Source organism: Carassius carassius, chromosome 9, assembly GCF_963082965.1.
Source record: "Carassius carassius chromosome 9, fCarCar2.1, whole genome shotgun sequence".
Taxonomy (NCBI): domain Eukaryota; kingdom Metazoa; phylum Chordata; class Actinopteri; order Cypriniformes; family Cyprinidae; genus Carassius; species Carassius carassius.
In genome coordinates this window covers 19,982,034-20,195,701 of record NC_081763.1, presented here as the reverse complement: position 1 = coordinate 20,195,701, position 213,668 = coordinate 19,982,034, and the positions used below count along the sequence as shown (strand labels likewise).

Here is a 213,668-nt window from a genome sequence, read left to right as displayed (position 1 = left end):
ATATTAGGCTTGGTCATTTAAGTTAATTAAAAAACCACAACTAAATATATACTGTAGATATAAATATTTCATACTAATCAAACATTAAAAGATGTAATCAATGTAATCAATATTAATAAGCCCTTCAAACACTGGATTCTGTTTATCCTCTCTGTAAGTGTCATCTCAGTGATCTTTCATCATTTCCTCGAATGTAGATTACGTCGTATTCTTGTATCATATTCATATAGCCAGAGCTACAAGTTTTGCTGGTGATATTTCATTGTAATGGCTGGATCTGAAAATGTAAATGATACTACATACTATCGGTAACAAAAAGCAAATCTAAACACAGCAATAACAGAAAAAACAATTATGGTGATGATAGTTGTAATCAAGGCACAAGTATTAGCATTCCGAGCACGGCGGCTGAATTTTTTTGCTCCTTTGACATCTCTCTTATACTTCCTGTTTATTACCTGTGAATATAAAAACACAAATGAAATTGCCATTTGATCATAATAAATGGCAAATACTGTATATGGCTCTTTGAGTAAACAAAAAGTCAGGTTTGACCTGAACCATTGAATGTTAGCAATTGTTACCTTTAAGGAGTATATCAATGCAGCCGTACCCAGAAACAGGCAGTTGCAGAAGGTTACGGTCAACACAGAGTAGAGCAAGTAGTTTTTCACTTTTACTTGGACTTTGCGAAGACCTTGAAGGTTTTGTTGCATTTGGCGTTTTGGCTTTTGAACTTTTTGACAAGATGGTCTCTTAGTCTCAGATTCTTCTTCCGCATTATCATCCTCCATCTCTAATTCATAATCCACTTCCATATCCACATCACAAAAGTCCCCTTCTTGAACTTCAATTTCTGGAACTTCAGTTTCTGGAACTTCAATTTCTGGAATTTCAATTTCTGGAATTGCAATGTCTGGAACTGCCATTTGAAAATCTTCCATTTTCTGACTTTAATTAACAGAATTATTCCTCAGGCTAATAGTTACAGGTAGATGGTACCAGCACATATGGCACATATCATCTGATAAACACTTCCGGTGTATTTTTATACATGACTTACATAAAGCCCAAAGAGCAGGAAAGAAGCCCAATAAACAGAAAAGCCACAGCTGTGGTCTACAATGAAACCTGTGATGTTTTATAACGCAACTCAAATAGTGTTTGAAGATTTGGAATGAAAGTTTAAAATACTGTTTTGGGTATATTTTCATAGTTTTAAGGCATGACATTTCTGTTTACAAACATGCAGTCATCTTTAGCAATACTGATTTATCATAATAAAGAAAATCATAGGTTTGAAACGTGAACAAAATAATATATAGTTAAAAATGTCTCAATAATCTTTTTTTTTTTATCAGGTCAGTGATATCTATTGTTGTTTTGGATCTTCTGACTTTTATTATATTGACAAAAACAGCTGAAAAATATATACTGGTGTATAAGGATGTGAAGGTGAGTAAATGATGACAGAATTTTGAAGTTTATAGTTTACTATCCCTTTAAGGACATTTGTTATACAGCACCTCGTTAACTTATGACTATGTCAAAATTATTAATGCCATTAAAATGTGTAAGCTGTTTTATGGCTATTGATATTGCCTTTTCTGAGCAGTGTTTACTGGACATGACAGGCTTCACAATGGGCTGGACTGTTGTAGGGTAGAGGTGACATACTCAAATGCAGATTACCTGACAGTAAATATTTTAATATTTATTTTTCATATCCCAACAGCCTATAAACTATAAATCATATTTATGATAACTAGACTGAAATTTATGACTGAAAACTGAAAAAGCACTGTAAACCATTCATTAGACACTTACTGACATTAAGGCCATTTCTTAAACGAAATGATGCACCCTCTGGAGGTCACATATGCAGGCTGCAAATGTCATCAAGCCTGTTTTATTTCAATTAACCGAACATTACATTTGCGAGTCATACGCATATTACAACAATTTACGTTTGACTAAGAATAATGGTCAAATTGATAGCTGTTAATACTCTAAAATAAGATCTTCTTTATGATGAATGCAGCCTACAAATGCGACCTCTGGAGGATGCAGCCTTTCGTTTGAGAATAGTCTTAAATAAGCATTATGGGAAAGTATGTCACGTTCATATAATGTGGTAAAACATTGTGTGCTTGTTTTTATATTTGTCTTACATAAAAACCAAAAAGGCAGAATATGTAAACCTCATACAGAGCCTCATGTCTGTGGTGCATGTAAGCACATTATAATGATAATAGCAGGAAGTGATATGCAGCTCTCAAACAACATGCAGCCTTTGCCTGTGCAGTGCAGTTTTCTTTATGAAATATGCTGCAGTTGATGTGTAAGCATGACTATAAATGTATGAATCAAAAGATCAAATCAGAGTGTATTCTTTTGTTTGTGAAGAGAGTGGATTTCTTATCGATTAATTAAAAATTTTTAGGTCATGATGCAACTCTTTCATGACTCCTCCTTATTTATGGATGCGCATGTAAACAGGCTAATCAGACTGCACATTAATTGCACAGGAAATAGCAAAAGTTAAACATCATGACTGTGTTGATACTGTTGCTGCTCTTTTCTTCAACACCAAGTATGTTATCAGAAAATACTAAAATGTTGTTATTAATTTTCCTATTATTGTCTTGAACTCACATGCTTCTTTCTCCAGGTGTCCACAGTATTGAACTCACTCAGCCAGACTCTACAGAACTAAAGCCTGGACAACCTTTGAGTCTCTCCTGTAAAATCTCAGGCTATTTACTGTCTAAATGTGGCTACTGCACAAACTGGATACAGCAAGCTTCTGGAGGACTGGAGTGGATTGAAGGAGTGTGCTGCAGTGGAGACACACACACTAATGCTTGTAGCAATTTTAGCCCATTCCTCAGTACAGAACCACTTCAACTCTCTGATGTTGGTGGGCTTCATCCTATGAACTGCTTGCTTCAGGTCCTTCCACAAAATTTCAATTGGAATAAGGTCTGGAATTTGACTCAGTCATTCCAAAACATTAATTTTGTTCTTCTTTAACCATTCTTTGGTAGAACGACATGTGCTTGGGGTCGTTGTCTTGTTGCATGACCCACTTTCTCTGAGATTCATTTCTCAGACAAATGTCACCTTGTCACCAAATGTCAAATGTTTCCTTCAGAATTTGCTGGTATAATTCAGAATTAATTGTTCCATCAATGATTGCAAGCCATCCTGGACTAGATGCAGCAAAACAGACCCAAACCCTGATACTACCCCCACCATGTTTCACAGATGGGATAAGCTTCTTATGCTGGAGTGCAGTGTTTTCATTCATTCATGCTGCTCATTTAAAACAAAAAGTTATATTCTGGCTTCATCCGCCCACAAAATATTTCTCTAGTATTCCTCTGGTTTGAACGCATGATCTTTAGCTAACTGCAGATCTACAGCAATGTTCTTTTTGGAGATCAGTGGCTTTCTCCTTGCAACTCTATTTGTACACAATCTGTCTGTGGATTGAAGACCAAACTTTGAAACTTTGGCTTTGAAACCTTTTCTAGGCTGATGAATAACATCAACATATTTTTTGAGGTCCTCAGAGATCTCATTTGTTTGTGCCATGATACACTTCCACAAACATGACCAAACTTTGATAGATCCCTGTCCATTAAATAAAACAGGGCACACACTGACACCTGATAGTCCTCTCACTGATTAAAAACACATCTGAACAGATGGACTCTAATTTCACCTTCAAATTATCTGCCAATCCTAGAGATTCACATACTTTTTCCAGTCACAAATATGTGACCTGAATAAATAAATGACAAAGAACATGTTTTTGTCTCACTTGTTTGATTGGGTTCTGTTTGTCTACTTTCAGGACTTGTGTGAAAGTCTGATTATGTTTTGGGTCACATTTATGCAGAAATATAGAAAATTCTAAAGGGTTCACAAACTTTCAAGTGGCACTGTTTATTATTTTTTTAAAAGTGTGATTCTAGAGCAAGCTGTGTATTATTGTGTCATACAGGGTGTCATCCTAATCATATTTTTCAAAACACTGCCTTGATCAACAAAAAATGGATATAATTTGGAAGCCTAGTGTCTTAGCTGAATGCATGTAGACAATTTGATAAACTCCAAAGTGCTGAGCTATTTGCTGATAAAAAAAAACAAAAAACAAAAACATTTTCATAATTTACAAAGTGTTTATTTTTATGCCATGTACTCTGTCATTATTCTCAGAAAAATCTCCTGATTAAATAGTATCCAAAACTCATCATAACTCGTTCATTAGATCTAAAGATAGATTCCTTATATTGAAAAAAATTTTTTACCTAATTTTCATGTGACATTTTTGAATGTAAATGCATAAAAAATGCTTGTGGAAAATGGCATGTCATTCTTTTAAGAAAATTCTTTCGATTAAAAAAAGCGCCCAAACTCAGCATAATCTGTAATTTATATCTAAAGATAATCCTCATCCAGTTATAACACATACAATCCCAAAGGCGCATATGTTGTAACATCCATATAGTAGCATCTTTCATGTGTAAGTAATACCTAAACCCATGAATTCAATGAATCAGTTGGAGAGCTTTATTGAACCCTTGGCTTGTAAAATGTATAAGTCAACATGTTTCTGTGTAAAGGACATACTTAACTCAACAACCTGGGCCCAAAAGGATCCTCCACCACTCTTCACCGATTCAACTCTATGTATCATATCATCTGCGCATGTGCGTATACATTGAGATAAAGAGACATAAGAATAGAGAGAGAAAGCACAGATGGGAGGAGGCAGAAAACCAAGGAGACAGAAAGGGAGGGCAGTAGTAAGAAAGAGGACAACAACACTCACACCCAACCTTAAAAAGGAAACATCTATGGAAGAGAGCGAGTAAGAAGGGAGAAGGGATTGCAAAGAGGCAAACTCACAATAATATCTGACAGAGATCATGATATAATCTAACAGTATTATATCCCTTTTATAACTTGTTTTTATAGATAACTAGGTACCATCTTAAAGCATAAAAATTCAGCTTTCAAATGCATCCAACCATTTTGATAAACTCTTGAAGAGTGCTGACTAAGCAGTCCCTTTAATGCTAAGTTCACACTACACGACTTTAACCGTCAGCAGATCACAGTGCTGTTCAGACTACATGACTTGATTTTCATGTAGTCTGATTGTCAGTGAAAGTGACGTGACATTCAGCCAAGTATGGTGACCCATACTCAGAATTTGTGCTCTGCGTTTAACCCATCCGAAATGCACACACACAGAGCAGTGAACACACACACACACACACACTGTGAGCACACACCCGGAGCAGTGGACAGCCATTTATGCTGCGGCACCCGGGGAGCAGTTGGGGGTTCGATGCCTTGCTCAAGGGCACCTAAGTCGTGGTATTGAAGGTGGAGAGAGAACTGTACATGCACTCCCCCCACCCACAATTCCTACCGGCCCGGGACTCGAACTCACAACCTTTCGATTAGGTGTCCGACTCTCTAACCATTATGCCACGACTTCCCAGCACACATTGTCTTTAAGTCATTGTGGTGTTCAGACTACGTGACTATGTAAATTATTTGCAACTGGGGGTTACACACAAGCTGACAACAACTCTGTCACCCAACGACTCACAACTACACAATCCCCAAGCCACATTTTGTCAGGAAAACACACTCAAGAAGTGAAACGGGAATTACACTAAACAACACATTCAACAGTTGTTTGAAAATGGATGTCGGGAAGAAAATAGCACTGCAAGCTGTTTGCTCAATGAAACATTTGCTCCATTTATTGTGTCCAAACTTTTCTATAATCCATGTTGTTGCTGGTTTTTTTCCCCGGTGACCTTAACCCATGCCTTGATCTCTCATTGGCTGTAGCTCATCACGAAACCTGACACCACGTGATGTCGAGTCAACCGACCAGTTCAGATATTTGGCATGCTAGATATTTGTTTGCTGTTGGCGAGGTGTCAGCCTCTTTGATGCGTCGTTGTGTAGTTCACACATAAAGATTGCCGAGCGCCGATCACCTGCTATTTTTCCTCCGATCACGGCCTCATTAACTCATGTATTACTGTGCAAAGCAAGCACAGTGACACAAAGGTCATGTACAGCTGAACAAAACCCAATTTAAAAAAAATCGATCAAATGTGGCCTAATGAGATGATATACCATTACTGGCGAATGGCGATGGTATGCAGTGAAGTTCACTATAAAAAGCTCAACACAACATGTGTCTTCTGATGTGTAGATTTGTAGGAGCAGTTACACACTTTACAGTCATAAACTATAAAACAGAGTTTTAAGTTACCAAAGACTCATACAGAAGCAAAATAAGTCTATAAGGACAGAATATGATGATGAATGACACAACAGTGTTTTATGTTGCACAAAAGTGAACACAATGATAAACCACTAGCAGTTCTGCTCTAAAACATCTTGAATGAAAAGTAAAAAATAAAAAAAATAAAAATAATAATAATAATTTTTACATAGGAAAATAAAAGTGCATATGAATCATATCATATTTTATCAAAATTTTTAGAGGCCTTTAAACTGATGCAGGTCCAACAGAAACATGCTTACTGAATGAACTATTGCTATTGTAGCTGTCAAAAAATTATTTATCAATACCGTATATAAAAAGCATCGAAAAGAATTAGAATAGATGGAGATGAAAATTATGTAGAATCGATTCATGTCCACTAGAGAAAAATATCTAAAAATATAAACAAAGTCTCTAATAAGAGATATTAAGATATTAAGCCTTACATGAATATTTTTGTAGCCTGTAGATTTGATTAGTAGCTCTGTTTATGTAAATCTTATATTGCATATTTAAACAGCAGGCATGAGTCAGTTTATACATTCATCTGATCACTAGAGGGAGTGAAGAATCGCTTCAGTTCATTCAAACTGTGCTGTGAAACAAACCATGATCTCTTCGTCTTTAGTGTTGCTTCTGGCAGTGGTATCCTGTAAGTTTAGTCTACTTTGTGTTTTCTACATCATTTTGTGGCTAAGAAGCTTGTCAACCGTTTTCCAACATCATGCTTTCTTATTAACAGGTATTATTTGATTTGATACAGGTATTGATTCATATGAATTCACTCAGCCTGAGTCTCTGACTGTCCGTCCTGATGCCACTCTGACTATCAACTGTAAAGTCTCCTATTCAGTTACAAGCTACGTTACAGCCTGGGTTCGTCAGCCTGCAGGAAAAGCTTTGGAGTGGATTGGAGTGATCTGGACTGATGGAGGCTTAGCCTACAAGGAATCCCTGAAGAACAAGTTCAGCATCACCAGAGACACTTCCAGTGACACAGTAACACTGCAAGGAAAGAACATGCAAGCTGAAGACACAGCTGTGTATTATTGTGCCAAACGTGCACAGTTACAGATGGCAACAGTTTCCCTGTACAAAAACATCATCATATTAACATTACAGTATTTATCATGTTTTGTCCTTTTAAGTTTTCACAACTGATATTCACTGATGTTCATCATTCACAGCTTAAATTCATTTGATGATATTAATGAGCAAAACCTAATATGCAGTGGCGGACTGGGACAGTAAATCAGGCCGGGAATTTGACTCCACCCCAGGCCACCTCTGTTGCTGCAGTCACCACCACCCAATTCATGTGTCCACCAGACTGCTAAACTCTTTGGCTCTTTCAGTTGTTTGAATTGGGTTATACTTAAAAAATAAATCAAAATCCTTAGACTGTGGACGGGCAAAATAATCAAATGAAGTATCAAGGCATTCACTGTCTCTATCATCTTTCCCTTAATCCCCCTCTCTCTCACTCTGCACATTGAGTTTCTCTGCAATATGAAATAAGCACTTTCAATAATCTATATTAATTATGCAGCCATCAATTGTATGTCCCAATGATCACAGTCCTGATGACCTTATAAATCATAAAAGCACATCTTTTTCTAAGAGTATAGCCAGCATGTTTAGTTTTGCTAATAGCTTAAACTTTACCTGAAGTTTCCTGCTCTGACTCAACAGCTGAACTGTCCACCCTCTCTTGTTCAACAGCAGGAGCACTAGCAGCACTAGTGCTACTGTGGTTTCCTTCGTCACCTTCAAAATAAATAAGCATTGTACACTAGGCTACATATTGTAGGCTAGAAATGGAAAATCAATTTCTGGTCAATTTTGGTACTAAAAAAACACTGTATCCCCATATGTTAAACAGTGTGCTAGTTTGCCATTAAGAATTTTTTTAGAGATATTATTTATTATAAGTCGCTTTGAATGAAAGCATCCGTCTGCCAAATGATTATGTAAATATTAGGGTGGAACAGTTCAAATTTTCACAGTTCGGTTTGTTTCACGGTTTTAGAGTCACCGTTTCGGTACCGTTGTATGTGCTATGTTTATGGAAAAACTATACTTTCAATATATATATATATATATCATATTATTAAGAATATTCTAACTACAATCAACAGCACATATAAATACAATAGAGTAAAGATACAAATAAAATGACTCTGGTTTTTTTAGGTAGGTCTTGCATTAGTTTTTAGGTAGAGAAAATTAATCAAATGTAAAACAGCATTACATTTTGGACTATAAATGAAAGATTATTCTTTATTAAAGTAAAAAAAGCTTTTTAATCAAGAGCAGTGAGTGATTTCTTTGTTGTTGCTGTTCGATTAATATAAAGACAGTGTTCGTAGTATTGAACAAGAGTGAATGATTTGTATTGGTTTTTTCATCGCTGTTGTTGTAATGTCTGGGAATCCAGAATGCGCATGCATCAACAGAAACATATATTATTTGAACCCTGTTTGTTTTACATGTAATTTATAGTGAATCATATTACAGCTGTTTTGTCAGATTTAGGTTGAACAGCGGTCCCAGCGCGTGCAGAACCGTTTGTGGTGAACTGAACGGTTCGGTTTTTTTCAGTGAACCGTCCCATCCCTAGTAAATATAAATGTAATTCGGACCGACCTGCTCCCTTACTGGCGAATATGGCTGGGATTTTGCAGCAACTTGCTGCGTCTGTGGCCAGGGCTTTTCTCCTTTCCGTCTCTGCTCCTCCTTTGCGTTTACGCTCCATTTTGTTTGCCTGATTTTCTAAAATAAAGCCTGCCTCTGTATATAGCCAATTAGGCAGTGCTTCGTTGATGTTTGGTCATGTGGTGGTGTCATTTTCACTCCGAGATCACCTGATTTGTAGATTCATAAGACTGTCAATTAATTTGTAGTTGCACACCAGCCTATTGCACGTCAGCCTGATCGACTGCACAGCGGCAGGCGGCAGGCCAGAATGACCGTCAGGCCACCGGGAAATGTCCCGGTGCTCCATATGGCCAGTCCGCCCCAGCTAATATGCATTTAATCAGTTGAAAAAACAACAATTACCTAATACAAAACCTAATAATTAGCTAAAATAAGCACTATAAATGTAAATTATGTTTAAAATAGAATGTAAATAAAATCCAATATAGTTTGCATGACTCCCATGGGGTTAGAAAGTCTGTTGGTCAGTAAAGGTGTGTTTTGACAGAGCTTGTTTTGACCCTGTTTTGCTGTTGTCTCAGAGGTGGGATAGATGTTTTCAGCACTGTTTGAGCAGCATTGAGGGTTTCAACGGATCTGTGTCAGTCAATGAACTGAAGTGCTTATTCTGTCTGTGATGTGAGTCCAGGAGGTCTAGATGTGAGCAGCTTGCTTAAACACCAATAGATGGCAGTAATCTATCTTGGATTTATATTATCATATGCCACATCAGAGGGTCAGTTAGAATTTTTTCATTTTCATTTCTTTTTCAAGCATCGAAAATATATTTTGGTCCAAAAATAGCAAAAACTATGACTTTAATCAGCATTGTCTTCTCTTCCGTGTCTGTTTTGAGAGAGTTCAAAACAAAGCAGTTTGTGATATCCGGTTTGTGAACGAATCATTCGATGTAACCGGATCTTTTTGAACCAGTTCACCAACATGTTCACCAAATCGTACTGAATCATTTTAAACGATTCGCGTCTCCAATATGCATTAATCCACAATTCATTTACTCAAACAGTATACTGACTGAACTGCTGTGAAGAGAGAACTGAAGATGAACACCGAGCTGAGCCAGGTAATGAACAAAACATTGACTCATTCACAAGTCAAGAACCGGTTGCATCTGTTTTCGGATCACCAGTAGTTCTTTCGGAAAGTTCGATTCAATAAACCGGTTGAAGAAAACGGTTCACCGGTTCTTTTGTGCTCAACGTAATGGCGTCATTGTCGATGATTGCCCAAATTCACTTCGATTTGGTGAACTGGTTCAAGAAGATCCAGTTACATCGAGTGATTCATTCGCGAACTGGATATCACACACTGCTTTGTATTGAACTCTCTCACAACAGACACGGAAGAGAAGACAATGCTGAATAAAGTCATAGTTTTTGCTATTTTTGGACCAAAATGTATTTTTGATGCTTCAAAAAATTGTAACTGACCCTCTGATGTCACATGGACTACTTTGATGATGTTTTTCTTACCTTTCTGGACATGGACAATATACCGTTCACACAGCTTCAATGGAGGGACTGAGAGCTCTCGGACTAAATCTAAAATATCTTAAACTGTTTTCCCAAGATAAACGGAGGTCTCACTGGTTTGGAACGACATGAGGGTGAGTTATTAATTACATAATTTTGATTATTGGGTGAACTAACCCTTTAATTGCAAGCAGCGTTGCGATGGAAGAGACACTGAAGAATGGGAATTTAAATAGACTGCATGTGATAGGTGTCAAGACTGGAATGGTACACGTCAGGAACAGCTGACTATCGGCTGATGCAAGAGTGACTAACGTGGCCTGACTGAACTAACGCGATGCTCAGCTGATAAAAGCTCTTTGATATATTTTTTTTTTGTTTGTTTTTTATTCCACAGGTATCAATGGTGATGAATTCTGGTTAGATCAGTCACCTGCTGCGTTAAAGAGACCTAGAGAAACAATGAAAATCTCCTTTAAAACATCAGGTTTTACAATGACAGACTACTGGATGCACTGGATATGACAGAAACCAGGGAAAGCTCTGGAGTGGATTGGGGGAGTTACCTCTGGCAGGAGTTCTTGCTCTGATTATTTTATTTATGCAGACACCATGAAAAATCACTTCACTATGAGTGAGGACGTGTCTCAAAATACACAGTATCTTGAAGCCAAGAGTCTGAGAGAAGAGGACACTGCTGTTTATTAGTGTGCTCAACGGACATCTGATGAAGCAGCTCTACAACAACTGAGAACAACTACAGTGAAAAAATACCAAGCTGGTGGTTATTAAGCCTCTTATTAAGAAACTAAAATAGATAATTGGCAAATTACAGGCCCATTTCAAGTCTTCCATTAATGTCTAAAATTTTAGAAGTTGTGTCTGCTCAATTGTGCTCCTTCCTGCAAAAAAATTATCTGTATGAAGAATTTCAGTCAGGTTTCAGGCCCCACCATAGCACAGAAACTGCACATGTTAAAATTACAAATGACCTGCTACTTGTGTCAGATCAAGGCTGAATCTCATTTCTAGTTTTACTTGATCTTAGTGCTGCGATCACCACCATAGATCATGACATACTCATTGACATACACAATTACAAACCTATTCAGGTATTCAAGGGCAGGCTCTAATATACAGAAACAACAACCATAAGCATCTAACACAAACCGTTAGCAATATACAGTACAGACAGATTTCTAATTTTTGAGACACTGTGGCTGTTGTTCATTTAACTAGAAAAAATTAAAACTTAAAAAAAGGTTCTTCCTACTACAACTACAAAATACATTCCTGTAAGTCTTTAAATATGCAAATTATTTCGTAGGAAGGATCAGTGCCACTCAGACTCTCAAAGGACTGTGTTATAAAGTCAATCCTCAGTCAGTGTCTAGCTGCAGTGTCTTTTTATTTTTTTCATTTGACAGTTTTAGATTGATAATGGAAATTATATTGTTTGGAGTTTTTCTTTTGATTATTTCAAGTGAGAATAATTTCACTTCTCCCTATTATTATTATTGTCATTTCATTCTTCTAAGTCATAAACATGATGTTTTTGTTGTTGTTGTTGTTGTTTTTTCAATGTTTTTCAGCTGTTAGTGGTCAGTCTTTGACCTCCTCAGAGTATATTGTGAAAAATCCTGGAAGAACAGTGATTCTGTCCTGCATTCTGTCTGGAATCTCAATGAGCAGTTACTGGATGCACTGGATCCGCCAGCAACCAGGGAAAGGACTGGAGTGGATTGGATGTATAGATACTGGCTCAAGTGCATATTATGCTCAGTCTCTAAAGGGCAGGTTCTCCATCACCAAAGACACCAGAAAAAACATGCTGTATTTAAAAGTGAGTAGCCTGGAGACTGAAGACACAGCTGTTTATTACTGTGCACGAGACTCACAGTCACACAAAAGACTACAGGACAGAACAAAAACTATTCAATGTTATTACTTAAGCAATAGCAAGCTCCCCCAGATTTTTTTAGAGTGTTGTTTGAAACATTTAAATACTTTCTCATAAACAGTTTCTCAAATAAATAAGTGGAAAGGTCTGGAATGATTAAGGTACATCATAATGATCATAGATTCAATGCCTGGAGGGTTTATCAATGAGCAAAATACATAACCTGTCCTGTACAGTTGCCATGCATGAGCATCTGCTAAATAAATCTGAAAATAATTAGCTATTGTTTGACTCAAACTCAATATTTTGATCATAACAACTCTAACACTACACACTTATCTCCAATTAAAACCTCAAAATTCATCCTGTGAAAATCATTTTGAAATCGGACATTGCGTTACCATGGAAAAATCTAAATCTTTTAGTGGGGAGTATCATTACAAAATATATTGCAGTCTTTTAGAATAAACTTTTTATAATCTTTTGACAAAACACATATTGTTGGAAAGGTCTGAGTCTCAAGATAACATATTTGGTGGTATTTTGTGATAGAAGAAATAGTGAGAGAGAAATATATAGATTTGTTTGACAGAAAAATACATAAAAATTAATAAATGGAGTTTGGGTGTCACCGTGGGGCTTTTTTTATTTTTCTTTTCTTTTTTTTTTGGTATGCCTAAACAAAATTGCATAGCAACCTAAATTTTTTATATCAACTTCAAATTTGGAACGCAACTTATTTAGATATATGGATTTAATTTAAGTACATTTTCTTTACAGTTAATTTAAACTTCTATAACTTACTATACTTCTGAAATGATTGTGTTCTTTAAAAAGAGACCAAACTTAGGTCTGTATTCAAAGGCATTCATGAATTATAACAATATCAGCTTGGGTAGGGCACTTTTACGTCTATGTTCAAAAATACTGGGGTGCCAGTTTAAGGGGTTAAAACAATATATATATTATGTGAATAAGTGTACAATATCGAATGAGGGCACTATTGTGACAATTCTGTTTATAATGAGCAAGGTGAGTCCATGCTTGGGGTTGGATTTTTTTTTTATGTAAAATCAGCTGGATGTTAGGCTAGGCAAATTGCAATGTGCATTCTGCCAGCAACACAAGAGGCTGCTGTGCAGTACATAATCTTAATGTGCTTTGGAGAAACCATACACTGTTCATGCCACGCATTAACAAAATCTGTTAAAACTGTATTCAGAGAAATTATCTCCCATGTCTCTTTCTTCAATGTCAACATTAAAGCATGCAGAAATACTCAACCATCTCAGCTCTATGATCACGGTTCAAACCCAAAACATGTTTTAAACACAAAAACATTCCAATTATGAGTAAAGGAACCTCTTTGTAGACCTTTGTGTGGGAGACAGGGTGTATATACTATATATTTTGAGAAAACTGAATTTGGATTAAATAAAAACATTTGCAAATAATTACTAATCAACTATTATGAGCTAGTAAATAATAAGTAACAAAAAATTTATTTAAAGGCAGACATGGTTACAGAGGTTAATAAGGGCACAGAAATGTACCTTTAGAGGGAACCCTATTCAAATTTGCTTCTTAAGTGAAAGTGAAGTGAACATTCAGCCAAGTATGGTGACCCATACTCAGAATTTGTGCTCTGCATTTAACCCATCCGAAATGCACACACACAGAGCAGTGAACACACACACACACTGTGAGCACACACCCGGAGCAGTGGGCAGCCATTTATGCTGCAGCGCCCGGGGAGCAGTTGGGGGTTAGATGCCTTGCTCAAGGGCAACTAAGTCGTGGTATTGAGGGTGGAGAGAGAACTGTACATGCACTCCCCCCACCCACAATTCCTGCCGGCCCGGGACTCGAACTCACAACCTTTTGATTGGGAGTCCGACTCTCTAACCATTAGGCCGATGAAGAGGTAATGTTGAGGTGTTGATCAACATTACATTTTGATTATCATTCTGAATCCAGAGACTATACTTCAAAGGGTACAAAGTATTTAATTAGTAAACATACAGTACCTATAAGTCCACTTTTAGTATAATTGGAGTACAAACTACAAACATAGAGGTAAACCAGTTACTCAGAGTGTACTCAGAGTTTACTACTGTTATACTTAAAGGATACTTAAAAGTATACTTTTATATTTTAGAAAGTGGGCCAATTTAGTCCTAAGGAGTATTTAAACAGTACACTTACAAGTATACTACTAGAACACTGATATTTGTATACTTGCTACATAAAGTATACCTAAAAATATACTTGAACTTTACTTAAGTATACTTAGTAAAATAAACTTGAAGTATACTACTATTTCGTAAGGGATAACAATGGATATTGTGTATAAACTGGGTTTTATCTTATTGTTTGCTCACACAGAATGTAAGAAGGGCTCTTGAAAAACTGTTTGACTAGATAATTAGATTTATTCATGTGCAGTATTGTAAATGTTAATGTTTCCTATTTTGTAATGACATTATGATTGTATGTGTTTGACTCAGAGAGAAGTAGAGGGGATATTGCGCTGTCTGATGGGAGGTCAAGATGTCCACCTCTGCTTCGTAAATTTTTTTCCAAATCTGTTTCACTACCTCTGGATGGAGTTTCCATTCCCCCATCGGTAGTGTCTGTTGAAACGCCCTGGAATGTAACTTGGTGTTGTCCACCCATACTAAGACATGACAGCACCTCCAATGATAGAGGAACTATTTCAGAGCCAGGAATACGGCCATCAGCTCGGGGCAATTGATGTGCCAATCAAGCTGATGACCCCCCCATTCCCCTTGAGCTGGGTGGACATCCAAGACCACTCCCCAGCCCATCAGGGAGGCATCTGCTCGAAGACCCAAGATTGGGCACACTCCCCCACCCTTTTTGGGAACCAGGAAGTATCTGCTGTAATAGCCCGACTCTCTCCTTGGATGAGGAACATGTTCTATGACCTCTTTTCCCAAAAGAGTCTGTAGCTCTCGAGACAGTACCTGCATCAGCTCCAGTTTCACGGAAGTGGAGACCACGCTGTTGAAATGTGGAGGCTGACGAATAAATTGGATCCTGTATCCTATCCGTACTGTGCTCAATACCCCCGCAGAAATGCCTGCCAGAGGTTCCACGCTGCCAGACTCTCTGAGAGTGGTACCAATTTTAACACTTCTTTTTAAGGGGATGTTGGATGTTCCGTGTCCTGAACGACGACAGGAAACATGGGAACATCTAACATCTTGCTGGAAAACCACTTCCCCCCGAAGCACAAGAAGTGACGGGGATGGAGGGGTTTTGTGAGGGTAACGGGAAGGGCCGAACGCTCACTTGTGCGCCTAGAGCCACTAGCAATGGCCCCTCCCCTTGAGACAAATCCATGTCTCGATGCAGCTCAGCGACTGCTTCCTCGTGTGCTCATAGCCACTAGTTCAGTGCCCTGAAGCAGCGGACCGGCAGGGGACGACTGTACTAGCTGCTCTAGAGACCTCCGTAGAGGTAGCAAGCCTATTAGCACCGCAAGTTTCCAGGCGGTAACTAAGAATCGCTCGCCGGAGATTGCTGCACCCTGAAAACACCGACAGGGTTGGCAGAACGATCTCCTGAGGGCACTGAGAAGTGACAGGAACCGTGTAATGCGGTGCCGATGGTGCCGATGGCCCCTCCCCTTGAGCGTGGTGGGGGAGGAACTGATGAATGCCTCTTCAATGCCCGTCAAATTAAGCCACAGATGCTTCCCCGTGCTGACTAAAGCTGTTACATAGAACAGCTGAAGGCACGGCCCGTTTGCTAAGTCGCACAGGGAGACAAATCTGTGGCTCGACGAAGCTTAGTGCACCTAGAGCCACTAGTTCGGTGCCCTGAAGTGGCGGACCGGCAGGGGACAACCGTACTAGCTGCTCTAGAGAACTCCGTAGAGGTAGCGACCGCATCCTCGTGTGCCCAGAGCCACTAGCTCAGTGCCCTGAAACGGCGGACCAGCAGGGGACGACTGTACTAGCTGCTCTAGAGACCTCCGTAGAGGTAGCGAGCCTCTCAGCACCGCTAGTTTCCCGGCGGTAACTGAGAGAATCGCTCGCCTGAAACTGGGGAGAGTAGGTCTCTTAACCGAGGATGCGGATTCGGGTGAGAGATAGCTCGCAAGTGTCTTTTCAACTCGCGGGCCCAAAGATGCGGGAAGTATACGGTTTGCTCCATGATTTCGACAGCTCATCATGATGAACCTGTGGCATATCTATTTATAGCCCCGTGTTGCGGGCTCGCGCCCCGATGACGTCATCAACCGAGGCTATATTACCAATTCTATCGATGTGTTACACACATTATTCACAGCTGGTCACGAATAAGACGTTTCCCAATGCGCTGAGCAGCGCAGCATCGACTGAAGCTTTCGAAAGGGAACACAATGTGACTACTCTTAGAAGACTAGAGTTCTTTTAATGTCTGCAACTTAACTCTTAGCAAACACTAGGTCGCCACCTAATGGATTAAAGACACATTACCTATAACAACATTATACTGTTTTATGTCACATCACCCTTCCTTATGAGTTACTTAAATGTAACACTGTGAAATTACTGTAGTCAGAAAACAACATTTATTTTTACATTTTTTTATCTTTTAATTTTTTTTTCCTTTTATCTTGTGAAGTCCTTGTATCTCTTAGAAGTTGTGACAATTTGTCCAGACCTTGTTTGCATCCTTTTTGGTGAACTGATTGTTTTGTGACTGGAATCAGACTCAGGTAGATCAGTTCCCGGTTGTTCATACTGGTTGAGCTTCCAGAGCAGTCACTGCTCGTGTTCCTCTAGAGTGTTGCTAAATACTAAAATATCATCCATGAAAACTGCAACTCCTCGCGAATGGTATCCTGCAGAATAAATAGCTTCTAAAAGGTGTAATGAACTTTGTCAGTTTAGCACAGTCCATATCCAGTGGAAGCTGCCAGAAGCCACTAGCTGCATCGAGAAGTGAAAAACTTCGGCATGTGCTAGCCTAGGAAGGATGTCCTCAATTGTTGGCAGCACAAATTTCTCTCTTTATTTAGTTGTTTCAGATCAACATAATTTTATTTGCCCTGTCTTCTTTGGAACGGCCACCACAGGGTAACACCACTCAGTAGGCTCAGTGATCTCCTCAACAACACCACATTGTACCATTCTCTCTAGCTCCACCTTGACTTTTGGAAGCAAGGGCACGGACACCTGTCTTGCAGTGTGCACACTGTATGGTACAGCATCCTCCTTCAGGCAGATTTTAATGGGCTTTGTCTTCGCTAATACCAGTTCAGAAAAATAAATGGGTTGGAGCTCTTTTAGCCTCTTAACTAAACCCATTTCAGTTGCTGCATTAAGACCAAGGAGATTGTTTACACAGGGACCAGTCTTCAATTTAGAATGCCTGCAATTTTAACAGACTAATAAATCAACATGTGTGCACTCTGTGTATGATTTGGTGATAGCCTACTTGATAACATCAGATTGCTCATCATTACAACAACACTTACCATATTATCGCAGACGATGCTGTATGTCGCACACCCCAGATTCGCACCTAGTCAAAGGTCTTTCTCACAGTTACACACCTAGTTAAGGGTCTTTCTCAAGGGCACCACAGTGGTATTGAAGAGGGAGGGGACAAATGCTGTTTTCCCCCAACTGATCTAAAGCAGAACATCTTTTACACAATAAAATAAAATGTAATGCATGTTATTACCTATTTCTAATGTTTCATTCATCTTTCATCATTTTTTTTTAAAAGGGTACCATAATCGTACTGAAACCGTAACTCTTAAACCATGATACAAACAGAACCATGAGTAACTTGAACTGTTACACCCCTAGTATATTCCGAGTTTTACTGTTTCGTACATGTTGTCATAATTATTATTCAAATGCACTTTGTTTTATTGACCAAAATATCATTGTTAATTACTGCTGAGAGTGGGGAACTTTAGGGTAATTTTGGAAAAAGGGCATGGGCTTGAGCCCGCAAAGCACCCCCTCTGCACATCCCTAAACAAAAGTAAACATGGATGAAGTAATATAACATTTGTCAGTTAATAAAATAGAAGTGAAGATTTTTTTTCCTTTGTTAACTGTAATAATGCTCAAATGTAAATGATTTTGTGGGAAGGGACAAAGTCTCCCAGACTCTTGCAAAACTGATATAAGCTGAACTTTCAGTCATTGCGTGTGTCCAGTGACTAAAACAAGTGCAGTGTAACCTATCACTGTTTATCACTGATAAAGTCTTAATAGTTGGTGATTTTAATATCCATGTTGATAATGAAAAAGATGAATTGGGATCTGCATTTATAGACATTCTGAACTCTATTGGTGTTAGACAACACGTTTCAGGACCTACTCATTGTCGAAATCATACTCTAGATTTAATACTGTCACATGGATTTGATGTTGATGGTGTTGAAATTATTCAGCCAAGCGATGATATTTCAGATCATTATTTAGTTCTGTGCAAACTTCATATATTGAAAAATATTGCCAAAATTGTCAATTCTACTTTTTGTTACAAGTATGGTAAAACCATCACTTCTACCACAAAAGACTGCTTTTTAAGTTATCTTCCTGATGTAACCAAATTCCTTAGCATATCCAAAACCTCAGAACAACTTGATGATGTAACAGAAACTATGGGCTCTCTCTTTTCTAGCACTTTAAATAAAGTTGCTCCTTTACGCTTAAGGAAGGTTAAGGAAAACAGTTTGACACCATGGTATAATGAGCATACTCGCACCCTAAAGAGAGCAGCCCGAAAAATGGAGCGCAGCTGGAGGAAAACAAAACTAGAGGTATTTCGTATTGCTTGGCGGGAAAGTAACATATCCTACAGAAAAGCATTAAAAACTGCTAGATCCGATTACTTTTCTTCTCTTTTAGAAGAAAACAAACATAACCCCAGGTATTTATTCAATACAGTGGCTAAATTAACGAAAAATAAAGCCTCAACAAGTGTTGACATTTCCCAACACCACAGCAGTAATGACTTTATGAACTACTTTACTTCTAAAATCGATACTATTAGAGATAAAATTGCAACCATTCAGCCGTCAGCTACAGTATCACATCAGACAGTGCACTATAGACCCCCTGAGGAACAGTTCCACTCATTCTCTACTATAGGAGAGGAAGAATTGTATAAACTTGTTAAATCATCTAAACCAACAACATGTATGTTAGACCCTATACCATTTAAGCTCCTAAAAGAGGTGCTTCCAGAAGTCATAGATCCTCTTCTGACTATTATTAATTCTTCATTGTCATTAGGATATGTCCCCAAAACCTTCAAACTGGCTGTTATTAAGCCTCTCATCAAAAAACCACAACTTGACCCCAAAGAACTAGTTAATTATAGACCAATCTCGAATCTCCCTTTTCTGTCCAAGATACTAGAAAAGGTGGTATCCTCACAATTATATTCCTTCTTAGAGAAAAATGGTATATGTGAGGATTTCCAGTCAGGATTTAGACCGTTTCATAGTACTGAGACTGCTCTCCTTAGAGTTACAAATGATCTGCTCTTATCATCTGATCGTGGGTGTATCTCTCTATTAGTTTTATTGGATCTTAGTGCTGCGTTTGACACAATTGACCACAACATTCTTTTGCATAGACTTGAACACTTTGTTGGCATCAGTGGAAGTGCATTAGCATGGTTTAAATCGTACTTATATGACCGCCATCAGTTCGTAGCAGTGAATGAAGATGTATCCTATCGATCACAAGTGCAGTATGGAGTACCTCAAGGCTCAGTACTAGGGCCGCTACTCTTCACGCTTTATAAGTTACCCTTGAGAGATATCATCAGGAAACATGGTGTTAGCTTTCACTGTTATGCTGATGATACTCAGCTCTATATTTCTTCGCAGCCCGGTGAAACACACCAATTTGAAAAACTAATGGATTGCATAGTCGATATAAAAAACTGGATGACGAGTAATTTCTTACTGCTAAATTCTGAAAAAACAGAGGTGTTAATTATAGGACCTAAAAACTCAGCTTGTAATAACCTAGAACACTGTCTAAGACTTGATGGTTGCTCTGTCAATTCTTCGTCATCAGTTAGGAACCTAGGTGTGCTATTTGATCGCAATCTTTCCTTAGAAAGCCACGTTTCTAGCATTTGTAAAACTGCATTTTTCCATCTCAAAAATATATCTAAATTACGGCCTATGCTCTCAATGTCAAATGCAGAAATGTTAATCCATGCATTTATGACCTCAAGGTTAGATTATTGTAATGCTTTATTGGGTGGTTGTTACTGCACGCTTAGTAAACAAACTACAGCTAGTCCAAAATGCAGCAGCAAGAGTTCTTACTAGAACCAGGAAGTATGACCATATTAGCCCGGTCCTGTCAACACTGCACTGGCTCCCTATCAAGCATCGTATAGATTTTAAAATATTGCTTATTACTTATAAAGCCCTGAATGGTTTAGCACCTCAGTATTTGAATGAGCTCCTTTTACATTATAATCCTCTACGTCCGCTACGTTCTCAAAACTCAGGCAATTTGATAATACCTAGAATATCAAAATCAACTGCGGGCGGCAGATCTTTTTCATATTTGGAGCCTAAACTCTGGAATAACCTACCTAACATTGTTCGGGACGCAGACACACTATTGCAGTTTTAATCTAGATTTAAGACCCATCTCTTTAACCTGGCATACACATAACATACTAATATGCTTTTATTATCCAAATCCGTTAAAGGATTTTTAGGCTGCATTAATTAGGTAAACCGGAACCGGAAACACTTCCCATAACACCCTATGTACTTGCTACATCATTAGAAGAATGGCATCTACGCTAATATTTGTCTGTTTCTCTCTTGTTCCGAGGTCACCGTGGCCACCAGATCCAGTCTGTATCCAGATCAGAGGGTCACTGCAGTCACCCGGATCCAGTACATATCCAGACCAGATGCTGGATCAGCACCTAGAAAGGACCTCTACATCCCTGAAAGACAGCGGAGACCAGGACAACTAGAGCCCCAGATACAGATCCCCTGTAAAGACCTTGTCTCAGAGGAGCACCAGGACAAGACCACAGGAAACAGATGATTCTTCTGCACAATCTGACTTTGCTGCAGCCTGGAATTGAACTACTGGTTTCGTCTGGTCAGAGGAGAACTGGCCCCCCAACTGAGCCTGGTTTCTCCCAAGGTTCTTTTCTCCATTCTGTCACCGATGGAGTTTCGGTTCCTTGCCGCTGTCGCCTCTGGCTTGCTTAGTTGGGGACACTTCATCTACAGCGATATCGTTGACTTGATTGCAAATAAATGCACAGACACTATTTAACTGAACAGAGATGACATAACTGAATCCAATGATGAACTGCCTTTAACTCTCATTTTTGCATTATTGACACTGTTTTCCTAATGAATGTTGTTCAGTTGCTTTGACGCAATGTATTTTGTTTAAAGCGCTATATAAATAAAGGTGACATTGACATTGACATTCCAGCATTGAAACATGCTGTAGGTTAAGCCCCCTCTCTCGTTGAGAATTGGGTGTGTTTCTCCCTCAGCTAAGTAAATTACTGCAAGCTGTTCCAGCATTGGAACATGCAGAAGGTCATGCTCCCCTCTAATTTGAGAGCTGGGTGTTTGCCCCTCCCCTCAGCTTGATATTTACTGATAACCACTCCAGCATTATACCATAGATTGAGTTGATGACTCTCAAACATATTGGTTTTGGGATGTACCATTCCATCTATGAGCTCCTCTTTCAGAGTGCCTCGAAAGCCCTATTAGAACGGTATCCTAAAATCCGTGTTATAGTAATAGTGTGCATGTGTAGTCTTTGCACAGTTTCTAAAATCCACACTGGTAAGTTTGCGCGTTAGTACTCTGCGTTCTTTTCTAAAACCTATATGGTAAGGGCTTTGCGCCGTTGCTTCGTGCCCTTTCTTGGGCTGGTAAAAGCCCCATTTATATTGTGCACCATTCCACATATTTATCCTTAGGATACCTATTTAAACAGGGTGTTTCTACTAGGGATCTGTTGAGACAGTTCCTTCAGCAAGCTTATGCAAGAGCAAGTGGTAGCCCCTGTGTGACAGGCCAAGACTTAGTATGATGCAAGACTCTTGGTCATATCCCTTTAAAGGAATCTATTCTTGATTCCAAGCCTTGAGCTCTACCCTGGCCCCAGGAGTCTGGCCCTAACAGGTAAGTTTGGGTATGTAGCCTAGGCATTTGTGCCGTAAGGGATACTTTCACGAACAGCCATCTAACGTCCCAGGGGCAACTCCCATGGAAATGGTGGAGTTGGAACTTAGTACTCGCCATAGTCCTCGCCTGCACTCCCCTCAGCATGGTTGCATGATACTGTTCCCCATATTGACCCCTAGAGGACACAGTTCAAAGTTTGCTTGAAAGGGAATGTTTTAGGTTACTTATGTAACCATGGATCCCTGAGTAGGGAATGAGACACTACGTCCTCTAGCTTTCTGTCATGCTTTAGATGCAAGCTTCAGACGGAGAAGTGAATGACATGTTCTCCCAGCACCTATTTATACTGTAGTTGCATCGGCAGTGACATCATGGGCTGTCGCCAGCCAACATGTTGTTGGTGTTATTCAATGTATGCTTCAGACAGGGGTCACGATGATGCATCACCCATAGCGACCCCTAGAAGATGCAGTGTCTCGCTCCCTACTAAGGGAACCGTGGTTACATAAGTAACTTGAGACGTTTTTGCTTTAAATCCAAACAGCGACTTTTCTTTGGCTAGGCAGTCTATTTAATCTTTATTTTTGCAACGTGATTATATCATATAAAAGTTGTATGACCATGCTGAATCTTGCTTAGACTTTACACATATACTTATGTTCTCATCTTAAACATAAATGTATGTAAGTTGAATGTAAGTGTATTAATTTAGTACTTTCAATAGAGCAGCTTTTCTTCAGTCAGTTAAAAGTTCTGGGCTTATTACACTTACTTCTTAAAGCAGTCCTCAACAAACATTTATATTGCTGAATAGTAATTGTGGTTCAGAGTATTTATTTATAATCATTATTATATATTTTTATTTATTTACTTATTATTATTATTATTATTTATATAAACATTTTTAATTTTGAAAGTAAAACCACATTTTTTAAACTGGCTTTTTCATGCATATCACTAAATCGTGGCATTTACAACCCGAATTCCGGAAAAGTTGGGACGTTTTTTAAATTTTAATAAAATGAAAACTAAAGGAATTTCAAATCACATGAGCCAATATTTTATTCATAATAGAACATAGATAACGTAGCAAATGTTTAAACTGAGAAATTTTACACTTTTATCCACTTAATTAGCTCATTTAAAATTTAATGCCTGCTACAGGTCTCAAAAAAGTTGGCACGGGGGCAACAAATGGCTAAAAAAGCAAGCAGTTTTGAAAAGATTCAGCTGGGAGAACATCTAGTGATTAATTAAGTTAATTGATATCAGGTCTGTAACATGATTAGCTATAAAAGCTTTATCTTAGAGAAGCAGAGTCTCTCAGAAGTAAAGATGGGCAGAGGCTCTCCAATCTGTGAAAGACTGCGTAAAAACATTGTGGAAAACTTTAAAAACAATGTTCCTCAACGTCAAATTGCAAAGGCTTTGTAAATCTCATCATCTACAGTGCATAACATCATCAAAAGATTCAGAGAAACTGGAGAAATCTCTGTGCGTAAGGGACAAGGCCGGAGACCTTTATTGGATGCCCGTGGTCTTCGGGCTCTCAGACGACACTGCATCACTCATCGGCATGATTGTGTCAATGACATTACTCAATGGGCCCAGGAATACTTTCAGAAACCACTGTCGGTAAACACAATCCGCCGTGCCATCAGCAGATGCCAACTAAAGCTCTATCATGCAAAAAGGAAGCCATATGTGAACATGGTCCAGAAGCGCCGTCGTGTCCTGTGGGCCAAGGCTCATTTAAAATGGACTATTTCAAAGTGGAATAGTGTTTTATGGTCAGACGAGTCCAAATTTGACATTCTTGTTGGAAATCACGGACGCCGTGTCCTCCGGGCTAAAGAGGAGGGAGACCTTCCAGCATGTTATCAGCGTTCAGTTCAAAAGCCAGCATCTCTGATGGTATGGGGGTGCATAAGTGCATACGGTATGGGCAGCTTGCATGTTTTGGAAGGCTCTGTGAATGCTGAAAGGTATATAAAGGTTTTAGATAACATATGCTTCCCTCCAAACAACGTCTATTTCAGGGAAGGCCTTGTTTATTTCAGCAGGACAATGCAAAACCACATACTGCAGCTATAACAACAGCATGGCTTCGTCGTAGAAGAGTCCGGGTGCTAACCTGGCCTGCCTGCAGTCCAGATCTTTCACCTATAGAGAACATTTGGCGCATCATTAAACGAAAAATAAGTCAAAGACAACCACGAACTCTTCAGCAGCTGGAAATCTATATAAGGCAAGAATGGGACCAAATTCCAACAGCAAAACTCCAGCAACTCATAGCCTCAATGCCCAGACGTCTTCAAACTGTTTTGAAAAGAAAAGGAGATGCTACACCATGGTAAACATGCCCCGTCCCAACTATTTTGAGACCTGTAGCAGAAATCAAAATTGAAATGAGCTCATTTTGTGCATAAAATTGTAAACTTTCTCAGTTTAAACATTTGCTATGTTATCTATGTTCTATTGTGAATAAAATATTGGCTCATGTGATTTGAAAGTCTTTTAGTTTTCATTTTATTAAAATTTAAAAAACGTCCCAACTTTTCCGGAATTCGGGTTGTAGAAGTCAATATGAAAATGTAGGAATAACTGATCATTAAGTCAGATACATGCGTGTGTTTTGATACCAGGGGCTTTGGTGTGAAATGTTTCACTTCATAAACCACCATAAAACATGGACATTTTGTTTTAGTTGATTAAATCAACTGAATCCTGGCCACTGGTTCCACATAATTTGTTAGGGTGCACAGTGTTCTTTCTCAGTCACATAGTTTACATTTGACTTTCAATGGGGTTAAGATCAGCACTCCGTCGTGACCAATTAATGTATGAAAATTATTTCTAGTTCTCCCTGAATCACTCTTTCACAGTTTGAGCCTGATGAATCTTGATATTGACATCCTGGAATATGTACATGGGTATGTCTTCCAACATGGTTGTCTGAGAAAGAAAAAAAAAACGACACACTATATCACTTAAGGTTAAGAGAAATGTTGCCAATCACTGCAAAAATAATAAATAAGTATTTGCTTATTTAAATCCAAACGCCTTTTCTTTGGCCAGACAGTGTATTTGAACAATTAATTGCAACATGATAATATCATTTAATATTTTTGATGCCCATACATAATTTCACGTAGACTTTATGCAATATAATTATCTTCTCATCTCATTAATGTATGTAAGTCGATCGTTTATTTTCAAAAGAGCAATTAGTCAATTTAACATAATAGGCTGATAACATTGACTTAAAGCAGTCCTCAACAAACATTGCAATATTAATTATGTTTATTATTATTATTATTATGTTTTAATTTTGAAATTATACCCACATTTTTAAACCTACTTTTTCATTCAGAAGTCAGTATGAAAATGTAGTGATCACAGATCCTAAAGTCAGATGCATGTGTGTGTTCTGATACCAGGGGCTTTGTTTTTGTGATGGACTGTCTCTCTGTGTATGACTGGGGCACAGTATTTCAGCCCATGACAAAAAGGTCAGAAGCATCTGTAAATTAATGATTAGTGAATCTATAATGTGCAATCAAATAATTTATCTCTATCATAATTCTTAATACAGAGAAATAATATTGTATTTAATACAGTATTTGTTACATGACCAAACTACACTATACATTATGACACAAACTGCCTTCAACTGTTGCCATTTAGCAGTTTTTACATCTAACACTCACACACAAAAAATAAAATAAGGGCATTATAATAGATATTAAATTAAAATAATGAACAACAATGTTAAGGGTCACCTGACAAATACATCATTATTATATTTCCTGTTGAACAACAGTTTCACATAAAACTTAACCATATACTGAACTTCATTCACAGGTACACTATTAGAAACATCATGAACAAACACACAAAGATGCAGTGAATGAGATTGTGCTATTTATAATATAAAGTTGCTTTATCTTTATTTTAACTGAAATGGCTGTTTATCTAATATAATGTTAACAGATCAGATAGATGCTTCCAACCAAATATGCAGGTGTTTCCTGGTGATACCCTCAGAATCAAACCTCTGAGGTCCTGAATGAACTGTTAAAATTACCTTATGCTTTTCTTCTCTAGATGCTCTCGGACATTTGGTGTTTAACGATAGCATTATTTTATATATTTTTCATCAAGCATTTCATATTTAATTAGTTTAAAACATGCTAACGTGAGTTTAAGCTCTTCTTTAATTTATAATAAAAATCTATTGAAATTCTAAATTATTCTTAAAACACAGATCTCACATCTTTTTTTTTATTAAAACATACAATTTTAGAAAACCATTATAAGTTACCTCACAAATACAATTATTAATACCCCACTTGTATTTAAACACCTCTATATTCTCTTCTGTATATAATCCAATTAAATTGGTAAAATGATGCGATTTACATTTTTCCTTTCTTTTTGGAGTATTACAAGCTCTTGATGCATAAAGAAGGTCTAAAGTCGCAAAGACTAAAGTCTCAAACCCAAAGAGATATTCTTTATAAAAGTTAAGACTCGACCACACCCCCCTTAAATGCTTAGTTCCGGGTCTGTTGTGCTACTGCTGTGACTTTTGAAGTATGACGCCGCTAACGTGTTTTCTGTTGGGCCCAATAACAAAGATAACACGTCAGCAGCGTCATACGTCATCGGTCACAGCAGTTGCACTCACAACAGACCCGGAAGAGAAGACAATGCTGAATAAAGTCAGAATTTTTGTTATTTTTGGACCAAAATGTATTTTTGATGCTTCAACAAATTCTAACTGACCCTCTGATGTCCCATGGACTACTTTGATGTTTTTATTACCTTTCTGGACATGGACAGTATATCGTACATACATTTTTAATGGAGGGACAGAAAGCTCTCTGACTAAATCTAAAATATCTTAAACTGTGTTCCAAAGATGAACAGAGGTCTTATGGTTTTGGAATGACATGACTGACTGACATGGCTGAACTAACCCTTTAAGGTTTCAAGAGATTTAAGATGTAACACTTTTAAACATATTGAGCCCTATTTTAACAATCTAAAAAGTGCACGGCGCAATTGCACTTAGGTAATGTCTGATTCCACTTTTGCTAGTTTAAGGACAGGAAAAATGGTCTAAAAGGGTTCTCCCTATTCTCTTAATGAGTAATGAGTGTGTTTTGGGCGTAACGTGCCATAAACCTGTCAGATTAGATAGATTTCAGATAAATCTGCCCCAGTAAGGAAGAATGATAAGAGAAAGGATTTGCACAAGCTTCAGTCTGGATACAGAACACCTAAGAAGAGATGATGCCAACCCCTCAGAGGACCTCAGATGATGCCAACCCTGAAACAACATACAAAACTACAAACTTTTGCTATAAATTTGATTGCATAATATAATAATTGCTGTTAATAGTATTCATCATCTGTTTGATTACATCTTTAATTGATTTTTCTGTACATTTCTTCCATATGTAAATAAACTGACAGTCACCGCTTATTAGCTACTTGTTAAAAAGGCCATTATAGCTTTAAGAATAATGAATCTTCTGATCAAATCTCTTTCTCTATTTTACCGAGACTGATTGAGAGGCTTAGGTCTCTGCAGAGCAAAAGTCGGCGTTTATCACCTTATGGGTGTTTTCAAACTGCTGGGTGTTCTAAAGCATGCAATCAAAATGATCCCCCTTACCCAACCCCACCCCTAAACCTAACATCACTATGACGTCAGCCAATCAGGTATCATATGGTGTAAAAACCAGGAGGGCAGGGTTTCATATTTTTTTGAAGCACCCCTGGGCTTTACCTGGAAATTACCGTATGGACAGGAGGAGAAGCTCGCAGGCAATCTTTTACTGTCTATGAGTCTATCGTGGGGTGGGGTGGGGGGGCTGGGGGGGGCGTTTTGGAGGCATAAAGTCAAGGGAGATAATTAATCAGAATACTTACCAAAATTTGCTCCTGTTCAAGCTTGCCTTCTCTGCAAGATTCGGTGGGTGATTCAGATTTCTCTTAGTACAGCGATTAGAAGACTTACAGGTTGCTCACGTGACATTTACGTCATCAAGCTCAGTTTGAGTCTGCGCAGTACGCTCGACCCCCAGGAAGTGTGTGCTTCTAATTGACTTCATTTTTCTCCGTTGAATCCAATGGGGTCGCTGTGTCCATTTCTTTTACTGTCTATGGTAAAAACACCCTGATCTGGTAACTCCCATTACTTTCCTGCAGAGACCTATACTTGGCTGATTGACACACAGGCAGCCAATCAGCATTCGCTGATCCACGTGCAGGCAAATATCCCGCCCACAGCGCTTAGTTTTTATTTATTTATTTATTTTATTAATTAACAAGATCAAAATTACATGTATAAGACAAACATTATACATGATATAGACAAACATTACACATGAAATAAACAATTTCACACTAGGGGGCTGTATCCACATACTAATTTATATAAAAATATTAAAGCGTTTACAAACTTTCACTTTTGTTTTAATTGCTTTTTGTTTCAATGAAAATCGTATAGTATCAATATAATGCTCCATTTCCTAGGTTTTTTGCATGAGAACTTACATTTGTGAATATGAAATTTTGCATGTAAAACAATAAGATTTATCATGTAAACTTTTTCTTTGCTGTTTTCCAACATACCAAATAATACATATTTCCATAACAAAACAAATTGATGATCAATATTCTGCACAATAAAATCCCGTAGATTTTGCCAAAATAGTTTTACAAAAGGGCAATGCCAAAACAAATGTACCACAGTTTCAGGGCAACTAACACAAAAAGAGCAACTAATATCGATATCAGATTTGAATTTTACCAAATAATGTTTGGCTGGGTAAATCCTGTGTATAATTTTGAATGATACTTCCTTAACCTTGTTTGTAATCAAATATTTATTAGGTATTAACCAAACCTTTTTTTGTGCTTGTGGATCAAAGACCATGATAAAAATGCCTGACGGTGAAATTCAGCTAGTTTTCCTGGTATTTTACCAATATTACTTACAGCTAAGAAAAAAATAAATACCACCCAGTTTTGATAGAATATGGGAGGGAATAAAACACCAAATGGAATTAGGATTTTTAACAATTTGTTTAAGCCAATTAACCTTACATGTATTATTCAATGTAGCAAAGTCCAAAACATTTAAGCCACCATTTTCATATGAATTCATAATAACTGTCTTCTTTATGTAATGTATTTTATTTTTCCAAATGAAATCAATCAATATTTTGTCAATTTCTTTACATAGTTTTTTATCAAGATGTAAAGCCATTGCTGCATAAATAAGTCTAGAAATACCCTCTGCCTTTGTAATTAAAACTCTACCCCTTAAAGAGAGGTCTCTTATTAGCCAATGATTTAACTTTTTTTTTTGTTTTTTTCAATAATAGGACTAATATTCAGCAAGCACCTTCTTTTCTGGTCTTTGGTTATCAATATTCCAAGATATTGAACCTCATTCTTTAAGGGAATACCATTATAGCTAGTTTTGAGACATTCCTTTATGGCCATAAGCTCACATTTAGCCAAATTTAAGTATACCCCAGATGCTCTTGAAAATTCGCCAATTAGATCAGTTGCCACAGATATCTGATTCTCATTTTGAATAAAGAGAGTAGTGTCATCGGCTAATTGTGTAATTTTTATCTCTCTATCAATAATGGTAATACCTCTCAGTGGGCTTGATATAATATGAGAGGAAAGAAGCTGACTTACTAACAAAAAGAGGTATGGAGATACTGGGCACCCCTGCCTAATTCCTTTGGAAATATCAAATCTAGGGGAAGTACCATTAAATAACTTTTTTTTAGAACAGTTACCATTTTTGTAAAGGGTTTCGATTGCTGTAGAATTTTTTTTTCCAAAATCAAATTTCTTTAGAGTATCCAGGATCAGCCTGATCTCACAATCAAAACGTACATATTTAGACGTAAATTAAAACTGTCCAATACGTATGTGCCTTTACGTATTTACAGTGTCATTTACGTATTATCTGGACGTAATTACAGGTTCGATACGTATCGAAATTTACGTAAAAACAACCTCAAATACGTACAGATAGAACGTGTTCTCTGACCAGTCAGTTATTCATAGAAATTTGCTCATGAAGCTGCTTTTCAATGCGTATCGGATTAATGAATATTTATGTATATTTTCCCTTTTTATAATTTTTTTTTATAAGATCCCTATACCTCACCCGAACCTAAACCTACCCATTTTATACAGAATGTTAAAAGAATAAAACATAATAAAACACAATTTTAGTAAAAATATAACATTAAAACGTTATTTTGAGCCACTAACGTTAATCTTACACCTACCCCTAAACCTACCCATAACCAATTCTTAAAACTACATAATGTTACTGTTATAAATAAACAAATAACAGACAAACAAACATAATGTTAATCATTTATTTTTTGCGAAAAAATATCAAAAGTGGTACCAAAAGTAGTTCAAATGATAATGAGTTCCAGTCGCAGTCCTCTCTGGAGGTAATAGTTTTTATAGGGTACAGAGCAGAATTTAATTTATTAATCCGTGAAATTATGAATCTGTCTTCTCTCCGTGAAGGCGCACTGGCGCAGTAGCAGTACTGCTGATTTCAAATGTCTATCAACTAGAGTTGTGACGTTCGCGAACGAACCGATTCTTTTGAACGGCTCATAAACATGAACGATGGGAGCCGAGTCGCGGCTGGAGGGGAGCCGTTCTTTCTGTCGTTCTTTTATCCTATGCGTGTTTCACACAGATGCACACAAATGAGCTCCTCCGCGAGACAGCACAGTTGTAGGGGGAGGGGCGCACCCAGCGCAGGCCAACCCTTTATAGCGTGATGATATTAGTTATTAGTTGTGCACGCATCCTTCACGTCCTTCACATCCTGCGTGCCTCTGTCATTGGGTAGGAGCGTTGAAAAAAAAGCTGTTTTGCACAGACATTTATTGCAGCCCACTTTGTTATTGTTCATTGACTTGAAGGGGCTGATGCTTGCAAAGTTTACAGTAGTAATTGTATGTAGACATTTCCATTTTATTTATTCTAACTTTAAATATTTTTTGTTTTCTATCAAAATGTTCTTGTGTGATAATGTTCTTGTGTGGAAGTGTTTGTAGTAAAAGCTGTTTTGCACATAAATTCATTGCAGCCGGCTTTCTTTTTGATGTTTATTCGTGAGTAGGTATTGTATGAATAACATAAGTCAATGTAGCTTTACACACACACACTTTGTACTAAAGATAAATCCAAAATAGTGATGTCACTGTCTAAGCAGAGGGATTTGTGCAACCCTATGGAATATAGTCCACACATGACAAATGAGGTAATAATCAATATTTCAGAATAATTCAAACTCAGATATTGGTGTGTGATATCTGAGTTTTAATTATTGTTTTTGAGAAATTTGAATGTATTTTGATGTCATGCTATTACAGATCTTCAAGTGCCTTATATGTATCTCTCTTTGTTAAGCAACACTGGACTGATTATTCTTTATCAACACAACAGCCTGTTATTTTATGTAAGCCTTCTTTTAATAAATAGTATATAGATGTGCATATTATGATTAAATATATTGTGTATTGCGAGACTAACCCCCACCAAAAAAACGTAAAAAATAACAAGTGTTATGGTGGGGACCCCAGATAAGTATTAATTCAATATGCGCATTAACTTTAAAAGACATTATTTGTGTATTTGTAATAATTACACTTTATAATGGAGAGACACACTGAGAGCATTAAATGGAGAAAACTATTTAAAATTCACAAATAATACTTTACACATTTGACACAATAATAATAAAGTTAAAAGAATTGATATCACTCACAGTTTAATTTAGTCCTGATCAACTGAAACACGACATATCGCAATCTGTGACGAATTATGTGAGAACCAATGAGAGTTCGATATTAGTGCCGTAAACCATGTCGTAAGGTTCCTGTGGCGCACTGGTGCTATTTTCAAATTCGAATCATAACGAGCGCGGGCTTTGACTGACGGCCGCTGTTGCTGAGAATGAAGATGAAGATCGATTGATATGGATATGTTTATAATCATTATTCAATAAACAAATGGGGCACCAATTATCAATATACGGTCTGTCTTTATTTGGTTTGGGAAGCAATACAATTAAACCTTGTGTTAAGGTGCAAGACACTGTTTTTTTATACTTTCAACAAAAACCTCTAAAAGAAAGGGAGCCAATTCCTTTGAAAATAATTTGTAAAATTCTGATGTCAGGCCATCAGTACCTGGTGATTTGGAATTTTTTCAAATGATTAATTGCATCCATCAGCTCGCAAACTGTAACAGGTCTATCACAAAGTTCCTTTTCAGTTCTATTAATAGGTTTAATCTGCAACGATTCAAAAAGGCTTCGGCTGACACCTGAGAGTAACTAGATGTATACAAATTTTTATAAAATTCACTACAATATTGAGAAATAACTGTATGATCATCTGTTATAACCCCATTAATATTTAATTTATTAATGGTGTTATAAACAAAGTTCCGCTTTTCTAAATTAAAAAAATAATGTGAATTTTGTTCCCCTGCTTCAAGCCACTGGAATGAATAAAGGCACCTTCAGCTTTTTTCTTATACAAATCATCTAGTTTAATTGATAACTCAGCCATTTCTAGTTTTTCATCCTCTAAAAGAGAGTCTGGATGTCTCTGAGGCAAATTTGTTATCCTTGTTATTATTCTAATTTCTTCATCACATTTACTTTTGGTCATGAAGGAACCATACTTTCTCATATATTTGCCAATTTCAAACTTTAGAAGTTCCCAATTTTTACCAAAGGCATTTTCCAATTTAGCTTTAAACCAAAACCTACAAATCAGATCTTTAACTTTCTTTTGGACCTCATTATGCAGCAAGAGGGAATTATTAAGTTTCCAATATGAGATATTTGCATAATGGTTTTTGGAATGCAGGTTCACATTTATATAGATGGCTTTATGATCTGTTAAAGGAGTATGTAAAATATCTACTTTGACCCCATCTTTATTAAAACTTTCAGAAATTAACCAATACTCTATTCTGGATAGATTAGAGCCTGACTTATTACTCCATGTGAAGGCTATGTCATTAGGGTGTTTAACTCTCCAGATATCTTTTAAATTAAATTTATACATGAACATTTTTAGATTAATATTTATTGAATTTGATCAACCTGGTGGCCATTTATCTTTAGTATAGTCCTGAATAATGTTAAACCCCCCCCCCCCCATTATTATATAAGCATTTGGATATTTATCCAGCCAACCTTCAAAGGTGTTCCCTACAGCCCCCAAAAGGCTATTCTCCAGTTTCCTGTTGTATCCATAAACATTAGCTGTTATAATAAACATACCATTACAATTGAGTAACAGACAAACAAAATGACCTTCAGGATCACTTACAGATTGCACTACTTCACCATTAAATCTATTCTTGAGTGTTATTACCCCAGCTGAATGTTCAGAACCATTAGAAAACCATACTGAATTACCCCACAGAGCATTCCAAAATTTACGATCATAATTAACCGAGTGAGCTTCTTGTATATAACAAAAATCAGACCTGTATTGTTTAGTAAATAAAAACAGCGCTTTTCTTTTAATATTATTACGCAGCCCCCTAGCGTTAAAAAAAATATAGATAAATTTAACAGATTTAACAGAACAAAGTTGAAAAAATATATTTATATATACAGTATGAAGTCAACCTCTAGATAACTATAAGAAACTAAAACTCAGGTTGAGCCGAGATCAGCACCCTTTTTTTCCTTTTTTTTTTTGTCTTTTTTTTTTATCCTATATATATATGCATACATACATATACACACATATACACATTAACCAGGATAACGGAATAATAGCCCTTCAAAAAGCATTTTCCCCCCTTGAAGCAGCAAAAGTACAGTTTCTGTTGGCCACTTTCACTAGTAAAATGAAATGATAAACCCAGATTTTTAAGTGGACAACAGCATACTTGTGTTTCTTTTACAACTCCACGCCGTCAATAAAGCCCCGGACCTCCAACAAAGTATGCCGATTTACCCTCTTCTCGAGCCTTTTTAATTATAGGCCATAGTTTCTGCCTGGAATCTCTGTCATCCTTCATTAAATCTTCGGTGAAACGCAAGCCATGATCTCGAAGAAGGGCTGTTTTTGGCAGCTTTCCACACTGCTTCCCTGTATCTTCTCACAACGAAGCGAACAATGACAGCTCGAGGCCTGGAATCATTCAAACGCTTGGATCCCAACCGGTGCGCTACATCAATCGCAGCTGGCAACTGCTTTCTTTCTTGCGGTAACACTTCTTGACAAATACGAATCACCTCCTCGCGAACATTCTCCTTCACCGCTTCTGGGATGCCGTGCACTTTTATGTTCCATCTCCTGCTGTAACGCTCCATATCTGTCATACGATTCATGCAGGTCAGAGTAGACTTTTCCGTCAAGTCCTTAATTTCTCCTCGTGTAGGTTTAACCATCTCTTCTAGCGCATCGCTTCTTGTATTGATGAGATGAGCCAATTTAGCAACAATGTCATCAGACTTTAAGTTGTCTGCACTAAACTGGGAAATCGTAGGTTTCTTGGCAATCGGAGGCTTACTGGGTGTTAAGGGAAGTGGGGGAAATTCTTCCTCGTTTTTCAGATCATGTATCATCCCATTCATATTCATGATCAGTGATAGACATCCTGCCTTCACTGTTTGCTGTTTTGCTAACAGCACTTGGTCGTTATGCCAAAATTCTACACAGTTCTGCTCAATATGAAAGATCTTTCAGAAGACTAATTTATCCTAATTAACTGAGTTTGATGCTAAGAGCTCGAATGTTCCATCCGTTTACAGCACCATCTTGGCTCCTCCGCCCACAGTGCTTAGTGATGTTGAGAGTGAGTCCATCGGAGCGCTGATGCAGATGCTAAACTTTAAAGGTCCCGTTTTTAGCGCTTTTTTGAAGCTTTGATTGTGTTTACAGTGTGCAATATAACATTTGTTCATGTTTCGCTTGTAAAAAAACACAGTATTTTACACATAATTCACCTATCTGTATACCGCTGTTTTCACTTTCATAAAAACGGGCTGACGACTTCCTTGTTCTATAAAGTCCCTCTTTCAGAAATACGTAACAAGTTCCGATTGGGCCAGCGGTTCCTGTGTTATGATTCGACATCAGTTTAGGGCATGCTGCCCTCCTGGAAACGCGATTGAGAAGCAAGAGTGCAGGAGCATGTGCTGGATATGTACTTATAATCACAGGAGTGTTTTTACTGACGAGATGCGCATAACATCTAGTTAACAAAGCTAAACAGCGTTGCCCTTTGTGTAATAAGTTACAGAAACTGTTAAACGCACCAACTTAAATAATAAAATACACTTACCTTTTGTGATCCATAAACAACGGCTTCTCCAGACAAAGAGGGAACTGCTCCATCTTTCAAAAATAATCTTTGTGCGAATCCGGCATTAAACTGATTGAGATTGAGGAAGCTGTCCTCAGCAAAATGTGCTGCACATAGTTTTACATGTGGATTATAATTTTCGGGAACCGAGTTAAACATTAATTGTAACCATTAATTTCCAAGTACAGCATCCCCGGGAAGGCCAAACAAAGATTATTGGACTCCGAGATGAAAATAACAGCGTTTCGATGACATGGCGACAAACACAAACGCAGCTCTTCCTCTTCTCCATCAGAGCGCAACAAGGCCACGCCCCCTTTTTGTGAATTCATGTGGGCGGAGGTTAGTCAAAAAACTGTTTTAGTGACGTCATTACTGCAGGAACTAGAGGGATGTAGTCCAAACGGGTCGTTTGTTGTAGGCGAATTCTGTTAAATAAAATATCTCGCTTGGCATTGAACTTTGAGCTTTAGAATTTTACAGATATTATTTATACTCTAACAACAACATTACACACTAACTAAAGTTTAAAACATGGGATCACGAAGAACGGGACCTTTAACATTGCATGAAATATATAGCTCCACTCATTTAACGGGTTTTGTGCGTCAATGTAAAGTATGTGTAAAATATCTTATTTTTCAAACAATCGTGTGTGTGATATGCTTGACTTAGCTGTTTATTACATTTCGCTGTCTGATGTGCTGTAATTGTTATGCTAATGCTTACATATTATTAACATGTCTTTAGCGCAATGTTGCACTATATATTTGCATATAACCTTTATTCATAGTTGCTTATGTTAATGTTATCTATGTACATTTCTCTTGTGTTTCGGTATAGTTTGTTAGTGCTCATTTCTGAGATATTGTAAAGCTGTGAACAACTTAATGCGCATGAGCACGGGGCATGTCCAGACAGAGCAACTCTGATAGGATATGCAACAGATAAATCGGTTTACTGTTTAATTCTATGTATATGGTATAGCAAGTTTGTTTTCTTTAATTTATTAACATGTTTAATTGTTTATTTCACTGAATATTCATCATGTGTATTCATGTTTACTCTTCATTTGTGTTTTATAGAAAAAACACAGAAACCCTTATTAATCACTGATTTGTTGTGGTGACAAATAAACGGGTTACTCCCAGATTATCCATCTTTGACCACGTCTCTTACCGGACACCCTGTGACTCGGGAAGAAAGAGTCGTCTCGGGGGGTGATTCGTTCAGTCGCGCATGCGCAATATTCTTTAGGTTCTGTTCTGCTAGTAGTAATTCAACTGTGTCAGTCAATGCAGTCTGAGCGAAAGAGATTTGATTAGTTCATCTTTCGGGTCTTCGTTATTTTGCATTATTCAGCATTGGCTAGAGTAATTAGTTAATTTACAAATTTACAACCTTCCTTACAAATGGGTGCATAGTACTTATTTTTTTTTTATTATTATATTTATTATAGGGCTGTGCAAAAAATCAAATGAGATTTTCATGCGCATCTCGTCAGTAAAGGCGCTCCTGTGATTAGAAGTACATCTCCAGCACGTGCGTTCAGATCAGGGTTGCCAGGTCTTCAAAACAAATCCTGACCACTTGCTTTCTCAAAACTAGCCCAATCGCATTTCCATGAGGTTTTCCGATAAAAATTGCGTCCCGGGGTTAAAATACTTTTTGGCAGTGTTGCCTTGGTAAAATTCGCATTTTAGGGGCTAAACATCACATTATTGGTATTGGGGTCGCTTCAACCCACGGACAAGAAAAACAACCGCGGACTTGGCAACACTGGTTCAGGTGGAGCTGCATTTACTAAACAGAGCCATAGTCCACCGACAAGCTACATAAAGTCGCTTTCAAAATCAACAAAGAATCGCCTCCGATTTTGAAATCAATTTTGTGTGGATTTTCGTATATATATATACATTGTGTGGAACGTACATTCACTTGTTACAAAAACTGATTCGGCTTTATTAAAATGTGTGCATAATCGCATTCAATATATTAATTCTAAGTTGTTCAGATGAACAAAGCACAAGGTTTTCTTGCATAATTATCATTTTAATTGTTTGGTCAGACAGTTCATATATTAGCCTATATATTCACATTCATAAATCGGGGATTAAACGTGGAATTATGTTCTGTATGCTAAATATGAAAACAAGCGTATGTGCACAGTACCTATAACTGCGCTTTGCATTTTGTGAGATTGACATGCTACATGGTCAACTGACCCGGTTTACTCTTATTCATTTCTTTCACGAAACGAGATCAGCTATGTACCAGTTAATTTCATTCACGAACGACATGTATCCGTTCATTTAACTCGTTCGCGAATGACATGTGTACCAGTTCAGTTATTTCATTCACGAATGATATCTCTAGATCTCGTTCAGACTCATATGAAACTTGTTCAGTGAAGGGCGTGTTCATTCACTACATTCAACAAATCACATGCTTCGTCACATACTCGAAGGCGATTGGCTAGAGGTTGAGTAACTCTTTGACAGGATGAAACAGTTCACAGAGCTACCCGGTTCACCGAGCTGCGCATGAACTGCTAATAGCGACGCGCTGTTGTGGAGGGAGGAACTTCATTGAACAAGAAATATGAGTCAGTGGATTGTGTGAACGAGAACGATTCATTCACCTTAAAGATTCGTTCAAAAAGAACGATTCGTTCACAAACGACACATCACTAACTGATCACAGGACTGCCTTTACTGACAAGATGCCATGAAATGCGATTTTTTTTGCACAGCCCTTATTTATTATTTACTCTTACAGTTACGTGATGCATTTCTGGTTTCAGATTGTTGCTTTTAATTTCTGTCATGGTGGTACTTTTCCATAACACTGAATGTGGTAATAAAGAGTTGGTTATGCTTTAAATTATGTCCATATGATGGCGAAATCACTTTGATTTTTTTTGTTTGTTTTTTACAGTGGATTCTAATCTTCAAAAATTACCTTGTTGTATGATTTATGTTTTTTGAGTTCACCCTTCAGATCAGACTATAGAACTGTAGTGTTACTTGTTTAGGATTCAAAATGTTATTTACTTTTAATTTATGTCATTATGTCCTTTTTGAGCAGTCGTCTTGTACATATATTAGACCAAAATGTCAAGTCTGCCTAGGAAAAGCAATTATTATACCAGGAAACTCAAAATTGGATTAAAAATGAACAAACTAGGCTATAAATACTTTGTATTGTAGGCTTGGATTATTATATTATTATATAGCCTAGTGTTTATTTACTGATAGACAGTCAAAAAGACAAATGAATCAATATTTTTTTATAATAGGGTTTTATTTATTTATAAAATAATATCACACCACAGATCCCCAAGAAACAGTAACAAAAATACAGTGACAGAAATGTCAGAAATAGCACATGGGTCTGTCACGTGATTAAGGAACAAAATATTGTAGAAACTTAATTTTCTGTAAAGTTTGCAACAATTTGTATTGTAAAAAGCGCTATACAAATAAACTTACATGGAATTATACAAAAGTTGGATGGCTAATGTGTGTATATAAATAAGAAACAACCACAGGGGGTCTTAAAAAACTTTTTGTATGTACTACTTCCTTCAGCCATGTATATATTTTTGCCCTGTGTGCTCTATCCTGGTTGTCTTAAACTCTTCCCTGATCTCTTGATCCACCACAGACTCCAGGCTTTCTTACACTCCATAGGCCTGGCCTACCATCCCTCCCCCTGTTCCACCTTTGCTCCAGCATCCTTCTGAACTTTTGATGTAATATAAGTATTTTCTTTTTTCTTATTTTATTATTTTTGGGAGCATCTGCAATCCACTCCTTAGGTGGGGCTATGTGTCGCTGTGTGTGTTAGGGCCCTGACTGCTGTATGCCTTGTTTGTTTTCACGGCAACCCTTATTAGTTGTTGCAGTGATTAATCAGTCTCACCATGTTGCTTGTTATATATAAATAGCCCTTTTGTTTCACTTGTATTTTGTCAGGCAATGTTTGCAGTTCTTTTTTGTGTGTCTCCGTGGTCTTTGTGTTCCTCTGTGTTTCAATAAACCCTTTGCTTTTATATCCTCATCTTCACCTGCATTCCTTGTTCCCAGCGTTACAAAAACATGAATGACTGCTGAGGACTGCAAAGAGATATCTCTGCAAAGAAAGATGAAAAGTAAATTGCTGAAATAAAAAATAATGTTTACAACCTAGTTTTAGTCCATTTCAATATAAACGATTTTATATTTTGAAGACAATACGTAACTGTTGTTTGGATGGATGGATGGATGGATGAATGATGCAAAAAATGGTTTGGTTAAGGTTATTACTAGCCTACTTTTTTTTAAATATCCGTGTCTTATATTATCCAATGTTTTGGATAATATAAAAAAAAAAATAGTGCTGTACCAAATCATATTTCTGATCCACATGAGACTTTTTCATTGAATTCGTTTAAAAAATAATAATAACAAATGAGTGGTTTGAGTTTTTGCTGCTTCTTGTGGGTTTTTGGTTAGCAAAGGCACCAGTCACTGTGTCAACTATTTCGATGACAGGAACCAAAGTCACCGTTTCCTCAGGTAAGATATAGTTGATATTTTCTGTTAATCCATTTTTATGCACTTTGAAGAGGTAGGTAAATAGCCTTATCACAAAATAACATGCAGACGTAGCCTACAAATAAATAAATAAATAAATTAAAAAAAAATAAAATAAGGCTAATAGTGAAAAAAGGGAGCGTCGGTAACCGTAAACAATGCCGAGTAAAAAAGTCAGATTAAAGAAAGCGCGCAATAAAATGTCTTCAAAGTTATTAAAGTATTAGGGTTATGGTATGGCTCTTATCGTGAACCTTCCCGTTGTGACGGTGCCTTTGACTACTGGGGAAAGGGAACAACAGTGACTGTAACATCAGGTAAGTAGATTTTTGTTTAGGTTTACGAGCCAAACAACAAAATGCATGTTTATTAACACACTATTTAGTCCACTAAATGTATATATAATGTAAGAAGTCAAATTCAGGTTTTTCATAAACGTTGGCATTATGTTTTAAACATAAAAGTAAAACTAAACTTAGCCTACAGACCGCTTGTCCGTTTTGCAAGAATAAACCAAATCAAAAGGAGATTTTGGGGGTTGGGATAATAAATGAAAGTGACTTGTCATACATAGGCTCATAGCTATTTTTGTACAATATCCATGCGTAAAACTGTCAGTGTGACGATGCTTTTGACTTTTGGGGAAAACTGAGCGTTGCATTTTTATACTGCGGTGGCTTTCGACTACTGGGGAAGCGGCACTAAAGTCACCGTAACAAACGGTAAGATTTTATTATTAGGCTAGTTGCAAGATCAGTTCAATCGTAATAAAACAAAATGCCAATGTGTGTTATTGTTTGCAGTTTTATTATATATTGAGAGTTTCCTATTAATTGTTGTCAGATGAATGGTTATTTTATTTCTCATAAAATGTATGCATAGCCTACTTTTATAATATTGTTTCGTTGTAGGCTATATAGCTGGTAAAAAAAAAGAAAATCAATAACAGTGGTTACTGTTAAACGACTCCCTTCAGCTTTCATTTTTCTTGCATGTGTTGGTTTAATCTGCGCAAATAGACGCTGAAAAGCCAAAGTATATAAATAAGACTAAATAACTGCAATGTGTCTCGTGCGTTTAAACTTTCTACACTGATACAGCCATTACGTGTTATAATTTTAAATGACAGATAACATACCCTGTTATGAAATAATTAAGATGTTTTAAACAAATAAATAAATAAAACAACGCTGTATATCTTTGTACGATGCAACCATTATTTAATAAATGTTTGCAATTACAAATTGATTTAATTATAACGTTTTCGCATGATTCCAAGGTCACAAACTGCCGGTTAGTGAGTGCGCTTATTTAAAAATTTCAGAAGGTTTGGATTGTTTTTATTCTATTTGTTTAACTTAGACATTTCATTAACCGATTAATTTAAAACAAACTGAAAAGTAATTCTGCAGTCAAACAATCCAGTTATAAATTAGTTTAGATATATAACACTATATTTATTACAGCATCCAAGATAAAGAAATATTTCACCCAATTCACAAGATTTTGTGTGTTATCATCCGGGAAACCTGTTTCAAAATAGCTGTGCTAGTGTTCTGTCTTTCTGGTCACCACAATTTCAAATCAATATTTAATATCCGTGTAGTAGCCTACATATTTAAGTAGCTTGTGTGCAGAATTGATCATTAGGCTATACTGCAAAGTTAACAGGACTTCAATGCAAAGTATAAAACCAGTTTAACTCAATCATTTTGTTTTATTTTATTTTGTCATCTATTTTGATTTGATTAGATTTTTTTTTCATCCATTCAGTCATTCAAGATGTTGCCTTGCTATCTAATAGGCCTAATAGGGTTGCATATAGGCTACGTTATAGGTTGTATTTTTTTTCTGAGAAAGATGCAATGTCTCTACAGCGCAACCATCTGCACCAAAGTCAATCTTCAGCTTGTCTCAGTGTACTTCTGATTCTGATGGGTTCCTCACTATCGGCTGCTTGGCAAGAGGTTTCTCACCTGCGGACTCGCTTACATTCAAATGGAAGGATTCTGCTAAAAAAGAGTTGAGTGGTTTTGTGCAGTATCCGGCGTTTGGACAGGATGGAGACTATAACCAAATCAGTCATCTGCGCGTGAGGAAAAGTGATTGGGATCCTAAAAATCCTTACACATGCGAAGCTTCAAGTTTTGGAGTCAGTAAAGAAACTACTCTTGCTCCATCACGTGAGTTACATTTCTAAAATGTCTAGCATTTTACATTAGCTACCTCATGTGTCTCTATTTTCTCTTGCTGTTGGATTAAGATTATGCTGTGGTTTCTTTGTGGAGATTCATGTTTGAATGGGAATTTTAGCACACTCTTTGGATTATTTACGTCAACTTCCTGTTATATATTTGTGAATGTCATGTGGTTGTTCTTTATCAAAGTCCAATGTCAGTCAATGTTTACACCAGCTGAGAACAGCAAGGCTACAAATATAACGAGTCCAAAAAACGCTAGAACAGAAAAGGCTACATGATTTCTTGAATTAATTAAATACCCTTAGGCTTTCAGAAATACTTCATTTCTGAGTCTGTTTCAAGGAATGCAATGACATATGAGATTTTTTCCCCACTGTATAAACCAAAATATACATACAAAAAAAATTAAATGTGTGTGTGTATATATATATATAGCATTTAACATTGACGTTCAAACTCAACTACAAGCGCATCTTATTCGCTTGCTTAAAAAGTCATGTTGCACTATTTTATTTAGCTTTTCATGTCCTCTCTGCTTTCTCCTGAATGTTGCCAGCCCCACCGCCAGATCAGCGTGCTGATGTGTACTTAACAGTACCTTCAAAATTGGAGTTAGACAATGCAACTGCAACCTTCATCTGTTTAGCCCAGCGGTTTTCACCTAAAACATATGCATTTAAGTGGTTTCAGGATGGTAAGGAGGTGACAGATGCAATAGACAAATATGACAAGAGTGAGAAGAAAGGCTCAATAACCGAATATAGTGCCATAAGCATTTTGCAAATCAGTGCCAACAAATGGCAGCCAAACAGCAAAATTAAGTGTGAGTTTGTGCACAAGGCGGGAAGTGAAGATATTGAGGCAGAATATGCAGGTATGTTTTCTATTGAGAATGTGTTTGTTTTGAAAATAGTTTCTTTAATTTTTTCCCCCCATTTCTTTATTAATATTATGTTTACGTCTCCCCAAACCTGTCTGCTTTTTGTACCCAGCTCCTATTCAAGATTGCACCCATATTGCTGTTGATATAGTGCCTCCCTCCCTTGAAGACATGCTGAAAAATAGACAAGGAGTGCTGAAGTGCAAAGCTTCAGCAGACAATCCAGGTTTCACCAAAATAACAATGGAAGCGAATAATAATATCATCGCTGAAGCAACAGTAAAGGAAAACTTAAAAGTTGTGGAACTTGATGCCCCGATTGGCTATGAAGAATGGAGCAATGGCACTGAATTTGCATGCACCGTTGAACACAAAGAACTAGCAGAGCCCAAGCAAACTAAGTTCATCAGAGAAAATGGTATGGGTTTTTCTTTTTGTAAAACATCATGCAGTTTTACAAGGTCTCTTGATTTTATTTTTCATTCCAATTGATGTTAATATAGAGTTTTACCAATATATATATAATCATAAGAGAATGACTCATGACTCATTCTGGTCTTAATTCTGATCTTGTTTTACTAGATAAAGAACCCAAGAGACCCTCTGTTTACATGTTAGCACCCCCAGAGCACAAAGAGGGTGGCAACATGACCCTGACATGTTATTTGAAGGACTTCTACCCCAAAGAGGTGTTTGTGTCTTGGCTTGCTGATAATGAACCCGTGACTCTTGGGCACAGTTACAACACTAGCCTGCCTATTCAGAATGATAAATACTTCTCCATCTACAGTCAGCTAACAGTTGATTATTCAGAGTGGAAGAGCGGTACAGTGTTCAGTTGTGTCGTGTATCATGAAAGCATTGATGAAAAAATGCGCGTACTGACAAGATCTATTGATGATAATATTGATAAGGCAGGTGTCATTAATCTAAGTATGAATACCCCTGCATCTTGCAAGGAGTAGAGCATTGTGTGGTGTCTTCCTGTTACGCCTGTTAAGTGTTCATCTTGTTTTCTTTCCTTTTTTCTTCCTGTTCTTGAGTTACATGTCCATGTTTGTAACTGTGTTGGTCTTTAATGTTTGTTGCTCCTTGCTTTCATGCATATTACATTTAGGTAAATACTAATAAAAAAGAAACAAAGCATAATTCCTGTGCATTTAATTTATGTTATTATACCAGTTTCATATTTCTTTGACACAGCATATGTGAGCATAAAAGATCACAGACATAAAAAAACAACATCACTCCACAGAAATTGAGAAACAAAATGATATATTAATATAATAATAAATTAATATATATATTTATATAATTTGTTTATATAATTATGTAAGAAATACCTATAAATACATAGAACATATTTAAAAAATATATACAATTTAATATATAACTTTGCAGAAAAAAAGAAGACAAAATGCCATTGAAACTATACCATTAGCTGGCACATAATATGCATAATGATGGGAGGAAATGTTTGTCAGTGTATGTGTGTGTGTGCTCTTGTTTTTGTGACATATCAGGACACAACTCTGTATAATGACATGGGTATGACACAGGTATTACAAGGAGAGAGTGACTTATGAGGACATAACCCATGTCCCCATTTTTCAAAACGCTTAAAAACCATACAGAATGAGTTTTTTTTTTAGAAAGTTTCCTGTTAGGGTTAGGGTTAGGTGAAGGGTTGGTGTAGGGCGATAGAATATACAGTTTGTACAGTATAAAAACCATTACGCCTAAACGTGTGTGTGTGTGAGTGTATTGTATTTCGTTTGACATTATAATCACCCAAAGAGATAATGCTCTCCATTTGTATTAGTTAAATTATTAGAGATTGATAGTTTGTAGCCACATCAGTTCTTCTACAGCATGCCAAGACACATTCAACTGACTTATTTGAGCTTGTCAGGGTCACCTTTCCTTAATCAGATTTCCATTGGGTTTGAATTATTTAGTAAACATGCTACATAATTAACAAGATAATAAGCTGAAAAAATGGCAGATGAAAATCCTCAAATTTCAAATACAATATAATTCATTCAAGGTTCTTTCTCTGTCGGTTTCCGTTTATATATTCATGAATATTCCTGCCCTCAGTCCACCTGTCTAATTATATATGAGGATGTGCAGGTGAAGTGATTAAAACATAGTTATAAGAGAACATGCTAGACTGTTTTCCTAATGTTTGTGCTGGAGAGTGGCGATGTTGTCCTGTAGGTCATGCTAATGTGTTATTATCTATTCCCACAGCTGTGATTGTGTGGATAGATCATTCCCTGTATGACGCCACTGATACAGATGACAGTGGCATTGCAAACACTGCTGTATCCTTTGTTTTCCTGTTCCTCATTGCCTTGTGCTACAGCATAGGGGCTACTTTTGTTAAGGTATACAACATAGTTTGTTCTAGTTAATTTTTAATTTAACATAATCATGAGACTAGATTTTATCGGAGCATTTTATTTGATGCAAAAAAAAAAAATGTTGTCCTTGCTTTTAAATATATATTTAAGTTTGAAAAATATTTAATATATGCAAGTTAAACAGAAGTAGTTTTTCTGGCTCTTATTGGTATCAAATTATGCTTTCAGGTGAAATGAACGATCCCTTTAAGGACATGCAAGACTTCTCAGAATAAATTCTTTTTTTCTTTTTTTTTTCCTTTATTGTAAATGTTATTGTGATGTTTGTTTGTTTTTAAGTTTTACTTTAATAAAAGAAAGAAACCATTTGATTGCTCTTGTATTTTGTTTCTTTCAAGTTTTTAATTGAAAGCTGAATAAATAAGCCTTCCGTTGATGTTTGGTTCATTAGGAACAGACAATATTTGGCCGAGATACAACTATTTGAAAATCTGGAATCTGAGGGTGTAAAAAAATCTAAATACTGATAAAATCACCTTTGAAGTTGTCCAAATGAATTCTTAGCTATGCATATTACTAATAAAAAAATAATTATTGTATATATTTATGGTAGGAAATTTACAAAATGTCTTCATGGAACATGATCTTTACATAATATCCTAATGATTTTTGGCATAAAAGAAAAATCTATAATTTTGACCAATACTGTGTTTCTTTGGCTATTGCTAAATATATACCCCAGCGACTTAAGCTTGGTTTTGTGGTCCAGGGTCACATATTTCTCTCATTTCTGAAAGTAATAAATTAAACATATTTTCTTAAATCCTATACTTAATTTTTTCAGAATCTGCAAGAATTAGTTCATTATGTGACAGATGCAGTCTTTTCTAGCTGTGAATATTTGTAAGCATAAATATTTCATGCTGTGAAGTATATACAAATAAATTGCATAACAACAGTCATTTTATGTAAAGGACAGAGTGTCTTTCCTGTGCAGATGTGTTCAACCATGTCTCAGAGATGCAGATGTTTTTCAGTTCTGCTTTTGGTGGCTATTTCAGCTTGTTTGTTACCTAACGCTTCCATCTGCTATATGTTCTTTGAAGCATGTTTCTGGTTTCCTCTTCTTTTGTTTCAGTATCTGTAACATAAATAAAAAATAAAATAAAAAAACTGTCATGATGCAAATAACCATCCAACTGAAATACTAACAGCATTAATTTCTATGTCTTTTAGAATTTATTGAATAAGCATGTGTTGCACACAGAGAAGAGGCGGAGACTTCTGGTGGCACATATATTGTTTTATTGCTGTATACTGTCTGCAGAAACACATAAACAGAGAGAGAAAGTGGAAATCTTTCAATTGTGTATCAGTGGTTGCCAGAGTGGCTTCTTCATATATAAATGAAGCTCTATTTCAATAAACTCACTTTAAACAATCATATCACAATACATTGAAATAAAATGAGAATATATTGCTATACTGTCTGTAACACATTAACATTTCCATGACATCAGAAAATAATACTCAATAAGCATACACAAACGGTGTATAAGCTCTTTGTTTCCTTTTTAGTAGCTATTTCTCTCTATGTGCTCTGTTGTAACCGATCTTTATCAGCAATTTAGTTGTCTCTAAAACATGACAGATGTACAAAACACAATTGTTACAATAAACAAATATAAACTCTTTCATAATAACGAGTGATTACAATTATATTTCTGAGGACACTAGGCACCCATGTCAATGCATCGCGCAGCCTCCACCAACGCAGCGGCGATTCCGCAATCCATCGCGCGAGTGCAGCCGGCCGCACATCAACTGCTATATTTATAAATTATATAAACAAAGTCATTAAACTAACACAAATTACTAAAGTATAAACATTTTATGAACTCAAACTGCGATGCCACATCACTTATATTACCTGCAGAAACACATAAACAGAGAGAGAAAGTGGAAATCTTTCAATTGTGTATCAGTGGCTGCCAGAGTGGCTTCTTCATATATAAATGAAGCTCTATGTCCTGCGGCTCATGATCACCCTCTAGCGTCACCCGCGAGCGTCTACAGGTCTAAGTGATGTTCAAGTTGGCATAATTATACAGTATTATATACAATTATATTTTAATATACATTTAACGCAAGAACCATATTTAACAGATGATAAGTAATAATATTAATGAAAACACTACAAACATGACTACTTGAGTCCATACCACTACACCTGCATAGGTTCAATGAATTTTGTACCTTTGTTTAAACCACACTGCCTAAGTTAACTGATTTTTTATATCTATTTTAATAGCAAAACGTGTCAATAAGCCTACTATTGCTTTGGTGAGTAGAGAGGATGGTAACAGGATTGTGTTGAAAGTATAATTATTGTATTACCATCATCATGTGATTCTCAGCTGAATGCAATGCTATTTATAATAAAGTTATTTTAACTTTATTCACCCTGTTCAGCAGTCTTTGTTCAAACCTTCAGTCCAAATAAAGAAAACCCATCTCAGAGACATTATACAGGAGAGTAAGGTCACAATTTCCTGTGTTGTCGAAGCACCAGACAACACTAAAGTGTCATGGTTGATAGACAATGTCAGTACAAAAGCCAGCAAAGAAGTCAAAGGCCAGTCCAATAATATTGTAAGCAACTTGACTTTGTCCAGAAATGATTGGTCGACCTTTAAGACTGTTGTTTGTACCGCTAAACATCCATGTTTCTCAGAAGAAAGGGTGGAAATTAAAGCTGGTAAGTGGTTTCTTTTTCACTGATTAGCATTTGTCTAATTGTTTTTATGACAATTTAGCTTCTAAAACCCAAGTATCATGTGATAAAGTCTATTTTTGCTCCTCAGATGATCTAAAGAAAGATCCTGTAGTGGTGATCAGGAGGTCTGTCGTGAATTCAACACAGGCAGGAAGTGCAGTGCTGGAGTGTGTTGTAAATGATCTCCCCTCTGGTGAGGTCTGCATAAACATCCAGGGCCCGGTTCCCCGATAACGTTCACTCTTAGCGCGCTAAGAAGACATCGAAAGGTATATCTTACCAAAGTTGTTGATGTTTCTAAGTGTGTTCCCCGAAGTGTCCCTTAGGAAGCTTCTTAGCACGCTGCCTCTTACGTCCGACGTTACAAGAGCGCTGTCCAAAGTCAGGGTGCTGAATTAGTTGGCATCGATGGCTCATGAATCGATTTTCCACTTTACCCGAAGGTGCAATACAGCGTTAAGAAAGACAACACGTTCTATGCAAATGAAACATTCCTCAAATTATTACAGTAACATTTATTTTAACATAGTTTAAGTTATCAGTAAAATATAGACTATAAATTAAATTATCAAAGGCTCAGTAATGTTCACACGATATGTTGTGACGGTAAGACAAACCGGGTATCCCCGGCTCCGTCTTTGATTCAATACAAGAACACGTTGGATCGCTGCCATAGTTGGTCGCTTACTGGACACCACCATGATTACCCATTTAAAGATCTTAGCCATTTAGAGTAGAATTGTTTGCCAGATTTTAATTATCAAAAAAATGATTGCCAATTCGATTAAACTACATTACGAAAAAGCCTAGGCTAATTACCACCTTATTAGTTCTGTAACCACATAAAGTCAACTTCATAAATAGACCTGTATCCATTGCGAACATAATTTATTATGAGTCTTAAAAAATAACAGAAAATCATTGTTGAGCCACAAAATTGTCAACATACCATAGTTTGACTTGTACTTCGCTGCGCTGGTTTCTAAAGACTGCTGTACAGTAGCGTCATGAGCTCAAATAACGCTAAGAGAGAGCTACGAATGGTCCAGACCAACCTTACGAAAGTATGACTTACAGAAGATATACTTAGCGTACGAACGTGTCGGGAACCGTACCATAAGGTTTAGAGAAAGGTTAAGGAATAGGTTAAGAACTACTTAGCGATAAGAACGTTTTGGGGAACCGGGCCAAGACCAATAATACTGACATCTCAGATTTAAGTTGTGTGCATTGGGGTCCATCCGAAAACCTTTGGTCCTTGACCACACATTTTACAATACCTAGTGAGCACCAGAAGACTGGAAAAACCTTTACATGTAGAGTTCATGGACTCTTGAAAATATGGACATCCAATCCTACTGGAAACATTTTTGGTGAAGAATGAAATTTCATCTGTACCACATTAGCAATACTGGGGAAAGTAATTGATGTGGTGTATTGAATTTTATTCATGATGTAATATGTTTTCTTCATTGGACATTTGACACTATTTTCTTTCTCAGGTGATCCTACCATAGAGCTTGCTGTTGTTCACAGTGTGGGTCAGTCTAGTGTCAGTCTAGTGTCTAGTCGAGGTGAGCACTCACAGTTCTCAAAACTGCCTTTAAAGAGAATATTTTCTTGTTACTAATCGTTGCCATATACTCGTGGACCCTAAACGACCCACTGTGAGAATCCTCAGACCCTCAGACGCTGATCTCTCTGGACTCCAAAACACCCACCTTCTTAGCTTGATCACTGGTTTCTTCCCATCTGATATCTCTGTGCAGTGGAAACTAAATGGGATGCAACTGGATGCAGCTCAGTTCACCAACAGTCCTGTGGTTGCTCACACTTCAGGACGTTTTGCAATGCATAGTGCTCTAATGCTGCCTGCATCAGAGTGGAAGGATGGCATGTTCTCATGTGTTGTTTCTCATGAGTCATCCCAAAGTCCAATCATCAACACTTTAGAGAACTTGTATGGTGGGTGCCATCAGAAAAAAATTACCTGATGTTTTAAATAGGATTGATCAGATTTAATTGTTAAGATTAAATTCATTTTGGATTTGAAAAAATTTGTTACCATTTTCAAGAAAGGTTTAAATTTAAGTTATATTAATGGTATTATGAAATTATACCATTGTAATAAAAAAAGACAATATAATGTGATTTTAATATATAATATATATAAAATATTAAATGTATATGTTACTTACATTGCAACTTACATATATGTGAGTCTAAGAAATGAATATTTAAAAATATAATATATTACATGATATAACATTTCATGCTAAGATACAATTTGAATGCAATACACCTCTCCTCACTATTGCCTGATCTATGTCTCTCACTGGGGTTTTTTTTTAGCCTCATTGATTCCCTCTGCTCCATCTGCAAAGCTGCTGCAAGGAGTTAGTGAGCTGGTGTGCCTGGAATTTGGTTTCAGCCCACCTGCCATCAACATCACCTGGTGGCTGGGTAAGACTGAGGTGTCAGCCCACAGGGTCACCAAACCTGCAAAAGGCCCTGATGGAAAATTTAGCATCCGAAGTCACCTGGATCTCCAAACTTCAGACTGGACACCTGGTGAGGTGTACTGTACACATGCAGAGTCACTCATGTTGCTGATACCTTGGTGCTTAACATTTCAATGAAAACAGGTACCCTAGATTTCAAGTACTAAAATATTTTAATCAAGAAAATAATGAAGCTTTAAATGTGAATTTATTCTTGTTTGCTGTTTACAGCATGATTTGAGGAGGCTATATTTCTGAATGAGAACAAACCTGAAGGTATTGCACAGGATACAGTTGAAGAGGCCTGGAATATGGCCTGTGCCTTCCTCGCCCTCTTCCTCCTTTCTCTTCTCTATGGATGCACAGTGACTTTGGTCAAAGTCAAGCTTACATAAGCAATATTTTGTGTGTGTGTGTGCTTTCTGGATTCCTTTGCATAATTTATTATGAGTCTTAAAAAATAACAGAAAATCATTGTTGAGCCACAAAATTGTCAACATACCATAGTTTGACTTGTACTTCGCTGCGCTGGTTTCTAAAGACTGCTGTACAGTAGCGTCATGAGCTCAAATAACGCTAAGAGAGAGCTACGAATGGTCCAGACCAACCTTACGAAAGTATGACTTACAGAAGATATACTTAGCGTACGAACGTGTCGGGAACCGTACCATAAGGTTTAGAGAAAAGTTAAGGAATAGGTTAAGAACTACTTAGCGATAAGAACGTTTTGGGGAACCGGGCCAAGAACAATAATACTGACATCTCAGATTTAAGTTGTGTGCATTGGGGTCCATCCGAAAACCTTTGGTCCTTGACCACACATTTTACAATACCTAGTGAGCACCAGAAGACTGGAAAAACCTTTACATGTAGAGTTCATGGACTCTTGAAAATATGGACATCCAATCCTACTGGAAACATTTTTGGTGAAGAATGAAATTTCATCTGTACCACATTAGCACTACTGGGGACAGTAATTGATGTGGTGTATTGAATTTTATCCATGATGTAATATGTTTTCTTCATTGGACATTTGACACTATTTTCTTTCTCAGGTGATCCTACCATAGAGCTTGCTGTTGTTCACAGTGTGGGTCAGTCTAGTGTCAGTCTAGTGTCTAGTCGAGGTGAGCACTCACAGTTCTCAAAACTGCCTTTAAAGAGAATATTTTCTTGTTACTAATCGTTGCCATATACTCGCGGACCCTAAACGACCCACTGTGAGAATCCTCAGACCCTCAGACGCTGATCTCTCTGGACTCCAAAACACCCACCTTCTTAGCTTGATCACTGGTTTCTTCCCATCTGATATCTCTGTGCAGTGGAAACTAAATGGGATGCAACTGGATGCAGCTCAGTTCACCAACAGTCCTGTGGTTGCTCACACTTCAGGACGTTTTGCAATGCATAGTGCTCTAATGCTGCCTGCATCAGAGTGGAAGGATGGCATGTTCTCATGTGTTGTTTCTCATGAGTCATCCCAAAGTCCAATCATCAACACTTTAGAGAACTTGTATGGTGGGTGCCATCAGAAAAAAATTACCTGATGTTTTAAATAGGATTGATCAGATTTAATTGTTAAGATTAAATTCATTTTGGATTTGAAAATATTTGTTACCATTTTCAAGAAAGGTTTAAATTTAAGTTATATTAATGGTATTATGAAATTATACCATTGTAATAAAAAAAAAGACAATATAATGTGATTTTAATATATAATATATATAAAATATTAAATGTATATGTTACTTACATTGCAACTTACATATATGTGAGTCTAAGAAATGAATATTTAAAAATATAATATATTACATGATATAACATTTCATGCTAAGATACAATTTGAATGCAATACACCTCTCCTCACTATTGCCTGATCTATGTCTCTCACTGGGTTTTTTTTTTAGCCTCATTGATTCCCTCTGCTCCATCTGCAAAGCTGCTGCAAGGAGTTAGTGAGCTGGTGTGCCTGGAATTTGGTTTCAGCCCACCTGCCATCAACATCACCTGGTGGCTGGGTAAGACTGAGGTGTCAGCCCACAGGGTCACCAAACCTGCAAAAGGCCCTGATGGAAAATTTAGCATCCGAAGTCACCTGGATCTCCAAACTTCAGACTGGACACCTGGTGAGGTGTACTGTACACATGCAGAGTCACTCATGTTGCTGATACCTTGGTGCTTAACATTTCAATGAAAACAGGTACCCTAGATTTCAAGTACTAAAATATTTTAATCAAGAAAATAATGAAGCTTTAAATGTGAATTTATTCTTGTTTGCTGTTTACAGCATGATTTGAGGAGGCTATATTTCTGAATGAGAACAAACCTGAAGGTATTGCACAGGATACAGTTGAAGAGGCCTGGAATATGGCCTGTGCCTTCCTCACCCTCTTCCTCCTTTCTCTTCTCTATGGATGCACAGTGACTTTGGTCAAAGTCAAGCTTACATAAGCAATATTTTGTGTGTGTGTGTGCTTTCTGGATTCCTTTGCTGCTTTTTTTCTTGCTTCTTTTAATTAACCTAACTGCAAAAATGATATTGCAAATATCATCTTTTTGTCTTGTGGAGATTGACATATGAAAAAATAACTTTCTAGCAGTTTATATATTTTATACAAATTTCAGATTTGTGTCTTTTTTATTATTATTATTATGTCTGAATGTTCCACTGTACCTCAAATGATGTATTGTGTTTAAAATCATTCTGTGATGAAAAGATGCGTGTTGGTTTGTTTGAATAAAATGGCCAAGTCCATTTTCTTGTTACGACTAATTTCACAGCCAGAATTTTAGGGAAGCCTTAATATTAAAATAATATATTCATACCATTTGAATAATTTGACAAAGTAACAGCTTAAATGTGAAATATATTCACAATAAAAAAAATGGAAAGGTTCAAATACATGTGGTGTGTGGTGTGTTTATTTTTTCTTTTATAAAACTATTCTAAATAAATAATGCATGTAATGAAACAGCTTTGAGTTCAAACTCAAACACTACTGAAGGGCACAAATGCACACAGACTGCATTGTTCCGTCGGTGACAGCAGCAGAACATCTCCAGCAGGTGGCAGTAAATCTCCATGAAGTGTAGAGCTGCTCAAAATAAATGCAGAATATTTCCATTAGTGGTCCCACATTTGTGACCCTCACTGTATATTGTTATGTAAAAAATGTGTATGTGGGAAGTCTGATGTAATTATGCAATTGATAACAAGAAAACTTCTAATTTATTATTAGCCTATTATTATTATTATTTCTGTGTTAACATTTTGTACACCCATCATTCATGCAGAGAAGACTTATTAAGTGAATTATTTACATTATTATGGAATATACAAAGAAAAAGTGTATTAATCAGTTTCTTCTGGGTACCAGCACATGTGGGCTTAATGGTAAATGAAACGGCTGATGAATTGGCAAAATATGCTTTTAAAAAAGGAAAAAATGGATGTTAATGTTGCTTTAAGTAAAGGTGGTTAAACTATAATAATGGGAAATATTTTAGAATTGGTAAGACATATGTTTATTAACATTCTATATTACATTTATTTAATATAGAGAAAGGAGGGAACAAGTCATTATAACAAGGATGAAACTTGGACACACAGGACTGAATGCATCACAATTTATTACTGAGTACATGAGAATGGTTTATGTGAGTTGTGGGGGAAAAGAAACAATAGAGCATGTGATGTACGATCACATTGTCACATTTATGAAGAATTATAATTATTATTATTATTTTTATACAACCCCACACTCCCCCTACCTTATTTAACTCTCTCTCTCTCTCTCTCTCTCTCTCTTTCTCTCTCTCTTTCTCTCTCTCTCTCTTTCTCTCTTTATATGTTCATGTGATTTAACACTACCAGCATCGTACTGTAGGTGGCGCTATACATTTAGATTGTTATGCGCCAAAAAACTAAAGAAGAAGAATTTTTAGTTGCGAATGGTCAGAGCTGCTTTCGTCTTCTCCTTAATTTTGTAAGTGTAACTTTACTTATCTATTTTTGGAGGTTAATTTACTATTTCGTTTTATCGAATACCCAAATAGGAAACGATATCAGCAGCCGGACGAGGAGGTTAAAGTTTAAGCGTTATAAAGTGGAGTAACGTTAGAGCAGAAGATGTTCTCTAGTTAGCAGGTTGAAGGTAACGTTAAGTTGCGTTCATTTTAAACACACTTCTACATCACTGTAGCACTTCTAGATGTTTCACGGCGTGTTTAACGCGTTTTTGCCCATGTTGAAGGAATAATATCAGTGTCAGTGAATTCATCCAGTATAACAGGAATATTGAGAACATGTGCTGTTCATTCATTTCCTTTGTCTTTTAAATCGAGACTTATTAAAAGTTTGAATCGTTTTGAGAGCCAGCCTTTCATTAATGGGTTTATTTTTCCACAATGCCTTGGTACTACTTACCAAAATAAAATAAATATTGAGTTGCATGAAAATGTTAATCAAATAAGTTACATGATATGGCTATTAGTTGCATGATTTAATTAGATATATTTACATAGAAAAAAATATTATAAAAAACGAAATAATTAAAAACAGCTACGAGCATTTAGAATGCACAAAAGTATTACGCTATATAACTCAATAAATTATATGAAACCATAAACAATTGTTTATCTGAAATCCAATTTACTCTTTCTATAAACTAGGTAAGTAACACACCTACTGTGAAATGTTTTTAAAAAGTTATTTTCATGTGTTGATCACATGACCAGCTGAACTTCTCACTTTATCCCTGTAACTCTTCTGTTCTCTAGCACTTTGGGAAACAGGATAAATAAATCAAGGCAGACTGTTAGTAGGGATTTTTTTACAGTGTTGTATGTGATGCTGCGATGACAACTTTTAGATGTCAGCACAAGAATGATCTTTTAATAGTGCCTATGTAGAGACATGAAATTGTTCTGTTGTGTGTTCATACACAGGTTATTAACGGGACTTCTTGCTCTGCAGTGATGACATCACTGGTACGTGCCTCAGCATCTACAGTTAAGATTGATCAGATTGTTCAACACCTGATCCGGCAGACTACAGATCGTGTGTCATTTTAGAAATGATGTCTAAAGCTTGATCCAGAACACCATTATACTGTACAGCTCAGCAGTAAAACCTTTGTAGGGACAGTATTATATGTCTCTCAGGCCTAAGAGTTTGTTCTTGTTTGCAGGGGAGCAGCAGTTCCTCCACAACGGAGTATGTTGTACGAGTTCCTAAGTAAGATTTGTATTAACTTGAATTAGAAATGTATTTAGTGTGTCTGTAGTGCTGCCAATACAAGCTGCGGATATCTGATTTCTGGTATTTTGCCCAACAGAAACACCAGTAAGAAATACAACATAATGGCTTTCAATGCTGGTGATAAAGTCAGTTGTTCCACATGGACTCAGGTAACAGACGTTTTAAATGGCCACTGCTTACTATTCAATGCCAGATTTTCTTCCCTGTATTTTTTTGTAACTATTTCTCTCTCTCTCTCTCTCTCTCTCTCTATCTATATATATGCAATGTTTAGGCTCGTATGGAGCGTGACATGAGTAATAGGCGTATATATGGTGAGGAGGAGACTCAGGAGGGGGCAGCAGGCAGTGAGTTTGGAAAGAAACAGAGAGAGGAAGCACGGAGGAAGAAGTATGGCATCGTTACGAAGGAGTTCAAAGTGGAGGACCAGCCCTGGATCCTTAAAGTTAATGGCAAGGCAGGTAGAAGGTATGGGTTTCTGCTTTTGATCTTTTCGACTTATTGACACTTGTTTTGTGTTATTTTTGAGTGTGTTTAGCTGCCCATACTTACAATAAAGCTTGATAAGCCAATAATCGCTGTTCTGTGTCACTGGATGCCAAAGTTTTGTCTACTAAACATACTCAAGCAAGCATGAAACTAAAGGGGTTTTCAGCACCGGCTGTGTTAAATACTTACCTTATTTTGCATGGAAGTAAGCCATTTTCTTAAAACATAAGACTTCTGATTCATTAGCGGCTATGGGGAAAATAATGAAGTATAACAAAGTGCAGCTAAAGGTAAAATGTTGCACTACGAACCAGTGTATTTATAAATGCGTTAATATTCAATGAATATAACAAATAGCAGTTTGCGATATCAAGCAGCAAAACAGACTGTTTTTGTACAGCTAAATACCTGGAAGTAAATAACACAGGGAGCCTCACACCTTCAAGTTAAAGATGGCCTTGTCCACTCTTCTGTGAGGATATGAACACACAAACTTCATCTCTAGAACTGCTCTGAGAATCACTTCAAAAGCATTACACAATTGCATTTGATAAATACTCATCAGATACACACAGAAGCTCAAAGGTCTTCAAGTTTTAAAGTTTGGTTTGACTTGAATATATGAGAGAAGCTGTCTTATTGTGTTCCTCTTCATCACTCAGATTCAAGGGTCTGAAGAAAGGTGGAGTCACGGAGAACGCTTCCTACTACATCTTCACACAGAGTGCCGATGGGGCCTTTGAGGCGTTTCCTGTGCATTCCTGGTACAACTTCACACCACAGGCCAAGCACCGCACGCTCACAGCAGAGGAGGCAGAGGAAGAGTGGGGCAGGTGAGGGCAGGTTGAGTTTTTGTATTCACGAGAACAGCTCTGATGGCTCTCCTGAGAGGCCAGTGTCTAAAGCTCAGACATCACATCAGCTTTTTTTTCCTCATATAGGAGAAACAAAGTGGTGAATCACTTCAGTATCATGCTTCAGCGACGTCTCAGAGGACAGGAGCGAGGAGAGGAGGATGAAGAGGAAGGAGAAAAGGGGGGGAAGAAAAAGAAGAAGAAAGAAGGCAGGGGAGGAGACCTGCGCATACATGACCTTGAGGATGATTTGGAAATGAGCAGCGATGAGAGTGACGGCAGCAATGGAGACGGTGAGCAACGGCTCTGAGAGCGAGAGGAGAGTCAAGTGTAGGGCTGTCTTACCAAAATGTCTTCTTTCAATGCAGACGATGAAGCCAAGTCAAAAGCTAAAAAGGAAAAAGGCCCCAAAGGCAAGGGAAAGAAGAAGAAGAAAAAGGACAGCGACCTGGAAGGGTTTGAGGATAGTGATGACGGTGACTTTGAGGGGCTGGAGGTGGACTACATGTCTGATGAGAGCAGGTGAGGCTTTATGTACAGTTACTGTTGCTACATACTAACAGCCCTTTATCCAAATGGTCTTTTCATGATTACTGCAGTCTAATCTTCATCATTTTTTCGTTGCTCCAGTTCTGAAGAAGAGCAGCAAGAGAAGACCAAGCACAATAAGGGAGAGGATGTCCCTAAAGGTTGGGGATTTAGCAGGAGTGCACTTCATTTAATTCTGATGTTTGATTTGAGGCAACTCCATGAAGCTCCAACACCTTTTTTTCAGGGATTGATGAAATGTCTGAAAGTGAGGAAGAGAGTGAGGAAGAAAACAAGAATGAGGAAGATGGCAAGGAGGAAGAAGAGGAGGAAGATGGAAAGAAGACACCGGTGCAGGTGGAAAAGAAGAAAAAGAAAGGTGAAGGCAGTCTCATTTTGGATTTTTGTTTCTTTCTATTTTTACTTGGTGTTGTGGCCTCAAGTCTCACATCGGATGAAGAGGATTAAGTAAGCAAGTAGTAGTTATGTTCACAAACGAGTTACTAAGAGTGCTACTTGGGTATTGAGAGGTGTATTCCGCTGGTGCTCTTTAGCTAGGAGATCCAAAATGTTTCCCAAATAAACAGTAGTTCTGAGGCGCTCACAAGGAATATAAGTTTAAAAGCCTTTATTTAAACTTGGCTATCCATTAAAAACATGCCAACATGTTTCGGCTCTGTGGCCTTCTTTAGGGAAAATTCAAAATGTAGTAGTTATGTTTATTGGAGACTAGGCATACCACTAAAAAATGTAAATAAAATGAAGAGATTCATTATCAGTTTGTTCAAAAATAAAAACTTTAAAAAAATGTCATTTAAAAATGATATAATTGATGCTTAAAAATAAATTGACATTTCAAACTTTATTTTAGTAACAATTCTAGTTAAATGCAACAGTAAAATAATGCATTTAAAATATTTTAAATAATAAACTTTAAAATGCATTTCCAAATCACTTTTATTTTATAATCTTTATAAATGTTTTTTTCATTTTTTTAAGTGCTAATCTTAGTCCTCCATAATGTTGACATTGTAAATATTTTATATATACAGTTGCAATCAAAATTATTCCACCCCGTTGACCTGCAAGACCTTTTGCTGCGGAGAACAACATTTTATGAAATCAATTCAACAAAGGCATCAGTAAAGTATTAGAGAAAATTTGTCAATACACTTTTGAGTGATTCTGAGAATGGAACATTGATGAATCATGATAAAATTCAAATTGGCTCTAAACATTCATGTTCAAAATTATTCAACCCCCTTTGTACAGAATCTTTTATTCTTTAAAATCACCAATAAACGCTGTCTGTAAGTGTTTAGAAGCTTCTGTCACCTCTCTACTACGGTCTTGGCCCATTCCTCGCCTGGGGTGGTGCTAGCGCAGTGGATAAGACACATGTCTTTGGTGTGAGAGACCCGGGTTCGAATCCACTGTGAGACACCAATGTGTCCCTGAGCAAGACACTTAACCCCTAGTTGCTCCAGAGGTGTGCGACCTCTGACATATGTGGCAATTGTAAGTCGCTTTGGATAAAAGCGTCAGCTAAGTGAATAAGTGATAAATGAAATGAAAAATCTTCCAGATCACTGATAATCTTTGGTTTTCACATTGCCACTGCTTTCTTCAAATTCAACCAGATATTTGCAATGAGAATTAAGCCTGGAGTCTGAACAGGTCACTCAAGTACATTCTGTGACTGATCCCTGAACCAAGCAGTAGTAGATTTGGATGTGTACTTTGGGATGACTGTCCTGCAGGAAAGTCCACTGGTCATCAGCTTCAGTCTTTGCACCAAAGGCATCGCAATTCTTGTCAAAATGGCCTCATACTTCAAAGAATCCATGGTGTCCTTCATACAGTCATGATTTCCACTTCCTTCTACAGTAAAGAAACCCCATAACAGGACTGATCCACCTCCAAGTTTGACAATGGAGATGGTGTTATTCTGCTTATGAGCTTTGCCTTTTTTGCGGCAGACATACCGCTGATCCATGGGTCCAAAAAGTTCCAGTTTGGTCACATCACTCCATAAAACATTCGTCCAGAGCTCCACAGGTCCACACAAATGAATTTTATCAAGTTCAAGTTGGCATATTGTTCTTGATCAAGAGTGGTATTCATCAAGATGTCTCAACATGAAGGCCATACTTGTCTAGTGTTGTTCTTACACACTGCATTGAAATGGTTTTCCTCCTTTCATCGGGTCATCTTGCAAGTCTTTGGCTGTACATTGCAGGTTTTTCTCAGTTGCTCTGATTAAACATTTTATGATATTGTGCTTTTTCTTCAACACCCTCAAAGGTTTTCTGGTAAAACACACTTTAAGCTAAGGAATAAGGCTGAGTGTCTCTAGGAACTTTCAATGTCTTGGAAATTTTCATATAGCCTTAGCCTTTTTAAAGTAATACAATATTTATTCTCTTTAGCTTTTGTGAGATCTCTGTTGACATTTTTGCTACTCAACTTCAACACATGCATTGGCTAACTGTATGTGTAACAGCACAAGCTAATTCTGTTTTTAATAGAGTTTCTAAAGACCTAATTGTGTTTTGAGACTGTTTTATTCCCCACCATGCAAATAAGTGATTTAAAAACAGCAATGTTGAATAGGGGTTGAATAATTATGACATAGCAGTATTATTAAAAAAATCTTATAACTCAAAAATATTATATATTGACTATCACTTATAATATCCCACTGAACTGTTATAGATGCAATTTTTATTTTATCCTGGATCTTCAGAAAAGCTTGTATTTGTAAATTACTGCAGTCTCTGAGGGGTTGAGTAATTTTGATTGCAACTGTATATATATATATATATATATATATATATATATATATATATATATATATATATATATATATATATATATGTATATTATTATTATTATTTTTATTTAAATCATTGCATATGTTTCAGACAGCAGTGGCGAGTCCGACAGCTCAGAGGACAGTGACATTGAAGGAGAGGCAGCTTCAGCACTGTTCATGGTAGTAATGGCCTATATTTGTGTGTTTGGGAGAGAGTATGAGAGAGAAGATTCTGATGTTGTTTCATGTGTATATGGTACAGTGTTCTCTTGTTTTCTCCCCTCTCACAGAAAAAGCGCACTCCTCCTAAGCGAGGGGGTGGTCGTGGCTCAGCAGGTAGTTCAAGGACAGGAAGTCGACCTGGCACGCCTTCTATTGACAATGCTGCAACTTCCAACACTCTCCGTGCTGCTGCCAACAAACTGGAGCAAGGTACACAAAAAGGTTCAAAACACTTCTGATTAAAAATGTTAATAAAATGAATTACATGATATAGCTATTAGTTGCATGATTTAATTGCCTTAATTGCATAGAAAAAAAACTGTTATTATTGTGGCAAAATAATAACATGCAAATAGATTTAAAAAGTGACTTTAGAAACATTGTGATATGTTGGTCTTCTTTACAGTGAAACATGTTCCTTCTTTAATTATTTTTAACAATCACTTTTTTTAAAGGGATACTCCATGTGTTTACCCTAATGCCATCCCAGATGTGACTCTTTCTTCAGATTACGAAGATTTTTAGAAAAATAATCCATTTCTGTGAGAGTGTCACCAGCTGTTCACCATAGTTGAAGCTTTAAAAACCACACAAAGTGAACATGAGGGTAACACATATGACTCCAGTAGATGAATCAATGTCTTTTGTAGTATACAGTGGGTGTATGTGGGTGGAAAAATATTCATATTTTAAACTTTAAGCTGTTATATCAGTTCACACTTGATGTAAGCGTCAGCTTGTGAACATGTTGACAAAAACCCACTTAAGAAGTGATGGAGACAGACAGAGCACTGTTATGTTCACTTTGGTTTTTGAAGCATCAACTTTGGGAGTCCCATACACTTCCATTACATGGAATCAGTGATGGATAATTTGTCTAAAAAATATTTTGTTTGTGTTCATCTGAAGAAAGAAAGTCATTACATCTAGGACGGCATGAGGTTTAGTAGGTAATAAGACGATTTTTGTATTAAGCCATAATTGTTATATTATCTGCCTAGTATCTCCTTATTTCATTTAGTCTCTGTTTCTCTTCACTGCTAAGGGTTAGGTAAAGTATAAACTTCATGTATCTGCTCCTCTGTCTCAGGTAAGCGTCAGACAACTGTGCCCAGCACAGATACTCCAGCGGCGAAGAGATTAAAGATGGAGCCCAGCCCTCAGAGCTCTTCAGGAAAGAGCACACCCCAACCAGTGTCAGGGAAATCCACCCCCAGCTCCAGGTACTACTTTCTTGAATATTACCATGATCCAGAAACCCCTCAGTTCACTCACCATCCATTGGTTCTGGGTCTTTTCTCTAAGTCTATTTTAGATCATACAATCTATTTAGATTCATTTACATCATACGGTTTATGAGGCTTATTTTATCCATTCAGTTCACAGACAAGCATTGACAGAGATGTATAAAATAGATGTCCATCTCCCCTTTAGTGATGTGCTGCTGACAGAGGATGCCGTGCGCAGGTATCTCATCAGGAAGCCCATGACCACTAAAGACCTGCTGAAGAAGTTCCAGACTAAGCGCACAGGCCTCAGCAGCGAGCAGACGGTCAACGTGCTCGCCCAGATCTTGAAGAGGCTCAACCCAGAGAGGAAGAACATCAATGACAAGATGCATTTCTACCTCACAGAGTGAGCCCAGCTGAGGAGAGGGTCAAACTGAGTGCCCATGACCAGCAGCCTCTCCTTTAAGAACACAGCTCATTTAGGTTAAGACCAGCTTGATCTGAAATTTGTCGTTTTGCTTTCTACCATTCAGCATTTATTAACAGTAGTACTTAAGTGCTGTTAATTGAGTTAAAGCATGGAATGCTGGAGGTCTTAAGAGTAAAAAGACAAAGAAAACTGAGAAACAAGCAATGGAGTAGGTTTTTGTGTACCGGTATTATAATAGATATAGGAAAGATGTGTTTGTAAATTCCACATTTATGTCTGTTAATGACAGATGAATGATCTTTCATGAAAACCTTCTGTATTTTGAGAGTACATTTACCTAGAGAATACAGTTGCATTTGTGGCTTTTATTGCACATTCATTTCTTATTAAATTGTTTTGCCTTTTTTTTTTTTTTAACTGGTTTAAAAGCATTGCACTGTTAAAATCAGTAAAAGGTATAACCTTTTCAGGAGATTTCTCCTTTGGTAGTACATTAAATTTGTTCAGAAATGAATAACAGTGTTTGTGTTCATTTGTTTTAAGTGCATATTGTATGCAATAGTAATGTATTGAGTAGAAAGCCACAATAGTGGATAGCAAAAAAAAAAAAAATTAATTGAGATTGTAAATAGCAGCAGTTCCAATGACTGTGTTCATTCTTTTCCATGACTCATTTTACATTATACATTGAATAAATCTAATCTTTCCCTTCATATAGAATATAAGGTATTTGGACCACATTTCAGTGAGCTGATTCAGCTGAATATTATATATATATAGTAATGTTAGCAGTTGACACATTTTAGCTATGTTTGAGCATCTGAAATATGAACAATTCTAAACCAGGGTAATGTAAAAAAGCCACAGCGTTTCTAAGATAAGTGCTCAGGTAACAACCTTTTACACTCCTCTTTGCTCTCAGGCCCTTTTCATAAAGCCGAGCTTTCCGATGAAAACCTATACAATAAGGAATTTTGGAAATATTTTCTCTGTACTTGTTTCGATGCTCTAATTAGTAGAGTCATTATATCGAGGACATATTGTCACACTTAAATATCCACTAGCGTACCAGCGTCACTACTGTCACTGACAGGGCGCCATTTTGAATTAGCTTAGATTTCTGGGACTTGAAGTATTATTGGTTGAAATCGCTTCAGCCCAGCATTATAGAGTGCTCAAAATACAATTTTATGGGAAGACGTGAGTGCAAGAAGCAATAATGATCCAATAAAATGCTAAATGTAGGCTAACTCCAATTTACAACAAAAAAATATATTTAAATTAGTTTAAAAATGTATTTAGTAAACGATGATGCATGCGGCTACAAATACACGTAAACGAGTTTCATATGTTGTTTCCAGTAATACAGTGAGTAAAGAACGTTCTATTCTAGTGACGATAAATTCTATGTAATTGCAGTTCCACTTTTCAACACTAGATTGCACCACATGACTATTGCCAAAGTCCTTCTCTGCTATTGCTTGCTTTGATACAGTAGATAAAGATGAAAATAAAAACCGTTATTTATGGGGCAAACTAACGCATATTCTTTTGATTTCCTCCTAACATGTACGATTACCCCCCCCCCCCCCCCCGTCTCCCTCCACACACACACACACACACACACACAAAACCACATTGACTGGTTTCTCTCATCAATTAGCCCGCAAGACTGTAATGATGGTAATTATTTGTAATTGTAATGGTCAGGCAGTGCTGTTTGTGGCAGTAAGCGGGCATTAAACAGTCTGTAAGTAAGTAAGATTTACAGGCAGTAGACATTGAGTGCTGATACATGGCTCTGGGGAATGTGCAATATATCAATGCTGTAGCCAATACAGCAAAGATTAGAAGATCACAAAGCCTGAAATAACTCCGAGCACAGTCTCAGAATAGTTTATTGGTGTTTTTTGTGGCAGATATGTACTGGTTTATATTACACATTAGCTTAGTATTTTCTACATATCAGAGGGAGAATTTCTTTACAAACTTTAAATCACTTTTAGAGGCAACTTTAGATGAGATCCATTTACAATCAGTTTTACATTTGAACATTCCGAAAATATAATTTACCTTTTGCGAAACATTGTCCCTTTGGTGACTTCCTAACGCAAAGCAGATTTACAATCTTTCTATAGAAATGAACCAGACTTCTTTGAATAGCATTATTTTCAGTAAATTGTGCTCATGAAGTGGTAAAAAGTACCCCTGGTTTAAATAAATCGTTGAAAAGGATGAAAAGTATTTTTATCTGCTGTTTTTAAAAGAAATTGTGAAATTTAGTAATAACGTAATTCAAAACAGCAGAAACTGCTAATTATAATTGAGACAACAATTTTTCAGTCAATTAAAAAAAAAAACATCCTAATTTAAAAGCTATTACAATTAGGGTTGCAAAGGGATGGACAATTTCCAAAAGTTTCCAAAATCTCGAAAGTTTTGGAAATTTACTGGAATTGTCTCGCCTTTTTGCAACCCTGATTAATAGCATTAGGGAACACAACTGTGAACACAAAGGGAAACAATGTTATACCATATTTTTGTTACTTTAGTATTTACTCTAACCCAGGAAACAGATCCTCCATAGACTTACATTACAAAAAAGAAGAAAAACAAACAGCAGAAGGTCTAAGATAGGTCAGCAACATTCTTAAGGCGGGGCTTAAGAAGGGTCAATTCACAAGGAGAAATCAACACTAGAGCTGAACATGTAGGCTACATACATACACGTACAGACAAACACATCAACATATTCATCTCACTTCCTGAGAGGTCTGTCTGGCTGCCCTCCAAACCTGTCCTCCTGCAAGCAAGTCTTTTCTCAATAGGCTTCATGATTGACAGCATCTGATCTAAAGAACACAGGAAATCATTTAAGCCTCTAAGATTCAGACTGTATGTCAAGTGACAATAAAATGCTCATTTGATTGTGATGCAAATACAGAATTCATAAATAAGTTTGATTTCCTGCTGGAGAGGTACAAGGAGGAGGGCACAGAGAGAGTTTTGAAGAAGGTTTCGGTTACTTCCATTGTATGGACACAAAAAACACAAAGACATTTCTCAGAATATCGTCCTTTAAGTTCCAAACGATAATTAAAGTCATATAGATTGAAAAAAGATGAGGGGGAATAAATGATGACAGAATTTTCATTTTTGGGTGAACTATCCCTTTAAAATGATGGGAACCACAGATGTAGCAGAAATGTTTGGATTTGAGTGGAAAAGAGGCACTCCACAGCTTGGGAATCATGTAAGGGAAGCAGAGCAAAAAGAAAGTATGTGAGATGAGTGAAAGCATATTGTGATTACACAGTTCTGTCACTGTGTGAAGATGCTGGCCTACTTACTAGCTGTTTGGAGCAGTTTACAACCACTCAATGTTCAAGTGCTGTAAATAGATTAACAAATACATTGCAAATGTATGTCTATTACTAGCCTTTTCAGAATTTGATGATTTTTACTATTTATTTCTTGCAACACTGAGACATTAATTGCACAATAGTTCCTGACAGATTGTCAAAATGTTAAATTAACATGTTTATCCAGAAATTGTCTGTTTGCTAATCTACTGTTGGTGCAGTTAATGAGACTGTCTTAGTAGAGGGTTAGAGGCACTGAAAAAGAAATGAATGGATGTTTTGTCAAGCACTGGGGCTTTTAATAATTCTACACTGTTTAAAAATGTATTGTACCTACATCAGGCTCTTCCCCAAATAAAACACTCTGCTCAGAAAATGACGGCCCACTTTAAGCTCTCCCACAGTCTAGTATCTTTGTCTCTTACCTGTGCCGAAACAGTGTCTATTATTTGTGTTTTCATTTTAATAGTTTACAGTATTAAGAATATAAATGGAAATGAACCTCTAAATGCGCCCTTAAAAACACACAAAGCATTTATGTGTTCAACTCTCTTATTTTCTCTAGTACATGGTTATTGCATCTGACACCCTAACATACAGTACAGAGGGGTGATATGTTGTGGCCCGTTGCACTGACCAGATTTATATCTGGAAGATAAGGTTAAATAAGGAGCAGAGAACCTGGTATACATGTTGTTTATGAATTATTCAATTTTATAAGTCACTGAGTTTAGCTTCTGCTACAAATACACAGCAACATTACTTCAGAATTCTTGATTGGCACTGTGTGTGTGTGTATGTTCACATTTTTAACATCTCTTTATCACCATTATATGCATGCAATCACTGAATGCACACATTCAAACTGATGCATTATGTTGTTGCATTTGTTTTGCGAAATTGACATGTGACAGTTTTATGGGAGCACTGAACACTTGATTGAATTTCGATTGATTTGATGACAATTCTCACACCACATCTTCTCTGAATTTGAGCATAGCTGTGCCACACTAGTCTGTCACAGAATAAATCATAGTCTAAGAGACCAGAATTTACTTACAACTCAATTTTGGCAAAATGTGCAGCTCATTTTTCCTCTGTAGAGCAGTGCAGTGAGACATCTTATTGACTTCTCTCTTTCTTTGGCTGGTGTGCTTTCTGTGTGCTGCTGTGTTATATTAGTGTGGCGTGCTTTAATAATGCACTAAGGGAGGGTTGTTTCTGCTTGACAGCAGGAGAGAGTCTCTGGCATTCAAAAGCAATCGCCTTTTGAACCCCAACTGTGTGACAAGGCTGACACATCACAGAATATAGCTCCACCACTGAGACTGTATTCATAATCAATACATAAACATGTACAATATAAAGAAACTATTCATTAAGATGATTAGTGTTAACACAAGAATAACTTAATTAGATAAACATATACACTCTTTTCACTTTCATTATCTTCTAAATGGCAAAAACTGTTTGCTGGGCCCAGTAACACTAAGCGAAACCCTTCACTTGTGTTGTCTAAAATGTGTTGATGTTTAAATGTCTTTTAGCTATGTTATATCTGTGCAAAATTCTTGTATAGAGGCAGCTGTCAGGATGATGAGCAGGATTTGTCTCAATCAGGGTTTTTATGGGGTAGGAGCTGATGGACTGGGTCAGACAGTCACTAAATTGGCTTTGTTTTGATTTTCAAGAGATAATGAGGTCCAGGTTTGTTTTGTGTTTGCGGGTGTTAGATTACATTACTGTAGAGAGGCATTCTTTATATAGCATTTAATTTGCATGTTTTCCCCCCTCTCTCTGCTCATAGGTTGATTAATGACTTTAGGCCACAGTTTAGAGCTCTGACTCACCACTTCTCAAGTTTGTTCACTTGGAATAATTTGAAGATAATTCTATAAAATCATAAAGCTAGCACATTGCAGGTAAGCAGGATATAATTCACAATCTTTCCACACACTTATCTGCAACAACTGTAGCCTAACAATTGGCTGGTATTAGTGGTAATTGCTTATTAACATTTGGGTAAGAATTTGTTGCAAATACACCACTCTTGTTTTATATATTTGTAATATAATTTTGTTTTTGTAGAACCAAATTGCCTTTACATGAAGCAAATGTTCTGTTCTGAAAGATGTTTACATTGCAGTTGTTGCATGTTTATATTTTGTATAACCTGGTTATTTGTTATATTTAGTTCAGGAATAAGATCCATGGTTGTGTGCAATGTTTCAGAACCATGGACAGCTGCTTTGACGTGCGACTGAGTGTCGTTTCTGTCGTTGGCTCGGTGCTCTTGCATAAGGTTGAGGTGTCATTAATGCAAACGCCCAAACCAAAGGCTGAGAAGGGGTTTAAATAGTAGGCTACAATTGTCAAACAGATTTAGTTCTAATAGATTTTGGTTATTGTTTAAGTTTTAGTTGGGTTTCAAATAGCGTTTCAAAAACAACAAAAGTTTGACTATAAATGATTCAGAACCGCTTACTTTTACCTTGCGCAAAATGAGATTTCGCGTATGTCTTAGGAAGTAACCGTTCGCTGCTTTGCTTTAAAACGTATAAGTTAGGCCTATCTGCAATATTACTTTATAATAGATTTACAATCACAAACTTAAACAGTGTGCAGCTCGAAAATTACACAGAAATTACTCCATAACGTATGTTTACAAGCCCTTCTCTGACTGTGCAGAGAGAGGCTCGAGACGATCGTCTGTCAGTCGCTGTGGATCTGTGGATCTGTTGACTGAAGCCTGGAGGCTGGTGTCTGGTGTCTGTTTGAGCTCTAGACCCTGGGCTCTTCCGGTCTGACGCTAAACGCATCACACACGGTTGATCACACGCGTGCTGGTTCAGATCGTGAACAGCATGCTGCACAGGATCAAGAGATGAACAGAGATCCAGAGGACAATTCCCCCCCCCCTGAAGTTATAATTATTTCGCAGCGGTAGAAGCTATAGGCCATGTGATATTGTGGTACTTCTTAATGTGTTTTCAGGGGGAGTTTAGCAGTAAGGTGGACAGGGATATAAATGATTAAAACTACACTTGGGAGAGAGGCGCTGTCCGCCGTACCACGACTGCGTCCACTTGTTTTAGACACTGGGATGGGATGGGGCATTTAGTAGTACCAGTTCTGTATGTCCTCCTCTGTTTACTGCTTCGCGTGTTAGGCTATCTGATAGGTGGGCACTGTTAAGGTCGCGCGGGTCTAATGATTTTTGCCACAAACAGCCGCCTTCTAAAGTATTGTTCTTGCTTTATTCACTCTCAACCCCCTTTTTCAAACACATCACATGGCTAATGTACATTTTAAATTGGTGATTCATTCTGTGTTTGTTTCATTTTTTAAATTTTCATCTTTTTATTAGCTATTACTTAAAATAATATCAATAGCCTACAATCTTTTTTAACAAGTAAAAAGAGTCGCCCACATTGGATTGTTTATGTTTATGTATTTTTATGTTAGGTGTTACCCTGATAGTAAAACAGTCTTTGGAGGGAATAATTTGGACGAACTTATAATCGTCGTGTGGCTTTCCATTATGCTTCACGTTATTCTATCTTTTACAGTAGGCCTATGTCAAGTGACATGGTAGGTATTAACATTAATTAGCGAACATATAGACCACCAAGAGTTTGTATAAAATATACAGTCACCAAAAATGCCATCCCCGTATGCTTGTAACATCGTTATCTAAGTATTTTACACCATTTTTCTGTAAGGTGGGCTACATGTTACAGGTTTCATAGACTTTTTGACTATTGTTGGAAAATGGGATGGGTTGGATGAAAGAGTTGTCAACTGCACTGATGGGAAATTTCCTTCGATTAATTCCGAAATGTCTGCGTCTAAGAATAGCCTGTGGGTCCTCGCCCTGCGTGCCCTCGCAAAGCGGAGCCGTTCCCGAGAGACGCGCGTTTGAATGCGCAGCTGTCTCCCAGCGCGCACATCCCGACCACTGGCACAAACAGCCATAACCTGGCAACGCGCTGTCAGTTTGTTACGTTCGTTATCTCTAAAACTGCACAACCCCTCTGTGTCGTATATGAACAAGCCGACAGGACTTCCATGCGGTAAACGCAGGTGAGCGGAGACTGAGAACACATTCAGTAGGGACTGAAGGTAGCCTACACTGGAGTTAGAAGAATAAATTAATCAGTGGGGTGCGTGCGCCTTGCGTCATGTGCTGCAAGAAGAACTGGCCAAAGCGCTGAATTGATCAGCGGCTCATTATAGCTTAGCTTGCCAGCTGATCGGGCTAACTGTTTCGTTCGGCTCGTGTTTCACAAGCTGATATCCTGCGAGCCCCCACCCCACATTCGTCCTCAGCTGCCTCCTCCCCCTCTTTTTTTCCTCAGGGGCGCTTGACGGAGAGTAACGAGGCTAACAGACAGCTCAACATTGGCAGAATTAAGGAATAGAGGGATCTGAGTGTTCTCACGAACGGATTGCCCTTACATTCGGTGAAGATGAACAGATCCAGGGCGGCCCAGAGCCCAGTGCAGGGGAACAGAAGCGGCGATGGGAACACAGAGATGTCGCCGCTGTCCCCTCGCGATTGATGCTTCTACTTTCTGTCACTGTGTGCTCCTTCATAGGATTTTATCACGGTTGGATTGGTTCTTTTGCACTGTAATGCCGGTGATGGGTCTTGCGAAAAGGATGACACCTTACCAGTGAGCCACACACACACACACAAAAATCAATCTATACTTGTGATGATCTGTTTTTGCATCCGAATAATTAGGCTACCTGTGTCGTAAAGAAGAGGAAAACAGAATGTACATCGGTTATCGCACATTTCTGTAGCTGAGATGCAAAGACATGCGAGTAAACGTGATCGCGAAGTGACCGAAGGCAGATTATAGCTACACCGTGCCAAATATTGCGGATGTTGCGAAATAAATAAATAATCACAACATTATCATATTTCCCCATTTTAAATAGGTTGCTGTAATCATCACAACGTACAGTTAAAACTGAACTCAAACGATTATTTTAAATGTTTTCATTTTGGTTCACTTGGTTATCACACCTAGATCGTATAAACGATTGTAGCTATGATAACTGCAATCTGAATTTTAAAGGAGAAGCACTGGAGTGAAAACAGTTCTGGGAAATATGAGGATGGAGCCACAGAAAACGAGAGATTTACCCAAGAATTACATGGCCGTGGAAATATGTTGATTTTGGACATAAAACGAGATGACGATGGACCATTTTGTGTGTTTGAAGTGGGCAACGAACCTGTGAACTATAAAATATAAGGCACGATTTTATTTATTTATTTATTTCAAATTTTATTTGTTTTTTGTTTGTTTTATTCTTTGTTTGTTTAAAATCTTACCATCGTCTCCTGGAGCGCAACATCACATTAAAGGCATGAAGACAAATGTGTACTCCAGTTATACACGTATGAAGTTCTGAAGCAGATGGGATGTAATGTGGTGTGGTCGCGTTGAATATTCGTCCCCTTTTTTCCTGCTTGCTGAAGACTGCCATTTGGTGTCTATAGAATGGCTCGGTTCGAAAACGAGGTGCCGTCCAGGTATGGCGGAGGCCCGGGACACGCTCAAGGGGGCCCCGGCCGCGGCGGTAGCAGACAGGGGGGCCCGCCGGGTCAGAGAATGTACAAGCAGTCAATGGCCCAGCGAGCCAGAACTATGGCCCTCTACAACCCCATACCAGTGCGGCAAAACTGCTTCACTGTCAACCGATCTCTGTTCATCTTCAGTGAGGACAACTTTGTGAGAAAATACGCCAAAAAGATCACCGAATGGCCATATCCTTTTAACCCCCCTCAGTGAGTACCCTGAGGCCTCCAGATGCAGGTAGGCTATAGTGCACTTGAGTGTGGCAATATGTAAGGTCACCTGAAAATGTCTTAAAACACGAATCAGGTTACTGCTGGGTTAATGAAAGTTTTGAAGAAAAACGCGAGCAAGCTGGTGATTTGATGGCAGACGTTTCATTAGAATATTTTCAGGCGTTCATTTGTCAAGTTATTTCGGTGGCAAAATGAATCTAGTCTATAGGCTATCTGGTGTGTGCTCGGTGTGTTACGTACGCCCGTGAGGTGAGCGGTGCTGTGTGACGATAACGGGCGGCGCTGTGGCTCGCGGAGGCTTGCTGATGTCAGCATGGGCAGTCTCTCAGCTCGGTCTCATTCGAGAGAAAGCGATGGTGAAAAGAGGAGGTGAGGGGAGGGGGAAAGCCACCATTTCCCATATTCTAAGAGCTACTGGAGAATACGAGATATATGCACTTGCATCTTTCATAGTGCACCTAATAAACCTTATATTTGAAGACAAAAAGAGAGATGAGAATAGAGAGAATTGGAAATTGTTAAATCAGTATCACAAGGCCGCAGATAATCACATCAGTGCTGATGTTAAATACAGCGTGACCATGACATTGTTTTTGCATTTCAGACAAAATTTGGCTAGTTACCTCATTGGTTTATGGCAACAAAATGTTCAGAAAATAAAGCAGCACACAGATTGAAAGCTTTTCTGGAATGGTGTATTTGAGTGGAGAAGAGCGACATAGAGTTGGCTACTTCTAAAATCGCATGCTGTTAGAATATATATTGCATTTGATGAAGAATTTACTTATTCAGTGTTAAATAACTAATAATAAATGTTGGTTTTAAACATTTTATAAGTGTGCAACCATTGAGCAGATACATTGAATCATGTATTTTTGACTTGGCATGTCATGAAAAGACCATGTTTCACCTTTAATGGTTTACTGAAGCTTAGTGTTTTATATAAACAAATCTTTAGCTGCAGAAAAAAAGGCAGACTCCAGAAGTTCACTCTCTGCCTTTTCTTATAGACCTCTAAGCATTTAAAATCATTAAATGTGCACAGAATCGCACCCACACACACTTCTCTTTTGACACTGTATTTTGATCTGCCAGAGCTTTCAGTGGCCTGAAAGCCTCTCTTTCCATTAGCCTCATTCTTCTGATTTATCTCATGTAAACATCTAATGAGGCCTTGTGATTATGAATTGCAGAAGTATGAAAGAATGTGTCACATGATTAGATGAAATGTTAAACTCAGTTTATGGTTGCCAAACATTGAAACCATTCTTTCACCTTCTTTACAGAGATAATGAAAGTCTAAAAAGACATTTGCGATTCCTACATTGTCTCAGCCTCTCTACTCTTATGGGCCGTCTGTCTCTCTGCACTGTAAATGGAATGTAACCTTATACCTGTGTTTTCTATTTTAGTTTCATTGACGACTATGAAACTGTAGCCCATATGGAGTGCAAAAAGATATGCGCATCTGCCCAAAGAGACCCTAAATATGTGTTCAGTTCTCTCTCAAAAAAGTCAAGAAATGTAATTTTATTAAGGAAACATGTTTGTTCCTTTGGTCTCCTTGAAGTAAGAGAGGCACATGAATGTTTTCAACCACAAATAAGTCGATTGAAAGTTTTGAACTCAACCATCAAGTCTAGTTTTCCACCCAAGAATGACAGATAGAAAATAATGAGAAATGAATAATATAAAATGCACTGTGCTATAAACAGATGAGTTGAAGGAGAAGGCAGAAAGAGTGGTAGAGTGAACACCAGAGGGAGACAGACTGATAGAAAGACGTTGTCGTGAGTCGTGAGCAGTTTCTTCCATGTGTAGAGACAAGTCTGCGGAATTTGAATTATTTATTCTCCTTTTTCTTTCCCTTTCTCTCTAAATTCCTCCTCCTCTACTGTTGATGATCAATGCCAGCACTAGAATCAAGCTAGTTTTGTGTATTAGCAGGTGCTGACAGATCCAGGTCTACCAATAGTGTTTCAGTGTTTCAAAGAATTATGGTACAATCTGGTATGTACACACTAAATTACATGTTTTCTGACATATCAAACCTATTTTTTCTTTATCACATGTATGTCTCTTGCTCTCCCCTGTTTCGAGGTTCCTGTCAGGCTAAAAATAACAGTGGTGGACTGAAAGAGCGCTTGTCAATGGCATGTTCTCCTTTCCTCCCGCTCTTCTGCCCCCTTGGAGCCAGTCCTCTGTTGTAAGCATACAGATGGGCCACAGACACAAATGTAAAGTGGTTATGTATTATGTGTACAGGCTGGATTGTAGTATTGATTTTTACATTTTTATTCATTTAGCTGACGCTTTTATCCAAAGTGACTTACAATTGCTATATATGTCAGAGGTCGCATGCCTCTGGAGCAACTAGAGGTTAAGTGTCTTGCTCAGGGACACATTGGTGTCTCACAGTGGATTCGAACCCGGGTCTCTCACACCAAAGGCATGTGTCTTATCCACTGCGCCAACACCATACTTCTGCCAAGAAGTATTGATACTTCTTGGCAGTTCATGTTTACGTAACACTTTATAATAACTTACATCTGATGTGTTTTCGTAGTTGTATATTTGCACAGATGTATTTGACACATCCACTGATTGGCTTCGAGCTGAATAATACATTTTGTGTAATTGTTTGTCCGAATTGAACTATGGCTTAATCCTGGCTTAACCTAAGCCCTGTCTGTGAAAGCAGGCCTAAGTGTTATTTACAAGGTTGAAGTGGCCAACATACAGGTGTGAAACACAAACACATCGTTGACATTGTTGTTCATTATTTATTATTATTATACTTTTTTTTATGTAGACTATATGTAGGTTTATTATAGTTAACTTAAACCAAAACCATACAAATTTCTATTAATATAAAAAAATATTAAAATAAAATAAAATTTTTATATAGCTGCCAAGGAAACATTTTTAATTTTAATTTAGTTTAACTTGATGTACTAAAACAATATAAACTATACAGACATATTTAAAAGAAAATGTTAATAATGACAAATGCACAAGTATTTATATATCTGGATATACACGTGCTGTCAGGATCCTGCCCTGACAGTCCTGTCCATCTTGTCTCTGTTCCATGTTTCTTTGTTTGTTTTGTGTCTAAGCACATGGTTCTGTCTTTGTTCGTGTCTGCCACGTGCTCCCCTTGTCCCACCTCCTTGTTACACCTGGTCACGCCCCCTTGTTTAGCCCTTGTCTGCTTGATTGTTTTCACCTGATCCTCATGTGTACTGCTCTATATATCGGGTTCTCTTTCCTTGTGTCTCTGCTGGTTCGTTTTTGGTGTTTACCTGTTTCTTGGGCCAGAATTTATCCTTTTGATCTTGCTCAAGTTGTTTTTGATCTCTTGTCTAGTTATTCTATATCCTCGGTTCCTTTTTGGCCTTTTAGTTCTATTTAGTTCTTGTTTTTTGATTGTGCACATCCTAATCTAGTTTTTGTTTTATTTTTATTTTTGATTTAGGGTTTCATTTACTCAGTTTGAGAGTGCAGTTCCTTTTTGGATCCTGGCTTTTTGTTTTTAAACTGATTTATTTCTTTGGATAGTTTTGGTTATTTTGCCTTTTGTTCACTCTTTGTTTTCTATTGTCTGTGTGTCGTTTTGAGTCTAGTCTTGTTTTCGTGTATTGTCCTGTCTTGCCCCCACTCAGATTTCCTGGCCACTGAACCCCACTGCCTGGAAGCAGCTCACCTCTCTCACGTGTCAAGTCTCATAAGTTTCTACCTGGCGACTAGACTGGTGACATTTGAGTTTCACTTGAAGCTACGGGTTTCCTGTGTCTGCCTGGCCCTTCCTCTGGAGCTGCCTCTGTGCTCGAGCCCGTGGTCATCTCGGACTGTCTCTGTGGTCATCCCTCCTGCCCGTATTGTCTGCCCTGCCCATCTGTTTGAACGGTTTCACTGCAAATACCCCCAGCTGTTCCAGTCTACGTTTTGTTAAGAAAATACCCTCGTCTGCTCATTCTGCATTTGGGTCCCATTTCTTGCAGATCCCCGACAGAACGAACCAGCCATCTCGGGACCCAGCAATGAGCATCCGTATTGTTCCTCCCAGTACCGCTAAGGGGAGACTGGCACTCCAACAGGCAGTGGCATCGCTCCGCCAGCAGGGGCGGGAGGTTGTTTCATTTGCCCAGTTTTTCTGGACCATGGCAAGGGGCTTGGAGTATCCGGACTCCACTCTAAAGGAGGCGTTTAATCTCTGCTTGGATGATCCCCTACCACAATGGGAGATGGAGCAACTAAGAGGCATAGATTATTGGACATTTTCTAAATATTTGCACCATCGTAAGGACTGGCAGATTCTTACACCCCCAGAGTCCGCCTGCAGGGACCATGCCACCTTCCCTCCCATGCCGAGTCAAATTCAAGACCCTATTCCGTCTCCTACGTTGAAGCGTAGACTGAGGAGGAAGAGAGCTGCCCAGAACGCTGCATCAGTAGCAGAGCCAGTTAGATCTGCCCTTGCCACGCCAGAGCCGGTCGTGCCCACGCCAGAGCCGGTCATGCCCACGCCAGTCAGTCTAGAGCCGGTCGTGCCCACGCCAGTCAGTCCAAAGTTGATTCAAAGTGTTGAAATCACCCCAGAAGCTGAAAGTCATGCACATTTGAGCCCTTAAAGATTTAAGAAGAGGAGGGCACCCATTGTGCAGCCAAACGCTCTTCTTTCAGAGGTCCCAAGCACACTGCGCCAAGAGGGCCTGAGTCCAGAGTTTGCCCGTCCATTGACCCGGGAGGGTCCTAGTCCGGTGCCCCAGAGTCCAATGGTTCCAAAGGACCTGATTCTGATGGTCCCTCCTCCAGTGGTCCAGGAGGACCAGAATCGGTTGGTCCTGTATTCAGTGGGTCCAGAGGTATACAGTCTGGAACAAATCCCCAAGTCTGTCCAGTCTTCTCCAGTCATTCCAGAGCCAGATTGCAGAGACCAACCTGCTCCCTTACCCTTACGGAGTCAAGTCCCAGATCATCTTCCGACTCCAAGGAAGTATAGGGCAAGAAGGAAGAGCGCAGTCCAGAATGCTGCATCTGTCTCAGAGTCAGTGAAGTCTGCTCCAGTTATTCCAGTGTTAATCTAGCCAGCCACAGGCATTCCAGAGCCAATTCAGTCCGCCCCAGACATTCCAGAGCCAATCAAGTCAGATCCTGCTGTTTCAAAGTTAGTAAAGAAGGGGCCTTTCATCCCAGAGGTGGCCAAGTCAGCAACCAAAATTAAGGTGGTTAAGTTAAATGCAGCCAATAACGCACTGCTGTGACCCCAGAAGCCAAATCAAATGAGGGCCTGTGTTGTGCAGTTCGACATTCCCTCCCAGGAGGTCGCTAGTCCTCTGGTCCAGGAGGGCCTAAGCCATGAGACCCCAAGTCCAGACGTCCAGGATTTCTCAAGTCAGGATGCCCTACCTCCAGGGGTCTTGGAAGACCAGATTCAGAATGTCCCTAGTCCTGTTATCCAGGCGGACCCTAGTCAGGTGGTCCAATATCCAGTGGTCCCAGAAGTATGTAACCTGGTGGAACCACACCCTAAGATGCCCACTTCACCAGTTGTCTCTCCCCCAGAGAAGGAATCTGTGACTGTCTATGTAACTTCACCTGAACCACCAGTTAATCCTGTCATGCCCAAGAAGGGCAATCATATAAGTCATGTCATGTTCCCAGAGTTTGCTGTTGAGATGGCACCCCCTGAGCCCGTGTCAAATCCAACCTCTGAGCCCATTCCAGTGTCTGTGCCAGCCCCAGAGTCTGCGCCGGTCCAGGAGCCTCTAGAATCCAACACTGCAGCCCAGGAGGGCTCGTCAGAGTCGAGCCCAGTACCTGTCCTTACAGCCCAGGAGGGTACGCCAGAGTCCAGCCCAATGGCTGTCTCCGAAGCCCTGGAGAGTGCTTCCAAGTCCGTATCGGAATCCATTCTTGCATCTCCGGAACGATTTTCCCAAGGATGCACCCTCTCTGCCCATGTGGCCATGGCACCTGAGTTTGTCCCAAGGCCCTTCACGCATCAAGAGTTGGCCCCAGAGGCCATAAAGGCTACTTCCAAGGTTCCTCCAGTAAAACAAGTCCACCTCCCTAGAAGGACCACCAACAAGATCCCTATCCCACCCACCCTATTAGCTAGTCCTTTTGGATCCCATAAGCCAGAACCTCCCTGGTCCACCTCAAACTGTTCCCCAGGATTATTTTCCTCCCTCCCAGTCCCACCCCTTAGGTTTCATGGCTATCCTGGAGTTCCAAGCTTTGTTCCCAAACCACCCCCCCAGTTGGTATCTCCCTGTACTGTTTTGCCCAGTGTGGACGCCTGGGGGTGTCCGTTGGGGGGAGGGTACTGTCAGGATCCTGCCCTGACAGTCCTGTCCATCTTGTCTCTGTTCCATGTTTCTTTGTTTGTTTTGTGTCTAAGCACATGGTTCGGTCTTTGTTAGTGTCTTCCACGTGCTCCCCTTGTCCCGCCTCCTTGTTACACCTGGTCATGCCCCCTTGTTTAGCCCTTGTCTGCTTGATTGTTTTCACCTGATCCTCATGTGTACTGCTCTATATATCGGGTTCTCTTTCCTTGTGTCTCTGCTGGTTCATTTTTGGTGTTTACCTGTTTCTTGGGCCAGAATTTATCCTTTTTGATCTTGCTCAAGTTGTTTTTGATCTCTTGTCTAGTTATTCTATATCCTCCGGTTCCTTTTTGGCCTTTTAGTTCTATCTAGTTTTTGTTTTTTGATTGTGCACATCCTAATCTAGTTTTTGTTTTTTCTCTTTTTGATTTAGGGTTTCATTTACTCCGTTTGAGAGTGCAGTTCCTTTTTGGATCCAGGCTTTTTGATTTTAAACTGATTTTATTTCTTTGGATAGTTTTGGTTATTTTGCCTTTTGTTCACTCTTTGTTTTCTATTGTCTGCGTGTCGTTTTGAGTCTAGTCTTGTTTTCGTGTATTGTCCTGTCTTGCCCCCACTCAGATTTCCTGGCCACTGAACCCCACTGCCTGGAAGCAGCTCACCTCTCTCATGTGTCAAGTCTCATAAGTCTCTACCTGGCGACTAGACTGGTGACATTTGAGTTTCACTTGAAGCTACGGGTTTCCTGTGTCTGCCTGGCCCTTCCTCTGGAGCTGCCTCCTCTGTGCTCGAGCCCGTGGTCATCTCGGACTGTCTCTGTGGTCATCCCTCCTGCCCGTATTGTCTGCCCTGCCCATCTGTTTGAACTGTTTTACTGCAAATTCTCCCAGCTGTTCCAGTCTACGTTTTTTTTTTTAATAAAATACCCTTGTCTGCTCATTCTGCATTTGGGTCCCATTTCTTGCAGATCCCTGACACGTGCAATCAAATGTGAAAGAGATTCTGAGAATTGAAAAGTCTTTAAAGAAAAGTTTTTAAAAAGGTTAGAGACACTGACTTAAAGATGTCAGGATGTCCGTGTCTAAACGATTTAGGATGGAGGCATACAGATGGACACACCTTAATGCAAACATATCACAAGGCTACAGTAAGCATACGGTTTTCAGTTAAACATTGGTTGGTTGATTTTTGGCTTCAATGGACACTTCAGCTCTTCTCCCCTGGTTCACAGCATCACAACATGTTCCTCTTTGTCTCAACAGTGGGTATGATGGGATATGACTGGATGATAGGATTGTCTTGTCATCTTAGATCCCTTCTTTCAGTGGGCATCAGGGAGTTAAATGTGTCATCCTAGATTCATTCACACAACTGTCTCTGTCTCTGCCACTCACTCCCTCTCTCACCCTCTCTTTCGGTCTCAGTTTATAGCCGTGATTGTAAAAGATATACATTTATATATAAATATGTGTGTGTTTTTAGGTTGTGTTGGACCATTGTTGCATTAAACTGCCCACATTTTGGTTTTGAATTTTCACATAAAGGTGGAAATGTGTATTTAGAAGGTGTGCAACAACATTTCTGAAAATTAAAGTGGCATTTAAGTCATGTTTAGGCATGAGACCTGTTTGCAGATTATAAGAGCACAAGTCTTGTTTCAGCTAAGCAGTGTGTGTATGTACATGTTTGTGTTTGCCTTCCAGGCCTAATCTGCTGGTTTCATTCCTCCTAATGTCTGGGTCTAAATGAGTGTAGTCATCCGTAAAGTTGCAGCCCAATGCTGCTCAGCTGCTGCTGCAGATGAGGCTACAAAGCCCAGTTATTGACACACTCTCACTTGTCCATATGCACAAGGCTGTAATCTAGAGAAATCTAGATCTTTTAACCTGTCTGCCTTGGGTGTGCCTCACAGTCCTGAAAATTGGAGCTGTGGGCTCTTTGATCACCCCCTGGTGGATGGCTGCAGTACAGCTCATAAACCCCACCCTCTCCATGTAAACAAATTGACTTGAGTCAAAATGAAAATAAGAAAAGAAAATACACTTCCAATACAATTTTCCGAAATATGGTCATGGTCATTTAAGGTAGTTGTTATCACGCTGTTGTTCAATTGTTCGTTTTTGTGATAAGTTTGATTTTAGCTAGCAACTTGATGATATAAAAACATGGTGTGTCTTTTATGGTTGATTGGGTCTGCAGGAGTTTGGGCAAGAGTTTGATACCGCGCCTCCACCTCATGACAGTACTGCGCAGACTCTGGCTCTAAACAAATCTCTACTGCGCATACTCTGGCTCCAAATGATGTGATTTATCAAGATGGCAGCGGCCATACTGAGATGCTTTGGCCTCACTTTTCTATAGTGGAAGGAAGTGGAGACGCGTCATCCATCTTTTTTTTTACAGTCTATGGCAGGGATCAGCAACCTTTTCGGCATGACGTGCCATTTTTTATTTTTATGGTTAACCACTGTGCCAAGTGTGCACAGCCCCCCCCCCCCCCACACCCCGATATAATTCTGTATTTAAACGGTACATACACAATTTTTTATTATACGATAAAAAAAGTTTTTTTAACGTATAATCAACGTTAATGCACTGCTTTAATTGATGAACGTGCACACACAGACACACACACAACACACACCACTCGCACACAGAGATCTGAGATCGTGCTGTGCAAAAAGTAGCATTCAGAAGCTCATAAACCTATGAGTGTTGTCACGCTACTTTTATTAATCGATACTGAATCGCTACATTATATTTCTCAACAACAAAGGGGCAAAATCGCTTCATTGTCTGCAGAGAGAGACAATTTACCTTTATTTTTTCTTTCTCTCAAAATGGCCATATTTCAGAAAATTTTTCATCACTGGATATAGCTTTAGGTCATTTAACATTTCTATGGTAAAACGTATTATTAAAAGTTGACTAATGTTAATTGATTTGCAGCTTCATCTTACCTCACTCTCTTTAACGTTAAACTGACGCTTCGCGCTCTGCTTCTGTGAACAGTAAACCCGCCTACTTTGATCTGATTGGCCATCTCAGTGATTTTGACATTGACGAGTGCTGTTAGACCGAGGCTTTGATCTGAAGCACCTAGTATGTGCAGTGTTTGCACGTGCATCCATGCAAGTTAATTCTCACACTTTAATAGTATTTGTAGCTCCTAACAGGCTGTGTGACTATGAGAAGTTATTACATCAAACTGTACGTCATTATACAGTTTTCCTTATTGCTTGCGTGCCAGCGATTATCCCTCTGCGTGCCACTGTTGGCACGCGTGCCGTAGGTTGCCAACCCCTGGTCTATGGCATTGGTCTCAAACTCAATTCCTAGAGGGCCACAGCTCTGCACAGTTCCACTGGTCTATGGTCTGCCTTTACTGACCCTCATGTTGTGTAAGGACTGAGGTGTTTGAACTTCAAAAAGTATAAAAGTGGTCCATATGCCTTCTGAAGTCATTTGTTTGTGGAACAGACCATTTGTACTATTGTTTTTTTTAATACTTAAAATGTGCTTTTGTGTCGTTTTTGAGGCTTGAAAGCTCCAATCCCAGTGCATGGAAAAGAGCAACCAGTAAAAACCTTTAAAATCCTATTTTTATGTTCCACAGATGAAGTAAGTCATACAGGCCTGGAACGACATGATGGTAAAACATGATGATTTTGATGATAATTGTTTTTCAAAGTGTTGACATGTGCAGTATGTCCTTGTACAATGTAGCAGAGGTGGATTGTCAGTTGTTTAATTGGCATTGCTTGCATCTTAGGCTAGCATTGCACTTCACTACCTGCACATGTTTTTCCTCTTTCTCTATGGTTCTGTATCTTGTGTTCTAGTAGTGAATTATTAATTTCTGTGGCTAGGTGGTATGCGTGTGTGATGCTGACTTGGGTGGAATCTATTTTGGGTGCAGGGTAAGGAAAAAAGATGTGGTGGCTTGAATTTTCCTGCTGGTACTCATGTCACGTACTGCTAGTGCTAATGTTATTGCCACTGATTCACACCTTTACCTACTACCTGCTCTCTACCAGATACACATGCAAACACATATTACTGATATCACCACTGTCTACAATGCTGCTGTTTTACTACTTCTAGCACATAGAAAGACATAAATAGTACTAATAGAGACAAGACCATTGTAGTCTCTGTTCATTGATGTAGCTTCTTAAACTGTAGTAAAATAAGTTGTTTATAAAAGCTTCATAGTATGTTTTGTTATATTATAAATTAAAAAATCAATTATACGTGTATGAAATTCTGTTCAAAATCCATTTTGTAACAATATTAAGTGCCTTTATTGTCACTTTTGATCAATTTAATGCATCCTTACCGACCCAACAGTTTTTGAACATTAGTGTATGTATTTAATGTAATTATTGCAGAATTCTGTCTGCTACAGGAATTAAGAGCAATGTTCCACCTAGAACTGCCTGTAAGGTTAATTAGGCTACAGCACTTTTCATTTATGCTGCTTAAACACACACAAACGGTATCTATGTTAATCCTGTCCTAACAGACTGATTTCTGCGCTCTAAGGATATATAAAGGGTAAAAATGTGATTAGAGTGAGTGGAAAGAGATGGAAAGAGTGTTGGCGTTTGTAACTACAAACCTATCTTTTATAGCTGCATTAAGAGAGGGGAAAACCACCGCTGTTTCTAGTTAATAAATTATTCAGGCTGTAGCGCCAGAATGCAAGAGATAGAATTAGAAAAGCAAACAACCTGGGACTTTATAGCCAGATGAGGAAATCAATACGTATTTACATTTCACTGGCTGGGCTTCTCGGGTCACTCTGTAGAGCACTTCGCCATCTACTACTGCTAATTACCACACCAGTGATTCACACACACACACACACACACACACACACACACACACACGCACACACACGCACACACACACACACGCACGCACACTGACACATTCACTGACTGAATGACATGCCCATTGAATCATGTACTGTATTAGTGGATTAGCGTCTTGTATAACTAAGTCTGATTGCTTCAACTCATTCTGCTTCTGTGTGTCTTAAGGTCTGATGTCTTGTCAGACATTTTGATACCGCTACTTGTATAGGATTTCATAGATTGCAACTCTTCAATAAAAATCAAGTTATAGTGAGGAATTGTTGATGAGGCAAATCTGACTTACTGTAAATGTTCTGCACTGTTCTGAGTGCAAGGGAACATCTCTGGAATTCTGAAAGTCTTAGTTGTCAGCATGATTTTCATATCATATTCACTCTATTTTTTTAAATGCTTGTTATTGATATTCTTGAGAAAAAATAATTGACCTTGTGATTTTTTTTATCAATATGTCTTAACTTGAGATGCAGTGAAATGACAGACTTCTCTCTGGTGACGTATGCTGGACTTTTCCAATCACTTCGTCTGCTCAGGGCCGGCCCGCGGCATAGGCGGTATAGGCAAATGCTAAGGGCGCCACTCATCCATAGGGGCGCCAGAATGAGTGAACGAGTGAATTTTTTTTTTTTTTTTTTACATATATTTTTTTTTATAATCGGCTACTATTTAAAAACCATTAATTCGAAATACTACCAAATAATGCAAAAAAAAAAAAGAAAAAAAAGTCCGGCTCTTCAATCTTCCCCGCCCATCCAATGTAGACAGCACTGCTTTTGTTAACACACAGCTCGTAGAAACGGGCCTGGCAGCTCGCGCCAGTTCTAGACACCTGATTGTGACGGAAGGCCGAATTTACATGACACATTATAAACAGAGGTGGAAAGAGTACAAAAATATTCTACTCAAGTAAAAGTACCATTACATTAATGAAATTTTACTTAAGTACAAGTAAAAGTACCAGTCTAAAAAATCAACTCAAGTAAAAGTAAAAAGTAGCTCATTTAAAATTTACTCAGAGTAAAAATTACTTAGTTACATTTTAACAGTGGGAGGGAGTCAAAAATGGGACAGGCCAAGGTTGTCAAACTCAGTTCCTGGAGGGCCACAGTCCTGCACAGTTTAGATATAACCCTAATTAAACACACCTGATCCAGCTAATCTAATCATTTAGGTTTATTTGAAAACTACATGATATGTGTGCTGGAGCAGGGTTAGAACTAAACTCTGCAGGGCTACGGCCCTCCAGGAACTGAGTTTGACACCCCTGGGATAGGTCTATTAATCTCAAACTAGTTGCTTTTAATTAAAGGAATCAGTTATTTAGAATAATAAAACATTTGGGCTGTTACCAGGCAAATCATTATCAACAAACTCATCTTTTCAATACAGAGGAAATGCAAAAGCTTCATCGGACGTGGCATTTAGATGTATTTACACACTGTTTAGTGCAGGACAAGAATGCATTTAACCTGCAGTTACAAATGCATGAATAATGTTTTGATATGCCAGACATAAAATGTTGAATGCTCATTTGAAATTATAAAAACTTAATTATAAAAAAAAAAAAAATCAAAAGATACTTTAAATGTGAAATTAAAATGGCCAGTATGTGTCAGCAAGTCACTGTTAATAAGTGAGTCATTGCGATTGAACCAAATCATTTAAACGGTTGATTCATTCAGAAACGAAACACTGTCATGTTGCTCAGAGATGCAAAATTTTGCTTTGGTGGCTGTGTTTGGAATAAATTTTTGTTGTAGAAATAGAGCAAAAACCGGCAATATGGTGTCTAAAATGCAAGTCTCTTAGTTTGCTGTCCTGTTGTAAAAAAAAAAAATATATATATATATATATATATATATATAAATATATATATATAAATATAAATATATATTTAATAAATATAAATATATAAATATATATATATATATATATATATCATTGGCGGCTGCTGGTCTTTCAAAGAGGGGAAGCTCATTTTCGGCCTACATTATAACCCTCTGATGGTCTTCATTTGTAGTGACACTCGGGGTCTTTTTGACCCCAGACAATAACATTTCATTTTGTAATAGTAAAATATTTAAATTTTTTACAAATATAATTTTACTCTGTTCATTTATGTTTTTACTAAACTTTGTACAGTTTTTGGAGGATTTAAATCTTTTACATTTCTATAAATAAATAAATATTTATTTAAATAGGCTTTTTTTTTTTTTACAAAAAAAGAAAAAAGCATTTCAGGTAAAATTCACTTCATAAAATACCCAGATTTCTAACTTTCATACATGGGGATACCATGGATAATTTTATAAGGTTTAATGTAAGATTTTTGCCCATTTTTGGGGAAATTCAGTTTAAAAATTGTAATAAATCACTTTAACCACTAGATGGCTATAGTGTGTGTGTGTGTGTGTGTGTGTGTGTGTGTGTGTGTGTGTGTGTGCGTGCGCGCGCACATTTTCAATCTTAGTTACCAATTCAATTTTGTGGTGGTTCTGCATTTTACAAATATCAAGAAATATTGCCGCAGTTTGTCTTTCGAATACACTTGAGAAATCCGCGATCATGGGACTGAGCGTGAAACAGCTTCACCGACTTCTTATGGTGCAGACCGCTGTCAGTCAAAAGGAGATCGACAGATCCTCCAATCATCACGCGGAAGCCCAGTCTTCATTCACCTCCAGAGACGATGAGCGTCCGTGGGCGGGACATAATCGCAGCATTTATCCAATGACCGTCTAGCTTCGGAGCACAGAAAAAAACTGTTCAAAGAAAGCCCCATTGAAGTCGCTCGGCTTCTTTAGGGAAATGCACTGTGACGCTGCGGGAATGTATGAGAAGAAAATCGAGTCAGCCGACTTGTAGCTGATTAACACAATACATAATACACAATAGTACATATTTGACCGTTGTTGTTTTTTTTTTTTTACATTACGTGGGGTTGATGTCTTGTCGAGATTTTATAAACTGCTAGTTTGGTCTCCCTAGGCAAGCACAGCATACACAGCATAATAGAGTATAAATATGGGCAGGGGTTCACTTCATTTCCTTCAAGTTCAACTTCAGAATATGACGGGGTTTCGTTTTCAGCGGTGTCTGCACCACTAACGCCTGTTTTGTCCGTCTGCATCTTTCTTGTGATTTTAGCGCCAGTTTGCCCTCCTGCCCATTATTTACTGACATAGCTTCCAGGGAGCGATTTTTTTTTTACTCAGTAATTAATGTGTTTTAAAATGTAGCGAAGTACAATACTTCAAACTAAATATACTTAAGTAAAAGTAAAATTACAGATTAAAAAAAATACTTAAAAAAGTAGAAGTACACAAAAAAGCTACTCAATTACAGTAACGCGAGTAAATGTAATTCGTTACTTTCCACCTCTGATTATAAATGAGCATAGTCTGCGATAGATACAGTGCCAAAAAGAAGAGAAGAGGATAAAGACAGGGGTAAAGAGATGTAGTGAATAGGGGTGTAACGATTCACTCGTTTTCTCGATGCATCGATTACAAACCCTGTCGATTCATATGCATCGATCTTGAAACATGATTTTTGAATCGAGAATCGCCGATCTTGGACAGTAATCGATTCAAAATGCTAAGAATCGAATGAATCCCGATTTCTATAGCGATTCAATGCTTTCAAAATGTATACACATTAAATTACTACACGCACGAATTAATGGAGACCTTGAAGAGTGTTCGTGAATCGTGCCTCTTATCTGTCCTTCACGCGCTCCACTGTTTACCGACTGAGACTGTCACAGGATTGCGCTCGCGCTCCGTTTGTCTCTGACGCAGCTGACGTGTGATCTATAGGACTCGTGAAGTAGTTTTATATTTTTCTGTAGTTTGTCAATGGCTCTCTGCATCTTACCGACGGAGTTACCGGAGCCGTCGACAGCTGTGTTTATTGCATGGACGGAGCAGAAATGTAAGTGTCTAAATCATACGCACAGTTCCACTGAATGATAAATGTTTTTAAACAATGCGGATGAACCGAATATACGAAGGAAACTTTTAAAATTAACCACAACATTAACAACGACCTTGAAATAAGAGCACGAGATTTATCTGATAATAGTCATGAAAGTAGCGTTTGTTTCATTAGCAAACAGACATCTGGCGCGTTTTCTCTCAGAATCATTCGCTGATGGAGAGGAAAAGTTAAATAGAGATGAAGACGTTTTCACACTGAAAGAGACGCGATCTCGCTCTCATAGACGTGCCAGGCTATATCTGCAGCTAAACTGAATAAAAGCAGAATGAACTGATGAAACTAAAAAAAAAACCACAAACAATTTATGAATGATGCAGTTCTAATTGACATTTATTACAGTACAGAAACTATAAAGTATATTTTCTACCTTATTCTGTGCAGAAAATTTAAATAATTGCTAATTAAATGTAGCCTAGTATATAAAACAATCATAAAATTGCCATTAGGAAAAAAATATCGATTGCAAATGATTGATTATTGTCCAGCAGTATATTTGATTTATTACAGCTAATTAAAAGTAATTAAAAAAGAAGATAATTCCTTGTAAAAAAAATAAATAATAATAATTATAATTATTATTATTCTTATATAGGCTACATACATAAAATGATTGTATTTGACATTTCTGTCACTTCTGAAATTATGGCTACGCCCCTGGTGTGACAAAATGTTAGCTTATACATAATATTCTTTAAGCTCTTTTTTAAAAACTTGGCTTACATACATTTTTACGTATGCCATGTCACATCATTAAACTATCATTTAACAATGGACACAAGTTTTTTTTTTTTTTCCTAACCTATGGTTCTCTAACCATAAATGCTACTGTAATTTGCCCCCTGATTAAGCATTTAAAGAATTTAGTAGAAGCATTTAAATAATCCCATGAATGCACTTAAAGAATGCAGAATCGAATCGTTATAATCGAATCGAATCAAATTTAATTGTGAATCGAATCTAATTGAATCATTCTAAATTTGCAAAAATCGTTCTTGAATCGAATCGAAAACCTATGAATCGTAATCGAATCGAATCGCTGCCTTGCCAAAGATTCACAGCCCTAGTAGTGAAAGAACAATTTATTGCATAGGAGTAAGATACTATAATTTCATGGCAGTTATTTTTTACCTTAAACTTAATGTTAGCAATTGTTCTGAGTTCCCAGACTGTGATTTTGTACAATCATGTCAGTTTTAAGACACATTTTTTATTATCACTTTTTTATTAATGTTTTACTCTACAGTTGTGCAGTTTTGGGGGGATACAGTACAGGCCAAAAGTTTGGAAACATTACTATTTTTAATGTTTTTGAAAGAAGTTTCTTCTGCTCATCAAGCCTGCATTTATTTGATCAAAAATACAGAAAAAATATTGTGTAATATTGTGATATATTATTACAATTTAAAATAATTTGTTTTCAATTTATTATACTTTAAATTATAATTTATTTCTTTGATGCAAAGCTGAATTTTCAGCATCATTACTCCATTCTTCAGTGTCACATGTGACATCCGGTCTGTCACATGATCCTTTAGAAATCATTCTAATATTCTGATTTATTATGAGTGTTGGAAACAGTTCTGCTGTCTAATATATTTGATGAATAAAAGGTTAAAAAGAACTGCATTTATTCAAAAAGAAAATTCTAATAATATATATTCTAATAATATATTTTCTTTACTATCACTTTTTATCAATTTAACACATCCTTGCTGAATAAAAGTATTGCTTTTATTAAAAAAAAAGAAAGAAAAATAATTACTGACCCCAAATTACTGACCAGTAGTGTATATTGTTATTACAAAATATTTATATTTTAAAAACATAGCTTCTTTTTTTTTTACTTTTTATTCATCAAAGTATCCTAAAAACGTATCACATGTTCTGAAAAAATATTAAGCAGCAGAACTGTTTCCAACTTTGATAATGAATCATCATATTAGAATGATTTCTAAAGGATCATGTGATAATGATCCTAAAAATTCAGCTTTGCATCACAGAAATAAATGATAATTTAAAGTATAATAAATGTAAAAAAAAATATTTTAAATTGTAATAATATATCACAATATTAAATTTTTTTCTGTATTTTTGATAAAAAAAATGCAGGCTTGATGAGAAGAAGAAACTTCTTTCAAAAACATTAAAAATAGTAATGTTTCCAAACTTTTGGTCTGTACTATATATATATATATATATATATATATATATATATATATATATATATATATATATATATATATGACTGCCTGATTTACATGCAAAGTATTTCTTATAAAAAAAAAAAAGTAAGGCACGACTTCGTTCTCTCTATTGGCTCCTGACCGAATGTGAATGTGAGGTTGCAGTCAATTGTAAGAATGGTGTGGAGTTTAATAGAAGCTAAACGATTGGAGAAGGTTGGCATGTGTCACCAGAGAGAAGTCTGTCATTTCAGTGGAAGATACAGCTTAATCAAAAATTATAAGGTCAAAATGAAAATAAATAAGTAAATAAATAACAATTAATACCTCCCTGTGTGTGTCCTCAACCTTCATCTGCATCTTTCTGTCTTTTGGTCCCGTTGCTTATTATATTATTTTCCTTCACTCAGTCTTCTTGTCTCAACTTGTCTCTCCATCTCTCTCCATCTATCTCTCTGAGGAGTGGTGTGTCAGGCGGCCGTGCTGACAGTGCAGACTGCACTTGGCTGAATGAAGATGGGCTGATGAGGGAGATGATGAATGTACAGGTTCAGTGGGAGAAGTAGAGCGAGGGAACAGCAGACTGAGGAGACAGGGCAGAGGGATGAAGGGATGGAGAATGAGAGATTGACATGATGCATAGGATGCTGGAAGTGACATATTCAGAGGGAAAAGATGAGGGCAGGACATTTGAATTTTTTTTAAATTTTTTTTGAAAGTGTCATATTTTCACCATGGCTGCAATTATTTGTTCAATACATTAATAATTTGTCAAGTGTTTTCTATTTTAATATATTTTAAAATGTAATTTATTCCTGTGTGATGGCAAAACTGAATTTTCAGCAGTTATTGCTCCAGTCTTTAGTCACATGATCCTTCAGTATTTGGTGCTCAAGAAACATTTATTTTATTATTGTCAACATTAAAAACCGCTGAAGTGCTTAAAATGTTTATTTATTGTCATTTTTTTTTCAGAATGATAAATAGAACATTCGAAAGACCACCATATATTTGAAATATCTTGGATTCATTTTTTTTGTAAATAATCTCTGCACATTGCGTTCTTGAATTGTTTTTTTTTTCACAAAGGATACATTTGCTTTTGCTGTAGAATTTGTTGAAAACGAGGTATCTTTGGAGGCGTCAGAATAACCTACCATGTTAAGACTCCTGCATTATGAGAGTATTCATCATGACCTCCTGTACCAGCTGTCACCTCCCTCCTGACAGGAATGACCTCTCAGAGCATCCACAAGCCACTGATGCTGTTTTAAACACATGAACACAAGTCACAGAGAAAGGACTGTTTCTCCCTTCCTTTGTCTCTCGCTTTCTTTTATCTCAATGGCATTGCTATACATAGTGTTGTGCAGAGGGAGGAAGGTAGATTCATAATTAAAGTTTTCTGGCAGAGCACTTCATAGCATTGTCTCATATTTATCATCCTGTCTTCAAATGGGCACCTTTTTGACAATTCAAGTTCAAGTTGAGCTTTATTGTCATCCCGCTACATGTGTGGACATACAGTGGAATGAAATGGCATGCCTGACAGGACCAGGGTGCTGCATAAACATACAACAATGAAGTAAAACAGTATAAACATATACAACTAACCTACTGACAGATTTTGACTATAAATATATTATATATATAAATGTTTACCTATACATAAGCAAAAAAATACATACTATAGGAATGCTTCACATAATACTATACCTATACACAACTAACCTACTGACAGATTTTGCCTTTAAATATACTATATATAAATGTTTACCTATACATAGAGTGAAAAAGAAAAATATTTAGACTATACAAATGTCTCACATGATACTGTACATGTTCAAAGAGAAACATCGTAAGTCAAGCAGCTGGCTGGGGCAAGATGATTGGTAGTGCATGAGCATGTAAACACATATTACTGAGTCTTTTGTTGGATTATGTATACACACCAGTGTGTGTGAAAAATGTCTAGTGTGCATAGAGGAGAACTGCACAAAATAGATTTTAATTGCACAAAAATGAATGTTTCAGACAGTTTTTCTGTGATGTGGTAAGGTTGGGGGGTGGAGAAGGTGAGATGGTCCATGTTACAGGAGGTAGGGGGTTTGTGTTGGGTTTCAGAGGAGGGCGGGGTGATTTGAGTTCAGGGCTCTCACAGCCTGAAGGATAAAGCTGTTGAGCAGTCTGGTGGAGCGGGCTCTGATGCTTCAGTACCGTCTTCCTGATGTTAGGAGCTGGAAGAGACTGTGGGAGGAATAGGTGTGGTCCTTCACGATACTGTTGTCTTTGCTGGAGCATCGTGTGAGGAAAATGTCTAGGATGGAGGGGAGAGGGGTACAGATGATCTTTGCAGCTGTGTTCACTGTCCACTGGAGGGTCTTGTGGTCTGCTGCACTACAGTTCCTGTACCAGACAGAGATGCATCTGGTCAGCACACTCTCAATGGTTCCCCTGTAGAATGTGATGAGGATGGGTGGAGGGAGAAAGCCATCGGAGAAAGTGTAGCTGCTGTTTTGCCTTCTTGGAAAGTGACATGGTGTTGGTGGTCCAGGTGAGATCCTCTGTGATGTGCACCCCCAGGAATTTAGTGCTGCTGACTCTCTCCACAGTCAAGCTGTCGATGGTCAGTGGGGGGTGGTCAATGGAGTTTCTCCTGAAGTCCATCACAACCCCTTTTGTCTTCTCCACATTGAGGGACAGGTTGTTAGTGCCACACCAATCAGCCAGCTGTGCCACTTCCTCTCTGTAGTGCATTTCATTGCTGTTGCTGACCTACGTTGTGTCATCAGCAAACTTGATGATGTGGTTGGAGCGGAACTTGGCAGTGCAGTCATGGGTCAGTAGTGTGAAGAGCAGCGGGCTGAGTACACAGCCTTGTGGAGCACCTGTACTCAGTGTAGTAGTGCTCGAGGTTTTGTAGCCGACACGGACTGACTGAGGTCTTCCTGTTAGAAAGTCCAGCATCCAATTACAGAGGGAATTGTTAAGGCCCAGCAGGTTTAGTTTATTAATGACTTGTTGTGGCATTATTGTGTTGAATGCTGAGCTGAAGTTGGTGAACAGCATTCTGACATAGGAGATTTTTTTCTAGGTGGGTAAGAGCTAGGTGGATGGTGGAGGAAATTGCATCGTCTGTAGAGCAGTTTGGACGGTATGCAAACTGGAGCGGATCGAATGTGTTGTGGAGGCTGGTTTTGATGTTGTGCATGACTAACCTCTCAAAGCACTTCATCATGATTGGAGTCAGTGCTATGGGATGGTAATCATTTAGACAAGACACAGGTGATTTTGTTTTTGGTATGATTGTTGTGGATTTGAGACATGTGGGGACGACTGCCTGTCTCAGCGAGGTTTTCAAAGATATCTGTTAGGACATCTGTCAGCTGTGCAGCACAGTCTCTCAGTACATGGCCAGGTATGTCGACAGGACCCGCAGCCTTGCATAGGTTAATCCTAGATTGGATCTTCCTTATATCGGCTGGAGACAGAAAGAGTGCCTGGTCATTGGGAGGTATGGGCAGTTTTTGAGCAGGTGTGTCATTCTGAATTTCAAACCTTGAATAAAAGTGGTTGAGTGCATCCGGGAGGGATGTGTCAACAGTGCAAGAGAGTGAGAGCGGGACGGTTCTTCAAAGCACCAAAACACATGTATCGGCAAAACATCACACTGCGGCCATATCACACACACAGGCCTCTAGAGCAGGAACAGGATGTCCATTCATCCACCCTTCTAGAGACAGAGGAAGAGTGCGCCACTTTTGGTTTCATTATCCTAGTGAACATGAGAACGCACACCCTCATGCACACAAACAGTAGTATTTAAATTAGACACTAGAATGATCACACACGACAACACTGATATTATTACGGATGCATGTGGAAGAACATGCACACACACTCGGAGCATAGGCTAGGCAGGCTAATTAAAAGGCACTGAGGGTGTCAATGTGTTGTAATGCTGGATGGACTGCTGGGTCTTGGAGCTGGAGTCTTTACTGTACAGAGCCTTTGAAAGCCGGCCTGATCTCTCCTTCTCTCTCTGCCTCTACAGATATTTCAGCTTATGTCACACTTTAATGAATCATTATCCCTTTTTTATCCGTAATGCCTCATGCTGTTTTACACACTACAGCCTGTTCACTCTGATGGTGATTTTTGTCTCTGGAGGTCAACATGCCACTGTGGTGTGGGTTGTGTAATTCAAAACTGAATTAAGAATGCCTTTTAAATTCTTGAATTTGAACTGATTTATTTATTTTGTAGAGCACGTTGTAAAAATACTTCATGTCCCAGAATGCATTGACTGCTTTGAATTTCTTTTTAATTGTATTTCAGTAAATTCAAGATACAAACAAGGCATAAAAATGCAAAGCACACACACATAAAAACAGAGTTTTAAATGAGGTTGTTTTTGGTATTGAATGGATTATAATTTCAATTGACATTTCTCTCTGGAAAGATTTTTGCACCGAGCTCAGTGCAATGCATTGTGGGTTTGCATCATGTAGTCATAAAGCAAATGTGATATTCTGCCCTAGAATTAGTTCAAAACGGGTATCTTGGTAAGTGGCAAAATTAAGTTGCCTACCTTATGTTAAAGCCTTTGCATTAAGAGCAAGTCTATAATGCCTATAAAGTCATCATATCAGCTTATATTGTTAACTTAAACTAAAATCATAGCAGAATTTTAATTTTTAAAATAAAATAAGTGAAATAAGGGTTGAGTGAAAAGTATAAAAATAAAATAAAAAAAAAACTGACCAAGGCAATTTTCAAATTTTTGTTTAGTTTAAATTACTCAAATAAGTAAAAACAAAAAGGAACTATAAAATAACGAACTACACAGACGTTAAAAAATGAATAAAACTGACAAAAAAAACATAACCAAATTACTCAAATGTTAAATCTACAAATTCTAAATATTATAAAAAAACTATAATAGTATAGTAATAGTATATAGTAATAATAATAACATTTCACTTGCAGTCATGAAATGTAAGTACCCTCTGTTTATTCTTTAAATGCATGTTATTTATATTAATATTAAAGATTCATCTGTGCATTTTATTTTACCAATTTTTATTCCAAATATCTTAACATAAAAATAAACTATGTGTTGCTCCCTATTTTATGTAGCAGTTTAAAAAAATACCATCTACATAGCTCTCTAGGTTTTCTAACAGAGCTTGTGTGTGTGTGTGTGTGTGTGTGTAAAAGTCCTGATAGCCAAATCCTACCCAGCCTGAAGTTCTTGTGTATATTAGTGAGCCAAAGAGGCATGCCACTTTGAATCACACAGAAGACTCTAACCTTCTAAGCTTGTGCTGGCTCTCAACACACATGGAGGCATACACAAATTGGCCTGCAGTAAATATAAGTGGCGAGTGATGAGGTCATTTAAAGCATAAAGAATATGCCTGACTCATACTCATCCACGGCATGGACAGTATTACTTCAGCATGAAAACCAGCTTATTCGCCACAGGCTCAACCAGCCGTAAGGAGAAGATGCTTGATGTTGTTTGGTCCATTCAGGGTGAGCATGATGCTTCGCTTGCTTTGTGAAGCATTTTCTCAGTGAGGTTGGACTTGATTCCCAATTGACCTCTGTAAAAAAACGGATGCGTTTGACTTTGACCTGCATTTAGTGCAAGGGATTTAATGTGATTTTGCAAAGTGATCAGGTTAAAGAGATTGTTTGAATATCTGTCCTCACAGTATCAGATGTTGTGATTCTTCAATACAGCCAGTGAAGTTGCTCCTAAGTTGACATATCCCTTAAAGAGTCTGACATTTGTTTTACAGTTTTTAAAAATAAAGGGATTAAACCTTATAAATAAGATCGCTTTTTCTTTTTACTACTGCTTTTCAATTCCACAATACAGAATAGTACTTGAATTTATAAATATGATCTATTTATTATTTAATATTATATTTTTTTAAATATGAAGTTATATTTATTATTGATTATTATGTTTATATTGTTTATATCTTATTACTGTTGTTTTCTGGAATGTCAGCCATCTGTAATTTACAGTCATGTTGTTTTAAACATTTTCCTTGACCTGTGATTCTCACTCCATTTGAGTACATGATCCTGGCTACCATCATTGCTAACTGCATCGTCCTGGCCCTGGAACAGCACCTTCCAGACGGGGACAAGACACCGATGTCAGAGCGCTTGGTGAGTTCCGGTTGTATTGATCAGTGTTTCTTTGTTTCCGTATATTGTAACTAATTGGTCTCTGATCTATCAATCTCTTTTTTTTTTTTTTTTTTGCAGAAATCCAGTGGTTAATTCATGTTTAAACACTCTTATTTCTCTTTGTCCGTCCCTTTGTGTTCCTCTCTCACAGGAAGACACAGAACCCTACTTCATCGGCATTTTCTGTTTCGAGTCAGGCATTAAGATCTTGGCTTTGGGCTTTGCCTTCCATAAGGGCTCATACCTACGCAATGGCTGGAATGTCATGGACTTTGTAGTGGTGCTTACTGGGTAAGTCAGAACAAACATATCTGCTAGCTTGAAGCATTCACTCAGAATAAATTGCGCCTACTGAGACAGTTAATTATGTGCATACGTCGTCTGCATTGTTTTAGCACCTGATTCACTAAAGGATTTTGCAAATCAGGTTTTGAAATTCTTCATACCAATTTTCATAGCACAACAAAAAACATTCTTTTAAGGAGTTCAGTATCAATGCTCACAGAGTGTCTGCACAAATACCCATGACATTGTTTCAAAGCAGTCCAAACTGAGTTGGTACTTGCCTCTTCTGGTATGGCAAGCACTGTTTTGCTGTGAAATACTTATATTTTTCCTGTCCCTGCCACCTGCTTTTCACGTGCAGTAAAATCATTAATTGCACCAGGCAGATAGCATCTATAATGAGCCTAATTCGCATAGAAAGAAGGTGTGTTTATGCTGAAAGTAATGATAATGAGTTCATTTAAATACACCTAATTTAGTACTAAACCAGCACAAATAACGCCTGGTTAAACTGGATTACAGGTGGCTAGTAAAGAAGACGCAGGTGCAAAACTGTTTAGTGAATTTACCCCACAAGCTTTATAATATCACTCTGTTGGTGCTTTAAACATGCTCATAATATGGCAAATTGCCTGCTGTGATATTCTGTTTTAAAATGGGTGAATGTTTTTCCATTTTTTATTTTTTATATGAATTCTGCATGTGTTTGTGTAGACGACGTGTATGTATGTCAGCTGTAGCTGCACGGCAAGGGATGTTGTGTTCTCCTGACCTAATGAGCTCATGGTGAGCCCAGATCAGAGCAGCACTGCAGATTCAAGCAGTGAGGACACACTACAAATGTCACCAGAGAGAGAGAGCAAGACAGAAAAAAGAGAAACAGACAGGGAGATAGGATGTAGACAATCACTATTTTTTGCAAAGAAAGAGGGAGGAGCATAAGAAAATCTGATGGTTAGACACACTGTACCTAGATTGTTGTCCTCTTACTCCAATATCTTGTCTGGTAGAAGTATTTTGACAGTATCCAGTTGTTGTAAAGAGTTTAGGTTTACACACAAATAGTTAGTCTGTTTGTTTTATCTAAATAAGCTCTATTCACATCAAGATTTTATGAATCAATCCACCTATATTAAATTCTTCAGTTTTTTATGCTTGAATTTCTTTTAATGGTAATATACAGTAGAATTAAGGCTGCATCTGTATCCTTAAGTAAGGCTGTATCCTTAAAGTTTAATGCAGACTTTTTTAATCTTTTTTTTTTTTACAATGAAAATTCAGTAATGGGTTTTTATTTTGGTAAAACAAACTATGTGTAGTGTTTCTGTGGAACTGTCTTTATTTATTCGCACTCGATTTGGTGTGAATTGATGTTTTTTATGTTGCCCTGAATCGTAGATGCTGATGATTAGGCTCAGATTCTATAACTCATATTCATCAGTTTAGCAAATTAAATGTTGATCTTATGTTTTTCTGCTTCTGATGATGATGTACGTTACAGTTTAGAAGTTTCGGTTTTGGCTGCATTTGTCTGACCGAAAAATACAGTAAAAACAGTAACATTGTGAAATATTATTACAATTTTAAATAAGTTTTCTTTGTTAATATATTTCCAAATGTAATTTATTCCTGTCATGCCAAAGCTGAATTCTATGCTGCTGTTACTTACATTACAGTGTCACATGATCCTTTAGAAATTATTGACTTATGATTATCAGTGCCAAAACATTTGTATTTTTTTTTTATATATATTTTGCAAAACAACAGTTATGTGAAATACATTTTTGTCACATAATACATAATCTTTACACTCATTTTAATTAATGTAATATGTCCTTGATGATAAAAGCATTATAGAAATGTGAATGTGTTGTGTTGAAAAATACAGTGATATTCTATAGTTATAGAAATGTGCTTATATGCCTCTTCTCCAGTATAGCCTTTCCATCCTTCTCTTCGCACATCAAATTCACTCATTCATCCTATTTATTTAGTAATTTGGAGAACTAGGACTGAACGCAGAGGTGCTAATAGGTTGGCTCAGACTATTGCCACTTGACTTACGATCCACAAGCTTGACTGATCATCCATAGTAGCTCAGTTAACATAATTGCTAATAAACTGCTGGGTCTCATGTGCTGTTATTGGTAGTTTAATGCATGATGGGTGTTGTGAAAAATGACGTATGTGTGGCAAAAACATTTATCATGTGACGTGCTCGGTCACATCTGCAGTGAACTGATTCTCAGCTCTGACTGGGATGTTGTACTCCATTTTGCCTAGAGATGGTTGATGTGTTTGTAGGTGTGTTTAGTGAGTTTCCATGCAGTTCGTGGTCACGTCATTCTATGAGCTTGGTGCCTTTTCCGGTACATTTATGTGATTTTAAATGCTTGTTAGATAAATAAATAGTTTTGTTTCTTCTTAAGGCAGCTCAAGCTTAATGCAAGGACATGTAATTATAAGAAAAGGTAACAGGGTTGATTTTTTTGTCATTATATTGACATTTACAATATTATTACATTTACATTGTGCTCAAGGGCATGAAAATTAAAGTTGTTTTGTAGAGAATCTAATGCTGATATTTTTGCTATTGTTTTGTTAGACAAATAAATAGCGTTGTGCAACTCAAAGTAAATTTTAACATGTTAACGACATTCTAACGGGAGTGTTTAGAAAATGTCTGTATTAACACTATACTTTGGTTACTATGGTGTATTTTTGTAAGGGCACAAACTAGAGTGTTAGTCGTTATGTGTGTTTACCATGTGTTCTCTGTATATACAGTATATGTTGATATGTGTACATCTAGAACAAGATTCTCCTGTTCGATCTTTCTGAGTGTGTGTGTGTGTGTGTGTGTGTAAATGGGTCAGAGGGTGTGTTGGCTGCAGTAGGGAGGTATAGCCCTGTTTGCCTTCTGCAGCCATTTTCTTTTCTCACTCCATTCTGAGTCTTTATCATGTGCTCAGTGAGCGTTTGCAATTGGTTGATCAGTTATCATGTTTAACAGATGTATGTGTTTTTATGCCTCAAAATGTATTTAGATGAAAAACAAATACATCATAAGCAAGGGTGAAAGAGGAAAGGGAAGCGAGGAAGAGAGACTGAAAAAGAGAGCAAGAGCAGCTGCTGTGGCTGGTGGAATGAACTGCAGTTTGATATTGGGTCTGACTATCCATGTTTACTAGGGTTTAGCGAAGAGAAAGGAAAAAGAGGAGAAAGATGCAACTGGAGAAGCGGTTGGAAACAAGCAGTGGCTTGTGTATGTGTGTGTGTGTGTGTGAGAGAGAGAGAGAGAGAGAGAGAGAGAGAGAGGAGAAATAGAGCAAGCCAATCAGAGCAGTCTATGCAGGAGCTGCTGCAGTAACCTGTTTTTCACTACTGCAGATGATCAATCATCCAGCAAAGCCTTGAGACACAAGAACTCTTCCTCTCTCCTCACACGCTGATATTCTCTCTCTCTCTCTTCACAGCTGTTCTCTCTTTGCTGTGGTAGGTAAATGGCGGATGTGTCTTTCCGCTGAGGAGCACTTTGAAGATGAAATGATATGTCCCCTCTCAACACCTCAGCCCTGGTCCTTTGATATAATTCACATTGATAGCCCTTTTCCTTTTTTTTCTTTTTCTCTTTAATTTCTGATAGAAGATGCTGAGCAAAACATCAAAATTTGATTTAAAACTGCTGCAACATCAAGCACAGAGTGCATAAATACACGATTTACACATACACTGTATGGTTAAATGATTGAAATAGCAAAAAAAAAAAAAAAACACCCTTTTAAAAGACCTTCATGTCTATGGTTACATTAGCTAAAATGCAGCTATTCCAAAAAATATGTAATTCTTGACCGAGGTTGCAATTGCATCCAAAAGTAATTTAAAACAAATTATAATTATAATCACAAATTACTCCTCCTCTCATTCTATGCTTTAATTTTATTAATCTCACATTTAGTTTTAACAAATGCTTCTTCCAAACAAATTATGCTATTTATTATGCAGTTTATCAAATATATTAAAGGGGCCATTGATGGTTCTAACTTATTTTAACATGGAATTTATTAGTGTAAAGTTCAAACCTTAGTTATCTGTTAATGTTTGTGTGTGTGTGTGTAGCTGATATGTCCTACATTACGGAAACCAAATGTCCCAAAAGGATAGTAATATCAGTAATTTTTCATTTTTAGGTCCCCATGAGGAAAACGGCTTATAAATAAAATTTCTGATTCCTGTATGGCCATATAAAATTATGTAGAATGTTTTAGTTGATATTACAAAGTGGCTGTTTTCCCCTTTTACGTATAGAGATCATTTATAATGTCTAAGTTTCTAAAAATTATATCTGACTGTGTATTGGACAGTTTGTGGAGCATGTCAATGCTATGTTTATAAATCCATCAAGCTCCTCCTTTTGCCTTGTTAGTGCAGTGATGCTGAGATTCTATCAATGAGAAATGGCTCTTGTTCCCATGGAAACAGTTATGAATGAGAAGTCCTCAGTAACCGTAGAAACTGTCTGAATGAGGAATGGCCGGTTGCTATGGGGATATGGTGTATTGTGAGGAAGTCTATGGTGAGAATCATCCTCATCAGCCCTCTAAAAAAAAAAAAAAAACACTTAAATGTTTTTTTTTACTTCACTGCTGGTAAAGTATCTGTAGGGCACTGGAAACTAATCTGTAGTGCTTTGACTTGTAGCAGTACAGACATACATTTACATCCATTGTTACCAAATAATAATAATAAAAAAACCTTCCCTCACTTTCCCTTCCGTTTTCTCTTACTTTCAGCCATACACATTCTGGGCTGCCCCCTGTCAGTGCAGCATGAACACCCGTGAGTCCTCCTCTGTATCCCATAACCCCAGTCTGCCAGGTTCTTTGGGGGCTCCACTGGAGCCCACACACCCACAGTTCACCTTCCTAATCCTCCCAAGCTCAAAACAGCAAGGCATATCTCTCTCAGCACATCCAGCACATTTCCAAGTATAGTGGAAAAAACTGATACTTTATGTATCTTTAAAGTGTGGGTCATAAACTTAGATTACCTGGGGGCCTCCAGATAGGTGGTTAATTTAATTTAAATTACACATGCACATTAACTGCAAGGCCTGTTTTGTTTTTATGAACACATGAATTTGATACTTTATTTTTTGTCTTGTTTGGCTGTGTGTCTGCCTCTCTTTTTTTGTTGTTTTAGGGTCATTAAAAATGTTAACTCTAGCCATTAGGCAGGGGTGTGCAATATGATGATTTTTGATCATGGATGATTAAAATGTCTCCACGATCTGCTTTTGAAGAACATCTTAGTATCGTTGTACAGTGCACATTCTATCAGTTGCAGTTCTGGCGCCTCCCGTCTCAATATACTGTAACACCTATCCAGTTAACTTTTACTTAATGCTACATAAAATAAGGGACCAACCAGACCAATCTCACTCATGAGTCAAATGTATTAAACATAGTCATGCAAAACATTCGTTATTCAACCTGACACAAATCAACATCGAACAGTTAGAACCAGTGGATAAGAAATACAGTCCATCACATAAAACACAGTCCTTGGTTTCTCATCAATTAGGACCGTAAACTTTTCTCAGTCTTTGTTGAATATGAATAGAGAACACAGCACTTAAGTGACAAGATGATCCACAGCAGAGCTCAATCATCAGAGAGCTTTGTCCATGCTTGAAGTAAAACGTTGACTTGCAACAGGCAACTCTCAAGTAATAAAATGGAAATCAACTCTTAGTTCCAATCTTCTCAGTTGTTTTTGCCCCCAAGTACTCCATATACATTAAGAACACAAACCCTCTGTAAACAAAATTCAAAACAAACAAACACCATAACCATGTGCTAGGAACATAAATTGTTAAACCAAAATAGAAACAATGACAACTACTTACAGATGAGCTTAGAACTCTAAAGTTCCTCAACCAGGGTATATACAAAAAACTAAAAACTAAAAAAAAAGGCCACAACCACCATGAGGCAAGCCTCTCCTTCCAGAGAGAGAACAAACTTCCTGCTGTTTCTTCTTCTTCTTCTTCTTCTTCTTCTTTTTAATGTTTAACGGCGGTTGGCATCCAGCATAATTGGTGCATTACCGCCACCCTCTGCTCCGGAGTGTGGATCAGACAACAGTTCCTGCTGTTTCTCCTTCTTTGTTTCCTTAAATAGGCCAACTAATTCACCTCAAATAGAGCGCCCCCTAATGCTCAGGTGAGTAATAATGGTAAATAAACTGGAGAAAACTACTGGTATATATATTAGTAACAGGAGAACTGTTACAATACTGTACAATTTGACTTACATTCACATTAAATTTTACTCAATGGTAGAGTTACGCTCATGGGACACTACACTTCACTATCACAAAAGTACATTATCTGCATGTGCATTTAAGCCTTGTTGATTGAACATTTAACTCGCGTTCTGTTCTGACGTAATTTTTCTGAGTGCGTTATACACCTGAAGCATGTGCACATTAAAACACCTGTCAAAAAGCACCTGATTACTGGACATAAAAAAATATTTTGCATTTGATTGCTCTAATGGCATCAAAACACACAAGATTTACATATAAGCACAGCTGGTAATTTCTAAAATAGTTGCGAGAAAAATTGATCCGAGCCTGCATTTTAGATCTTAAAGTGACAGTATACTAATACTAAACATGCTGCCGCTTGATATTAAAAGGATAGTTAACCAAATTTTTTTTATTTCTGTCAATATTTACACACTCACATATTACCCTAAACCTGTATTAATTTCTTTCTTGTACTGAACACAACAGAAGATATTTTGAAAAATCTGGATTACCATGAAGAATAAAGGATAACTATAAGGGTTTGTGTGAAGGTTAGGAACAGGGTTACAAACCAAAAGTATCATTAGCTCATTATAAAACAGTAGAAGTCAATAAAAAGTCCCCACCCTCATAGGAAAACAAGTGCGTGAGTGTGTTAGAGAACGGGAGAGAAAGTGTTGTATAAGTCGTCAGGTACAGCTGACAGTGGTGGCTCTCAGACTGCTGCTCCATAAATAGACGAAGAGAGATGGGAATAAATCAGCCAGTCAGCATCTTCCTCTCACTCTCATCCAGCTCCTCCCCTTTCTCTATTCCCTCTTCCTCCTCCAACCCACTTTGGCTCTCTTTCTTCACTTCCTCCCCTGCTCTGTTCATTCTCTCTCTCCCCCTTTTTTTCTCATTTGTCTTTCTGTCTATCCTCAGTAATTTCAATTAATATTAACGGCACAAACCAGTCCTCCTTCAGCCTCTCCTATGTAGATTTTTACTGTCTTGTTCTGCTTTTAGTTTGTTCTGTTGAACACAAAGATGAAGGCAGCAGTTGACACTCATATCAAAGCAGTTTTAGACAGGTTGTAATATGTCAAGGGATCATTTTCCTAGATGTCATGCCCAGTGTAGCTGATTTAGGTTGCCAGCTGTCTCCAGAAGCACGTGGAGTTAAAAACTGATATTTTACTGCTGCGGCTGTGGGTATGAATGTTGATTAAATTTCCTGTGTCATATGTTTCACTAGCAGCGATGCTGTATTGATTCAGTTGGATTTGCGTCTTTGTTCTTCTCTGCATGTTATCACTGAAGAGAATCAGTTTCCAGTGACTTTCCTGCACAAATAAAGGTCATATGAATACAAAGCAGCGGTATCCACATTTATCTCTATTCTCTGCACATGGACCTCTGACATTCACTCTGCGGGGGAGACGGGCAGTGTGTGCCATCCTCTCTGAAACCATTAGGCCCCACTGCTTATTTTCTTTGAGCCCATAGTCTTGGATTCACACACTGTTGAGTAGATGTCTGACTAGGGGAAGTGTTAATACTGAATAGTCATTTAGGATTTTCACTTTATCAGTGTTCAGAATGGGCATTAGTTTAGTCTGGATGCGAATAGGCTCACATGAGCTTGGGTTAAGCACCTTTGTCTGCCTTTACAAATGGTTTTCTTAATTAAAAAAAGCTATACTGTCACTAAAAGCAAATCCTGTATGAGTGGAGGGGCTGCTGATTACCACAGTATCCTAGTTTAAACATAAACTGACTTTGTCTTTTCTTGTTTCTCCAGAATCCTGTCCACAGTGGGCACAGACCTTGATCTGAGGACGCTGCGTGCTGTTCGGGTGTTGAGACCCCTCAAACTGGTGTCTGGGATTCCCAGTGAGTAACATTTTGTCATCATTTCCTCATGTGTATGTACAGGTGTTGGATAAACTAACGTGAACACCCATTATTATAGGGGTTAATATATTTTGTGTAGGCTAGTACAAGCTGTGGGTGAAAGGGTGACTTGTCAGACTTCCAGAAAGGACAAATCTTGGGAGTCTTTATTATCATAACTGTGTACACAAAGCATGGCAAGACTTTATCAGCAAAGAAGAATAGTGGGTGAAAACTGAAAGTGAATAATAGGGACTATTGAACACCAAGAATGGTTTGTGTCCAGACAACACATTACTGCTGAAGGAAAGTGACAACAAACCATTATTTTTCACCTTGAAAACATTGTATCCACAAAAACCATCCACAGAGAACTTCACAAAGACAACATCAATGAAAGAGCTGTAACTGATGAAACTTTAATCACAGGCACCAATATTAAAATTTGAAAAAGATAGTGTCATGATCATAAAACCTGGACAGTTTAAGCACCAAGACACACTTCAAAAACTTTAATCAATTAAAAAAAAAATGTTGTCCTGCTAATCTTCAAAAAGAAAAAAAAATGACTTCACTGGATGCATCACAATATGTTTGATCTCATTGAAGACACATGGCATGTCACATGACCATTTTGATGTGTTTTAAAATGCACCTGCATATGTGATATGAGAGATCGGTTAAAGGGGAGGGTTAAATCGTGTTAAATTAAACTATCACATGACCTGAGTAGAGTTGAATATGGTGCAGAATAAGGATTGCTTTTATGTTACTGCTGCAGTTTATTTGAAGTATGATATCAGTTTACATTATACTCTTTGTGCCCATTATAGCCTCTGCCAAGCTTTTTAATTAAATTTTATGCTGCAAAAAAAAAACCTAAAGCCTTTCACAATGTCAGTATGCTTGTTCTCTTTCTTCCAGGCTTGCAGGTTGTGCTTAAATCCATCATGAAGGCCATGATCCCTCTGCTGCAGATCGGTCTGTTGCTCTTCTTTGCCATCCTCATGTTCGCCATCATTGGTCTGGAGTTCTACATGGGCAAATTTCACACCACTTGCTTTGACAAAATCACCGGTAGGCCTCTATGTGTTTGTTCTCACTCGCAGACTTCTTCATTTATGATCTGCAAAACGGTCACTATGACAAATAGACCAATTTGATTATGTCTGAAAAGAAAACTTTACTCTCTGATAGATGAGATCCGGGAGGAGTTTCCGTGTGGAAAAGAGGCTCCTGCTCGAACGTGCCCTAATGGAACAGAATGTAAACTGTACTGGATTGGACCTAACTATGGAATTACCCAGTTTGACAACATCCTGTTTGCCGTGCTTACAGTCTTCCAGTGCATCACCATGGAGGGCTGGACTGACCTGTTATACTATGTAAGTCACATTGCAAAACTTCACTAAAGAGCTTCCTAATTTAATTTTTAGGATTTTTTGACCTATGCTTAAATAGACCCCAAACAGAACATACCAGGAGCAGCACTAAGCAATGATTTATTTTGATTTGCAGTGCAGTCTGAATATATTATTAATCTTATTTTAGTTATGAGTCACTTTTAGTGAAGAAAATGTTATGTTTTTCAATGATTGAATGACTTGAATATATAAAGTATTATTCACATGAATAACAAAAGAATGTTTCAAGATAAATTTTAAATTCTGGTTGTTCTAAAGTGCTTATATGAAAGCATACATACATACACGCACTACTGTTTATTTGCTTGATTAAAAATACAATAAAAACGGTTAATTGTGAAATTGTGAGCAATTAAAATTTTATTGTATTTTAAAGTGTCATTTATTCCAGTGATGGCAAAACTGAATTTTCAGCATTATTACTCCAGTCTTCAGTGTCACGTGTTCCTTCAGAAATCATTCAAATATGCTTATTCGCTGCTCAAGAAACATTTCTTATTACAATTAGTGTAAAAAACAGGTGTGCTGCTTAATATTTTTGTGGAAACTGTGATGCCTTCAGAATTCTTGGATAAATAGAAAGAACAGCATGTATTGGAATAAGACATTTTTTTTGCAACAGTGTAAAAGGTTTTACTGTCACATTTGATCATTTGCATTCTTGTTGAAAAAAAATAACCACCTGGTAAAAATAACCCACCTAATCCACATCCCCTGTACCTTTCAGTGGCAGACATACAGTAAGCAAAATCTCGCCTTATAGAGTCAAAGACGGTGCAGTGCATTTATAGTCTTATCGCTCGTGGCCAGCCTGTTCACTCTGAACAGAGAGCGCTGTTTCCAGTGAGTTCACCCACCCTCTGCCACAGAAAATAGGGCAGTGATGTCAAAGCTGTGTTCAAGATTTTCGCAAACTAATGATGTAACCTCAGGGACTAGTTTAATCCCAATGCCACCTAAATCCATCTCACAAATCAACAGCAGATTTACCTGAAGGATTAAAGGCTTGTTTTAGAAATTATCTTTCCAATGAGAATTAGCCTGAGGATGGGGATTCCATATGACTAATGCTTGCAGTTCTGTACAGCCCAATCAGAAGTTGTCAACACTTATTTGGTCTTTTTTTTATCCCTGTTTTCTTTTTATTACTGGCACACTGTACCCAAATTTTTACTTGCCCCAGGTTTTTTCTTCCTTCTGTTTCCCTCCTCTCTCCGGTGAACTGAGCTCTCTATTTAACAGACCCTGCTCAGCTGAAGTTATTCTTACAGCTGCTGAGAAAGAACCCTATGAAAATTTAATTGAAAAAAAGCTGCAGTACATACTGGGGCTTTCAGAGCTTTCAGATATGCAGAGAGATTGAAGGAGTGGATGGAAAGGAAGTGGGGCAGATCAAGGGAGACAGAAACTGGCAGCAAGACTATGGGGCATAGCTACAGCAAAATGCCATTGTATAGTATATTACAAATATTGCTGGCTCTTTGACAAATTGCTTTAGTTCTTCTTTTTCGATTTGCATCAAAGCGTCTGCAAAATGCATACATGTAAATGGAAAATAAAATCTGAAGATCTCAGCAGATTCGGCTGGGTTATTTTGAAATATCCTTAAATGATTAAATAGTTTACTTCAGATATGAGTTGCATTACCATATGACTTCTCTCTTTTTTGGAATCGAAAGGAAATATTTAGCAGAATTTCCAGGTTGCCTTTTACAATCAGTGAAAGTATTCGATTTTCAGTGAATAAGAAGGGTAGGGTTGCACCAGCCATTCATAAGTTCTTACTTAAATTCGAATGTTAAAGGTGCCATCTGTCATATCTGGCAAAGAAATCAAGTCATACTCCACATTCCATACCAGATGGGGGCAGTGTGCCTCAATAAAGTGAATTGGTCTACTCTAGAGTAACAAACGAGAAACAGCATAGTCTCTATGCTCCGCCCCTACCTTCACAACAACCCTAGAGCATAGCCGAAGCCTATAAGACAGCGGTTCTCAATTGCAGTCCTCGCGCCCCACTGCTCTGCACATTTTGAACGTTTCTCTTAGAGCTTCAGACATTTGTTCTATTCAAACATAAGTGCCCTGCGAAGTGGACATCACAGGATATTCAGCCATGATTCCAGTTCGAAGTGAACGTAGCTATATGTTCCAATCAAAGTGCATTGAAGTGTGCAAGACGTGAATTTAAATTGTATTGATTTACAGAGGTAAATGATGTCACAGTTGTCCATGTTTAAAGACGCTCAGGGAGTAGGGAGCAATGCACATTTGAAAAACAGTTCATACACGGAGTTCATTTCTAACGAGCTGATTATCTGAATCAGGTTTGTTAACAAAGAGAAACGTGCAAAATATGCAGAGCAGTGGGGCGCGAGGACTGGAATTGAGAACCGCTGCTATAAGAGGACGTTTTGCCTCCAGAGGAACATTGGGTGATGTCAAGTGATTTTGAAACATGACATCTTCAAGCTACTCCCCTTCACCTTTACCAGTGAATATGTTCATATTCGTTTTGTTCATATTACATTGAGTTGTATATACACATTATTGGAATTAAATTAATTTGACAGACAGCATTCTGTCAACATCATTGGTCAACATCAGACAGCTGATGTTGACCAAGCTAGCGTAACCAGAGCTGCCAACTCTCACAAGCATTCACCGTGAGACACACGCAATTGACTCTTTTCACACGCTTTCACGCCACACATCAATTTTCTCACGTACAGAAAAACCACGAAGCAAAGAGGACACGGAGACCAACAGACTAGACAGAGCAGGTTACTTATCATATAAAAATATGGTTAAGTTATAGCTAGCTAATTATCAAACGCAGCTACGGTTAGCCATCGCTAACATTAGCACGTTTATAGAACAGCCTTCGATACATTTCTATGTTATAACTTCCTGAAAAAAATACACAAACATATAAAACAAACTTCTAGCGAAATACTAACAGCATCTAACTTACCAATCCAAAAGAAATGTTGCAAGTTTGGTGTCGAACCTCATTTCTTTCAGGTCCATCAGTTGTCTCCAGCGATTGAAAGCAGTGCCGATGTTTACTCCGGTTCGGCTCCTTTTCTTATCGGATTTGATTTGTGTTTCCGAGCGCGGTTGTTTCCCTGTAGCGGGTGGTGGTCTCTTGCCAAGGGCTTCAACCATCCTTCCGCTTGATTGACATCAGGTTAGATTACGCCCACAAGCCGTGCGAGTTATTAGTGTATTGCAGGTTGGCTGGTGGTTATGTTGCCCATATACCGCCTCCCATGGCCGAAACTGGTATTACAACACCTGTCGGGCCGGGGCTAGTAATGCTACTGCTAATTAAGGTTGATATCTCTGCAGCATTATAACTTTACATTTTTTTAATGACATCATCGCCCTTATTTCTTCTCATACTTTTGATGAGTGTAGGTAATTTTTTAAATATTTTTAGCTCAATTTTTGCACATGGCACCTTTAATAACATTAGTCTATATGTAATCTATTTTTATATGTAAATGACATTCAGAAACTGTAACTGAAATAAATAAGGATCAACAAATACTGAAAGAAATAAAAAACCTAAGAAATGCCATTTATTTATTATTTCATCTGATCTTATTCACATTGTTCTCTCTCTTAATGTGTACGTGAGTGTAAATGTCATTAGCATCATACTGTATATGCCTAAAGGACTGAAGGTTGTCGGGTAAAAGAAGAGCATATTGATGCAGTTCGCTCAGTCTGCTATTTTATTCCAACTGTTACTCCTGACCAGACGCTTCTGTAAATATCTAGTTTATACGTAGGGTTAAACTTAAACTATGTGTAATGGTGCAACAAAAAAAACATTTAGCAGTGCATAAGTTGTAACTTAGTGCCCATTTACATCAAAACTAGGTTGTAAGTTGTAACTTGCGTGCAACTGGCCCCAGAACACTTGAAAAATAATGCACAAGCCATATGGCATCCTTTTATGATTCTCTAATGGTGCTTTTTGTGTACTTTTGAGCTTGACAACCCTATTTCTCCATCCACTTTCACTATGGAAGAGTGTAGCCTGGAAATTCTGCTAAACATATTTTGCATTTCATGGGAAAAAAAAGAATGTCAGTACAGGTTTTGAATGGCATGAATGGAAGTAAATTATGACACAGTTTTCATTTTTGGGTGAGCTATCCCTTTAAAATGAAATGTGTACTCTTGATATGCCTAAATACCAAAATTTGCAAATGTTGTAACATCATCTGCGGTTTCCCTAAAGCAGCACTTGTGGACTGTTTGATCCGGGCTTCTTCGCTAGAGGCAGCCAGTTGAGCAATGCCACACAATATGGCTGCTCATTTGTTCCTCTCTGCAGTGAGAGGGTGCAGCGGTGCTGTGTGTAACACAGATGAAGCAGCCCCAGCCAGATGGTTGCCATTCTCAGGTTGCAAGTCACATGGTACATGGTGTCCTAGGATCTGCCATGCTTCTGTCATCTGTTCTCATCCTCTGTTAGTGGGGTCAAATTTTCCATCACCTTATAAAAATGACCAAATAAAAATCTTTCTACTTGACACCATTGCAAGTGAGATGTGGAGAGTCTTTGGAAGACAAACACAGAGAAAACTTGATGATCAAACTGTACTCTCAGCTGGAGAGAGTAAAAATGTTGGTAGTGACTGGGCTGTTTTATGCCATTACAGAGCAATGATGCTTCAGGGAGTGCATGGAACTGGATGTACTTCATCCCCCTCATCATCATCGGCTCCTTCTTCATGCTCAATCTTGTGCTGGGTGTGCTGTCAGGGTAAGAAACATGTCTCAGAGAGTGTGAGCTCTTCTCAAATTCAGCTCAAATTCATGTCCTTTTTTCAGGTCTACAGTCTTGGTGCATTGTTTGACTGTCTTATGAATTACAGTGTTTATTATCGTTTTCTGGATTGTTTGTTAAAATATACAGTTTGTGGAATATATGTGTTAAATTTTGTATTTATTTATTGTGTATTGTTTGATATGAGTTTTAATGGCCTATGCAGAGGCAACTATTTAGTGTACACCACCACAAATGAAAATGATATAGTTATATATTTTTCCTTATTATATAATTTCTATAATTTCTGATAATTATATTATCAACAGAAGAATTGATATTGCATATTGTGCATTAGTGGAAAGAAAAACGATCTTTTATACAAATTTAAAAGAGTTTAATTAGTGAGCTGGTGTATTGAATTTGAGATATTTCTCAATAATTGTATCTTTTTTTTCTTGTTTTAAAGTTTTTGAAATCGAAAAGTATACTTTATTTTCAGATCTTAATTACATTTTGAATCCCAGATTTATAGCATTGTATCAGACATTGTTTAATTTAAGTTAATTATTTGGATGAACATAAAATCTGTGAAATTCTTTTATTTTGGACAGTCTTTATTAAAGAAAAACCTAATAAAATATTGACATCCAAAGCAAAAAAAGTGCTTAGAATTAAGCTTAAAGATCTTATGTTAATTACTGAGTCCCACATTTGAGATGCAGAAGAAAAAATAGGTGTAATAGAATTAGTTCCCATTTTATTAATTTGTTACAACATGTGTTACAACACATGAATATTTGTGGCTAGGATATCTTGTAATTTCCCCATGTCATATATGGACCTTCTTAGTATCAATAAAGAATGCATTTATCCCATAATTCTGATGATCTTAAAATGGCCAAAGATTGGCAAGTGAATATGCATTTAACTAATGTGTATGTGAATTTTGTGTTCATTCGTTGATTAGCATTTGTTTGCATGTGTATGTGATACAGAGAGTTTGCTAAAGAAAGGGAACGTGTGGAGAACAGGAGAGAGTTTCTTAAGCTGAAGCGTCAGCAGCAGATAGAGAGAGAGCTGAACGGATATCTGGAGTGGATCTGCAAAGCAGGTAAATGTCGTAGAAAGAGCCATTTAATACTCCAGAGAGAAGCTAAAGCCATGAATTCAGATAGTAACTTGTCTCTATTGATACGCATGTCTTTACACTTGTGCGTCTCAGTATTAGAAAATAAAAAATGTTTCATTAAGCATCAGAAATTGTCCCCATTTTCCTGACTTTTCCAGTGGTTTGATTTGAATCTTTTTTGATTTTGTACAGAAGAGGTGATTTTGGCTGACGAGGACAATGACCCAGATGACCGGATACCCTTTGACGGTATTTACGTGACCTCCTCCATCCTTCCTTCCTTTTCACCCCCCTCTCTTTGCTCCCTCACTGGGACTAGGTGTTGATTTTCCATTGTAAGGAAGAGAGATATCAATAACGTTGGCTTTGCTGAGGGGGTGATATTGTATACTTCATGTCCATATGTCCAGTTAATGTAGTGTTGTGAGCTGTTTGTGAATATGTTATAAATGAGTGACTATTGTCTGTTACACACAGGCTCGCGGAGGAGGCCTACCATCAAGAAGAATAAAACAGACCTGCTTGATGCAGAGGATAGAGATGGAGATATAGGTGCATTTGAGTTAAACAGAGAATGCGCAAATAGAGTTGTACACTTACATAGGTTGTTGGCTCAAGGTTAATCAATGGGGTATTGCTATAAAAATAACCATAAAAAGCATGTTAGTTTTTGGTATTCTTTAAAAGACTATTAAAAATCTTAGATTATTATTATTATTATAGTATTGAAATAGTAGCATGGTATATATCATGGTAGTGATGTTAATATTTAGTAATATTATTAGTAATATACGTAATTAAATTACAAAATTATTGTAACTGTAATTAGTTACAGTTACTAAGAAAAAATGATTAATTAAATTACAGTTACTTATGTATTTTTTAACGATTACAAAGGGGATTACATTTGAATATTTACACGCATCCACATACAGATTTAACTGATTTCTTTCCCAAATTGCACTGACTATTCTGAGACATACCCCCCTAATAATTTCCGGGATGCGGAAATACAGTCTGGTTCGTAGAATCCAGTCATAAAAACGGAATGCCTAACGCGGACGGAATATGCCACATTTTGGATGACTAAATCAAAAGTAGGTCAGTACACTTGAATCAAAACATGACATCGACTAGTGTCTGTGAATATAAAGCCCCAAAAATGCAATATATGACTTGCACATTCTGCGTGTCTGTCAGGCGCGGACTGGACACCGGGAGAACCGGGACAATTCCCGGTGGCCTGGCAGCCGATTTTGCCCCTCTATTTTAATATTGTTATTGTATAATTGCCTGCCGAATGTACTAAAGTGATCATTTGCGAATCCGCCATTTGATAATTAAATCTCTAATAATTCATGAATTGTTTAGTCATGACTTGCGCGCTCTCCGCGCCTCCGCCAAATGGTTTGGATCAGACTCAGAGTAATCAATTCGAGAGAGAGAGAGAGAGAGAGAGAGAGAGAGAGAGAGAGAGAGAGAGAGAGAATAGAGTAGACTGCTGGAGCAGAGAAGCAGAACTACTGTTCAGGGTTTCAGGTCAGTTTCATCTGTAAAGATGCTTTTTTGTCTTTGATTTTTTATTTATTTAATCAAGTAGCAGCATAAAATACTATATAAAGGACATAATTAGGCTATTATCTGTTGTAATGTTACAGTAGTAATTTAGCTGAAAAAAAAAATCCTATTTTTTTTTATAGGTTTAGGGGGAGCTACGACAGACAACAACACAACCCTTAAGAAAATTAACATTTTAATATTTAACTATAAATCAAGAGAAAATGGTTACTATTGTTTAACTGTGATAACCAAAAATGTAAAATTATTTTACAAATGTATTTATTTAAGAATAAATACAAATCCATTTGCAAAAAAACAAAACAAAAAAAAAACAAGGTTATTTTACTTTTATATAGGCTAATAAAAGCATGGTTAATTTTTTGTAAGGGAAAAACATGACTCGTGTACAGTATTAGGATTTTTCTATAAAGATATTGTAGTATTGTATTGTAAAGTATAGTTTTGTTCAATCTTGAGTATTAAAGTCATGAGAGAGATGGATAACAGGGCAAAATAAAGAGACTGAAGAGAAAAATGGAAGTGAAGGTGCAGTTCAGGAGAGAACTTTTAATTAGTTTGCATGTCCCCAAATTAAAGATTTAAACCTTTTTTATGTCAGGCCCATACAAAAAATAGTTTTGTTCATGAATTTGTTTGTATGAGTTTGAATTTTCCAGTCTGAATTTTTTTCCCAGTCCGCCCCTCCTGTAAATTAATGGCAAAGACATTGTTTCATTTACTACACATAGGCCTACTGAAGCTCGCAGTGTTTTCAACCTCTGCCGTCTCAATATAGGAGTACACAAGCACATAAACATAATTTCTAGAACTGCTCTGTGTCACTTCATGTGCATTTGACTTATTTTGAGAAAACTATCATCATATACAGAGACAGCAGTTTCAAAAAAACACAATGTTTCAGGAGTTTATTACACAGAATACGTCACATGCTTATTAGATAACTGTATTTAAGTTGATGTATATGCTTTTATTTATTATTCTTTAATTTTCACCAAAAAATAGAAAAGTAATCCAAAAGTAATTAGTTACATTACTTTAATAAAGTAATTGAAAAAGTTACACTACTATTACATTTTAAACAGGGTAACTTGTAATCTGTAACCTATTACATTTCCAAAGTAACCTTCCCAACACTGTACACACACACTGTACACACATAACTTTTGTTTTGTTTTGTTTGATGAACTAACCTGTATTACAAAATGTTGTATTTTTATCACTGTATCCCTCAAATTTTTGGATGCCATATCAGATAGCACTTTTCGATTTTCATTTAATTTTATTGTGTCTTGTTTCCCTGATTTTCTGCTTCTTTTCTGTCTATCAGGTTCTCCATTTGCACGGGGCAGTCTGAAGAGCTCAAAGCTGGAGGGCTCTTCCTTCCATAAAAAAGAGCGTCGACTGCGATTTTTCATCAGGCATATAGTGAAGACTCAAGCGTTCTACTGGAGCGTGCTGTGTCTGGTGGGACTCAACACACTGTGTGTGGCTGCTGTGCACTACGACCAGCCCGAAACGCTCTCCGACTTCCTCTGTAAGTCTGTCCACCCGCCTGTTCACTAACAGTAGACCCACATGGAATATTTCAGAATTTTCAGTTTTCATGTATATTCTGAGCAGACGTGCTCAAACCTGTGAAGTTTCTTTTTGTTTAGTTTATGGAGAGATAATAATGTTTTAATGTTGTTCCCCATTTTCCTGATCGTTAATGGTTTCGTATTTTATTTTCTGAAGATGTTTCTCTTCTTTTATCTTAGTTTATTCATTAATTGTTAGCAAGTATGAGCTCCTGTGTCTCATTGTGTTTGCAATGTAAAAGGTTGTGGGTTCAATTCCCAGGGAACACACATACTGGTAAAAAAAAAAATTGTATAGCCTGATTACAGCGTAAATCGCTTTGGATAAAATGCATAAATGTGAAGTATTATGCCCCATAAAAGTATTACATTTTGGACACTTAAAATATTTTAATTAACAATGGATTTTCAATTAGTTTGACCATAATATCTAATCGTAGTATTAAGCAGTAAATCTGCTGTTTGAACAGTATATCTGTCTTTTGAATTCAGCATACGTTCCTTGCTTTTAAAAGTGTCTGTGCTCTATTTACTTGAAATATATACTTTTTTCTACCTAATGCATACGTTTAGGTATCTTTGAACTTTGTGAACGCTTTTTCTTTATGTTTGTATCCCTCTCTCTCCTCAATCCAGACTTTGCTGAGTTCATCTTCCTGGGGATCTTTATGTCAGAGATGTGTATTAAGATGTATGGGCTGGGGACCAGTCCTTATTTTCACTCCTCCTTCAACTGTTTTGACTGCATTGTGAGTTTCTCGCATCCCTCCTTCTTCTTTTCCTCATACCAAAAAAACATTTGAAGGAAACCAAACAATTAAACCAGCTGCTCATTCCTCTTTCAGGTCTTATTGTTGATAAAGTTACTGAAGTTAGTTTGTGTGTAACTGAAGAGTTTGTATAATTCGTAATTCACTGCATTGTAAAATAATAATAAATGAGTCTCTTAATCGTTATTTCAATGTTTTGGATGTTTTGATAAATAATGATTTTGTGAGAAGTGTGAGAAACAGATATGTATTAGTGTTTGACGTTGGGTAAAGGGGTTTTTGTTTTGTGGCTTGCTGTTAATGAATGAGCTTTTAATGTGTGTTTTATGTGTGTGTGTGTGTGTCTTTGTGTGTGTGGGACAGGTCATTTGTGGCAGCATTTTCGAGGTGCTCTGGGCTATAATCCAGCCAGGAACCTCGTTTGGGATCAGTGTGTTACGAGCTCTTAGGTTACTGAGGATTTTCAAAGTGACCAAGTGAGTCTCTCATGTCTTTCTGTCCCATTCTTTGTCCCTTTGAAATGTTTTAAGAAAGTCTAAGCATTTTAAATGTCCCCCTTTCCCATTATCAGGTACTGGGCGTCTCTGAGGAACCTGGTTGTGTCTTTGCTTAACTCAATGAAGTCCATTATCAGTTTACTCTTCCTCCTTTTCCTCTTCATCGTGGTCTTTGCATTGCTGGGCATGCAGCTGTTTGGAGGACAGTCAGTATAGCACTAAAATACACATAATAATAGAAAATGTTATTTATTTATTATGGGTCATCAGAGTCAGTACAGGCCCTAAAGAAGGCGTGGCATGGAAAGACCCTGTGTAACAATAATAAAACCACACTTTCTTCTCTTCAGGTTTAATTTTGAAGCCGGCACACCACCTACAAACTTCGATACTTTTCCTGCAGCAATAATGACAGTGTTTCAGGTGAGCAAATGTGCACAAATCGAACAGTATGCAATCATTCTGTGTGTTTTCCATGGCTTTGTGATTATTGACCATTTCTCTGCACCTCAGGTCCTGACGGGTGAAGATTGGAACATGGTCATGTATGATGGGATCGAGTCTCAGGGCGGAGTCAAGAAGGGCATGGTCTTCTCAGTCTTCTTCATCGTTCTTACGCTCTTCGGCAACTGTATCCAAGCACAAAATATTGCATGCTGACACACTGTTAGTTTTCACATACACCAGTGAAGCATTGATGTGATGTTCCTGAACCCGTCTGTGAACAGACACTCTGCTCAATGTGTTCTTGGCTATCGCTGTGGACAATCTGGCCAACGCACAAGAGCTGACCAAGGTAACAACTTGCCACACTTTTAGGGTAATGGATCAAGAGTTCAAAGCAAACAAAATAATAAAAGTAACATTCAGTAAAAAAAAGAAAAGCTTGATTTACACACGGTCATGCTCATGTAAAATTAAATGTTAAAAGATAATAATTTATTTTCAATGCTTTTATTATTTTCTTATGGTGAATCCATTAACCAAATGAGTTTCTTCTTCTCTCTGTCAGACTGTTTATCCTTCACACTCCTATGCATCAGCAAGCATCACACTTTAACCAATATGCTTCATGTTTCTCTCCATGTATAGGATGAACAGGAGGAAGAGCAGGCAGCCAATAAGAAAATGGCTCTTCAGGCAGCCAAGGAAGTAGCAGAGGTCAGCCCACTGTCTGCAGCCAACCTCTCCATTGCTGCGTGAGTATCTCTCTATCTCATCTCTTTCTCTTTCTGTCTTGCCGCCACATTTTCTCTCCCACAATTTGTTTGTCTTCCTTTTATGTTTGTTTTTATGTGTTCAGACTATGTGTTGCTCTTGTGTCAGCCAAATTAGCATAATGGTCAATAATAGAAGAAAAAAAATAGCAGCACTTTTAATCTGGCTTTTTGGTTTCCATCAATCAAGAGTCAAAAGAGCAGCATTTATTTGAAATAGGAATCTTTTGTAACATTATAAATGTCTTTACTGTCACATCAATTCAATATGTCCTGGCTGAATAAAAGTATTCATTTCTTTCCAAATAATTTATAAATAAATAAAAATATTACTGTCCCCAAACATAAACTATAGTTCACAAAGACTCTCCTGGCCAAACTATTTGTAGAAAATAAAAAATAAATCAAAAACCATGTTTTTTTAATGTTCATATTATCTAAAAATGTCAGTGAAAAACTGTAGATAGGATCTCATTGTATCCTACTAGAAATACAGTTTGTGTTGACTGTGTATTTCAGAACAAACAGTAGTTACTGGATTCTAACTGGTTATTTGCTTATTTTTTGAAAGATGGTTAACCAGCTAAAAAAATTCTAAATTAATTTTGAGGAAAAGAAGAGAGAATCACAAGAGAATATGTGTGTATCATGAGGACGAGCTTGTGAATGAGGGAGAAGAGCAAAGAGATGTTCTGTGTTTCTCACATGCTGTTTTCCTCCTCAGCGTGACAGTAAGCTCTGAGCGTCTTGATGCAACAGAACACTTTCTGGACTGGTATTTATTCATTTATACACTTTCTGTTCTTTCAAAATGCCTCTCTGTTCGCCCCACACCTCCTACTCTTCTCCCATCAGCCTTTTAGACATGTGCATTTCCTCCTCGGTTCTCTGTGCTGCTCCCCGCTCTGTTCTCCAGACCGCTGGGTGGGATGGGGCGGGTTTGTCACTCCTCATCTCTTCTTCTCTCTTCATCCTGCTACTCATCACCTACTGTTCTCTTCTTATCTCTTTTACTTTTTCTCTTTCACATGCTTTGCTCCAAGGGTTGGGCGCCTGTGATGTGTTCACTCCCAGAATTATTATAGTTATCTTCTTTGTGTGTGTGTGTGTTCTGTGAGTGAGTTTGACCCAAGCGGTGCAATCATCCTCTTTAACAAATGGTGGCTGGTAGCTTGTAGGTGGGCATTTTCAGCCTGTGGTAGCTGCAGCAACCTCACTTTTCCCTCTTGATGATTACTAATCTCAGATCTATTGTAAATGTCTCTCTCTCTGTCTCTGTTTCTTTGCAGTATGGAGCAACAGAAGAACCACATAGGGTGTAAGTCGGTATGGGAGCAGCGCACTACTCAGCTGAGACGACAGACCCTGGTGAACAGCAGAGAGGTGCTTTACAATGAGTTGGACCCTGAAGACCGCTGGAAGGTGAGAAGAAATGAAGGAGAAAGAGATGCTTGGTCAAAGAGGATGGATTTATGTATCTGTTATCAGCTGATTTTTTTTTTTTTTTCGCATCGGCCGATATTGCATATTTAATTGTACTTTTCCTATGTTTTTAGATTTAGATTAGCTTTGCCATAATCTAACTTTCATGTAACGTGAATAATTAAAACACAAATAATTTAATAACACTTTTAAATGTCATCTTGAATCTCAAAATGAATATCCATTGTTATTTTGAATGTTTATAATGTTGCGTTTCCAAGATTCACTTTATGCTTTGTTTCATTTAAAATGAGTGGTTTTAGTTTTTAGTGTCTTATTTTCATTTATTTCGACAAAATAGCATCAAATTTAAATATCAGCCATTTATTCTTTATTGGGCATAAAATTTAAATAATTAGAATCTTATCATATCAACAAAAATACTGATATTGATGGTTTTTAAGATGTTTCCTAATAATAATATAAACAGTGACCCCAGTTTAAAAGTTCACTGCAAAAAAAATAAAAAATAATAAAAATAAATGTTGAAGAATGTTGGTAAGCAATCAGTTTCTGGTTCCTATTGACTTTCATAGTATTATTATATATATTTTTTCATACTATGGAAGCCACTGGGGACCAGCAACTAATGTTCCAAACAAGAAAGAAGGTCATACAGCTTTAATATTTAGGTTAATATTTGTCTTGAAATAAGTTCATCTCTTGTTTGATTGACAAATGTGTGGACTTTTGTTGTGTTTTTATCGTGCCACTAGGTCTCGTACTCCCGTCATATTCGTCCTGATATGAAGACACACCTGGACCGGCCGTTGGTCGTGGACCCTCAGGAGAACCGCAATAACAATACCAACAAAACCCGTCCAGGTGACGGCCAGCCCCGGCGTACTCATCAGCTCCTGCACAAACAGCCCAGCTTCAATGAGGGGGAGAGTGGAGGATCTGGGCCCTGGACAGCATTGGAGAGGGGGGACTCCACAGGATCTCGTCGGAGTCTTTTAGGCTCTGAGAACCATGGGGAGGGTAGAGAGTGTCACCGTAGACATCAGCATAGCGAGCGCTGCAGCCAGGCCCGCCAACATCGTAAAGCCGCAGAGGGTGAGGGAGAGGGAGAGGGCGGAGGGAGGAGACACAGGAGTAAGGGCAGGGAAAGAGGACCTGAAACGCAAGAGCGGAAACATAGACATCATCGCCATGAGGGCGAAGGAAGAAAAGAGAGAGGGGTCCGTCACCGTACAAGGAAGTGAGTTTAGTCAAATGATTTTATATTTTTTTCTTTTTTATACAACACACTTAATGGACACATTGCATTCACATATTTTGCAGTGCCTAACCTGACACACAGTTTTAAAAATTTAGTGAGCAGGTAAAAAACTTAATTTCACTGCCCTGCATCTCACGCTTTTTAAATGGAAAAACACTTTCTGTGTCAGTAGCTTCTTATTCAGTATTCAGTTTTACCCAAGGGCAGGTGCAAACATGCCTCTTTTCTATAATACATTTATTGTAGTTCACTAATTATTGTTACTTTTAACTACATTTGTAATTAAATATGTCTGAATATAAAAATGTCTATTTATAATGTTTAGTTATTTACACTACTGCTCAGATATTTTGGGTCAGTAATATTTTTTAAAGGAATTAATAATACTTTTATTCAGCAATGATACATTAAATTGATAAAAAGTGACAGTAAAGACTTTTATATTGTTACAAAAAACATATTTTTTTTCTTTTGAACTTTCTATTCATTATCCAAATCTAATACAAAATAGAATGAAATTTTTTTTATTACAGCTTCTGTTTTCCACTGTTTCCAACTTTTATAATAAGAAATGTTCCTTGCATATTTGAACGATTTCTGAATGATTTCTGAATGATCGTGCAACACTGAATACTGGAGCACTGACTGCTCTTCTTATCTTGCTGTCTTCTTTCTTCAGGGATGGTCATGGAAGTGGTCTCACTCTCTCCACCACCCGTCCCATTCAGAAGACTCTGTCCAGGCAGGACAGTCAGTACAGTGAGGACCTGGACAATGCCATGAACAACAAGCTCGCCACCCAGCCACCTAGGAACTCCACCCCTCATGATAGTCTGCTCAATCTGGCCAACTGTGCCCATACTGCCGGCCTGACACACACTGGCACCGAGAGCAGCCTCATTCCCACCAACCCTTCTTCGACCCCTGCTAATGTTACCAGCACTGGTCACCTGGGCATGAACCCTGACTACACTGCCGTGGACATCCCCCCAATGTTCCCCTCCAGTAACGCCATCTTACAGGGTGAGAGAAAGAGCTGAAAAGAATAACTGACATTTTTTATTTATTTTCTTAATCATCTGTCTTACTATGATGTTTCCCTTCCTCATGTCTCCACAGTCAATAGGAATGCAAACACTGAGCCCCTGCCCAAGAAGGAGGACACAAAGGCTGATGATGATGATGATGAGAAAGATGATGGGGGGCCTAAACCCATGCCACCCTACACCTCAATGTTCATTCTGACTACCACCAACCCGTGAGTGAAGTCCTGGCACCGTGACTCTGCAGTTGGTCAATATTCAAAATTGCATTTTTAATACATTAATAATGGTGCACATTAACCCTCCCCTCCAACTACCAATAGTTAAAATAATAATGACCACTTTTCAAAGTAAAATCAATTCCATTGGATAAGTTCATTCCTGTCGTACTTATTTCCTACTTGAATATCCTGTTTCATTCAAAAGTTTCTCCAATTATTAAAGTAAAATAGAGTTCACTCTTTTATGTCGACATTAAACAAAACTGGCTGAAGTCACCTGGTTTCACCTTTTAAATGAATTTAAATGAGCTTTCTTTCAAAAGATGTTGTTGTTGCTGTTTTTGTTATTAACAAGTCTTTTTTTATGAAATTGCATTATAGATTTCGGAGGTTGTGCCACTATATCGTCACGCTCCGATATTTTGAGATGTGTATTCTGCTGGTCATTGCAATGAGCAGTATTTCCCTGGCCGCTGAAGACCCTGTCTGGCCCGAATCTCCCCGCAACAATGTGAGACAGTCCCGCATCTCAACATCCTCTCTTTATGTCAATATTTGTCTACTGGACTAGTTTAATCTATCCATCCATGCTTCTACAGGTGCACCTCAATAAATAAGAATGTTGTGGAAAAGTTCATTCATTTCAGTAATTCAACTCAAATTGTGAAACGTGTGTATTAAATTCAATGCACACAGATTGAAGTAGTTTAAGTCTTTGGTTCTTTTAATTGTGATGATTTTGGCTCACATTTAACAAAAACCCTCCATTTCTCAACAAATAAGCATGTTAACAGAAAGTTGAGTGGAAGGAAAAATTGTGTAAGAAAAAGATGCACAACCAAACGAGAGAACCACAGCCTTATGAGGATTGTCAAGCAAAATCGATTCAAGAATTTGAGGGAACTTCACAAGGAATGGACTGAGGCTGGGGTCAAGGCATACAGACGTGTCAAGGAATTTGGCTACAATTGTCATATTCCTCTTGTTAAGCCACTCCTGAACCACAGACAATGTCAGAGGCGTCTTACTTGGGCTAAGGAGAAGAAGAACTGGACTGTTGCCCAGTGGTCCAAAGTCTTATTTTCAGATGAGAGCAAGTTTTGTATTTCATTTGGAAACCAGGGTCCTAGAGTCTGGAGGAAGGGTGGAGAAGCTGCTTTAAGTCCAGTGTTAGGTTTCCATTTTCCAGCAGTATTTGGCACCTGCCCACACTGCCAAAAGCACCAAAAGTTGGTTAAATGTCCATTGTGTTGGTGTGCTTGACTGGCCAGCAAACTCACCAGAACTGAACCCCAAAGAGAATCTAGGGGTTATTGTCAAGAGGAAGATGAGAAACAAGAGACCAATTAATGCAGATGAGCTAAAGGCCACGGTCAAAGAAACCTGGTCTTCCATACCACCTTAGCAGTGCCACAAACTGATCGACTCCATGCCATGCCGAATTGAGGCAGTAATTACAGCAGAAGGAGCCCCTACCAAGTATTGAGTACATGTACAGCAAATTAACATACTTTCCAGAAGGCCAACAATTCACTAAAAATGTTTTTTTTTTTATTATTGTTCTTATGAAGTATTCTAATTTGTTGAGATTGGGATTGAATTGGTGGGTTTTTGTTAAATGTTAGCCAAAATCATCACAATTAAAAGAAGACTTAAACTACTTCAGTCTGTGTGCACTGAATTTATTTAATACACGAGTCTGACAATTTGAGTTGAATTACTGAAATAAATGAACTTTTCCATGACATTCAAATTTATTGAGATGCACTTGTAATTTACTAGTTCACTTCTCCATCATTTTCATCTGTTTATTTATTAGTCTTTGTATTACTCTTGTCTTATTGATTTTTCATAAAGGGTTTCATTTTATTGCTAATACTGTGTCGCTCATTTGTGTTTTCAGGTCCTGCGGTACTTTGACTATGTGTTCACGGGTGTGTTCACATTTGAGATGCTCATTAAGGTACATACCTGTCCTGCACATCTGTCTGGGCTAGGATGGTCTGTGATTCACTCATAAACACATTATATGTATATTGTACAGAGTTGTTTCATGCAATAATATGAAGTAGGGCTGCACGATAATGGTTAAACTGATAATCACAATTATTTTGATTAAAATTATAATCACGATTATTAATAGCGATTATTCTATCCTGCTGAAAAAAATAACCCTGCTAAAACCAGCCTAAACTTATCGGGTTTAAGCTGGTCTCCCAGCTTGGTCAAGCTGGTTTTAGCTGGTTGTTCCAGCTGGTTTCCCAGTCTGACCAGCTAAGGAAGTGGTCGAAACCCCTCTAAAACCAGCCTTCTGGTCAGCTTTGACCAGCAAAGACTGGGCTGGATGACCAACTAAAATCAGTCAACCAGCTTAGGCTGGTTTTAGCAGGGTTTTTTTTTATTATACAGCAGGGAAATGCAATAACATTTCATTTGTCCTTTAACCAACCTCCACTAACTATACACTGACTTAATTTAACCAACTACTATATGATAATACAAAACTCATGGTTTTGGTTAGTGTTTTTTCATCTGTATTCACATTACATTTTCTAAGTGACAATTTGTTCACAAATGGGAAAAAGACACTCAGATCACACAGTAAATAGGTATTCCTGGAAAATCATTAAAAAAAATTATTATAATACAAGATCTGTTATCTATAAATCAGGTTCTTTTGAAGTTTAAAAATTATATATCACTGTGTAATTTTAAGCAGCACGACTGTTTTAATAATAATAACAAATGTTTCTTGAACAGCAAATCCGCAGATTTTAATGATTTCTGAAGGATCAAGTGACACTGAAGACTGGAGTAATAGCTGCTAAAAATTCAGCTATGGATCACTGAAATAAATTACATTTTGCAATTGAAATAGAAAACAGTTATTTTAATTTGTAATAACATTTCACAATATTACTGTTTTACTGTATTTTTGATCAAATAAATTATGCCTTGGTGAGCAGAAGAGACTCCTTTCAAAAACTTAAACATCTCACTGACCCCAAACTTCTGAATAGCAGTGCACTAACTAAATATTTCTCTCTCTGTTTTAGATGGTAGATTTAGGTCTTGTCCTGCATCAAGGCTCATATTTCCGTGACTTGTGGAATATCCTGGACTTTATAGTGGTTAGTGGTGCCCTGGTGGCGTTTGCCTTCACGTAAGTGTCATCAAGGCCCCAGCGCTCATGCATCACTCCTCTCTCCTCTCCTGTTTGCTGCCTCTCCTCGTCCTTTCCCGTCTTGCTCCCTACAGGTCAAACGCCAGTGCAGTCAGCACAGCTCTCTGCCACCCTGGAGCGCCAGCCTGCTACCCATAAAACCCAGCTCTCTCTCTTTCTTTTCTCTCTCAACATTGCTCTGGATATGCATTTGCCATATCTTTACCCTGTCTTTTCCTCTCCTTATCCTTCCTCACATTAAGCCCCAGTTTGGTCATTTCTTACTGAATATCCCCACCCTGCCCCACCATGCCTACATTTTGCCCAATGCCTACCCTATGGGCACGCTTGGGCCCATTTCCATGAGGGTGATGACCCTACCTGGGCACCTGTAACCCTTTAGTGCCCAGGAATCTCTGGAGCATCCAGCCACACTCACCTAAGGTATTTGTACACTCCATTGTTACGCATTCACAGCTGGAGCCAAACATGAGGAAAACAGACAATAAGAAATAAACAAGAGAGCAAGGGCAAAACATTTAAGGGACCTTATGCTACAGTTTTGTAAAATTGATAGTCTATTTATAATTAGTTGAAACTATTTTTAATTGTTTTTGAGGGTTTACAGTTGGGTCCAGTGTAGCACATTTTTTGTCACAGTCCATGCAGAAATTAGCTGTTTAAACTCTTAAGATCACACTGAAATGATCAGGAATCTTGTTAAACAAACTGCTATCAATAAAGTCAGGAACAACAAAGAAGGGATGTATAATTGGCAATCAGGATAGCTGACAAGATGAATAAAGCTGTTCCAGGTCGTGTATCTGATCGCAGTTGAAGCATACAGCCCAGCAACTGGACTGAGGGAGAGGTCAGAGAGGTGCATCTGTTAATATGAAACTGGAAAAAAATGCATGCAAAAGGCTCTTTTCCAGACTTAGTAAAGAGCATGAGAACAGATTCTGGGAATCGACATGTCTGATGACCTGAATGAAAGCATGAATCTGGATGCTTTGAAAGAGTAATATAATATGGTTCTGTCTGTGTGTTTGTGTACATCCTCCTCAGTCCCTGAACAACTGTAATTGTGATTGCACACAAATGCTTCTCCACAAAAAGGTCCATATGCAATACAGTTCCAGACCGGCTTGGTCCTTTAGGTGGACATACACACAACACATGACATGTACCATGCATACGCAATGTAAATGGCTGTCAGATAGAAAAAATTCATATTAATGAAGACCTGTTCACACAAGTCTGACAAATTAAATGTGAAAGTGTAAAATACCTGTTAATAATTCTGCACTACATAGGTGTTCATGCGGAGTCTGATGCCGAAATTCCCATTCTCATTTAATGTGGGGTTTTTTTGGCATCTGAACACTAAACATTTGAATACAGTATTTCAGACTTCGTTGTTAAGTAGTTTATGGAGATGTATTTTGTTTTAAAAAGGGGCATGAAGCAGTAGAAACAATAACATATAAAGAAAAAATACAAATTTTGTATTTGTATTTGAGGGGACAAACAGAGCTTGCAAACTGCATTGATTATCTTTCCCAGCATGACTTTCTTAAAGAAATTGTTTTCTTTGTTTTTCCCTTACCACCAATCCCACCCAACCTCACTTCCGTTTGCACCCACATCTTTAGCTCCTGCATGAAATAAGTTTCTTATTAGATGATTCATAAAGAGGTTAATTTGGATGTGACTGCCTGTCCTAAAAAAACTTTAGTCTTTCCTATCATGGCTAGATTCTCCAGTAGTCCTTTCTTTCTCTCCACACAGCGATAGTGCGCTCAGAACGGCAGGCGCTCTGGGGTGACTGGTGCTCCCTGGCTGTGAGCGTGGGAACAGTTCCCATATCTCTGCTATCTTTCTCAGTCTGTTTTTAACCTTTCAGTCAATTTCCTGGAGTGACTCATATCTGTGTATCTGTGCATGTTTATTTAGTATTTTCTGTACAGAGTCCAAAATTAGCACTTGCAGAGCATCGAATGCAAGTAAAGTGTAAACGAAGGTGTAAATGACCCATACTGGAAAATGTAATTGATGACCACCGCAGAAAATAATGCCTGGTTGAAATTACAAAGTATGGAAAAGATGATCGGTTATGATCGGTTATGATCGGTAAGTAGGTTCTTCTCAATTTGCCAGCCAAGGCAGGTGTAGCAAAATGTTAATTTTGGACCCTGTTTGTATACATGTATTTTTGTATTTGTATCTAAATTGTTTCAAGTGTTCACACTAGATTAGGTGTCCACATATAAAACAAACTAGGAGCTCTGCCATTATTTTGTGATTGTATTCTCTGTCTCATATTGATATTTTTCCTGCTTCAAAACCCCCATTCTTTCCCTGTGCCTTTTTTTCTGTGTCTGTGTGTTTTGTGTCTTTGTATGTGTCTCTGGCTCTGTCTGTCTCTGTCTTCCTGTCTCTGATCATCTCAACACCTACAGTGCAGGAGGCGGTGGGGAAGGAGAGGGGTAATGTCTCTTTCTTTCTCCCTTTCCCCTCTGTTTGCTCTTATTGCCTGTCCTTCTCATCACACGCCTGTCCTCTCCTTCTGTAGACTGATCTGTCTGTCTGATTGTCCGTTCAAACGTCCTCTCACCACGTCCCTCACACATAGGACACAAGCCAAGGGCAAAGCCATGTCATTCTTTAGCCAGCTGCAGTTACTCAATCTAACAGCTAATCATCTCTTGGTACTTTCTACAGTATGTGGACACCTAAATGTGTTAACATACGTGTTTGTGTCTATGTGTACATGTGTGTCTCTTTGTTTCGTGTCGGCCTTCGAATACGATTTCTCTAAAATGTCCTATAATTGTGGTATGAATGATATACAACAGATAATATTATCATGAATATGTGATTGTATAATAAGTGCCTTTTTTATTTTGGAAAGGCATCTTTAAAATTAAATTAAATTAAATTAAATTAAATTAAATTAAATTAAATTAAATTAAATTAAATTAAATTAAATTAAATTAAATTAAATTAAATTAAATTAAATTAAATTAAATTAAATTAATGATTGTGTTTTAATTCAAATTAATATTTTTAAATAAATTTGTCTGGTATAGTGTGAATAGGTAAACCAATGTGCACTTTATTCTTTTATTTACATATATTTTTATACAAATTATACATTTTTGTCTATTAAATTATGTAAAATCGTCCTTTAAATATAATTTTTCAATACAGGTTAAATTATATTGCATTACAAACTGTAATTTTGTTCATTTTTATACATTTATTTAATAGCATGTTTATATTTATACTTTTTTATTTATATGTAAAGATTTTGCACTTCATCAGATGAATGGACACAGGTGGTCCTTTCATAGAATGACTCGCCTAACATTACAGGGACCTCACAACTAGATCTGGACACTATAAAAATGTAATAGATTAGACCAATACACTTGCAGAGTGATTTCATAGCGCCATAAAGAGACATGTCAGGTGAAGTTCTATATACAGCTCACCTTTACAGAGCTGCCCAGGGAAAGCAGCGAAAACAAGACTACACAGAATACATTAGAACCTCTTAGGCCTGGACAGGGTCTTTGCCCAGAAAGATAACACCATAATGGGATTACAGACAATCAAACTGCTCACCTCCTAGAAGGGCACTGTCCAATTGAGATGTGTATCACCATTTTGATGAACGCAAGATCCAATTAGACTAGTCTATTTATTGCGGCAAAGAGAGAAAGCGAGAAAGAGAGAGAGAAACTGCATAGCTGCAAAGTTCAAAGAAACAGATGCCAGCATGCACTTCCCTGAGCTGCCATATAGGGTCAGAAAGCTGCATAACAAATACATAACATAAGTATTAAAAAATAGTGTATCAGTTGGCTATTTGCTTCTATTCTATACAATTCTAGAAACGATAAAACGAGACTCAATTTTTAAATTAAACAATAATAAGAAGATAATAATATATTCATAATGATTATTAATAATAATAATTGTCAGAATTATTCATTCATATGCCAAGAAGCAGAGTTCATTCATATTTACCATAAGGCTGGTCTTGGTTTGGTTCACTTGATGTGATAATATATAAATGTTTGATCACCGATGTGCATTAAAACAGCTTTGAATGCAGCTCATCCAATCAGAAATGAGTCTTAACTATCTGTTGATATTGGTGATGAAGTATTTCTTGGTGGGACAGTTAATATACAAAGGTCTTTGCATTAACATCTCATCCCTGCTTACTACACACCTTTCAACAGGTGTACTCTACTTTTACTAATAGGGATGATTGACAAAAAAGACACTTTGGAATAGGACTTTGGAAATATAGCAGGTTTGAGTGAGTTAGTGGCAAAGACAATTAAGTTTTTAATGATGGAATCGATCCAGGTCATCTCTAGAGAATCTTTTCTCGTGCCTTAGATAGATGTTTGTTGAGAACGTCTGTATGTGTTTAGGCCACACAGCTGTCCACATTTCCTGATTTGTACCCGTAAACTGCTTGAGATGACAGACTTGAACCTGCTTCTTTTTTTGCTGAGCACTTGATTTGGACTTAATAAGTTGGCGTGAATCCATCTTAAAATTTGCTGTTTATTATTTTTCTTATAGTTTTTGCAATTAAAGTACCTTGTAGAATAAATCTGTATCAATCGCAGACTTCAGCAGAGCTTCGGGTCTCCATTGCTCGGATGGTGAAGTGCGTATGGTCATATGACAGTGCCATGTGACATACTATCATATGCCATGTGACAGTATGAGCTCTAAAGCACTAGATCAAGGTCATGATGAACAAGGAGGCATGGCAACTAACTCCAGAAGCTGTCACCATAGCCACCATAGCAATGCATGTTTACTACTCAAATAGATTTAGATATGTGTGAAAGTGTGCATATGTGTACATTAGCTAGTCTCAGCTCATTACGGCATGCCTACAGACCACCCACAGTCTGTTCACTGACCGCCTGATGCATATTGTACACTAAAAAAGGCAAGTTCAGACTTGATAGATTAAATTTAATGAAACTTCCAGGAGTGAGTTTAGGTGGACTGACTCGGTCAAGACAAACAGTTTTAAGATAAAAAAGGAATGGTTCCGGTTATTTTTCCAGTTGGTCCCGACGGTGGAAAAGTGTCTGATGTCAGTAATTCGCAGGAGTGGGCAGGCTCTAAAGAGTTCTTTGGTGCAGTTTACTTATTTCCCAAGATTTATCAGAATCAATGGTAATGTAGTTTTTCACAAGAAATTCTGCTGTTAGATGTGATTAATTTACAAAATACAGTTAAATACTGTGGGCTTCAACATAATAATGCAGCAGAATAATGCAAAGGTTTTTAAGGATTAGTTTTTTTATTTCTGGAACCTGTCTGCTGCACTCCATTTTGATAAAATGTATTTTTTTTAAAACCCACCCTTAATCACAACATAAAAACAAAAGGGACTGTGGTTGATCACGTTACATGTCAGTCAGGCGGTCACTTCCTGCCTAATAGAATAAGCTGCAAGGATGACCAGACATTTTGCCACAAGTCAAAAGTCTGGCTATATAAGGCTAAATGTTCTGCTGACGTAGCTTATATATTGTTTAGAGTTTTGTAAATGATATAAATGGGTAAGTGAACACAGATGTATGAGTCTGTGGATGCACAAAGTGTAACAGTTCACAAGTCTGCATCCTTATTTCTCTCTTTACTGTATGTCTCATATTAATGTATTTCTTCCTTCAAACTCCCTTTCTCCCCCGTGTCTTGTGTGTGTGAATGTGTGTCTGATTCCTCTCTCATCTCTTCAACTGCTCACACCTACAGCGGAGGCAGCGGGTAATGTCTCTCTCTCTCTCTTTTTCTCTCTCTCTTCCTCCCTCTTTTGCTCTTAATGCTTGTCCTGGCAATTACACAGCTTTCCTCTCTTTCTTTTTGGGATTTGTCTCAATCTCTGTCTGCAAGTCACCCATCTCTTCTATCACTCTGTCTCTGTTTCTGTGTAAACCACCTGTAGATGATCATTCAGTCCACGTAGTCCTGATAGCGGGGTTTGAGAGGTCCCTCACCTCTGCATCCGTCACTCTAACAGCGCTTCTCTGATGGACGCTTGTTTATGCTTGACAGTGTATAACCACATCTGCTGAGGGGGCAGGATTCGGCACGGCACTGGAAATCTAGAGCGCTGCCCTCTGTCCTTGACACTGAGACAGAAGAGGAGAAGAGAGGACAGGGAAGACAGCAAAGATGCAAAATATATAAAGAGAGAGATAAATATACATCTATATTTCATACAGTGAGGTCCAAAAGTGTGAGAATGTGGTTTTTTTTGGGGGGCGGGGGCAAATGTTAGACAAAGAGAATTCACCTAAAATAAATAAATATTTGCTTTGCATGTGGAACAGAACCACATTTAAGGCATCATTCCTTCATGAGTATCAGTATTAGTTAATGAATATTAATCATTTGTTAGCCTAACAAACAATGTATTTTTACTGGATTTACTAATTTTTTTATTTGCTTATATACACTACCATTCAAATGTTTAAAGAATTTAATAGTTTTATTCTGCTTGGATGCATTAAACTGATTAAAAGTGACAGTTTAAAAAAAATACAATATTTCACAGTATTATGTTTTTACAGTTTGTTATAAAATAAATGGTTGATGAGCGTAAGAGACTTCTTCCAAAAACATTTCTATTCAACCTTAAAAGCTTAAATGTTTTTATTCATTTTGAAAACAAAATAAAAATCCCTTTTAGACCCCACTGTATGTGATTCTAAGGGGTGGGGGGATGCATCATTACATACATTTGTTTTGCAGTGACATAAATCAGTGTACAACCACACATTCCACAGTTTAGTCTTCAATGTACAACTTTTGCATTTGGCTTACTGGTCACTAGCTGCACATCTGCCGTGCAACAGCTGTACACACATCTGGTGGATGGCTGTGCTTGGGTACCACAAGAGCAGTGTGCAAATTGTGATAATACCAGAAAGTCTTCAGATTGACTAGGTTCAGGGTGACACTGTTCCTCACACTACAAAGCCAGGGCTGATTGGTAGAAGCTCCTTCTCTCTGGAGTGACTGGATGTGTGTTTCCAGGTTCTTTTATATGTTGTGTTTGCTAACGGACAACCCCACAAACAAGAAAGAAAGAGGTTTGGCTGGGCATTCTTCAGCAGGGATGCCTGAATCTGCTCTGTATATTTCATGCTGTCGTCATGGCATTGTAATGAAACCAGCCAGTGTTCCTTTGGAAAAGAGGTACAGTGGTGGTTCCAGCATGAGCTAAGACAGTACAATGGATATTACATCCACTGAGCTAGTTTTCAGTACAGCATGAGCCACACCAGCGAGCCTGTCTGACAGTGTGTGTTGTGAGGTTGACTGTGTGTATTTTAGTATGTGTCTATCCTAAGTGCTGTGAAATGGGATTGATTGTCTGTCTACAACATGCTACATTCTCAGTGAGGAGACACAGATGAGATTCCTGAATGGCTGGGAGTAAATGTGTGGATGTAGCAGGCATGTTTCATGGTTTTAAAAGCCTGAGCTACTAACTCACCCCTAAATTTTGTGTGTGCAAGAGCAATTACCCATGTAGCCTAACGCTTCCTGCCATTTCACTTTCTTACTCACTGGTGTTTGTGTGTGTGTGTTTGTTTATTTGCAGAGGAAGCAGCAAGGGGAAAGACATCAGTACTATCAAGTCCCTGCGTGTGCTCAGAGTACTTCGGCCTCTGAAAACCATCAAGCGTCTGCCAAAGCTGAAGGTACCTCTGTGTTTGCCTGTTTTTGTTCCTCCTTGTGTTGAGTTTTGCTTGTTTACAGAGGATGGTTGTTTTTTCACTACATGGGCTATATTTTTCTGTGTAATCTGTTTCTGGCTGTGTTTGCCAAAATTATTTTATTTATTTATCTATTTTGTCTGGTTTTCAGACCTTCTTTGAATTTGTGTATTTATTTGCATCACTTACCGATGTATCTGTCTTTGGCTGTGTTTCTATCATTAAAGTGTTTCTTTTTTTTTTTTTTTTTTTACATTTGTTTATTAATTTCAGTTTTTATCTTTTTTTTCTTTTTTTAATACAGTTAATCTATTTTTGTATATTTTGATGCTGTTTTGTTTTATCTAAGGGTTGTATTTCATTTTTTTGTCTCTGGCTTTTTTTATTTTTTATTTTTATTTTTTTTGTGTTTTTTATTTGTTTTTGGTTTGTTTAGTTTGTTTGATTAGTTTGCTATAATTCTGTTCCCGTTTTTATGATCATTTATTAGTTTTATTTAAATGTGTTTGTACAGTTTTGATGCTTTTTTGTCATATCTATAATTACATTTCTGTCGTTCATTTTCTGTTTTTTTTTTTCAAACTGCTTTTTTATTGTTTTATTGCTGCATTTTAGGGTATTTCATTTATTTCTTTTATTTGTTTCAGTTGGCTAATTCAGTTTTTGTGCATATTTAACAGCCTTATTCAGTTATTTTCAGTATTTTAGCATTTTGAAGATATGTTGGTTTGTGTTTTGTCTTATAAGGCTGAGTTTGTGTTCTGTTTTCAGGTTGCATTTGAATTTGTCTCTTCACTGTTTTGTCTATTTTCAGGCTGTCTTTGACTGTGTGGTGAACTCTCTGAAGAATGTGTTGAACATCCTCATTGTCTACATGCTGTTCATGTTCATCTTTGCTGTGGTGGCTGTGCAGCTCTTCAAAGGTCGTTTCTTCTACTGTACCGATGAATCCAAGGAGCTTGAGCGTGACTGCAGGTGAGACAAAACACACACACACACACAAACACACTGATAAACAGACACATTGGCATGTTATTCTAAAAGCATTTTGTTGTTAGGGGCGAGTATCTTGTCTATGAAAGAGATAATGAAGTGCGGGCGCAGAAGCGGGAATGGAAGAAATACGATTTCCACTACGACAATGTGCTCTGGGCCCTTCTCACCCTCTTCACCGTTTCTACTGGAGAGGGGTGGCCACAGTATGTATACATCTCAATACCTAACCTAGTTTCCAGTGTATGTATCCAATGCTTTAAGCCAATGGTGAAATTGCTTTCTAATGTATTGTTTTCATTACAAATCACAATTTGATTAAAGTTGAAGTTGTTTTAAATGGCATATCTAAGGACCTGCTACAGTAACCTAAAATATTTGACATTATTATCAATGTCTCATATTTTTGCCACTCTCCAGGGTGCTGAAACATTCAGTGGATGCGACCTTTGAGAATCAGGGCCCGAGTCCAGGTTACCGGATGGAAATGTCCATTTTTTACGTGGTGTACTTCGTGGTCTTCCCTTTCTTCTTCGTCAACATCTTCGTGGCTCTTATCATCATTACTTTCCAGGAGCAAGGAGACAAAATGATGGAGGATTATAGCCTGGAAAAGAATGAGGTGAAGAAGGACTTATCAAATGGATGGTTTTTAAGCTAAGTTATCCATCTAGCTCAGGGGTAGGCAAGTTTGGTTCTAGAGAGCCGCAGTCCTGCACAGTTCAGCTCCAACCCTGAAAAAAACCCTCACCTGCCTGTACCTTAGTAATCCTGAGTGGATTGATAAGCTTGTTCAGGTGTGTTTGATTAAGGTTGAAGCTGAACTCTGCAGGTCTGCGGCTCTCTAGGACCGAACTTGCCTACCCCTGGTCTAGCTCTTTCTTTATGCATAGCCCTGGCATTGGTCTCATTTATATGGTGTATTATCCAATAACAATATGTATCTGTTCTGTTTTCAGAGAGCCTGCATAGACTTCGCCATCAATGCTAAACCGCTCACGCGCCACATGCCTCAGAACAAACAAACATTCCAGTACCGCATGTGGGAGTTTGTGGTGTCTCCTCCATTTGAATACACCATCATGGCCTTGATTGCCCTCAACACCATTGTCCTTATGATGAAGGTGTGGCAGTATTTCACTTTAGTACATCTGGCTTTTTATATTTTGAGAACCAGACTTACAGTGTATAGTAAAATTGCTTTCAAAAGATTGTGATGGTGCAAACTATCAATTGCAGAGTTTATAGTCTCTAGCATTGTTATTTAACCAGCACATTGGGCAAATAAACTAAAAAAAAATTTCATTACTATGTTTACCGATGTATTTTTTTTTTTTTTGCAGTCCAGTTACCAAGATATGAGACCTTTCTATATACAGTTTAATACAGTTTAAATATGTTGCGTTTGTTTAGTATGATGGAGCATCAGATGCCTATGAAGCTGTGTTAGCCAACCTGAACATGGTGTTCACCTCACTTTTCTCCATGGAGTGCATATTGAAGATCATTGCCTTCGGAGCGCTGGTGAGTCCACAGTACAGTCTTCTCATGTTTAAGTGTGTGTGCGAAAAGGTCTAATTTTGAGAGACACAATTACACAAATGTACATACAAGAATAACATTGTATTATTCAGACTCAGCATTGCATAAGCAGATTTATGAACAGATCAAGCGTGATAGAAAGAGATCAAAGAGGTTGTGTTCTGAAGCGTTGGGACATGGAAGCACAAGATACGAAGGAAATGGTTATAGTCAGCTCAGCGTCATGCCAGTAAGAGACGCACATGAAGATAGTGAGCTAAAGGGGACACTGAAGTGTTTAAGAGTGGAAGATGGAAAAAGAAGGACAGATTTTGAGCGAAATTAAGATGACTGGTATGGTGAGTGGTTGATGGAAAGAGTTACACACACACACACACACACACACACTGCCCCTGTTCCCTTGCAGCTGGTGTACTGAATGGGCCTAATGCACTGTCTTCCTGCAGGCAGTCACTTGGCAGCTCACAAAAAGGCCATCATGTTCAGGATCTGGGCCACTAGTCTTCTTGGCATCTACCCCTTTCGTACAAGGAGAGCAAAACTCAATGAAGGAATAAGGGATAGAGGGGGAAAGGAGATGGTTCATTAGCACCAGAGAGTGAAAATTAATTGTTTGCTCCTTTTTCTGTCGGCGGGTCACTGAGTGTGTGTGTGTGCTAAGCGCAGTCCTCCTTAAGCCCAACTGACAAACGCATCTATGTGTTTTTACCACAGAACTACTTCAAAGATGCCTGGAACATCTTCGACTGTGTGACTGTACTTGGCAGCATCACTGATATTTTAGTCACAGAGCTAGGGGTAAGTGTGTAGCAGAAGGGCTGCCATCTGTGAGTGTGTGTTTGTTTGTGTATCCTGTCTGTACGCGTGTGTATATTTCCGTATGTGATTGAGAGACTCTCAGCAGGATCTTCTCTTGCTCACTGAGGTGTAAGGAACTCCTAAAAGTCTTATATAATCGTCCCAGTTGGTGTGTGAGGCAGATCAGTGAGCCAGTGGTGCTCAGTGGTGACGGGGGTTTGTTACTCTTCCAGCTTTGTCATTTATCCCCGAGCCAGATCAAAGTGACCTACCAGTAAAAACAATGTTCTCAAATGCTAACATGTATTCATAATGCAACAAACTAAAGTGGTCATCTCTAAAAATTAGTAAAACATGTTAGTGTTTGTGTATATGTATTTTATTTTTCTTGGTTTCACAGCAGATCATCAGCATGTATATATAAAACATCAGAAATATAATATTTTTATGTAGTTATATTGAATTAGTTTTTTTATTGTGTTTTATTTTTATCTATTATTTATTTGAAATAATATTTTTTATGTATTTATCTTGATAATTATTTATTTTGAAATTTATTATTTTATGTGGTTATTTTAAAAATGTTTTTATGTTCATTTATTTATTTTACATTTTTTTATTTATATTTTTAAATGGCAGTAGGCCATAGGTTATACTATCTACGACAGGTTACATTAGTGGAAAGGGAAATTCACATTCTAGACAGCATTTTATTGGGCCTACATTTCAGTCATCTATATTTTGTTTCATTTCACCAGTAAAGAAAAACTGTGAATATTAATTTTATATGAAATCTACTCTTTATCAGTTTTTAGGATTGCACGAGCATATTGATGACCTCAAAGCAAACATAAATGAGCTTTTAATTTAATTTCATAGTGTCTTTTAACAGAAATGTGATGTGAAATACTTTATGATATGGTGTGGTTTTTGCTGTTGTTGTTTTGTTTTGAATCCCATAAGCCCCAGTCCTGTTCCTGGAGATCCATCTGAAGAGTTTAGACCTGATGTTTCATTAAAATTGTCTGATCTCCAGTTACATGACTGACAAATATATGTATTGATAAAAGCTTTTCAAACTGCATTGAATGCATATGAAAAGTGCATCATTTAAAAGAATTAAATGTTTTTTGTTATAATCAACCTTTATTTGATTGAAAGGTTTGTTGATATGATAAATGATAATTCATGTCTTGTTTTATCTTTGTTTTACATGCTTTCTTTAAACTCTTCTTTATGGCGGCTTTGCTCTCTGATGACTCCATCCAATCAAAATGCACTATGAATGTCATGTGTATATCCATGACCTGACCTGAACAATCACAATGGTTGTTTATACAACCTCCAAAAATACTGCTATAAACCATGCTTCTGCAACATCTACATGTAGATGGTTTGTAATTTTTTTTTTGTAGTAATGCATCTAATGGATCTGTTTCCCTGTTGCTGATGATAATATAATGATGCATGTGCTCGAGTCATGATGACCTTTCACCCCTGCTTGCCTAACAGTATGACAAAACCCTTCTCAGTTGAGGTGTTGTTGATCTGAAGCACACAGTGTAAACTTTGGTGCATCTCCGCAGGTTTCCTGAATGCATGCTTTGCTTTTTTTGCTGACAGGGAAGGCTAGTTATTATTGTTTCTGACACTGCATATTCATACTGAAGATGCATTCAAATACATCAACACACACATAGATGTTAGCGTACGAAAGACATTTAACTTATGAATTTAAATTAAATAATGATGGTAGAGATGGAGTTAAATCTACAGTGATCTTATATTCTTTTTTTGTTTCCCTGTATTTCTGTGCTGCTTAAAGGACAATAAACAATCAGTTTCTTCCCCTCGGTTTCTGATGCTTTCAATAAAAGTGAAAAAAAAAAAACTTTCCCACAACTGACCTGTGAAATGTGTCCTTTAACCCAGCACATGTTCCTTGTCTTTGCTAGTGCCCTCTGTTGGTCATTGTAAGCTATTAGTGTGGCTGGCATGACTCCACGTGAATCTACAGATCAGTGCATTTGGTTGACTGAAGCAAAAAGTTAGGGTCTGTGCACTCCCTTTCCCTAATGAGGACTCTATTAAAATATTTTATTTTATTATATAATTATATTATTTTTTTGTATGAGTTGCTGCCTTCTCCCTTTATCTTTGTCTTTTCCCCTTTTTCACAATTGGATATGCTGAGCCTGTTCAGTCTTGTTGTTTTTTTTAGTTTTTTTTTTTTTTAGTTTCTCCTTTCTCCTAGTTTCTATCTTTCTATCCTTCCGTCCTTTATAATTTGTACACAATTTGAAAACAAATGTATTCGACTGACATCATTTCCTGTCTCTCTCTGTCTGCCCCTTCTCTATTTCTGTCTGCTGCTTCCTTTCTGTCTCTGTAGAACAACTTCATAAATCTGAGTTTTCTAAGGCTCTTCAGAGCTGCTCGTCTCATTAAGTTGCTCAGGCAGGGTGAGACCATACGCATCCTGCTCTGGACCTTCGTTCAGTCTTTCAAGGTAAAATCCTAAAGTTTTTACTATAGCATGCTGTTGAGCAAACAATTTTTTTTTACATTTTTTTATTAATCTTTCAAATAATCCAATCATAATCGATAACATTGCAGACTGAATTGCTTGACCTGTGTATTGTCATTTCCTTTTTATTTAAATATAATTATAGCTTTTATTAATATTTTGAATGAGCTTTTATTTTTATATTTTCAGTTTTCATTTCAATTTTAGCTCAATTGTTAGTCATTTCATTATGTACTTTTGTAAGTTTTCTTACATTTTTACATTATTGTTTAGGCTTTGTTTTTATATTATTTTTAGTTCTAGTTAAGTTTTATTACATTCTTTTCCAGTTAGTAATTTTACCCTTTAACTTAAAAAGTTAGTTGCCAAAGCGAAATTGTTTCATCTAATATTTTTTTATTTTATTTAATTTTTCTGTTATATTTCAATTAAAAGGTGTTTTAATAGTTTTAGATTTAGTTTAAGTTAACATTGATAACCTTGGAGTTGTGTGAGCTGAATCTGAGGCACTTTGCGTGTAAATTAATTAAATCTAAACAGGTCATTTTACATGAGATTAAGCAGATAAGGTGCAAACACACTTAAGCTATGTGCTAGTCAGAATTTTTTTATGAAAAGAGCATATTTACAATGTGACTTGCATAAAACACGGACAATGAATAACTAAAGCAATTAAGAATGCATAGCTTATTTTTCTATGTAGTCAATGTTTTTGTTCGGGGTTAATTCAGGTTAATTGGGACCCCCCCCCCCCCCTTCCCAACAATCATCTCAAAAAGTGTCCTAGTATCCTATCATTTTGACAATAAGCTGCACATTTCTCCTCAAACTGCAAGATAGCAGGTTTTCACACACATTTAATTGTTGGCTAATTTTGACTTATCTGCTTTGCTTAGGCTCTGCCGTATGTGTGCTTACTCATCGCCATGCTGTTCTTCATCTACGCCATCATTGGCATGCAGGTGAGTATGTGAGAGAGAGTGTGTGGGAGACTGCACAGGACATACTGAGAATAAGTAAATGGCTATATTTGAAGGTAGTGGGCAATGAGATTGTGGGCTTATGCTGGGGTGGGTTTTGTGTTTCCCAGCTGTTTGGGAACATTGCGATTGAGGAGGATGGTGAGAGTGCCATAAACCAGCACAACAACTTCAGGACTTTTTTCCAGGCCCTAATGCTGCTCTTCAGGTTCGTGTGTGAATCACAGACTGGCTCTATTGAATGTTGTGTGTGGGTTACGAACACTTTATAACCGTAGTTCAACACTGTGTGTTTGTAGGAGTGCTACAGGTGAGGCATGGCATGAAATCATGCTGTCATGTCTGGGAAAGAAGGAGTGTGATTCTCACTCTGGTAACGTGGAGGCAGAATGTGGGAGCGAGTTTGCCTATCTCTACTTTGTCTCCTTCATCTTCCTCTGTTCCTTTCTGGTGAGAACATCAGCACTGTTGTTGTTACTACCGTTGTACTCCATTTATAGTGAGTACATTTCATCCACAGCTTTTTGGAATATCCCTACTATTTTACAAAACATCTTGTGCAGAGCTTGCATCAAAGAGAGATGAAAAGATCTCCGACTGTTGAGCAGCAGTTTCCATTTCTTTAGTGGGCGTTATATTATAATGAAAGGGAATCTGGCACTGGAATTTATCATTTTGATGTTTTGCTGACTGGTCGGCACATTTGTCGTCAGTGGTGAAAAGTGACTCAGACATGCAACATACTTCTCTATTGCTTTTCCATCTGTTCCAGCGAAACAGCAAAACAAAACTGTGTTCCTACTACTGGTTATATCTACTGACGTAAAGCTGCAAATTCGGTATTACTGTATGTATTGTGTTATGTAGTTATATTGTATATTGCTGGGCGTTGTTCAAACCAAAACCAACAGGTCACAACATGACATCCATGATTGTACTGTTTTAATATTGCTTAAAAGTGAAGAAATAACATAGTCTAGTGTATATTTGGTGTGTAATCTCGACTTGTCAGATTTGTCTGCTTAGGCCTGTAATTTACATGTGTGTAGATGCTGAATCTGTTCGTGGCTGTGATCATGGATAATTTCGAGTACCTGACACGTGACTCCTCTATCCTGGGACCCCATCACCTGGACGAGTATGTGAGAATCTGGGCAGAGTATGATCCAGCTGCTTGGTGAGTCCATGTGCACTTGCACACATAAACACACTCTTTCAATGTTTTATTTTATATTAATCTTGTATATTACATACTAATGGTAAAAAGCACTAAATAACTTGAAGCTATAAATTAAATTAGCTTATAATTGTATTTTTTTATTGTATTTCTTAAATTATTAATACACGTTGAATAGAAACCATTAGATTGTGAATAACATGTTTCTTGATAATTAATCGAAAGTTCAGACTAGAGGTCTTCACAGTGCACCCGAGACCCGTTGACCCGTACGAGTTCATTTTAAATGATCAGCCGGGTCCGGGTCGGGTTCGAATCTATTACTTCGGGTCTGTTTAACATTGTGTGTAATACCCGTGAGATCGGAGTCATCGGACTCGGAGAACACACGGACGTGATCACACACTGCTTGTGTTTCTTGTAACTTGCAACTTGTAAAATTAGGAAAAGAAAAGTGTTAGCCAAAAAAAGAAAGAAAAAAAGCGATCTCTCTCTGCCGTTAGAAGCGGAGCGCGCAGACTCAGAGTTAATGCAAGGGCACGCACGGTAATAATGCTTGCAGACTTGACACACTCATATTTAATATATTTCAAATCAGCAACAAGATCTGAGGTGCACTGTCACATGAATGTTTTTGATGACGCTCAGATTACGTTAAAAGGCATATTTCAGGTTACTTGCACGCATGTGCAGTCTCGAGCGTGTGTCATGTTTCTATGGCAACCAGTGAGGGACCGTTTAATCTTAAAGTTTTAGTGGTCAGATTCAGACTCGACGCAGAGCAGAGAGCACAGAGATGATAGCAAATAAATAAGGTCAGTGGCCATGGCATTGCACGAGCGATCGTTATTATAGTTCAAAAGGGCAAACAGTCGAAGTTATTATGCGAGTTACCTCGAGTCAGAATGTACATGTGCGCAGTCGTTACCGTGACATCAAGCGGACTTTTGAAGCTGAAATAATGAGTGGATTAAGCTCGGACTTGAAATAACGAGAGGAATAACATGGATAACTTTCTTGTCGGAGGATTTTATTGCATCACAGACAGTCAGGTACAAGGAAGAGAAACTACGGCTTCTTAAATTAGTTTAGAAAAAAGGTTGTATTTTTCGCAACAGGTTTATTGACTTGTAATAGCAATTTAAGGTGGAATATGTGACAATCTACACAATCTACACGGGTCCGGGTCCAGCTTTTGAAATAATAGACGGGTCCGGGTCGGTTCGCTGTAGTACTGTACATTACGGGTCTCTTTCGGGTTTGGGCACGAATTTTTGGACCCGTGAAGACCTCTAGTTCAGACCAAGCAATCTTTTAACATGCAGAATTGGATGTAACACACCCTAATTTTTTGAATATCTTTGGCCCCTAAATTTGCAAAACACTTTTTGGTGCTTTAAATGTGTTTACCTATACATTTTCACACCTGTAAATGTAGCCTCTGTCCTATATAACAGCACACAATGGCTCTCTCTTATGTGTTCAACTGGAATGCTTAGTTTTTGAAATCGGTGTAGAGCTGTGGCCTCTGGCACAGTCTTTAAAGTACAGAGCCTGGCTTTATTGTACCCTACCTCGGACCAAACAGGGAGGAGAATACCACAGCACCAGCTGAGAGAAAGGGATAATGGATTTGAGCTTCTCAGCTCTGCTAAAATCCATCAATCCCCCCAAACCCTCCTACATGCCCTTCTGTGAGTCCCAGTCCTCCCACTCTGGAATACGGCATACTGCAAGCCAAACTTACTGTGCCAGCCCCCTCCCTTCTACTGAACACGCTAAGTTTCCTGGTATCTGCATTCCAGTGCCTGTCACCCTAATGTTGTAAGTTAGACAGTAATGTAGGCGGGCAACCGAGAGTTAATCAGATATCCAGGGAAGAATAGGAAAGACTGAATCTTAACATGCAAACAGGATTACAGCCTTTTTACCAAATTATGCTGAAAAGATGGAGGAGAGAGAGTTTTTCAGAGAGTCTTCATTCTGAATGGCAGAATCAGTCAGACAAGAAAAGAAAATATGACGTAAAAAAGGGAAAAAGGAAAAGAAGGAAGAAAGATTGAAAGGAAAAGTGAATAGAAGGTGACGTCAAAGGGAGAAAGAGAGGAAGGAAGGAAAGAAGGGCATGAGAAAGGGGGAGAGGAAGGAAGGAAAACAAAGAATGAAATGAAAGGAGGAAGGAAGGAGGTAGAAGGTGGGAAGGAAAAGAGAAAGTAAGAATGTAAGGTGAAGAGAATGTAAGATGAAAGAGAGCAAAAGGAAGGCAGAAAAACTAAGTAAAGGGAACGAATGATGAAAGGAAGGAAACATCAAAGAAAGACATGATGGTTTGAAGGGTATTGAAGGACGAAAATAAAAAAGGAAGGAAGGGGGAAAGAAAGTAGAAGGTAAAGGAAGGAAGGAATACAAGTGACAGAAGGAAAAGAGGAAGCAAGTGAGGAAAACAAAAAGAAGGAAGCAAGAAATTATGATTAAGAGAAAGGAAAATGAGATGTAAGGATGGAAGGAAAAGAAAGAAAGGAGGAAGGAAGGGAGGGAAATGAAGGAAAGTGAAGTAGAAAAGAAAGGAAGAAAATAATGAGGAGGTGAGGGATTAAATCAAAATTGCAAGCATGAAAAAAAGAAAAGAAGAAAAAGGGAATAGGAAAAAGAGGGAGGAAGAAAGGAAAAATAAGCAAGGTTAATATAGAAAAGTAAAGAACAGAGCAAACTGAAAAATGGAAGGAAGTAAGGAAAAAGAAAAAAACAAGAAGTGAAGTAGAACAGATTTGACGGCACAACCGGGTGACGAGCAAATAAGAAAATGTGTGTGTGATTCTGTGCTTTTCTTCCTGTTCTTGTGCTCTTCTTCCTGCCGATGTCTCTGTTCTGAGTTGTGTTCTCTAACTTCCCTGTATTCTTCTTACAGCGGGCGCATTCATTATAAGGATATGTACAGTTTATTGCGAGTTATCGACCCCCCTCTGGGCTTAGGCAAGAAATGTCCTCATAGGGTGGCCTGCAAGGTTTGACTTCCACTTAAAAACTAATATCACCTGCTAGCATCCAGAATGCAATGAATGTCGCTTACCTCCTCTTCTTTTTCTTTTCAAAAATGTTTTTGTACTTTCACCATTTCTACTTGCATTCAACTTGATATGACAATGAGAATGTGCAGGACAATGCCGGCACTTACAGGGGCATGAACTAGTGCACTTGTGTGTATGGAACAAGCAAACGAGAAAACAACTTAAGTGAAAGACAAACAAACGAACAAAAAAAAAAAAAAAACGAATCAGCCATCTTTGATTTTTTGTTTTGCTTGCTGTTGAGGCACGGCTAGGCCTAGCTGGTATGGTAGCGTGCATTGTTCTGGGTGGAGGGGGACAGAAACTGCATTGACATTAAACTTCATTACCAGCAGCGGGACTTTATGCCTGTTCTGAAGCCCGCATGCTCTTCTATGCAACCTACCACATGCATAGAACGCCGTTTTAGCACTCAGACGTTGAGCACCCACCTTCCACCTCCCCCTCCCCTTACCTACAAATGACCAACATTAGTCCTACGGCAGCCTAGTTTACCAAACCGCTCCTTTTGTCCAGGCCAATAACCTTCTTTTTGTTCTGTTCTGTTCTCCTCCCCTTCTACTTCCCCATCTCCTTCCTGATCACTTCGTTTTTGATTTACTTTCTTTTTCTCTTTCTCTCTCTCTCTCTCCCATGCACATTTCATTTGGTTTTTGTTTTGTTTCGGTTGCCCAGTGGCAGAATCAGTTTCAGGGATATGTATGAGATGCTCAGGCACATGTCTCCTCCGTTAGGCCTGGGGAAGAAGTGCCCTGCACGGGTTGCCTACAAGGTAGAGGGCCTCCGAGTGGCCAGCGCTGTGTCTGTACTTTTGGTGTTTTCTCTTTATTTTCTCTCCTTCTTTTCCTCCTTCGTTGTCTGATGGAGGGCGCTATTGTGATTCTGGTGGCAGGGCGGGGTTCGAGGCTGTTAGATTGAGGTGGGCCGATCCACAGGGAAGCAGGAACGGACAAACCTTCTCAGCACTTTTGCACCGTATGAAAACATACACACACAAAACCATTAGCGCACACTTTCATAGCTTTCATTAAAACTTCAAAGGATGAAACGTAAAAGTCTCCGATTTTTATCAATACATTAAAGCACAATGCTTATGCTTTACTGTACAGCAGTGATCAATCAGTGAATTTCAGATCTGAGATGCAGTATGATATTAAACACAAAAAATGTGTCCCAAACGATGCACTACACACTATGCACTTATACTATGCACTATGTCCTCTACCTTATATAAGGTTAATTTGTAATCCAGCATCGGAGGCTGGTTGTCCTTCCATCTTTGCTATGTTAAAAAAGAGGCGACAGTTAAGTGCATCAATTGTCCAACATTCCACATTTTGTTATTTTGGTTAAATAAGTGCATCATGTGGGTATTTGAAATGCACCTCTTTTTTAAATTATCAGTGTGAACACACTACTACAAAATGGCATAGAATAGTGCATAAGTACGCAGATTGGGACGCATGTAAACACATACACATGCATATTGTATATTCACATCGTCACAAACACACACGCTCAAAAACACCCCCAAATGTGCGTGTGCAGCAGTGGTAGGAAGGCCTGAAGGACTTTAGTCCTCCGAGTCCCTCAGCTCTGTGGATGCCGCTCTCTTAGGGACCCTTTCCTCTTGGGACCAGCTCTCTGTCTCTCTCTTTTCGCTTACACACAGATAAGCACACATTCACACACATATGCATCAACACACATATAATCATTGGGTAGCGTTATGGCACTACAACGGAACCAATCTCGTTTTACAAGTCTTTTGCACAAATAAGCCTTTTCCCACTTCTCTTTCTTCTGTCAATGCAGTTCAAATCTGTTTCCAGCCCCTCCTCTTTACATTCTGCCAATCATCTGCATGCCCCACCTTCCAGGCCACTGGCCCCTCCCACACAATACTCCCTTAGCTTTTTCTCTCTATCTCCTTCTCTCTGTCTGTCTGTCTGTCTGCAAACCTACACTGACATGTCACACTTCTATCAGTGAAAAACAGCTTATAATATGCAGGAAAGGAGATCTGCGCCCTCAATGAGCCCTCTGCAAGTCTGGGATCTCCTTTCGCTTACCTTTGCCCCGCCCCCTTCATTTTTCTCTGTCCCATTTGAACTCCCATTTCGTAAAATATTATGCTTCATAGAGTGTTCGCTGATCTCCACCAAGATAAACATGTGGTGGCAGACCAACAATCTCTGTGTTTTCAATCAGACAGGTCACTTACCGTCTAATGGGAACTCTGTTGCCCCTAACCTCAGTGGAATCTTACCATGACCATTGCATTCACCCTCTTTCTCTCTGTCAAACATTATTGCCCATAATAGAGGATCGCCTGTAAAGAATGTGACCAGCCCGTGGTAGAGCTTTCTATTCTTACATTTCCTCTAGCTTTATCTTTCGCTTCATTCTCCTTCGCCCTTGGATTTTCGTGAAGCTTTTGGGCTCTCTTTAAATTTGGTGTCACTGTCTCTGTCCTGTCTCTTTCATCATTACCATCTCAACCATCCAAACTCTTCCTGTAAAAGTTATCAGTCCTAAACCAATTCCTGCTCCGGTACTCCTCTCTGGCAGCCCACTGCTTTTCTCTTTATCATCCGCAGCATTAAAGTATTACCCTTTCACAGCAGGTAGCCAAATCCTCACTCTTAGCTCATCCTCTTCACAACAACAACTCACAAGCCATTCCCTTTTTTGTTCTTTTTTTTTTTTTTTTTTTTTTACTGAAGAATGCTGCTCTAACCTAAACCAATAGCTTGCACCCATCTTTTTTTTTTTGCATTGAGAGACCAGAGAATCTGGATCGAGCTCTTGTTTTATCTAGTAGTCCATCTATGATTGATTCTCAAAGACAGCAACCACTACTAAACCTAAATGAATGAGCTGAAATGAAACAACTAGATGATGCTTTCAGTTTTGGCTGCTCTGGTGCTTGTCCTGTGATGCATGTTACTGCATGATGCATGCTGGGAAATAGGGTAGTGAGGGTGGAGGGTGAGTGTTTCTACCGGGATGGAGCGGGACGGGGAGACATTGGGTAACGTGGGTGATTGCATTGCAGAGGGTGTCATGGTAACGTAAGGATTGAGGTAATATTGAACTCTGTGCAATGCAATTCTGTGTTTAAGTATAATCTTTCCCCAGATCAGAACAGGATGAATTATACTTTAAAACACTGACATTTATGTAACGGTGTTTTAATTTATTACTTCATCCACTGGTCTGAGTTAAATATGTGAACCTCCTCCTGGAAAAGCCCTTTGACTGACATCTCAGATGCTGATATGAAAACAAGATACAACATACAAAACAAGATAACCATATATATGCATCTGATTTGTAGCATATGCAGTCTCAGTTTCATGGAAATCTGAATTAGTGGTTTTTGACTGGTTTTGCTTCAGGACCCAGAACAAAGCTAACAACAAAATCCTTTAAAACAAGCATTTATCTTTATTTACTTATTATCTTATCCTTGTTGAAATTAAAATTGCATATGCAATTTGATTTGTTTAACCTTAGTGACATAGTTTTGTTCATGATTTTTGAGAGTGAGGTCATGTCACACCACCTGTCATTGTTGGCATCTTGCTAATTTGGTAAAAATTTCAAAACAGCAGTTTGCAGAAAATAAAATGCTGTTTGATTAAACATCCTTTGAGGTCAATAACAAAAGAAAATAATTTCCATCTCACTTTTAAAAGTGGATAAGCCTATTTATTTTGGCTTTACCTGATTGTAAGCAATTGTTTTTGTATTATATGCATTAAAGGTGCTCTAAGCGATGCCGGGAGTCGTAACTTCTTGTTGACGTTCAAATTGTTGTCAAACAAAACGGAGGCTAGCTAGACCCTCCCTCCTCCTCATCCGTGCACTAATCCCCCAAACCCCACCCCCAAATCTTTCTTGTCGGTTATTGGCTGGAACAGTTTGTTATGTTTTGTGGTGCGGGTGAGCCCAGTTTGTTTTTCTTGTTGTTTGTGGAGCCTGTGGTGTCTAGAGAGACCCCATTTTATTACAGTGTGTTCAGGGGACAAGCAGCTAGCGGATAGTGAGGAGATGTTTGCTGGATGTGACAAAAAATGTTTTGGCCTAAAAAATATGTGACATCACTTAGAGCACCTTTAAGCATATATGTTTGTTCTCTGAGAACAGACTTGCAGCCTCTTTTTGGGTTGTCATCAACCAGTTAAGAGCCATTAATCACTCTCCTCTTTAGCCATGGTTACCACACTAGAACAGCTCTAAATTAATTCTTGCACTGAGTATCAAAGGTCACAGAGCTAATCCTGAAAATCCCTCCTTCCTTTCCCCTCCCATTTCTTCTCACATACCAAAAGCACACCCTTCCATGGAGGTTCAAAGCACACATATATTTCAGTAGCACTGCTCTAACTGGTCCTGATTGGCTCTTCACAGAGACTGTTGAGGATGGACCTGCCAGTTGCCGATGACAACACAGTGCACTTTAATTCCACCCTTATGGCCTTAATCCGAACTGCTCTGGACATCAAGATCGCCAAGGGTGGGGAAGGTTTGGCAACCCCTTTTTTCTTTCTTCCCTCATTCATTCCTGTTGTTTGAACAGTTTATATATTTGCCTTTAGCTGTTTAAGTACTGTGGCGATTCACATCTAGTCTAATCTTGGAAAGTCAAACTTAAAAAAAAAAACAAAAAAAAAACATTTGGGACCCCACTTTAATATAATGACTCTATGAGATTTTGTGCACAGTACTTCTGCATAAGATTGGATAATACATTGTTCAAACATTAACAAAAATTGTGTGTATGTGTTTTTGTGGAAAAATGTTTGCATATATGTGTGTGTACCTGTTGTTATGTAAATAGGAGGTGTAGATAAGCACCAGATGGATGCTGAACTAAGGAAGGAGATGATGGCGATATGGCCCAATCTATCTCAGAAGAATCTGGACCTTCTGGTGACACCCCACAAGTGTAAGTTACCCAGGAGGTTGGTGTGTTCACAATGTCTCTCTTTTACCACCAGAGGACAGCTTCTCTCAACCAGCCCACTCACTGCTCTGCACCCCCTGATGGTCCAGGCCTGCTCCCTTAGTTTCATTTTAGGCCCTTATAGATATATATATATATATACCACACAGATTCAGACTGCAGACTGATCACAGAAGAAGAAATTCACTGAGAATGAATCGTAGACACTGAAAGTGATGCAGAAAGTATTATTCCAATAATGGCACTAACATCGCTGATTGCAGTTTGCAAAGGGCAAATGTATAAATAGATGAAAGGCCTATACATGTAAATGAACAAAGAGGGTAGTTGTGTAAGGCAGTGCTTCTCAACTGGTTTGGCCATGGGACCCACATTTTCCCAAGCCACGACCCACTTTATATATAGAAAATAAAAACAAGGAAATTTCTTTCACAAAAATTGTTGACACACACAGTACTGTCTCCCTTAAACATATACAAAATAACACAAAGTGAAAATAACATGGTGTTTTTGGGTTATGGAAACAACAGTTACCATGGTGAATACACAATACTAACAGTAGTTTGTTGTTGTTGTATGCACGGCTAGAAAAATCTGTACTAGCATAATGAAAAAAATTTACATCATACACACAATACGCATACCCTAGTGTGCACATAAATACTGAATTACTTTGTGCTTACTTTGGTCTTTAGTGCAGTAAAAAACCTTGAAAACTGTTTTACGAGCACATGTGTTGCCTTTAGCCTTAGCTTAAGCTACTTCCCTCCCCTTACTTACAACTCTAAATTTGCACACAAACATATTAACAAAGATATTTTAAGACAGTCTATGTTTAAGTGATACAAAAGACATTGATAACACACGTTTGTGTATGTCCAGCTCACTATGCCTGAGACCAGGGGGTGCCTTACTATAGATCAACCCTCTATAGATGTCTTTTCACTACAGGGTTATGAGATTCCTGACAAGATGTACATAAAACAGTATTATTTAATAAAAAATAAATAAAAAAATAGGCCTAATAAAATAAATAAATATTGCACCACTGATATGCAACCAAATGAAATGTATGTGCTGATCGTATGAGATTTGCTCAAAACTAGCTAGTCTAATGCTAGCTAGATGCTACAAATAAAGCATGAGATAATGAGGTGGCATTACTGTCACACATTAGGCAATAAAGCTTTTGGCAAAGTCATAATGCTAGTAATATGAAAGTATGTTTTAGATGAGTTTGCAGCAAGCATGTAATAATTTAGAACTGTAATGTTTGATGCTAATTTTTTATTTTCATTGTTCTATGCAGATCCTATACAGAGGTGGTGACCATGGCTTTAATACCACTAAGCATGGCATGTAAACCTAGTCTGAAGTTACTCTTAGTAACTTCTCCACGTGGACTCGGTTCCATAAAACAGCAAAGATTTATGCTGTAGATTGCTGACAGTTCCTGCAATACTTTTGCACTTAAAACAGTAGAAACAGAGTATTTCAAATATTGATCATAACAATTAAGTGTGTAAGAAGGTTTAGCCATTTTAATCAGTCTGCTTGTGAAAAGACCATTGGCTCTGTGTGCGTGTCGATTTGACACTCTTTCTTTGTTTGTGCATGTGAGTTTGTGCGTCTGCGTTTGTCTTGTGCACGTCCCGTCCTCACCCCCATCCTCCTTGCTCAGGGTCCATCTCACCTTGTCTAATTGTGCAGGGTAACTTGTCCTTTTCTCAGCAGCGACAGACTTGACAGTGGGAAAGATTTATGCTGCCATGATGATCATGGAGTACTATCGGCAAAGTAAAGCCAAACGGACACAGGCTATCCACGATGAACAGGTATGCTGTCTTCCTCTCACCCTGCAATCACAATCTCAGTCCACAGTGAGCTGTGGCAGTCTTAAGTTGTGCTAAATGCTAAATTTTACCATCGACTCTGAAGTGTAAACACACTTGTATCTTAAATAGTGAGCCAGTTACATGCCAGTGGATGTGCTGATGTTGTTTAAAGAACATTCTCAGTGAAAATCTATTGAGAAAGGCAAAAATACATCTCACCTTAAGATGAGGAACCACATTAAATGTGTTGTGTTCTGGCGGTTTGTCACAGTTCATGTGGAATCTGAAAATAAACTGTTCTTCCTTATCAGTTTTAACCATGCACTCACCTTCCTCATTTTGGGATTGTGACGATAACCTTCTTTGTATTTAACTATAACTAGTTCCTTAGCCCTTTATCTTTAATCATGACCTTGTTGATCCTATTGCATCAGCTATCAATAGTGATGACAGCTCAACATTTTGATGTTATTTTGAACAACCATCTGGCATTAAAGTACTACTTTCACAAATGCATCTCTGTTTTACACACACAAAATAAAATATATTTATGTGGAGCTAAAGGTGAAGTGTGTAATTTCTATCCATCCATCATCAAGTCTCCTGCGCTTTGAAGGCTCGTAGCGCCGATCTCCAAGTGAATGGCCACGGCCAATGGCAAGGTTTCATTCATGGGGGAGGGAGGAGATGGAGCCATTCCTGATCTGTTGAACCTGAGTTCGCTGAGGGCGACCAGGTGGTCTGCTCCAGCCAATGGGAGCATGTATTTCAGAGCGTCAGGCAACAGCGCAGGCTAAAGCACCATAGGCAGGAGTATGACTTGCTAGCCGGGCCACATGTCCAAACAAAGATGTGTGCTGACAAGCAATTATGTCTGTGATTGTTGGTAAACCAGTGCGTTGGTTGATGGCCACATTTGTTATTAGGTCGGACCAACGAACATGCTGGATTTGACACTGGCAGCACACAAGAAATGACTGTAGCCTTTTGGCATCTTGTGATTGAAGAGTCCAGGTCTCGGAACCATAAAGAAGTGTTGACAACACACAGGAGGAGTAGAACCAAAGTTTTGTGCTAAGCTTATTCCTCTGTTGACACCAAAGGTTCTGAAAAGACCTCATTGCTGAAGCAGCCAGAGCAATTCAGCATGCACCTTCCATTTGAGTTTTGTACACTCCCCAGATATGTGAACTGCCGCCCAGGCTCTGCAATTTGTTTTTTTGCCATGATACGTGTAGGCCAAGATGGAAAAGCCTCTCGCTCAAAATGCTCAAGAGATGTTACCAATTCCAATGCAGATTTGTCTAGCAATGCGACATCATCTTCGTAGTCTAGGTCAGTGAAATCATGTTCTGGCAACTTAACGCCATTCTGTGATGCTATTCACTTAAGGATACAAATAAAGTGATAGTTCACCCAAAAATGACAATTTGATGTTTATCTGCTTACCCCCAGGGCATCCAAGATGTAGGTGACTTTGTTTCTTCAGTAGAACATAAACAGAGATTTTTAAATCAGACAGTTGCAGTCTGTCAGTCTTATAATGTCAGTGGATGGGAGTCACGGCTAAAACATACAATAATAATAAAAAAAAAAACATACACAAACAAAACCAAATTAAACCCTGTGGCTCGTGATGATACATTGATGTGTAAAGACACAAAATGATCGGTCTGTGCAAGAAACTGAACAGTATTTATATCAGGGTTTTATTACATCCGATTCAAGAAATGTCTGAACTGTCTTCTGTCTCTCAAATTGACCATTGACACTCTATCTGCAATCTCAATTGTCACCTACCCTGGGGGTAAGCAGATAAACATCAAATGTTCATTTTTTGGGTGAACTATCCCTTTAACCCTCACTCTGGCGGTAGTACCCGAATGAGGGTCCTTAGTGTAATTTCTGCACCTCTAGTTTCACCAAATGGAAATTGTAATTAGTTTGTTTCAAACTTTGCCAACTGCTATTGGACAGACAAAAAGGCAGTCCCACACCAAACTCAGTTTATGTGCCCTCAAATTTTTATATTAAACAATATATACCTCTTTCCTCCAATGATGTTTCTTCTGGAGCATGTTGTGTGCATTGGTGTGAGGGCGGGGCAAAAATCCCTACACTCCAGCAACCTCTCAGTCATGTTAGATCACAGCAATTAGTTAACGACAACAATCCAATTAATTCTAGATGGACAAAATCAAGTCCTGCAATACATTTTTCTTCTCTCATGTCTCTCTTGGATGTACATTACAATATGAGAAGAAAGTCCATCACAATTTTTGTTTTACTTTAGGCTTGGACAAGGATAATGTTTTTACATTGATAAAATTACGCACATCACCTTTAAGCTCTGTCAGGATTTTAAAAAATCAGGCCTCTTTCTGCGCTGAATGCTGAATGCACAGTGTAGTTGCTGTAAAAACAACTATAAATGCTAAATGTATTTGATGAAGGAAGGCCAAATCTCATCTCACAACTCATCTTTCTTAGAAAATTGGACCTACAATCAATATCTAAGGATTTAAATCACATCGGTGACTTTTAAATCACATGGATGATATTTGTGGCATCCTTCCAAGAAGTGAAAGGAAATAGAGTAAACCTGGGAAGTCATGTAAGTGGCTGCCCCCTTAAAAGGTTTTTACAATCTGTAAAGTATTGCATTGCATGATTACTCTCTTCCACATAAACCTCTAGTTAATAATTCATTGACAAACTTATTGACTGAGTGACTTAGTTCCTCATTTTATGAAGTCACTTGGAGTGGGTGGTTTAATATTTCAGTATGTCTGATGGGTTGTTTTAAGTATGTCTTCCAGCTGAATCACAGAACAGTGTGTGTCCTGCTGTAATTGAATCGCAGTGGTTCAATAACTATTGATTATTAGCCATTACTTAGGTTATGGTTGCAGAAAGAGTATACAAAATCATTGTTTCAGTTATTTATTATTTTAGCAGTCAAACACAAAATACACTTCAGTTTCGTCAGCGGTTTATATGATGATGTGATTTTATGATTTAATGTGTGTTATTATATGATTTATTTTATTTTTTATATACATGTGTTTTCATTGATTATGAATATTAGTATAAATAATAGAATGTAATGCAACATGGGCCTTATCTACATTTTATACTGTGTTGTTCTTGTGTGATCCACAACTATACATCCACATGAATGTCAAACACAGTTTTGTAGACATGGGGCTGGCATGTACAATCTTAGTGGTAATCGTGAGGCTTCAAGTGGATGTAGCAGTTTTGGCAGATATCACTGAACTTGCTAAGCTTTTTCTCATACAGTGTCCTGAGTGACTCATCCATTAGATAGTATTAAGTACAAATTCGATCTGTGCATGTTGTTCACAGATGATTCCTTTTCTTTTATCAGCTCTCATTCTTTTACCAACTATTAATTCCTCTCATCAGATTTTATGAAACCTGACTTTACATACTACATGCATTACATGCTTTATTGCTTGAATACACAAAAAAATGGCTGTAAAGAGAAACAAGAGAAACAAAGTTTTACAAGATTATTTTTTTATAGTAGTTGTTCTGATCTACATTCATTCAAATCAAAAGTTTGGGTGGTACATAATCAAAAGGCTTGCCCCTATTTTATTAAATAGCCTATTGGTTGTAATCAAATCACAGCTATGATATGTGACTTTCTACTCATTTTGGTGATGCTATCTGGGGGAAGGACATTCTAATTTTATAAAATATTTGATTGGACAAAAAATCTCTGTAGTACAGGATGAGACATCAAGATTTTTTATGTTTTCGCAGAAAAGGCATACCCTACATTTTAAATGTTTAGAGTCGGTATGATTTTTGCAAATGTTTTTGAAATACTTCAAATTACATAAAAGTACATGTAATATTGTGAAATATTTTGTATGTTAAATAACTGTATTCAATTTTAATACTTTTAAAAAGCTATTTATTCCTGTGATGACAAGGTTGCATTTTCAGAATTATTACTCCAGTCGTCAGTGTCACATGATGCTTCAGAAATCATTCTAATATGCTGATTTGGTCATCAAGAATGTTTTTTATTATTACTATCAATGTTGAAAACGGATTAGTATTTTTGTCGAAACCATGATTTATTTTATTTTTTCCAGCATTCTTTGATGAATAGAAAGTTCAAAAGAAAACCATTTGAAATATAAATCTTTAATAATATTATAAATGTCTTTACTGACACTTTTGATGAATTCAATGTGTCTTTGCTGAATAAAAGTATAAATTAAATATTAAAAAGTATATATTAAATCTTACTGACCCTTAACTTTTGAAAGATCTGCTAAAAGTTAATTTTGTCTCTGTTTAGGTATACACTATAGCATACAGATGAGCTCATAGCTAACAAACAGCCCACTCTACTGTCCACTGAATGAATCCACGATTTATCACTTCTCTTTAGCAGCCAGTTGCTTACAGATACTCTTCATTTACTGGGACAGTGAAAGTAAATGAATGCTCAGCATGTTACCATTGGCAAAATTCAGGCAAAACAACTGAAAGGATACCCATTTACCCATAATGCTCCTGGAATGCCTCTTGACTGACCGCTACTGGATTCCCTCCCCATTCGCAGATGGGATGCTCTGCATCCCATATTTTTCCCCAACCCCATTTTCCCATCAGCTTGCCTGATACCAGCTGTAGGCCATGTTGTATCTTACACAGAATCGAACGCCATTAATGTTTCAGCGTCTGGAGCCACCATCTCCAAGCCAGGATGTGGGACAGGGACTCACTGGCCTTCCTGAAACACAACAACAACCTGTAAATCATCTGTGAGTAGCACCCTCTCCATTCCCTCCCTAGTCTCTCTCCCAATGTTAAATTATATAGTATAATTTTCATTGTTAATGACATGATGAAATATTGAAAAAAATATATATATACATATATGATATTCTAAAACAAACAAAACAAAGCAAAAACTGAAAAGTTAATATATATATGATTGATTGATTGATTGATTGATCAAAGCTCACTTTTTATTCTAATCTTTTTTTATAATTCATGACCAGTGCAACAAAAACAACAAATGTTACTGCATATCATGCAGGCCACTGTGCACCATTTTCCCTGTCGCTGGCTCTAGACATCTAATGAGAAAGATCATCTAAACCACAATGAGTGACAAACCAGAGCCTTGAGCCCTTCAAGAAGTGTAGAGAGTTTGTAATCTGAATAAACATGGGTGTCTTGTCAGGCCTGTTGATGACAGGATCCCGGAGAGCCAGTCATGGGTGACGGCACGAGCCCAAGAGATTTCTCAGAAAGCAGGAAGCTGGAGTCCTGAAGGCCAAAACCCAGACAACACTGCAGATAACTGCAGACAATCTCAGGTACACAGAGCCTCATTTACAATATTCGCTGAGGGTACCTATGTAAATGCTTAAATTTATGAAAATTACTTAAGGGTAGTGCATCACTGTACTCTTAACCTCAAACATTACCATTTAAGTAAGATAGTACAACAATAAATGCAAGTGAAATAAAATTGTTAAAAAATAAAGTGTGGAAAAAAAAAACATTTTTGTGACGTGAGAGCCATTATTTTGCTACTTTATGAATTCCCCAGCAGTATATAACTTCCTCACAGCATGATAATATTTGTTAGAGTTCAGAACGTTCATGTAGTGTCAAAGCATTGGACGTCTCACTGGATCGATAATGTTTTCTCTGCCTTTATAAGACAGTAAATCAGATATTCACAGTCTTTTGTGGAGGGTGTCCATTGGAGCGGTTTGTTTTCATAACCCTGAATGACTGGTCTGTCTATCCCTCATCCATGTGCATCTCATTGGCAGACAGCAACAAAGCCCCTTCTCTGTTGCTGAGTAAAGACTGAATTCAGTGGACTGTCGTACACACTCTCTTATTCTCTTTCTTATATGTTCCTTCAGTCTGTGTGTCCTTCTGTTACTGTTTATATTCTTTTAATATCTCTCACATGTCTGCCTTGTATGGTGAAGCTCATGTCATTGAATATATGCATCCATATTTGGCTGTCTGGGAAGGATGTTTAAACCCTTCTGCAGTCTTGCGCGCCATTATACTGTCAGGAAGTGAGACACTCCTACCCAGCTCAACTATTCATTAAATTCATGTCAAGAACAGCAGTCACTTTTATTCAAAGCTTATCAATAAGAAAGACAACATAAGTGATTCATAAGAAGTAGGAAACAAAAGAAAACCTGCAAAACACCGTTCTAAAATTGAAAATGAGAAACGGTAAGATAATATTGCTCATTGAGTATAGTTTTTTTTTTTGGGGGGGGGGGGTCAAGAGCTTATAGCTTATAGACATAGTTCACACAAAAAAATTAAAACTGAAAAATTAAAAACACCATCAATGTCAATCAAGGCTCATATGATTTTCTTTTTTTTTCTCTATGAAACATAGTGAAATTTTGAAGAATATCCAGAGCGCTCAACATAATGACAGAGAATTGAAGACTGGGGTTGTTAATCTCCAAAATGACAAAAACAAAAAAACAACAAAAAACAAATACAGGGTCCATAAAATTTGTGCCCTATATTTATTTATTTTTATTAGTATTTTTTTGGGGGGGGGTAGTTAAGTTTGGGAATATTTCTATTCAAAATAGTGATTCCAGGGTTTATAAAAAATTTAATTGTGACAAAAAATTTAATTTGAATTAATCAATAAAATTGGAAATTTTGTGTGTCTATGCATTTGAAGCTGGTTCACAGTAGATCCTGTTTGTGATCTAAGAGAGAGAGAGAGAGAGAGAGAGAGAGAGAGTAGTTTCTAATATCATCATCTCCTGATCTTCTATCAGTTATCCTGTAATTAAAGCCCTGCATGTATTTTTCCAGCTAACAGCATCAGATCCTACTTTTAGCAAACCCAACAGCAGTTACATATAGAACAGAGGCTAGGGCAGGACTGTCCTGCTACTCTTGCATCTCCCCACAGGGTGAAGGGAGAGATGAAGATGGAGATGTCCTCCTTCCATCCACTGTGCTTAGGCCTGTCTCTCAGGCCCCTGGCATTCGCTCTTGCCTGCTGTCCCTGGGCAGTCATGCATGGTCTCCCTCTGTTTCTGCAGACAGTAGAGATGAGAGAGATGGGTCAGGACGAGTATTCGGACACTGAGCACTATCTGCCGATGGAAGGCCATGGCAGGGCTGCTTCCATGCCTCGACTCCCAGCAGACAACCAAGTGAGCGCCTCATCCTGTCATTCCTTCGTGTTTTCCCCCTTCCTTTTCTTCTACCTCCTTTTCACATCAGTCCTTCCTTTCTTGTCCCTCCAAACATTCCACTTTTCATTCCTGCCTTTGCATTAAACAAATGTGCCCATTGATCAGATAAAGCAAAGAGAACTCATTGTAGCATATGCAATGGATTGATATCCTTTACAAGCAAGCGTGAGGGTAAATTACACAAATGAGTCAATTATGTTAAGTCGCTAAGTCATAACGACACTACATGGCTAAATGGTGCATTAAGTCAAGTATACAGCCAGTGCAGTCAATTGAGCTGAAATGTGTAAAATGGTATAGCAGCATGAATTACATTTTCATTAGGGACACATGTTCAGATGTTTACATACTTTGGGCATGTAGACATGGGGTAATAGTGAAACTGAGTCTCAGGAATTGGAATTGCAAGCAGCCAATTGTGATTTTGAGGGAGCCCCATGGCAAATTCAGTGCACAGTGCCCAGAATTCCTAGCAACAGCCCTGTGTAGTATATTAATGTTTGGAACAGTGAATAATTCTGAAGAAAAATGTAAGTTTATATAGGATAAGCCTTTTAATGTTTCACACTGAAAAAACTAATTGGGCCCAGAACAGATCCTTGAGGCACTACACAAGAAACTAAGCTTGATCAGTCAGTATGAAATAGTTTCATCTGCATGCCATCATAAATATGAATTTTAAGATTATCAGAACGTGTTTGAATATATGTGATGCATTCAAGAATAAATCTTTTCGCATTCAAACACAATCTTAATAATAATAATTGTCTAGATAGATGATATCTAGCATTTTACAATATGCTCCCTCCTTATTTATGATGCATATTTAAAGCAAGTCTATAGCAGGGTATAATTTAAGTGTATTTTTATTATTTATTTATTATTATTTCATGTTTCTCACCACTGGCCTTTGAGTAGCTGCCTCCTCCTCATTCATACAGACCCTAATATACACACTTTGCTGCTACAAAAAGCAGTATGCTAAACAAACAGGGCATCTGGGTGCTCTGTATTCACAAAATGCAATACCCAGATGGCATATTGCATTTACTGAGATTCTGAAATTTGGAACAAGTGCACAATTTGCTATCCCGTGATGCTGTGGTAGCCGAGGAGCTGACAGATTAGAAAAGCATGGTTGGGTTTGCTTTGTTTTTTCTGAATAAATTATCTTTCCATGCTGTCTCCTTTTTTCTGTGAATATGTCTTTCCTTCTCTATACCTTTATTTTTCTTTACATTCTTATTTTCATTTTGGGTTTGGCTAACTCCCTCATTAAATAAGTTCACTTAAAATACTAAAAATCTACTGTTCTTGCATTGTCTTTACTATAAAAAATAAGTTATTTTAAGTAATTAATTACAGCCCAGTATTACTTTGTGTGCTTCCTTTCTATTTTTGTTGTTATTAAGCTTTGGCCAAGTTTGAATTGTGTGTCATTCAGGGTCATAAAGCTCAGTGAAATTTGAGGCTGAAGCAAGCAATGACTTGGGAGTTGGTACTGAGATGTGGATTTGTGTGACCCTGTGTCTGTGTGCGTTTATGTCTCCCGAGTTTATGTAAGTACAGTACTGTTCAAAGGTTTGAGGACAGTTAATTTTTTTTTATGTTTGTTTGCACATAATTGTTTTATTTAACAAGGATGCAGTAAATTGATAAAAAAATGACAGCATTTGTAAAAACATTTCTATGTCAAATAATTGCCTTTAAAGTTCTGATTCAGCTTTATATCACAGGCATAAATAACATTTAAAAGTATAATAGAACTGAAAACAATAATTTAAAATTGTAATAATCTTTCACAGTTTTACTAATTTACTGTTTTGGTCAAATAAATGCAGCCTTGGTGAACATTAGAGACTTCTTTCAAAAATATTTTAAAAAATCTTGCCGACCCCAAACATTTGAACGGTAGTGTATGTGTTTTACTTACGCAACCCCTCAACATGTAATAGTGTGAGAGTGATTTACATCTATTTTAGAAACAAGAGAGTTTTGTTGGTGTGGTCTCGTGCTATACGTACTGTATGTGTGTGCAGTGTTGTAGTAGTATACCTCTCTATGGCCACTGTGTGTCGTGATCACTGTACTGTTCATCACTGTATCATTCTGTGTGGTGTACTGTGACGTGTCTCTAACACTGCTTCTGGTCTTCAGTGTGTGTGCTGCTGTGGTAAGTTTTTTGTCTCCACTGCTTCTGTGTCTAACCAGGTTCTCTATGTCTCTCTTCTCTCTCTTCATTTATATCTTTCTTTTCTTATTTTCCTCCCCCTTTCCTCTCTTTTTTGTCCTCCCCATCCTCGTTTACTCCTGCATGAAACCCCATTTCCAACTTTTTCTTCTTTTGAGTGCAATCTCTCTTTCTCTCTCCTTCTCTCTCATGCCTGGGGTCACTCACTGTTAATGTGCTTTGTCTTGTGTAAATGCGGCCCTATGTGCTTTCTATGTGTGTATTTGAATGGACATATTTGTGGTGTGTCTTGTGTTTGTATGGAAATGGCTGTTCAGCAGCCACGGAGGAAAGGACGGCACCGGAGAGATAATCTCACTGTATGTGCAACCTCTCTCATTCATTATTACTTTCTTTTCATTATCACTCTCTGTTTGACTCTGAATCTAGCATCTGTCTTTCTGTCTCTGGACCATTCTGCGAGTGCAATTATCTGTTATGTGTGTGTGTGTGTGTGTGTGTGTGTGTGTACGTGTGACTGTGTTTTTGAGCAGAGACATGCAGAGATCTTTTGATGTTCAGTGGGTTGAAGGGGGGAAAGAGGGACTTTCTAGAGTGTTTTTATTTGTTATTGAATGTGACCTGTGCTGGCAAAATTAATCAAAATGAGCAATTTTTCAAAAATGAGTTATATCTGTTACACCTGTTTGAAGTCAATTTCAAGAAAAATCGGGTTAAAGTTTTCTAAAGGTTCCAAAGCAAAATCACCTGCAACATTGCATCTTTTTCGCCTTATTAAAATTTCTAGATTAATAGTCACAATATAGCTATTTTTTTATTTATATTTGTTAATATAAATATGAACAGATGCAAAAAAAAAAAAAACTAAACAGTAGAACAAATATAAGAAAAAAGTGCATTACCTTTTTCATTTCACGTCTGAACAGAAGCATCCAAAAAAATCAAAATAATCAAATGTAAAAATTCCTTTAGTGTGTCCATTACAAATAAAATTAATTGTTAAAACTACAAAAGCAGGTTAATTAAAAGCAGCGAGTGATTCTTTTATTGTTAGATTAAAATTAATGAGGGGCCTATATTAAGACCCACTGTAATGCTTGGATATAATGCTACACATCAGATGTTTTTTTCCCAACAGTTCCCTGAATGTTCACTTAAGACATAACAGATTATGTATATGTGGATACTTAAAATGACCCTATTATGGATTTTTGAAAATTACCTTTCATGTAACAGCTCTAAGTGAATGAAAACATCCTGCTAAGTTTTGATTCTGAAAGTGCACTGTGTATCAAGTTATTGTCTCTCAAAAGAAAGAGTCGACTCTGAATCATTGAAACAAGTCATTTTTAAAATGAATCCCAAGCCGTTTCATGTTGACGTCAACATGAAACATTAGCATATTGCCTGCCCACTTGTTGGTCTTTTCACTATGGTCTGAAAGAAAATGCTAATTCATTATTTGCCACTAGGTGCAGCTTTTGGAGTGGTAAAAATAGTGGCTTCCCCAGTAATGCTGTAAACAAAGCTGCTTTATCAGCCATTACAGGCACGATGAAATGAAAATGAGTCCAATCGGACCAATCACCGCAGATTAGCTTCACGCAAAGGAGGAGTTTGGAAAAATTAATCGTTGAGTGAATCATTTTGGAGTCATTAAGCAAATAAGGTAAAAATAAATGCATATTATAAGACAATGAAAGTGTTTCTTGACCTTGCATGCATGTCAACCTGTTGTTGGGAACTCCCAAAACCAAAAGGGGAAGTTGTGGCCTAGTGGTTAGAGAGTTTGACTCACAACCCTAAGGTTGTGGGTTCAAGTCTTGGGCTGGCACACTGTGACTGAGGTGCCCTTGAGCAAGGCACTGAACCCTCAACTGCTCCCTGGGTGCCACAGCATAAGTGACTGCCCACTGCTCCGTGTGTGTACTTGCACTTTGGATGGGTTAAATGTAGAGCATGAATTCTGAGTATGGGTCACCATACTTGGCTGTATATCACTTCACAAAATATGAACCTTTAAATACTGTAATTATGTGTATATTTATCATGATTGCACGCAGTCAGAAGCGCCTTTATACACTTTTATGATGACAATCAGTGTGAGAAACAAATTATTGTTTGGAGCATTGGGATCGCTAGACGAGGGCATAATTAACACATTTTTGTGAAAATTTTTCACCTTTTTTTTTTCTTTGCAGGTAGCTCAAAATTAGCCCAATCGCATTCCGACTCATTTTGCCAGCACGGGTCACATATTATTAATATTTTTATATTAATGAAAGTTTAAATGTGTTATTGAGTATACTGGTATATACTTGTACAAATGCAAAATGATGATGGAACAACTACCAGTCCACAGTAAAAAAAAAAAAAAAGAAAGAAAAAACAACAACAAAAATAACCTTGTAAATATTATAAAAAAAAAAAAAAAAACATATTGTTGCCTTCTATAAAATTTTACATTTCAAAGTAACATTCCCCAACACTGATTATGTTAAAAACACACAGTTTTGTAGCACAAATAGTACAAATACAAATACCATTTACTGCACATACTCTTCTTCTTATAGTTATTTACATAGTGGCTAATGAATCTGAAATCTTACATCTTACTTCCAAGTTGTTGTTGTTGTTTTCTACAGATGAGTCAGTAACTGAAAACCCTTGATTGTATGTAATTCTGCATCCAAGCCTCAAGGTGTCAGTGTTGATAGCGTTTGATAGTGAAAACTGTCAAATTCAAACTTTTATGAGAAGGGCAGGTTCTAATGAGATTATTGAGATTGCACAAGATCCGATGAAAGCCAGGGGTCCAGGGTTGTGCCACTGCAAAGCACCCCACTCTGCACGTCCCTCTTCCTGGACCATATATCTGGTGCTAACCCACACATCCTCCCTGAAGCCTGGACAGACCTCTCTCTTCTCTCTCTATGGTGTGCATGACTGTCTGTGAGTGATGAAGAGAGAGGTCTGCTGAAGAATTGTGCTTCTCTCAAATGCTGTTCACGGATGAGTATTTTTGTTTTTATAGATTCAGTCCTGGTGATGCATGCTAGGCACGAACTTTTGCAACTATCTTTCAGTTTCTCTCTCTTTTTTTTTTTTTTATCTATGCGAATTCTGCATGGTGAATTTCTTTAGTTGTTTGCTGGTTTCAGCTGAGTGTGTCCATCAGGTCATACACAATCAAACCACACCAACTCCCAGACCTACAGAATTAACCCTCCAGTTTTAAGACCCCATTTACACCTGGTATTAACATGTGATTGGGCCAAAATGATCACAAACTGTCAGCACTATAATACAGATGTAAGAAGGGTGCTTGCCTTGTTTTCCAGGTGATTATCTAAACATGTTTAAAACAAGACAACATTTATTGTGAATGAAAATTATCTAAAAATAAGACTTGTTTTAGAAAAATATAAATATATATTTTGGTTTATATAAGTTTGGAGTTGCTCTTTTTTTATTTTATTTTTTATTTATTTTTTGAAAGCAGTCTCTTTTGCTCACCAAGGCTGCATTTATTTGATAAAAAATGTAAAAGCAGTATTGTGAAATATTACAATTTAAAATATATATATTTTGTTTTAATTCTTATTTAGTATATTTAAAACTGTAATATATCCTGTGATGGCAAAGCTGGATGTTTAGCATCATTACTCCAGTCTTCAGTGTCACATGATTTTTTTATTTTTTTTTAATAGTACTGACCTCAAACATTTGAACATTATTGTAAGTGATATTGACAAAATCAGAGAGCTTTCCCTCAAATAGGGTCACGGGTGGCCTCAGCTGTCCGCTTCTGATGGATCACTAAAGACAGATGTTAATACCAGAAGCAAACAGTGCCGTACATTCACACGACCATCTGCCTGCCATTAAGAAATGCTACGGAAATGAATTTCCCTTCTCAAATCTTCTAGACCCATTAATTTCCAATAAACAGAATCCTCTCTCTTCCTTCGCTCCCTTTTCTTTTCTCTGCCTACCTCTTTCTCTCTGTCTCTCCTGTGCCGGTTCTCTCAGCAGACTATCACTGATAACAGTCTGATGAAGCGTTCAGCTTCATCTTTGGGGCATGGGCGTCAAGGCCGTTCAGTGCGGGGTGAGGACTATGCCATGGACAGGGTTATCCCAGAAGAGGGTCACAGACATGGGCATCGCCACCGAGACCGCAATCACCGTGCGTCTGAGCGCTCCCTGAGCCGCTACACTGATGCTGACACAGGTCAGAGACAAAAACATGTCAAATAATGGTATTGATGGCATTTTCTCTTTTTAAGAGATGGGAGAGCTAATAGTAATTACCTTTTTCTCTGTCTGGCTGTGACCTAGCAGGTCTTGGCACTGACCTCAGCACCACCACACAATCAGGAGACCTGCCATCCAAGGAGAGGGACCGGGACCGGGGCCGGGCCAAAGACCGCAAGCACCACCATCATCACCATCACCACAACGGTTCTCTAGATAAGGAGCACTATGGACATGAGCGAGAACGAGGGGACTATGGCCACAGGCAGTCTAGAGAGAGAGACCGCCGCTGGTCCCGCTCACCGAGTGAGGGCAGAGAGTGCCTGACGCACAGACAGGTGGGCGATTCATTCATAATGAACATATCAGACACATTAAAAATATTTTAAAAAAATCTTTAGTATTGTCCAGTAAAATTATCCAAACACCCATTTAAAAAAAAGTTACATTTATTTAGTCAAATTATTTAAAATATTAATCATAGGTATATTGTTCTTAAAGGTACAATTTGTAAGATATTTGCAGTAAAATTATTAAATATTATTAAATAGTAAATATTTTGTCTAGCTGATTACTAACAATATCTCTAATGTTTTCAAGTTCTTGTAAATCATGAGAAAATTGCCATTCTAAACAGTGACACGGGACAGTGCAGTCGCCTGTCAATGACGTTATTTACCCTTTGTTACCACCTTTACTGACGTAGAAACCACATGACAACAGTATCGTGGACAAATGCGGAAGTAGTGTCTAGCGTCCAGCAAACCACTTGCTTGCTTCAAGCAGTTCCTTATTTACTTCTTCTTGCACGTTTTATGGTGGATTGCGTTACTTATTTATGGAACATAAATACTGTTTACCGTCTGCCACTGGTTTATCGTCTGCCGCTGATCTCACTTATGTTTTACTCGACAGGTGAGTTGCTTTTATTCGTATCTTTACAGAAAACGTATGCTATTATAACGATCAACAAAATTAGTATTATGGGGCATACACGCAAACGACGTGGGGCATCGCGTCTCTAGACCCGCATGTGGACGCGTCTGATCCATAGTCTGATCGCATCTTTGCATCTGTTAAATCCGTGATTTATCTTTCCGTCTGATTGATGGCCGTCAGCGGTTGGGTAGAAGACAACAAATCCCATCATTCCACGCTCCTTCTTAGCGTCATCAAACCATGCAATTGTTATTGTTTTGTTAGTGCGCCCTCCAGTGGCAGATCCTACAACCTGTACCTTTAACTTGTTAGCATTTTTTTTTTTTTTTAGTAATAAACATTAGTTAAACATTGTTAGAGTAGACAAGAAAAGAAAAAAAAATAGTTTCTGTAGGTTCTGTAGATTGCATATGCACTACCATTCAGAAATTAGAGGTTAGAATGATTTATTTGTTGCCTCTCTTTAAAACTCTTGTTGCCTCTCAAGTAAATCTTGTTTTAAGATGTTTGGTATTTCTACTGAAAAACAAAATGAAAATACTGATAAAGTGAAAGGATTTTTGCAGAGAACCCATCTGTTTCTTGTATTAAAACAGGATGTTTAACTAAACGTTTTTATATCTGTCGTTGGTAATTTATGCTGTTTATGTATATTGTGACAATATTATTTTCAACAATATTGTGCTAGTCAGGACCAAAAATAATGTGAACAGTCTAAATTAACTATTTCAGTTTCATTTGTATTGACAATACCCAGGCTAATTTGGTCAAGACCAAGTTATTTTCACCGAAAACAGAATTCAATTCTTCAATTCTTTTTGTTGTTTTTTCTTTCTTGTGTCCTCTCTTTTCCCTGTGATATGTTGCTTTACATTTGGTTGTTTATTTTATGGCTGTCTGCATCTGTCGTTTTGCTCTTACTGCTTTTCAATGTCTCTCATTCCTGTATCTCTTTCTCTCTCATGACTGCGCTCTTTCCTCTCTGACTGTGGTGTACGTGTCATCTCCTACTGTCTTTCTTCTTGTTGTGTGGTTAATTTTGTGGTTCTGTTTTATTTGCCTTGTTCCATTTTCATGTAGGGCAGTAGTTCAGTAAGTGGCAGTCCAGTCCCCTCCACCTCTGGGACCAGCACGCCCCGCCGCGGTCGGCGTCAGCTACCCCAAACCCCAGCTACACCCCGACCCCACGTCACCTACTCTCCCGTGGTCCGTAAGCCCATTGGCGGCACTCCCCCTCCGGGCCAACAAAACCGACTCCCAGCTCCGACTTCCCGTCGGTTTAGCCCGCCCGGTCCAGAGCCCCCGCTTCCCCCTCACCACCATCCATCGCCCCCAAACCACGGCTCTCCTCACTCCTCCCGTCATGCGCACTGGGGCCCCAGCCCTGCGGAGAGTGTGGAGGGCGATGGTTTCTACGATGACCAAGACTATGAGTTCAATCACCACAAACCTCCATCCTATGAACAAAGCCCTGTGCAGGGTAACCCTCACCCACATTCCCCCAGAACTTCACGCCACAGCACCCCCCCTCATGGCCAGCCAAATCCGCGGCGCATGCCAAACGGATACCGTTCGTCATCGCCCCCTCCCCACCACCACACCCCCAACCACCAGGGAACTCATAAGCCTCCTCATCCCAGAGGGCCCAGGAAGGGCCTCCATGAACCCTACAGTGAGACTGATGAGGATGACTGGTGCTAGCCTCTGGGACGGGGAGGGGTGAGTCTTTCCACGCTCTCTGGAACGGACTGCCGCCATGCAGAACGCAGGCTCACGGTGAAACAATACTCTCACTGTACTGGCCAATCCGTCCGGGGAAACACTAGGCAGTGCGCTGAATGTCCACAGGGGAAATCTAGGCATGATTTGTTTCTTTCTATTTCTCATTTCTTTTCCGATTCCTCTGCTGCTGAGTGTTTCCCTGAAACAATGGACTGCTAACAGTGAATATAAAGACTTCTGAATATGAAATTCTCTTCTTAGCCTTTTTCAGAAGAATACAAAAATTGTTTTGATAAGGAGGAGGAATCTCTGAACTTTTTTTCCCAGGAAATTTCACGCAGTCCCTCCGGATATGAGACGCTAGAAACTCTAGCACTCTTAAAAAAAAAAAGAAGGTGGATCACTTTTTATTTCACAGAACTTGACTGGAGATTCGTTTATTGCAAAAATCAGTCCAGATGCTGGGAAATATCGATGAGTTTTATCATCTGTGTTTACTGTTGTTAATTATCCCGGTGAGGGGGAGGCATTTGTCCATGTGGGTAAATTGTGGGTGGAAGTTGGAGATGGGCGGAGGTGAACTCACCTGAACTAAAATAGGAAAGCCCACCCTGCACTTCAGACCCCTAAGCGCAAGAAAGAAGAATAACAAAAAATAATAGGAGAGAAAAAAATGAAAAGCTCCTCACTCTTTCTTCTTCTACGACTTCGTCTTCTGCTTCTCATTGGAAACACTGGAGTTTGAATCTTCTGTTGCACTGCTCAGCTTTGTTTGAACTCCCAGAAAATACATTCCTTGGAAATTCTGCATGATTAAAAAAAGTAATAATAATAATAATGAAAAAAAAGTTTTAAAAAATACATAAAGAAATGTTGGATAAAACGGGGGATCAGTTCCTTGGCTCTTTTGTCATGTCCGTGACGTTCTCTCTCTCTCTCTCTCTCTAACGACTCCCTGAGATCCCTCTCTCCTGAAGGAGGAAGGGGGAGAAGAAGCCATTGCTAATGTTAGTAAATGGGTGACCAGAGAGATGATCGCAATGTTTTATACCAGATTTGGTGCCAAATGCCACATTCAATTATGATTGCGAATCAAAAATAAATGGATAGCACAATTATTTTGTTTGACATCTTATAGCCTTTTTATTTACATTCCTCTGTCAGTGTATAGATGATTTGCTCACTTTTACGAAAATGCAGATAAAGTAGCACATAAAACAAACTTATAACAGGCAAAGGACACATGTGATTCTTTTCCCTTACACCGCCGTAAACGACCTCTTCCAGTCTTCCAGCGTAAAAGCATAGACAAAGAGATGAGGGGGTAGAAAAGAGAGAGAGAGAGAACCTCTCCATCTTTACATATGATTTCATGTTGATAATGATGATAATGTGTGTATAAAGATAATTACATAATTGATGATGGTGATGATGATGATGATGATGATAATGATTTTAATTTGGTTTTCTACCTGTTTTTGTATTTGACTCAGCTGCTCTTTGTATTGCCATACTTGTTTTCATGTGAGTTTTGTGTAGATGGTGTGTGGAGCTCCGTGATAGTGATCCGTTATGGGCCATGACAGAAACCCATCTGACCTTCAGCCGACGTCCTCGTTAGTTCGACGACTTCGGATGTTTCCATGGAAACAGTTTCTCAGCCATATCATTGAGCATTAATGACAGTTTGAAGCATGCATCTGATCTCGAGTCTCTGTAACTGTGAACACTTTTTATCAAGAAGGAAAAAAAATGAAAAGGGAAAAAAAGAAAGCAGAGGAAGAGCTGACTAGTTATCGACCATATTGATACAAACATGTTTTGTAAATCTTTAAAGAGCTTTTAGATATTAGCTAAGTAAACAAGCATTCATTCGTTTGGCATAAAATTCGTACATTTTTTTATCCATTCTCATACTTTCAGTAATCATCTTTCTTTTAAAGGATGTTTTAAAAAAAATCAATGATCTATTTAGAATGATTGCTGTTTAACTTTTAAACCAGTGGTTCTCAACTAGGAGTCCTCAGCAAAAAACCCCAAAACAAAATAAGATGAGGAATTATTAAATGAATTGTTAATATTAGCAAGCAATCACAGAATAAATCTTAATTTAAATTAATAATTAAATTTACAAAACAAGCAGCTTGATGTCAAAAAGGCTGAGAACCACTGCTTTAACTAACCTGAAAAGTCCCCCAAAGACATTTTAAAGTAAGCTAATGGTGAGAAAGTAACTGAGCTCCACTACCTCTACTCGAGCAGCAGATGGCGCTGTGATCCACATTGTTCTGCAGCCAGTGGCTCTGGCTCTTGTCAGTCTCACCTTTTTCTGTTCCATGTGTTTATGTCAATGACCTGTACACTGAAAGTAGTACTTTGTGTCTGTCACCGATGGTGCACGGTTCTGTGTTCAGGAAATGTAACACAGCCAATCAAACTGCACAGGAACATGTAACACAGCCAATCAAATTGCATGGGTGAAACAATGACCAGGCCTTTTCTGCCAAAACTTGTCTCTTGTGTCCCACTGATCTTTGTGTCTTTTCAGCCCATACTACCATCGTCATCTCAGTCTTCTTTATGAGGTAGAATCCTCTGTTGAATGACTCTGCATATACAGACTGCTGCTGTACGAGTCCAACTTTGCAGCATGTGCAAATTAGACAATGTATGTAGCATTTACTAACATATTATCACACACAATCCCACTTGAGTGAGTCCTGTGTGTAGCATTACTGATGAAACTGGTAAGTTTGTGGCTCTCCTCTGAGACTGTGTTTAAGTGTGCCCACAACTGGTGAGTATATTGTCCTTGAGGTTGTAAACACTAGATACAGGATCAAAGTTGTCTCCCTTTGCTAGTTGAGCGTTATTAATTTTGTTGTTATTGTTTCTTTGAGAACATTACTGAGATTAATCAGTGCCTTATTCACCGTTATTTAGACCACACATCCCATTTTTACACATTTATACAGCTGCAATGTGTCAGATTGCAGTCAAGCAGTCTCTTTCTCTTGATTTCTTTTATCTACAACAGACATTTACCTTCACAAGGCTTTAGTTTTTATAAGGAGAATATCTATATATGCAATACAAACCTGTTTTGAGTTGCAAGAAGGAAATGATGTGTCTATATGTTTGTGAATGGTGTGTGTATATTTTTGTGATCGGGTCCATGATGATGTGTTTAACAAAATTTGACAAAGAACATGCATGATGCTCTCTCAACTTCTTGATGTGTGTGTGGCTGTGAGAGAAAAAAGCATTAGTGTGAATAGGACATTGACATTTCTCATTGTCTGTCATAATTAATCATTACTAACAACTTCAGTTCATGTTTGGCAAAACAAGTGACAATTAAAAATACAATGCTGATGTGGGAGTCGCACTGTAAAAATAATTAATTAAAAATAAGCAAGTTTTTGTGAGAAAAAAAAATAGAGAGAAGCATTTACCTCGAGAATTGCATGTGCAATGTGCATGCCACAGCATTTTATAACAAGTTAACTGCAGGAAAAAAAAGAAATGTTTTGTAGAAGATAAAAAGACACAAGTACAGATAAATCTTTTTTAAAGTAATTTATTCCTTTATGCTCTATTTTTTAAAACAAAACAAAAAATAAATAACAACAGCATATTCTGGGGAGGAAAACCCCTTTGGTGCAATTTGAAAGTTGTTTGTTTCTTTCTGTTTCTAGCTGTTTTTTCTGCCAACTAGAATAGAGAGACACTTCAACACTATGTTCAGGGCACATCAGTATGACTACTGTCACAAAAAAAGAAATAAATAAAAGAGTCAAGAAGAAAACCCTTGCTGTTTTTGATTCAGACCTGGAATGTGCACAAAACTCTCTGGTGTTTAGTTTCGAAATCCCTGCTAGCACTATGGTTTGAAATTTCTGATTTCTTCACAATTCCAGAAGAATGTGCATTTGGCAAAACGAGGCATGATTCCGATTACACAGAGCATTTACTCTTGTTCTCTGTTTCAGCCTTGTCTGACACAACTAGACCACGGGAGTAGTCTTAGGAAACCTCCAGAGCTTCAGAGATCAAGTGTCTTGCTTTAATGCAGTATGGTCTGTAGAAAGTGCTCTGAGCAGGACTGAACACTTTCCATTCATGGTGCTGCTGTCAGTTATACGCCCACACACTGTTGGCAAATATTTGAAAAGCACCAATATATACAGTTGGCCCCCAAAGTCTTAGACATGTCTTCTATTTTCCTGCTTTGAGCAACATGAGCTTCAATAGTTTGTATAAAATTTCACAGATTGGTCTAAAAAGCACCTTGTAAGCTTAAGTGGTAACAAGGAAATCAAATACAAAGAGAGGGGAAAATATTTATTATTTACTCATCCATACATCATTCCAAATCTATAAAAAAATAATAATATTGTGTGTGTATACATGCATATACATACATACACACAGGCACACGCACGCACGCACCGACAGACACGGACAAGTCATGGCCTAGTGGTTCGAGAGTTTGACTCCTAATCTAGGGTTGTGGGTTCGAGTCTTAGGCCGGCAATACTATAGCCCCTTTAACACTGCACGTCGGACCCGGCAAATTGCAAATAATTATGAATAAAAAAGGTAATTGTGATTTTTCATCTCACAATTTCAAATAATTTATTTAAAGGTAATTGAGTGTATTTTTTTACAGAATTGATAGGAAAAAAAATTATATTAACTGAATTGAGATATAATTGCGAGAAACAAAGGCTAAATTGTGAGATAAAAATCCGCAATTACCTTTTTTGTTGTTTTTATTCTGTAGCAGAAACGCTTCCAAAGAAAGTCATGTAGGTTTAGAACATCATGAGGGAGAGTACATGTTAACAGAATTTTCATTTTGCGGCGAAAATAACGTAACTCTTCACTATATCACAAGTTAAATCGGGTGGCATGATAAAAAATGATTAGCTTGTCCCTTTTCTTTCTACCCTTGCTCTGTCCTTTTCTGCTCCTGCATATGTTCTATTGCTGATCTGAGTGTTGTAAAGTCGTTTGGTCAGTAGATTGCAGGAGCTAACAGTGCATTCCTGTGAGGTTTCAGACTCCAAAGGGGAAGGGCGGGGAGACACATTCCGTTAGCAGGACAATCGATGGGCCACACAGGCATTCAGTGAGAAGGGTCTGGCTGCAGACTTGCATTTGCACTCTCAGACTTGCATTCTCAGACTTGCACTCTCAGACACTTGTGCTTCCGCTAGCGACGTCACTTGCAGTCTTTATTTTTATTTTTGTTCTATTTATTGATAACTTTTTGTTTGAATCTCTCAACATTTTACAACAGTAGCCAGGTGGTAAAGACAAGAAAAAAGAAACTAAATTACAATGTCACTTGCAATCGCTACTTGCATTCTCAGACTTGCACTCTCAGACACTTGTGCTTCCGCTAGCGACGTCACTTGCAGTCTTTATTTATTTATTTATTTATAACTTTTTGTTTAAATCTCTCAACATTTTACTGCAGTAGCCAGGTGGTGAAGACAAGAAAAAAGAAACTAAACTACAATGTCACTTGCAATCGCTACTTGCACTCTCCACTACCTGTGACGTCACTTGCAATCGACACAAATCGTGCATGTTGCCAATGGAGACAAGACGTTGTGGTGGTGATTAAACGATTAAAACTAAATTAGTAGGCCTACTACTATAATGTACAGGGTCCTGCAAGAAAAAGACAAGACCGGCAAATCCGTGGCCACAGAACTGCAGAATAAACGCAATGCACAAAGTCTTTCGTTAAGCGTTTTCCTCCTGTAGAAAAAAAATGTTATAAAATGTTGGGAAATTCAAACAAAAAGTAAAAAATAAAAATAAAAAATAAAAAAATAAAGACTGCTCCCCCTCCCCTCCCCTCCCCTCCCCTCCCCCTCGGCTGTCTGCTGTCGGCCAGATGTGCGGATGTGTGAAGGGTGCTGTCCTTCCTCTGGTCTATTAATACCTCCTTCCGCTCACTCGCACATTCCTCTCTCGCGCCTGCTCCCTCACCCCTTCCAACATGGGCCATTATCTGCTGCGTCAACAAAAAATATACAAACGGTTCTAACGCAGATTTATGAATCCATTACACGTATTTGCCCAATCTAATTAACATTGTTTGTTAAAATAACGCTTTTTTAAAACAAGATTTTAGTGTAGACAATCTGCATAGCCTACTAGCATATATATATATATGGTGAATTGCCTTCTATAGTAATGATGTTACGTTACAAATCCGCGAGGGTAACCATAGCAACTGCGCTTCTCCAGCGTCGACTGTTCGCGAAAAATAAAACTGTCATCACTTCAAATCTTTAGATAAATATATATTCGAATTTATAAACCGATAAACGACTTGCTAATTGTATTTCTATGCGTCAAAAGATAGCCTAATGTTGGATGCGAGCGAAGAACTTCAACAGACTTCAACCCCTGAAAATTGTTCGTAACGTTAACCATTTTTCGCTCATTGTGATGTAAGGTGGGTTGAACACAGACTCACAAATGTACATATACTAAGATAAATATGGAAATACAATATGAATAAGGACAGTGGCTATTAATAAAAGAAGCGTTAAGTTTGGGTTTAACTGCACTTGCTAAAGGCCCATTAATAACCTGTAAATTGGTTAAACGTGTTACTGCTTCTGTTCTTTTGTTCACCCATATCCTGAACCGGATATGGGGGCTGAAAAGAAGTGGGAGTGTGAAAAGAGACTGCAGCGATCATCCGGCCTGATGTGTTCACCGCATCCTGCCTTCCGCGAACACATCGTGCCTGCGAGCCATCCGCGCCTCCGGTCACGTGACCGCGCACAGCAAAAAAACTCAACTGAGCGCGTACAACTACACACAAGCCTAGCTGACTCAGACATTACATTTCCCGGATAAAACGGTCTCAACAAAATGCGTCACACAAAAAAGTTAGATGGTTTAGAATCTTTTATTGTACAAAAGTGAGGTAGATTTACACCATAACATCATGATGTTTGTTTGTTCTAGCTTATGTCATGTCGACCTGCTGGAAAATCCCTACTCATTATCTGGCTGACCAGCTACAGTAGTTTGCTTTCTACCAGCTTGGACCAGTGCGAAACCAGCTACAAAATTCCTAAAAACAACTTAATTTGGATTTTCCAGCAAGAAGACCATAAAATAAAATAAAAAATCCCAGTATGGCCAATCCTGACAGGACTTTAGACGAATATAGTCTGAATCCACACATAGAACAATCAGAAACCATTCTTGGCCAATAAATAAATAAATAGACAAAGTTCATGTGGAAATCCAAGGAGGTTCTCTCAATCACACTTCTCGTAGAAATGATAGTACCGCGTCATGTCCTGAATCAGAGAAACACGGTAGCTTGAACAAGCACCATTAGTCACAAATTTCCAAAACAACCCGCTCTCCGATGAGAAATCAGCTGTCACATTGTTCCACGGAGTAGGCACCCACTGACTTCTCCACCTTAGTCAAGTGCCCGGAGTACTACAGCAGAAACTCGGTAGTAGATGTGCACCACAATAGCATACGCTTCCCTCAATAGTGCGCAAAGTTGACTTTGCCGTCCTTGAATTGTGCCATTGCTGTTAGTCTTTTCAAAACGTGACAATAGTTCTTGGCATAGGCACTAGTGACAGTGAGTCCATTGATCTACCGCAGATGGCGGAATTGTTCTGGGTTGCCTGAAGAATTCCTCTGACCTCCACGAACTCCAGCTTGGCTTTTTTGCACGGCAGGAAGTCGGGATCTGTGGCTGTTTTGCTCCGTCGCTTTCTAGAGTGACGGTCCAGTTTGGTTGGATTGTAGTTTTCTTTGTCCACTGTGAGTCCTGCAGGGTCGGGTGCATGTGAATGACCCTCGAGTCCGGACCTTTGGCCATCCTCGGTAGCTTGTGTCGCTGCCGAAGGCAGAGCTTCTGTCGTGGCGCTCGTTGTGTCCATGGGCTCTTGTGCTTGTGATGTGCTCTCCGTCACACCGTATGTGTCAGAATGCCCCTTTTCCTCGCGTGTCAGTCGGGCAGAGTGGTAGATGTCCCTTGCAGATCTCATGACGAGCGTCAGCAACAGGCTCCGGTGGAGCCGGAGTCCACCGCGCTGGGTGCGCGAGCTGTAAATTTTACTCAACGCCTGCACCATAATCTGCTTGGCCTCCGCTGTGATATCCATTGTTCTTAATTGTTCAATTAACTTTGAATCTCTCTTTAAATATACAAACACTGATTAGGTAATTCCCCCTGAACTCAGTTTACTTTCACTGTCGTTTCATTCACCGAAGTAAACCTCAGCGTAAAGACAGCGGGCTTTATATAGTTTTGGTGACGTATGCGGTTGTGATTGACACCCGGGCTCCGCCCATGACTTGCGGCTCATGTTTGGGGAAATAAGTCAGAATGGGTGTCAATCTGTTACCGATGTTATCTGTCAGAGGATTTTTTAAAATGATTATTTACTAAATTAGTCATCAATTTGCTGTCACTAGGCGAACAATGACCTTTTAAAAATGGTGAAACTGAAGTAACCCAACGTCAATATAATAAAATAGTCTACTATTATTGGTGTTTAATTAGTTCAATTTATTTTGAATAATGTTATTTTTAATGAAAATGTGTTATCTTATATCTTAGCCGACACAAAGCCATATTATTTTGATTTTTTTTTTATTATATTATATTATATTATTACTATTAAAGGTTTTGTCCTTTTTTTCTCTTTTAGCCTGAGTTAATAGATACTTTAATTCCCGCGGATATTGTTAGCTTATGCCCATATAAGGAACATCCGCTAGTTGGTCCTCTCAGTGGAAAACCCATGATGCGTTCGGGCTACTTCCTGTTGCCTTATTTGGTTCAAAGACTTTCGTCATAACCAATAACCTCACAAACTGAGCGCGTCTAGCTTCCTCTGCCCATTTACGGTGGGATCCAGCTGTTTTCGCGCAAAACGTGTGACAGCACCATTTTATCGAACAGTTTGCCAGATGTTGTTTAAATTAATGTTGCTTTCCCAAAGTCGTTTCTTTTTCTTCTTAATTCAGTTTAGATTTTGGTGAAAGAAACTACAGATTTACAGAATTAATGTCGTATGTGTGACAAGATAGGCCAATAGACTTCTTTTATTCATACAACATGGTGCAGTGGATCTATTCAAGGACATTTTATAAAACAAATAACAAAATGTTACAAAAGTGCACTCAGACTCGGACATTTCTCTGTGGTTAGGTCTCAATAAAGCTCTCAATAACCACCCAAGGTCTGCATGATAATACAGAATAGCCTGATAACAATAAGGAAAGAGACCAATTAGTTATTTCGAGGTAAGAGTCTAGCTGTAGGAGAAAATCTGACCACTTGGCTCCAGTTTAATAGTGTATTTTGGTGTTGGCTGCAGTAAACCTTTGCAATTTAAATACACACACATTATATATTTTGAAAATATTTACATCTATAATTATATTAATATAATTTATATTATGAATACATATATTTAATATATAAAAGAACATATTTTTCTGAAATATATACATGCATATAATAATACATATACACAGTACACATACATATATATTGTAAACAAAAACCTTTATTTTGGATGCAGTTAATCACGATTGTTTTACAGCACAATATACAGGCTATATCAGCATTATTAATACTTTAAAATGCTAAAACTTACACGGCACAATTATTTTCTTAGTACATTTCTCTTGCTTCCCAGTAAAAATGTCTTAAAATGACATCATATGTCTTTATGAAAATAAGTTTCTTTGGAGAAACAAAAATATTTACCTTATCCCATAGCCAGATAATTCTTCTTCTAGAAAGTAAGACTTATGTTTACTGTTCTTGCACTATTGCCAGATCTTTTTTTAGTTTTCCAAGAATTCAAGAATTAAAACAGGACAAAATATTTGAATTCATTTTGCTTCCCAAGTAAATGCATCTTGAATTAAAATTACAGCAGTCATGGCCTAATGGTAAGAGAGTCGGACTAGTAGCTCAAAGGTCATGGTTCCAGTCTCAGGTCAGGCAGGAATTGTCGGTGGGGAGAGTGAATAACCAGCACTCTCTTCCACCCTGAGTGCCATGGCTGAGGTGAGACCCTTGATCAAGGCACTGAACCTGGGTGCTGCAGCACATGGCTACCCACTGCTCCGGATGTGTGTGTGTGTGTGTGTGTGTGTGTATGTGCACTTGGTTGGGTTAAATGCAAGTTCAGAGTATGGGATGCCACACTTCACTTCAGAATGTTTAAATGTTTTTATTGACATTCCTATTTTTCTTTTTCTTTTTTTAACATCTCAAATTAAGTAAGAAAAAAAAGTTAAGTATTAGGCTACTTTAATACACCAACAAAGAGCCAAAGACACAATCCTTTGTTACAAACTTTTATTAAGATATTCAGCTGTATTCTTTGACTTTTCTCTCACTCATTTTTTACAGTAGTTAATGTGCAATTACTTTTGATAATATTGGGTCACAGTTAGGGATTCACAAAGTTATTGGCACTTTGAACACAGACAGAATGGAGTGGATGAGCACTGGCGTTACAGGGTCACTGCATGAACACAGCTGGGGATGGGTTACAACTCATGCTGAGAGTGCACGACTAACAATCAAACTTCATTAGTGCTTCTATGTAATATACAGTATATAGATTTGTATAGGGATGTAGTCATAGAAAGTGAGACACTGCATCGTAAAAAAAGGTTCACAACCAGTTTGTTGTTTTGAGTTTTCAAGCGAGCTGAAGTCATCCCCCATCCTGTCTGTATTTCTCTGTAATTTGTGATAACATGTCCGGATGTCAATTACTCCAGCTATCACACGTTACTTTACCAAAACATTTGCAAAGTTGGGTTATAATCATCATAATCTCATTTCAGGGAAAGACTGAAAGCAGAGTGTTTGGGTGTGCTGGAAGAGAACGCAACACCCAGAGAAAGAGGTGAGAGTATCTTTACGTGGTATGTCTGTTATTTAGAGTGGAATAGCAGTGCTGCATTCTGGGTAAAGAGGCTTAGGTTGACAAAAAACGTAGTGAAAATTGCAAGCTAAAGGAAAACCTGCAAAATACAGCCAGTCCATCGCTCCGATACAGACGGGCCTGGTTTCTGCCTTTGCAAATAGGAGAGACAGTAGGTTATAAAACATTTTTTTTAATACATTGCTTCTGTGCTCTCTCTGGCATGCTGTCAACGATCCACCAGGTAACAAATTCACAATAATCTACAATGTACAGTAACCCAACAAACTGTTTTACCAGAAAGAATGACAAGACTTAAGGGCAGTTCAACTCTCATGCTCTTTCTCACCCGCTCAGGCGTCTGCCATCTATCTCCTCTCCGCACTCAGTCACTCTGCACTCTGACACAGTCAGACTGAATTGCAAGGTGCTGAGGAGCACGTCTATGAACGCAAACCCCAGAAAAGGTGCTTTACTCGGGCACAGAGAGCAGACAGATAGGCAGCGTGATATGGACATCCCGGCCTTTTTTGATCAACACTGGTCCCTTTATTCCCACTACATACTTGCCTTAAGAAACCTTTCATACCAGGTGAGGCTAAATGAAAAAAAAAATCCTTTAGAGGTGAAGTGTGTAATTTAAAACGGAATTGCAAAAATAACTATTTCGAACTCATTCCATGGGTTGATGCTCTCTCAGGCTGGTTGTGATGCTCAAACAAACAGAGCAACTTTTCATTAGCGTCACAGAGCCACAGTATTACACCTTACAGGACAGAATCAACCTTAGAATTGGCTTACTTACAGTATTTTAACAACAACAAAAAAAAAAAATGTACACATCACCTTCAACTTCTTGAAGCCATTTTTTTGTGGCCATCAAGAGTCATCTTTCTCAGGCATGAACACCCCCTTGGTGTTGACTGTAAGTAGTAAATCTAAGCTGCAGTAGCAACACACAGACAGCGGGTGTCGCATAGACACAGCAGTTCCTCTCCAGCGATACATGCAGCATATGTGATCTGTGCCATCAAAATGGAGGACGCATAAACACTGGCACAGTCATAGCTGGAGAGAGGAGAGAGAGGAGCACTGCGCGCCCCACCCAGATACACACGCAGTTCGTCTCCCGCAGTCCTCCTGAAAAGGCACCAGTGACCCAGCCGGCCTTTAACATCTAAAGAATAGCACACATAGCACCAGTACATCGCTCACCATGGCCCCCACTTTCCCAGCACATTAGTCAATAAAAAGAAATGAAAAAATACTCAGTACTCTATCATCAGTCAAACAACTCTATATTGTATCCTTAAAAAACTTGGCAAGTCAACTCTTTCACCTTGAATTAGTAGTAGTAGTTGAAAAGTAAATACAGTACATGTGGTCTGCTAAAAGAATGGAGAAATAAAACTGAGAAGAAAATGGATGCATGCACGTTCCCAGATGTTGATTTTGCAGGCTTGGCGAATGTTATACATTTCTACACAAAAGCCATTATTGTCTTCTGGTCCAAAAAAAGAAAAGAAATGAAACGAGGTCGCCGGTCAGACCTAAACCAGATTGCATTTAGTAAGTAAACTTGCCTGGAGTTCACTTTATTTGCTACGACTATTAAGCCAGAAAACAAAACAAACAAAAAAACTAAACAATTTCCAAATATACAAACAGCAGGTAAGCCAGACTTGGTTATGCAAAAAAACAAAAAAAAAACATGAGCTTAAACCAAAAGGGGTGAAAGACCTAATGCAAGCAATCAATTAAAAAGACGAGTGTCCTGTTAAAAACGTGGTCAAAATCTGTTCAACAGTCTCTTCATTATTTACATCAGTATTCAGCACGGCTGGCCGCAGACGTGCATTCTGTTCCGGACCAGATACCGACACATACACATCCATCGATTACACTCTACAAAAAAGGTGCACAATCCACCACTCTCCTCTACAAAAAAGGTGCAAAAAGCTCTAGTTCAGTCTATGAAAAGGTGCAAAGAGGTCCATTTCCTCTGTCAAAAAGGGGGCAGCTACTGTATGTGTCCCAGGAGATCAGACGCACAAAAACAAACAAACACACATGGTGTTAATAACTCGGCATGAAATATTAAAATAGCCTACAGTATCGAATTTCTGTTTTCGTGAGGCATGTGTGTTTAAAACCCATGCCTGAGCACACATTAAGACTTCACATGCAATCCCATTCAAATTCCCATGGAAATTTGGGATATGCAAAAGTACACAGGTTACGGCAAACCCTCAGACAGGCGAATTTCCTTAAAAGCGAATAAACGCAGAAACAATCATAGCCTAAATCCCCCAATCAACAGATCACCCACATGCAAAGACACAGTGCCAACTATGTGCAAGGAATGTATACAGATGGTGACTTGTGCGGACACAGACATGCTTGCCTAAGCGAGCACAGACAGACACACACGCACACACAGCTGCCCAAACAGGGACATGGGCAACATAGAGAGACTTAATCATTCTGCTCCTCCTCTCCTGGGACACAGGCAATGTAAACCCTCCTCCGCTCTCAAACACACACAAAGTAAGTCAGGCCCAAACCTTAAGACAGTAAAGTGACTAACAATAAGAAGCACAATCTCCCTTCCCCCTGGGCTGTAAAAGCGTGCTTGTGTGCGATAACTGGGGGATAACTGTCCTACACTATTTTTTTCTCTTAAAGCGATGGTTTATTCAATTTGGTCATAATTTACTTACCATTGAGTCTTTTCCAACCTGTATGAATTTATTTCTTCTGTGGAACATAAAAGAAGATATTTTTAAAGAACACTTTTACGTGCATACAATGAAAGTCCAATACAACACTGAATCCCAATGGCCTTTCACTGAATGAAAAAAACAACCTTCTCTAGTGTTTTGTTTTTTCAAAAGAAAGTAAGTCATACAGGTCTGGATCAACATGAGGGTGAGTAAATGATGGCAGAATTTTCATTTCTGGATGAACTATCCCTTTAATCGATGAGGGCCGCAAATCGTACATCTCTGGTAAAAACGGCCAATCGAATTCAGCTACGGACACGATCGTGATCGAGATACAAGACAAGCCTTTGAAATGTAAGATAATTCTTATGCAAAAATAGTCCTTTTTTTCTCACAATTTCCATTTAAAGCCCAATAACAAGGTGTCTCTTGAGAAACATTTGAGAAGAAAAAGAAAAGGTAAAAAAAAAAAATTAAAACACAGAAAGAGATTTTAAAACAATCCCTCTGTCTTGAGCTCTGAAGGTGCGAGCAGATAAATATATTTTTATCCTTTACAGTCCTTAATCAGCTTTCATCAACTCTGGATTCATATAAATCACACAGTGGAACAAGTAGAAGGGGAAAGGAGAAAACGGCGACATAAAAAACAAAGAACGTGGCAGACTAAGATCCCACATATATTTTTGGAGGAATGGAAGGAGAGGAGGATATCAGATTCTTTCCATTTTAGACAGAACGAGAGACGGAATATGCCACCTACTTCTCTTTCTCCTCTCCTCCCTCACTACTTTCTCCATCTGCTATTCCTTCAGATCTTATGACAAGCATTTTTCCTGTCTCTCTCCTGGGCCAAATACAATCGGCTAGTCTGACATAGCCAGGTGCTACAAACTAATACATTCAAATTCAGTAGAGTGAGATCAGGGAACCTCGGACCTCCCGTCGCAATAAATTTTCCTATTTATGCATTCCTATAGCATCAGTGACTAGATTTACTTGCCGAGCGTGGAGGCAAAGGGGATCTTCTGTGCAAAAGAGGGTTATTCAGCAAAAACAAAAATGATTGAAAAGAAAATGTCACCCCTGGCTTAAACCCCTTGTGTTCCTCCCGACACTAGACCGTGCAATCTCCTCCAATCTCCTACCCGACTCTCCCTTTCCCATCCCAGGCAGAAGCAGCAGTGCCCAGAGTTACGCAGCGGGGTGGGAGGTGGGTAGGAGGTGGGGCGGCAGAGGGGATGGGGCAGGGCTTTCCTTGCCCGGTCACTCACTGAAACAAAGTGCCATTGTCTCCGCTCACACCCTGCAGAGACTCGCCCGAGGATCCTCCAGTCTCCACCGAAGCGCCGCCCTCCAGGCTCGCCGTCTCGAAGGTAGGTTCACCGCTGAGGCCGTCCGCTTCCATCTTGATGCTGTCGGGGAGGAAATTGGCATAGGCGTCGCCCTCCGCCATCAGTAGCTTCAGCTTGGGGATCCAGCTCTTCCTCACCACGCGCCGAGCATTAGTGCACATGTCCGCCGCAATGGCGTTCATCTCGCTCTCCTTAAAGCTGGTGGCAAAGTTCTGGCAGTAAACTGTTGGCATAAGGGAAGGAGACATTTCTAAAAACCAGATCACACCAAGAACCATAACTAGAAAGATAACCTTCAGCGTCCACACCAACACATGATAACTTTCTGTTTATTATACACGTGGGCTCAGGTATGCCGCCTGTTGCTTTAAATGCTGGGTGGATTCTGATTGGCTGTCAATGTTTTGATCATTCATAAGATGGATAAAAAAATGAATCTGAAAGTGTTTACAACAACATCGTTCCTTTTTGTCACTAGCCCCTTTCACACATACTGACTTTTCTGGTAAATGATGTTCTCGTAACAAGATTCGGGAGGAGCCCGTCAGATACTTAGCCTAATCAACAAAGGTGGACCACAATCTAGTAATCAATCCCACAGCATAAATATCACTGATTTACTTCTATCCGTTGACGGTTTATCAGCATCCCTCCTCCACCCCATCTCCTCACTTTGAGTTCACTTTATAAATAGACGGGGAAGGGGGGGGGGGGGGGGGGGGGGTACTCTAGGTTCGGGCCATTCCCGAGCTCTGAGCCCTTCCCCGGACAGCACGCCAAATACGCATACCATACCTCAGCTAATTATATGTAAGCGTGAACTCATGAAATTACTGTTAAGAGCTCATGTGTGAACAGGACCTTTTCAAAAAAAACATGTAAATACGTTCAAGGGGGAAATTTACCAGTATGAGAAGTTGTATCATTACCACTTAATTACCAGTAATCAGCTCAGTTTAAACACTCACAAATCTGTACGTGCATAAATTATTTTTTTTTAAAGAAAAGCCTGACCTGAGACAGACCAGATGAAATTAGACCCGAGTCTGACAGACTTTATTTTCGAACCCGACTGGACCCCAATGTAAACGGCATTGACGTGTGCACAGCTTGCTGCCACGCAGTCATTAAAGAAAAATCCTGGTGTCCTGCTGACTGATTTGGCCTCTTCTCCAGTACTTTGATTTGAGTTTGAGTTTGGCTTTCAATTGTGACCAGTGGATTTGAAAAATAAACGTCATAGTTTGTTAGTGGATTTTCCTGATGGATCTCATAAGATGACTTCTGTGTGTGAGGTTACAAACAAATGCTCCTTTTTGATGATAGTTTAAAAGAATTCCAGTCTTATCGGGTCTATCTGGAAAAAGCACATTTATTTTAAATTACCTGAGACACGAGGCCGCAAGTACTGAACCCGACCCGTGTCCGAGGCACTGGTAGAAGTTTTGGACCCAAATCCCCTCGGGTCGGAAATCTGGTTTTTGAATCCAAGTAGACCCATGAAGACCGCTAGCTTATTTTGGGCCAATCATACCATTCTGACGCACTTACTCCGCACTGTGTAATTAGGGCCCGAGCACTTAACAAAATTAACATTTTATTTTGGTCAGTCTAATCTAAAGGCCTTTGCGATAGTGAATTGTGAATATCTTGAGTTTTCGATAAAGGGCGTGTCCTTGGCGTCGTGACAAAGTTTGATGTCTCGCCATGGGAATAAAATGTGTAACTCTGGCATAAAATGTCTGATCTTCCCCAAACTTCACATGTTTGATAAGAGTCCTGGCCTGAACACAGCTGAAGGCCAATATTCCATTGGGTTGGCAAAATGGCTCGATAGCGCCACCTATACACTTTCAACATAGCGTGCCTCGAGCTCCGTTTCACGTACATGTACAAAAATCGGTACACACATGTAACACACCAATATCTACAAAAAAGTCTCTTGGTAGGAAATCCGAATCCCAACAGGAAGTTGGTTATTTTGAATTTTCTCTGCAAAATTGGCGTTGTTTTTGCCATTTTCAGGGGTTGTACTTTAACGAACTCCTCCTAGAGATTTATTCAGATAAACACCAAAGTTAGTCAGTGTAATCTAAAGGCATTTGCGATGTTAAATTGCGAAGATCTTGAGTTTTCGTTTAAGGGCGTGTTTTACATTGTACAAAACTACTCCTAGAAATTTGATGACACCAACATTTTATTTTGGTCGGCCTAATCTAAAGTTCTTTGCAATGATACATTGTGGAGATCTTGAGTTTTTGTTAAAGGGCATGTCCATGGCACTGTGACACAATTTTATGTCTCGCCATGGGAATAGAGGTTGTTGTAACTTATGCATAAAATATCCAATCTTCTCCAAACTTCAGATATTTGGAAAGAGTCTTAGCCTGAAGACATCTAAAGGCCAGTATTCAGTTATAATCATAGCGCCACCTGTTGGCAATCGGAAACATCATGCAGGAAGATTGGCAGATATAAATGACTTTGACATATTTCACTTATATTTACAACTTCAAATGCATATTTCTCGCCGTTCACTTTTTTACTAAAGCCACTCCCTGGCGGTGAGCCGGGTGTGCGAGGGCCCGTTCATCGCTGCTTGCAGCTTTAATTATTAGGACCTGAGCACCGATGGTGTGAGGACCCTATTGTATCTGCTCTGTTTATTATTATTATTCCACTTCTTCTCCAAAATGAATCGCATTTTTGAGGGCTTAAACATGCTCAAAAAGTCATGTAACACACCAATACCTACAAAAAAACACTCTTGGAACAAAATTCTAAACCCAACAGGAAGTCAGTTATTTTTAATATTATGAGCAAATTTTGTGTAATTTTGGTCATTTCCATGCGTTGTATTTTAACGAACTCCTCCTAGAGATTTATTCAGATCAACACCAAATTTGGTATGCCTAATCTAAATGTTAAATTGTGAAGATCTTGAGTTTTCGTTAAAAGGCGTGTCCATGGCGCTGTGACGAAGTTCGATGTCTCACCATGGGAATAAAAGATGTTATAAATCAGGCATAAAATGTCCGATGTTCCCCAAACTTCACATGTGTGATAAGAGTCCTGGCCTGAACACATCTGAAGGCCAATATTCCATTATAATGATAGCGCCACCTGCTGGCAACAGGAAGATTGGCACATATATGGAATAAACTTTGATATATTCCACTTATATTTATGACTTTAAATGCATATTTCTCAACGTTCACCTACTTACTAAAGCCGGTGAGCCCTGGTGCGAGGGCCCGTTCATCGCTGCTTGCAGCTTTAATTCGTTTTGAAGTCGTCTAATGTGATGTCTCTGGGCCGAAAGCAGCTGCATGAATGTGAACGTTTGACACAAAAATTAAAACATCAACAAAAACACTGACCTTGTTTACCCCTCCATGTTTACAAACACAACACCGGGAGGTGCAGCTGTTTAGAGGTCATTTCTGGTTAATGATGTCACAAAATTTACCAGTAATTTGAAACCGATGTGTGAATGATGCTTTATCGGTAAAAAGACGGAACGTCATTGCCTGTGTGAATGGCACATTTTTGTAGTTTTATGGAAATTTACTGGTATTACTGTGTGAAAGGGGCTATTGTCATTTTTGCAGTGGACTTAACTCTTTCTCACAGAATTTGATTGACTAAAAATGTATAATTGTAGTTATCACCAAAGGACCCACAACATGATGTTATCCCAATTCAGTATTTTTGCAATTTTAAATATTTTGCGATAAGTATTGCGATAACATGTATAAAGATATATTTAGAACAAAAAAAAAGCAATACAGACATGTGGTAGCATTTATTCACTTGTGCTGTTTGAAAAATTACAGTCTGAATGAAAGATTTAAATAATTGATTTGGTCGGTTTTCCCATATTATGCATGAAGCAAACTCACAATTATAATTCAGGCCCTGATAAAAGAATCATACTTAGTGTCTGTGTCTCGATACAACATTGGCATGCAAAATATTGCAATCCTATGCTGTAATGATTTTCCCCCACCCCTAGTGAATGGGCTTTAAAAGGATAGATCGCCCAAAAATGAAAATTCTGTCATAATTTACTCACCCTCAAGTTGTTTCAAACCTGCATGAGTTTTTATTTTTTTTTATTTTTATATATATATGTTAAACACAAAAGATGATATTTTGTAGAATGTTGGTAACCAAACAGATGCCGGTAGCCACTGACTTCAGTAGCATGGAAAAAAAAATGACTATGGAAGTTAATAGCTAACAGCAGCTATCTGGTTATAAACATTCTTCAAAAAATAATCAACATGAGGGTGAGTAAATGATGACAGAATTTTCATTCTTGGCTGAAATAATATAAAAGAGCGGGAACTCACATTTGACTGCATGCAACACTCGGCTGTCCAGTGGCTTACGGCTGGGGTCATTGGTGGAGGAACGGATGCCGGTTCCACAGCTGTTGGCCAGAGTGCTCCTGCACATCATACAGAACCAGAAAGTTAGACGTCATACAGTTCCGCTATTATGAAAGACATCTTTTGATGTTTCCCAGACTCACCTGTCAAAGAAAGCAGCCAGCAGCCTCCTCAGTAGGACTTTGTGTCTGGTCCCCGCACTGACGTGACAGTTCATCAGCTGAGCTCGTGAGATGTACACGCTGGTGCCTGTGGACAATATACGTCAATCTCATTTAAAAGGTGCAAAACTTATTTTATATTCATGTCCTCAAGATATACAAGCAGATACATATAAAATATATATGAAAATATAACAAATGCCTTGTGACTAATCGATTTGCATGGATGCATACAAGTCCCAAAAATGAATGCTAGTTGAATGAATACTAATCACACAAAGCTCAGAGAGAAATTCAGCTTTCCTTTTTAGTGCTAAAGATCATTCGTGTGTTAGTGCTAACGGAGACTTGTGAATTTTAAGCGCTGACTATTGTATTAACAACTGCTTTTCTATTTATGTAGCTTTTCTGCACTTACGTCCTCATTAAATATGGTTGTTGTTCTACTGCATAATGTGCACACTGCAAATACTCATTAAATGCAACTTTTCAAATACAGAATATTGCTCCAAATAGAAAGTACAATAAACTCAGTTCTGAATGGATAAGATATATATATATATTTTTTAAATACATTTCTAATGTTTACCATGACTGTATTACGGCAACACCGTAAAAACAATAATATTGTGAAAAAATATTATTTAAAATAACTGCTTTCTAGTTTACATATTTTAAAATGTCATTTATTTAACAGACGTTGGTTATTATGTCTATATAATATATATATATATATATATATAGTCCAAAAAAATCTAATCCTGCTTCCATGGGAGGTACCTTTAAGACATACACCTTTATCAAAACCATTCAAAAGCCCATTTTCTTGCTCTTAATTAAAAAAATTTGTCTCCTTTCCATTTTTGCTTTTCACTCCGCGAGCGCTTTGTATTTGTTCATCTTTTAAATGACAACTTTTTATCGTTAGTCTACTCGTCGGTTTCAATTCCTCATTTTATTTTTTCACTTAATATTGCTTCATGTTTGGTCTTGTCCGAATGCTTTCTTTTATCGTATTTGTAAAGCACTTTGAGCCGCATGTTTATATATGCGACTGCTGTTTAAATAAAGTTCCAGCGATTAGCAGAACTCCTCTGTTATTTGTACTGAACAGATCCAGGCGGATGGCTCAGAGTCACTTAAGGCCATGCTTTACAGCTCACAAAAGCCTCCATTTACTCAGTTTCTCAACAAAACCTGTTCTACACCACAATACCAAAACACGGCTCCTCCAAACACAGTTGACCTATCAATCACCACAAGAGATCATTTGCTTCTCATGGGCTGTTGAACATGACTCAGTTGTATGATGCCGGTTATCCTCCCTATTTGACTCTTCTATAGATTAACTTAAACACTGATTTATCAGCAGATGTTTTCCTGAAATCCATACAGGGTGATATGATGATGGCTTGAACAAACAAATAAGGATTTATTCCAATACAAAACACCTTTGGCTCAAGATACTTTGGTTCTTCTCTTGCATGTTTTTAATAAGCGCAATGCGATTAGACTCAGACCTGAAACTAGCTCCAGTTTCTCTGCAGGGTCACCTTCCTCATAGAGTTTGGGATGACAGCGGTTGCCAATCTGAGCAATGAGCTCAGCAGGGAGAGAGGCAAGATCCTGTCGGCCACGCATCCTGGGCCGCGTCTCAGAGTGATCCGGCAAGGCCTCCACACGTTCACCCGCTGAGAAAGAGAAAGAAGAGGAGGAGAATGGAAGTTTATGAAGAGTAGAGTGTGAAGACAAAAAAAACCCGACAAAAATCTCCATGCATGCAATCTAGACAGAAGTGAAGATTAAACCACTTCCCAAATCTTTTGAAACAGACAATGCAAAGCTCTTGGGACCAAGACTAATAAAAGAATGGTGAAAACCAAAGGCTTCAGAACACACTGCGTTTTCATGCCGTCTGAGAGAAGATGAGAAGAACTTCTGACAAAATATTTGTGAGCTCCAAACAAGCATTTAGCAAAAAGTGTGAATTTAGCTATGACGATATTCTTATTTAAGAAGCATAAAAGAAAGTAGACATTAGTTAACTTGTTAAAATGGGAACCAAAAAAGCATGAGGCTGTATACATTACAACCCATAGAGGATCAAAGGAAGTGCTGGTTCAGGAAGTGCTAATTTAAAACTAAAAAACTCTGTCATCATCAAACCTGTGGGGCTTCTAGTTTCTTCAGTGGAACCAGACGAAGACATTTTAACCATGTTCTGGCTGTTTATTTACCATGCAATCATGAATATGGACTGGAGCTGGCTTTTTGTGTCTTTATTCTGTTGATCAATCATTCTTTTTAAGGACTCCTTTGATCATAATGATGAATAACTCAGAAATGAATTTGACTGACGCCCTGATCAGAACTGTTAAGGAAAAGATTATAACTGAATAATAACTCAGCTGTGGAAAAAAGTAGCACCAAATATTTTTATCTGTAATGTGACTTGCAAATTATCGACATAGAAAATGTAGGCTTGGGGACTTTGTTCTCTCTAACGGTTATTGATTGAATTTTGAGATGTGGAAGCTGCAGTTAACTACGTCACCAGAGAGAAGAACGCGTTATGACAATTAGATTAAAAACCACAAGGTCAAAACAAGAACGAAACGTATGCATGGTTGAATTGTTCAAAGTAAGACTAATAGCATGCATTTAATATATATTTTCAGTCCATTTCTCAAAAAAAAAAAAAACCCTATGGTATGGCTAAGAGGTGTGAGATATTACGATTTTTGATCATGGATGATTAAAATGTCTCCACGATCTGCTTTAAAAAAATATCGTAGTATCGTTGTACAGTGCACATTCTATCAGTTTCAGTTATATACTGTACAATGTAACTTACATTCACATTAAATGTTACTCAGCAGTAGAGTTACACTCATGGGACACTACACTTCACAATCACAAAAGTACATTATTTGCATATGCTTTTAAAGCCTTGCCAGTTAAACATTTAATTTGCGTGATGTTCTGACATGCGATACACCTGAAGCATGCGCACACTAAAAAGCCTGATTTCGTTCACATCTGATTGTGCTAATAGTGTTAAAAACACACAAAGTTTACATATAAGCACAGTTGGTTATTTCTAAAATGAAAGAAAACAGTTGAGAGGAAAATGGATGCAGACTCTTAAAGAGACAGCAGACTTATACTAAATATATCTGCTGCTTGTCAAGGGATAGTTCACTCAAAAATTTTAATTCTGTCATTTTTACTCACTCTCATGTAGTCTAAAACCTGTATTAATTTATTTCTTGTGCTGAACACAAAAGATATTTTGAAGAAATTTTGTAACCAAACAGTTGCTGGTCCCCACTGACTTTGATAGTAGGAAAAAAAAATACTATAGAAGTCACCGGAGACCAGCAACTTTTTGGTTACCCACATTCTTCAAAATAACTTTTATGGTCAACAGAAGAAAGACAAAGATTTTTTTATCTTCGCCCACTTTGGCCGAAATGTCTGCATTCTTCTTCATTTTATATTTTGCTACCTTGTGAGGCTTTGTTTTTAAAATAAGGCAATTAGTTTGGCTGTACTGCTCAGACAGCTTGCAAAATAGTAAAACCAACATGTCAGAATCGTGATAAAATCATGAATCATGATTTTCCTGAAAAAAAAAAAGTAGTATGATATTTCCACCATATTGCCCAACCCTAGTATGGCATCAGAAAATCTGAATTATAGTGCACGAGTCATATGGATAACTTCTATGGTGCATTTGCATCTTTTCTGAAGTTTGAAATCTTCAGTCTACATTCATGATAATTGCATGGAAAAGACAAGTACACTGTTAAAATTTCACCTGTTCTTTCTATTGAAATTAAAGAACTCACACAAGTTTGGAACAACATGAGGTTGAGTAAATTATTTCAAGTATTTCAGTGTGTTCAGCAGTTATTTGGACTCACCCGTAGCACCCACGTTGAGCATGCTGTACATGGTGTACATGTTGCAGATCTGCCTGTACTGCTCTTCAGTGCCGTCATCCACCGCCTCCTCTTCCTCTTCATCATCATGGTAAGAGATGGGCGAATCACTGGTGTAGGCACTCAAGGTACCGGGGCTGGTGCCTTCAGGGGTGGCACTGCTTGTGCCGTTGCCATTGGTGCTGCTGCCCCCACCGTGGCCCCCTGTGCCCATTCCAAGACCCATACCAAGTCCCATGCTACCTTGCTGCTGAATAGCACTTCCACGTGCCATTTCTTGGGAAAAGCGAGCCGCCTTCCTCATCCCTCCTCCGCCGGCTGCACCCGAGCCTCCACCACCTTCCCGATTGCCTCCTTCCCAGAGTCGCTTGGCCACCGGCGTGCAAACCACTGAATAGGGTGAAGCCTCCGGCTGCTCGGTCTTCACCCGAGAGACAAGGGGCAATGGGGTCAAGCAGGAAGTGGGTCGACTGGCTGCCGTAGCCACCACCCCGCCTCCCCCATTAGCCGCTGTACCTGCCGCCGTCTGGGTAACGGGGCTCTGAGGCTCCGACGGAGGTGTTTCTTCAGTATGTAGGCCCTGTGAGTCACAGCTGGGTGAGCTGACTTTCAAGAAGAACTCCGTGCCCTTCTCCATAATCTGCTGGATCTGGAGGAAGCCAGCCGTGTACATGAGCAGAAACTGGTCTCCGACGTTCATGCTGAGGCGGCCGGTGTAGCAGAAGGCCAGGATCTGCTGAAAGCTCTGCGGCTGTACGGCCGGGGGCAACTCAACCACCGTAGGGGTTTTGCTGCCCACACTGCTGTTGAAAAGGTCACGGAAGTAGGAGCTGCTGGCCGCCAGCACGGCACGGTGGGCTTTAAAGGTGTGGCCTTTCACCACCACGGACACGTCGCAGTACAGCCCCTGCAGCCGCTGCTCGTTCAAACACTCCAGGACATTGTTGCCGAAGTTTGGGATCGCCATCTGAAGGGTCTGAGCCATGGCGCTATGGCCAGCACCACCAGACAAATCTAAGCAGCACCGGAGGAAGAGAAGGAGGGAAAGACAGATGGAAGAGGAAGAAAGAGATCTTTGTCAGCAGCATTCTCTCAGCAGCACAGTAGTTCATCCCTGAAGACTCATTGCAACCATCATTTGCTTTTAAAGCAGTAAAATCCACTGAATCTGACAATTTATTGCAAAGACACAAATGGCTACTGGCAACAGACTGTTACATTAAAAGGTGAAATGTATGAAACCCCAGAAATGAGCCTGTAGGCACCTTTAGCAGACCGGCCTAGAATATGCAAACTCTGAAAAATAATAGGAGGACTGGCGATCCGCCTCAGAAAATCCTGTGAGCAGGATGTGACTGCTAATCTGAATGAGATGGTGATTCAGCTGAGACAGAGATAAAATGGCACTCTTTACAATACTACAGCAGGGAGGGAAAGAGGGGGAGAGAGCCAGAGAGATACTAAACCAGTGACTGAGGTCACAGTTGAGGAAGATGGTGGAAAACAATGGGCTTTGACTGACATTAGAGTCAGTCTTATTACTGCTAAATGTGACACTATGAGCAAAGCCATCATTACAGCTCACAGCCTTGCTGCTGGGAAATTCATTACAAACGGTTAACCTGCACTTTCTACTATAAAATGGGCTGTTTAAAACTTTACTACAGAGTTTAAAACTGCAGTGCTTACAACTCCCTCATATTTAAGAAACAAATACACTCTCATTTGTTGGGGGAGATTTTGCGAATCAGCAGAATTAAGTAGCAGAACTTTTTGAGAAGGCACAGACTGACATTTTGCAGTCAGTGCAAAAATTGTGGCTTATTGTTTAGAAATCATTTGGTGAAGTAAAAATACCCCTCAAACCATGTCAGCTCAACCGGCACGACAGAATAACACTTTGATGTGATATACCTCACACATTAAGATTAGCTGTAAAGTGGCAGGCAGAACATCTGGGCACACATATCCCACACAAGCCATCACATTAAAAATCACTGAATCTGATCTGATCACTCAGAGCTAACAGGATGTTCGTGGTAAAAGAAGTACCCTCTTTGTCTGACTCCAGGCTTGCTCCCCCCCCTCCCTTGCATGCACACACACAAGCCATAGACATCAGACAAAACGGCTTGTTTACAGTTGGCCAGAGAGCAGTGGCACACATACACACTGTGAGAGGCCCAGGGTTTATTTAAGAAGCTTTCCCTGGGGGTTGGGAAGGAGAAGGACACCTTAGGTGTGCGAGGGGGACACACAAACTTTTAAAGACTTTATTCACAACCCAATCCGTATGTATGAGACATTAAAACAGTCAACATTCAATAACAAATGAGGTTGGAGCATCTATCACATGTACTTGTTAAAACACAGAGAAAAACGTAATATCATAACACCTATATTATTTTAAACAGGCATACTCCTGAAATTTCAAGCACGTATTCTCAATGATAAATTCTTGACATTAACAGTACAGTTCAACCAAAAATGAAAATTCTTTCATCATTTACTTACCCTCTACTTGATCCAATCCTCTATGAGTTTGTGATCCCCATTGAGTATTTTTACTATACTATGGAAGTCAATGGCTACCATCACCTGTTTGGTTTCAAACATTCTTCAAAATATCTTTTGTCAAAAAAAAAAAAAGGTTCTGGAACATCTTGAGGGTGAGCAAATGGTGACAATTTTCAGTGGGACTCAACCCTTGTAACTTAAAGGTCCCCCATGGTCAAAGTCAGAGGTGCTTTGTAACCCTTCTACTAATAGAAACTGTGGCTGTCAATTTATAAAAATAATTAATGGTAGCTTAATTCATGTAAAGATTTACACATTTGGTGATTTGGAGACTACCACAATGTTTGGAAAGAAAAAATAAACACATAAATCCGCTTCCTGGGTGCTACAGAGCTATTCTGCTTAACTGGCCTATAACTATCTTTTTTTTTTTTTAGAAATATAAGCAAACATGTATGAAGAGTAAAAAACACACACACACACACTCTAAATTTGCCACTATAGATGTTTTATGTAGGAACGTTGAGACAGAAAAATTGAAAAAAAGTCAATTTTGTTGGCCTGTGTATGCTGCACTAAAAAACATGTCTAAGTTACAGCAGGACCGTACTTATGAAGTCTGTTAGAGTAACAGGATGCATGTTACACTATTTATATTACATTTACATGTTTATTACAATATCTGTTCTAAGCAAATAAGCCATTCAATATTTAATAAAATTCTTGAATATAACATGATTGAGGCCCACTTAGGAAGTTTACAGAGTGCCCTAGCAGGCCCCAAATTAAGAACCACTGATACAGTTAAAAGAAAAAAGAAACCGGTCTAATACTGTGATGCCAAACCTGTGTGATGGAAACCATTAGCCGTACGCCGACACATAAACTAACACTAATCCAACAATGCAGCACAGTGATGAATAAGTAAATAAAGAGCAAACCTTTGGCCGCCAGAGCTGCCAGTACAGCAGTGTTATGCGGCTGTGTCGGCGGCAGGTTAACCGTGTGTCTGTCAATCTACCCGTCCGACCGGAGTTCTCCTCTGGCACGGGCCGCGAAGGGGGTGAAGAACGATGGCAAAAGCGCCCACTATGAGCCACTCCGTGAGAAATGCAGCACCTACATGCGAGCGAGCACAGACGCAGCGGGGGGAAGCGCAGCAACGCACCGAGGATCGCACAAAACGAGCAAGTTTGCCGCTCTTGTCCCGTCTTTGCCAATGCACCGCACCGAGAGCGAGCTCGTGCCTACATCCTCGGGCCTAGACGGGTCCGTCTCGAGCGCGGCACCGCCGAAATTAGGGTTCGCCCCGTTCTGCACGCCACTCAGTTTAAACGGCAACACTCAAGAATCTCTAACGATTCAATGAGCAGCCGGTATTAGCATCCCTAAAATAGCCAAGTGCATACTTTTCTGTCGCGGAATTTCAAAGTTAATGTTCCATAGCGATTCCGCGCGAGTTCGGATACCCCACCTTATCTTATTTCACAGACATCAACAGGTCATCCCGGGACAAATGCACGAACTGGGGGCGAGCCAGACTGAGCCAGCGCTGACAGTAGGGGGGTGGGGGGCAGACTCCGCCAATAAGAAAATGATTGAACTAACGTTACTCCCGGCCACAACAACATCAATCACGCTCAAAGTGCTATCTTCAAATGAAATGCATAAATAGAAGCCTCTTGGTAAGAAGATTAAAAAGATCCCGGAAATCGGGTTTTTAATTTAGCCAGATCTGACTCCGGAACATCTGCCAGCATGCGCATTCAGCCATGTCAGTGAGGTCGGTGAAGTGGTTAAACTTTTTGTTGGTACCATTAGTCTGTGCCCATCCCCCAGCGCACACCTTCCCCCTAAACAATGCCCCCAAACATCTCAAAGCTACTAGATTTCAGCCAAAATGCCAGGACAGCCGCTCGAGTGTCACGCAGCCTCAGATTACCCACTGTGGGGATCCGAAGGCGGGATACTCACCCCTTAGCTGGAGGTTGTTTCAAAGTGTTTCAATGGAGTCCGACGCGATCTCTCTCTTTCGCCTCGTCTGTCTCGCGCTGGAAACAGCCATTCATTGTGGGCATAGGCGCGAAGTCGATCGCAGAGCCATCGAGCGCGAACTCTTTTTCCAGCGGGATATGGAGCGCAGAACCACTGATCATGCATAGACTAGACATGACTCCCTATCGTCACTCAATCGCATGATCATCACAGGCGCAGCCTCAATGCCAGGAGACCTATCCAGCGTCGAGATGTATTTGCGCATAGGCTGGCACAGCAACAGCGAAAAGAGCCACCGCCTCGTTTCCATACGTGCGCAAAAAGTAGGCCATGCCTCTACGCCTCGCCAGACAGATCCCCAAAGAGAACACCATGAGCTCGAGACGACGTGAACGGAAATATCAAATAAAGTTTTCTTTTATTAAATCAACGTTTAGTGTTGGAGAATTTTACTGCGTTGCTAAAGGTTTAACGTTACTGTAGTTATGTGTAACGCATTTGCTTTTGATATCTCTCACATATTTCATTAGAATTCCTGTATAATTCATTTTATATTTTCTCTCTCTCTCTCTCTCTCTCTCTCTGTGTGTGTGTGTGTGTGTGTATAATCCTGACAACGTCAATTAGGCTAGTGGGCGATTCTTGATTAGAATTGTTTAGCAGTCCATTTTGAGTGGGAAGCATGAAATACTTACTGTAAACTCGAATAATCCATATAAGAATGGTCGCACTGTGAACAAGGCCAAAATCTGCAGATCATATACATCTATGTGTCTGAATTTACAGGGAAACTATACGACCGAGTCACGTCACATGCTGACCCTATAGATGTCCTTACATTACCCCGGTGAGCTACATTTCCAATTGCATATGTGTGTGTCTGAAAAACGTGCGCACGGGCTTCCGTAGTCACGATTTGGTGAAAGTGAAATCACTGGGTTGCCAGATTGGTGTATGTGTATTATTACACTACTTTTCTTTTCGTTATGCTTCTGTCTCCACTTGTACAGAAGCACTGAAACCAGACAGGCCCACATTATAACATTTCAAGCGAAGGGGTTTACTTTTGGTGAACACATTTTCATTAGTCAGCTGGAGAACTGGTGTAATTTGTCTTCTGTATCATTTTTGTTACTTTCAATGGGATTTTTTGCCCCGAGGACTGTAATTTATAACCCTGATTTTTATACATTATCTATAGTCTTTGATAACTCATGTGGTGTTTCACGTAAATGCCACTTTATATAATGAGGATTAATGTGTTCAATTGACATTGTAAGAACTTTTTTTAAAGAACTAAATTTTTTAAATTATTAACTACAAACCAACAATTGCTCTAACCGATATCTCAGTTCAGATTAAATTTCGTTTTACACCGACATTATTGTATTTTACACCCCCCCCCCCCCTTTTTTTTTACACTTGTCATATTGTTCTATTTAATTGCATTTAAACACGTTCAAAATGTAATTGACCATAAATATTAATTTGCAAAAAAACACTTCAGACTCCATTTTGTACCCATAATCTGTAACAAGTATGTAATTTATTTTTGGAAAGTGACGATGTAAAATGTAAACATTGGAAAATTCAAACAAAAAGTATCACTGCCCTCTAGTGATAGTATCTCGGGTTTTTTCCTCCTTGAGAAGCTCTAAAAAATTCAAAACTTCTTACTTCATCTTATGCATTTCAGTAATGATTTGTGCTTTGTAACTAAAGTCCATTACATAGTTATTATTCATATGAGCTTCATCGGGTTCAGTGTCTTAAGTTCTTATCTCAGTCCTATTTCAAGCTTAATCCTACTGCAGAGACATTCAGTCATTATGTTACATCCTATGTAATATGTATATTATATAAATATGTAATGTGATATTGCTTATTTTAAAAGCTGAGCTGCATGTATATGTTTATTTATATTTATATTAAATGTGTTAGCGTTTACAAGTACATTTCTTTTACTGATCACTAGTTTTTCTGGTGCTTTTTATGTTAGTATTAATATTTCACTCCTTTAGTTACTTTAGTAGTTTGTTCAAATGCTATGTGTGTGCTTCTTTTCCATGTGGAAGCAGCCTCCACCGTTTCTGTGTGCTTTAGCATCTGCAGAAAACACTCACTTCTGTAAATTTGTCACCACTGACGGCAGCTGCCGTGTGGAAGTGTTTGCCTGATGAAAATGACACCCATAGTTAATTCACAGCTTGAGCACAGATTGTCTGGAGAAAATTGACAGATGGCAGGGGTAAAGAGGGAAATCGCTTCAGTTGAGGGCAACCATATCACACAGTACAGTAGGAATTGATTGATTACTTCTGCTAACCACTTGATGGCAGCACTTGTACAGTGAAACTTGGTGACTCTAAGCCGTTGACGTGCAGCACTGGAATGAGGAATAAATTAACTTTATGGGTCATATGAGTTATGTAAAGACCCTGATAATCTGTAAAAATATGTTAGCTATATATCCATTTGTTAATATTCAGATTCTATAGACCCCAAATATGACCACCCTGGTGTGAGGGCCCACAATTTAAAAGGTAAATAATATATATTTTCATTAATAAAGACAAAATTAATACACTCTCACAAAACAAGGTGTCACTGGAGTGGTATTCAAAAAGTACTAATATGTATACTAGGTACCGATACTAATATTCTAATATATATATATATATATATATATATATATATATATATATATATATATATATATATATATATATATATGTATGTATGTATGTATGTATGTATGTATGTATGTATGTATGTATGTATGTATGTATGTATGTATGTATGTATGTATGTATGTATGTATGTATATATATATATATATATATATATATATATATATATATATATATATATATATATATATATATATATATATATATATATATATATTGAACGTGTAAAATATTATTTAGAAAATAGTAGCTTGTATTTTATTGCAATATTACTTTTGTCTACTTGTTATAGTACTTTACTGTTAGATGTATTATTTATTCCTTTATTTAAATTTATTTTAATATTTTTTCATTTATTTTAATTATTTGTCTTTTTAGTTAGTTAGTTTGAACTTATTTTCATTATTGATTTATTTTTTACATTTTTGCTCTGTTTTTCTCGAAACTTGTTCACAGACCCCCTTAGACTCCCTTGCGGCCTCCCGCTCTAGAAAACAAACACATTCAGCTTCTGTTTACTTTTTAATCTTTTTCAAAGCTTTTTCAATATGAACCAATTCTTCTAGTCCTCCCATTCTCAGATGATTGTTGAAATATCCTCACATCAGTCGAAAACAGTTCTTGTATGCCTCTGCTCAGTGCTAATTATGTCTTCCCATTCTGCAGACAACTAACAGCCTTTTTCCAAGAATGAACTCAGCATAGCTATTAAGAACCACGATGAAAGATTGGTGTGAATTTAAGAGCTGGCTAAGATGGGCCAGATGGGAGATGCTACAGAGCATCCTGCCTATAAAACAAGTAAATAATTCTCATTCACCTTAGCAGGCAGAGAGCACTGAGGAGACGCTCAGGTCACGGAGCTCTGTTACTTGGCTCCTTATGAAGTAGTCAGATTTTGTGTACACCAGAATTTGTCCTCAATACCATGTTTCAACTCCTGAAGACTTTTTAAAGGAGAAAAACAAGCACTCAGAGCCATTCAGACAGATGGAGCAAGCGGTGTGAAATGGACTTGTTGGTTTAAATTCACAAGTGTTCCGATTTCTGAGAAGGAGGTGCTTGTTGAATGGATGATAACAGAATGAACAAGGGATCGGGTGAGTTTTCCACCACAGAAGAAGCCTGTAGTCTATCAACAGCCGCTGCTACTCATCCCAGCATGTTCATTTATTCACGCCATCATTTATTCATCTTTCCTCCTCTACCCTGGTCTCCATTTTCAAAGTGAATTTCTAAGTTCCTCTGTGAAAGACAGGAACATGATGTTCTTTCTCCAAGAAAGCTCTCTCGTCACTCCTCACTCAACACAAAATAAGACCTTTGTACGTCAGCATTGTACGTTTTTAGTATTTTGTTGGCCCGTTTTACACATAGTTTGGTCGCCGTTTATGAAAACACTGTGTCTGAGCCTCCGCCACTCCCACAGATGGACGAGAGAGACTGGAGACTGACAGTAATGGAGGGATGGAGTGAGAGTGTGAGATTAGAAGAAAGATCTGCCTTTTTTAAGCTTTTTCGCTCTACCTTGGCTCGTTGCTTGCCTCACTTCTACGGCATGTTGCCATGGGAACACAGCTGCAGCACTTGAGTCGTGAGTTGGGGAGGCTGGGGGTTGCTATTTAGTAAACCCGTTCGCGTTTCTTCATTGGATTTAGCAAGTTGGAAGGAAAAAGACAGCTTACAGAACCTACAGTCTTAGCTCTGCCAATACTGTGAGCAATTGTGTTATTTTGTGTTCACTTAGAAGCTTGAAATGTTCTCATCTTAGAGGGGTCTACAAGTCAGCTCTCCAAAAGATCACTTCATAGTTCATCCAAATATCTCTATTGCTTACATCTGGGTGCCAACATGTTCAAATGTATTAAACAGACTCAAGGCACACATTTTGAAAGGATTGTTCAACCAAAAATCATTTATTCACCCTTATTCATGTTGGTTCAAATCTGGGTGACTTTGTTTTGTGGAAATGTCCCAGTTGATATTTTGTTTTGTTTTTCTCACTTTTTGGACAATATCAGTAAATTCAGTCATTTTTCAAAATGTCTTCTTTTGTGCTTTGCAGAATAAAGTAACTCATGCAGGTTGGGAACAACATAAAGGTGAGTAAATGATGACCAAATTATCCACACTTAAACAAAGTTTCTTTATTGCCATCTATGGTTCCATGAACATTTAACAGCCATGGGACCATTAGAAAACGTTGTGTTAAGTGGTAAAAAGTCCTTTATGTTATAAAAAAAAAAAAAAGGTTATTTTAAGATCTATTTACTAAAATGTTCTTTAAGGAACCCAAAATAGTTATTCTATCACTGCAAAAGATGTTCTGGAAACTTAACTTTTGAGAGTGTCGGTGAGCTATCCCTTTAAGATCACCTAACAAGGCATCTTCTCATTTATCTTCTTCTCTCATGCATCACTATTGTTGTATTGGCTCTCTGACAGCTTTAATTGTGGTGAATAAGAATGTCATCCCTAACATAAACACATAACAAACATACAGTCACCATACTATGCTGTTCTCCCTCTATGCATTGATTAAGAGTCCAGCTCTCAGCAGGCCTGCTACACACTGCACATGGCATAATGTCGATAGCAGGCACATGCACACATCAAAATGGGCTTGAGCACCTGCCCTTTTTTCGTTTTTTTTTTTCTTTGTAAATAAATGAATATGTATTGTGTGTGTGTTTCTGTTTGAGCACAGCTTTCCCTGTCAAACAAATAAAAGTCAAGGGGGAAGTCGTGGCCTAGTGGTTAGAGAGTTTGATTCCTAACCCTAAGGTTGGGGTTTCGAGTCTCGGGCCGGCAATACCACGACTGAGGTGCCCTTGAGCAAGGCACTGAACCCCCAACTGCTCCCCGGGTGCCACAGCATAAATGGCTGCCCACTGTTCCAGGTGTGTGTTCACGGTGTGTGTGTGCACTTTGGATTGGTTAAATGCAGAGCACGAATTCTGAGTATGGGTCACCATACTTGGTTCTATGTCACGTCACAAATTTTTTTTTTTAAATATCAGGTTGGTTCAGGAAATGTTGAGACTCTCATGGCCACCAAAGTGAAGGGTCGTTCCAAACCAAAGTACTCAAAACTGGCCACTTCAAAGGGCCCTTCAGAATTAAGGCTTTCAAAGGGTACAACTGATGGACACTTTGGGCTCCCATAATCCTTTGCACAGATTCTTTGCTTGAGCACGTGATTATGACGCAGAAGGGCACTTCGAGAAACAGTTGTTTGGTCCCCTGCACCCTTCATCCCTTCGAAGCTCTCACTCTGGAGGATAAATCCTTTGATGGAACACAGGCTCTCTCGAGTTCCGATGCCTTTCTCCCTCCGTGTCTCCGCGCAGCACAGCAGTGTAGCACATATTGATCGGCACATCACTGACAGGCAGAGAGCTGCAGAAGTGAAGCCCTCCCTCCCTTTCCAGTTGTGTTTGTCTTGGTGTGAAGGTGAGTGGTGATGAACAAAAGACTAGGCTACCTGTGCCTCAGATTTACAGATAATTATCCAAAAGACAAAAGGCAAATAGTTAATTTGTCTTGCTAACATCCATGACTCATGAGAGAGCTACCGTGTAAAAAGTAGAAAATCTAGTAGGTTAGACCAGTTTGTGTTCTTTCACTGCATGATTCAGTTTATTAAAATGCATTTAGAATGATCACAAAATTCAAGATATGGGGGCAGAAATTTATAAATTTATATAATTTCATAGTTTTTAAATTAAATTTATGCATTTAGCAGACGCTTTTATCCAAAGTGCCTTACAGTGCATTCAGGCTATCAATTTTTACCCTCTCATGTGTTCCCGGGGAATCGAACCCCCAACAATCTACCAATTGAGCTACAGGAAAACTAAGTTAATGAGTATCACAAGAGGACTGATGTTTTTTCCACCAAAAAGCAACATGATTATAAGTGTGATTTTGATTTTATACAGCAGTTAAATAAACAAGAATTTAATATTAAGCACGTTTTAGACAAACCACTGACTATTTTTGCTCTATTTCACCAACAAAAATTATTCCAATTTACTCTCTGAGCAACATTGAAATCGCATCATATGACCCCTTTAAAGTTTTCCTTTCTTTTTGGAGTGTTACAAGCTCTTGGTGCATAAAGAAGATCTATAACGTTTCATAGACTAAAGTCTAAAATCCAAAGAGATATTCATAAAAGTTAAAAGTCAATCATGCCCTCCAAAAATGGCTTGTGGGGCAGTTCCAACTTTGCAAGGACAGTCTGGTGCTTCTGAATCACAGCCTGTAAGTACATTTTTATATGTAAAGGATTTGCCACTGATGATTCAAACGCGAGTTTTAAGCAGTTTAGAGTAGGCTTGTTGTTGTTGTTTCTCTGATCACAGATGCAGACTTGGTTTTATGTTTACGCAGCACAATATGCAATGCAAAGCATGAAAAGACAGGGTTTTTTAAACCTTAAACAACATAATCTTCATATGGCCCCTTAAAAGTATTTTTTCGCTTTTTTATTTATTATGATTATTTTTTTTTATCATTTCAAATATCCCGTATTAAATGTTTTATGTTTAAATGTACTGCAGGTTAAATGCATTCATGTCCTGCATTAAATGCATCTAAATACCCCTTCTAATGTAGCTTTTGTTTTCTCTGCATTGCAAAGATGAATCTGTGTAAACTTATCGGAAAGGATTAATTTCTATCACTAGTGTGAACCGATCACCACGGAATATGCAGAATATCAAAAACTTTAGGAGTGAGCTGTCCACAGTAGTCCTTGAGATATCAGCACTATATAACACACTAAGCAAAATATTGTCTAATTATCGTTATCGATAAAATCCCAGAAAATATTGAGATATGTTTTTTGTCAATATCGCACACCCTGATATTTAATATAACTTTACGTTTTGTTTAAATAAACATTTGAATACTGAGAATTGCGCCTTTTTTCCACTTGAGCCCCTGCCCCTCAGAATGTCTGTGCATGTCCCTGGTTGATATATGAATATTTCGTCAGCCGTTCTTGTAGCAGTGATGGATAGAGTCAATAGAGAATGCTTGAACTAAGGCTCAAAATGTCCAGTCAGTCAAGAGTGTTGCTGAGGAAATCAGACAGTCATTATTTTTTCAAAGCTCTGTAAATGTATACAATATCATAATACACACACACACACACACACACACACACATATATATATATATATATATATATATATATATATATATATATATATATATATATATACATATATACACACAGTACCCTACCTAAGTATTGGAACATAAAGACAAAATTGCTTTATCTGCTGTGGAGTCAAGACATTTCAAATATGATTCAAAGATTAATATGTGACAAATCTACAGAATGTCACATTTTATTATTAGGTCTTTCGACACATACTGTACATGTTTTACCACATAAAAAGGACAGCACTTTTAGAGTTCATCCCACTATTTGATGTGAGCATAAGTATTGGAACAGTTGAATTTAAGGCAGATGTAAAAGATTAAAAGCTAGTATTTAGTTGCAGATCCCTTGCATGCAATCAGAGCAGTGAGTCTGCAACCCTTAGACATCACCAGACTCTTGGTCTTATGCTTTGAAATTCTTTCCCCAGCTTTTAATGCAGCCAATTCCAACTGTTGCTTGTTTTGAGGAGTTTCTGTCTTTAGTCTCCTCTTCAGATGACGAAATTAATGTTCTATCGGATTTAAATCTTGAGATTGATTTGGGCAATTTACTGATGAGGTTGTATGCTTAGAATCATTTGCAGTTCCCTTTTTTCTCCACAATTTTCCTTTCCAATCACTTAGCTCAAGGTTAATCTTTGTCTCAATGGTCCATCAACTCAGTTCCAAAACTCTACTGGCTCACATTTGTGAAGAATCTTGCCTTTCTATTTTTGGTGCTGATCAGAGGTTTGCATCTTGCTGTGTAGCTTCTGTAATTCTGTGTCAAATTCTCCTTTGGACTGTAGATTGACAGAGCTTTCTGAAAGTTGTTGTTGATTTTACAGACATGTATTTTAGGGTTCCCTTTCACAGCTTTTATGATTTGTCTGTCGTCAACTACTGTTGTTTTTCTCAACCGATCAGGTCGTCGTTGATTGCTGATGTCAACGGTAGTTTCCAAACTCTTTGTTTTGCCTTTGTTTTTCCTATAGTTCTAATTGACTTCCTCTTTTCTTTTAGCATCCAAATTGCTTGCTTTTCTTTCAGAGTCGGCTACCTCGTCTTCATCCTGGTTTGTGTGTGTCATCGTTGAATACAAGACTTAGAATGCAGAAGCAATATAACTGATAAAACACTTTCCCTGCTTTTAATATCTGAAGAATTAATGCAACAGGACACAGCTGAACACTTAGAAAGACCTGTGAGGAAACTGTTCCAATACTTCTGCTCACATCAGATAGGGAGACTCTAAAAGTGCTGATCTTCTTAGCTGGTAAAACATCTTTGTGTTGAATCACCCAATAATAAAATGTGACATTCTGTTTGTCTAATATTCATCTATTAATCATATTTACAGATTTCTTGACTCCAAAGCAAACAGAACAATTCTTTACTGTTCAAATACTTATGGAGGGCACTCTCTCTCTCTCTCTCTCTCTCTCTCTATATATATATATATATATATATTAACAAGTAATTGTAACACTTTACAATTATGTTCGATTAGTTAATGTTAGTTAATGCATTAAAGTCTGTTAATATTGTAAAGTACTACCTAAAGAATCTATTTCGTGCGTTCACTTGAAAAATATTAGCAGCAACCAAACATAACGGGTGGCTGCATATTGCGGTTGAAATCACGCAGAAGTGGCATCATCCCAGTGTGGAGAGGTCTACCCCGAGCTTCACTCTCTCACTCCCCCTCCCATTCTCTTTCTGTATCTATCACTGATCCCACAGTGTAAGGCAGCTAAACATACAGCGGAATCTTTTCAGTGAAGACAGCGACAGAGGTAAGACACTTTTATATTCATACCACCTAAATGTGCAATAATCGATGCCAGGAATGTCTGGGCGAAATAGATGGAGCACCTCGTTAGACCGTATCGGAGGTCAGGCATCGTGGGTGCCCAGACTGCGCAGTGCTCTTATGAGAAGCCACCTGCACGAGCCGCGACTCACGCACTTTATCCAGAAATCGTGTTTCGTGAAATCGTGCTTTTATGCGTTTCTGGCACAGCGCGGTTTCTGTCCAAATTCATGCGTCTCAAACCATGTGTGTTGTAAAGCTCAAATGCGTAGGCTTGATGTGATTTCTCTCGCGAATGTTACATGTGTGGTGCCATGTGAAAGATCCTGCATATGCTGTAGTTCACTTGGAGCTGGGCTTAATCTGTGGGCATGTAATAAACACGCAGAGCGACTGCAGGAGACACACCGTTAGATCGCCACTGACAGATGTGCGGAGGGGATTTGGTATTAATATACCATGGCGGGGTTTTGTTGGCGAACTGTATGGAATTACATTTGTTTCAATAATAATGAACGAAACTTTATAAAACTGAACGTAACTTTTTCAGAAACTATAAAAAATATGCCATTTGAAGAAGAAAAAAACAATGAAGACGAAAATAATTAACTCATTCGCACAAATTTAACATGCTCTTCAAATAGCTATGCTTCATTCTGGAAAGCATATTGGAAAGCTCTCGTGATTGTGATTTGTATTATTAAATATGTAAATAATATTTGACCTTCGATCGTCTCAGTCTGTAAAGATGAGCTCTTGTCCTTCAAGGCAGCCTGAAGTAAGCTTGTGTTACTGAATGACAATAATAACCTGCAACAAACTGTTGCACACTGTAACATGAAAAACTTGTATCGATGTTATTGGTTACTTCAGTAGCTAACACAAGATTACTTCAAGCTGCCTGAAGGACAAGTGGAGGAGGAAGATGATGCCGCTCCGTGTCTCCTGAGATCTCATCTTTACTGAGACGATCGAAGGCCAAATATTATTTATATATTTAATAACACAAGGCACAACGTACTGATACAAATCACCGCGAGAGCTTTTTTTTGTATTTTTATTAATGCAGAGAACAAAAACATACAAAGGTATAAACGTACATCACATAATATCCACCACAAAAAAACAACAACAAAAAAAACATAAAGAATAAAAAGGGCCAAAATCTAAACAAAATTAAACAAGGAGATCAAAGGTAAAGCAAATCTAACAGTCCTTATAGCTTTCTTATTAGACACTGAGATTACATTCATATAGTTTTCCATTTCAAACAGAGAAGACAGAGAATTTGCATTTGTGAATGTGAAATTTGTTTAGGATTAATTTTTTAATTAATAACAAAACTGTTATTTTCGTTTGTGGGGTCAGAGTCATAATACCCAAATATAATGTTTTTCATATGTACTGAGAAGCCTGGCAAAATTTTACACTTGACACCAATATCATCCCAAAGTTTCTGAGTGTAGTGACATGACCAAAATAAGTGTACAGTTTCTTCAGAACTCGAACAAAAAGAGCATGTAAGATAATATTTAAATCTTTGTATACACTTCTTTACAGGGTAGAACCTGTGTATGAGCTTAAAATTAATGTCTTTCACTTCGTCTGTGAATAAGATTTTTTTGCGGTAGAGACCAGATTTAATCACCGCGAGAGCTTTCCAATATGCGCGCCACTGGGTGGCGTCTGTACTTTCCGGTCAGAGAGCACCTGTCCATCAAAACCTCACTATCCAATCAGTGTAGATTACTGTTAAACCCGCCCCCACGAGAGGTTTGTGTCAAAACACCAAACGAAAAACTGCTAAACGTAAGCGAAATCTGTGGCAATGAATTTAGAATCCATAATTAGCGAAAACGAATCTTTGAAAAACATTAACAAAGAATATATAACAATAAGCATATTTGAAGAGCATGTTAAATTTGTGCGAATGAGTTCATTTTTTTTCATTTTCATAGTGTTTTTCTTCTTTTGTAATGGCATATTTTTGATAGGTTCTGAAAAAGTTACGTTCAGTTTTATAAAGTTTCGTTCAGTATTATTGAAACAAATGTAATTCCATAGAACTGCGTGACACGGTTTCGGCTCACGGAAAAAAGACGGAAAGGGATTGTGCCCCAGTATTTCATAACTTTGATACAACTCGTTTTGTCTCATGTATTATGCATATGTATGTTCGTAAGAAAGAGTGTTGGAAAGCATTACATCTACAAGAACCGTGTGGTGGAATTACATTAGCTCACAGGGTTTACGCGTTTGTACGGGTGAGAGAGTGAGAGATTTTGAATAATGATTAGTATTTCTTTAAATATGCTTCGAGAAGTAACAGGGCACTGGGTTTGATTGGTCTCTATGACAGTAGCTACAGTTCCAATTACCAGGATAACCTGTTGGACACACAGACACACACACACACACACACACACACATATCGGTTAGGCTACACTGTTTCGGATGTGCAGTATAAATGCACTCACATTATTTAAACTCTTTTTTTTAACTGAATTCTTAAATTATTTATATATATACATTTTACATTAAAAATGTGTACATTTTAGTTAAAATTCTTTAATTCACTTGTTGTTTCTTTATAATTAACTGTATTTTTTTCTAAATACAGCATGAGCAATTGATCTGAATGTAAGCATGGTTTAATTTAGCCATATGCGCAAGGCCACTGATAATTATATCTGTGTTGATGTTCAATATTACAGCATAATTGTGAGTGTGATATTCTTTTTATATTATATAAATTAGATTATGTGTTCTAATTTATAAGTTATATAAGTTATAATTTAATGACAAATAATTTACAGTTAATACAAAAACTGGACAGTTGGCAATATATTTAATTTCTGTCAAAGAAAATAGGTGCTAAAGCATCCTGATATGAGTTACCAAGTGCACAGATTGTAAGTTGGTCTTCTATAGTCTATCAGTCGATTCATATCACATTATCCTGACTGGAGTTAAAGATTTAATGGCGTACATTCACCAGTAAAACATCTCAATACTGAAAAGAAATTTCAAAATGGCTAATTAATGTCAATAAATGACCTGAAAGTGATAGTGAAAGTGTTAGCAGAGCTTAGCAGGATTACAGTCCCATTGGTTTGCACAGGTGGGTGCCACAGTGTTTGATGTCACTCTGTCAGTCATTGATGTTTGGAGCGATTAGCTCAGTTCCTCTGCTACATGAGCTCTGTGATTGAACAGATAGCCTAGGGCTCAAACGGCTGTGGACACAAAGGTCAAGCCATTTCAAAATCAAGGACATTTTGGACAATGTCTACCAGCATGACTCTGTTTTTACATCCCTCAAGCTTCATGGTTTGAGGGTGCACAACCTGGTCTTTAAATGGCCAAATGTGGTTGATGTGTGGCGTATGAAAGCATAATGAAGGAAATGGGCACTATGGTTGATGTTGTTCTTGTGCACTTAATGCATCTTTCTCCTCACTGCACAGAGAGGCGGTTATTGTAATGCCAAGCTCAGCTGTCCCTTTGCTCCACATTCATCCCTAAAAAGATCGAATCCCCAAAGGCTTTCAATGTGCCTTTTAATTAGAGCCTTATAATGGTATAAGATAGACAGAGACTGAAGGAGAAAGTATGTGTGTTAAGGGGGAGGGGTGTCTTATATTCTGCTTCCCATTAATGAATAATTGCTTTGATTTAGTAATGAAGACTGTGGCTATGTTGTGTATGATGTCAGAACCGTTATTTTTTTGGGGGGTTAAAGTTGTTTTTAATCACATCAAGTTTAGGCCGCACACTAATTCTGTGTAAAATTAAATATAGTTTAAGTCAAGTCAGTTTTGCTGTGATTCAGTGGTAAATTATGTTGTTAGAGTTAAAGTAAAGAAGTGCTGACTTGTGATATTAAAAAAATCATGTGCCTTGCTGCCTAAGCAAGCAACATAGTCTATAAATTGAGGTGAGTACTTAGAATGTTGAAGGTATTGATGAGAGATGATATCAGTGTTATGCTGAATCTGTAAACGTTTATCAAAAGTGTGAAAATGTGTTTGTTATATTGTAATAAAAAAAGAAATGAAATGTCTTTGCCATTGGCAAGAAAGAAACCAGTTTCATCTAGCCAGTCAATCTAGCATTTAAGCAAATTTTGTTGGAGTAATGAGGCTCTGGGTAATTAATAAATTATTTGGCTTATGTAATAGCAGGGTTTTCTTTTTTTTTTTTTTTTTTTTTAAGATTAAACTGAATGAGAGGGACCATGACTGTAATGACAAAGAAGTGACTATACAACATTTTAACATTTAAACCAAGCTGATAGGTATTCCTAGATATTTTTCTTAAGTAATATTATTCTATAACTATCTATATACAGTTACCAATCAAATCTACTAGCCATCACCACCCGACATGATCCTAAGCATTTCAAATATAAGCATGTAGGAACATTTGAATGCAGACCAGTAAACAAATCAGAAACGAATATGCGTAATGTAATATAATACAAAATATACATTACTGTTTAAAGGTTTGGGGTTGGTACACATTTTTAATGCTTTTGACTAAAGTGTCCAATTTTTACCAAGGCTGCATTTATTTGAGCAAATAATATTTATTTTTTATTTATTATTAAAATAATATTGTAAGTTATTTTAAAATGTAATTTAGTCCTATAATGTAAAGCTGAATTTTAAGCAGCCATTACTGTAGTCTTCAGTGTCACATGATCCTTCGGAAATCAATATAAAAAGCTGATTTGCTGATCAAGAAACAGTTCTCAATGTTGAAAACAGTTGTGCTGCTAAAATATTACATTTTAATTTTTTTATTTGTATTTTTATTTATTCAACTCTAAAAATGTAACAGACAGTGTGTGCTTGTCGCTTTAATAAATGAATACTCTTACCTATTTTGTGATTTTGGGTTTCAATCTGGCCATGATATTGCTTATTGTTTTAGCATGTTAAATGAAAGGAATATATGTCACAATTTGCCTTCTGTGTAGGAACGCGGAGACAAAAGAGAGCTTGAACTATCATTGAATTTAATGACCAAAATCACAGGGAACAAACATGTAGCACAGCGTTTAAGACAGCTTGCAGGACTCAGGAAACACTGGGCTTAAATACACATGGAACGTAATGGGACACACCTGAAATCAATGAACAATCAAAACACTGGAGAAACTGGGTAATGGGGGGCACATGGGGAGCAAAACAAAAGACGCAGAACTGACAATATGTGGATGGTGAATGCAATTTTAACAAGAGAATCTGTTTCGAATGATACCAGTTATCATTTAATGTCAGTTAACATGAACTCAAATCAATTTATAACCCAGACATGTAAATGCTTGATATTTTCAAGTTTTTACAACTTGTGTTGTCACCTCAGTAGGATGGTATTTGTACATGATTTCCCCCCTGCAGTCCATTCCTAATTTAGTTACATTTTAAGAGACAGAGAAAAATACTTAAAGACACATGCAGATACCTTACAGGTATTGTCTAATATGTGTTATTCAATACAAACATTAGACCCACACAAATCCATACATAATTTGCATTCATTAGTATGAATTTGCACCTGTGTGTGTGAAAGCAGATTTATTTCTGTGGGCTGGACGTTATAATGAACGTGTTTCCCACCTAAACATGCTCATCATCTTCACGCGTTTGCCCAGCGAACACTCTTCCCTCTAGTTGATCTACAACTTCCTGCCAGTCAGGCTGTCTGAGTGTGTTATGATGATGTGCTGGTTGTAATAGTTGTGTGTCTATTAATTATAGAGTCTTATGATGATGGGTTAATGAGGCTTGCCTGTTTACCTTACTGTCACTTCCTATTGGCTGGTTTAGGGGGTAATTACACTAGTTACACTATTACTGTAACAAATTATTATTTGTCCGGTCTCGTCTGTGTTTTGATTGTGTTTAGTTTGCCTGCCTTGTTTGGATTCTCTTCAGTTTGGATTATTAAAGACTTTTGAATCTTCTTCGTGTGCTTTTAACAAACCAAGTTGTGACATTTACAACATGAATCTGTTAGACTGTCTGCAGACAGTCTACTGCATACATGTTTGTTGAGTTTTGTACATTTATATATTTAAATTAATACATTAAAATCAAAGTATGGAAATATTTTCTGAAGTTGTCATATGAAACTGCTTTTTGATATATTTTCTGTGTTTTATCTGTGTGGCGTTGCCTTTCAGTGCTTTATTTGTTGTTATATGGTTACCAACATGTTGCTAGATGGTTACTCTGGTGATGTGGATGGTTGTTAGTTGTAAGTCTATGGGATTTTGGTGGATTTTTTTGCAGGTGTAAGTCTTTTTGACAGAAAATAAGTATTTTTTCCTCGGAAAAGTAATAGCACATTTCTCCTCAATAATTGCATGGATTTTCATGTGCATACTACAAACAATTTGAGTTATGCACCAGTAGTAATAATTTTTGCTTTAGCAAGCATCACCAATAATTTGAATTTGGAAAGCATGAAAATTAAACAGACATTTTAATTATTGTGTGAGTCAGTATACATGTATGAAAAGGCAGTGTCAAATTTTTTGTTTGATTATCAAATAATCAAATCACAATTTCATATCCACATATTTATTTATACGGAGAGTAGCCTTGCAGTTAGAGGGATAATGTACAGCCAGAGTGATCTTGCATTTATTTTGTGATAATGACAGTCTGACAGTATACCTTACATAATACACGTTTAGGTTAAGTAAGATTTTATTTTATAAAGTATTCCATCTCAAGAAAGAAAAAAAAAAGAATGGTCCATCACTCTCACAGTCTTAAATTGAAGATCATTGTGATGATAATGTCCGAATAGAAGTGTTCAACACAGGCAGCAATATTACCACACAACCCTGATAAGAGAACGAGAAACAGAGAGACAGAGAAGAAGAGGGAGAGAAAGAGATTAAGGAACTAACATAGATATTTGAATGTGTCAAATACGCAAATGTGTAAAATGCACATTCAATTTAAGGTCCCTGCAGTTTGCCCCCTATTGAAGCATTTGATAAAATTATTTTTTGTGATGTTGCTGGCTATTTTTTAGCCTCTCTTACCATAACAAACAACTTACGTTTTATGCTTTGATGACTATGAGCACTAGAAAATCATTTTGAAGAGACATTAGTGACTTGATCTGAAACTAATTGAATTGTTTTGTTTGTATACGAGCAGTATGCACCATTTCTGCTTTTTCTCACATCTGAAATAGATAATTATTTACCATTTTACCTTTAGTGATATAATGCACTTGTATTAATGGAAAGATTTATGTGAAAAATTATATGCCAATTAAAATGTTGCAGCATTTTCATCATGCTTACTGATCTTTTATCACCTAGCTAAGTTTGATTTTGCATTACAATTAGTCTATTATAATTATCTTTATGTATATCTTTCTCTTTTATTGCAATATGGCAGATCTGTTTATTGGTTCCTGGATTGGTACAGATGTTCAAATCCTTGATACAGAGACCTTCACGTCCATATCTGTCAGAGACAGGCATACAGACAGGGTTAGTGTTCACGCTGTAAATACAGAAACTGACTGCATGTTCAAATATGAGCAAGAGAAGGTGTTCATGGTGAGAGACTTTTGTGTGTTAGTGTGTGTGTGTGTTTGAAGGGGTACCATCTGCCATCTGCAGCACTCTATGCCAGGCCCGTTACCCCCCCATCATCCACTAGTGAGTGTGTGAAGCATACAAACCTGGGAGTAAGAGAGAACGAGACAGAAGCTGAGAAATAGGAGGATTTTTAGCAACAATTAACCAGGAATGTCTTGGTGATTTTTCTTCTCTTTTTCCTGTTTCAGTTAGAAGAACCACTGTTCAGAGAGCAGCTCAGAATCACAGATACTGGTGTTTTTTTCTGCCTGTCCCAGTTCAATGTTTTGGCAATAAAGTTTATTTGAGTCTCGGCCCACATCTCAACTCCCACCCTCTCTCTATCTATCACCAGCAGCATGTAAGGATGTAATCAATCTCAATTTTGTGAATGCCAAGCTTTCTGTGGTTTTACTGGTTAATCTGATATATAGTTTATACATTTAATGGTGTTGGAGGAAAGAGCAGAATCTGCAGGAACAGAATTCACCATGGACTGATTGTACCAGCGGTGAATAACTTATAACTCAGCCTACTTGGGAATTAGAGTGCTACGCTACAACTTTTGCAGTCCTAAATATGTGAGGATTACACTATTAAATTTAAAATATAACCCTACAGAGTTTCTAAATCTTCACAGAAGCCTCCAATCATGTGTAATGTCTGGAACAAAATGTTTGGTGATTGGATTACATAAATGAGATCATGTTCTGTATGAAAGACTTAAATCCTTCAGACACAAAGGCTGATGTTCACATTTACACTTGTTTAACTTTTAAGAGATTGAACATTATTTAAATAAATGACTTTTGAGAGGGTCTTGAGAACAAAACCTAAACAACACACATGTGTCACCTGATATTGCTTGTTCAAGAAGGGCTTCATTTATAACAACAAAAATGAAAATAAATAAATGTCAGCTTTTCCAATTTATGCTATTAGTATTTTTTTATTTGTTCTATTAGTATTGCTTTATCTATCCATCCATCCATCTAGATAGATAGATACCGGTAGTTTCTAAAAATGTTATTTACAGTTTTAAATAAACTTGTTAAGCTGTAATATAAATTGTATGTAACAAGACTATACTAGAATTCATGAATGATTTATCATATTAAAGTTTTTATTGAACTTGAACACCCTTGACTTTCATTGTATAGCAAAAAAAGAAGAAAAAATATATAAAACAATAAGAAATTTCTCAAAATATCTTGTTTGGAAAGATATGTGGGTGGGTAAATGATGAATCTTAATTTTTGGGTAAACTGTCCCATTTAGAACTAATGGTACAACATAATTAAGATTATTAATAACAAAGACTAGAGAATACCCTTAAAGTCTTAAAGAGGCTTTGTTAATAATTAAAATAATTAATTGAGTTAGTTACAAACTAACTTTTACTTTGTAGCCTCTAGTGCAAACTCTATGTCTCACTTTAAGTAAAACCTTACATATGGCTTGTGCAACCCATACAAGTCACTTATCTCCACATTCTGACAATGGACACTTTCACGAACTATAAATGGACATTTTCTGTAACGATGCTTTAATGATATAGAAGCAAAGAAGCAGAAACATTAGTACATGCAGCTTCCTGCCCTGCACAGTAGTGTTTTCATTACCTAAATCATAATGATTTCCCCAGACCTGGATTGGTGCACAGCATGGCCCTGAATAGTTAAGGGACCCTTAATAAACAGAGTATCGTGAAGTGAGAATTAAATCACCACCATTCACTGCCTGTTTGCATTTGCGTTTGTTTGCAATATCACTGCGAGAGAGAGAAAAAAAGGGATGGTTGAGCCTGTTTTCTGCATTC

General features: G+C 38.0%; 5 protein-coding genes, 1 pseudogene and 2 gene segments (V, D, J or C); 6 read left to right on the top strand and 2 right to left on the bottom strand.

The window, feature by feature from the left end:
• Positions 1–6,934: 6,934 nt before the first annotated feature.
• On the top strand, positions 6,935–7,549 carry LOC132149239 (immunoglobulin heavy variable 3-53-like). The segment is given in 2 exon segments: positions 6,935–6,977; positions 7,089–7,549. Coding segments are annotated over 2 exon segments (441 nt in total).
• A 32,955-nt stretch (positions 7,550–40,504) lies between these two features.
• Positions 40,505–53,838, top strand: LOC132148753 (uncharacterized; annotated as a pseudogene).
• On the top strand, positions 50,458–51,528 carry LOC132149238 (Ig heavy chain C region-like). The segment is given in 2 exon segments: positions 50,458–50,767; positions 51,155–51,528. Coding segments are annotated over 2 exon segments (468 nt in total).
• A 1,336-nt stretch (positions 53,839–55,174) lies between the features above and the next one.
• Positions 55,175–63,536, top strand: LOC132149237 (general transcription factor IIF subunit 1-like). 3 transcript variants are annotated; one of them, XM_059558298.1, is made up of 14 exons: positions 55,175–55,289; positions 56,251–56,292; positions 56,493–56,539; positions 56,640–56,712; positions 56,838–57,031; positions 57,715–57,885; positions 57,994–58,199; positions 58,275–58,428; positions 58,537–58,595; positions 58,682–58,813; positions 61,359–61,429; positions 61,540–61,681; positions 62,562–62,694; positions 62,906–63,536. In XM_059558298.1, exons 1-14 carry the CDS (start codon positions 55,215–55,217, stop codon positions 63,108–63,110), a joined length of 1,704 nt encoding a protein of 567 aa, XP_059414281.1. In that variant the 5' UTR covers positions 55,175–55,214; the 3' UTR covers positions 63,111–63,536. The 3 variants fall into 3 exon arrangements, with proteins under 3 accessions (XP_059414281.1, XP_059414280.1, XP_059414282.1); XM_059558297.1 differs by having other exon boundaries at positions 61,540–61,693; XM_059558299.1 differs by lacking the exon at positions 55,175–55,289 and adding an exon at positions 55,382–55,457 and having other exon boundaries at positions 61,540–61,693.
• Positions 63,537–70,605: 7,069 nt separating this feature from the next.
• Positions 70,606–169,043, top strand: LOC132149235 (voltage-dependent P/Q-type calcium channel subunit alpha-1A-like). Of its 14 annotated transcripts, none has more exons than XM_059558295.1 (49): positions 70,606–71,168; positions 72,008–72,274; positions 95,791–95,896; positions 96,069–96,208; positions 104,298–104,389; positions 105,314–105,466; positions 105,587–105,774; positions 110,490–110,593; positions 111,595–111,710; positions 111,921–111,977; positions 112,206–112,280; positions 114,637–114,843; positions 115,523–115,635; positions 116,020–116,132; positions 116,228–116,359; positions 116,504–116,576; positions 116,667–116,784; positions 116,882–116,949; positions 117,246–117,352; positions 118,095–118,145; positions 118,660–118,792; positions 119,569–120,053; positions 120,754–121,097; positions 121,194–121,332; positions 121,720–121,849; positions 123,242–123,301; positions 124,395–124,501; positions 132,159–132,258; positions 133,088–133,248; positions 133,332–133,472; positions 133,687–133,888; positions 134,226–134,390; positions 134,680–134,790; positions 135,523–135,606; positions 137,999–138,115; positions 139,030–139,095; positions 139,224–139,321; positions 139,413–139,563; positions 140,163–140,290; positions 143,199–143,295; positions 147,775–147,889; positions 148,205–148,312; positions 150,062–150,165; positions 154,864–154,973; positions 155,399–155,534; positions 157,266–157,379; positions 163,645–163,846; positions 163,954–164,207; positions 165,894–166,018. In XM_059558295.1, the coding sequence occupies exons 1-49, from the start codon at positions 71,014–71,016 to the stop codon at positions 165,894–165,896; spliced, it is 6,600 nt and encodes a 2,199-aa protein (XP_059414278.1). In that variant the 5' UTR covers positions 70,606–71,013; the 3' UTR covers positions 165,897–166,018. The 14 variants fall into 14 exon arrangements, with proteins under 14 accessions (XP_059414278.1, XP_059414276.1, XP_059414275.1 ...); XM_059558284.1 differs by lacking the exon at positions 143,199–143,295 and adding an exon at positions 144,034–144,130 and having other exon boundaries at positions 70,611–71,168; positions 150,065–150,165; positions 165,889–169,043; XM_059558283.1 differs by lacking the exon at positions 143,199–143,295 and adding an exon at positions 144,034–144,130 and having other exon boundaries at positions 70,611–71,168; positions 165,889–169,043.
• A 4,408-nt stretch (positions 169,044–173,451) lies between these two features.
• LOC132149234 (immediate early response gene 2 protein-like) lies at positions 173,452–174,822 on the bottom strand. Its single transcript, XM_059558281.1, has one exon. The coding sequence runs from the start codon at positions 174,696–174,698 to the stop codon at positions 174,129–174,131; it is 570 nt and encodes a 189-aa protein (XP_059414264.1). The 5' UTR covers positions 174,699–174,822; the 3' UTR covers positions 173,452–174,128.
• A 2,078-nt stretch (positions 174,823–176,900) lies between these two features.
• Positions 176,901–195,431, bottom strand: LOC132149232 (nucleus accumbens-associated protein 1-like). 4 transcript variants are annotated; one of them, XM_059558279.1, is made up of 6 exons: positions 195,276–195,431; positions 190,051–191,082; positions 187,645–187,815; positions 186,107–186,212; positions 185,925–186,022; positions 176,901–181,792 (listed from the first exon to the last, which is right to left on the bottom strand). In XM_059558279.1, exons 2-6 carry the CDS (start codon positions 191,051–191,053, stop codon positions 181,485–181,487), a joined length of 1,686 nt encoding a protein of 561 aa, XP_059414262.1. In that variant the 5' UTR covers positions 191,054–191,082; positions 195,276–195,431; the 3' UTR covers positions 176,901–181,484. The 4 variants fall into 4 exon arrangements, with proteins under 4 accessions (XP_059414262.1, XP_059414261.1, XP_059414263.1 ...); XM_059558278.1 differs by lacking the exon at positions 195,276–195,431 and adding an exon at positions 194,560–195,195; XM_059558280.1 differs by lacking the exon at positions 195,276–195,431 and adding an exon at positions 194,060–194,453.
• An 8,697-nt stretch (positions 195,432–204,128) lies between these two features.
• LOC132149230 (protein phosphatase 1 regulatory subunit 29-like) overlaps positions 204,129–213,668 on the top strand; it is a 97,339-nt gene continuing 87,799 nt past the window's right edge. The window contains exon 1 of the mRNA XM_059558276.1: positions 204,129–204,220. The gene's annotated coding sequence lies outside the window, so the exon portion shown is untranslated. The remainder of the gene's footprint in view (positions 204,221–213,668) is intronic.

Excerpts from the sequence above, each read along its gene's own strand:
- LOC132149237 (XM_059558297.1), top strand. The coding sequence starts at position 55,215 with ATGCGCCAAAAAACTAAAGAAGAAGAATTTTTAGTTGCGAATGGTCAG. Across the intron at positions 58,429-58,536 it reads TACATGTCTGATGAGAGCAG|TTCTGAAGAAGAGCAGCAAG; the intron begins GTGAGGCTTTAT and ends TCGTTGCTCCAG. Across the intron at positions 58,596-58,681 it reads GGGAGAGGATGTCCCTAAAG|GGATTGATGAAATGTCTGAA; the intron begins GTTGGGGATTTA and ends CCTTTTTTTCAG.
- LOC132149235 (XM_059558283.1), top strand. The coding sequence starts at position 71,014 with ATGGGAACACAGAGATGTCGCCGCTGTCCCCTCGCGATTGATGCTTCT. Across the intron at positions 111,978-112,205 it reads TGACCGGATACCCTTTGACG|GCTCGCGGAGGAGGCCTACC; the intron begins GTATTTACGTGA and ends TGTTACACACAG. Across the intron at positions 140,291-144,033 it reads GAGTATGATCCAGCTGCTTG|TGGCAGAATCAGTTTCAGGG; the intron begins GTGAGTCCATGT and ends TCGGTTGCCCAG.
- LOC132149234 (XM_059558281.1), bottom strand. The coding sequence starts at position 174,698 with ATGGATATCACAGCGGAGGCCAAGCAGATTATGGTGCAGGCGTTGAGT.
- LOC132149232 (XM_059558279.1), bottom strand. The coding sequence starts at position 191,053 with ATGGCTCAGACCCTTCAGATGGCGATCCCAAACTTCGGCAACAATGTC. Across the intron at positions 187,816-190,050 it reads GCTCAACGTGGGTGCTACGG|CGGGTGAACGTGTGGAGGCC; the intron begins GTGAGTCCAAAT and ends TCTCTTTCTCAG. Across the intron at positions 186,023-186,106 it reads CTGGCTGCTTTCTTTGACAG|GAGCACTCTGGCCAACAGCT; the intron begins GTGAGTCTGGGA and ends TATGATGTGCAG.